The sequence below is a fragment of the Periophthalmus magnuspinnatus genome, chromosome 4 (genome assembly GCF_009829125.3).
Source record: "Periophthalmus magnuspinnatus isolate fPerMag1 chromosome 4, fPerMag1.2.pri, whole genome shotgun sequence".
In the NCBI taxonomy this organism is placed as follows: Eukaryota; Metazoa; Chordata; class Actinopteri; order Gobiiformes; family Gobiidae; genus Periophthalmus; species Periophthalmus magnuspinnatus.
Genome location: NC_047129.1, coordinates 17,602,903 through 17,851,765, shown reverse-complemented (window position 1 = coordinate 17,851,765; position 248,863 = coordinate 17,602,903). Strand labels below are relative to the sequence as shown.

Below are 248,863 nucleotides of genomic sequence, written 5' to 3'. Positions count from 1 at the left end.
AGAGTTGTATTAAATGAGGTAAAAAACAACAACTTTGGAAACCTCTGCGTGTCTGCGTGTCTGCGTGCGTTAAACCTCTCCAGACATGTTTTTAATGAGGGAACATAACATGTTAGAAAACTCAAAAAATCGATTTTTTTCATCATACCTCTCTTTAAACTATTTTCAGCAGCACACAGGAAAAGTATCTGTTAAATGGACAAAAAAATCATGCCACATGATCGCACTCTGACAAAGGTTACAGGAAGTCACCAAAACAAAGCACTGACCTCAAAAATGTTTAAATGTTTAGAGATGTATTTGAAGAGCCATCTTTATTTAGTGCTTTTTTACACCGTAAAACTTTTCATCACCAGAAACCACAGCCGCAAGACTTCAGAATCAGCACCAAAAGTGATGCAGGATGGATATTAGATGAATAATTAAAGTACGATGTCATCAACCTCTAAACCATTGCCCTGGAATTGCACAAACCTATTGCAGTATATTTCAGAACGAGTTTTACTCCCTTTACAACTGTACTACTGCTGTACTACTGAAGGGAAAATCATCTGAGCTGCATCTGAGGTCACAGTATCACATATAGTAACGCTACAGACAGTTAAAACAAGCAAATGGTGCACTTTTATAATGTATCTGTTTATTTTATTTTATTTTTTTTATTTAACTGCACCAGTAGTGTGTATAATCTATGGAGCAGAGCAGCACAGATGGCACATTTATAAATAATCAAGAGAAACATAATCCAAATAAAAGAAAATGGCTGAAACTCATTATAAATATTAAACGTGGGATTAATCTAACGTCAAACATAATATCAACTCTATAAAAGTCCCTGCTGTGTGTGCAGAGACAGAGACGACGCCATAATGAGCGGCTGCTTTGTTTACACTGGAGTCTGGACAATAAATGTATTTAGTCATCCAAAAATGTGCACACTTCACTTGTTTTAAATCAAATAGTACCACTGTATGTTTAACAGCAGCAGTGAGTAACATCAGGTCTATGTAGATGTAACTGAGGCCCACATGGCACAATGGGATTAATGTTGATCACTTGTATCGATCTGTTGTGATCGATCGGCAGCGTGGTAACCTCTGCTCGTGCTTTTAATTAATTGAAGACGAACTCAAAACCGCAAAGAAAAGTACAAATAGATTAACTATCGTCTACAGAAATGAAGATTGAATTATCGATACTGGCGTGAGTTTAAACGTAAACAGTGGCTCAAGTTGGTAAAGAGGTCACATCCACTGACCCACAGGTTGGCGGTGTGATTCCAGCTCCCACAGATGAATGCTGTTGTTGTGTCTTTGGGCAAGACACTTAACCCACCTTCTTCCCAGTGTCTGTGTACACTGGTGTGTGAATGGGTGAGTGGAGTTTCTTGATGGGCATGCTTTTCCACCTTCAAGACACTCAAAGTGATTTACAAGTGTGTTCCAACTTTTTTTTTTTTTTTTTAAACATTGAAGACCCATAGACTGTTCATATAAATGGACATATACTCATGGTCGGAATTCCTAATATGGAGCCGAACGCTGTGGGTGACGTCACACTCACTTAGTCCACTTTTTTTTAAACAGTCTATGTGAAGAACGCACCTCTTAAAAAATATAAAAAATACTGTTGAATTTACCATCTTGTTGACTCAGTTCCATGAAATCTTTCATGTTGCAAAAAATGTACATCAAACAAACATCAAATGACCCGAATGTTTAATGTAACTTGCACAGCTCTGTGGGAGTCGACGTGGTTTGTTTTATAAATATAGTTCTGACTTTAAATTTTAGTGGAACTGAAAACTTGAGGAAATGAGAGAAATTATAAAGTGTTGCATAAGTGAACTTGTTATACAAAAAATGTAATAAAGAGAAGACAATGTAGCGGGTGAGAAAAACATAATTTAAAGCCAACATCAGATTAGTTTAATGAAAAACAGCTGTTGGAAATGAAAAATTCAAACATGTCACTTCATATAGTTGTCAGTGGATGAGAAGACATGGCTGCCTCCTCTTTTCTCTCTATCTCCCTCTTCTCAAAATCTCTCCTCACTCTCTTTCCCTTTATCTATCTCCTGCTTTTGTTCTCTCTATATTCTCTCTCCCTTTGTCTTACTTTTTCTCTTACTCCCCCCTCTCTCTGCACCCTCTTCTCCTTCTTCCCTCTCTCTCTCTCTGATCCCCTCCTCTGTCTCTCTTTCTGTCCCCCTTTTCTCCCTCTTTTTCTTTCTTTATCTCTCTCTCGCTCCCTCCCTCTCCCTGCCCCCTCCTCTCTCTCTCTCTCTCTCTCTCTCTCTCTCCTCTGTCTCTCTCTCTCTTTCCTCCATCTCTCTCTCTGTCTCTGTCTCTCTCCCTCCCTTAGTTGTTCCTGGCTATGGAAGAGATAAAGTCCCTCCAGCAGGACACTTGCCTTCCCTCTGGGCCCACCCCCTGCTCCTCCCTCTGGACCCGCCTTCTTGACTCTCCCTCTGTTTCCTCCCTCTGGACCTGCCCTCCCTCCTCTCCGTTCACATCTGGACCTCCACAGTCTGGTCCCAGGGATGCTCTTATCTCCAGTCCCTGTCCCGGAGCAGAGGAGCAGAGCGATTAGGGGCTGGTTTGGCGTCATTCGGCTTTAACGCACTGCCATTTGTTCATGTAGGTTTCTTTGGCAAAATTAGAGCAGCATGGTGAGACTTTTCTTGAGTGCTTTAGCAGTTTAATCTTTTCACCAACAACATCAACATCCATCACTGGTTGTTTTTGGTACTTTGTTTTGGGCACCGCTGGACCTTTTTCACTTTATTTAAAAATGCTAACACAGAATGAAACAGCTGCATTATGTACAGAAAACAGACTCAGATTCAGGTAAGGTTAAACATTAGTGCTAAATTTCAGAGCTCACTGAAACACATTGGGGGTAAGTACATTTATATTGTAATGATTAATTAACTGTAATCCAAACAAAACTAAACTTCAAACTTTTCTGACTCAAGACGATTAAAACACTATGGCTCTACTGAAAACATGCAACACAGAAATACTTTACTTCATAAAAACGTACAAAGATTTCAGACTTAAACGGGAAAAATGTATAAAAACAATGTTGAAACCATCCATCCATCCATCCATCCATCCAATTTCTTCCGCTTATCCGGGGCCGGGTCGCGGGGGCAGCAGTCTAAGCAGGGACTCCCAGACTTCCCTCACCCCGGACACGTCCTCCAGCTCCTCCGGTGGGACCCCAAGGCGTTCCCAGGCCAGCCGAGAGACATAGTCCCTCCAGCGTGTCCTGGGTCTTCCCCGGGGCCTCCTCCCGGTGGGACATGCCCAGAACACCTCCCTAGGGAGGCGTCCAGGAGGCATCCTGAGCAGATGCCCGAGCCACCTCAGCTGGTTCCTCTCAACGTGTAGGAGCAGCGGCTCTACTCCGAGCTCCTCCCGTGTGACCGAGCTCCTCACCCTATCCCTAAGGGTGCGCCCGGCCACTCTGCGGAGGAAGCCCATTTCAGCCGCTTGTATCCGCGATCTTGTCCTTTCGGTCATTACCCAAAGCTCATGACCATAGGTGAGGGTAGGAACGTAGATTGACCGGTAAATCGAGAGCTTTGCCTTCCGGCTCAGCTCCTTCTTTACCACAACGGACCGATACAGCGACCGCATCACTGCAGACGCTGCACCGATCCGCCTGTCAATCTCCCGCTCCATCCTTCCCTCACTCGTGAACAAGACCCCGAGATACTTGAACTCCTCCACTTGGGGCAGAGACTCACCACCCACCCGGAGAGAGCAAACCACCTTTTTCCGGTCAAGAACCATGGCCTCGGATTTGGAGGAGCTGATTCTCATCCCAGCCGCTTCACACTCGGCTGCAAACTGCCCCAGTGCCTGCTGCAGGTCCTGGCTCGAAGAAGCCATCAAATCCTGTGGTTCCCAAACCAGGCCCCCTCCGGCCCCTGGCTGCGCCTAGAAATTCTGTCCATAAATATAATGAACAGAACCGGTGACAAAGGGCAGCCCTGGTGGAGTCCAACATGCACTGGGAACAGGTCTGACTTACTGCCGGCAATGCGAACACAGCTCCTGCTCCGGTCATACAGGGACCGGACAGCCCTTAGCAAAGAGCCCCGGACCCCATACTCCCAGAGCACCCCCCAAAGGACACCACGAGGGACACAGTCGAATGCCTTCTCCAGATCCACAAAACACATGTGGACTGGTTGGGCATACTCCCATGAGCCCTCGAGGACCCGATGGAGAGTATAGAGCTGGTCCAGTGTTCCACGACCAGGACGAAAACCACACTGCTCCTCCTGAATCCGAGGTTCGACTATCGGTCGGATTCTCCTCTCCAGTACCCTGGAATAGACCTTACCGGGAAGGCTGAGGAGTGTGATTCCCCTGTAATTGGAACACACCCTCCGGTCCCCCTTCTTATACAGAGGGACCACCACCCCGGTCTGCCATTCCACAGGTACTGTCCCCGACCGCCACGCGATGTTGCAGAGACGTGTCAGCCAAGACAGTCCCACAACATCCAGAGACTTGAGGTACTCAGGACGGATCTCGTCCACCCCCGGAGCCTTGCCACTGAGGAGCTTGCCAACCACCTCAGTGACTTCAGCCAGGGTGATGGACGAGTCCGCCTCTGGGTCCCCAGTTTCTGCTTCCTCCTCGGAAGACGTGACAGTGGGATTGAGGAGATCCTCAAAGTATTCCTTCCACCGCCCGACAACATCCCCAGTCGAAGTCAGCAGCTCTCCACCCGCACTGTAAACAGTGTTGGTGAAGCACTGCTTCCCCCTCCTGAGGCGTCGGACGGTTTGCCAGAATCTCTTTGAGGCCGTCCGATAGTCCTCCTCCATGGCCTCCCCGAACTCCTCCCAACCCCGAGTTTTTGCCTCTGTGACTGCCCGAGCCGCGGCACGCTTGGCCCGCTGGTACTCATCAGCTGCCTCAGGAGTCCCACGAGCCAACAAGGCTCAATAGGACTCCTTCTTCAGCTTGACGGCATCCCTTACTTCCGGTGTCCACCACCGGGTTCGGGGATTGCCGCCGCGACAAGCACCACAGACCTTACGACCACAGCTACGAGCAGCCGCATCGACAATAGAGGTGGAGAACATGTCCCACTCGGAGTCCATGTCTCCAACCTCCCCCGGGATCAGGGAGAAGCTCTCCCGGAGGTGGGAGTTGAAGACCCCCCTGACAGAGGGCTCCGCCAGACGTTCCCAGCAGACCCTCACAATGCGCTTGGGCCTGCCAGGTCTGTCCGGCTTCCTCCTCCGCCAGCGGATCCAACTCACCACCAGGTGGTGATCAGTTGACAGCTCAGCCCCTCTCTTCACACGAGTGTCCAAGACACGCGGTCGGAGGTCAGATGACACGACAACAAAGTCGATCATCGACCTCCGACCTAGAGTGTCCTGGTGCCATGTGCACCGATGGACACCCTTGTGCTCGAACATGGTGTTTGTTATGGACAAGCTGTGACTAGCACAGAAGTCCAATAACAAAACACCACTCGGGTTCAGATCGGGGAGGCCGTTCCTCCCAATCACGCCCCTCCAAGTGTCACTGTCATTACCCACATGGGCGTTGAAGTCCCCCAGGAGAACAACGGAGTCCCCGGTTGGTGCACTGTCTAGTACCCCTCCCAGGGACTCCAAGAAGGCCGGGTACTCTGCACTGCTGTTTGGCCCGTAGGCCGACACAACAGTGAGAGACCTGTCCCCGACCCGAAGGCGCAGGGACGCGACCCTCTCGTTCACCGGAGTGAACCCCAACACGCAGCAGCTGAGCTGTGGGGCAATGAGCAAGCCCACACCAGCTCGCCGCCGCTCCCCGCGGGCAACGCCAGAGAAATGGAGAGTCCAACCCCTCTCAAGAAGTTGGGTTCCAGAGCCCAAGCTGTGCATGGAGGTGAGGCCGACTATATCTAGCCGGTAACGCTCAACCTCCCGCACAAGCTCAGGCTCCTTCCCCCCCAGCGAGGTGACATTCCATGTCCCCAGAGCTAGTCTCCATGTCCGGAGATCCGGTCGTCGAGGTCCTCGCCTTCGACTGCTGCCCGGATCTCTCCGCACCCGCCCCTCATGGCTCCTCCCGCAGGTGGTGGGTCCACGGGAGGACGGCCCCACGTCGTTTCTTCGGGCTGGGCCCGACCGGGCCCCGTGGGGAAAGGCCCGGCCACCAGGCGCTCGCTGCTGAGCACCCACCCCAGGCCTGGCTCCAGGGTGGGGCCCCGGTAACGCCAGTCCGGGCGACGTAACTGGCCTCGTTGTTACTCTATTCATGATGGGCTTCTGAACCGCTCTTAGTCAGACCCGTCTGACTAAGAGTGTTGAAACCAGTTGATGTTAACGACATTGTGTAACAGCTCAGTACATGTGCATAAGAAGCCATTTTTGTGGTTCTTTTGATTGTAATGAGATTTTCATTTATCCAGGAGAGGTTCAATGTAGAGCAGGCTTCAGTGGTGGGCATCTGGACACGTTTCCAGCTCCAGAAACCATTTTACACTGATGGAACTGGATTCATCCCACTCTGAGTATCTTGATCCAATCTCAAAAGGAGGAGTTTTAGACTGAAACGGCCGTTAAAACTCCTCCCTTTGGCGTTACTCAAGCTTACTCAAGGTTTGGAGAAAGTAAAGATAGAAAAAATATCACAGGGGACTGAAAAACATGGCGGATTTCTATTTAATCAATGGGCGAAACCTAAACTCTTGTTAATCTGAGGTGAGAAATGTGTTTTTATTTGTACATCCCACGTGACCAATGAGCTCCTTCGTTTCACGTGTCACTGAAAAAACAACCTGATTGGACGATCACATTTGACTAACACTTCAGACACAACAGAGGACGTCGAGACCAGACTGATATCAATCTGTATAAAACATACAGGGAGATTTCAGTCTGGATTTGCCAGGGAATCTCGGAGTTGAATAAATTCCCAGCTCAATCAGTTGAAAATGGCTTCTGGAGCTGAAACGTTTTTATCGCAAAAGAGTCCAGATGACCACCAATGAAACCTTCCCTACTCCTCTCGTTGTAATTTAAAGGGTCTCTGCTTCAGATTGGAGTTTCTATAGAATTGTTTTTTTTTTTTTAAGGCACTACTGGCTCAGCGTGGATCCGTCTAAATCCTCCGCTCGCCCCGGCTCGTTCATTGTGTTATCAGATGAACAGTTGGGGCTTTGTACTCTCTACCTGACGCTGGGCTATCAGTCTGAAACTCCTTATCCACAAGCACAGGCCTTTATCACAAAGTCCAGACTCAACCCAATAACAGTCCACTTTAACAAGCTCAAATCCAGAGCTTTACCACATGTGCTTTAAGGTTATCCGGAGAAGGCATCACGGTGTTCCACACTTTGCATCTTTGCCAAAAACTGTTGACAACTCTATTTCACATTAAACTGAAGATGTGAAAAATATTATGATTATTTCTCCAAATTTTGGGCTTTTTTTGACATGTTCAGAGGGAATTTGACTAGATTAATCCCTGTTTAAAAGTAGATTTTGAATGCAAGCCAATTAGTTTCCAGTGCAGGAATAAACATGCGCTTGCCAGGAGCACAAACAGTGAGTTATAACAGACTCAGATATGAATAGGTTTGTGAACGTGCCAGCATCACTGCACTGACTGGTTAGAAGGCTAAAAGAATGATAAGGGAGGATGAGTCTAACACTGGAGGAGGTGCTGTGACCCTTTTGGCTTCCCGTAGGACGAGACCTTAACCAGCTCAGTGACTTTGACATTACACATCGTCCTGCGGGAATACCCACCAACAACTGACTATTTCACCTCTCAGCCCCCAACAGCAGCTGGACTCAAGGTCAGAGCGGTGACTGGACAGCGTGGGGTGGGGGGCTTATCGTTGGTATTCTACGACGCTGAAGACGCTCAATAACCTAAAGGTGAACTCCGGTTGACCTGTGAACTTTACTCTGTCTGTACGTATCAATGTTTACACCGAAGCATTACATAAGTTACAGTACTATTTTTAAAGGTCCTATATTACGCAAAAGTGACTCTTGTAAGCTTTCAGTCATGTTATAATGCTGTTACCTCATCAAAAACATACCCCAAATTGTTTTTGTTTGATTCACACATGTTTATTATTAGTCTGTCTACATCTCCAAAGCTCAAAATGCTCTGTTCCACCTTGTGATGTCATGAAGCGATAGTTTTTATGTTTACAGTTACGTTTTACCTTTAGTTCAGTAGAGATTGGCAACTCCATTTCTGAAATCATCCAAATGATACTTGTGAAGGTGTATGGAGTTTAAAAACACAGTGGAGCACTTCCAGTATTACCATATGACATCACAAGGTGGAACAGAGTGTTTTCAGTTTGAGAGCGGAACTCAGCCTAAATATGCAGGGTCTGTGTGTTAAACATGTGTGAATGAAACAAAACACAACTCCAGGTCTGTTTGTGTTGAGGAAACAACATACAGTGGTCCCTCGTTTATCGCGGGGGTTACGTTCTAAAAATAACCCGCAATAGGTGAAATCCGTAACTTATATATTTATTCTATATGTTTTGCAGCTGTAAAACCCCTCACCACACACTTTATACACTTTTCTCACACAGGCATTAACATTTTCTCACATTTCTCTCTTGTTTAAACTCTCTCTAAGTTCAAACCTTCATAGGCGCCTTTGTCGGTGCAGAACGTTTCATCGACATTGTGGGTTTTGTTGGGGAGAAAACTTGCAAACATACAGCACTTCAGAGTCACACTGCAATCTAACATTTATGTAAATTTGTCTGAACACATTCTGTACTGTACAGGAGACACGGCACAGAGGAGACTGATGGACAATGGTCTACAGTCCCTTAGCCAATCAGGACACAGAACTCAATGCAGGTTCAAAAAAAAAAAAAAATCATGCAAAATTGCAGTAAAAAAATCTGAGAAACAGCGAGGCGACGAAAGGTGAACTGCGATAAAGTGAGGGACAACTGTAAAAAAGATCAGAAAGCAGTGTAATATGAGCCCTTTAAGCTATTTTTTATCACAAGTTTGTCTAAATAGTCAGTGTGTTATAAACAATATTAAAGCCTAAAGTTCATTGTAAGTGCATATGTTTTGTTTTGTTTTGTTTTGTTTAGTTTTTTTAATTAGCTTCTAGCTGCGGTATAATTAAAGACTTGACCAATTCTAAGACACATGTACCATAATTGTGTTGTGTTTGTGAAGCTCCAGAGTCCAATTAGTCAAAACCTATATACGCTATAAACAAGACTTAGAACTGTAACCGTGTGCAATTTTAAATCACAATCATACGTACACAACACATGACCATTTTCATTGCTGCGTGTAATGTAAGCCACACAGGGCCACGTCCACACAGCAGCTCTGTTTGGCCTGAAGAGGACATTTGGGGGAAAGCAACACTCTGCAGGGGAGAGAGAGTTTGTCCTTTATCAAAAGTGATTCAAAATAAACCAGAACACAGTGTCATCATAAAATATATTCAATTATGTAACGCCATCCACTTGTGTTGGAGTGGAGTCACATTTGTGTTTATTTAGTCCTGGTTTGAACCCAGTTTAGTTCTAATTTTGGTGTGTTGTACATGTGTGAATTCAACATACACCGCTATAAAACTATAACAATTTTCACATGTTTTTCCAAAAATTTTACCAGCCAAGTCCTTCAAAGAAAATTTAAACTGGACAAATGTTTTTAAATCAGACCTGTTGTGCCTGTGTCTCTGCTATAGTTTTAATCGACGACACTCGTGGATCATTATATTATAATTTTCTCATTTTAAATCACAATATTCATCTAAAACGACTTAATAAAAGAAACAACAACACGGTGGGAGCTGAAGAGTCGGCGCCCCCTCTGGATAGCTGCACATCACACTGGCAAGCAGCGGATTTTTTTTTCATATAATAAAATTGGAGAACAAAATGCTTACGTCATAGTGGGCATGGAGGAGAAAACGGAGGTTGATCTGCAAAAAAGTGAATCGCTCCAAATACAACTTCGCGAGAGTAAATGTTGAGGGGAAGTAATTACATTTGTCCCTCACTATAACGTGGTTCACCTTTCGTGGCCTCACCGTTTCGCAGATTTTTTTGCACAATTTTGCATGCTTTTTTACACTGTATGAACGTGCATTGTGTTCTGCGTCCCGATTGGTTAAGGGATTGTCATTGTCATTCTCCTCCGTGCTGTGTCTCCTGTACAGTACAGAATGTGTTCAGGCAAATTTACATAAATGTTGGATCGCAGTGTGACTCTGAAGTGCTGTGTGTTTGTAAGTTTTCTCCTTGACAAAACCCACAATGTCGATGAAACGTTCTGCACCGACAAAGGCACCTACGAAGGTTTGAACTTTGAGAGAGTTTAAACAAGCGAGAAATGTGTTAAAATGTTAATGCCTGTCTGAAGAAAGAATATAAAGTGTGTGGTGAGGAGTTTTACAGCTACAAAACATATATAATAATTGTAAAAAATAAAGCTGACTACTTTGCGGCTTATTTTTAGAACGTAACCCCCACGATAAACGAGGGACCACTGTACAACATGGTTGATTTTGCAGATTAGGTCTGATTTAAGAGTGAATACGTTTCACTTCTCATCCAAGTAAAGCTTCTTCAGTTCTGACAGAATTGTGTAAGTCACTGCCTTAAATGTGTCTGAAGGGAGGAGCTAACTACACTGAAACAAACACACCCTAGTTTTTTACATGAATCTGTCGAGTCTGTCCTAAGGTGTGAACCTGAGTACAATTTTGCAGTGAAGTTCTTTTAAAAATTCATGACTTTTCCAGCGTGGATACAGCCTGCCATGGAAACAGGTGAATTCCCATAATGCAAAGTGGCAGGTGTCATTTAGAGTAGAGCCAGCTGGAACTAATGCTTTAAAAAGTCCTGCTATGACAGTTCTCACCCTGCATGACAACGTTTGGGCATTTCCCTGCTTTTTCCTTGTGTCTTTAGTTTCACTTTCACATCATCAACTTCACAAAATCCTCCCACGAGAATTTCCCATTTTTAAGGACCGGCATTGCATAAACTGGTGCCTACAACCGCAAGTCCCACTGGAAAAAATGTCTTTATGTCAGAGAGCGCGGCATGCTGGGTAATGAGGCTGGTGAGGAGGAGGAGAAGGAGGAAGACTCGGCCTGGCAGCAGCTGTCATGAATACTGGTGCGAAAGTATAAGCATCAAAACAAATGCGGGAAAGGAAACGGGGAATTTGGTTGCAAAACTGGAATATTCAGATGGAATTTTCAGAGAGGAAGTTTAGCCCCGCTGGAGTCTATGGGATTCAAGAGTTTTACAATTGTAGTTACGTAGAAGATTTTCTCAAGTACTTTTACTCTAACTTAATACAAAATTATGTTACAGGGGGTGTTTTGCTTCTACGGGGTATTAAAGAGGAGGTATTTTACTTCTATGGGGTATTAAAGAGGAGGTATTTTACTTCTATGGTATTAAAGAGGGGGTATTTTACTTCTATGGTGTTAAAGAGGGGGTATTTTACTTCTATGGTTTTAAAGAGGAGGTATTTTACTTCTATGGGGTATTGGGGGGGTATTTTACTTCTCAAGGGTATTAAAAAGGGGGTATTTTACTTCTATGGTGTATTAAAGAGGGGGTATTTTACTTCTATGGTATTATAGAGGGGGTATTTTACTTCTATGGTATTAAAAAGGGGGTAGTTTACTTATATGGCATTAAAGAGGAGGTGTTTTAGATTTATTGTATTAAAGAGGGGGTATTTATCTTCTGTGGAGTATTAAAGAGGTGGTATATCACTTCTCACTTCACTTGTGATGAGGGAACAGTGTTATAACATGGTAGAAAGCTCCAAAAAGTCGATTTTGCATAATACTCCCACTTTATTAAACCTTTTGTTTATTATGCATTAAGGCTATTACAAGTGTTGTCCAAATATTTTTTAAACTACCGTGAAGACTCAGACTGACAGTTCAGGTTAACAAAAAATGTACTTTGGTTGAACTTTGAATTTGATTTATGCTTTTCTTCTGAACATTTTTGAAAATTCAGATAATTAAATTAATTGCTACTATCCACTAAAACATGTTTTCAATCAGTTTTGCTTCAAATGTAATGTGGTAACTGGCTTTTTAAAGTAGATATTAGTGTTGTCACGATACTGAAACTTAAAACTCTGCTTTGATATTAAGGAATAGACTTGAAAATACCAATTCAGATACAAGAAACGTAACAAAAAACACTCTTTCTTTAGACAATAGAATGTTGCTGTATAGTACCCAGGAATCGTACACAAAGAGGAGGGATTGCTAACCACTCTGCCAACTCTGTGGACTATAGTTTTCTTTGTCATCTATATTACAGTACGTATACTTTCCTGAAGAGAAGCTATGCATTTTTCAGTTAGCAGCATGACACTATGTTCCATTCACTTTCTATTCAAACGGCCTCACTGACGGCACTGAACAACACCCCCTGTCTTCTCGCAGTGATGAAAACTCCACAAATATTCAGCAAAAACTCAGAAACTTTACGAGAAAAAGCATCATATTTCAAAACGAACTGGAAGTAAATATCTCCACATTTTGTTAATAACACAATAACACATATTACATCCATTTTAGCCCCTGAGAAGCCACAGCTCTCACAGAACTATCAATTTCTTGTCTACTTTTTCTGAATAATTATAGACCCAAGAGCAAACGCCGTAGGAGCTGACTGTGGTAGGCCTATTGACAAAACAAAGCAATCAGTTTGTTTGACACACGAGCTCATTTCGTCAATAGATCCGCCATAGCTTTGTTCCCTTCTGTCTGTTATATACTGTGGTCCTATACACTATTGATCTGCTGTGTGTTCTGATATTCATTCTCCAGCGGTGGAAAGTATCAAGTAAGAGTTTATTATTTAAAGCTGGGCAATATAACTTTTCTGTGGCATCTGCGTTTCTCTATGGAATGTCTGTAATGCTCCACAGAAATGCATTACAGTTGTCCCTCACTATAATGTGGTTCACCTTTTCTGGCCTCGCTGTTTGGTGGATTTGTTTAGGGCAATTTTTCATGCTTTTTTTACAGAATATGAACGTGCATTGTGTTCTGTGTCCTGATTGGCTGAGGGACTGTAGACCATTGTCCATCAGTCTCCTCTGTGCCGTGTCTCTTGTACAGTACAGAATGTGTTCAGACAAATTTACATAAATGTTAGATCGCAGTGTGACTCTGAAGTGCCGTATGTTTGCAAGTTTTCTCCCCAACAAAACCCACAATGTCGATGAAACGTTCTGCACCGACAAAGGCGCCTACGAAGGTTTGAACTTTGAGAGTGTTTAAACAAGAGAGAAATGTGAGAAAATGTTAATGCCTGTGTGAGAAAAGTGTATAAAGTGTGTGGTGAGGGGTTTACAGCCTTAAAATATATATAATAATTGTAAAAAAATAAAGCTGACTACTTAGCTGATTTCGCCTATTGTGGGTTATTTTTAGAACGAGGGACCACTGTACATCATAGGCTGTATAAAGAAGTAACCTGAGTGTGACGTCACCCACAGCGTTCGGCTCCAGTCAAATGAAACTTATCGAGGCTAGCAGGTATAAGCATGAATTCTGATGTATCATAGGAACCAAACAGCCAATCGGGAGTGAGGTTGTTGAAGGTAACACCGCAAAATGAGGAGACTGACAGAAGCAGTTACGGAGAGAAGTTTTTCAGTAGAAAGTGAATTGGAGCCAGAGTCAGTAGAGCCAGCTCGCCCATGCTCACTTCCTGTTTGGAACGCGGCGGCTAGCATGTTAGCTATATCACTTTTATATATATAGTCTATGCACTATACACCAACTATCTCAGTGAGGTGTTTTTTATTGCTAAAGTGATACCTTGAAAGATGTGTGTTCTTAAAATGAGCTGACTGGTCTCTCCACAGATCTTACCTGTAACTATGCCAGGTGGAGTTGCCTGCTTGTTTCCATGGAGATAAATAAATTTACCCTACGGTGGACCATACCAGACAAAGCAATAAGATCTAACCTAATCATAAACCGTAAACCCTAATGAAAGCTGCTTTAAGTACAAATGTATGTTGTTTTTTTTTACTCAAGTTGAATCTTGCTCCAATTCACTTTCTATTGAAAAACTGTGGCCTCTCTCTGTAACTGCTGCTGTCAGACTCGAATTGGGACACGGCCTATGATGTTCTCTTTGGCCACTCAAAGAGAATCTGACAGAATCGTTCCTGCTCAGTTAGTGGTCATAATGTTGTGCTTTGTCTTAGTGCATTTACCCCTCACTTTACCAGTTCAATCCTCCTTTACTGTTTTATTGCAGTGTTGGCAGAAGATAACTTCCCAGCAAAGCATTTCCAGCATCTCAAAAAAAACACTGCTTTTTAAACTATATTTCAACTTTGCTCTGCTTTAAGGACAAATCCCTGGGCTGGGATGTTTTGCTCCGCTGAGAGGAAACTTGGCATTACAGCGTCCCCTGTGTGGAGTTAGAAACCATGTTGGCATTTCAAACTTATGGACGGTGATACAGCAGTGTCACCATGGTCCTGTATTAAAGGTGCACTGTGGAACTTTTCTGGTTGATGATCCACTACCTGCTTTTGTCCCTACACATGATCGTGAATTACCGTATTTTCCGGAGTATAAGTCACACTGGATTATAAGTCGCACCAGCCAAAAAAATGCATAATAATGAAGAAAAAAAGATATATTTAAATGTAAAAAAGTGCAACTTATAATCCGGAAAATATCTCGAATGTTTCACAGTATGGCATTAAACATAACTATCTTCTGTAGACAAGAAGATGGTAGCGCCAAGTCTATGTTTTAGGTCAGGTCTGTGGAGAGGCAAGCTTGCTAACAGTCAGAATGCTGTTTTCACTTTAGCATATAAATTGACATACAACAGCTAACCTGATAGCTGCTACTTTCCAAATCCGAAGTTTTGGGGTTTTTTTTCCATATTTTTAACCAATAAAAATGTAATAGCACTTTTGTAACTCAATAAATGCATGAGACACAAAGTAAATGGTTTTGTGTAGCACTTTTCCACCTTTAAGAACCACTCAGCCACTCATACACCTGTGTACGCAGACACTGAAGGCGAGGAGGAAGGGGGTTAAGTGTCTTGCCCAAGGACACAATGACGGCGTTCACCTGTGGGAGCTGGAATCGCACCGCCAACCTGTGAGTCAGTGGATAAACACTCTACCAACTGAGCTACTGTCACCCTACACTGTGGGGCATTCCAGGCAAAGCAATAACTTCAAACTAGCAGGTGGCAGACCCCCCACCAGCAAAGTTACATAATGCACCTTTAAGTAGGTACAAGAAAAACTGGTACTGTAAGAACTAGCGCCCTGGACAGTGAAAATGAAGTGATCGGTAGACTGTGAGATTGGATACGATTTATGACTCCTCAAATATTCCCCTAAGTTTGGTAATAACTTGTTACCTTCTGCATAATCCATCTCACTCTGTAACAAGAGGTCTGGAGCCAGCTCTTTAAATCTCAAATGACAGAAGATCCATAACAACAGGCAGGTATTCATCAAGCCAGTCCGGACGTCCTCAGTGCAGGACCCATTTACCGTGTGGCAAAGTGTGGTTTTAAAAGCTAATATTGTACAGATTTTTAAATGATACACACCAGAAGAGAACATTCTTATACGTGGCTTGAATACTAACAAGAGAGTTCTGTATTTATATCTGCCCCTGATTTCACGGAGCATCACAACAAAATCCACTCACCCACTTTTTATCAGCAACTGGTTTAAGGTGCATTATGTAACTTTTCTGGTGTAGGGTCTGCTACCTGCTCATCTACTTTGGCTGGAATGTTCCATAGTACGGCTTTAAACTGAGCTTTCTGACATTTCGGTGACAGATCTTTTAATTGCTCAAAAATACATTTCAAAACATGCTTTATTACAATGAGCGTGCTCTCCTCTCCAGAGATCTGAACTGTAGCCTGGAATGTTTGTGTCACCTGCTTGTCTCCATCAATATGTTTTATGCCATACTGTCGAACATTTCTCCATGGAGACAACCATTTTACATTTAAACTATGCAGCATAATTTTGTTGTTTTCTTGAATCTTGAATTGAACCAAGTGACAGACCCTCCACCTCCAGTCGTACCCTGAACCTTTTAAAGTTAAAGGCACTGATCCTTACTTCAAACAGCCAGACTTTTTACGCAAAGGAAAAACATTTCCATGGAGACCAGCATGACCCTCCATTGGAAAAGTTACATAGTGCACTTTTAAGTTCGGACATTGCTGTTTTATATTTTACTGATGTTGACTAACTGAGCACGTAGGACGAAATGTTGTCTTTCATCAAGAGAACTTCGAAGTTTTTTTTGTTGTTGTTGGGTTTTTTTTTTGTAATACAACAGTTAAATGTCTGAACACATGTTTTCATTTGAGTTCTTTTGTTTTCATGATTATTTACACTTTTTTTTTTTTTTACTACATAATGGGTTTCCTCCACAGGATGGCAGGACGCTCCCTTATAGATAGGGTGAGGAGCTCGGTCATACAGGAGGAGCTCGGTCATACAGGAGCCGCTGCTCCTCCATGTCAAGAGGAGCCAGCTGAGGTGGCTCGGGCATCTGTTCAGGATGCCTCCTGGATGCCTCCCTGGGAGGTGTCTATGTCTCTTGGCTGGCCTGGGAATGTCTTGGGCTCCCACTGAAAGAGGTAGAGGATGTGTCTAGGTGAGGGAAGTCTGGGAGTCCCTGCTTAGAAAGCCTAAACGGCTCTGTAGTCCCTATAAAACTTACTCCTGTCAGGATAGGTGGCCCCATGCAAAATAATACAACCCAAACAACAACACATAAGGTGAATACAGACCCTGCACTGCCTTATATTTTGAACATAGACTCACAAAGCCTTGGCTGAGGTCTACTTTGAATTGTCTTGAATTCCAACATCTCCCCAGAGCGTCCCCTCGCCCTGACACACATGTGAGTCTTGCCCTCTGAAACACAAATGAAAAAATGAGATTAAGTTCCTCCACACTGGCTTCTGGGGCTGCGACATTTCCAGGCCCTGCCCTTCAAACTGGAGGCCATATTGGATGTTCAGTGACCACACAGTTCAGTCTTTTATGTCTTCATTACTCCCGCGTCCTAACTCCGCCCACTTTTCTTCTTACCTCTCCACTTCCACCCTCGTGTCCTTTCCTCAGCCTCCTAGTGTCCTTCGCATCCTCCTCATTTCTCTGGAAGCTATCTGCAGAATCTTAAACCCTGTGCGGTGACATTTAGGTAAAGAAAAAAAAACTGAAACGGCAGCAGCTTCACAGGAAGGAATCTGAAGTCGTTATTTAATAAGGTTCGCATTTGTTATTGTAATTTATGTACATTCTATTGAGTTTTGCTTTTGGTAGCTCATATCGTAACAACCTAGGGCTTTATTCAACCTATGCAATTGTCGAATATTATCATAAATCTGCTTAAAATATGTATCCGCGAAGTTATAGGAAGTAGAGATGATCGATACTACAGTACTTTTGGGAGTGTTTTGATACTGATACTTGATAGACATTTAAAGGGCCCATATTACACCGTTTTCAGATCCTGTTTTGTTTCATTCACACACTTTTAACACACAAACCCTGCATATTTAGGCTGAGTTCTTCTTTCAAACTAAAAGCTCTCTCTTCCACTTTGTGATGTCATGTGGTGATACAAGAAGTGCTCCACTGTGTTTTTAAACTCCATACACCTTCACTAGAATCATTTGGATGATTTCAGGCCTGGAATTGCCGATCTCTACTGAAATGAAGGTAAAAGGAGCTGTTAACTTGAAAACTACCTCTTCATGACATCACCAGGAGGAACAGAGCATTTTGAGTTTTGGAGATGTAGACAGACTAATAATAAAGTATTACTCAAACATGTGAATGAAACAAAACACAACTCCAGGTATGTTTTGGAGGAGGTATAACATGACTTAAAGCTCACAAGAGTCAATTTTGTGTAATATAAGACCTTTAAAGCTACTATCTGTAATCACACTGGCCGACCTGCTGCTGTTTTATTGTTGCGCTCGTCTATGTCACTGCAGTCTGATAGTGTGTCACTTTTGGTCTGACAGAAGAAGACCAGAGAGCACAGGTGAGTCTGAAAAAATACCATGTCTCAATTTGACGGTTGCACACTTTAAAGAAACGTTCAAAGGACCTGGCCGACGAAGAGCACTCCTCCATGTAGACGAAAGCCACTGTCTGTGCGCTTACGTTACGTCGCTTATGTTACGTTGCCTAGCAACCGTGACGCCTGCTGACTAATGAGCTAAACATTTAAAATGGACTCTGAAATAATTACAGTTTTACTTTTAATGATTTATTATTTAATTGAAGAAGAGTCTAGGTGTCATCGTCACAGGTGTTTATTTCTGTTTAGAGCGAATGAAATAAGGAATTAATCTTTCCCTTTGAATATCAATAGGCAAATATAACATTCAAGGTGATTTCTTCCCAGTTGTAGCTAGTATCACATAACTTTAAGAAAATATACCTTGTTTCTCCCGTAGAAGAAGTCACGCACGTTTCATGATGGGATACAGAAGTGCGCAAAGTCTGCATATATAAAAAGTGTTCCAAAGAGGAAACCTGACACAGATCACACACAGGTCAGACGGTTATGATGATGGAGATGTGCTGACACAAACTAATGAGGAAATGACCCTAGTATATCTCACATTGATGCCAGCCTACTAAACTAACTACTAAAACGATATATTCCTTGCAGTTATTCTAGTTTATTTTCTGTAATATTTCTACAAATTTGTAATGATGCAACAGCAGCATCTTGTACCCCAAACGCTCAGTAAAGCACCAGGCCGGATGATAAAAGTTGATAACATTTCATTTTCGTTCACAATTTCTACATTTTGTGAGTTTTGTGCCTGTTGGGGTAAAGTTGTTTTTCACTTCCACTGGTTCAAAACCCAACACAGGCACTTCTAATATTGAAAAAACCCTCAAATTGTCAAAGCATCTGGATCGCCTGGGCTTAATCTCCATACTGGATTTTTGGCTGTTCCCATCAACCTCCAAACATTTCAGTCTAATCCCCTAAACTGGTCAAATCCAGATGGCCCATGAGCGCAAGGGATGACCTCTGTTTAAAGCATAACATGTTAAAATAATTATAAAATCGTGAAAAAGTGTATTGTTTTTAGTTTACAGAAGATATATTTTTCTTTTTCCAATAGTATTTAATGGCCAAAGCTCCTTGTCAAATACCCATGGCGCAGATTGGCAGCTTCAATTCTGTCAGTCTGTCCCAGGGCAGTTGTGGCTCCAATAGTAGATTATCACCATTATCAAACTATAATGTACGTGGATAATGATTTTACATTTTGTTGATTGTAAAAAATAATAATAATAAATAAATGCAGAACTGACAGACCCCTCCTCTTCCTATTTTTACCATAGCAAGCAGTGGATTTAATTGTTGAAAAATGATTACTTTTTAATTTTTTGTCTAATTAATTGCGAGTACAAAGCAGTAGGTGGAGACAGGGGGTAGGTGAAAACAAACATTTTCTGAGCACTTAAGCCTCAAGTGCAGACCAATACAGTACAGGATTAGTCAAACATCTACTTATTTACTTACATCACGTTCCCGACATAAACGTCATTGTTCGAGTGCTTGGATTCACTGACCCACAGTTTGGCTGTGTGACTCCAGCTCCCACAGATGAACACTGCTGTTGTGTCCTTGGACAAGACACTTAACACTTCACTGGCGTATAAATATGTATGTTAATAAAACATGAATCAATAAAAATACAACTCTGAGTGAGCTAATGATGAGGCATCCCTATACACAGTGGGGCAAGAAAGTATTTAGTCAGCCACCAATTGTTCTCCCACTTAAAAAGATGAGAGAGGCCTGTAATTTTCATCATACACTTCAACTATAAGAGACAGAATGGGGGGAAAAAATCCAGAAAATCAAATTGTCTGATTTTTAAAGAATTTATTTGCAAATTATGGTGGAAAATAAGTACTTGGTCAAAAACAAAAGTTCATCTCAATGCTTTGTTATATATCCTTTGTTGGCAATGACAGAGGTCAAATGTTTTCTGTAAGTCTCCACAAGGTTTTCATACACTGTTGCTGGTAGTTTGGCCCATTCCTCCTGCAGATCTCCTCTAGAGCAGTGATGTTTTGTGGCTGTCGCTGGGCAACACGGTCTTTGAACTCCCTCCAATGACTTTCTATGAGGTTGAGATCTGGAGACTGGCTAGACCACTCCAGGACCTTAAAATGCTTATTCTGCCCGGGCGGTGTGTTTGGGATCATTGTCATGAAAGACTCAGCCACGTTTTATCTTCAATGCCCTTGCTGATGGAAGGAGATTTTCACTCAAAATCTCACGTTACATGGCCCCATTCATTCTTTCTTTTAAATAGATCAGTCATCCTGGTCCCTTTGCTGAAAAACAGCCCCAAAGCATGATGTTTCCACCCCCATGCTTCACAGTAGGTTTGGTGTTCTTTGGATGCAACTCAGCATTAGACGGGCCTGGACATGTACTAACTTAAAGAAGAAGTTACAGATCTGTGAGAGCCAGAAATATTGCTTGTTTGTAGGTGACCAAATACTTATTTTACCAAGGAATTTTTCAATGAATTCATTAAAAATCCTATAATGTGATTTCCTGGATTTCCTGTCTCTCATAGTTGAAGTGTATCTATGATGAAAATTATAGGCCTCTCTCATATTTTTAAATGAGAGAACTTGAACAATAGGTGGCTGAATAAATACTTTTTTGCCCCACTGTATAACGGTTAAAATCTTATAAAAATACATTTGCCATATTTTGTTCCTTTTAATAACTCCTTGTAAAATGGTCCATAAAGCTGCATTTGCTCTTCCGGGCTCTTGACATGTTTGGGTAACTCAGAGTCTTCCTCTGTTGATGTATTTTCCAGAGCCGTCACAGATTGTCCTCCCTCCTCAGTGTGTCCTGGCAGGTGTGTTGCAGCAGATTAGCCCCCTTGTCCTGATTCACCATTCTGTGTGGGTGCATTTCCAGGTAGGACGGACACGGCTTACTGTATTATGTGACACAAAACACAAACTGAACACAAATATATTTCGTCCAAACCCTTTCCTTACTGTCATGAAGAGAACGGGATGCCTCTTCCTTCATAACCCCGGTGCAGCTGCTGCGTGCCTCTTCTACTTTTAACAACATATTTATTTGAGCAAAATTTGTCTGGCCCCATTACAGATATATTGTACAAGCAGCTCTTGAAGTATAAGTCCGCTGTGTACTGTCTGCATTTGAAGCATGTTATTATTATGTGTATTATGTGTATCAAGAAGTGCACAATTAGCATGCTAGTTGTTGTTGTGTTACTGTGAAAGCTCTGAAAAACTCCATCCTGGCCTCTGATGGAGTCTGATGTGCTTATTAACTCATCAAGGTAAATAATTTGGATGTTCAGAATTCATAATGTAAGTGAGGGATAACTTTGGACCACTGCAGACCGTTTAAGATGAACTAGTTCTGTTTTTATGTTTTTTAAACTTTAACAAAATATATGTAGCTTTTACCAACATTGTTTTAGCTTCTGTATTTCTCTTAAAGGTCCTGTATTAGACAAAATTTACTTCAAAATCGAGCTTTTAGCCATGTTATAACACTGTTTCTTCCTCAAAAACACACCTAGAGTTGTGTTTTGTTTCATTCACACATGTTTGAGTAACACTTTATTAAGTGTTACTAAGTCTAGTTCCACCTTGTGATCTCATGAAGTAGTAGTTTTCAAGTTAACAGCTCCTTTTACCTTTAGTTCAGTAGAGATCTGCAATTCCACGGCTGAAATCATCCAAATGATTCTAGTGAAGGTGTTTGGAGTTTAAAAAACACAGTGGAGCACTTCCTGTATTACCACATGATGACATCACAAGGTGGTGGTGAAGTGTTTTCAGTTTTCAGAGAAAAGAACTCAGCCGAAATACGCAGGGTTTGTGTCTTAAACATGTGAATGAAACAAAACACAACTCCAGATCTGTTTGTGATGAGGAAACAGTATCAGAACATAGACAGATAAACAGTGTAACATGGGCCCTTTAAAAACCATGTGAAACTCCCTTTAAAGTGATCTCTCTCTCTCTCTCTCTCTCTCTCTCTCTCTCTCTTTCTCCCTCTTTCTCTCTCTCTCTCTCTCTCTCTCTCTCTCTCTCTGTTGCCAGTGCATGCCTCTTATAATTACAGTCTTTTCACTGTGAGAATATCAGGATTATAAACTCGTCTGCCGCTGTTTATCTGCTGATCTGAAGCTTTAGTCTGGTCTTGTGTTCCTTCATGTTCTCCAGTGTTCTCCGTTCTGTCCCGTCCCCTCTGAAGAGCCCCCCTCTCCTCTCTCTGCTTCATGTTAATTAGATTTTTAATTCCAGCTGCCGGTCGGGGATTTGTTTCATTCAAAAGCTGGTTTCACCCGGCTGACTGCTAAAGCTGTGTGTGTGTTTATCAGTGTGTGCACGAGAGAGAGAGAGGATAACCCCTGTTGTCTCCCAGTGTCTCTCGCCCTGTGAATTAAACCAGGATGTGTCTGACAACAAACGAAGCGGCCCCTGCTTGACTGGGCTGGGGTCACTGCTGCAGATCACACACACACATGCATACACTCACACACACACACACACACACACCCACACACCCACACACACACACACACTGAGGAGGCAGCAGACGGTTCACACACGCACACACACCCCTACACGCACACACATACACACATGCACCTACACACAAACGCAAACATGCACTCACACATGCACGCACACACAAATACGCGCACACGCACATGCACATATACATGCACACATACACCCCCACACGTATACATACACGCACATAGACACACACACACGTACACACCCACCTACACACACACACACACATGCACCTACACACAAACGCAAACTGAGGAGGCAGCAGACAGCTCTCTCACACACACGCACACACTCTGAGGAAACAGCTCACACACACACAGAGGAGGCAGCTCAGACACACACACACACACACACTGAGGAGGCAGCTCAGACACACACACACGCTGAGGAGGCAGCTCACACACACACACACACACATACACTTTGTTCTAGATCCAGACCGGAGCTGTGTTTCAGAGTTTGAATTGATCAGGTTAGCTTTTAGGGATGAAAGCCTCCATCGAGCAGAACAGATTATGAGTGTGATGTGTGAATGTAATGGACCAGTCGGATTAGCACAGATAAAACATTCATATTAATGTGTTAGGCTCTATAAGTTTATTTTTAGATACATTTGTCAGAAACATCTTCTAATAACTACTTTTAATAGCCTTTATAAAGCATGAACAAAGACTTAATTCATAAAAATTATTCAGGCTTACTAAATACTTAATTAATACCCTGCTGCCTCACCCCTTAATTTAGTAGGTCGTTCTCAGTGATTCACAAAAAGGAGTTTAGTTTGTGGAGCTGCGTGACGTGCCTAAAGCTAAAGCTAAAGCTAGAATAAACACAAAAGTACTACTCGTGCTGTGTTTATGCTTCAATGGCTCGCACCTCTGCTCCACGAGGTAGCATCTCTTTATGTAATGCAGTGGTGGGTTTGGCTCATGTTGTTGCGTGTTCTGTATAAGTATATTTTTTAGATACATTTGTCAGAAACATCTTATAATAATTACTTTTAACAGTCTTTATAAAGCATGAACAAAGACTTAATTCATAAAGATTATTCTACTATTATTCTACTAACTACTTAATTAATACCCTAACGCCTAATCCTTTAATTAAGTAGTTACTAAGCCTGAATCATTCTGAATAAAATTTTATGGTCATTATGGATTCTATCTTCAAGCCAGCCGATAATTTTACATTTGCCTGAACCTTCAGTGTCTATGGAACGACCTGAGAGACCGTGGGTCAGGAGGATCATGTTTGAAGAGCCCATGGGATGAGCCTAGAACTTCACTGCATCTGAAATGTGAACTATGTAACTTTACCAGAAGCAGAAGCCTCTTTTCACTGGCACAGTTCTCTCTGGGCCTTGGAGCGGGTCTGTTTGGTGCGGCTCCCTCCAGCCCAGTTGCGTTTCCCTGCTCTGGGCACGGCTCTGGGTCCACTGATGTCACTCAAACTTTACAAATGTTTTTTAATGAGTAAAATCTAAGTCGTATTTGAATTATACTCTTAATCATAAAACTGATCTCAGCAATTCACAAAAAAGCGTTTAGTTTGTGGAGCTGTGAGACGTGGCTAAAGCTAAAGCTAACAAAAGCACAAAACTACATCTCGTTTACTGTCAGCTTTTTCTGGATTTATTTGATTGTCTTCACCTCTGCTCCAGGACTTACCATTTCTTTATGTCTTTATGTTAGATGTTGCATGTTCTTAGCTGTTGCTTTGTTTTGTGGAGCATGTCGCCTCAACATTTAAGTTACCATCACTGGAAAAACAGCAGGTTATCGCCAGATCAAGTCAGAATTTGGTGAGAAATGATTATTTTATGTTTAAACAGTATCTGCGTCTTCTATGGAGCTTCTGTTGTTGGTTTCACAGCATGGTTCATTGGGTTTTTACTCTTACTTCAAACATAGTGTCATCCTTATGCCACAGTCTCTTTATCTAATATCTATACAGAGTCTTTCAATGCCTTTTATTATACGCTTTCTTCAGGCTTTTAAAACGACTTTTCCTTGAGGCATATTGTTATGGAATTCTTCACATCGATCGTGTCATCGCGATCCCTCTCACTTTTTCCACTTCCATGTTCCCACTCTCCAGTTTACCCATCAGTAGACCATATGCGAGATAAGCAATTGTTATTTTGTCTGCATATCCTCTGATCCGGCTTTAATTGGCACTTTATTTTTAGTGCTGTCTTGTTGTGTGTCACATTGGCCAATTAAGCCCAGGTGCCCTTATTGTCCATTAGGTTGCCATGGTACCTCGTCTGTGGGTTTCCCTGCTTTTAATTGGATCCATGAAGGTGTGTGTTTCATGGACGTTTTATTGTTGAAATGATATGGTAATAGGACTTCAGTAAACTTCAAATCAAACTTGAATATAAACATTGTGAAAAGTTTGTGAAGGCAGCTGCTGGATTAATTATAGCCATTATTGGTGAGAAAAATCCAATATGGCTGCCTTCGTTATATTTATTAATCAAACTATATTTTCATTATTATGTTTCCCAGTTTATATCAGCATTACGTCAGCACTAAGCAAACGGGCGCAGATTAATACAACTAAACAACACCCATGGTCCTAGTAAAATGGAATTAAAAACTTTTTTCTGCCATCTTTAATGTTTTGAAAAAGCAACCTCAGCCAATGAGCTTATTCCAACGGATAAGCCTTGTCTGCACTAAAAATATTGACAGAAATCACTGGGAATGACTGGAGGGAGCAGACATCTACGTATGGCTATATAAGCTCACCGAGGCTAGCAGTTATAGCGGCTAATTCGAAGTCAAGTTGCATATTTGAAATTCCGATCGTGAGTATCATAGCAACTAAACAGCCAATTCGGAGCGTCTACCCACGCCTCTTCCCGCCTGCACCGCTGGTTTAACAGGGATGCTGTCAATCAAGCTTGTTGCTAATGTTACTAGGAGTGACCTCGGGGAAAGAAGGCACCTGATTTGTCTGTTATTAATGTTCATATCTTGATTTACAGACACAATAGCAAAATAAAAACACTAGGATCACGTCGAACGAATCAATATGAACATTTTGAGACCAAAATGACGAGCCTGACAGCAGTATTTATGGAGATGGGTGACAGTTTTTCAATGTAAAGTGAATTGGAGCCAGAGTCAGTGGAGCCGGAAGCGCACCCATAACCACTTCCTATTTGGACTGCAGCGGTTAGAATGCTAGCTATGTCCATTTATATATACAATCTATGGATCTACATTATTGACCTTTATATGCCCCGCCCACTTTTGCCTCTAAATGCTACAAAAATTGCACTTTCTTTGTGGTGGCACTTTCAGTTAAGCATGAATCCCAATCATTTCAATGGAGAATTTCAGGAAAGTTTCACCACTAAAATCTAATATAAACAAAATTTTCAAAATTAAAAACTGGGACACATCCGGGTTGGCTGTTTGGTAATAATAAAGTTGTGAAAAGAGCAAGTAATTAAGAATATTGTTATGAATTTGGTCCTTTCCTGTCTTAAACACATATCTTTTTGTGAGTCAGTATCAGCTGAGAGACTTCAGTCAGAACATAGTACATATTGTTGTGTTCTCGCCATTTTCAAGCACATTTTTCTGTATTTTGACTGAACAAATGACAGTTTACACTCCTCTCTACTTTTGGCAGGTCAAAAATAGCGACACCTGGGACATATCTTGTGTTAAACTGGGACAAATCACTCATTCTGGATAGACCTGCTGGGACAGGGGACACACACAAAAGTGGGACTGTTCTGGGTAAATAAGAACGTCTGGTCACCCTAGATATAGTCACATAGTTATAAAGTAGGTTGATTTGTGTAAAATTTTAATGTTTATGTGACCAACAAGTCGACACTGCTCCTGTTGCTTCTCTGGGCGGCTTTAAAACGGCTCTGTAGTTGGTATAGAACGTATCTGCTGTCAAGATCAGCGTCCTCGTGCAAGATAATACAACGGTGTCCATGGCAACGTCTAGAATAAGGTGAATTGAAGAGACAGAAAACTCACGTCTGGCTACAGTGGGCTAAATCGCACCCTTTTAGCCCACAATAACTGGGACAGTGATTGAGGAAGGCCCACTGACAGTACGGCCCGATGGACAATAGCACAAGGTCAAACCCATACACCTGTCATTTAGACTCTCCAAAGAAACATCATATTGTACAAAATGGGAGAACACCGAATCCTCATCTGAAGATTGTAAACGTCTGGATTTGAACTCAGGCTTGAAGTCATTTGCGGAGTTGTGTGGAAGCGTCATAAACCATCACATCTCCGATCACAACAGCTCTGCCCTTTGGCCCTCGTGTCTGATCTACCAGTTTGATGCGCCATTATGTTTCCATCAGTCACTGGAGAAACTCTGTGAATGCCTCATCTCTACAATATGGTTCATGATTTGGGATTTCACTCTTACTTACAAACATAGTGACATCCTTCTAGCTCTATGCTGTCTCTTGTGTCACAGTAGTCTCTTTACCCAACAGTTGCTTAGAATCTTCTGCACTATGGCTTTAAATGCAACTGTCTTTTCATTCAATTGCAGGAGTTTTCCTTTCTAAAAATATATTACGCTATCCTATGGAACATTCTAGGCAAAGCAAGAGCTAACCTGCTAGCGCGCATAACATCATGGACACGCTTCCGGCTCCATCAACCCTGGCTCCAATTTACTTTATTTTGGAAAACTGTGTCCCTTGCTCTGTAACTGCTGCTGTCAGACACGTCATTTTGTTCTTAAAATGCTCGGTTTAACCCGCTCAACATGATCCCAGTGTTTTTATTTCGCTACTGTGGCCGTAACTGAAGATATGAACATTAATAACAGACAAATCAGGCGTCTTCTTTCCCCAATGTCACTCACGTTAGTGTTAGCAACAGGTGTGATTGACAGTGTTACTAAGTGCCTGTTCCGTGCTAAACCAGCGGTGCCAGCGGGAAGTGGCATTACCTTCAACAGCCTCGCACTAGATTGGCTCATTAGTTGCTATGATACTGGGGGTCATAATTCTTAATTTGGAACTCAGCTCCAAATTGGCCCCTATAATTGTTAGCCTCGATGAGCTTCATTTGTGCTATGATACTCCCTTAGTCCACTTTGTTATATAGTCTATGGCAATAATGTAGCAAGTACCGTTATTTCCTTGAGCAAGACACTTAACCCACCTCGTCTCCAGTGTCTGTGTACACTGGTGTATGAATGTGTGTGTGAATGGGTGCGTGGTTCCTTGATGTAAAGCACTTTGAGAGTCTTGAAGGTGGAAAAGCGCTGTATAAAATGTGCCCATTGATTATTTATAAAGTTCTTTAGTGAACAACAACTTTAGTTATGTATAAGAAGTCAAATAACCTTCATAATGTGAGTATCAAAACACAAGCTGGTGCACTGCGGAGTGAAGCAACAGGAACAAGGACCTAAGATGTATGTGAGAACTGAAATAAACACAGTGGAGCTTCTTCATGGGCTTTTCTCTCTGACTTCAAACACAGTGTCATCCCTCTGGTTGTGCCACAGTCTCTTTACCCAGTATCTAAGCAGAGTCTTTTATTATAAGCTTTGTTCAGGCTTTTAAAACGACTTTTGTACACCTTATTGTTGGTGTTTCTTGAAGATTAATTTAAAGGTGCGCAGTGTAAGTAATCTCACTCTTGTGGATCAATAGTTTGTCTAAGTTTAGGTGTAACTTTTTAGTGGAGGGCGCACCATCTGCTTGTCTCCAAATGTTATTGATGTTATTGCTAATGGACTTTTCATTGCTAAAAATACCAAAGAAAACAGCCATTCCTATGTTTAATGCTATGTTGCGGAACATTCCTGCTAAAGAAAGATAACTTTTATGGGACATGCAGGTCGACTGTCTACAAGAAAAGTTAAATTGTGCGTTAACTTTAAATTTACGCAACAACAAACAGTCAAATAACCTCCATGATACAAGTTTTAAATCAGCCCTATTGTGCTTGTGTCGCTCTATACTTATAATCTCTGACACCTGTGGATCATATGTTATAATTTGCACATTTTAAATCACAATATTAATCTAAAGTGACTTAATAAAAGAAACAAGTCCACTAACTGCTGTGTTAGAAAACTGCTGTGCCCAATGGAAGCTGATGTTGCCGTAAACGTCATCCCAAAAAAATTGTCGCATGCTGTCGGCCCCTCCTATGGATAACTGCGCATCAAGCTAGTGAGTAGCAGATTAAAATAAAATGTACCAGAATAGCTACATCACACTGCCAAATTCATATCACGAATCACTGAGTAACTACATCACAGTGGGCGTGTGTCGATGTCGGTGAAAACAGAGATTGATCTGCAAAATGATGTCTTGAAAATAGCAAATAAAATGGTAAATGACCAAATTTTTATATATCGCTTTTCCACATTCAAGGCTCTCAAAGCACTTTACATCAATGAACCACTCACCCATTCACACACACAATCATACTCCAGTTTATGCACACACTGGGGGCGTGGTGGATTGAGTGTCTTGCCCAAGAACACAAACACACCATTCATCTGTGGGAGCTGGAATCACACCTCCAAGTTGTGGGTCTGTGGATCTGACCGCTCAACCAAAGATGATTACATAGAGAACTGGATTCGAACCGCCAACCTTTGGACAGTGGATATACACCAACTGAGGTACTGTCGCGGAAAAATACACACACACACACACACACAAAAAAAAAACATGCACAAATCACTCCACATACAACTTTGAGAGGGTACAAGAGAAAGAAACAACTATAACATGGTTAAAAACTCTGAAAAGACGATTTTGCAAAATAGGTCTGCTTTAAAATCAAAATATAAACTGGTATGATGTGGAGTGAAATAACTGCAACAAGGATCTAAATATATTGGATTCAGACTGAAGTTAACTTGAGTCTACAAACTGGTGATGTAAACCAGCCGGTGCCAAGGGTCTTAAGGAGGAGATGGTCTACGTGCAAGACTACGCAAATCTAAAAATGATTCACACATATATTTTTGACGATTCTGGCATGTTTAAATAAAGGCAGTTCAGCGTCATACTATGAATATTTATGAAACATCCTTGCTCCTGTTAAAACTCTAATAAAGTTACAGTTTTTTTTCTCTCATATTGGTATGCGCTGACGTGTGTATGTGCCAGCTTTATCTAATAATCAATATGCTAATGGCTTTTATTCTGTAGGCGCTCCTGCCTTCAGGCTCTATGGTACTGTAATTGTGTTATGGAAAAGATGGGCTTTGTTGTACCTCACTTTTCCATCGGGGACTTCACATACAGTGTACAGAAGTGACGTGATGAGACGCAGCATCCACAAGACGAGATACGAGATTGAGTCCACGAGAATCAGACCAGATGAGATTATTTATAACATAATTTATAATCATTAAATTCTGCAGTTCCGTTCATAATTTTGACCTTTCAACTTCCATAATATTTTTGCATATTTTGTAGCACTTCTTGTGGAACTGCATCTTCTCAATAAATGTAACTCGCCAGAACCAAACCCCTTTTTTGTTCAATCCAAATGTAAAAAAACATAAAGAAAGAGTCACTATCCATCCATTTTCATCCTCTTATCCGGGGGCAGCAGTCTAAGCAGGGACCCACAGACTTCCCTCAGCCCAGACACTTCTTCCAGCTCCCCTGTTGGGAAGTGTTAGGCGTGTTCTATCAAAATGACGACTGGATTCGATCAGTTCAAATCTTAAAAGTTTATTCCCCTGACAGTTACAATCTAATACAGGACCCGGGGTCATATGATCTATCCCTCGTGTGTGCAGCAGGCGGTCTGTCTGCTTTTCCCTGGCCCCGTAACATAAAAATATAACATGAAACATGAATATGCAAATATTATGTTGAGTAGGTTGTCGCCCAGGTTCCTCCCTTCGGCCTCGCTCATCTCTCCGGGCTGCACCAGTCTATTTTTCCGGCCTTGAGTCTCATCCGACCACCCTGTAAAGGAGCGTCTACAGACCCCAATAGCCTTCCCCAATTCATATCACACAATATTGCTTTTAGCATAGTTTCAGTATTATCACAAGATGCTCCACTCTAGTATAAACATCGTGGCTGTCAGGCGACATGATTCACCTCCTACAATGTTGCCTTAACTCGGTTAAAGGAGTTTCTGCAAGGGACCAACTGTCTCCCATAATTCACGTTTTACCTTTAACCTAATTTCAGTGTTAGTAGATGGTATTCAACTTTTAGTATGGTGCTTGTTAGACAACCTCCAAAAAGATACAACATTCAAAGAATATATAAATTCAGTATAAAAATGGTGATTACATAATAATATTCAAAACTTATATGATTTCAGTATCAAAAGATATATATGTATATGTGATGGCCCTAAGAAACTTTATTCAATCAATATGCATTCCATATTTTTGATATATGTGTTTGTAATGCAACTTAAAAGCTTTATTACTTGACATACCCTTCAGAAGGCAAGGCGTTCCCAGTCCAGCCGAGAGACATAGTTCTTCCAACGTGTCCTGGGTCTTCCCCGGGGCTTCCTCCCAGTGGGATATGCTCAGAACACCTCTCTACGGAAGAGCCCAGGAGTCATCCGGAATAGATGCCCGAGCCACGTCAACTGTGGCTCTACTCCGAGCTCCTCCCCGTGAAACTGAACTCCTCACCCCATCTTTAAGGGAGCGCCCAGCCACCCTGCGGAGTAAACTCATTTTGACCGCTTGTATCAGCGATCTTGTTTCTTTCGGTCATTACCCAAAACTCATGACCATAGGTGAGGGAAAGAACATAAACTGACCGGTAAATCCAGAGCTTTGCCTTTTGAAAAATCTTGCGATATTGCATGAATTTTTGTCCCCCCCCCAGTGTGTTGCTCAAGGACACACCATCAGTATGTCCAGGGTACATCAGGAAAGGAGCCTGAATCTAAAATTTTCAGTCTTCTATTGGCCTATTAAGTGTTGATATTTGGATTTTCATACCTTTTAAACCAGATGCCCTACCTGTTACATTGCTCATTCTCTACTTTTACTACAATATTATGTACTACATTTTTTTACTACATTTTTCATTCAGTATTTTTGTACTTACATGGGTGTATATTTATCAGCCTGTTAGTATAAATGCTTTTTCCAATATCCGAACTCTGCACAAACATATGCACAACAGTATTCGTTCTTAAAAACTTTGTGATTAAACTCCCGAGTGTCCTTGAATGCATCACGATGAGTAACACTGTGCTAAATGGTATTGGACCACACACACGCCCTTGTAGGTATGCGCTGGTGGGGACTGTGATTGATAAAATGCCTGCTTCTCTCATTCTCACACATTCTCATTAAACTCTGTGTCCTCTGTCGGCACCATCAAGAGGCTATTGTTTCAGACCAACACACCCACAACGATAGAAGAGAATACACACATTTCGCCTCATTGGGGAGTCCTGGAGGTGTTATTGATTCGTACAAACTTTTCCTGCCCTACATAGTAATGGTGTGTCCTGTATTAATCCCATCACAGATTACAACAGTAGGGAAATGCCACACTTGACTTCTGCATTGATTTTGTGTTTGACAGTAATGCCCTTTCTATGATATTTTTATTTAACTTTAATGGCGGTGCACAAAGCATTTGATAAAACGCAAAAAACTCATCTGTTCTTTTGGGTCACAACCAGTTTTCTGTAACATTCAATCTAATATTTTAACTCATTTTCACAATCTGTTTGTATCATGGTCTGTATAAAGAAGTGGACTAAGTGAGTGTGACCCACAGTGTCTGGCTCCAGTCAAATGAAGCTCATCGAGGCTAGAGCAGTTATAGGGGCCAATTTGAGGCCGAATTTCATATTTGGAATACTGACGTTGTATCATAGCTACCAAAGAGCCAATGTGGGGTGAGGCTGTTGAAGGTAATGCCCCTTCCCACCTGCACCGCTAGTTTATCAGGGAGCGAGCTGTTATTTAAACCTGTCGCTAATGCTGGTGGGACTGGCCTCAAGGATAGAAGGCGTAATTAATGTTCATATCTTGATTTACGGACAAAATAGCAAAATAAAAACCCCAGGTTCATGTAGAGCGGGTTAATATGAGCATTTTAAGGCCAAAATGACGAGACTGACAGCAGCAGTTACAGAGAGGGGGCCACAGTTTTTCAATAGAAAGTGAACTGGAGCCAAAGTCGATGGAGCTGGAAACACACCCATGATCGCTGCATATTTGGAGTTATTACTGTCCATGGTTTGTATCGAGGGTACACTATGTACTTTTTCTGTTGGAGGATGTGACACTTGTCTCCATGGAGATGTTATATCTTTGCCTATAATGTTCCGCAGTATGGCATTGAAACTGAGAACTTTCCAAGAGCTGTTCTGAATGCACATGATGCCACAGTGATTCATACATGTTTAAATTTCTTTTCTAATACTGTGTGCTTAGAAACTAAGGTGGGTATTTTTGAAGGTTTTTATGTTTAACAAGTTCCACTCGCAGAACGATCTTATTCCACCCTGGGACTACAGCATTGCTAGATATTTAATTTGAAGTGCCATCAGACCAGAGCTTGGTAATATCATGAGGGAAATGTAATGGCATCTTTGATAAATCCTGTTCTTAATCAGCTTATGTAAGGTATTATTGGTGCAGGGCATTAGAGCTAGTCAGTGTTATGTTTTATATTATTTCCTTGGTTTCAACATTTCAACCTGAAAACAGGGAAACACTAGACACTGTATAGAACAGCCTCCCAAAGTTCATAACTTCAGCTAATTATACAACAATATAAAGTGAAAGCAAATCATTAATCTAATGAGCCCAAATTTGAATTTCAGTGAGTTTCTCTGCATAGCCTCACTCCAGCTGTGCCCCAAAACTCTGACTTTTTAAACTTCATAAATAGTCAATGAATCTTTCTAATATCAGCTTATCCCCGGGCAGAACGCTTCCTTTATTGTTTCCAGCTGTTTACATTCACTGTATAGGTCTATCTGGAGGGGTTTGGAGGTGCCTATGTTCCCAAGGCTCCATGTTCCCAAGGCTCCATATTCCCACAGCTCTATGTTTGCACAGCTCTGTTTTATTTAAAAGAAAGAAAATCTGCAAACCCTACCCTCACCTTGGCCATAACCTTAATCAACCAGCGGTGGCTGCTCTTGTGGCTACCTGGCTCACACACTGAACAGGTCCTGACAGTTTTTTGAGGTCACTTTTTAGCAACATATCATTGGTTTTTACCATCTAGGAAATGCAGCATGTGCAGTTCAAAGGACACAAGTAAGGGACTGTTGGATTGTGTCAAATGAACAGTTTTTTCCTGTATCCATAGAAACCGTGCAAGAGGCTAACTAAAGAGCTAGCTAAGGACCTTTGAGATGCTACCGGCTACCGGAAATACTGTGAGGGTATAGGCCAATTCATCACCGACTGAGACAACAGAGCAGAGTGAGTTTAGAAGAACCTTTCTTTTTGTAGGTCCAAAGTTCACCTGGTGCCCCCTGGAGGCTGCTGTGATACTGCAGGACACAGAGGAAGAACACCTTTGTCCTGAGGGCTGTTTCCTCCCTCAAACTGCTCTGATACAGGATCCCCTGACCGTACCTGACCAGTCCTCCTGTTATGCTCCACTGAGATCTTTAATTGAGACACAAAGGCTACTGAGAAGGGCTACACTGCTGCAGCTAAACGTTAATTTACCTCAGATACCTCAACTATCTTTGTTCAGTCTGTCTGTCTGTCTGTCTGTTCGTCCATCTATAATCTCAGAACCAGGCCCTAGCCATAACCCTACAGCCCAACAAATGTGGGAGCACAGAGCTGAGAGAGCAGACACTCTATGATTTTAGTGAATAGAGTGACTAATGCTTACTAATTCTAGTCACGAGGCACAGCAGGTCATTTATGTGATAAACCAGCGTATGGAGTTTGTTGCAGACTATAGTCAAAGATGTTCTGTTTGGTAAAGGAGTGTTTCATGTGCACGCGTTACGTAACTCGGCTCCAGCGTTTAGTCTGATCCTCCGAGTATGACGAATCCAAAAGCTCAGAGAGGAGCCAGAGCTGAGTCTCCCCCAAAACCCCCGAAACACTGTGCAAAAAAAAAAAAAAAAAACCTGTCTAATAACATTATAATAACGCAGCGCAGGAGTTAGCATAATGCCGCGCTAATGCCGTGCTAATGCTACTGTCATACCGTAATGCCCCCGAACGTACCACCGCCAAACAAATTTAATGAAATACTTTAGTAGGTATTCATCATCAGTGACAGCCGCTTAAGCTGCTTTAAAGTGTTTTGTGATTCACCTGTCCCCTCTTTGGTCAGAATACTGTTTAAAAGACATGAATGTGTAACGATAGCAAACCGTTTCTTAATACTTAAACGTCCTATATTACACAAAACTGACTCAAGCCATGTTATAATGCTGTTACCTCCTCAAAAACAGACCTAGAATTGTGTTTTGTTTCATTCACACATGTTTGAATAACACTTTATTATCAATCTGTCTACATCTCCAAAGCTCAAAATGTTCTGTTCCACCTTGTGCTGTCATGAAGTGTTAGTTTTCAAGTTAACTGCTCCGGTTTACCTTTAGTTCAGTAGAGATCGGCAGTTCCAAGGCTGAAATTATCCAAATGATTCTCATGAAGGTGTATTGTAGATGATGATCATTTTTATAGACGATGTAGGATATTGTATGTTCAAGCTCATGCTCTTATGTTGAAGTTTGGTTTGTGTTCCAATGATTTAAATTTGATGTTGTTTAAGTCATATTGTGCACCACTGCCCACGTCTGGACTCATTACAAAAAGCCTGTCTCCAAAGGCTGCAGGTGGATCATAATGACTCTACGTGTGCTCTTGAGGAGGCTGAGATGGACCAGTGCGACCAACATGTTTGTTACTGCACGAGTGAACACTTTGCTGTACTAAGAACTTTAATGTACAGTTTTATTTGCAGCTGAATAAGTCAGAAAATGAAATAATAATGTCACTCACAAATATGAGATTCAGTGCAATCAGCTTCAGTCCAAGATGTGGAGACACTGGTGTGGTCGTCTTTTTAAAACATAAATGTTAGTTTGTTTTGTCACTGTCCATGAGTCTGGAATAAAGGTGAATTGAATATTGAGTGAAACCACGGTGGAGCACTTTCTGTGTTACCACATGACATCACAAGGTGGAACAGAGTGTTTTCTGTTTGAGAGAATAACTCAGCCTAAATGTGCAGGGTTTGTGTGTTAAACATGTGTGAATGAAACAAAACACAACTCCAGGTCTGTTTGTGATGAGGAAACAACATTAGAACAGATCAGAAAACAGTGTAATATGACTTTAAATCTTTAAATCATCCAACTTGTCACTACCTAAAATTAAAGGTGCACTAAAATGTTGCTGTAGAGATGCTATTGGTATGACTGAAATGTTCCACAGTATGGTATTAAATTTGCGATCTTCAGGGAGACGAACTTGTGACACAGACAGACCAAATAGAGACGACCCTGTGCACAGTAAGAATACAGGACTTTCAAGTGCTATAGTAAAGTTTTCTGGTGAATAGGTCTATATGTAGGTCTCTGTAACAGGTCCCTGAAGAGTCCACTGTGTTTCGTCCAACTATTTTGAATTTATTTTGAAATATAAATTAACCTTATTAAACCTTTAGATTGTAATTAAAACAAAATATTAGCAAATGTTTACATAACCTTTGCAAAATATAAGACACCAGCCATAACTACACATCCCATACTCGCCTTTCTATTATCGCCTGTTATGTCTGAAATGTTCCACAGTATGGCATTAAACTTTGCTGTTTTCATCAAGACAAGCTGTTGATGCATCTATGCTAAGTTACGGGTCAGATCTGTGGAGAGGCAACCTTTCTTACAGTAAGAATGCATGTTTTTCAAGGTATTTTTGAGCAATAAAAACAAGTGTAGCTGAATGAATCAAAGATACGTTTAATGCTATACTGTGGACTTTCCAGGCAAAACTGTAACATCTCCATGGAGACAAGCAGGTAACAGACTCACAATAGTGCAGCTTTAAGATGGGGAGTTTAAGCTGCACTATGTATATCGAGTGTTTGTCCACTGATGTGAAGTTTGGAGGTTTGAATCCCTTTCTCCACATAAACATGATTGGTTGAGCGGTCAGATCCACTGACCCACAGGTTGGTGGTGCACTTCCAGCTCCGACAGATGAATGTTGTTCTTGTGTTCTTGGGCAAGACACTTTACCCGCCTTTCCCCCAGTGTCTGTGCACACTGGTGTATGAATGTGTGAATGGTTCCTTGATGTAAAGTGCTTTGAGTTTGTGGGTGAACCGGTGATGGTCCCTCATGTGTTTCTTACAACTATTTTGAATTTATTGTGAATAAAACTGAAGCTCTTAACCTTATTAAACCATTAGATTATACAGTTGTCCTTCACTATAATACAGTTCACCTTGCTGTTTCTTGGATTTTTTTTTTTGTGCAATTTTGCATGCTTTTTTTTTTTTTTTTTTTTTTTTAGAATGTATGAACATGTATTGTGTTCTGAGTCCTGATTGGCTAATGGACTGTAGACCATTGTCCATCAGTCTCCTCTGTGCCGTGTCTCCTGTACAGTACAGAATGTGTTCAGCCAAATTTACATAAATGTTGGATCGCAGTGTGACTCTGAAGTGCTGTATGTTTGCAAGTTTTCTCCCGAACAAAACCCACAATGTCGATGAAATTTTCTCCACAACAAAGGTGCCTACGAAGGTTTGAACTTTGAGAGTGTTTAAGCAAGAGAGAAATGTGAGAAAATGTTAATACCTGTCAGAGAAAAGTGTATAAAGTGTGTGGTGAGGGGTTGTACAGCTGCAAAACATATAGAATAATTGTAAAAAATAAAGCTGACTCACGGATTTTACCTATTGCGGGTTATTTTTAGGACATAACCCCCACGATAAAGTAGAGACTATTGTATAATTAAAATGAAATATTAGCACAGTTCCAGTCATAACTGCACATCCCTTGCTCACTTTCTTCTTTGGCAAACAATTTCAAACTAAACCCATTGATGAGATACTGAGACCAAACGTGTTTGTGTCTCGCCCGAGGGACCTGCCAAACACCCAGAACAGTGATATGCTTCAGCTCCCACACTCCTTAATGGGAAAAATGAAATAATAAAAAACATCCAGTGTGCGTGGGTGAGTTTTCAATGTATTAAAATGAAACACCAATGAAGGAGATGGAAGCAGCTGGTGACATGGGCAACAAAAGTTTGGAAAAGTAGAGTCTTAAGCATTTACACAAATTACAAGTAAAAATGGTCATGGCCACATTTTTATGCAGCGCATTTCCACGTTCCAGGCTCAAAGCACTTTACATCAAGGAACCACTTACCCATTCACACGCAGCATAGACTGTATGTATAAATGGATGGAGCTAACCTGCTAGTCTTACAGAGGTCATTGTGCACAGAGTTGGAGCCAAATTCCAGTACAAACCATCTCTGTGGGCCCACACTATGTTCTCTTTACAACAACTGCATATTACAAACTTTGTGAAGGCCCCCCATCTGCACAGACCCCTGGATAAATACCCTTTATACCCCCACAGTCCTTCACCTCTGTCTGAGCACACACTTGGCACATGCATTTTTACAACAACAACAACACTGCGGCCTTCTCTGGACCAGGAAGAACGGCATTTTTCAAAGGTTTTACATTTTTCACAGTGAAACATGAGGTGCAGTTGATAAAGTGATTCGCTCAGTGTCTTTGCTGTTTCCATATAGCCATAAAAATCATATATATACACATTTTGTTTGCTATTGTTTATGTTTTTGTATTTTATCACCCAAAATTAAAGCACAAAAACAAGCAAATTCTATCGGTAGCATGCAATGTGCTTAGGTGTGTAGAATTGTCTCATAGCAATAGAACAAATATCTTACCTTTGCGGCCTGACCTCTAGTTCAGGCTCCAGACAACATGATAACAAATGTAACCACTATTATATTTTTAGTTTGTTGGGATATTGTTTATGGCAATCAACGCATTAAGACCAACATAGAAGAACTGGGCTATTCAGGGAGCGTGCATATGAATGACACAGATTGGACTGAAATAAAATAAAATGTATTTGGCAAAAGCCCAAAAATAAGGTACGTGAGATACTATTTAATTAAATGAAATTGAATAACAAAGTAAAACCATAAACAACAAAAAGAAAAGCAGTCCCTTGTCAAATACTTTGACTTTTAATGACAGAGTTCTATTCATTTCTTTTTTGGGATTTAGTTCGCAAATTCAGTTTGTAATCACGTAAATCCATAATCCAGGGACTGCAGAGTCCTACCATCTCGCCATCACTAATGATAGATCACAGTTCAGTCCCATCAATAAAAAACCTGACCATTGAGTTGTATGTAAGCAAGAATGTGTAAATAAGGCTTAAAGTCCCAATTTGCTGCTGTCTAAAATTAAAGGTGCATGATAACAGGTCTTTTTTAGAGGTGTTTCGGGCATGTCCTAGCGAGAAGAGGCCCCCGGGAAAGACCCAGGACACGTTGGAGGGACTACGTCTCCCGGCTGGCCTGAGAACACTTTGGGGTCCCACCGGAGGAGCTGGAGGACGTGTCTGGGGCGAGGAAAGTCTGGGAGTCCCTGCTTAGACTGCTGCCCCCGCGACCCAACCCCGGATAAAGGATGGATATAACATATTTGTGGGAGTGCCTGCTAGCTGCTATAGATGTGTTAAAAGTAAGACTGAAATGTTTCACAGTATGGTATTAAATTTTGTGATCTACAGAGAGACAAGTAGAGGAGACTCTGCGTACGGTAAGAATGCATGTTTTTCAAGGTAGTTTTGAGCAATAAAAACAAGTGTAAAAATAATTAAATATGTGCAAAGATGTGTTTAATGCTGTACTGTGAAATATTCCAAGCAAAGGAATAACAGCTCCATTGAGGTAAGCTGGTATTTTGTGTGTACAGTTATCTCGTAGCGATAAAAAAAAAGGTCTGGCATTAAAATTCATTGAGATAGGATCAAAGGAGGCCAGCAGCACTAATGCAGGTGTGACCACTTTCTGCTCCTCTGTGTAGTATGTGTTACATAAGTCAGTGTGGAGCAAAGTGTGGAGGATATGCAAAAGCGAATATGCAAATCTCAAGTCTCTCCAAAAAGTGCCAAAAAGCCAGAAACTCTAAGACATTTCTGTCTTTTTGGTTTACAGTGCTGACACACTTTGTATTCTATCCAGTTTACACATTAAAATGCATTGGTTTTGTTCAGTGAGATGAGCAACAGGTCAACACACCTGACACCTGCTGGGTAGTTTTAATCATTTTTAGCACGTTTTGATTTAATTTAAACCTCTATTTTGCTGTTAACTTGGAACCCAGGCCTCACGTTTTCGCACACTGTAACTGTCACCATTTTGGAGATGTGTGGGCAATACTCCCTCACAGTTACATCAAATGATATGTCAGGATTTTTAACAGGTCTGAAGTGAGAGAGAGAGTGGAACTGAGGAGGATTTGGGGGTCGCTTTGGCTCCCCGGTTTTGCAGAGCTGCTGTGTTTGTGGCATTTGAAATCACTTCTTCTTCTTGTTCAGTGGGACTTCCATTTGCGCGTGTTGGCCCTGTTTTAGCGCACGGGACTGTCTCCTATCTTTGACCTTCACCATCCTGCGCCCTCTCTTCTGGTGAGTTTCCACACTTTTACCTGCGCACCTCAGCCTCCACTGACTGCCCCGCTCCTCCTCTGCCCCCCCTCCTCCCCCAGACCCCCTCCACCTCCCATCCCAGAACCAGCCGCCCGAACAGCAACAGTAGGAGTAGCGCTCTCCTCTCAGCGGCAGGCGGCGGAGGAGCATCGAGCGGAGAGCGGCAGAGCGATGCTGAGAGCGCGGCAGGATGATTTTCACCTCCACCTTGTCCTGGTCCTCCTCCACCTCCCGGACTCTCTACTCTCATATCGGACTCCGCGCTTTCATCTTTCTGCACTTGCTCCTCGTGCAGCCGTGCCTCCATCACCCGCAGCCGTGCCACATTTTGGCGCAGATTGGACACACAGTGCGCGTCGGTGCGCTCTTGCCCGCGCAAAGAGCCGCTCGTGTCCAGGTCCAAGCGGCACTGACCCGAGCTGCTACAGGCATGACCCGGGACGGAGACAACTTCTTACCCTACAACCTAAGTCTGGAACTCGTGACCCGGCAGCCCGCGGCCGCAGACCCGGAGTCCCTGTTCCGGTGCGTGTGCCAGGGTGTGGTGGTGCAAGGAGTGTCCGCGGTGCTCGCCTTCCCCCAGAGCCGCGAGGAGCTGCTACAGGTGGAGTTCATGGCGTCGTTTTTGGAGATCCCCTTCATCAGCGTCATTGAGCACGGGGAGCCGCTGGACTCACAGGTGGGAGGCTGTTTACCTGCTGTGGTGCGCGCGCTCCGGGCTCCAGGCGCACGAGGAGCTCCAGAGCGCGCGGTGTTTGGCTGGTTGTGCTCCGGGTTTGAGTGTGCGCTCCACTGGGGACTGTTGCTACAGTTTGACCTTGACCTGTTTGATTTGAGTGGAGTCAAATATGGCAGCGTCTGCGTCTGAGCCGCGCAGGAGACAGGTTCGGAGGGAAACATGTTCTGGAGGAAAGTGCGCGTGTTTGGGCTTAAACCTAATTGGGATTATAGTGGTTATGAGCAGTTTGAACTGTTTACACGCTGTATTACACTTTGCATTCTGGTTCTGATCCAAAAGTGCGATAGTCAAGTGCGTAATTAAGCCCGTTTTTAATCTCTTCAGTGTTTGATTCACAGCTTTTCTATTCTGGAAAAAAGGAACTGTGCCCCTTTTTTGTCGCTCTTTTTATATCAACAGTTACATTTGAACTGGATCGTGAGTTATGTCACAGACCCTCTGAACGGGACTCCTCTTGCATAAACCCCTTTCACAGAAGCTGTAGTTGCTTTCAAAATGGAAATAGTGGATTTGACCCATATGCTGTTACACCACAGCTCTTCAAAGTACTTACACTAAACGTGATTTATACATTACAAACTGGCCACATCTCTGCGTCCTTAACGGGATAAAGTGTTTGCCTGTGGGTAGAGCACGCTTTGGTTTTCTCATACATGCAGTGCCATTTTATTCTGTGAAGTGAAGCAGACAGTGGAAAAGCCTAAACCAGCCTCTGCCTCTTGTCAAACACAGACCTATGAGTTCAAAGCCTCTGGTATAATATATAGTATATCTGAGGGGCTGTATTCTGTGGACAGGAGATTAAAGGAGAATGGGCACAGGCCTGTTGGCACATATAGAACATGTAAGCAGGTCCCACCAATAAGGATGCAGATTTAGCAGCTGTAGAGGAGGGATTGGCAAGTCAGCTTCAGGGTATAGGTTTATTTATGTATTTATTTATTTAACAAATGGACAATATTCCCAGTTCTCAGTCTCATTTTGGTTTATTTTAACATGTGTTCCAATCTTCAGTTCTTCCAATCTTCTGTTTTGTATTTTGACGATAAGTAGGACAGACAATATTTGCTGGAGGGTGGCTTGTATTAATTTTGCTCTTGGGCCTGGAGAGCCCTGCCTGCAGTAAATAACAGTGAATAGGATCTGTATGATCAGTCACCTGGTCCTTTTCCTGATTCATATCTAGTGTTGCCTTCTCCGCTCTTCGCTGTATCGCTCACATCTATTTCCCCGCGCTCTCTCTCACTGTATCGATATGTTTTCTGCGGCTTGTGTTCTGGGCCTTTTTGAAGGGAATCTGCTGAATGTCAGTCATATCTTCAGGAGCAGAGAAGCAGATTTCAACATTTTCATTCATCCACGAGTGTCATTAAAAGAAAAATCAAAACAGGAAGGACTTTTTTGGCAATCAGGAGATTTTTTTGAATCATATTTGGCTGCTGCTGGACTTTGCAGTGCTATGCCAGATATATGATTAAAATGGAGTCCTGTACAAGTGTATGGGTTATTTTGATGGGTGTGTGTGTTTGTGTGTGTTTGTGTGTTCGCATGTGTGTGTGTGTTTGTGTGTGTTTGCATGTTTGTGTTTATATGTTGGTGTGTGTGCCTGCATGTTTGTGTGTGTGTGTTTGCATGTGTGTGTGCGTTTGTGTGTGTTTTCATGTTTGTGTTTGTGTGTGTGTGTTTGCATGTGTGTGTTTGAATGTTTGGGTGTGCTTGCTTGTGTTTGTGTGTGTGTTTGAATGTTTGTGTGCGTGTGTTTGTGTGTGTGCGTGTGTTTGCGTGTTTTGTGTGTATTTTCATGTGTGTGTGCGTGTGTTTGCGTGTTTTGTGTGTATTTTCATGTTGGGGTGCGTGTGTCTGTGTTTGTTTGTGTGTGTTTGAATGTTTGTGTGTGCTTGCATGTGTTTGTGTTTGAATGTTTGTGTGTGTGCGTTTGCGTGTGTTTGCATGTTTTGTGGGTGTTCATGTTTGCGTGCGTGTGTGTTCATGTTTGTGTGCGTGTTTATTTGTGTGTGTGTGTTTAAATGTTTGTGTGTGTTTGCATGTTGGGGTGTGTGTGTGCGTGTTTGTTTGTGTGTGTTTGAATGTTTGTGTGTGCTTGCATGTGTTTGTGTTTGAATGTTTGTGTGTGTGCGTTTGCGTGTGTTTGCATGTTTTGTGGGTGTTCATGTTTGTGTGCGTGTGTGTGTTTATTTGTGTGTGTGTGTTTAAATGTTTGTGTGTGTTTGCATGTTGGGGTGTGTGTGTGCGTGTTTGCATCCACTTATTCAAACTCACTTCTCCTCCTGTCCCACCTGCAGTGTTGCTTGATCTGATTGTGTTATTGTGTTGTTTTCTTATACTTTGCTGTTGCAACACTGTTATTTCTCTGTTATGTGATAACTAAGACTTCAAATCTTAATTACATACAAAATTCTACAGGAGAAATGGTTTTATTGCCACTATGGATTGTGATAGTCCTGTTTGTACGAGTGTGGCCTGTTAAAATTTTAAAATCTATTGACACTTTGCAGCTGATGTCATCAATGTTCCCTGGGGTGTGATGCTAACTGTGGGCACTGCTCTGTCTGTCTGTCAAGTTAGACTTTAATCTGAGCTTTATTTTAACACAATCTGATCGGAAAGAGCTGATATAGATAAAACTTAAACAGATGAGCTGATTTGTGCTGTTAAACCAGTCTCTCACACGTAAAATTATAGTCACAAGCTAGCTAGCATTAGCCAACAGTTTTTCCGTTAGTCACGTTCACCTTTTTGTTGAAAATCAAACTCCTAAACAGGACCATGAACGCTCACAGGCTCCTGAAAATGTGCTGTTTAAATCCATTTTGTATTTTTTTCTTGAGTTTTCAGACTATTTTTTGGCAGTATTTGTTAATGTGTGCATTGTGTCACCATGGTAACTACTGAACATTCTGCCATAGACATACAGGAAGAAAACTGAGCTGGAGAAAGGTGGAATTTACTGTTTAACATGTCTGTGGCCAGAGTTGGTGGTATTCAGAGTACAGTTAGTTTCCTAAAATCAAAGGAATACATTGCAGTACTTGATCGCACAATTTTGGGTTCAAACTGCTCGTAACTAATGAAAAAATTGAAAGTGCTGCTCTTGTGGTGAGGCATTTGTGATTTTTTCTTCTCCAATTAGTGACAGAAAACACAAAACAATCAGTGAAACAAACATAAGGCTGTTTTTAATCCTGTTTTGCATCTTTACGATATAATTTAAATGTAACTTAGTGTAAAAGTATTCAAAGCTTTCAAAGAATACAGCACTCTGATTGGACTATGTAACATAATACATTACAAAATACATTGTTGGGACCACATTGTATGGTCCCAACACTGTCTATGACTTGGATATTACTTTTACGCACAAGTAAAAATGAACACTCGTTTTCGTACAGTTCCCCATTGCTGGTGTCACCACTGTTCATAAAGCTGAAGTGGGACGCTGTAAAAACTCTGCCAAATCTAAACCAATTTGATAAAACGCTTCTTCAAATCAGTTGCCAAAAGGAATGCTTCTCAGATAGGTGCCAAAAATGTAGATGGGGTTTTATAGCTGCGTGCGTTTCCTGAGGGGGGTTTCCCAAAGGCGCTCCAGTACAGTTTAGAGCCTGTATTATATCACAGACAAACTCCCCGGGCCGCACTGCTGTCCTTATTTACATTAAAATTGGACAGAACATTTTGTTATTTGGGCCGTACCTGTTATAAGAAGATGGATTACACACGTCACTGGTAAAATATTGCAAAAGAAAAATATAAAATCTGGACAAACTGGACAAAACTTTGTAGGAGTGAAGACGTTTCGCTGCTTCTTCAGTTGTGGTCAGATTACTGCTGGACACGGCCATATATCTGTCTGAAGGGAGGGGCTAACTACACTGAAACTGTAAACACCTATAGTTTACAGTTTTTGTTTGTAGGTTGTGCTACCCTAAATGCGCACTGTGCCTGAGTCCTACTTAGCATAGTCATTCAAGCCCCTAATGAGTGATTTCACACCTATTAGCATCCTGGCTTGGTTTGAATGACTACAAACAGAAACTGTAAACAATATTTGTTTTGAGTTTCAGCGTCATTAGCTCCTCCTTTCAGTCAGATATAAGGCAGTGTCCAGCAGTAATCCGACCAGAACTGAAGAAGCGGCTTGAATGAGCAGCCAAACGTCTTCACTCCTGCAACTTTTTGTCCAGTTGACAGATTTTATATTTTTCTTTTGCTATGGATCAGACCTGGACGACTGAGGGATCACACACATCACTGGTAAAATGATGATCACCCTTTTACCACAACCTTTCAACCATTTATATAAAGAGAGACAGTTTTTTATTTTTTTTTATTTTTTATACATTACTCAACTTCAGCTGCCAAAGCGCTTCACATAAAAGTCAACAGAAAACAGGTATAAAGATCACACGATACACTGGAAAAGTACTATAAAACACCAAGATATCCTGTGTAGCTAGTGTTAAATGCCAGGGAGAAGAGGTGGGTTTTCAGGCTAGTTTTAAACTGTGTTACAGATTAGGAGGATCAAGCAGTGCGATGTAAATGTGTTGGTCTGAAAGCGTTGATTTGATTAGGCAGGAGGTTTTGAGGGCCATACTGTGATAGTTAAACAAATGGGTAAATAAAAGTGCGTTCTTGTGGAGTGGTGTATAATTCTGCCGAGGCTAGGATCAGCCAGTGTGTGTCCTACAGAAGGAACAGCGGTGCAGCAGAGACAGGTGACGCACACGGGGACTAGAGCCACAATCACTGAGACAATGAAGGCAGATTCCATTACAAAAGTGTGACATGCACAAAGGTAATTTTTACATTTTTATATAGCGCTTTTCCACCTTCAAGGCACTCAAAGCACTTTATATCAAGGAACCACTCACACACGTTCATACACCGGTGTACGCAGACACTGGGCAATGACACAGTGACAGTATTTGAGTATGTCGAGAGCAGGTTTCGAAGCACCAACCTTCAGATCAGTCGACGAACACTCGCGCGGATACTCACAATGTAATTTTCTTGCATACTGACCCACATTTTAGAATAGTTTAAAGTGCAACTTGATACTGGCAGCTTAAAAACAGTCTATCCTATTGATTTTAATATCAAATGTCAAAATAAAAACCTACATATTGACAATTTGATAATTAGTGATGTTAGTTTCATTTGTCAGGGAGTGATATGAGTCAATTTAACTTCCTGCTTCAGTTTGTAAAGTTCACTGACTGAGATATGTGATGCGTGTTGTATTAAAATTTCATTGTCACATTGTTCTGGCTCGCTATTAAAAAACATTATGAGACTTTCTGGGCCAACTACAATGAGTAAATGGTCTTATTACATCAGTTTATATGTCCAACCAGGATATCGACTGAACCGATACTTGGAAGCCGATATCGGTTGTAGCATTTCTACTCGCCGCTATACTTTTGGCGTGTCATTGTCCAGCATAAGGTTGGACTTAAGACATTTTTATTACGCTGTTGTTGGCATTTACGCTAAATTTGGCACCACATCAGCCATGAAAAAAACTTCTACATGCTGTAATGTTTTCTAGGACAAATTAGGACTGTTGCTATAGTGATTAACATTTTAAAACTAAATATTTTATCTTTTGAATGGAAGAAGTCCTCAAAATGTCGCATACACCAAGAATCTGAAACTTATGAATATGAGTCAGTCACCAAAACGTCCCTTGTCCAACGAGGTTCATCTGGTTTTCTGTATTTTTTTTAATTCTTCAGACCAAGGTTTAGTTTGTTTTCATACATGACAGTCTGGGCTGCTCGCTAGCGCCTCAGGGTGGTCACGTGATGAGAGAGCCACATTATGGACTGGGATGAGGCAAACATCATTGGGACAGAGGAAAACAAATATCGTTGCTGGATTAAGGAGGCAACAGAAATACGGAAATGTGCCCATGGGAGTTTGAACTGGGACGAGGAGGCCTACTACTTTACTCTCACACATCTGGGATACTGTCCTGAAGAAATCGAACTGCAGATGGCGCTGTCATCCTGCCTCCACTGGTAGGAAGACAGCATCAAAACCTGTTTAAATCAGCTGACCAGACACATTGCGGTAACATCACGTGACCACTCTGAGGAAGAGCGCTAGTGAGGAGTCCAAACTGTCAGGGATGAAAACAAACTAAATATTGGTCTGGAAACAGAATCTATTAAAATAAAATGCTCCTGATTTTTCATAGTTTATTCATTGGACACATAGACTGTATATATAAATGGACGTAGCTAACCTGCTAGCCGCTGCTATCCAAATAGGAAGTGATTATGGGCGCGCTTCTGGCTCCATCGACTTTGGCTCCAATTCACTTTACGTTAGAATAGAAAGACTGTCACCCCTCACTTTGTAACTGTTGTTGTCACACTCATCATTTTGGTCTTACTCATCATTTTGGTCTTAAATGTTCATATTAACCCGCTCTACATGATCCTGGTGTTTTTATTTCACTATTGTGTCTGTAAATCAAGATATGAACATTAATAACAGACAAATCAGGTACTTTCTTTCTCCAAGGCCGGGGTTTGGTTGATGGCGTTGCTAAACCAGCGTTGTGAGCGGGAAGGGGCACTACTTTCAACAGCTTTGCTCCAGATTGGCTCTTTGGTTGCTATGATACTCACGGTTGGAATTCTAAATATGGAACTAAACTCCAAATTCGCTGCTATAACTGCTTTAACCTCGATGAGCTTCATTTGACTGGAGCCGAACGCTGTGGGTGACATCACACTTAGTTAATCCACTTCTTTACACAGGCTACAGTTGGTGCCAATGTTTTCTGTCACCGGAAGACTATTGGCTGCAAGAAACATGGTTAAAACATGAATCTCTGTGGTCTTTAATAATAGAACAATAATAAAGGTCTCATATTGTCTTGGTTGATTGATGCATTTACATGGATAAAATCATTTCATATCATTACATACAACAGTCTGGTGTGGACTTATATAGGACACAGGACTCACATCCCTGAACAAGTGTAGCTCAGGGGGGCTCTGCGTGAGGAGAGATGGGCCAATGATCAAACATTAGCGAGCCCAGGGAAGAGCAGGACATTTAGAAGTGATATTAATCAAATGGGCGTACCCAGGGGTGAAGTCAGATGAATGCAGAGGCCTTAATGCCGTAAACAGAAAATCCATACGCGTGATGCATGTCCACTAAAGAGCAGAGACAGGCGTTTGTGTGTGATGTTATGATCTAATGATTTCCTTTAAAGATACAGTATGCAACCTTCTGGACGTGGCATGTCAAATGCATGGTTCCATGGAAATAGAAAGGTAAAACCATACTTCAGAACATTCTCCATGGAGATAGATATATAATGCTATACAGAACAACATTTCCATGGAAACAACAGGGGGTGGCTTTCTTCCAGGTCAAGTAAGAGTCAGGTTTGTGGAGATATAAGCCCGCTCAGAGTGAGGATAGTTTTCAGTGCAATAGAGACACCCAGAATGAAAAAAAACATGTTCTATCTTCAGTCTGTTTTTTTGGCTAAAAAGTTACATACTACATACATAAGGAAGTCATGTGGATCATTATTGTTATATTGTAAGTGTTATAATGATATGGTTTAAAAAATATATAGAACAAAAATATTTACCCAACAACCATCTTCATTTGAATAAATTCTGTCTAAAAAACAAAAAACACAACTACTAGAAAATTAATGCTAAACACGCAAAAAATACACTGATGGTAGCAGCAGTTTGAGAGCCACTACTGCTTCAGAATCTTAAAAATAAAATATTTTAAAATTTTTGTTGAATTGTCTCCTTATCCAGTCCTAGTTTAGTATACAGGGAGCATCCATTTACTAAAACCTGTCCCTTATGAATAAACTAAACATCACAACTGCACATACAACACAGAAAACCTTAATGGTGCTGTACCAGATTTTTTCTGTATTAAAAAATGAAAAATAGACCTAGTTCATTTGTTTGCAGTGGTCCAAAGTTATTCCTCACTTACTGTATGCATTTAGAGCAGCATTATTCACAGCAATGAGTTTATAAGCACTTCTTACAACTCTCAGACACAAGGGCAGAGTTTTGCTGTGACGTTAAGCTAACAAAAACTAGCATGGTAATATGTACTTCCTGATTATGTGCCACTAAAACACTTGCAGACAGCACGCAGCAGACATTTTGACCTCAAGAGCTGCTTACACAGTATATCTGTGCTGGGGCAGGAAATGTTTTGCTCAAATGCATGTGAAAACAAGCAGGTACAGCGACTTTAATATTAGATATGTTATTTCATTTCTTTAATCAACTATAATGGGCAGATTTTCAACTTTGAACTACTGTAGGCGGGACTGGTGCAGTTCATAAAATAGTTGGCATCATGAGAAAAGAACATTATGTGGAAATACTAAAGCAACATCTTAAGACACCAGTCAGGAAGTTAAAGCTTGGGCGCAAATGGGTCTTTCAAATGGACAATGACCCAAAGCATACTGCCAAACTGGTTATAAAGTGGCTTGAGGATAACAAAGTCAATGTTTTGGATTGGCCATCACAAAACCCTGATCTCAATCCAACAGAAAATTTATGGGTGGACTTGAAAAGGTTCCACCAGTTCTGTCAGGATGAATGGACGAAAATTCAAAAACTATTGTGAGTAGCTTGTGGAAGGATCCAAAACGTTTGACCCAACTCATACAGTTTAAAGGCAGTGGTACCAAAGACTAATGAAATGTATGTAAACCTCTGACTTTGAAGAAGTAATGAAATGTGTCTTTAAAAATCCTTCTCTCATTATTCTGGAATTTAGCAAATAGAAATAATTTTGGTTATCCTAATTGACCTAAAACAGTAAAAGTTTAGTCTGATTTCTTGTCAGACAGTGAGAAAAAAAGCGTATGTGTCTTGTTATATTGTGCATGTAAACTTCTGGCTTCAAATGTACACAACTTGAAATTCTGAGCCAAAGCCAGTTCACAAACCTAAAAAAACAAAACAAAAAAAATGTGACCATCCTTTGGACACCCACTGGGATCTCGATATCACACCTGCTCACCCATTCCCCGCAACTGTGGCTCTCTCCAATCTTTGTTTGTCTTTCTATTGACACCAAGGTGGGTTGTATAGCTGCGGATTTTCATTTTATTTTTATTTTTTTTCACCACCTCCATACCAGTGTCTCCTCATCCAATGTTTTACCGGGTACAGACAGCAACAGTGAGAAGTGATGGGAGGAGAAGGAGAGGAGGAAAGAGGGAGAGAGGGAGAAGGAGGAGGGCCTGGGGGGTAAAATGGAGCAGGCTTGGAAGAGGCAGGGACAGTGTTGAAAAGTGTTGACAGCGCATGTGTGCCCTGAGCTCAGCCGCTGTTTAAAGGAGGGACACACCAGTCGAGTTTGGTTAAATTAGGTGAGCTGTCCGTGGTGCTGAAACAGAAGACTCAGGCTTTACACGTCAGCTCGTTTTTTCATGGAGATAGATTTTATTTTGAGTTTTATTCTCTTAAACAGCAAAGTTAAAGTGCATATGACAAGTTTTCGTGTTGTTTTAATTATAACTTCATTTAGTGAGGTAAAATCTATCAAGTGGAAGTTTGTGAAGTAAAGTTGACAAAACAAAATCAAAATTACACCAAGCATCCCTGAGTTTTAAAAAGAAATCACTTCCTTTCAAAATACAGGGACGATATATATAAGTAACACGATTTTTCGAAAGTTAAAGTGGGACTGAACACCACAACCACATTTCATATAGAGCAGCTAAACTGGGCGGGGTCTGGAGGCCTAAAGGGGGGAGTGAGGGCGGAGGAGGGGCGGGGTCTGGACATATAAGGAACAGTGTGATTGGACGGGTATTCACATTTTAAACTCCACTCCTGCAGCCAGGTCTTTGTAATTAGAACCACCTGGCTATTATCGTGGCAGTCCTGAGTGATGTCACCAAATACAAGTAGTTGCTGTGGCCACTAGAGGCAGCACACACTTAGTTTTATACATTTTTGACCAGAAAGCTACACATTTACCTTGTTTGCACTAAAGTTGGCCCAAATAATACTATTAAAACACCATAGATACAGTGCCATCGTGGAACAAGTAGATTTAGTGTTTAGCTCCACTTCCTAAGATTAAATCAACAAACTTAGAGTGATATTGTGTATTTTTTATTTGTAAAATATCTGTGTAATAGTTTAAATCATGCTAGGTTGGCCCTTGTTAACAGTAAGTTCTGCAAAATGTCCAGACGAGCAGGTGAAACGTTCCAAAAAACAGCTTTAAACTAAATGAAATTTACTATGTTTTAATGTAATATGTTGTTCAATCTGTTACATGCTCAAACTTTCAAGGGGAAAAAAGAAAAAGCAGAGTGCAGTTTGATTCGATTAGGGGCGCTGTCCGTGGTGCTGAAGCAGAGGACACAGGCAGAACATGTCAGATTACTGTTTTCATGGAGACAGATTAAAAGTTTTCCTGCTCATAAAAATAAAACGTAGCTTCCAAGGACACTGCAAAAGGGAAGACATTTTAATTAGCTGTTGAAGTATCTTTGTGTAAACAAGGACCCGAGGCCAAAACTTTCACACTCTTGCCTCAGTGCTATAGATTCACAGACTCACAATTTTCCCTCAATTTGTTCAATTCCAAGACAAGATGGAGATGACAGGGAATGAGAAAACTTATATTCCCATAGCTAATGCATGGATGCTCACTAACAGACGTGAACTTTTTTCAATTATTTAAAACAGAAAAACGCTTTTAAGCAGGCTACATCAAAAGTAATTGCACTGTTTATAAGTTCACTAATTGGCTTCAGGGAACATGATGCAACTTGGGTCTGTTGGTTGAGTTGAAAGAAGTTCTCCCAAAAGCAATAACACAATGAGCGCGTTTATAAGCACTCGAGTTTCCCCATTCATGAGCCTTATCTCGGTTCTGACAGTGTTCTGGATGTAATGTTTACATGCGCTCAGAGGAACCAGGATGTTCATAGCTCTGTCTACATGAGGAATCAGAGTATCCTGGATATTTAGAGTGTTACAATGGCAAGTATGGCACAGATATGGCAAGGAGCTAAACAAGTCAACAACTTTGCTAACTTACAGTTGTTGTTTTTTTTTCTTTGATTTGGTAGTTTCTAACAAAAAAAGGGACAAGATTTCCAGGAAAGCACTGTCACAGTTTCGTAAAAAGGCTCTACTTTGGCTTCAAACAGTTCTGTTTAGCTGTGCATATGACTGAAAGGGTTTTATTCTGCCTCGTCTCTTTTAATGTTCATTTTATGATGGTTATTTATGTCTTGATTTGTTTGTTTTATGATTGTCTTATTCTGTAAAGCACTTTGAATTACTTTGTGTACAAACTGTGGCTCTACAAATAAACTTGCCTTGTCTTCCTTATTAAGAGTTGAAAAATACAACAGTCCCACAGCATCAGTTTAGTTCAAGAGCAACACAGACAGACACAGATATTAGCCTGGTGTTCAAATGTGGATGTATTAAACAGTACATGGTTTTATTTTATGTAAGTATAAAATATTATTACTTTAAAAATCTGGTAGAAGTTTGACTCTTTTTGGGAAAGTTCCTGCTCCTACTGTATCTGTTTGCACACGCTCAGTACAGCTCCAGTGTGAGAAATACTGCATCTACGTGCCACAGTATCCTGAGTACTATCAGAATATCCCAGTGAGAGTATCCCGGTTTATTATAACTGGAATATGGTTTTATCCAGGATACTGAACTCCAGATTCTGCGTTTACGTGGACACACACACAAAAGGATACTCAAAAAAACTGGGACACTCTTTGTAAACCCACTGATTGATTTGAGACGATTCTATTGGTGGACACTGCAAATTGAAACTGAACTTGTTAAATGCATTTTCTGAACAAAAACTTTGCTTCTGCCTTTTTCTTTTCATTTCCCTGCTATTAGTTCCTTGCTTTTCATTAAGGGTCCTCTCTGGGTTTGGAGTGTGCTCTGTGGCTTTGTTGATGTCAGCTGCTCCGCTGAAATGGAGTTCTTTCAGACCATTCTTCATCCTTTGGAAAGTACAGAGTGAGTGTGGAGTGTTTGGAGCTGGGGAGGCACCTTGATGTGTTTTTTAGCCCAATTCCCACCCACTGCCAAAACACAGTGACATAAAGCGTGGCCATGATACAAACTCCAAGGAAGGTCTGATCCACATTATTCTGTCCTTTACATAATTTTTTTTAGTTGGCAGGACTAAAGCCGAGGAGTGAAAAATGGGAGCGAAGAGAGACAGACAATATTCTGCCTTTACAACCAGTGCTGGGAAGTAACTCAATGAATGTACTCAGAATACTTTTACTTTTTCATTTGGTGGTATTCAGAGTACAGTTACTCATGGAGGTATACTTGACAATACAATTTTGGCTTTGAACGGCACAGAATCAGTGAGAGAAAAATAAAACACAGCTCTTACAGTGTGAGCGTGTGTGATTTTTCCATTTATAATTAGAAACAGGGCAACAAAAATCAAGCTGTTTGTAATTATGTAATGTTTTATCACTATAATATAATGCAACTCTGTGTAAAAGTATTTAAAGTATTCAGAATACAGTACTCTGATTGGACCACGTATCGGAGTACTTTACAAACTACATTTTAATACAGGCAGTCACTATTCTGCAACATTTTTTTTTTTAAGTATTCCTCCCATCACTGCACATCACTCACACAAAATAAAAAAGAGAAAAAACACAAATTTTTCAAATAATTTAGTACTGTTTAGTGTTGCAATATAAAACTAAAACTTCATCTCAACACTATGCAAAATGTTGATTTCAAAACCTCTAACCTAACTAGTATTTATACAAAAAAACAGTGTATTTTTCCACACAAAATAATAGTTTCTTTAATATTACCATATGGCCATATAGCTCTCGGATACATCCACCACACTCTACTTGTTCAGACCATGTCCAACTTTGCCCATTTTAAATACATTTTAGTATTGATTAGTAAGTGGGTATTGATTTATTTTTTTTATTTTTTTTTGACCACCCTACAGTACTTCTAAATCTCTTGAAACTCACTTGGATTTTTCAGGGCACCAGTTTTATTTGAATCCCAAACCAATACATTAATTTGCTTTTATACATTCCTTTTAACCCAAACCAAGTCACCTTTCTCAGCCCCCCCTTCACTCCTCTCTGCTGGAACTCTGGATTTGAGTGTTGGGGTTCTGGCTTTGCTCGGGCACTGGCTTTGGGGGCACTGACTGTGGGAACACTTGCTTTAATGGGGGGCACTGACTTTGGGAGCACTGGCTTTGCTGGGGCACTCTCTGCTCCACTCGACCTGCAGGGGGAGATTCTGTGTATTAAACCTAATCCAGATGCTGTAGGAGCAGCAGGGGCAGCGGGCAGCACCTCGGGCCCATCTCAGGCCTAATCCTCCATCTTGGTCCTGGGAGTTGACTGGGATTAGACCACACTGTGTGTAAGCACTGGGGGAATATGGGAATAACCCAGTCATGTTGAGGATATAGAGAAAATAAAGTCCTCTGCTGTACAGTAAAAAGTAACAAGTAACAAGGCAGGACTTAAAGGAACTGTAGTAAGATTTATAATGATGTAGGTTTCACTTTATAGTACTTTGACATCTGTGTTCAAATGTTTATTAAAAAACAAAACAAAAAACAAAAAAAAATATTATTATTATTATTATTATTATTATTATTATTATTATTATTATTACTAGCTTTTTTTTTTTTTTTTTTAGACTTTAAATTTCATAAACTTAACCTATCTGTGTCCCCAGATATGAAATAGCTTTTTTCTGATATCAATTGCAATACTGATTTATCCTTAATTAGAAAAACATTGGCCATGACATCCTGTTTATTTCTGCTATAATTTGGATTTTGGTTCTCAAGACGATCATCCAATCAGAGAGCAGAATCGCATGAGTCTTTCAACCAGAAGTCATTTTCTACAGTTATAACAAGGTTCACAGGTGAACAAAAACATGGCTGCTTCAGGGTGTTGAAACGTCTCAGTTTGAAAAGAATTGTTCAGATGAGCCTCTTTGAAACTTTTTGTACCATAAAGGAGAGATTTTTGTTGCATACATGATTTAATTGGAGATTCAGAGGTGGTAGGGGGTGGGGGGAGGTGGTTGGAGGAGGTTTTTCAGACGCAACAGGCCGGGAACATATGGGACTGAGATAGAAAATAGTCTTATTGAATTTGTGCTGTGGTATGAAAGATTAGGCAGCAAGAAAGTTAGATTTGTGCTTAAATCAGATGCAGGTAAAAAGCAAAGGTTTTTAAATTGTCAGAGCATGTCCAACACTGCAGCTGGTGGAGGTGGGACGTCCACCGAGATTCTGTCAAGCCACTGTTGCAGAACTTGACGACATTAGAGCCGCTTTTGATAGAATATTACATGTGTTTGGTCTTGGTGCAACTGTTTTTTATAGTCTTGGTTTACACGACCAGTCAAACGTTTGGACACACTGACTAAGCCCCTGACCCCCCAGTCCCTGCACAGCCGTGTCGCAGACTCTATAGAGACTCATTCACAGAGAGATTCGGACACACAGCTCACTAACTTTGGGTCATGTGAAAACTCAGATAAAACTTGATTTGTTTCATAAATAATGATCAGATTGGACTGGCACAAGTTTTTATGGACTAATAATAATCAGACAAGTTTATGTCAAGCTGGATTGCACATAAACGGATTGGATTTTTTATCGGAGATGTGGAAATGATCGCTCTGTTAACAGCTCAAGCTAAAGTAAGCAGCTCAACTCTAGCAACTTTCCACAGAAATTGTTTATTTAAGGGTGTTTTAGTCATAATTGGGATCAGTAGTGCGATAAACCAGCGCTTCTACTGATACCCACTACTTTTCAAGGTGCATTGTGGGAAATTTTGAGTGCACTGTTTTTTCTCCATGGACATTCAGACACCACTATAAATGGCCTCACCGCTAAATAGTGCCCCCTGTAGGGAAGAGTGTGCACATTCAGCCACTTTTTCATTTCTGTTTCTCCTAGATTCTCACTTAAGCATCAAAACTATGACTGACACATGTGGAGTGTAGTAAACTTTACCTTTACCCTTTGTTTTGACTGCTGCTTTGGACTTTTTGCATTTCTTGACCCTGACGTGGCACAGGAGGTTTCATCGAGAGAAGGCCAAGGGTTTGTAGAGCTGTTCACAAAGAAAAGAGCAGCTACTTTGAAGATTTGAATTAAAAAATCTTAAAAATGTAGTTGAGTTACTTCCCTTTTTTCTTTACTACATAAATCTTGCTTTATATTTGATGTCTTCTCTTTGGATATAACATGTACAAAGTGGTAAACTGGTAAATATACATCGCAAAGGAAGGTGTGTCCAAACTTTTTTGCTCTTGAACAGTATCTGGCTCCAGTTCTGAAACATAGAATAGGTAGATGTGTCTTTGCATCATTACAACAATCATGAGATGAGATGGCACACCTCCAACACAACGCACACATACAAAGATAAGAATAATCCCCGTATTTAAAACTCTATTTGGCAGAGCGCGTTCCTTTTTAGAGACCCAACCATCTCAGAACACACATATTAGATTTAGATATTGTCTTGGCTCTTTGGACAAAATGGACGAATTACATTTCGGACTGAGGCGTTATTGTCCCTTTTATGACCTGGTATTATATCGATGCGTCGGCCGGGCCAAACTTCCATTGTCATATTCAACGTTATGGTGATGTATAAATCCAAATCTAGTGACCCCAGCAGGTCCCGTGTCCCCCGGCGACCTAGATTCCACTTCCTGTCACAGTTCTCCATAGTAAAGGCAGAGCGGGTGAGTGTGTATTGATTCACGCTGATGGGATTATCTTGGGAGGGATTTTCATTTCCACGCTCCCTCTGCCGCCTCTGCCTCAGAACCAACAGTCACATTAAAGTTGCTCTGTGATTTGAGGGGTTTCCTTGTATTTTAATCACGTCCTTCACGCTAATGCTTGGGATATTATTTTGCGATTCAAAGAGTAATCCAGCGTTCAAACAGGTATAATTTAAAAACAATGAAATAAAATTAACAAAAGAAACAAAGGGGCAATGGAAGGAGAAGGAAGGATGGAAGGAAGGAAGGAAGGAAGGAGGAAAGTAAATATATTTTTAAAAAGGGAAAAAAATTGAACCTCACTATTGATTTTTTCTTTTCTTTCTAAATGACCTGCCTTTCTCGGTTATTTCTTTCGTTTTCTGTTTTATTGCTTACCTACACACACACACACAGGCAAACACACACACGCACACAGGCAAACACACACACATAAAAGAAAACTTCGCTGCTTGTCCTTCTTCAGTTCTGAAGAAGCAGCTTGGATGAGCAGCCAAACGTCTTCATTTCTACAACTTTTTGTCCAGTTGACAGATTTAACTTTTAACTTTTACAAAGTGTGAACTGAGCCTGACTCATATTTAGCATAATCATTCAGGCCTCTAATGGCTGCCCTCACACCTATTAGCATCCTGGCTAACTCAATTGTTCTCTTTGTTTCCTTCGTTTGCTTTGGGTCTGAAGATGGAGTTATAGATAAGAGATAGATGATGTCTGAAGCCCTCATTTCTGTTCAAAGAAGGATTGTCTTTCCTAACAAAAATTGCTTATTTAACTCCCCTCTGAAACACACTCACACACTTAGACTCTCGTATAAAAACATAATGAACAGATGCCATTCTTACTGTCTCACTCCCTTCAGACCTGGATGTGTCTTATATTGTTTGCATTGTCTCTCATATCACAATAAAATAAATAAAAAATGTGTTGGTTTTGTAAATGTAAACTCTTGTCTCTATAGTGATGATATCGCTTTGCCTACAATGCTCCACAGTTTTGCATTATAGGTATCTTGCATTTCTTAAAGATCTTATATTATGCAAAATTGACTCTTGTGCACTGTACGCCATGTTATAATGCTGTTACCTAATCAAAAAACATACCTGGAGTTGTGTTTTGTTTCATTCACACGTATAAAAAGCGGGTCGCTGGGTCCGGCTCTAATGTGGGTCACTGCGTCTGAGACTGGCAACTGAACAAACTGCATTCACTTTGTTTGATTCAAATCACTGTTTTAATGGGACCTTCTCCAAGTTTTCCAATCCTCCGTGAGTTACCTGACACGTTTGTTGAGGAAATATTCACATTAATAATTGATGTTGCTGTGTAAACAAAGCAAACGATACCAGCTGACTTCAGATTGAGTCCTGATTGCAGCATACAGAGAGAGAGAGAGGCGAGAAAGGAGGGCACAGGAGGGAGCAGAGAGGTGGCGCTGGCACTGGCACTGGCGCTGCTGTGGCACAAGAGGTACTCCACCAAATGAGAAGTGATGGAGTGTAAATCGGTGCCCAAGCAGAAGCTCTCTCTGCCTCTCTATAAAACACACACGTATTATTGCTGTTTCAGATGGCATCACAATGTTCTATAGGACCATAATGTTTAATGGAGGCGAGTGCGGGGGAAAGAACTCGTATCTCTGTGTTTGAATGTTTGGGAATGTCAATATTTCATACGCTGCAAAAAATGAATATCTGTCAGTTAATGTGTCTTGTTCACATCATTAAAGGGCCCATGTTGTGATATTTTCTGATCTTTGTTATAATGTGTGTGTAATCTCTCAGTCGTCCAGGTCTGATCCATAGCAAAAGATGAAATTAAATCTGTCAACTGGACAAATTGTTGTAGGAGTGAAGACATTTCGCTGCTCATCCAAGCTGCTTCTTCAGTTCTGGTCAGATTACTGCTTGACACCGCCTTATATCTGTCTGAAGGGAGGAAATAATTACACTGAAACTGTAAACAGCTATTGTCTCTAGTTTCAACCATATTTAACCTGTAATTACCGCCTGTTGTTCTCTTTGTTTCCTGTTTGTTTTAGGTCTGAGTATACAGTTTGAGTTTGGTGATCAGTCAGAGATTATGTCTCAGGGCCCCTATGTTATAATGTTTTTTCCTCATCAAAAACAGACCTGGAGTTGTGTTTTTGTTTCATTCACTTATGCTTAACAAACAAATCATTCAAATTTAAGCTGAGTTCTTCTTGCAAACAGTGATGTCAGGTGGTGATACAGGAAATGCGCCACTGTGTTTTTAAACTCCACACACCTTCACCAGAATCATTTGGATGATTTCAGCTCCAGGTTTGCCAATCTCTGCTGAACTAAAGGTAAAACGTAGCTGTTAACTTGAGAACTATCGCTTCATGACATCACAAGGTGGAACAGAGCATTTTGAGCTTTGGAGATGTAGGCAGACACAATTCCAGGTATGCTTTTGAGGAGGTAACAGCATTATAACATGGCTTGAAGCTCACAAGAGTCCATTTTGAAAATTTAGGATTTTCAAACCTGCTTTTGACACTCAGATAATGAATAATATTTTAACACCATGGAACTTGGGGTGCTTGTCTCTATATGGCGTTGTCATTGTTATTGCCTGGAAAGCTTCTCTGTATGGCATTAAACTTGTCCAACTCCATGGAGAGAAGCATGTGGCAGCACCAGGTCAGATCGATGGAGAGGCAAGCCCACTCATAGCAAGAATGCACGTTTTCCCAGGTATGTTTAACTAGTACAAACACCTGTAGATTAATTAATGCAACGTTGGTAAGTTTAGTATATAACACTGTGGAATACTTCAGGCAAAAGTTACACAGTGCGCTTTTAAATTTGAAATACACATGCAAATACACCTCCTCTGAACTGAACGCTTAAATCCGAGCATATGTTAGCGCGGCGGCATGTTTACCCTCCATCTGATGCATGTGGCAGTGAATGTGACGCCCCTCCGTAGCCCGCACGACGGCTCAAAGCGTCGCCACGGTAATAATACACTTTGTTATGAATGAGAAACATGGTCGACGTGCTCTATAAGGTTCAAACGCGTGACTTATTTCCTGTGCGCAGTGCTAAATGGAAGCCGGAGTTGGTGTAGAGTGAATGAAAACAAAATGAATGCAGATCCAGAATTGCACGTTTATATATTCTGAATTCACAAAGTCCATGGGGTTTAGTAAATGACCCATCACTCCTCCACAGACAAACCGAGCTCTCAGTTTGATCATGTTCTGTTTACACTGGCACAAGCCCAGCCCCATTCTTCTATCTGCCTGTGGGTTCACTCTACATTTGCCTTATTGTTCTGTGGGCCATTAGGGCTGTTCACTCGAGCTCATGCTAACAAACGCGGAATGTGTAATACAAAGTCAATGAGGGAGCTTTGATTTCCCTGTTTCATTCAGAGCTGATGTAGTTCATATTTTCAACACAACATGCAGTGATAATAATTTTGTAAATGTGGTGATGATATAGCTTTCTTGCAGTATTCCACAGTATTGCATTAAAGATATGTTGCATTTCTTCAAGGTCCTGCAGTATATTTCGCAAAATTGACTCTTGTGAGCTTTAAGTCACGTTATAATCCTGTTACCTCCTAAAAACAGACCTGGAGTTGTGTTTTGTTTCCTTCACACATGTTTGAGTAACACATTATTATTAGTCTGTCTACATCTCCAAAGCTCAAAATGCGCTGTTCCACCTTGTGATGTCATGAAGTGGTAGTTTTCAATTTAACAGCTACGTTTTACCTTTTGTTCAGTAGAGATTGGCAATTCCAGGTCTGAAATTTTCCAAATGATTCCAGTGAAGGTGTAGAGTTTAAAAACACAACGGAGCACTTCCTGTATTACCACATGATGACATCACAAGGTGGAGCAGAGTGTTTTGTTTTTGAGAGAAGAACTCAGCCTAAAGATGCAGGGTTTGTGTGTTAAACATGTGTAAATGAAACAAAACACAACTCCGGGTCTGTTTGTGATGAGAAAACAACATTAGAACATAGACCAGAAAATAGTGCAATATGGGCCCTTTAAATTACAAGTACAAAAGTGTTTTTAATGCTCCATGAAAAAGCAACATTCTGACCAGTTCTGACCTGTAACTAATGGCATCACATGTTGTTTTCATAGAGATTCCAGGCAATGTAATAACATCTCCAGACCTCTCCAAATTCACCCTTATAACTGCTCTAACCTTGATGAGCTTCATTTGATTGGAGCCGAACACTATGGCTGACGTCACACTCACTTAGTCCACTTCTTTATACAGTCTATGGTTAAAATATAGACTTTCAGTATAATTGTAGCTGGAAGGCTAAATCCAAACTGAATCTTAACTTGACATAATGTTACACTGTTATGACACACTTGGTCTGAATGTGACCTCATGTTAATGCAGCAAGTGTCATCTCTGGGTCCCTCCATTCGCTGATTTATTGGCAAAAATAACACCTCTGAGACGGTCCCTGCTTCTCTGTCACGTTACATATGACAAACTACACAACATTAATATGTATGTATCTTGTTTATATGTGACTTCACCATGTGTTTGTCAGCAGGACCTATAGAAACAAGTTCAAATTAATATTAATATTCTGAATTCAAGTCATAAAGGTACACTATGTAACTTTTCTGGTGATCTGCCAGCTGGTTAAGGTTAGGTTACACTTTATTGTCTTCGTACAGAAAATAGTCCTCTGCATTTGACCCAGCCTGTCAGGAGCAGAGGTTATGCAGTCCAACGCCTGAGGACCCATCTCCGTGGTCTTGTTGTTAGCCTCGGTCAGGATTATCTGAGCTGGAGGATTGTACCTGCGGTGCATGTTCTGGGTCTCCATGGAGATATTATTGTTTTGCATTATTACAGTGTGCTCCCTGACCCAGATCTTGACCTGGTTAATATCTGTGTAATCACTGGGACTGTCCTCTGCTGCACTGGCCTGTCCATATGAAATAAAACATGGTTCAAAGTTCAACCTCTTCTCTGTCTAAAGAAACAAGTGAAATGATTTTTACACAATGGAATCTGATATTCATTTTATGCATTCTTGTGACTTTAAATCAGACCTAAATCAGAGCTTTTAACCAGGTTGTAGTTGTTTCCTTCTCATTGACCCTCTGAATTTTTATTTGGAGTGATTCATGTTTGAGTGATCTTTAATTTCTTATTTTCAAGATGTGATTTTGCGGCTCAACCCTCAGTTTCACCTCTCCCGGTCCACGCCCACTGTGATGTACTTACTCTGTTCTTCAGTATTACTTTCTTAATGGATGATACACGTAGGATTCAGCAGCGTCACATAGTCATTTTGGTGGAAATGATTATTGTCATGGTGTTTACGGCGACGTCAGCTCCGTAACTGAGCACCACAGTTTTCTAACTCAGCGAAGTGGTGTCAGTGGACATGTTTCTTTTATTTAGTCGTTTTACATGAATATTGTGATTTAAAATGTGCAAATTATAGCATAATGATCCACAGGCGTCATAGATTATAACTAAAGACAGACACAAGCACAATAGGGCTGATTGAATGCCCTTTTAAACATATTAGTATTGGGATAAGTACTTCACATTTTCTAACTTTCTATTGTAAAACTAAACAACTGAAGCTGTCATCCCACTACGCTAAAACTGTGTGTTCATTGTGAAACTGCCGAAAGAGCCCTGTGATTTTCAAGACCAATCCCCAGATAAGTTTCAACATTTGTGGATCGTAACTTTGCACATTTCTTTTAAAAACAGCAGTCGAGTTATACAAGCCCCTACCTCTCTGTAAACTGTAAACACAACTATACAAAAGCACTAACGAAAACATCTGGGAGCTTGTGCAGTCAGTGGTCCATTTGTGATTAACAGTGGCAGTAAATCTCTCCATAAATCTCACCTGTTCTACGGCAGCGTGGGTTCGGTCTCCTCCTCTCCTTCTGTCTCACACTCGGCTCCTCTCGCTGTCTCATTTATTCATAACTTCTCTGCATGCTGCTCCTATACACATTCATTAGAGCTGCGAGGAGCCGGATCACGCTCTCTTTACGCACTATTAGTTCCATATTAACTTACTTACTTGAGCGCTACCTTCCTTAGCGATGTGGTAGACACGCTGCTACTCCATTCACATCTGTCTCTTGTCTTATTACTCTCAGCAGGCAAACTCCGAGGAGGGTCATTATATTCTAAATGTTTAAACACCTCAAGTTTTTATTGTTTTACAGTTACTTTTTTTTTGGATTTGAGTGTAACTTCTATGCCGTCTGCTCGTGTTATTGGTTTGCTTTGAATGTTCCACAGTATGGCATTGGCTTTAAAGGTCCGATATTACACAAAATGAACTCTTGTGAGGTGTAAGACATGTTATAACCGTGTTACCTCATCAAAAACATACCTGGAGTTGTGTTTTGTTTCGTTCACACATTTTTGAATGACCTTCGATTATTAGCCAAAGTTTTAAACGCTCTGTTCCACCTTGTGATGTCATGAAGTGGTCATTTTCAAGTTAACAGCTACGTTTAACCTTTAGTACAGTAGAAATGGGAAATTCCAATCCAAATGATTCTTATGGAGGTGTATGGAGTTTAAAAACACAGTGGAGCCCTTTCTGTATTACCACAGAGTATTTTCAGTTTGAGAGAAGAACTCCAGGTCTGTTTGTGACGAGGAAACATTAAAACAGATCAGAAAACAGCGTAATATGAACCCTTTAAATGTATCTTGTCTTTATTTCATTACAGATGTTTTAACTGTAAGCAATGTCACCCCTCCGCAGATCTGACCTGTAACTTTCACCAGTAACATTTGTAGTTGGGGATCCATTGAGGATCCGCCATCTGCTCTGATTTTGATTTGCCCTCAATATTCCACAGTATGGCTTTTTAAATAACTCTAAATGGAGTCACCTTTCCGCAACTCTGACCTGTAACTTGGCCCAGTGGAAACAATCATAGTTTAGTCAAGTTTAATGGCATATTGTGGAACATTCCAGGCCATAGACTGTATATAAAAATAGACATAGCTAACCTGCTAGCTGCCACGTTCCAAACTCTGACTCCAGTTGACTTTATATTGAAAAACTGTGTCCCCTGTCTCTGTAACTGCTGCTGTCAGAGTCATCATTTTGGTCTTAAAATGTTCGTATTAACTCGCTCTACATGATCCTGTGGTCTTTATTTTGCTGTTTTGTGTGTAAATGTAAATATCCACTTCTTTATTCAGTCTGTGTTACAGTCAAATGAGACAATCAGGTGATAGACGTAGTGCATCATAAGGATTTTTAAAATGTTAATGTATTCTGTTACTGTATAAAATATAATGAAGATTATTGTGTGAATGTAAAAGCAGAAAAATGTGCTGGAGTCAGACTTTTCTTTTTTGGGAGAGTGATTATGTGGGTTTGAATCCATAATTAAGAAAGGCTTTAGGCGTCTACTTATAAGTACTGTATATGAAATCAAATCACAAAACAACGATGACAACTGGGTTCCTCTGTGACACGGGACATTCAGAAATCTAAAGATGAAGAAACAATGAAGTTTACAGACAAATATGTGGGATGTGATGAGTATTTTGTATTAGTCTGTATTTTTGCATATAGAACGTGGTACAGTTGTATGTGATGTACTGAAGGGGGTAAAGAACAGTTTGTCTGGGGTACTATCTCGCTCTGGGGGCAACTGAAAGGGCAGCAAGCAGATGAAAATTTATCACTGGCTTAACTGAAGAGATGACAGACAAAAGGGTGAGAAATACTAGGCTGTGATTGGCTGACAGAGGCAGTATGATCTCAACAGTGACGCCTGAAAGTAAAGGAAGGAAAGGAAGTAAGATTTCTATTCAATTTCTCCATAGACTTTTTGAAAAATTCAAATATTAAGAGTTCAAATGCATTGCAGAGGCTAACCAGCTATAAGCCTACTAGCTACATGTTAACTAATACCAAGCTCCGGGTCTAAACATGGCCGCCTATTGAAGTCAATGGGCCATGTCATATGGCGCATGTCACGAGTTTAGCCTTTACATCCGGTCCTGTCTAAGCTAACGGTTAAAAAGCGTTTTTTAAGACAACGGATTTTGAAGTGAGAAAAAGTTTATGATCTGAAAATAGGTAAAATTTGCCACAAAATTCGAAAGCTGTAGGTGCCATGCCAGCCCCAGTCGGTCCCTGTCAGTCCCTGTCATTCCCTGTTGGCCCCAGTCGGTCCCTGTCAGCTGAACACGAGCAGTTTGTGATTTCATTCTGGGCCAGAGGGATTTTTTTTTTTGTTATACCAAAAAGCACATTTAAAACACAAGATTCTTCAAAATGCTTTAACTATTTAGTGGTTTATGAAGTTTCAGAAGCAGATTTGAAATAAAACCACTTGTGGTCATTCGTTACCACAGAGCTGATTATCCCCGAGCAAACTTCCAAACTTTTAATATGAGTTTTTTGGTTTTTTTTTTTTTTTTTTTTTTTCAAAAGGTCTATGGAAAAAAATGAATGAAAAATGAATTTCCTGAACCGGGGCGGTCACTGTTGAACGCGTTTGCCTCTAAATGCTCCAAACCACACTCTCTTTGTGGTGGCATTTTTGGTTAAGTGGGAATCCCAGTCTTTTCAATGGCCAGGTCAACAATTCATCAATTCTCCAGAGGCTTTAAAATGGCCCCGGCAACTTCTGGAACAAGGTAAATAATCCTGAAATCAATTTGACTTGAACCAATGAACTTGAACAAACTTTGTTACAAATGGTTCATTCCTTCAGTAAAAACAGAACCAAACACCCATAGTTGTGCTTGAATGTGAGTGTTAAAATGCATCTGGCAGGTTTCATATTTCTCTAATTATTCCTTGGTTTGGTGGGATGGCACCTGGGGTAAATAAACCCTTTAAAAATGTAAAAACAAAAACAATGTAAATTCCGGGCTGGAGGCACCTGGAGGCAAAAGCGAAATGGGACGTAATACGATTTCAATGGAGGAACTGGGATTAAACTCAGAATATCACAGAATATGAGAAATCACTGGGGCTTTGGCAAATGAGAAGCACTCAGACAAATGTGAGAGTCAGAGCCCCGTTTAAAGACTTTTACAATTGTGTTAAACAGAATTTCTTTATTTAAGGAGATTATGACAGAGACTGGGCAATTTTGACAAAGGTTAAGTGTAAATTTTTAGATTTTACTGAACTAATACTGCAGTTTTTCACTTCATAAACTGATATATTTCACATTTCATCATAAATTATACATTTTGTGAAACTCAACTACCATTTTTCCATTTTTCTTAGCAGAGAAGCAAACTAACATTTGTACCCTGGAAATTCAAAATGGGGGTTTATCTTGTTATGAAGTCTTAGAACCATTAGCATTTAGTAATCACCTAATCATTAAAAAAGTCTCATTCAATGTTTTTTTTTTTTTTTTTTTTTTTTTTTTTACTACTTTCTAGATAGATTTCTACATATATACAAACAGAAATACGGAGCCCGGCATAGAACATTTACAAAATACAATATTAATACGTGGCTATGAGATAATATCATGTTCCCACACGATATTATCTTGAGGGAACGACTTAATTAACTCAAGGGAACGAGATATTATTAGATAAGTTAGTAAAGTTAAATATCTTGTGTGCTCATGAAAATATATGTATAGAAATTATTACGTTCTCTAATATCTTGTTCCCTCAAGATAATGTATTTTTTATTTTGTAAATTTCATTCTTCTCCTTTCCATCATCTGCGGGGCTCTGTACAGAAAACATCAAATATATGAAGTAAGATATTTGGAATTATGTAGTAAAGAAAAAAAGTGAAATAACTGTACTAAATATTTTTTCAACAAAGCAAAATGTATACACTTTGAGGATTTGAATATAACAAATAGTAGTAAAAAAAATTAAATAAATAAATAAAAAACATGTATGAGAGAATGTGTCCAGACATTTAACTGGTAGTGGATGTATGTCTGGTTCATTTTGCCCTCACTTGCCTCCATTGTGTAATTTTGGACATTCTGATGACGTAGGATTTTAAAAGGGGCTACATGTTTCATAGATTCAGTCAAGTAACAGTTTGTAAAGAAAAAAAAAAGTACTAGCAGTGAAAGTTCCATCCAAACTCCAGAGAAGATTACCAACAAGGAAAGTCAAATCTGGAAAAAAAAAAAAAAAAAAAAAGAAATCATCATGATAACTGTGTTTTAGTGAAATGAGTAGTTTAACCTGTCATTTTAAGGTCAGATGCTGCAGGTGAATGGGAAACTTTCTTAAATTTAGAGATATAAATTTGAAACTTCTCCTGGAGTTCACTCACATAAATATAAGAAAAAAATGTGTTACAGGTTTTTCATTGTGTAATGTTTTCATCTAGAAATAAGGGATTTTATGTGTGAAAATGGACAAAATGAACCATTTTTGGGAGGTTATCTGTGTGATCCCTCAGTCCTCCAGGTCTGATCCATAGCAAAAGAAAAATATTAATTGTGTACTGGACAAAACGTTGTAGGAGTAAAGACGTTTCGCGGCTCATCCAAGACGCTTCTCCAGTTCTCTATTATTGGGACATTAAAAACACAAAGAAATGAGAAGAGCCAGGTTTAAATTTATTTTTTTCTTTTTGTTTGTATTAGATACTCAAAAATACACAGAGGGGATTATGGATCTTATTTAGTATTTGAGTAAACTAGATCTGACTGAAAATCTGCCTAAAAATTCTAATTTCCCCTCATTTTTTGGAGTTAATACTTGAATAAATCAGACTTGGAATTAGATATGAAAAAATCCTTTTGTATATTTGGTCAAAATGTTGTTAAGTACAAGACTGTAAAGTTTTGTGTGTGTAGGTGCTACTTTAGGGCCTCATCCTTCTGTATGGACGAAAATGCATTTTGAGAAAACGGCCTTTGAAGTTACACCGTCCCATTAAACTCTATGGAGACAGGTTGATTAAATTCAATATTAAAACATCTTTCTCTGCCAATTGGACGGTTTTGTTGTATCCACATGAAAGCTTATAATTTACGAAACCAAACTGACCAAAACACACAAAATTGAAATAAATGAGTTTCGCCTGTAGTTGTCCATTGATCTGCAGAGGTCTGAACACCACATAGACCGAGTAAACAGACGACAAATGAAGGCACCATATGTCTTAAATCAGCAAAGGTGGGCAGGTTTTTGGCTATTTTGGAAGGAGGATTTTGAATGACGCACTGCACCTAAACAGCTGAGCCCAGGTCCAAACGGGAAACGGCTCTCTTTGGCTCTGAAATGAGACAGTACGAGGACGGCCAGTCTGTCTGGCCCTGCTCTTTGTACAGCTCAAGGAATGGCTCCAAGCTATTAGCATAAGCAACGTGCATTGTCTTTGACCTGTTCATTAGCTGAAAAATAAGCTAAAGTCAGCGTGTCTAATCCGCATAATTTCTACATATCGAGCCAATTAGCTGGACATGGCTAACATTTACAGACGTCCGCTGGCATCTATCCAATTACGTGCATTTCTAACCACATAACTGACCCATTGTACTGAACTCTCTCTATATTCATTACTGATGCACATGTGGTAGAGGGGGCCCTACCATAGAAGTGCTTAAAAATACACTGGGAAAACATAAATTCTTGTGTAATGACTCGGCTCTCCATAGATGTGACCTGTACCTTGGTCTGGTGGCGTCTTTAGAACGCGCCAGACACAGCACCTTTAATTACCCCTGTATTTGTATTCTGTATTGATGTTTTTCGGACACCAGGATGTTGTAATCCCACATAAAGCAAGAGTCAGATTTTCTTAATAACTTTGTACTTGTTCATGAAATATTCAAGAAGTAAATACACAAATGTTTAAAAAGGAGGTATTATTCAAAATTGATTTTTCAGAGCTTTCTGCCCTGTTATAACACTGTTCCCTCATCAAAAACATGACTGAACAGGTTTTATATGCCCTCCATGCATGTTCAGTGATCTCTCCCTGGCCCTATTCGTCCAAGGCTTCATCCACGAGGTTTGGTCACACATACTCCTACATGACAGTTCTCCATAAATATACAAAAACATGATACAAATAGTGCTCTGAAGGGGGAGTGACTTAGTGCTGAGAGCAAAGGGAGGGAAGACTGAGAGTGTCAAAATGAAAGTAAAACTTATAAAACATGTTAATATGTTGTTTTGAGCGAATATAGCATTTTCAAAACAATAAAAGGAAACATGGAGATTTAAATATGTTGTTACAGTAAATACCCCATAGAAGTAAAATACCCCTATTTAATACCCCATAGAAGTAAAGTACCCCCTCTTTAACTTGATAATTTCTATTATTGACAAGACCCAAACAAATCTGCATTTTATCAATATTAAAAGTAAAAGTACACATAAAAAGGTAAAAAGTTACTCAAGTAAAAGTATCACATGAATAAATCGACGAAAGTAAAAGTATTAAAGTACCTGTTTGAAAATGTACTTAAAGAGTAAAAAGTAAAAGTATTTCAAACAAGTGTTGTTCATTTGTTAAAATGTTAAATGTAGTGATACTAATAATAATTTTTTAAAAATACATATTTTGTTCAACAGTAACAATACGAATCAAGGTCTTATTTTTTCTCATACATTCTGTGTATTTATTTTCGTTGCTCAAAGCTGAGGCTTGAACAACATGCTAAAAATAACCACTCAGATGATATGAAAAGTACTTTTACTTTTCAGTCTTGTAAAAATGTAGTGGAGTAAAAAGTACAGATACTGCTCTCAAATGTAGTGAAGTAAAAGTAAAAAGTATCCACTGTAAAATGTACTTAAAGGGCCCATATTATGCTGTTTTCTGATCTTTGATATAATATTGTTTTCTCATCACAAACAGACCTGAAGTTGTGTTTTGTTTCATTCACACAAGTTGAACACACAAAACCTGTATATTTAGGCTTTCAACCTGAAAACACTCTGTTCCACCTTGTGATGTCATCATGTGGTAATACATGATATATACTTGAAAACTACCACTTCATGACATCACAAGGTGGAACAGAGTGTTTTGAGGTTTGGAGATGTAGACAGACTAATAATAAAGTGTTACTCAAACATGCGTGAATGAAACAAAACACAACTCCAGGTTTGTTTTTGAGGCGGTAACAGCATTAGAACATGACTTAAAGCTCATAAGAGTCCATTTTGCGCAATATGGGACTTTTAAGAACAATACTTTACTTTACTTGTACTTTGTTACCTTCCAGCACTGTCTGAAACCCAGAGGTACACCGCACACAGAACATATCCTGGTAATCCCTGTGTATTCTATATAAATAAATGGTGTGTACCTTTGTGCCTCCATACCCCATTACTCCCGTATCAGTGGATTTGCAGAAATAGCCACATTCACTCGGGTTCCATACATTGCTCATATCGGCCTGTGCATTACATAAACATTGCGTCTGGCTGTCCGATTACCTGTTTCCCCAAAGCGTCGCTCGGCTATTAGCTCGTCTGACGGCTGCTTTTTCATTCGCATTTCACGGTAAACACGGCGGGCCTGATTGAAGTGAGTCAGGGCTTCCAGATTTGACTGTGAGGTGAACCCGCTTTGGCTCGGATGCGTTTGGTGCAGAAGATGAAAACGCTTCCAGAGGTGTCAGGTGTGTACATCACACAGGAGGAGGCAGACTGCACTCTGATTGGGCCCTTTAACACGCTAATATATGAGGCTAATAGACACTTCTAAAAGGCTTCTGAAGAGTTGTGCTACAAAATGAGATGAGGAGGAAGATGAAGAGGAAGATGGCTCACCTAATTTCAGTACTGTGGCTTTATCCTGTAGTATCGTTGAGTACATTTGCAGCTGTTTTTGGCAATAAAAGTGGATTGTAAAATGTATAAACTGCAGTAATGGAACATAACAAAGTAAAAGTAGTAAAGTAGTGTGCTTAAGTATACATTTTAGGTATCTGTACTTTACTTAAGTAGATTTTTAAATGGATACTTTTTATTTTCACTTTTAATTACATTTGAGAGCAGGTATCTGTACTTTCTACTCCACTACATTTTTGAACAGGTCTCAAAGTGAAAGTATTATTATTATTATTATTATTATTATTATTATTATTATTATTATTAATAATAATAATAATAATAATAATAATAATAATAATAATAATAATAATAATAATAATAATAATAATAATATAAATTAAATTTTTATTGTTTGAGACCTGCTGAAAAGGCAGATTTATTTTTATTTTTTTTAACATGTTCATACTTTGAGCAAAAAAACCCAAATATACAAATAAAAACATCTACAAAAAAAATTAGGGATTCGGTTGTTTCTGTTGAACAAAATTCTGTCAAATCTGTATCAAAATCAACACATTTGAAGCCTTATAAGACTCGAAATCTGTGCGAAACACTTTTACTTAAGTTGATTTTTTCATGTGACTTGAGTTTTTCTTTGCTCTCATATCTGTACTTTTACTAAAGTAACAGAATTGAGTACTTCATTCACCTCCAGTAGACTGTAATGGAGATTAGCAAGGCTGTAGCACCAAATTGTGGGCCCTAGGTAAAAATCATCTTGGGAGCCCTGCATTATGTTGTCTTATGAAAAATGCATATTACTGAGATTGTGAGGGGCCCCTCCCTCCACTGGGCCCCGGGGTTGAGAACGATTTGGTAATCTGTGAAAGTAGATCTACAGATTTTTTAAAATAGATTTTTGTATAACTACTACTACTACTACTACTACTACTTCTACTACTGCTACTACTACTACAGCAACAACAACAAAACCACTACTACAACTATAACTACTTCCACTACTGCTTCTACCACTACTACTACTACCACTACTACTTCTGCTACTGCTACTACTACTACAGCAACAACAACAAAGCCACCACCACCACTACTACTACTACTACTACTACTACTACTACTACTACTACTACTACTACTACTACTACTACTACTACTACTACTACTATTACTACTTCTAATACTTCTTCTGCTACTTCTACTACTGCAACTACTACTACAACAACAACAACTGCAAAAACAATACTACTACTATTGTTGCTACTGCTACTACTACTACTACAGCAACAACAACAAAACCACTACTACTACTATTACAACTACTACTACTACTACTACTAATAATAATACATCTTCTACTACTACTACTACTATTATTACTACCACTACTGCTAATTCTACTAATTCTAATACTTCTTCTACTACTTCTACTACTGCTACTGCTACTGCTACTACTACTACTACTACTACTACTACTACTACTACTACTACTACTACTACTACTACTACTACTACTTGTGATGATAATAGAAGTATTCTAGCAGTATTAGCATAGTAGCACTCACAACGGTTTCAAATCTTTGTCGGTGTTTTTCTTCCATGTGTCACTTATTTCTAAGTTGTGCTGAACAGGTTGTTTCATTAAGACTTGTCTCTGTGCTTTATTAATTATTAAACACAAATCACTACTTGCTTCTAAAAATACTCACTTGGCTGTTTTATAAATTACCTCAGACAAATTAACTCTGGTGTCTAATCGACCTGCTCACCTTGACTCACAAAATGGTACAGTTTTTTTCATCTGTTTACGACACTTGAAAGGCAAACCGCTCCCTGTTTATTTCTGTGCCCAAACATATTGTACTTGAGCACTATATTTGCATATGAATGACTTTGTGTGAGATAAGAAAGAAATGGGACACATGCATATTTAGCCCTAAGCTGGTGCGACGGATATTTGGTCTCCAACTGATGCTTTGATTTTTATTAAAATGTCAGAAGATTTACTCGCAGTCCGGATTAGTTCTATACACAACGATAGACTGGAGGTTATGTTCTATACGTCAGAATTATCTACATGTGTAGGCCTGCACGTGTAATTATGCATCTCTCAAGAGACAAAAGAGCCCGTCTATGTTTACAATTAGCCATTCTTTTGTCAAACATGTTTGTTTACCTGCTTTACATGTTTCCGCTCCTTCCTCACGAGCGTCATGTGACAGTGTAGTGAAGGTGGAGTGATGGTGTAGTTACGGTGTAGCGTAGTGATGGTGTAGTGCAGTGATGGTGTAGTGCAGTGATGGTGTAGTGATGTGTAGTGTAATGATGGTGTAGTTATGGTGTAGTGTAGTGATGATATAGTGATGGTGTAATGTAATAATGGTATAGTGACGGTGTAGTGTAATGATGGTGTAGTGTAGTGATGGTGTAATGTAATAATTGTGTAGTTATGGTGTAGTGACGTGATGGTGTAGTGATGGTGTAGTGTAATAATGGTGTAGTTATGGTGTAGTGACGTGATGGTGTAGTGAAGGTGTAATGTAATAATGGTGTAGTTATGGTGTGGTGACTGTGTAGTTATTGTGTAATGATGGTGTAGTGATGCTGTAGTGTAATGATGGTGTAGTGTAGTGATGGTGTACTTACGGTGTAGTGACAGTGTAGTGATGATGTAGTGTAGTTATGGTGTAGTGATGGTGTAGTTATGGTATAATGATGGTGACCTGATGTGTACTGACGGTGTAGTGATGGAGTAGAGATGGTGTAGTGATGGTGTAGTGACAGGGTAGTGATGGTCTAGTTATGGTGTAGTGGCAGTGTACTAATGGTGTAGTGACAGTGTAGTAATGGTGTAGTGATTGTGTAGTTATGGTGTAGTGACGGTGTAGTGATGGTGTAATGATGGTGTAGCTCCCCTTCCCACCTGTACTGCTGATTTAGCAAGGAGCAGGCCCTTAGCAATGCTGTCAATCTGGTCATGTAGCATTAGCAATCTGTTGCTAACGCTAGCGGGAGTGACCTCGGTGAAAGAAGGCACTTGATTTGTCTGTTATTAATGTTCATGCCTTGATTTACAGACACAATAGTGAAATAAAAAAACAAACAAAACAGGATCATGTAGAGCGGGTTAATACAAACATTTTAAGACCAAAATGACGAACCTGACAGCAGCAGTAAATTAGAATCAGAGTCGATGGAGCCGGAAACGCGCCCATGCTCACATCCTATTTGGACCATGGCGGCTAGCAGGTTAGCTATGCCCATTTATATGTACAGTCTATGGTTCTGACTCCTGACAACTTGTGTTCCGTTGGGTGTTCAGACGTCTATAGTAGGTTTTGGTCATTGCGTGTGGGCTTGCTGTATATTTTTATTTTACGGATGTGTGTTTGTGGATCCCAAAACGTGTCGGCCGATTACATGTCACAATCACGTCCCATCTGATGCACGCACAAAATAGCTCGAGGTTGTTAGAGATGGCATTTCATTTGCACACAGTGGACACCAGTTACTGCAGTGCCAAGTTTGACATTGCCACCAAGGACACTACTCCCTCTTATTATTGTGTGGTTTTAGCGGAATAGAATGAAAATGGAAATTGCTACGTTGCTCCAGTCAGTTATATTGGTCTTCTAGGTTGAGCGTGTGTCATTATGTGCAGAATTATAAAGGTTTCAGGGCTGATTTATTGAGATGTGTATGTCATAGAGATAGAGCTTCCAATCATACCAGTTGAGATAGCACTTGTTTTATTACAAAGGTGCTGAGCCTTAAGCCAAGTGGGATTAGAAAGGGCATCTGACATAAATAGATAGAAAATAATTAATCATCGCAATTCAAACTCAGTGTTTTCCATTTATAAAGGAAACAATATAGGTCGCCCATAATCTAACATTCTCCCCCTGCCCTAATCTAAAACAATCTGGAGTGTACATGGGTTTCAGCTTCCTATATGGCGCCATTTTGAGGACGGCTGACCATTCAAAAGATATAGAATTGTTAATTGTTATGGCAACAGTCACACTTTTTGTTTGTTGTATTATCATAAACATAGAGTAACTGTACAGGTCAGAAAAATACATTTATATACTTCGCAATTATATAAGATTAAATTAATGAAAATAGTTTGTACCACTATAAACGTTAGCATCTGAACAACCGGTCAAGTACATCAGATACACAAAAAGAACAGGGTGAGTTATGGAGAGGTTTGGTTTGGCTGGTGGTTTTGCTTGGTATAAGTTGGTATAAGATTGGGACCCATAAATGAAACTGAGATGACAGAGGAAACTTTGGCTATATTCACATGCACACCGATAAATGTGACCGTTTTCTGATTTCTGGAGTGATCAGATTATGAAATGTCATGTAAACAGTTCTGATGTGAGTAATCTGATTTCTCCGGTCACTCCCAGATGCAGGTTTGAACAGGGAAATTTGTGAAAAGGGCAAATTTATGTGACAAAGATAGAAATGAAAGACAAAATATTAAAGACTGAAAGAGTTTTTAATTAATTAATTAATTAATAATAATAATAATAATAGTAATAATGCTAATAATAATAATAATGCTTTAGTCTTCCAGATGCTCAAAGTTGTTTTATAATTTCGTGTATTATTCATTCACTCCCTACTAGAAGAAGGTGACTGACAGACTGATGGAAGCAAGGCAAAAGTACCACATGAAAAAATGTACTTAAGTAAAAGTATTTAAGTACCTGTTTAACTTTTTACTCTTTAAGTGCATTCTTAAAGTATTTCACACACATGTTGTTAAATGTCGTGCTATTGATTAAAAAAATTATGCATATTTTGGTCAACAGTCGCAATAAGAATCATTTTCTTGTGTATTTACATTAGTTTGCTTTAGTTAACATGGTAAAAATAAACCCTCCTATCATATGAAAAGTACTTTTTACTTTTCAGTCCAGTTAAAAAATGTAGTGAAGTAAAAGTAAAAACTATCCACTGTAAAAGTACCTAAAGATTTTACCAGTGCACACCATCAGCTCTTCTGACCATCACCATCACACACACCACATTCATACTAGGGAATGTGGGTGAAGTGTCTTGCCTAGAGACACAACAACAGTTTTTGCCACTGGCGCCCCCCTGTGGTACCTGCGTTCCCACTGGTCTCCCATCCAAGTCCTGACCAGGCCCGTCTCTGCTCAACGTCTGAAATCTGACGGGATCAGTCTTTGACATGAGGTTTGGCCTCACACCAGCCTCCATCAGCCAAACACAACAGTTACTCTAAAAATCCATTCATTGAGCGACGCTCTGCTTGAATTGGCTTCTCTGTAGAATTTACTCACAAAGTCGACCATCAGCCTTTATAAACCACTCTGACTATTTCAAACGCACGTTTTATCCATGAATGACAATTGTTATCGGTTAATGCATATCCCACACCATCTACTTAAATCTGCTGTAATCCTTTCCTAAATAAGACCAAAACGAAAGCGTGCATTGCGTAAGTGTAAATATTAAACATACATACACCCATACACATCCATACATGTATCTGGCTTTTGTGCATTGTGGTTACATAATGCCTTCTGCCTTGTGTGCGTGTGTGTGCGTGTGTGTGCGTGTCTTTATGTGTGTCGGCCTGTGTGTGTCTGTTTATAGATTGCTTTGTTGTGCTTTTTGTTTAAATCCCCATGACGTTTGTAGACCTCCTATGTTAAAATCTCTTTGTTTTTTTGGAGTTGCAAACCTCAGCTGTTTGAAATGATCTGATTGTGCAGTTATGGACTACAGAGCAGGACTATATGTTAGACAACTACTCAAACCAAAAAAAGGATGAAATAACAAGACTAAAGCTTTTAAATAGAGAAAACATGCATTTAAGTGCTGTGATCTGTGTCTTCTTTGTGTTTTAGAGTCTGTTTTGTCCAAATAATAAAAATCTGATTATGTTTCATGTTTATAGTGGCCTAGTCATGATTTGCTGGTTGATCATTGCAGCTCTATATAAGACTGAACTCTTGTCAAAATGCTTGGTTAAAGGTTGTACAACTGGTCCACACAGTAATTCAAAATGCTTTACAGAATAAGAAAGACATTAAAATCACAAAACAAACAAATCAAAACATAAATACTGATCATAAAGTGAAAGTAAAAGAGGAGAAGAGGTGGAGTGAGCGTTTGTTAGAGCTGATCCTGTGTTTCTCGCCATCACAGACGAGAGAGGGATTATCAGCGCTCTGAGCTGTAGGCAGACGACGAGCAGCAGCCAGGAGGGTCACGAACGAAGGAGAGGAGAGAGAAGGAGAGGAGGAGGGCCATAAACGAAGGAGAGGAGAGAGGGAAAGGAGGGCCATGAACGAAGGAGAGGAGAGAGGGAGAGGAGGGGAGAGAGGGCCATGAAGGAAGGAGAGGAGAGAGAAGGAGAGGAGGAGGGCCATGAATGAAGGAGAGGAGAGGGCGAGAGGAGGGGAGAGAGGGCCATGAACGAAGGAGAGGAGAGAGAAGGAGAGGAAGAGGGCCATGAATGAAGGAGAGGAGAGAGGGAGAGGAGGAGGGAAACGAACAAAGGAGAGGAGAGAGGGAGAGGAGGAGGGCCACGAACGAAGGAGAGGAGGAGAGGAGAGAGGGGCAGGAGAGGAGAAAGGGCCACAAATTAAGGAGAGGTGGAGAGGGAGACGAGGGGAGAGAGGGCCATGAAAGAAGGAGAGGAGAGAGGGATAGGAGAAGGGCCATGAATGAAAGAGAGGAGAGAGGGAGAGGAGGGGACAGAGGGCCACAAACTAAAGAGAGGAGGAGAGGAGAGAGGGGGAGGAGGGGAGAGAGCCATGAATGAAGGAGAGGAGGAGAGGAGGTGAGGAGAGAGGAGGAGAAGGGGAGAGAGGGCCACAATTGAGGGAGAGGAGGAGAGGAGAAAGGAGAGAGGGAGAGGAGGAGAGAGAGGGCCACGGACAAAGGAGAGGAGGAGAGGAAGACAGGATAGAGGGGGAGAAGGCCACAAACAAGAAAAAGGAGGAGAGAGTGAGAGAGAGGGCCACGTATGAAGAAGAGGAGAGAGAAGAGAGAGAGGGACACATATGAGGAAAGGGAGAACAGGAAAGAGGAGAGGAGAGAGAGGAGTAGTAGAATAAAGAGAACAGATGATACAGGGGGAGAGTCGAGAGACAAGTGGAAGAAAGGATAGAGGACAGATTAGTGGGTAGAGGAGTGACGAACTGGCCAGAGGAGAGGAGAGGAAAGGGATAAGAGGAGAGGAGGAGAGGAGGAGAAGAAAGAAAAAGGGACTAGGTGAGAGAAGAGGAGGGAGGGAATGGAGAAGAAAAGGGGAGGGAAGGAGCATAGAGAGAGAGAGAGAGAGGATACAGGATGAGTTGAGAAAAGTGAAGAGAGAAAGTGTGAGAGATTAAGTGAGAGGAAAGAGGAGAGGAGGAGGAGATGGGGTGAAAGGAGACAGGAGAAATGAAAAGGAGGGGAGAGAGAGGATACAGGAAGAGAGGAGAGGATATGGGACAAGAGGAGGAGAGTGTAGAGTGGAGAGGATACAGGATAGAAAATAAGAGAGAGGATGGAGAGGAAGGATGTGAAAGGAGGGAGGGAGACACAAAAGTGAACATTCGAATAGCAGCTGACATCCAGCCCGGCGGCCATGTTCTGACTCAGGTTCAACCCAAGTACACGGTGACAAAAGACACATCACTCTACTTATGTGTACTCTTCAGGTTATATCTTTATCTATGTAGGATGTTAGTTAAAGCTGGAATAAAAGAAACTGATTCATCAGGTTTGTTTATGCAGGTGTGAAGATATAAACACGCCTGGAAAAAGACCTCTGCAGCTTTAATAGGCTCCTGGTATAGACTCCTCCCCCTGTGTATAGACTCCTCCCCCTGTGTATAGGCTCCTCCCCCTGTGTATAGACTCCTCCCCCTGTGTATAGGCTCCTCCCCCTGTGTATAGACTCCTCCCCCTCAGTATTGATTCCTCCCTCTGTGTATAAACTCCTCCCCCTGTTTATAGACTCCTCCCTCTGTGCATAGACTCCTCCCCATGTGTATAAGCTCATCCCCCTGTGTATAGACTCCTCCCCCTGTGTATAGACTCCTCCCCCTGTGTATAGACTTCTCCCCCTGTGTATAGGCTCCTCCTCCTGTGTATAGGCTCCTCCCCCTGTGTATAGACCCCTCCCCTGTGTATAGACTCCTCCCACTGTGTATAGACTCCTCCCCCTGTGTTGTTAAAACTATATTCAACGCAACTTTAATGAAAAAGTCTTTTGTAAAAGCAGAACTTTGTGTCATAAATCATACATTCTGTCTTAGAAACCATTTGTAGAGATGGGATTTTCGGCTCTTTCATGGGAGCCGAATCTTTTTGATCCGTTGATGTCAAAGAGCCGCTCAAAAGGCTGGCTCTTTTTATGTTTATTTATATGACAGACGCCCATGTGAGAACTCATTTTAACAAGCTAATCAAAGAGAAAGGACCGAGGCTCAGATGTGTTTTGAAATGGTTCAAACTGAGAGTGTGAGTGTGAGTGTGAGTTTACCCTTTGAAATGAAGCAGAATCAAAATAAAACACTGCACTACAATAATAATAATTGAAAAAAACAACCGTTATTATGATGCCAAATGTGGCTCATGTCGCCTGCTCTGCGTCTGTGATGATTCTTGTGTTTGTTCAGTATAAAAATGCATGAAAAATTAGAAAGAAAATGAGATCTGGTTCCAACTGTTCACTTTAAGGAATCGTTCAAAAGAGCCGACTCGTTCACCAACGTCACATCACTAAACTTTTTATCTGTTGCCAACTTGTGCGAGCGAGTCCTGTGAGTGGCTGTATGATGCTCTGGGATGAGAGCTGATTGGCTAGACTTTGGTAGTTTGCCTTGTTTCACTTTTCTGCTGGGAAAAGCAGTTCTGAGGTGCTAAAGGACAAAAGACTCATGCATGTGTCTCAGAGTCATGTGTTAAAGGGCTGGTGAGAGCTAGGGACAAGTTAAGGGGCCCATATTACACTATTTTCTTATCTGTTCTAATGTTTTTCCTCATCACAAACAGACCTGGGGTTGTGTTTTGTTTCATTCACACATGTTTAACACACAACCCTGTATATTTAGGCTGAGTTCTTCTCTCAAACTGAAAACATTCTGTTCTACCTTGTGATGTCACATGGAAATACAGGAAGTAACTCCATACACCTTCACTGCAATCATCTGGATAACTTCAGCCCTGGAATTGGCAATCTCTATTAAACCAAAGAAGCTGTTAACTTCCTTCATGACATCACAAGGTGGAACAGAGCATTTTGAGCTTTGGAGATGCTTTACCTACCTACCTTAAAGATCCTCTACCTATTTTTCCCCCTTTTTTTTTTCAAAATTTATCTTCTCCCAATACAGATATATTGTATAAGCCCCTCCTGAGCTCAAAATATGTCTGCTGGGTGCTGTCTTCATCTAATTTTAAGGTGTTTTATTGTCTGGTACAGTGGTCCCTCGTTTATCACAAGGTTACGTTCTAAAAATAACCCGCAACAGGCGAAATCCGTGAAGTAGTCAGCTTTATTTTTCACAATTATTATATATGTTTTAAGGCTGTAAAACCCCTCATCACACACTTTATAAACTTTTCTCAGCATTTTCTCACATTTCTCTCTTGTTTAAACTCTCTCAAAGTTCAAACCTTCGTAGGTGCCTTTGTCGGTGCAGAATGTTTCATCGACATTGTGCGCGTTAGCATGCTAGTTGTTAGCTTTACCGCACGCCTAAACTCAACGCAGTAAATTATTAAGATCAGTTCAGTTCAGAATGCATAAGATAAGTGAGGAATGTCTTTGGACCACAGTGACCCGTTTAAAATGAACTAGTTTTGCTTTTCAGATTCTTAAGACGGTAAAAATCAGGTACAGCATTAGAGATTTGCTAATGTGCGTCTTTTCATGATCTGCTGATATTTTGGGCCTGATTTGTAGGGTTGTTTTTTCAATATTTCCCCAAATTATTTCAGTTAAATGTATCACTAATCTCTTTCTTAAAAGGCATCTATCTCTATTCAGCACCTTTTATGTTCCAGCGCCTTTTCCGTAGCACTGGTTGCGAGCACGTCCAGTCCAGCCTTCAATCCCATCTCTCCCCGGCTGCTCAGTATCTCCCCCTGTGGCCCAGGGGGAGCAGAGGATTAGCGTAGTCCTTTAGCCTGGAGTCTGTGGGCTTTTGGCTGCCGTCAGGAGGGAGGTGGAGTGCTGAGGTGGAGCAGGGCTGATTACACAGCAGCAGGTGGAGGATGGATTGTCTCAGACTGACAGGAGATGGCCTATTTCCACAAAGAAACCCCCAGAATAATTTCAAACGTTCACTTGTTGGAATGAGGAGAAACATGGCGGAAAATTAAATGCGTTTTCGAGGGCCTTGTTCTCAAACAGGTGTCGGGATTGGCTCGTCACTGGCCCACTTTCGCGTCTCGGGGCATCTGAGCTGTCATGGCTGCCTGCCTCTGTCTCGAGCCTCTGACAAATCTGCCAAATTGAACTTAGTCACTTGTTTCTGTATTGTTTCTGACTCATTTTCCTGCGTGGAGTGGGGTGGAGCGGCTCACACTGAAGCTGTTAAAGAGGATATATTGCGCAAAATGTACCTGTGTAACCTTTCCATCATGTTATAATGCTGTTCGCTCGTCGTAAGCTTACTCTACGTTGTGTTTTGATTGAATCGTTCATGTTTGAATAATCCTGTTTTGTCCTGCATTTGAGGCTTGACTTTTCTGATTGGACTGCGCCCTTCCTCCACCTCTCTGTTTTGTACTTACTATTATTACAAAGATAGATCAATATAACGGATTGCAACAAACTGTCCAGAATCAGGGCAATGCCTTCATTAAAAGATTGTGTTTTTATTTTATATTTCATCAACATGTGCTTGAAGGAGGGGGTGTTAAAGGAGGTACAAAGTTGATTTTTACTTACTTTTGCCATGTTACAATGTGTTACCCTCATTAAAAACAGCCTTGAAGTTGTTTTAAATGTCATCCATGCATGTTTGAGTAATCTAGCGATCTCTCCTGGCCCTGTTCCAACCCTCCTTACGGTTCGCTGTAAGATTTGTCCATTGCTCCGCCCACAAGTCTACAGTATGTCACCCATACTCCCACACGACAATTCTCCATAAATATACAAAAACATGATACAAAACTGTCCTCAACAACTTCACAAACCTGATGTGACGTGCAGTAGTTTTGATTGCGTTGTGATAGTGCTCTGAAGGGGGAGTGACTTAGCATGGAGAGCAAAGGGAGGCTTGACTCAGAGTGTCAAAAATGAAAGTGAGACTTAAAAAGCATGTTAAATGTTAATGTTTTTCGGCAAATATAGCATTTTCAACCAATAAAATGAAACATGGTGATCTAAATAGGTTATGTGTTAGCAATTAATAGCACATAGAAGTAAAATATCTCCTCTTTAATACCCCATAGAAGAAAATACCTTCTCTTTAATACCCCATAGAAGAAAATACCTTCTCTTTAATACCCTACAGAAGTTAAATACCTCCTCTTTAATACCCCATAGAAGTAAAATACCTCCTCTTTAATACTCCACAGAAGTAAAATACCCCTCTTTAATAATACAAATTATGTTGATTTATTACAAATGTTTTCTTAATGTAAAAGTTTGTTTATAATTGCATGTTTGATTCTCAAGATTGTGTTTGTGTGTGTGTTTTCAAGATGATAATAATAATCAGAATACAGAACAAGCTCCTCAGTTTGGGTTTCCAGATCCTACAAGTGTCAATCTTTAAACGACAGCAATCAGCTCCACATGTGGAGGTGTGATGTGTCATGTCAGATTAGGTCCGAGCCGTGATAGTCGAATGAAAGTGATGCCGGCAGCTGGGATCTGTCTAAGTAATAGTTCGGTTGTGTAATGCGGGCCCTTGATAGCTCTTACAGTGGAGGTTAAAAGTAAAATACCAAAAACGCTGTGTCACCTCGCAGAAAGACTCCCCTGACCCGTTTCCAAAAATGATTCCTCCATTTTAACTTCAGCCCAACACCTGTATTTCATTAGTCACAGTGGTGTGGCTCTGGACGGTGTGCGGCAGAGGGACTGACCCATCAAACTCACACTGAGGAGATGAAGCACAGGTGCTCTTAGTCACAGTCCTGAACTTTTGCCCCTCACAGTTTATTCTTTCAAGCTGGAAACTTAAGGCTGTAGTAGTTACTTTTTGAGACATAATTACCATATTTTCCAGGCTATAAGTCGTACTTTTTTCATAGTTTGTCCGGGGGTGCGACTTATACTCAGACGTGACTTATATGTGAATTTATTAAAATATATAATTTCACATATTCGTTATTGTCACAGTGACAACCACGCGAGGGCGCTCTAGGCTTGTACCAGTATCTACTCCTGTACCATTGGAAATTAAAAGTTTCAACATTATGGTAATTTAAAAGACATCTGAGAAAGACTGAACAAAAAGAAAAAAAAAAAAAAGAAATTTGTATTCTGATGAGTCTTTGTCTACCTCTGGAGTTAGCAGAGTTGTTCAAAAGCAACAAAGACGATGAAGAATTCAATGGATTTTGTGATTTGGAGTGAGATCCAGAGTAAACTTGTTAGCTTGTTTTTTATGCTTTAGTGTTTAGACTCATATATGTTTTTTTCTTCATTATTATGCATTTTTCAGCTGGAGCGACTTATACTCCGGAGCAACATCTACTCCAAAAAATACAGTAACAGTGACATAACACATTAGGATCAGTTCTGTCTTATTTTATTTTTGTATTCGTCTTACTCCGGAAGTTGAAATGGGCGCCACCATCGACATTTGGGTGATATTATTTTGCATGGGTCTGGCAATTTTGACATGAAATACGTTCTATACGGACTACAGAGTCATTTTCAAGCCTCCAGAAAATCATGAGGTGTTGACTTGTTGATCACATGAATATAGAACATTTTACACAACACTATTTTATATCAGATTTTTGAGGCAAAATTCTCTCTCAACCTGGAAGTACCACCACAAAGAAAACGAGGTTTGCAGCGCAGGTTATAAGCAAAAGTGGGCGGGGCCGAATAAGGCCAATAAAGGAAATAAATGCTGTTTTCCGTCTCTGGTATCAGGTATTGGCAGATACTTAAAGCTCTCCATCCATACTCCTGAGGTCAAAATAAGTTTATTGTGTACTGTCTGTGTCTAATTTAAAAACATGTATTGACGGATAATCAGGAAGTGCACTGTTAACACGCTACTTAACAGTGCACTTGGTCTCTCAAAAGTGCTTATGAACTCATCACTGTGAATAATTAGAATGTTCTGAATATATAAGGTAAGTGAGGAACGACTGTTTAAGTCATTCAACCTCTTACAGTGAAAGGATGACTTTTATCCTACAGAGAAATAATTCAGCTGGAGCTTTCTGGTGCTCGAATGCATCAAACAAACTGGTCCAACTCACTGACCAAGAGATCTGAATATATTACATATCTGTTTTTGTGTTATCTGGATGCTTTTGTCGAACTATAGTACATAATGAAGATGTATAATGCAATTTCTGTTGCAATTTGCAGTTACTGTGTAGAAGGAATTCAAACCTGGATGGGATAACTTTTATTATTTTACTTTTTTATATTATTATTATTATTATTATTATTATTATTATTATTATTATTATTATTATTATTATTATTATTATTACATTGTATTATTGCTATATGCATTTATTTATTTATTTTTTGTTCTTATTCGGGGGACTGTTTGTAGCAAATCAATACAAAAAAAGAGATCAGACTTTAAAATGAACCAGTTCTGTTTTTCGTGTTGTCTAAAGTTTGTTGAATGTGAAAATGACAAAAATACTCCCTACATGCTTATTATCATAACTGGTCACAGCTCCAGGGCTCCTCGCAGCTCCAGCAGTCAGCACGAGTTATTTAATCACGTCACCTTCATTATGGACACATGGTCACAGGTCAGCCCCGCGGTGAAAATGAAATGAACATGGACAGACGGGTCGTTTGGAGTTTGTTACAATGAGAACTAGTCATTTATAATTTAAAACACACACGCAGCTACATAAATGTGCTGTAATTCAGCTCTGCAAATGCTAAATAGTGATATTTTCAGAGCTTGTTGACAAATAAACGTGGACTGTGTAACTTTTGGAGATGTGGCATTAAACTTATCGACTTATAGAGAGATAGTTTCAAAATTCAAATAACAAAAAATCAACATGGCTTCACTACAGCTGAGCAATCCCCCGTGTGCGTGTTCTCTGTATGTGTTCTGTGTTTGTGTGTTTTGTGTGTTTGTGTGTTCTCTGTGTGTGTGTTCTCTATATGTGTGTTCTGTGTTTGTGTGTTCTGTGTGTGTGTGTTCTGTGTGTTCTCTGTGTGTGTTCTGTGTGTGTGTGTTCTGTATGTGTGTTCTGTGTGCGTGTGTGGTTCTGTGTGTGTGTTCTGTGTGTGTTCTCTGTGTGCGCGTGTGGCTCCGTGTGTGTGTTCTCTGTGTCTGTATTCTGTGTGAGTTTTCTGTGTATGTGTGTGTTCTCTATGCATGTGTTCTCTGTGTGTGTGTTGCCTGTGTGTGTCTTCCTCGTGTGTGTGTGCTGTCTGTGTGTTCTGTTCTGTGTGTTTTCTGTGTGTGTATGTTCTGTGTGTGTGTTCTCCGTGTGTGTGTGTGTTCTGTGTGTTCTGTTTGTGTTGCGTGTGAAGCGAGCTCTTGTCTCCGCTCCATGTTTTGTTGTTGATTGTTTGATGTTTACACAGTTAATGTGCAGGTCAGAGCGGCGCCCCCTGCTGTTTACTCTGATATAGAATCACACTCGTCACATTCACACCGTTAAGTTTGATCAGAGACAAAGTGATGAAGACGAGTGAAGAGGTCAGAACTGAAACTTTACATCTGCAAAACGTATGACGACTTCATAAAGAGGGTTTTCAGTGATAAAATAAACTGAGTCTGAGAGAGAAGGAGTAAGAGAATGAAAGAGAGGGAGAGAGAGACAGGGAGAGAGAGAGGGAGAGACAGAGAAAGAGTGAGAAAAAGAGAGGAAGAGAAAGAGAGAGAGGGGGGAGAGGGAGAGAAAGAGAGAGGAGAAGAGAGAAATAGAGAGGGAGAGAGAGGGAGATAGAGAAGGAAGAGAGAAAGAAAGAGAGAGAAAGGGAGATGGAAGAGAGAGGGAAGAGAGAAATAGAAAGATAGAGAGGGAGAGAGAGAAAGAAAGAGAGAGAAAGGGAGATGGAAGAGAGAGAGGGAGAGAGGGACGAGAGAAAAGGGAGGGAGAGAAAGAGAGAGACAGAGAGAGACAGAGAGAGAGCGAGAGGGGGAGAGAGAAGAAGATAGAGACGAGAGGGAGAGAAAAAGAAAAGGGAGAGGGAGGGAGAAAGAGCGAGGGGGGAGAGAGAGAGAAAAGGGAGAGAGGAAGAGAAAGACAGAGAGAGAGCGAAAGGGGGAGTGAGAGAGGGAGAGAAAGAGAAAAGGGAGAGAGAGAGAGGGAGAGAGAGAGAGAAAGAAAGAGAGAGAAAGGGAGATGGAAGAGAGAGAGGGAGAGAGGGACGAGAGAAAAGGGAGGGAGAGAAAGAGAGAGACAGGGAGAGAGCGAGAGGGGGAGAGAGAAGAAGATAGAGACGAGAGGGAGAGAAAAAGAAAAGGGAGAGGGAGGGAGAAAGAGCGAGAGGGGGAGAGAGAGAGAGAAAAGGGAGAGAGGAAGAGAAAGACAGAGAGAGAGCGAAAGGGGGAGTGAGAGAGGGAGAGAAAGAGAAAAGGGAGAGAGAGAGAGGGAGAGAGAGAGAGGAAAGAGAAAGAGAGGGAGAGATAGAGACAGGGAGAGAGATAGAGAAAGCGAGAGGGGAGAGAGACTGAGCAAGAGAGGGAAGAGAGAGGGAGGAGCAAGCATGAGAGAGAGTGAGAGTGGGAGAGAGAAAGAGAGAGAGGAAGAGAGAGAAAGGACGACAGGGAGAAAGAGACAGAAAGAGAGAGGAGAGAGGGAGACAGAGAGATACACACACGGAATTGTTATTTTAATCTGAAGCCCATGTCTCCTTTATAAATCCACAGCTGTCCACCGTGAACCTGCTTGTTTTACATTTTATCTGTGCGATAGAAGAACAGGTGCAGTGTGTAAGTGGCTGAATTACATCTAAAACTTTTTCACTTTTGAAACAGTTCAGACACGGCTGTCTCGTTGTATCTAATTACATCATTCCAAATCAGAGACAAGAGTGTTTAAATCACCACATAAAGCCGTCCCACACCTGTACTCTGGCTCTGGCTCCTCTGTGCTGCTTTGGCTCAGTTTGAGGCTCTAATGAAAAAACGACTGGACATAAAGTGGACAGACACGGCACTTTTCAGACTGGACTTTCTGAACTTTTGGGGGAATTGTTCTGACACAGCCACTTTCTATTGTTTGTGTTTTTCTTCTGACAAAATAACTGACAGCTGTTGTACAAAAGGGAGCGCTCAGAGGGACTGTGGGAAAGGGACACGAGCAAAACAACATTTGCAGGATGCTGATATGGTGCACAATGTAAAACTCAGCTAAAAGTGTTGAAGGCGGCCATTTAAATCTTAAAGCCACACTGTGTAACATTTAAGCCAAAAAAGCATGATTCTTTCAGTTTGGTTGTTTGCACTGAAAAACTTGTGTCCTAACTGTGAGCGGGCTTGCACCTCCACAAACCTGACTCTTATTTCCATTTAAATCTTATCCTTTGGCTATAAGACTCCTCCGTATGGTATAAAAGTGACCAAGTCCTGCTTTAGTCCTGGTTTAGTCTTAGTTTAGTCCTGACTCAGGGCACCAGCAGGAGGCTTGGACTAAATCTGGGCCTAAACCAGGTCTAAACCAGGATTAAACCAGGACTAAACCAGGACTAAATAAGGACTGAATCAGGACTAAACCAAGACTAAACCAGAACTGAACTAGGACTACATCAGGACTACAGCAGGAGGCCGGACCCTGAAGTCCTCAGAGTGTGAGATGGTTCATGTGGCTCTAACATGTGGGAGATGTACTTTGTTGTACTTTGTTGTACTTTGGAGACTTGTATTCTCCATGGAGAATGTTCCACATTACAGCAGGTATGTTTTTCACTTTCTGTTTCCATGGATTGATGCAGGTAATGTGCCACCTGCAGAAAGTTTATATTGTAAATTAACTTTACTGTTACATCCCAGAATCCCCTGAGAACTACACAGTTTTATTATAAAACCTTTACACTAAGAGACCAAATTGGCACCAAGATAATTGATGAACAGCACATTTCATCTGGGACACAGCGCTGCCGAGACCCTGAACTGAGCACAATTATATCTATTTATTTTTATTTATTTTTATTTCCACAGGGAGAGTCCAGTGATGGTACTGGACTGTCCTGTTCAAATACAGAACAATACAGACAAAAACAAACCAAATAAATGCATATTTCCATCTAAAACATTAAAAACAGGAGCAGGTGTGATAATAAATATTTATCTCCAAATTACTGAAGTGCATTTATGGCACCAATCTGTCCAGTTTTACACGTTCTTGAAATGTGTTCCGTTTTTGAAAAGCAAAATAACCCAAAAACATTTTTTTTTCCCATTTTAGTTCTAGTGCAGACATTTTTTAGATGGAGACAATCATGAGATCTTAGATTTAAAGTTTTTCTCCACCTCTCTATTCCACTCCTCTTTCTTCTTTTCCTTTTCTCCTCTCTATTGTTCAGTTTTGAGACACAGACAATCATGAAGTATTGTAGTAAAAGTTTTTCTCCACCTCTTCTCTTTCAACTCTCTCCTCTCCTCTTTCCTCCTCTCCTCTCCTTCTCTCCTCTTCTCCCTCTCTCCTTCTCTCTCTTTCAGTTTTTAGATATAGACAGCCATGAGATCTTGTATTAAAATCTCCCATATTAAAGTTCAACTAACAAAGTAGTATATTGAGTCAGTCTATCGTCGTAGTCCCATAAATACATTTTATAAATACATTTTACTTTTTCATAGAGTGAACAGTGATGTGCTTAAGTTCATCACCTGTTATGAAATAAAGGGCTGAGTTAAAGAGTGAGTCTACATGTTTCAGAGTACAGTCTGAAGTCTGCATGTGTGTTATTTTTACATAATCCAGTACATTAGTGTTTTTATGTGGATTCTGTCTATACTGGACTCAGACTGCACCTCAGGCCTGTCTGATCCCATCAGTGGACGACACCTCCGACACCCTCGTCTGCAGCAGATTGAACACAGCTGCATTCCATTGTTTATGTCGCCTCTGTCGTCCTCTGACTGACAGCTGTCTGTTGCCATGGTAACACAGTGACAGTACAGACCCAAATAATTGACAGATGATTCTTCTGTCTCGAACAATTCAAAAACCCTCCATCATCATCAGTAAAAGGTTACACTCAACATATCTTTGCACAGTGGAGTCATTAGGATCAGTTCAGTATAAAGTAGTGTCAGTGTGGAACTGTGAAGATGAACTGTTCTACCCATAGACTGTTTATATAAATGGATATAGCTAAGTGATCATGGGCGCGCTTCCGGCTCCTTCAACTCTGGCTCCAGTTCACTTTCTATGTAAAAACTGTGTCCCCTCTCTCTGTAACTGCTGCTGTCAGACTCGTCATTTTGCTCTTAAATGTTCGTTTTAACCTATGGTATATGATCCTGGTGCTTTTATTTGGCTATGTTGTCAGTGAATCAAGATATGAACATTAATAACAGACCAATGAGGCGCCTTCTTTCCCTGAGGTCACACTCGATAGCGTTAGCAACAGGTTTGATTGGCAGCGTTGCTAAGCGGCCAACCCCTGCTAAACCATCGTACGTGGGACAGCTATGATACTCACGGTTGGAATTCCAGATAGGGAACTCGACTCCAAATTGGCCTCTATAACTGCTCTAGCCTCGATGAGCTTCATTTGACTGGAGTCCAGTTCTTTACAGTCTGTGGTTCAGGACTCATGTAGTTGGTACAATATGGGGCTCCTTTTCTCTGTATCATATGGGATTATGGGGTAACAAGGGTAAGTTCACATTTTATCTTCTTTTATTTAAAGTTTGAACACGAGACTGTAATCCCTCATTCAAGGAGTGGTCCAATTAGGGAGCAGGTCTTATCCAGCTCAGTGTGGTATAAATCGCAGTGCCTCAATCCAGTACCATCGATTGAAAATAGCTTCTGGATGGGAAATAGCAAAGGAATCATTCTATTCCTTTGGAGTGAAGGCGCCTGGCTAACAAACAGAAACTGTAAACAAATAGGTGTGTTTGTTTCACTGTGCTCGTTCTGGATGGGAACACCTTGATTGCAAACCTTCACTACATTAAAGTTTGAAAAGTTAAAAATACTATGCCATTATGTATCACCAAAGTAAGTAAAGTGTGTAATGCATTTGACCCATCTGACCCAATGCCAATACTCAGGGCTAAGCTTGGTCATTATCATGCAGTTTTTGGGTTGGCACTGGAGTAAAACAGACACAGGAAGCAGCACCAAATTTTGGGGCCTGGGTACAAATCATCATGGTCTGTACCCATTACATGTTATCTAATGAAAAAAGCCCATTACAGACTCTTTTAAAGGGCCCACTCCTGCACTGGACCCTGGGTAAACCTTCCTTTTACCCCCTAGTCCAGTGCCCCGATGAGGTTGACCACAAAACCTCCAAAAATCCAGGAATCACCCCGGACGAGCCATCATAATGCCAACTCGTTAATCTACTAAATGTATTATATTTGTTATAATAATCTCGTTTGTTGTATACACAGCCTGCTTCTGGAATAGTTTCACATTTAGCTGCAGTAAGTAACCTTGTCCTCTTTAAAAGGCCCACATACTGAAGAACTATGAATCAATCTGCAGTGTTTTGGATCCACGCAAGGAACAAAGCGATTCTTTCTGGACTCATTAGCCCATTAAAAAACAAATTATTCTCTCCATTTCTTATCGACGTATTCCCTATAAGTAATCAGATACAAAAATACAACAAACCGCTGGAGCAAACAAGCTTAAAAGCAATTACTGGCAGAGTCCTTTGCAGAAAACTGATCGATATCTTAAAGCACCAATTTCACTTGTGTAATCCCGTCTTTTCTTTTGCTCTGTTACTACTGCTGCACGAGTCATGGGTTAGAGCACTAATTTACCCAAAACATATCCCTGTATTTAAAGCAGATCTTTTCTGCAAAACCGTTTTTTCAGAGCTTTAACCATGTTATAGTTGTTTCGCCTCAACATTTACTCACCCAATGTTGCATTTGGAGTGATTCGTGTTTGAGCAGATCTTTAATTGCTTATTTTCAAGACGCCATTTTGCAGATCAACGCCCGTTTTCACCTCCACCGGTACTCCACTGTGACATACGCACCTCTCCAGTTTTATTTTCTCAATCGGTGATACTCGTAGGATTCGGCATCGCTGCGTACTCATTCTGGTAAAAATGTTTTAAAAATCCGCTGCTCGCTAGTGTGATGTGCAACTATCCATAGGAGGCGCCGACAGCTACATGGCTGACGTTTTCGGCGATGTCAGTTCCCATTGGACACCGCAGTTTTCTAACACGGAAGTCGGCAGATTTGTTTCTTTTATTAAGTCGTTTTAGGTGAATATTGCAATTTAAAATATCCAAATTATGACATAGTGATCCACAGGTGTCACATATTCAAACTATCGAGTGACAAAAGCAAAGTAGGTGTTCTTTAATCTAAAAAAAAAAAAAAAAAAAGGATTATATTTTTTACTTTGGGTGAAGTTTATATTCATTTTACTTCCTGGTTGGACATGGGCAGCAGATATGACATAAGCTAAGTAGAGATATTTCTATAACTGCAACCATAATGTTAACAAGAGCCAAAACTTAACTTAAATTAAACAATAGTTATCATACAGTTTCATTAGTCTAATAATAACACCTTTTTATTATTCAATGAAGGCTTAAACTGCCAGAAAATATCTTCCTTGCGTGTAAACTGATCCTCCATTTTAGTTTTAGAACAAATTGATGACTTCCTGTATTTTTGCACTTTTAATTTCAATTTTCTTCCCTCTAACTACAACTTTGATAAACATTTACCACAGATACTATCCCACCAAACCAAGTCATAATTAGAAAAAACATGAAAGCCTGTCTTATCACTTTAAACTGAAACTGAACCCTTGTGAACGAGACAAGGGCAAAACACGGACCACATTTGCATTCAGTCTGTGTTACCGTGACGCCGTATAGATTTTCCATGACTCTGATTGGCTCTTGTACAACAGTATCTGTGTCTGTACGTTGCGTTCGTTCTGTGTAGTTCAAATGTGCTGAAATAACACTACGATATGATCAATATTAACAGTACACTATTGAACACGGCTCAGGGTGTACGCATTTTTTTGTTATTCAGTCCGACTGGCAGGTCAGTAATCTCCTAAAGCCGTGGAGGTGCAGCGGCAGATTAGTTTCCCATCATGCATTTCTCCCTGACCTCAGTGGAGATCTCAGCATACCTGACTGAAATATTAGGGCTTAAATTAAGACAGAAAGTAATCAGATGTCGGCATGCCAAGATAAGGCAGACGCAGTGTCCGGAGCCTGGGAGACAGTGCTCACGGCTTAATTGTCTGATTAATCTAATTAGGAAGATAATGTGTCCCACTGATGCTTTATTCGGTATCCATAGTGATGAGGCGTTTTGGAAAGGGCAGCCGTAGTGTGCTACAGTGACGCTAAGGGCTCCGGTACAATAACAGTAACATTACCATAATATATATTTTTGCAGTTAAAGGTGAGGTACGCAGTTTTATTCTTGTAAATGGTGTTTTATTTTACCCCAGAGAATATTGTAATAAAAGCAGCACTTGTGACAAAATTAGACTGCATCTAATAATAGCTATTTTCAAACCCATAACAGGGCTGCAGACTTGTCACCTTTTGGCAAAATTCGGCATTTTGGTCGTTCATGTGCACAGACCGCTCAGGTGAAAGTTTTAAGTGCTCAGTATGTCTGCTCTGTTTGTCTGACGGTCACATTTTAAAGTACTTTTGCAGCACGCTAATACGAAACTAAGTGACTGTGGCCTCCATTTGGCACGATGCTGGTGCACTGTGTTTTTTTAACAATCGTTTTCATGTTCGCCAAGGAATTATAATTTATAGCAATGTGCAATAAGGCGAAGAGCGTGCATGTACGTGTGCCTAACCAATGAGGCCACTATGTAACAACCGCCTAGATCTAAAATCAACAGAAACATAAGTGCAGATCTACATATGTGATACGGACAGTGTGTTTTTCAGGAGATAAGATTATAACAAGTGAATATACTTGAGATTAAAACTTTGACCAAGTCTTATTACATTTACGTAAGCTAATAATACTAACAGAAGAGTTCAAATAGTAGTAAAGTAGGGTAGTAGTAAATGGCTTACTTATTTAAAGGCCTCCATGTGAACTACATGGGACACCAGCTCATAAACTAAGGCCCAAGCCAGTGGGTGATCCCAGTCTAGTGAAGAGTCCATTTATTGTTATAAATTATGTTTTATTTTCTATTTTCTCTGAAGTAAAAAAAATCATATTTCCTCAACAAAGTATTAATCTACCTTCTGAAATCAGCAAATTCCATAGATTTTGTTCAGAATTTCCATCAGACGCCCTTTTTGTCCCTTATTGACACTTGTGGTCTAATATAAACTATAATGTAAATACAAACACTTTCTCAAGTGGGTGTTTTTGTAAAATTTGCAATTTCCAGGCAGAAAATCTTGCCGCAGCAAGGTGCAGATGCAGTAATGACCACAGTATTTTGAGCACAGAGGACGTTTGATGACATGTCACAGATGGACGGTTACACTGTCACCTTTTTCACTCTGCCCCAGTTTAGAGCCCTGCATGAACGCTGCTACGACTCACTGCACATTTGTGGACCTCTCCTGCTTCACTTCACTCGCTGAAAAAAGCTGTTGTAAAATTGTTTATGCGTCCAAAAATGTGTGCATGTGAATACTAGCATTGTGGTAAATGTTTTGTGAGAGCTATGAATGAGCTAGACAGGTTTAAGTATCTACTTCCTTCATTTTATGGCATGAAAATTAAGTATTGCAACTTTTCGTTTAAAGTTGCAATACTCAATTTTCACACCATTTACAGTTTGCAGTTTTTACAAGTCACAAACACAAAAATATTCCAAAACAAACTGAAGTTATCAACAGGGCCGTCATTCTGAGCAGAAATGCCCAGAATCTCCTGATATGCATCCAAAACAAAGACCCACACACAGTTTCATCTGCCTCCTTGTTATGTTAAGGAGCAGCGGCTCTATTCTGAGCTACTGAGCGACTGTGAGCTCTTGATCCTATCTTCAGTAAATATTTTTAGATTACTTCACAACAGAAAGCACAAACCATGATAGTTTGCGGCTGATGTCATCAACATTCCCTGGGGTTATGATGCTAGCTGTACGCACTGCTCTGTCTGGGGCTCTGTTAGACTTTATTCTGAGCTTTATTTTAACACACACTGATCAGAAAGAGCTGCTTTAGTTGGAACTACAAGAGGTGAGCTGATTAGTGCTGCTGTTAAACAAGTCTCTCACACATAAAATTACGAACGCTCGGATTGATCACAGGCTCCTGAAAATGCACTTTTTAAATCTACTTTGCATTTTCTCTTGAGATTTCAGATGATCTTAAAACTTTTTGAGGATGTTTGCTAATGCGCGCATTGTATCGCCATAGTAACTGCTGAACATTCGACTTCAGACATCCATGCAGTACATCCCCAAAATGACACCATTGCAAAGCATCAATTAGATCTGTCGTCAGAGAAAAACAATATCTCACCGACGATGTATCACACAGAACAAACTTCTCTTCAGTTCCATTTACTTCACATAATTGTAACAAAGACGCAGATGCTGGTGTCTCCTTGCTCCTCGTCTTCTCTAATTGGTTGTTGAGGGAAAATAATGCTCTTCATTCCAAATCCCATTACAAAGCAATATTCACACTCCAGCAGCTCAGCGCAAGCACAGCCCAAACAGAACCAGCACTTTTCACCAAGCGCACGGCTGACCTCCTTATCCCAACTTCGCCTGATAAACTGGACTTACCTGGAACTTGGCTGTAGCTTTTGGAGTCCGGCAAAGTTTGTGTTCCACCCGATAACGTCTTCTCTAATTTAGTGCTGTCGTTTGCCATAATGAATATATAATTACATAAATGACTGGCTTAATTACTTTGCTGCTCGTGAAGACTTTGACTTTCTCCGACACTTGAAGTTTAATTTTGGGGTTACATTGCATTTGGGGAAGTATATACTGTCAACACGCTGATTGAAATAATCTTTGGATCGTTTTATAGTGAGCCAACAAGGGAGTCGTACACTGTGGAGGGTCTCTGTGCTGCAATAAACAGTTTGCTGATAACCAAACAGCTGATGGCGCTAAAGACCAGTGCTGTGTTGTGTTTAGGGCTCGCGGGAGATTTCACGCTTCTACCTTTCGAATATAACTCACGTTTTTATTTACTGGTGTTGCTTTTACACACAAACTTCACACACAATTTGAGTTCTGAGCTGCCTCCGGGCTGGAAGACGTCAACAAGCGGCTGAAATATTGATATATTTGGTCATTTAACTCGAGGAGGTTCAAAACTAGCGGCCCCATTATTAATGTAGGATTTGTTTGTGTGGTAAAATTTCACACTGGTAAAAATGTGATAAATTTTCTGCTGGAGGGTCTGTCTATCACTTGATGGTTGCATGAAAAAGTCTTCCTTGAATGTTCCACAGTATGGCATTAATCAGGTAAAACATTATAAGCCTGTGCTGAGAATGCTATATCATGGAACTTTTCAGACATTCATCCATTCCATCCATCCATTTTCTTCCTCTTATCCAGGGCCGAGTCGCAGGGGCAGCAGTCTAAGCAGGGACTCCCAGACTTCCCCCACCCCAGACACATCCTCCAGCTCCTCCGATGGCACCCCAAGGTGTTCCCAGGCCAGCCGAGAGGCATAGTCCCTCCAGTCCTCGGTCTTCCCCGGGGCCTCCTCCTGGTGGGACATGCCTGGAACACCTCCCTAGGGAGGCGTCCAGGAGGCATCCTGAGCAGATGCCTGAGCCACCTCAGCTGCTCCTCTTGACGTGGAGGAGCAGCAGCTCTACTCCGAGCTCCTCCCTTTTCAGACAATGTCTCCATGGAGACAAGCAGGTGGTGGGCCAACATCATTCTGAGCATTGGTTTCTGCAATTAATAGTGATAAACAAAAGTCCTCTTTCATGAAGACAAAGTGTCTTGCTCATTCTGTCCAAACTTTTCTCATTAAGGGCCACTTATAAAAACACAGACAAAGCTGAGGACTGATTCAGGGCCACAGACTGGTCACCAGTACAGTGAATACTTCAAATCTGTGTGTTTATTACAAGTTAGACTGAACCATTAGACCTTTATTCATGCTTACATCCTCAATCCTAAATATTTGACATGGGCAGTAAGTAGATTTTCAGAAATTTACAGTAAAAAGTAAATTAAGTCAAGGCAGGGGTGGGCAAACTTTTGACACACGGGCCACAGTGGGTTCTAAAATTTGACAGAGGGGCCAGGCCATTATATATATAGATGCAACTGGATTCTCCTGCCATCCAGGACTCCTCAAACTCAGAGGAAAGAGGTCCTGGACGAGGTACCCCTGGACAAGGTACCCCTGGACGAGGTACCCCTGGATGAGAGCGCACTGGTCAGGGCGCTCCACCAAGAGTTGGAGCGAACGAGGGTCAAGCTCGCAAATCAGGTCGAAATAAGTCAATCACTGGACTTCAGGCTCAAGACTCAGGAGAGGAGTGACCAAGAGAAAGACTTGGAGATCCAAAATCTCACTGATGTCCTCCAGAATAAGGGCAAAGAACTGCAACATGAGACTGAGGCCCATCGGCAGAGAATAATCCTCCATCTCAAGTTATTGCAGGAGATGATGGGGGTGAAAAAGGAGCTTCACAATCTCAAAAAGGTCACAGTAAACAAAAACGTGGCAGACTTGGAGTTTCAAAAGTCACTGCTTTGCTCCAAGAGAAAGAGAAGGAGATGGTTTCCCACATCAGTGCCCACAAACAGCTGAGAAACCTGTACATCTACGCAGGACAGGAAAACATGCAGCTTAAACAGGAGCTTCACAACACCAAAAACCTGACAGCAAAAATGGAGCTGGAGTTGTATAAGGTCAAGGACAAGCTCCAGAAGAAAGAGAAAGAGCTGCATAGCGTCACCAGTGTACAGTGTACATAACAATATCAGACAGCATTTTCACAGTGCACTGAGTGACAAAGTGCAGCTCACACAAGAACTGGCCTTTACAAAAAGAAACATGGAGGCAATGACCAGTACTATTAAAGAACAGGACACTCCAATCGCTGCCCTGAAACGACAAGACTGGTCTGATCCAGAGACCTCCAGATGGAAAGAGACAGTCCAGAGCACTAGCGGCAAAACCAGGGTCGACGAGCAGAGGGACGACAAAACACCACCAATGATGGACATCAACACAAGCATCAACAATGGTGAAGATGCTACAAAGAGAAAAAGACGAGCTGTCCAGAAAGGTGCAATCGTCAAAGCTGCAGTCGCTGCAGTCGTCCGAGAAAGAGGTGTGCTTCCCTAAAATGGAGAAGACGAAACTCAAATCTGCTCTTGAACCCTGCATTAAGACAAAATAAAACTCAATAAAATTATTTGAAATATTTATTTTTTGTGACTGACTTACATGCAGCCGTACAACTGGTCACTATTATGAAGCATATTGGTGAAACCTGAAGTAAAAGTAAAAATACAAAAAATACACAAGTAAAAGTAAAAGTATTAAAGTACCTGTTTAAAAGTGTATTTAAAGAGTGAAAAGTAAAAGTGTTTAGCTGTTTTAAGATTTTGAGATCTTATAAAGCAGGGGTGACTCACTGAGGGCCATATCTTGAAAAATATTCGACAAGGAGGGCCACGGACCAGTGTTGAAAAATTCAGATGGTGCATTTAACATAGTTTTGACTTCATGCTTTAAATAAAGTTTTAAATATTAATATTAGGTCTGTATGACAATGCAATGTGATGTTATTTAGGTTACATTGGTAGGATTACTCAAATTTGTCACAAAAAGTACTGATTATGAGCAATTGGGCCAGTTCAGCTGAAGGCCTGAGGGCCAATAAAAATTGGTCTGAGGACCGTATTTGGCCCCCGGGCCATAGTTTGGACACCCCTGGTCTTGCTCATAGAGTGGCACATTAGCAAGGATTGTATGTCAAACACTCGATCTGCTGCTGTCAAATGTAACTGATGTCTACCTTTTATAGGACAATATGAACACATTCTCTAGCTTCAAAGCAACCAAAACAAAGACTCCTCCGCCTCCTTGCTATGTTAAGGAGCAGCGGCTCTACTCTGAGCTACTGCGCGACTGTGAGCTCTAGGCACTTCTCTGTCTGAGACTCAGTTAGACTTTAATCTGAGCTTTGTTTTAACATGATCTGATTAGAAAGAGCAGCTTCAGTAGGAAATACAACAGGTGAGCTGATTTGTGCTAAACAAGTCTCTCACACATAAAATAACTGTCACAAGCTAGCTAGTATTAGCCCGCTGTTTTCCCGTTAGTCACTTTCACCTTTTTGTTGAAAATCAAACACATAAACAGGACCATGAACGCTCGGATTGATCACAGGCTCCAGAAAATGTGTTCTTTAAATCCATTTTGTATGTCTATGGGACAAAGAGTTTGTGGGTTAAATCCTTGGGTTGACTCACTGTTTTTGTGTCAGCTGAAGGATTTTTCCACCGTATAATGTTTATATAAAATGATCGAATATAAATCGCTCCTATTCACAGTGAACAGTTATATAAATGTATTAATCTTCCGCTGCAGAGTATCAGCAAATGACTGTGGCCACATTATAAAACAGCCCTGTGCTTATAATCCCTCCTGCAGACCTCCAGAACGATAAAACAGATAACACAGATACCTGGGAGACAATTACCTGTTATTTGTTCTGTCTGACTCAGATGTAAGAGGTGATCCAAACAGCTTAGTGGTCCAGAATGAGGTCTAGTGTCACCGTAATTGGACAGGGCAGACACACCATGGCTCCAGGATGCTGCCCTCGGAGACAGCGGGTTAATGTGAGGGCAAACTTCTGCTCACAGCTTGTGATAATAATCTTAGAGTTAGAGGTTGAACTTTGAACACCGGCAGTATGGTTAATGCCACTTAGGTTCTGTCCTGAATGGCATGATTGCTACTGTAGGAATGCTAATTAAAGGTAAAAATGAAAAGTAGCAGGTAAAAAGGTGAGAAGTTGTCTGGAGAGCCCAAAATACTCAAATGAGAAGAGAGCTATTTAAAGGCTTAGGTCATCTATATGTAAAAAGTTACTGTAGACTTTAGAAATAATGTATTTTTTGTATAAACTTGAAATAAACTGTTAAAATATCCTGAGATAGTCTTTTGTTTATACATTTTAATGGCTGATGGATGCTTAGACACAGTCACAGTGAAATGGTCCGTCTGGTTGTGAATCATTATGCTTTGTATTTGTAATGCTCTTTACTTGTCGAAGCTTCTCAAGGCTCTACGCTGTATCATCTTTAATTTTCTCCATAATCAGTGGTGGTAAGAAACTACTGAAGCCACAGCTGCCCCGGGGGAAACTGATTCTGCACTATTGGCCCCGCTGACTACCAACACTTGTTCAGTATCTGTTCTTTACTTAAGTACATTTTAAAGTGGATGCTTTTAGTTTTCTTATTTTATTTGTAAAGGCACAGCACATATTAATGAACATTTAACAATATAAATATTTACATATTTATATTGTTAAATGTTCATTAAAGTCAATGTGGCTAGTTTCCATCTTCAGTACCTTGGCAGGTTGATGTCAAATATTCTACAGGACAGGGAGGAGAACAGCAACACTCATACTAAAACAAATTTACTTTTACTTTGCTGCATTTGAGAGCAGTATCTGTACTTTACACTCCACTACATTTTTAACAGGACTGAAAAGTAAAAGTACTTTTCATATGATTTGAAGGGTTATTTTTACCATGTTTGTGGAAACATCTTGACTAAAGTTTTCGAGTTCAAGCTTCAGCTTTGAACAAAACAAAAATAAATACACAAAATTCATAAAAAATCTAGAAATTAATTCATATTGTTAATGTGACCAAAATATGTATCATTTTTAATTAATATCCCCACATTTGACACTTTAACAACTGAACAACACTTGTGCGAAATACTTTTTACTCTTTAAGAACATTTTTAAACAGGTAAGGTAAGGTGTCTTGCCTAATGATACAATGACAGAACTTGGTCCGAGAGAGAATCGACCCTTTGACCTCATCATGTCTGAAATAACTGTGCTTGTTCTGTCCACTCTCTAACAGTGCTGGCAGAAGGTAACACTTAGCCTAATTGTTCTATGCAAAATAAAAACATAAAACATGGAATACTAACACAACATTTAATGGGGCCTTTTATAATGGGCACTTAGTAGAAAAGCATTTACATATTTGTCATTGCACGATGGGATAAACCATGCCAAAAGAGCTCAGTAAACTCATCATTTCAAGATTAACCCTAATCCTAACCCTAACCCCTGAACTAGAACACTTTGTTGTGTTGTTGACTGTAAGAAGTACTGCCCTGGTGGAGGTCTGTGCTTAAGGTCTCTTGTTTACTTATATAACCCATGTCTTTAGCCTTAAATTCCGACCTGCAGAGTTTGGTGGTTGAGGTGGGACTCCTCTCAGAGTATTTCCTGGATGTTCTATATAAATCCGCACATTTTGTTGCTGTGGCAGAAGTAAACAAACACCCAGCACTCCCTCCACTCCCTGCGCTCCTCCACTCCTCCACTCCGCACACTCTTTGATCAGAGTAGGGATGATCCAGTCGTCTGTCTGCTGTCGTCTTCTGCCTGCTCTCTCTTTTAACTCTCTGTCTGATGGATGGCCTTGACATGGGACTGTGTGTCAGGAACTACTGGGTATTCTCATCCTCCAAATCCCACTTTCAGTACTAGTACCATTGTGTTGTAAATCCGGTGGCGGAGTGAAAGAAAGTTTTAATCCTACCTGACCTTTTAGAAAATGTTCAACGTCTTACTTCAACAACAGTCTGAATTGTTGCATCATAGACTGTATATATAAATGGACATAGCTAACCTGCTAGCCATGGGTGCACTTCCAGCTCCATCAACTTTGGCCCAGCCTATAAACAGACTAAGCAGCTGTGTAGGGCCCCAAGGCCACCAGAGGGCCCCCAAGAGCCCATACATTTATATTGAAAATAATATAATATATCAAGTTTTACTGGACACAGCGCTTGTGAGTTTACAGCAGCCTAAATATCCCTCTAAAACAATTACATTTATTTTATATCTATAGTAGCAAAATATCTACTGCTGCTACATTTGTTTTTGAGCTGGGCAGAGGTGAGAGCAGCTATGTGTTTATACCGGTACAAGGACCTTTTATAATGCAAATGCAAAGGCCGGGCTTGCCCCTCTTTATGTAATTGCTGCTGTCAGGCTCATCATTTTGGTTTTAAAATGTCCGTATTAACCCGCTCCCTGCCAAACCAGCACCTGGGGCATTACATTAATAACAGACAAATGAGTTGCCTTCTTTCCCCAAGGTCACTCCCGCTAGTGTTAGCAACAGGTTTGATTGACAGCATTACTAAGTGCCCTGCTAAACTAGCGGTGTGGGCGGGAAGGGGCGTTACCTTCAACAGCCTCCACCAGATTGGCTGTTTGGTTGCTATGATACTCACGGCCGGAATTCCAAATATGGAACTCAGCTCCAAATTCGTCCCTATAACTGCAGCCTCAATGAGCTTCATTTAACTGGAACCAAACACTGTAGGTGACGTCACACTCACTTAGTCCACTTCTTTATACCATCTGTGGTTTACGTTCTAAAATCTGCATATCATTTCATATTGAGGGCTAGAGCCTATCTATGTATAACTCTGCGGGAGATTAACAGTTTTAGAAAGAAAAGGCCTATTCAAATAGAAAACCTTCAAATGTCGAAACTTCTATTTCTTTGTTTGGGGTTGGCTCAAAATGTTGCTGTATTAATCTAGAAGCTAAAAGTGCATTCACCTGACAAGAATCACATCATTAGGGTTGAATAATGCATCACTCCTTCAAGCTAATTGGTAACAACAACAAAATAAAATCACCTTATCTTTTTTGAGCTGACAGAAAAGACAAGGACCCTGTGCCAGTTTTCATTTAATGTGGATATTACAGAGATATTAACCATAAATCAGGTCTGAACTTTGACAGTTAAAAGACAAATTCTCCCATAGAAGTCTGACCTGTCCTCCAGCCATAAACTGTATAAAGAAGTGGACTAAGTGAGTGTGACGTCACCCACAGCGTTCAGCTCCAGCAGTTATAGTGGCGAATTTGGAGCTGAGTTCCATCTTTGGAATTCCGACCACGAATATCATAGCAACCAAAGAGCCAATCTGGTGTGAAGCTGTTGAAGGTAACGCCCCTTCCCACCCACACCGCTAGTTTAGCAGGAAATGGGCACTTTGCTACTAATGCTGTCAATCAAACCTGTTGCTAGTGGGAGTGACCTTGGGGAAAGAAGACACCTGATTTGTCTGTTATTAATGTTCATATCTTAATTTACAGACACAATAGTGAAATAAAAACCTCAGGATCATGTAGAGCTGGTTAATGGTTTTCAATGTAAAGTGAATTGGAGCCAGAGTCAATGGAGCTGGAAGCACGCTCATGCTCATTTCCTATTTAGAACATGGTGGCTAGCAGGTTAGCCATGTCCATTTAGAAATAAAGTGTATAGTATTAACCTATGGGGATTCTAGGATGTTGTGTAATCATGTGACCGTAGTCAGAGGTCAAGTCTGGGCATAAATGTGTGGGTTTTATTCGTATAGTCACCTGCAAAAACCCCGAGCACTTTTGTAAAACAAAATGGAAACCGGTTACGTGCTGCCATGCATATACAATACATGTCCTGTTTACTTTCCTCAGTCCTCAGCTCCACAGATGGGAGCCAGACAACCCTGAATTATAAAACATTAGCTCTCATTTTCAAAACAATACCCCACATGTCAATCCGGGTTTGCTTTAGAGTTGGTCTTATCACAGGTCTCAATCTTTTGTATCGTGTAGGTGTGGTCAGATATGGAAAGGATTCAGAATAATTTCTTTTAAAATGTTGCTTTTTGAGTGAAGAGGCAAAATCCTGCCTTTTATGTGGGTATTTTCCTGTAACGATCTGTTTTTTTTTTTCAGATTTGTGAACATTTAGTGCGTGTTTTAAATGCAGCTGATTTACTGATTATTGTGTGTTTTTTCATGTGGTTAGTCGAATATAACATGTAGTATTATTTTACATTTTTATTAATTATTGGGTTTATATAGCGCATTTCAAAACACCGAAAGCGTTTTACACTGGATTATCCCTTCATTCCACACTGAGATACTATTGGAGCCACAGCTGCCCTGGGACAGACTGACTTGTACCATTGTTCAGTGTAAACCACATTATGGGTCAGAACCAAAAAGCCCCGCCCCCTTATAGTTCATATGAGATCTTTTTAACCCAAACTGTGTGATCAGAAGTCGTTATTTCTAAACAAAAATAAAAAGTGAACGCAGAGCTGTGGGTGGGGATAGGGGGTAGGTGAAAACAGAAATTTTGGACCTTAAACTGAGGATAATACATCTTTATTCTTTATTCTACACCATTGTAAAGTCAGAATGTTCCTCGTGTATCATAGTTAATTCCCTGTTTTCTTTCCACATAACGCCAATATGACTCAGTGACAACAACTTGAAATGGCGTGCAGTCATCCCCTGTTTGCTGTGGGGTTAATGTCTTGACTGGAGCAGTGCATTGTGGGTAGCCCGATCAGTCATAGGGGACGTTGATAAGAATGTGCGATTTGCATCTCTCGATCTGGGATTGAGTGAACGATTAATGTGGTGTGGTCTGTGAATACTAAAAAGAAAAGAGAGGTTTTTTAGTTTGTTTTGATGTAGTTTTGATATTTCCACTATCAAAAGTTATCACTAACATCGATTTTTTCTTCATGTTAGTCATCATTTTCATTGTCATTTGATTTTGTTCTATTAAAACAATACAAACAAAAGTCTTTAAGTATTCACTTCCTGAACATAAACAATGGAGACAACACAAAATAGCAAAAAATCTCCTTCCAAAGCCTGAAATCTGCTGCAAACCACATATTTTTCTGACAAATCCTCCCTGGCTTGTAGTTGTCCTAAAGTAAGTATTCACTGTTTGTTGTGGGGTTAAAGCCTCGACGGCAGCAGTGCATTCTGGGTAGTCCGATCAGTCACAGGGGACGTTGATAAGGACGTGATTTGCGTTAGTGTCTCTTTAAGGTTTCCTGGTGGACTCTGGGTCTGATGACGGATGTAGCTGGCGCCTCGTTTGTTTACTGCTGCTGGCCGTCTGTCGCTCTGATTAACGACTCGTCACTCGTCATCTGTCAGAGGGATTAATTGGCCCCGCTGTGATCAATGATGGATTAATAATGGAGGAGATGTGGATGAATGGGCCCCTGCTGGGAAACCCTGTGTCCTTCACTGTGTGGGGTCAGCGGCCAGGGGTCTCTGTGCCGTGCGTCTTTAAAAGGTCAGCACACACACGCAAACTGGTTCATCTGAGGTAATTAAACAGGGAATGCACTTGTCTTTGATTTAAAATGCGAGTTGACAGATTGTGATGTTGGCGAGGATTTCAATGGATTTTGAAGTAGTAAATAAATCCCATTCATGAAATGCATTTAAAGTCATGCATATTTTAGTCTCCCTGCAGTCAAATTTGTCCTCTGCGTACAACAGTAAATGGTCAAATTTTTATATAGCGCTTTTCCATTTTCAAGACGCTCAAAGCACTTTGCGTCAAGGAACCACTCACACATTAACACACACATTTGGGGGGGGGTAAGTGTCTTGCCAAGGGACACAACGACAGCATTCATCTGTAGAAGCTGGAATTGCACCGCCAACCTGTGGGTCAGTGGATCGGACCACTCAACCAATGATGTTTATGTCGAAAGCGGGATTGAAACTGACAAACTTCTGATCAGTGGGTACAACAGTGTTCCCTTGTTTTTCACGGGGGTTAGGTTGTAAAGATAACCCGCAATCAGCGAAATCTGCGAAGTAGTCACCTTTATTTTTTACAATTATTATATATATTTTAAGGCCGTAAAAACTCCTCACCACACACTTTATACACTTTTCTCACACAGGCATTAACATTTTCTCACATTTCTCTCTTGTTTAAACTCTCTCAAAGTTCAAACCTTCGTAGGCGCCTTTGTCGGTGCAGAACGTTTCATCGACATTGTGGGTTTTGTCGGGGAGAAAACTTGCAAACATACAGCACTTCAGAGTCACACTGCGATCCAACATTTTTGTAAATTTGGCTGAACACATTCTGCACAGAACTCAAAAGATATTATAGTGAGGGACAACTGTACTGTATATGACATGGATTTAGGTGGAATAGAGCAGTTATAAGTGGTCGTTTAGTTGATTTAATAATGCAATGACCAAATTATATTGTTGATGTGTCTTTGGGCAAGACGCTGCATGCTGAATTTAGTCTTTGGAGAGCATATTCATAATATTAATAGTAATACATAACACTTGTATAGCATTTATCATGACAAAACGCAAATGAAAGAGACAGAGATGCAGTTATTTCAAGGCAGTTTTGAACAGGTGAGTTTTCAGGGCTTTTTGGAACATGGTGAATGTGGATGAGTCTCTGATGTATTTGGGCAGGGAGGTCCAGAGGGTGGGGGCAGCAGCAGCAGTGGAGAAGGCCCTGTCCCCCCAGGTTTTGTATTTAGTCCTGATGGGAAGAGACAGGAGGTTGGCGTCAATCTATCTATCTATCAATCTTTTCTTTTTAGAAACAAATAAAAATGGCTTCCAGTATTCATTTCCTGAACATGAACAATACAGACTTTTAATTCAACACCAAAACTAAATTTTTTTCCTCCAAAGTCTGAACTCAGAATAGAATTCATTTGAAAATGTTGGTACTTTTTGAGTTAAGGTGCAAAATCCTGCTTTTTATGTGGGTATTTCCTGTAGCCGTCTGGTTCTACTCAGATTCATGGGTTTGAACATTTAGTATATGTTTTTTTAGGCAGCACGATGGCTGAGTGGCAACACTCATGCCTCACAGCAAGAAGGTTTGGTTCGATCCCCGGGTCGCCAGGCCTTTCTGTGTGGAGTTTTGCATGTTTCTCCCCGTGTCCGGATGGGTTTCCTCCGGGTACTCCGGTTTCCCCCATCAACCAAAACATGAACGCCCTTCGAGACAACTGTTGTTGTGATTTTGGGCGTTACAAAAATAAAATGAATTTAATTGAATTAAAAGCAGCTGATTTACAGATTATTGTGGATTTTTCTTGTTGTTTATTAATAATTATTATTATCAATTACTCAGTGGTGGTGAAGTACTGTTGTAGCCACAGCTGCCCTGGGACAGACTGAATTGTTCCATTGTTCAGTGTAAACCACATTATGGATCTAAAAAGCCTCAATTACAGAAACATGTCCATTTCAGAACCAAAAAGCCCCGCCTCCTCATAGTTTATATAAGATGTGGACCCAAAGACCCAAGCTCATCACTGACAATTTGAAACAACAGAATCTCGATGAAAATTGGATTAATCGCTCTGCCCTAGTTGGCTGCATTTGTGAACACCACAAACATTAGAAACTACACACTTGGGGACTGAATTATGAGACAAGACCGGACACCATTTTTGACAGGGAAATGGTGAGGAGGAAGCTGCTGTCCCTCTGTGGCTAAAGCTGACACTTCCTTGTACTGATCATTTTGTGTGAGTGTTGCCAGATCCTTCCACACATCTGAGCATGCTCTCTGGAGCACTGGAGGATGCCAGCGCACATGGACAGACTCACTCCAGGCTTATGTTTTCATTCATGCTGCTCAAGACTAGGGAATGACACTGGGAGATACAGCTCTGGGGCCTTCTCAATAATCTGACAAAGATGGAACAGTTCGAACCAGATATTAGATCAGATTCCGCTCAGGAGTTTAAGGCAGAATATAGAGTTTACTTTTGTCATAACTGCTGTGTGTTCAGGCATTAAAGGGCCCAGCGTTATAATGTTGTTTCCTCATCACAAACAGACTGGAGTTGTGTTTTGTTTAATTCACACATGTTTAACACACAAACCTTGCATATTTAGGCTGAGTTCTTCGGTGAGTTAAGTGCTACATAAAACTTGAAATACATGCGTTCTGACTTTGAGTGCATTCGCCACTCCACAGAAAATACCCTTGACGTGGTCTTGTGGCACTACCTGCTTGCACAGTGCGTTGACTATTACTATTTTACAGAGATTTTAGCATTAAAACTGTACTATCCTTCACAAAAGTAGAAGACCTTGTGCAGGAAACATTCTCGCTGACGTTTTGTTTTTGTATAACTTTCGGAAGTCAATGTGGGCGATTCCTTTTATGCTGCTTCTGAAGTAATGTTCAGGCTGTGAATATTCTCTCAATAATCTAGTTTCTTTTACTGTTTACACTCACACATACTGGCCTGAAATCTATGAAGAATAGTCCTTTTGGGACCAAAGCTCAGATCAAGTCCAGAGTCTCACCGGACTGCACCATCTCTTATCTGAACATTTGTGTGGAATGTGTTTTATAATTGAAAAGTGAAGTAAAATAAGTCCAAGGCTTTGCACACTGTACACTTTGAACACTGCACTACTCTGGCATCACACGTGTCATATCACATGTTAACACCAAGAAATCTAAAGGTGCCGCTCATGCATGACTTTGATCAAGAGCATAATATAATGAACCTTTTTGTGTATTAGAAAAGTGAATGGATTTCATCTCAGTTTCCTGCTTTGCTCATGATGAAATTAATTGTTATATCTTACCGTAACTTTAAAGAACACTTCATTTTATTACAGTGATCCCTCATTTATCGCGGGGGTTACGTTCTAAAAATAACCCACAATAGGCAAAATCCGTGAAGTAGTCAGCTTTATTTTTTACAATTATTCTATGGGTTTTGCAGCTGTAAAACCCCTCACCAACACACTTTATACACTTTTCTCACACAGGCATGAACTTTTTCTCACATTTCTCTCTTGTTTAAACACTCTTAAAGTTCAAACCTTCGTAGGCGCCTTTGTCGGTGCAGAACGTTTCATCGACATTGTTTTCGACATCGGGTTTTGTCAGGGAGAAAACTTGCAAACATACAGCTATTCAGAGTCACACTGCGATCTAACATGTATGAAAATTTGGCTGAACACATTCTGTACTGTACAGGAGACACGGCACGGAGGAGACTGATGGACAACAGTCTACAGTCCCTTAGCCAATCAGGACGCAGAACACAATACATGTTCATACGCTGTAAAAAAAAAAAGCATGCAAAATTGCACTAAAAGTCTGCGAAACAGCGAGGCCACGTAAGGTGAACCACGATATATTGAAGGACAACTTTACACTAAAAGGTTATATTTGTTTGCCATTTTTCTGCATTTCTCTAAATATTTTACACATCAAAACCACTCACACAGTCACATGGGCGGGGTTTTTAATCTGTTTAGGGAACATTACATTGACTTACATGAATTTCCTTGAGATTGGTACAACATAACCAGAGTCATAATTTATATTAACCTAAACCCTAATTTTAAAGCAACAGAGTGTAACTTTTTAGCCAAAAATAGACTATAATAACAGCAACAGTTTTTATTTTTCTGGAAAACTTACCCGTGTTACCACGGCTACAAACTGAAATGCCTCACCTGTAAAAGCCAAAGTTAAATCTGTCAACTGGGCAAAAACTTGTAGGAGTGAAAACGTTTTGCTGCTCATTCAAGCCGCTTCTTTGTTCTCATCAGATTACAGGTGAACACTGCCTTATATCTGTCTGAAGGGAGGAGCTAACTACACTGAAACTGCAAAATATTGTTTGCAATTTCAGTGTAGTGTAGTTATATACACTTGCTATTGTTTACAGATTCAGCCTTAATGGGCCTAATGGCAGGCTATATTGTTCTCTTTGTTTCCTTTGTGTGCTTTGGGTCTGAGGATGGAGTTATAGATGGGAGACAGGTGATGTCTCAGGCCCCTATTCCTGTTCAAGGAAGGATTGTCACAATAATTGTTTACAGTTTCAGTGTAGGTAGCTCCTCCCTTCAGATAGATATAAGTCAGTGTCCACCAGTAATCTGACCAGAACTGAAGAAGCTGCTTGGATGAGCAGCCAAACATCTTCACTCAACTTTTTGTCCAGTTTGCAGATTTAACTTTGCCTTTTACAATGGATCAGAGCTGGACGACTGAGGGATTACACAGACATCTCACCTGTGAATATGAAAAGCCTGTTCTGTAATTGTTATGTCAGTGTTTCACTCTATTCACCGCAGTTGAGCATTAGTTTACTCGTTGCAATAGTGATGTCATGATGATAGCAGCGAAGCAGTGATACAGAATACGATTTAACTGTTGCCATAACTACTTGTGCGTTATCCAGTGTTAACGCAGACAATGAACTCCTCACTGACCGTGGTATAACTAGAATTATATACTTGATGGTTACATTTACAAATATGGGTTTAAAAATCTACTGAAAAAAATACAAGTATACTCCAAAAAGTCTATTTTTAGTTAGCCACATTCTGCTCCTGGACGTGCTGCACCATTTCCGGTCCATTCTGTCTATTACCCACCACCCCTTTTCTTTTCTTATAATGCGAATAACGTCCACATCTTGACTAGAAAAGACATAAAGAGTCCAAAGAAAGGGGAAAAACCCTCAGAATCATGTGGGCTTTGAAGTTTTCAGTTCATTTCAACAGCAATTAGCATGTGTTAATGAAACCAATGTATGTATCTGGGCTAGTTTGGAGATATGGGGGTTTAGTTATAGGGGGTGTAATGCCAGTAGAAGAGAAGGTTGATCAGGTTCAGCAGTTACAGAAGAGATTTCATTATCGACCCTAAGCTTCAAATGGAGGGAGACAGAATAGTGTGACTGTGTGTGTGTGTCTGTGTGTGTAAGATTAGATTGGTGGAGTGTACTCTGCGATATAAGGAATAATGAACCAATTCTCCAACAAAAATCCCTGCATTTGTCCCCCTGCCTGTCTGTCTGACTGCCCGTCTCTCTTCTGTCTTAGCGGGTCTCGCTGTTTAGGTTTGATTTCATTGTATCTCTAGTTTGCAGCTGTTCCTTGTGTCCTTTACGCTTTCGTGCCTTTCCCTATTATTTTTGCTCCCAGGAACAATTAGTTTTTAATGCACTAGATTCTGTGTGTGCTTCTATGTCGATCACACTTGCAAGAGCACACCTGTTGGGTTTCCGTGCTTCTTGGGGACTCTATGTTGACTTAAATCAGACCTTTTGTGCTGGTGTCTTCTATATAGTTATAATCTATGACACCTGTGGATCATTATGTTATAATTTACACATTTTAAATCAAAATATTCATCAAGAACGACTTAATAAAGCGCTAGAAAACTGCAGTGCCCAATGGGAGCTGACATCGCCGTAAACGTCATCACAACAAACCACTGAATTTTTTTTCATTTGAACCAAAATGACCACGTGACGCTGCCGAATCCTGCGTGTATCAGCAACAAAGAAAATAAAATTGGAGAATACAGTAAGTATGTCACAGGGGGTGTGTACCGGTGGAGGTGAAAACGGGGATTGATCGGCTAAATGGTGTCTCGAAAATAAGAGATTAAAGATTGCTCAAACAGGCACAAATCTCTCCAAATACAGATTCAAAGGCTCCATGAGAAGAAACAACTATAACATGGTTAAGAGCTCTGAAAAGTCAATTTTGCAGAATAGGCCTGGTTTAAATTTATGTTTAACCTTAACCATAGTCACTATTTGTTAGACCTCAACTTAATTCCAAACCTTAACTTATTTTAACCCATCTTAATTTTAGATAATGTTCTTCATCTTATAATTAAGGATTTATGAGATGGGGACCTGATTGACTAGCAAAAACCTCTTTACACTGGCATTCATCACTCTATGAGCGAGACATTACACTTATTGTACCCATAGACTGTATATTTAAATGGACATACAACTAACCCGCTAGCCGCCACGTTCCAAACAGGAAGTGATCATGGGCGCGCTTCCTGCTCCACTGGCTCAGGCTCCAATTCTGGTTCTAACTCACCTCACTTAAATGCTACTGTCAGACTCCTCATTTTGGTCCTAAAATGTTCATATTAACCCACTTTACATGATCCTGGGTTTTTTATTTCGCTATTGCATTCGTAAATCAATATATGACCATTAATAACAGCCTTCTTTTCCTAAGATTGCTCCCTCTAGTGTTAGTAACAGGTCTGATTGATAGAGTTGCTAAATCTTGTGTTTTTTTGTAGTAATTTCAGATTTGTTCCGCATTTTCGGCAGTGGTGACCATATAAATAAACTTTACTGTGTGCTTTATAAATCAACTTGACCTTGACCACAACTGGACCAAACCTGGGACCAAACCAGAACTAAACCAGGACTCAACCAAGTCTACAACCAGGACCACAGCCACTGGATAAGCTGGATTTCAGGTATGCGTTGCTCATTTTAACAACATGGTAATTTTTATGTTCTTAAACGGCATTTTATCCATAAACTGGCCCAACTTGAAACAGCAGAGACAGGAGGGGTGACAGCTCCGTCGCCGGCTGCTAGCTTCAAAGGCTTTTGTCAAACACTAGATTATTTTAAGGATACTGTGGCTAGTGGGAGATTAGCAATACTTTCCACTCTACCTCCGACTACTGTGAAAGATTATTCATGATTTCGCAAGAGTTAGCATCACTAGAAAGATATTTTTTCTTCTTTCTTCTCATTTAGATGCAACTGTGTTTTCTACCTGCAAGATATAAACCCCAAATTATTTATAGACTCAACAATTTTCTGCTTTCACAATCTCTCTTATGTTCATGTTCGAGTTTTTCCAAATGTTTTAATGGCTGAAAATTATAGAAAGTTCAATGCAAAGTGTATTTTAAACACACTATTATAAATACAACAGATTATGCTGAAATGTGTCCATATAAACAAGAAAAAATTAAAGTTGAAATCCTTTATTTTCCAGGGTCTTAGGGGCCCAGAACTGGACCCTCTTCCTATTCATTTCTATTAGATGCAAGGCAAGTTTAGCACAGGAGTCAGCAACCTTTAACACCCAAAGAGCTGTCTGGACCCAGTTATATATATATATATATTTTACCTTTATATAAAAAACTACAGGGTGTTGCTTATGAAATCCATGTCAAAAATTTCAGCAAATCAGGGCTGTATCTTTACACAGGACTGTAAGCTGTCGTCTGTGTGGCGTGAGTGGTGTTTGGGGAGTGTGAAGCTTATTTTGAGCTGGATAATTAATAAAATTGTTTTAGTATGTCAAGATCACAGTAATCTTTCAATTTAAACTACAATCTAAAAAAAGAATGAACACAAATAAAATACACTTTCTGAATCCTGGTATAGCACAATTGGTACACAAAGTAATTCAAAGTGCTTTACGGAAAAAGAAAGACATTACCAATCAAAAAATAAACAAATCAAAACATAAATAACATTAAAAGAGAAGAGTGCAGAATAAAAACCTTTCAATCATACAATCATATGCACAGATAAACAAAGGGGGGGCCAATATTAAGGCTTTTTGCTGCTGGGCCCCAAAATGTCTGTGCCTGGTGAACAGTATTGTACATGCAGATGTAGATATGGACAAAACTCTAAAAATCTTAACAGTAGTAGTTTTCTAATATAGTACTTTCCTATTGTAAGGTTAAAAGTTCATGTATGTATTTCATGTGGGAAAGTCTGTCACCTGCTTGTCGCCATGGAGATGTCATTGCTTTGTTTAAAATGCTCCTCAGAATGGCATTAAACATATCTATCTCCATGAAGACAAGCTGGTAACAACAAGTCAAAGTTACAAGTCAGATCTGTGAAGAGGCACCCTCAAGTTATACTTTGCAGCAGATGTCTGTCATCAACATTTCCTGGGGGTGTGATGCTACCTGGAGGCACTACTCTGTCTGAAGCTTTGTTACTCAAGTTAGACTTTAATCTGAGCTTTGTTTTGACACAATCTGACTATAAAAAACTGATTTAGGTGGAACTATATCAGATGACCTGATTTGTGCTACTAAAAAAGTTATTCTTAAATAAAATTACAGTCACAAGTTAGCTACCATTAGCCAACAGTTTTTCAGTTAGTCACTCTCACCTTTTTGTTGAAAATCAAACTCCTAAACAGGACCATGAATGCGTATTGTATCACCATGTTAACTACTGAACATTCCGCCATAGAAATACATACAGAACACCCCCAGCGTGATGTTACTGCAAAGTATCAATAAGAGTAAGAATGTGTTTTTGAGCAATAAAAAACACCTGTGAAGAGATAAATGTTAGACAGATGTGTTTAATGCCATACTGTTGAACATCTAAAATCTCCATGGAGACAAGCAGGTATTGGACCCTCCACTAAAAAAGTTACACAGTACACCTTTAAGTATCTCCTTGAGTTCATTTGTGTGGCTGTGTTTGTGGTCTCTCTGTGACAGTTTTCAATAGGATTCTCCGTGGGGTTCAGGTGAGTAATCTCATGGTCATTTGGAGTGGGCAGGTGCCAGGTCCTATTTGATAATGAAATTAGTCTCTCCATGAAACTATTGAACAGAAGCATCAAGTGCTCGGGAATAAATGAGTAGAGCTCAATGTGGCACTACAGAGCAATAACATAACAAACTCAAGACTTACGTAGGTGTGGATGGGATTTATCACATTAGAGGGACTGAAATCTGTGCACTTTATAAGGACATTACAAAAATGAGGTTTTCATGGGATAAATCATTCAATTTTAGATCAATGACAAAATTAAAAATATTTGGATTTTGGTTAGTGTATGTTATTGGTTTTAGGTTAGGGGTTACACATGTAACTGGATCTGTTCAAAACAGCAGGTGACTAGTTCCAATCAGATGGACAGTCGGCCTGGCCATGTCTGACGTAATGTAAAGTCTGTGAGGTTTTTGCTAAACTCACTAAATCCTGACAGATCGAGCAGTGGACAGACACTTTAAACACTTTACAAATGTGAGGAAATCTTCATTGCAGGATAGTTCTGCTTTTACAAAGGTACATCTTTGTGTGTTGGGGCTAATGCTAATGCAAATTTGTTGTAAGGACGGTCCAATTATTTTTAGGTGTAGATTATGTGTTATGTGTTTTTAAAATATTTATTAGGCTCCAAAATTAGCATTAGCATTAGCCTCGACAGGAGTGTCCTCCGGTGAAGTTTTCCTCACATTTGTAAAGTGTTTAAAGTGATGTCTGTCCACTGCCCGATCTGTCAAGGTTTATTGATTTTAGCGAGACTCGGCAAAAACGTCATAGACGAGAGCCGACTGTCCCTCTGATTGGAACTAGCCGCTGCCGTTGCGCACAGACAATAATGGTTAAGGTCAGTCTCAAGGAAATTAAGGTACGTCAATGTAATGTTCCCACAAAGCATGAAAATCTATAGTTCAGAGAACTCAAGTATCCAAAGAGCTCTTATACGTCCCTCATTAACATGTGTGAGTCTTTGTCTCTGTCAAAATTGTGTTCAAAGGTGAAAAGATTTGAGCAAAAACGTGTATGAATCATTCATTGAGTAAGTTTCTGTTACTTTGATGTATCATAGTGTCACCTGTCAAAGCGCTCAGGCTTCAGGTACAACTAATTGGGGCCACACTTGAGAACATGGACCATGTCTGACACTCTCAAAGTCAAACAAAGTCTTACACAAGTTACACTGAACAAAATGACAAAATATGGTCATCTTATTTATAGAGCACAGTTTCAAAGTGCTTGACAGAATGAACAAGATGCATTCAGATGAAAATAAAATGAGTCAAAATCAAATAATCATAAAAAATGTAAACTTTTTCCCACTCATTTTTCTCATAGATCTCATCATCTGAAAAAATGAATATTAACAGTTTGAAAGCTCAGGGTGAATCAGCTGTGTGATAACTAATGAGCACAAGACCTGTATTTTATCTGAAATCAGTTTCTGAAACTGGATATTAGTTAGCACGTAGCTCGTTAGCACGTAGCTCGTTAGCACGTAGCTCGTTAGCACGTAGCTGGTCAGCATGTAGCTATTTAGCCTCCGCGATGCTTTTGAACTCTTCATATTTAAATTTTTCAAAAAGTCTATGGGAAAAATTAAGGGAAAGAAGAAGTGGGTGGGACTGTTGAGCTCCATAGTAAAGAAAATAATATTATGTCTTAGATGTTATTTTAAAATGAATTACTGTAATCAGTAGTAAAAGAAAAATTCAAATCTGTCACCTAAACTAAAAGTTGTTGGAGTGAAGACTTTTCACTGCTCATCCAAGCTGCTTCAGTTCTGATCAGATTGTCTGTGTAATCCCTCAGTCGTGCACGTATGAACCATGGTAAAAGAAAAATCTCATTTGTCACCTGGACAAAAAGTCGACATTGTGTTTTTCTTTACATTGTTTGATCTGATATTCTGGACTCTCAGCTTCTTTGAGCGTGAGCCACTGTTCACAAGTCAGACTCATTACAGTTGCAGTGTCCCTCTACAATGTCCACTCTATAGTGCCCTCTCCAGACAGTAAAAAAAAGTAACCTTTGTTTCCAGGAATTGTCCTCCCTTTAGGTCCAATCAGGCCAGTGATTAACTTAGTGAGCAAATGAGTGTGTGTGTGTGAGTGTGTGTGACTATCCCAAATGGCCGACTGCCAAATTAGCCGCATGCGTTGTCGAGCTAATGAGCGTGACCTTCAGCTACTTAATTTAATCTGAAACTTCGGGCTACATCCGCTGAACTTTGACCTCTCGATTGTCCCTTTCACAGCATACACTACATTACCAAAAAGGGGGCGGGGCTTGGTACTACCGCCTGATAAAACTGTTATTGCAGTGACATGGCTGCGTCCCGAAGCGTAAAGAGCTAAGCGGTCTGGGCCTGTGTGCTGCTGGGCCCATCTGGCAGTGGGCCACTGTGATTGGCCGGAGCTCCGTCCTCATTAGAGGTCAGAAGTTTATATGTGGCTTGAATTATTTCATTCAAACTATTTATTTTACAACTATTTTAATCCACACCGAAAACAGAAATAGAAAATCCCTTTCAAATCACTTTCCAACATTCTCCTTTGAGACAGATATGTTTTAAAGCCATACTGTGTAATATTATAGCCAGAAGAAGAGCATTTCCATAGAGAAGCAGGAGGAGGCCCCTCATCAAGGCCAAGTAAGAGTCAGGTTTGCGGAGATGCAAGCCCACTCACAGTAAGAATAGATGTTTTTTATTTCTGTGCGAACAAAAAAAACATATTTCTATTTTGCTTATGTGTGTTTTTTGACTAAAAAGTTACATGATGGGTTTTTAAATGCAGCACATAGTAAAAGAATCTTATCAACTTCTCTTAGTTGGAATTTTGACCTAATTGTTACCCCTAAAAAGAAAGTGGTTCATTGTATTTGACTATATTTTAATTCTGCTCAGATAAACCTTTCGTGTCTTGAGCCAGTGGAGAATTTTGTGCGTATCGTCGATGTTAAGGGCCACTCAAAGGAGGTACTGTATAGGTAGATGATATTTCAGTGTATTAGAGAAAGTATTTCCCCCATTAGGCCAATACTTTGTGAAGAGGAGGAAGCTGATGGTTCTGCTGCTACGGCGTATGTAAAAGAATGGCTTCAGATGTGACTGAGAGGCAAAGCGAGCAGCCTGCGAGTGTCTGACGATGATAGACAGGTGACAGGAATGAACGCTGACTAAAAAGTCTTCTCCTTCTCCTCTCCACTCTAAATGTCTACTCACTTTGGTTCCGTCTCGTACGCCTTGAGCGAGTGCTGCGGAGTTTGACAGCATATGCAGTTGGAGCACGATGATAATTGTGTTTTGGCCACTCGTCTTTAAAATTCTAGTGGGACGGGACCCTCAAGCTGCTGTATTATTGTGTGTTTTTGCTTGTCACATAGTAGTACTCTGTCACTGCCCTGGTTGTCCTTGGAGACATTTCGGGATGATTGAAGATGCCTCCTTCATCTACACAGATACAATGGAGCAAGGAAAGCAACATGGATGATGATTTTGAGTATTTTTGTGTAAAACTGCTTTGTGTGGCCTAAGTGACCAGTGCAGGAATCTGAGGGCGTCGGAGAGTTGAGTGTTGTGATGATAACCTTTAAGGACGTCTCCCTGTGGATGGGGCTACAGCTCAGAATTTAAAAAACAGACAAAGTTGGACCCATTAAAACTCTGGCTGGATGGTGCTGACATTATGTTTTAAGTATTCATGCATATATCAACTACTTCTTGGAAACTTTCAGTGACACCTTGGCTTAATGCGTTTGTATTTGGCATCCAAACTTTCAGATCAGCAGACCAGATGATATTGGATGCTCTGGATGTTCCAAGGTCCCAGCTAAAAGGGGACTGGGCTTTTGCTGTAGCTGGTCCCAGACTCTGGAACAATCTCTGTCTGGGTAGTTTTGTTTTATAAGATTGCACTTTATACTGTCTTTGTACAGCACTTTGTAAATAAATTTGACTTGATTTGACAGTAACCAAATTATTTAAACACACAGTCATCGGTCAACTCACTGTGACCTTATTGGGTTTAAAATATCTTGAAAAGCCAGTTCTTTTATGTGTTTATCACTTAAAGATTGACGAGGTTCAGTTTCAGGTGGATTTGTTTTGCTGTGTTAAAACAGTTTGACGTTCAGACAAAAAACACTTCAGTTAGAGTGACAGCAGACACACAGGTTCTCTCTTTTTGCATAAAAGTCACAACTCAGTCACAGTGTAAATGTAAAAATAAGTTAACAATAAAGATCAAAGTTGTGCAAAAAATGTGTTTATTAAGAGCCATGATTGAGGAGGGGACAAAGCTGTTCCTATCATGTTTTGTTGAAGGGACCTGGAACCTTGTGCCTGAAGGGAGCAGGTGGAACTCCTGTGAAGGGGGCTGTGAGTTCGAGCGGCTGACACTCTCAGGTATCTGCAGGAACTGTCTCTGTACAGAAAGTCAATACTCAGCTGGGACTGTCCCATCAGCTTGACCACTTCATAATGTGACTCTTTCTGTTCTTGTCCTTCAGACTCAGGCTCCAAACCAGGTCACAAGAGAAAATGACTTAACAGATTCTGTGAAGAATACGATGAAATGTGATGAAAATGGTGAGCGTGGTTGGCTCGAAGTGAAAGTGCGACAGCTCCTGAGGCAGAAGAGGCGCTGATGCCCCCCCCCCCCCCCCCTTCCCCCTTCTTCTTACTCAAAGTTTAGGGAGCTGTCTATTACGGTCCACGGGTTTTTATAGTTGTTAACAAGTTCAAGGCTCTGACCCATAATATTTGTGTATTAGTCCTTCTAAAATCAATAGTTTTTGTTGCATTGAGTTTCAAATTGGATTTTTCGTCTCCCTGGAGAAGGCTCACCACCACGGCCTCATCTGCATACTTTACATACTTTACAACAGTTTTCAAAGGCACTCTGACACATATTTGTGTAAAGAATAAATAAAATGAGAGCAATTATGCACCCTTGTGGTGACCCAGTGAAAGAATAAGCACTTTTTGACATTGAGTCATTAACTGTACATCTGTGTTCTGTTGATTGAAAAGTCTAAAATCCACCCAACAAGATTGTTGCTTAGGTTAAAATGTTCTAAAAGTCTCTGGATTAAAATTGAGAATACTTTGTGTTAAACGCAGATGAAAAATCTACAAAGAGCTTAGCATGATTTCCTTTCCCCTCAAGGTCCTTAAAAAGCAGATGAAGCAGAGTGAGTGTGGCCTCATCCTCTGTTGGGCCTATGGGCAGATTGTGCTGGATTTAGGTCAGGGGCACCCAAAGTTTTTTCCTCGGCGGGCCAGAATGAATGCACATTAGCGGGTCGAGGGCCAAACCTAATGACAGTTTGCACATAAAAATATTCCTCTGCAAAGAAATGCATGGTTAAATTGACTTTAATATTTGGCCTCTTTCTCTTAACAGTGTTTTCAGTACAAAATTGAATCAAAATAGATTATTTTTTAAATTTCAGTGCCTTTCATAGGCCAAATAAGACCCCCTGGAGGGACAAGTTTGGGCACCACTGATTTAGGACTTGTTTTGTGCCCCTTACAACCTCAAACTGAACCATTTTTTGTTTAAAGTTGAGGGGTCACTGAATTTAAGCACATGAATTTAAAGCACAGGAACCACAATAGCATCCTCCCAGATCTAATGCTGTTTTTCCAAAAAACGATTTAAACAGCAAACGACTGGGCACAGCTCCTTTAACAGGATTTTAGCAAACGGCCACAGATAAGATCTGGACCTGAACTCTTGTTTCATTTTGTGCATCTAAATGCCCTTTCAATTTCCTCCTGTTGCAATTGTGCTCTAGGTCAAAAAGACTTTCAGAAAGATCCAGATTTTTGCATTTAAAACAGAAGTATCAAAACAGTTGTAAAAGTCATTGAGTGAATTGTCAAAGTCAATGTCTGAATCTAAACGAATCAAAATGATGTTCCTGGTGTTCTTGTTTCCCTGGAGACCAACAATAGTTTTCACTGAGGACCACACTGACCCTATTTTGTTGGTGGCTGTCTTATTCCCCAGTTCTGATGTATACCTTTGCTTTGCTTTACCAATTTCAGCTTTAAGCTCCGTTTTTGCCAGATGCAGGTCTGCTGCTGTTGAGCCCGTGGCCTGTTATTGGGATATACTTTCACTACCTTTGTAGCAACAAACATGTCCCTAAAAATGTGGCTTAAGATCATAAAACAGCTGTGATTTCATCCAAGTCGTCACATGACTGTTTAAACCCAGTCAGTACAGGCAAAATATTTTTGCAAAGTGAGCTCTGAGTCTTCTGACCAAATTTTTAGTTCTTTGATTTGGACTTTTTCTCTGTTCAGTAGAGTCTTATATTTGGGCAAATATACACACAACTGTGGTCAGCGTTGCTTAAGGGAGGGAGGGGAAGGGCTTTAACTGACCCATAACACAAGTCCAATACTCTCCTTCTAGTGGGGCAGTCCACATTTTGATAAAAGTTTTTTGTTTGTTTGTTTTTTGTTTGTTTGTTTTTTTGTTTTGTTTTTTGTTTTTTTCGTGGAAACATGTTTAAAGTCACCCATAATGATGTTAGAAATGTCAGGGGAAATGCCCTGCAAGTTCTGAATAACTTCACATGCTGGAGGCAGAAGTTGCATCAGCTCTCAGGTGAATGTAGACAGACTTATGAACCTCTGTACAAACTCTTGTGGCAAATAGACACAATAGTGATGTTGTGTTACAAAATATGGCATTAAACATATTTCTCTTGCATAATAAGTTATTGATGATTCTGTTGCTCAAAAGTGGGGTCACTTCTTCACAGAGCCAACCTGTAACTTGACTTTGTGTCATCACCTGCTTGTCTCCATGGAGAAAGATGTTTAATGTCATTCCAGGTAAAGAAATAACATGAAGATAACCCAGTGGCAAACTCTTCACCAGAAAAGTGCCATAGTGCACCTTTAAGTTTTATCACTGTTTAAAATGAACCTGTTGAATGTGAGACTGAGGTAGTTTGCCTCAGTATCGCGGATTTGTTGGAGCACTTATTTCTGCAGTGTTTCATCCATATTTTACTGCCAATCATCATTGTCATATGTTGAAGAAAATACATTTTTAAAAAAGCTCCTTTTAAATTTAGTGACAGCTGTGCGTATTTAAAGAGTGGGTACAGCCTGGGGTCACAGAGCTATAGTTGGAAAAACAAAAATAACAGTTTCTGGTATTTTGCAAAGTGTTTGGTTAAATTCAGTTTTCATTTATGGACCCAAATAAACTTAACATTTAACTGACACTCATTTCATTATGGGTGATTATAATCATGTTTCCATGAAAAAAAGAAAAAAAAACTTTAATCAACATATGGACTGCCCCACTAGAAGGAGAGTATTGGACTTGTGTTATGGGTCAATTAAAGCCCTTCCCCTCCCTCCCTTAAGCAACGCTGACCACAGTTGTATGTATATTTGCCCAAATACAAGACTCTACTGAACAGAGAAAAAGTCCTGATCAAAGAAGTAAAATGTGCTTTCCTAGGATCCAGAACACACACTTTTTCAATATTTTACAAAAATGTGATTCTGGTCACTGGTGAATCCCCCCGTTTTCAAATGGGTGTGATTGACAGGCGACAGGTTAGCCAATCTGGGACACACATGGCCCATCGGTTTGGAAATAATAAAGTAAAAAAATATCACAGGGGGCTGAAAAAAATCAATGAGTGAAGCATTAAACTGTTAATCTGAGGTGAGAGAAATTAGATTTAATTTATAGGTAACCAATGAGCTCCTTCACTTCACATTTGTCACTGAAAACCCTAATCTGATTGGACATTTGGCCGGGCTTGAGACACAACAGAGGACCTGGAGACCAGACTGATATCAATCTAAAAAATACAGAGAGAGATCAGTCTGGATTTGCCAGGCAATACATTTGCAGCTTTCTGGTGATAAAGTGAGTGTGTGCCTTCAGTGTGTGCCTTCAGTGACCTCTGTATTTTCAAGTAGTTGGTGATGTCACAAAAGACCACCCTGATTACAGCCAGGTGTTTCTGATTACAAACACCTGACTGCAGGGGCGGAGTTTAAAATGAGAAAAGCTGTAGACTAATCACACTGTTCCTCATATGGACAGACCTTGCCCCTCCTCCCCCCTCACTCTCCCTTTTAGTCCTCCAGATGCCGCCCCCTCCTCTCCCCTTTAGTCCCTTTAGTCCTCCAGGTACTGCCCAGTTTAGTATCTCTATTTGAAATGTGGTTGTGGGCGGAGTTTAGCCCCACATTAAGTCATTTCTGATCATGAAACTTTTTACAATTTGGATTGATGTCAAGATATAAATATAAGAGGCTTGTGAATAGAAAAGAAAGCTCACTTCACATTGGTGTAATATAATTTGCAAAGCCCGACATCTCATTATGTCACCCATACACAAATCATCAGCGCTGAGTGCATTCTTGACATGCTCTTACCCCTCTGCTCTAATTTCCAGCCTGTATTAAAGAAAAACTAAGGAAAAAACACATTTTTTTCTGTCTACTTGTCAATGGTGAGATACTGTTATGGAGGCATAGACTTGAAAGTTTCCGCTGCATAAAGGTCTGCTGCTCTTCATTCAAACTAATGCTGTTCTGAATGAGGAGAGACACAGGAATATTTTAAAACCTCATCTAAAGAACCAAGCCAGAGGCAAGACTGGACATTGCTCCAAAGTTGGATCCTAATAAAAGGGAGAGAGGGTGGCGTAGGTCCAAGAAAGTAAACATTTGGAGAGAGCATCATAAAATCCTGACCTGAATCTAATTGAAAATACAGGTCTGTGCCATAAAGACTCAAATGGGACTTTTCTAGCAAAGGGAAATAGGACAAAAGTCTGAGGCTAGTGAACAATGTAATAGTGTTAGTGCGCTGACAGGAGAACCACACTTTGCTATGTGCACTTTTGGGATAGGTTTAAAATAGAGTTTCCTTTATGATGTTCACTGTCTCCACTGTTCCTTGAAGCATACTTTTCAAACAATGTCCTTTTTTATTTTTTTTTTATTTTTTATTTTTTTTTAGATAATTTCAACTAAAGACTAAAGGTTGTTTTTTTTTTAAATGTTGTTGAATATTTGAAATTATCTAGACTCTTCACTACTTTAACACTATTAAAAACCTAAACGTCCTACATTACACAAAATTGACTCTTGTGAGCTTTTAGAGAGCTTTTAGAGATTTTAGAGATGTTACATTAGAGTCTATTTTTATTATTATTATTATTATTATTTTAAGCTATTTATCTATTATCTTGTTTTATTGCATATACCATTTTCCTTCTGTTCTTTAACTGTGCTGTGCAATACTGGAATTTCCCCACTGTGGGAATAATAAAGGCATATCTTATCTTATCTTAAGTCCTGTTTTAATGTTGTTACCTCCCCAAAAACATACCTGGATTTGTGTTTTGTTTCATTTACACATGTTTGAGTAACACTTTATTATTAGTCTGTCTACATCTCCAAAACTCAAAACACTCTGTTTCACCTTGTGATGTCTTAAAGTGGTAGTTTTCACGTTAACAGTTCCTTTTACTTTTAGTTCAGTAGAGATGGACAAATTCAAGTCTGAAATCATCCAAACGATTTAAGTGAAGGTGTATGGAGTTTAAAAACAAAGTGGAGCACTTCCTGTATTACCTTATGACATCACAAGGTGGAACAGAGTGTTTTCACTTTGAGAGAAGAACTCAGCCTAAATCTGCAGGGTTTGTGTTATGTCTAACAGAAAGTTAAAAAATCAATAATGAAACAGAAACAGACAAGGAAATTAATCAACAGAAAACAAGTCTAATGGAGAAGTGTCCCAGAGCGCCCCCTGTCCTTAGACCCTCCTCCTGCAATAACAATTGTCCCAGAGTGCCCCCTGTCCTTAGACCCTCCTCTTGCAGAAATCGCTGTCTCAGAGTGTCCCCTGCCTTAGACCCTCTTCCTGCAGGAGCCACTGTCCCGCCTCCGTTCTTTTTTCTTTATTACATGATTCCATATATATTACTTCTTACATCTTCTGTATGTATATAAAAAAGAAAGTAGTAAAAATAAAGAAAAGAAACATTGAATAAGCGAGTGTGTCTATTGCATTTATTATTTATTCTAACATCCTTAACAGTGCCTCAGTCAGAAGAGCAGCTGTCTTGTTACCATAAGGTTGCTGGTTTTAATCCCACTCTGCTATTTGTCTTACTGTAAGCTACTGAGGGATTGTGAGTGAGTGTGCAGTGAGTAAGTAAGCTAATGGACTACTTTAAAGCTCCTTGAAAAACTTGTCAGGCTTGTAAAGTGCAATTGAATTAAGTAGGACAGTAAATATGCAAAATGTCCAGATACGATAGATACACAAGTTAGTCAATGTATAGTATGTGAGCACTTAAGGGCAGGCATTTTAAGAACTACTCCATTTTGTTACTTAAGTGAAAGTACAGATACTACAGCAAGGAAAATACTCAAGTAGAAGTAAAAGTATCACATGAAAAAATCGACTTAAGAAAAATATTTATTTATTTTAATATAATACCTGTTTAAAATGTACTTAAAGAGTAAAAAGTAAAAGTATTTTGTTTCATAGTGATTTTGATAAGGATTTGTGCTAATTTTTGTTTAAAAGAAACCACTGAATCAATTGTTTTTTCTGCCTCTTTTTTATTTTTTGTATATTTTTGTTTGCTCAAATTATGAAGGTGTTAAAAATAAACCCTCAGTTTTTTCAGCAGGTCTCAAACAGTAATAAAAAAATATTTTTACTTTTCATTCCAGTTCAAAAATGTAGTGGGTAGAAAGTACAGATACTGCTCTCAAATATAGTGAAGTAAAAGGAAAAAACATCCACTTTGAAATGTACTTAAGTGAAGTAGAGATACCTAAATGTATATGTATACTTAAGTACAGGGCTGGCCCAGGTTATAAGCAGACTAAGCAGCGGTTTAGGGCCCCGAGGCCACCAGAGGGCCCCCAAGAACCCATACATTTATATTGAAAATAATATATCAAGTTTTATTGGGCTTGTGTGTTTACAGCAGCCTAAATATCCCTCTCAAATGATTACATTTGTTTTATATCTGTAGTAAGAAAATATCTACTGCTGCTACATTTGTTTTTGAGCCGGGCAGAGGTGAGAGCAGCTATGTGTTACACCGCTGCAAGGATCTTTTATAATGCAATGTAATGTCAAGGTGAAGAGAGCGGAGTTATAAAGTTGAACCAGGAGGCATCAACTGTCGGGGGCCCCAGAGACAAATTCAGCTTAGGGCCCCTGGCCTTGTTTAAGTACAATACTACTTTTACTTTGTCACTTATAATCCTAACGTTCATCACTGCTTATACAAATAAAACACTTTTTTCCGGTGTCTGAACTCGCAGCTGGAGGTGTGAAACATCCAGACCATTGACACATGAGCTTATCCCAGAGACTGGCGCTTTAGCTGGGCGGAGTTCCAGCTGGCAGCGATGTAATCTGATTGGCCGGAGCAGTGATTACCTAAATGTTGGATGTAAACAGCGTTGGTGTAATGTACTGGGCTCTGATATGATGGATGTGGGCTGGAGGGGGAAGCCAGGGAGACGCATTGATCCGTCTGATCTCGTTAATCTGGTCTGGGCTTTTAGGCAGATGAACATCACCACTGGTTTTAAAAGGGGGCTTGTCTGGAGGGATAGGGCCATGCTACCAATACCCTCTGTGATTGGCTGTTTCTACAATGTGATGATACTCTCTCTCATATAGAAGAAGCAAACGATGTTGAATTTGAAATCTAAATCCAGAGAGAAGGCCAGTTATGCTGCTGTATTTATCCAAAAGACCACAGCATCTGCATGTCAGTACTGAAAATGCATACCCACCTCGTATGCGCTGTGTCAAAGTTTGGGAAATGGATTATGTCAGAAAACCAGGTCAAAGGTCATCGTAAGGTCCAGTCCATGGGTGAGACACAATATTTCAAAGTGGTATTTTTACACAGAATCAATACTGCTTTTGTTAGAGCCTGTACAAAAAACAACGTTGAATTGAGTTTATAGATTTGGCTGCTCTAATAATAGAATCGCAATTTGACCAGACGCAATTAGCATTGTTCTGCATAAAAAAGCTAACCCTGTAGTTTAGATCTGTGCAAACATGTTCTGAAATCTGTGTGACAGATGCCCTCCCTCTGTCTCCATGGGATCTTATTCTGCGTAAAAGCTGCTAACCCTGTAGTTTAGACTGTGTTGGCAAGAAATCTTTTAATACAATATAATTATGTAAAACTGCTTCACTATAATTACAATGGATTTTACTTTTGTTGTTCATTAAGGTGTTGGCAATGTTAGTTAAAGAGGGAGTATTTTACTTCTATGGAGTATTAACTGTAATACATAACATTTTTTGATCACCATGTTTCCTTTTATTGTTTAGAAAATGCTAAATTCACCCAAAACAACGTTTTAACATGTTTTATAAGTTTAACTTTCTTTTTTGACGCTCTGAGTCCAAAGTCACTTCCCCTTCACAGTACTATCACATTACAATGAATGAATTAATAAAACTACTGCGCATCACATCTGGTTTGTGAAGCTGTAGTTTATTGTTCTGTATCATGTTTTTGTATATTTATGGAGGACTGTTATGTGGGAGCATGGGTGACATAGGCTTGTGGGCATGTTTTTGATGAGGGAACAATGGTATAACAATGTATGGTAGAAATCTCAAAAAAGTCGATTTTGCATAATACTCCCTCTTAAAACATAGTCAAAATTATGTACATTATCTATAATTTGAAAAATATGACACCAGAAAACCAGCAACATGATATAACTTCATTTTTATTCAAGTTTTAATTTTTATTTTTTTTTATTTTTTTGTCCCTTTCAAAACGTGAACCTTGTGAATGTAGCCCGCGCTCCTCTTCTGAGCAGCTCTGAAGGCTTCAACTGGGACAGAATTTGCATAGTGATGGTTTGGGCCATTTTCACAGTAGCACAATGGTGTTTTTCCAAATCATTTTCCTTTATGAGATGAAAAAGTCCGAAAGAGCCAAGCGGGTTGTTTTGTAGCAGGGAAAACTGCATGATGTGAGTTATATCCAAAAATCCCTTGGTCTGTTGTTGTGATGAAAGATCCAAGATGAACTGATGTCACATGAAAAAGCCTTTGTACCAAGTGACCAAGAACTTCTGGAGGTGCCAAATACGGAGATAATTGGAAATAAACAATTAGCAGTGTGTCCATCAGAGTAGGGCCTTTTAACAACAACAAAAACAACAATTGGATGTTTCAGAGCTTTTAACCATGTTATAGTTGTTTTCTTCTCATTCACAAAGTTGTGTTTGTGCCTGTTTGAGTAATCTTTAATCGCTTATTTTCAAGACACCATTTTGCCGATCAACCTCATTTTCACCTCCACCGGCACACGTCAACTTATTTTTGCTTACTTTGTTCTTACTTCGTTCTTTCTTTGTTCTTACTTTGTTCTTCAATTCTATTTTCTTAATTGGTGATACTCGTAGGATTCAGCAGCGTCATTTTGATACAAATTTAAAAATAAAATAAATTAAAATCCGCTACTCGCTAGTGTGATGTGCAGCTATCCATAGGGGACGCCAACAGCTACACGGCTCCTCTTTGTTGTGATGATGTCTACGGTGACGTCAGTTCCCATTGGACACCGCAGTTTTCTAACGCGGACATCAGCGAACTTGTTTCTTTTATTAAATCGTTTTTGATGAATATTGTGATTTAAAATGTGTAAATTATAACATAATGATCCACAGCTGGCATAGATCATAACTATAGAGCAGACACAAGCACAGTAGGTCTGCTTTAAAGGTGCACTGTGTAACTTTTCCGGTAATTTCCCACCTGCTTGTTGCTATAGGGCATTATTGCTGTGCTAGGTGTGTCCTGTATATCATTAAACTTGTCTATCTTTTATTCATTTGCAGGTGTTGAATAACTGCGATAAGTACCTTGACAGACATGCAATTTACTTACTGTGGGCAGGTTCGCTTCTCCACAGATCTGACCTGTAACTTGGCCAGGTGGGCTTAATGCTCTACTGTAGAACATTATGGGTAAAAATGACATGGTTAAAAGCAGGTGACAGACTCTGCTCTTCCAATTTGTGCTAGTTAGACTTGAGTGTTCCTGTATACAATGGATTTTACCCATGCAACTTACCCATGATGCAACACTGCAATCTGCACAAAGAAGTCTGGAAACAGTGGCTTTAGCTCCACATAGGCCATACACTGTTTGGTTATGATGTTGTGAGGTGAGAGTGCTAACTACTCTGCCGCTGTTCTGAGATTCAACCCAAACAGTGCGAGTTGTTGTAGAATACTTTTTATCCCTCCTGTGCCGTTGTGTCTTTGTCCCGAACTCCCCTCTGCTTGCGTTCTGCCCTTCACATCGGATGTACGTGCTCCCTCTCTCTTTAGCTTGTGTAGTCTGGGTGGATCGGTCCCGTCAGCCCCTGGGACAGTCTCTGGTTCTGAGCCACGTTGCGTTTGAGGCAGTACAAAAGAGGAGCGGTTCTGAGCGCTGCTGATAAACATGGAGCAGAATCAGGACAGAACCGCTGGGCCTAAGGTGTCACCGCTGGGGCTGGTCCAAGTCCTGGTACTGGTCTAGGCCTGGATCCGGTCTGGTTTTGGAGCTGGTCCCAGGTGCGCTGCAGTGAGTCCTGTTGGTCCCGAGTTTGGTGTGAGCATGTTGTAAATGAGAGCTCATTACACAGGGACAAAGTTGTGTAAATATTTAAAAAGCAGCCGCGGGCACAGCTGCTGACACAATATTAATAACACATATGGAGCCTGTTACACTGCATTTCACTGGGGTCAGCAAATAAACTGTGATGATGTCATTGTTCAGATATGATTGGAAATGTGTAGATTTATATTTCATGCATTCTACAGCAAACGTGTGTAGGCTGTACATGGTCAGTGGTCACGTTTTTATACTTTTATACAAGTCACTCGAAGTGCTTTACATCAAGGAACCACTCACTCGTGTGTTAAACATGTGTGAATGAAACAAAACACAACTCCAGGTCTGTTTGTGATGAGGAAACAACATTAGAACATAAAAACAGCGTAATATGGGCACTTTAATGTTGCGCAGTTTCATCATTACATAATCTGCTTCTGTTTTTGACAAAGACATACTGTATTTACTGTACAGGCCTGGAGACAACATAAGCGTGTCAAAAGCCGCTAATGAGATCGTTCAGAGCTTGTTTCTGACACATTTCTGTTGCGTTTTCTTGGATGTTGTGTTCATATTTCCTGGTAAACCAAAACAAACGTGGCTGGTGTTTCTACAGTTGTGTGTCTCCCTCCCGTCGTTTCATGTTCACTTCCTGATATTTTATTCACACTTTATCGAGTATGTTCTTTCATTTGGGGTCTCGCTTTGATCTGGTTTCATCCTGGGAAAGTTTTCTGACAACACAGAGCAGACTTGGCAAGTTTTATCAGCATCACGCAAATCGAATCTTCAAGGCTTGAAACAAAACAGGTTAAAACCAGTCACTGTTGTACAATTAGGGAGACATTCAGCCAATCAGATAATATTCACAGAGTTTGTATAATCTGAGGAATATTTTTTAGTCAAAGAAGAGGAATTTTAAAGAAGACAGGAGAATTTGGAGTTTGGTTTTGGGGGTTGTTCCAAGAGGCAATAGACCCAACACAGCAGGGGGAGACAGTAGCTCAGTTGGTAGATTCGCCGCCATCTGATTCGAAGATAATTGATTCGAATCCAGGTCACAAATTTAGTAGAGCAGCGAAATCCTCTGACACTTACCCCCCTCACCTCCAGTGTCTGTGTAAAGTGGTCCCTCATTAATCGCGGATCTGCGAAACAGCAAAAGGTGAACCGCGTTGTAGTGAGGGACAACTGTACACTGCTGTATGAATGTGTGTGTGTGAATGGGTGAGTGGCTCATGGTGCTTCAAGTGTCTGGAAAGGTAGTGACCATTTACCATAAAAACATTTGTAAATATGTGTTTCATGAGTAGCACAGGGCCGAACAAATAATAATCCGATATTTTCCCGACAAGCCTTGTGTTGTGATTAGATTATGAGCTAATATTAGGATTGTGTTCAAAGTTCAAACCTTTTAAACCTCCCCTGGAGCATTTACATTTGAGTGAAGCCCAAGTATTTCAGAACCAGCAGTGGAAAAAGTGCTCCATTTTGTCACTTAAGGAAAAGTACAGATACTAGGGCAAAAAATAATGAAGTAAAAATAAAAGTATCACATGAAAAAAAATGACTTAAGTAAAAGTATTAAAATGTACTTAAAGAGTAAAAAGTAAAAGTATTTCATGCAGATTTTGAGATGTAATAAGGCTTCAAATGTAGTGATTTTGATAAAGATCTGTGCTGAATTTGGTTCACTAGAAACCAGGGGTGTAGCACCAAATTCTGGGCCCTGGGTTCAAATCATCATGAGGGGCCCCACTACATGATGGCTAAAGAAAAATGTTCATTACAGACTGTGAGGGGCCCCTCCCTGCACGGGACGTTGGGTAAATAGTACCCTTTATCCCCCCCAGTCCAACGCCCCTGCTAGAAACAACTGAAATGATCGCTTTGTTTTCTCCTATCTGTTTTTATTTGTATATTTTTGTTTACTCGAATTACGAACGTAACACTAAATGCCTCAGCCATTTCAGCAGGTCTCAAACAATAATAAAAAGTAGTAGAAAGTACAGATACTGCTGTCAAATGTAGAGATGTAAAAGTAAAAAGTATCCACTGTAAAATTAACTGAAGTAAAGTACAGATACTTAAAATTTATACTTTACTTGAATTGTATTATGTTATGTTCTACCACTGTTCAGAACATATCTATTTGAAGAATTTGAACTAAAGGTTTAGATAAGACAGGATATTTTTTTATTTTTATTGCTTAAATAACTGCATGTCTTTGTGTTTTGCTAACTGCGATCATTCAAATAACATTTTCCACTTCAAAAATCTTGAGTCCTACTGTACAACTATAATTCAAATATATATCGCGCCAATCTCTCAATAGATCACACTGTGTAACACCATGGAGTTGATTTCCGCTCACATTTTATTTGGTTGAATGACACAGGAAGATTAACACCATGATCCCATCACCTCAGGAAATAACCGTTAGTGAGGAGGATTAGCGTATGTGTGCAAAACCAAACCAGCATTTATATTTAACTACACCAGATCTGCTTTACTCAGTGTTTTCCCAGGATGCCGCGGGACAAGCAGACCCTGCAGGTGTCCATAGTTGTTTTTAGTGAAGAATGGTGAAATCAGCTAGTTTGCACACAACCTCAGGACTGTAACTTCTGCTTGATCTACACAGAGAATGGAACATAAGGAAAACACTGGGATTTGGGTCTGAGGTGGGACAACATTTGGGTTATAGGATGTATGGCTGACAACAGAGAAACGGGAGGAAGAGAAGGAGAGCTGGAGGTGTAATTTGTTCCCACCTTGTTCGGTCCGCTGTGTTATTGTGGTGTCAGTGATGGTTATTGTGACGGTTCCATCTGCGGGGGGCGCCATCTCATTTACAGAAAATAAGAGGCTGCAGTTCTCGCTCTCCTGAAGTCAAATGGAGGCAGCCATTTTAATGTGACCTTCAGACTTTGGATAATGAAGCAAACAAACTCGGAGAAACTGGGATCAGCTCTTTGTGTGTCTGCAGCTGAGTAACAGATTTGGAAGGGTTGCTGTATTACATATTGTCCAATGTAAATGTAACCAGTCATATTATTTATCTTTTGTCTTGTGTGCTCTCCACAGAATCGGTTCCACCTGCAGATGGTGAAAGGCGTCCCGGAGTCAGGCCTGTCTAATCTGTTGCTGACGGTGCTGAAGCGCTCGGGCTGGAGGGAGGGGACGGTGGTGCTGTGTCGTGGGTGGGAGGAGGCGCGGGGCCTCCTGGAGCTGCTCGATGATCGGACAGACGTGTCGTGGGGCAGTAGTAACAGCTGGCACCTGAGGGCGCTATTGAACCTGACCCAGTCGGCTCATGACGACACTCAGATCCACGACTTCCTGTCCCGTCACTTCAGACACACACAGCCCGCGCCCGCCTCCGTGCTGCTGTTTGGGGCGGACCCTCAGTGCGCTGCTGCGGTGCTACACAGCGCTCAGGACCTGGGCCTCACCCTACCTATGGTGCACTGGGTCCTGGGACAGCCGCTCAGCCCTGAGGCCCTGCAGGCCATCGGACTGCCCCTAGGGCTGCTGGCCTATGGAGAGGTGGAGCAGAAACCTCTGGACTTCTACATCCGGGACGCTCTGCAGCTGCTGTCCCGAGCTATCACCACAGCAACCATGATCCGACCAGACCTGGCTCTGATCCAGAACATGGTGAACTGCTACGACAAGCCCAGCCGCGAGGAGGTGCAGTCCTCAGGGGAGTACCTCTCCAGGTGAGACCCTCACGCACACATCAAGAGTTTGGCTTTTATGTTTAATTTGACACAATATGTGCACTTTAAAAACACGAGGAAACACTGATCTGTTCACTCCCCTAGTGTCTGTTCAGCACTCATGTTGGAATTACAGAGGAACTGTAAGACACTAGATGTGTTCATAATCCTCAGGACAGTGGGAGAAGTCTCTTTTCTCTCGCTGAATACAAACACATCAGACAGTGTGACTTATACATGAGCAGATTTATTAAAGCGCTCGGAGCCGTCCCATTCTCTGTCTGTGACCTGCAGCTGGAGCCTCTCATCTGCACATCGCACAGGCTCTGGAGGATAATGAGACTGTCCCTGATTCTGCCCCTGAGCTGTACCCACAAAACATCACTGACTCCATATTTATATTCCTCTTATATTCTCATTTATTCAATATACACAAAACAAGACGCAGTGTTTGGTGTCTCCCACAGAGAGTCCAGACGAGCAGCTGGTTATTATCCGAGGTGTAGTTTCCAACAAAGATATAATAAGACATTTATAAAACTTAAAGGTCCAATAGAGGTTATGCAGACAACCTCAAAATGTTTTAAATGTTTAGAATGAGCAACATTATATGAGTGTCAGTGGTGAGTAATGATATTTTCTTCTGTGAAAGCTCAGAACACTAAATCTAAAATGTGACAGAGCTGCTACAGTCTGATAATAAATATAAAAGTCCACAACTTTGCTAAAAAAACATTTAAAACAAGAAAATCACATAGTTAAAGCTAACCAAGGTCACTGCACACGCTCACATTTATCAATCATACACACTTTGGATTAGACAAAGTTGAACTGAGTCTTTCTCTTCTTAAATAACATGTTTTTGAGTCTGTGTGTTGAGGAAATAATTATTGTGGGGTGAGTTAGTGTCCTTTATCTCCCTTATCTTTAGCTAACAACTACTTTCAGTTTCATTTTGCCGTATAAAGCTAATTTGAGAAGCATCTTTGAGTGTTTAGAAAAGCTCTATATAGATAAAATGTTTTATTATGAGATAAGAAATCGCTCCATGGACAAAAATTAAGCCAAAAAAGCAAAATAAACACATTTACTCTGTTATGCTGTGCTATTGGTAGGTTTCAGATGACATCACAACATTCTATAGGCCACATGTGTCAAACTCAAGGCTCATGGGCCAAATGTGGTCCGCCAAGTCAATTCATGTGGCCCAAACAAGGTAATTTAAAGGGTATAACTGTCTTAAAATGTCAGTTTATCAGAAGATAGCGAGTTATACAGCCAGATTTTTACATCTATGGAAATACATATGCAATATTTGTAAATTGAATAAGTAATAAATACAGTAAGTTTATCAACAACTTGAAAAACTTGTTACATTTATTTTACATTACAGTTGGCCCTTTGAGAGTTACAATTTTCCTGATGTGGCCCTCGGTGAAAATGTGTTTGACACAGCTGCTCTAGGCCAATAATATTAAATACAGTGAGTTCTTGAGTCTAGTTACTGATAGAAATGATCAGGTTCAGCATTTACCTTTTGTATATTTCATGGCAAACAATGTAATTAAAACGAAAAACACATCTCCCCCACATCTGAGAGTATGACATCATCACAGTTAAGAATCTGAAAACTACCAACACTTCTGCCTCAGTCAGAATGTTGAGGGGAATTTCTCAAATAAATGTATGTCAGTGTATAACCTCTATAGCTATTTATGTCTCAGAAGGTCCCACAGTATGTCATTAAATTTACATATCTACCTCTATGGAAACATGCAGGTGACACCACTAGACCAAGTTGTGGGTCAGCTCTGTGGAGAGGCAGGCCCGTTTACTACAAATGCATGTTTCTTTTACCAAGATCCAAAAGTGTTGTGCTTGTCAGTGATGTGGTTTAAGGGTTCGACCCCAGACCACAAGGCAATTCCTCTGTGTCCTGTTTCACTTGAGCCGTCCAGGCCAATAAAGCCTCCGGGCCAAACATAAATAAATTAAAAGAGAGAAAGTAAAAGAAAAATTCAATTCTGCAACTGGACACGAAGTTTTAGAGTGAAGACGTTTCGCTGCTCACTGAAGCCGCTTCTTCAGTTCTGGTCAGATTACTGCTGGACACTGTCTTATATCTGTCTGAAGGGAGGAGTTAACTACACTGAAGCTAACACACCTGTTTGTTTACAGTTTCTGTGTGTTGGCTAGGTCGTTTGTGCTAAAGTGTGAACTGTGCCTGAGTGATGTTTTGCATAATCATTCAGGCCCCTAATGGCTGCTCTCACACCTATTGGCATTCAAGACCTCCGGCTCCATGGTACACGTTACAGCTCAGGACACTCAAACAACATGTAAGATGCACAGAGAAGCTTTGGCGGCGCTCGCGCTCTGAGCAGTCTCTGAAGGCATGGAAGCTCTGCCTGCTCACTTATGAGGCCGTTATGGGGAAAGCCCGAACCAGATACTATTCAAATCTAATAGAAGTAAACAAAAATAACCCCAGATTTCTGTTCAGCACTGTAGCCAGGCTGACAAACTCCCACACTGCTAATGAGTCTCTTATCCCCTCGAACATTAGTTGTGATGACTTTCTTCAATTCTTCGATTACAAAATTACAACCATTAGAGACAAAATCAACAAAGCTACTCCTAAAATCAGCTCTGAGCAAATCCAGTCTGTAATACCAAGATCCCACATAGATCCTCTAATAATATTAGATAAATTTACTCCTGTTGATGAGGTGGAGATTACCTCAGCCATCATGTCATCCAAACCATCAACCTGTATGCTCGACCCTATTCCAATCAGACTCCTCAAAGAAGCCCTCCCCCTAATAATAGATTCCATCCATAACATAATAAATATGTCGCTAGAAAATGGCTACGTTCCTCAGTCCTTTAAGTATGCTGTGATTAAACCCCTTTTGAAAAAAACCTAACCTAAATCCTGATGAACTAGCCAACTATAGACCTATCTCTAATCTTCCCTTCCTCTCAAAAATTCTAGAACGAGTGGTGGTGAAACAGCTCTGCCGCCACCTGCAGGACAATAATATATTTGAAAAATTTCAATCTGGATTCAGAGCTCACCATAGCACAGAGACTGCACTGCTTAACCCTTTAAGGACTGAGCACACTATGGGCCAGTATAGGTCACCTAGACTTTTATATTTTTGTTAGCCATAAAAATCATATTAAAGGAAGTATCGAATAAATGACCCACGCTCTCATTCGTCACCTTCGTGGAGCAACAGAGGCAGATTACCGTAACTGACGGAAAAATATTTAAATAGCCCCGTGCCTCCGCTTTGAGACACCGTTTGAATTTACTTGAGAGAACGACTGGTTGCAGAGTTACGCTGCTGGAAAGTCCGCATCCGCGCTCTATCGAAGACGATAGCCTTCGACGCTATAGGGTTAAAGTAACAAATGACTTACTACTAGCTGCTGATAACGGGCTGGCTTCAGTCCTGGTCCTACTGGACCTCAGTGCAGCGTTTGACACCATTGATCACAACATTCTACTGCAGAGGTTAGAATGTGACATTGGAATCAGAGGGACCGTCCTCAAATGGTTTAAATCCTATCTATCAGATAGGTACCAGTTTGTTAGTATAAACCAGAGCACCTCTCCCTGTTCTAAAGTAGCCTGCGGTGTTCCACAAGGATCTGTGCTTGGTCCAATCCTGTTTACTCTGTATATGTTGCCATTGGGGAACATTATCAGAAAACATGGCATTAATTTTCACTGCTATGCTGATGACACTCAGCTGTACTTATCAATGAAACCAAATCAGACTGATCAAATAGATAAACTCAGTGCCTGTGTGAAGGACATCAAAACCTGGATGACCTTGAATTACCTGCTCTTAAATCCTGAAAAAGGTCATTGTCGTTGGTCCCAAAGGTCAAAGAGACTCTCTGTCGGACCAGATAATCTCACTCGACAATGTGAGTATAGCTTCTAGCCCTACTGTAAAAAATCTTGGAGTCCTATTTGATCAAAATCTCTCATTCACAGCCCATATAAACCTAGCTTGTAAAACCGCAAACTTTCACCTGCGAAATATAACTAAAATTAGAAATATTTTATCTAAAAACGATGCTGAAAAACTCATCCATGCATTTGTTACTTCCAGACTTGATTGCTGTAATTCTCTGCTCGCCGTCTGCCCCAAAAGTACTATAAGGAGCCTCCAGTTGGTCCAAAATGCAGCGGCCAGAGTCCTAACAGGAACTAAAAGAAGAGACCACATCAGTCCTGTACTAAAATATCTGCACTGGCTTCCTGTCGAGCTTAGAATCAAATTCAAAGTCCTCCTCCTGACATACAAAAGCCTAAACGGTATGGCCCCATCCTATCTGCAAGATGCTATTGTCCTGTACCAGCCAAACAGAGCACTCCGCTCTCAGAATGCAGGACTATTAGTGGTTCCTAGAGTGTCCAAAAGTACAGTGGGAAGGAGAGCAGTCAGTTACCAAGCTCCTCCCTGCTGATGTTAAACAGGCCCCCACAGTCTCTGTATTTAAGACCAGGCTTAAAACCTTCCTCTTCAGTATAGCTTATGACCAGGTTACCTAGTGAGGGAGTTAGGGACATTAAAACCCGGGATAAGATAGGCTGCAGTAGGAGATAACTAGCTGGGGGAAGTATGGCAACCTGAGCACTATCCTCTGCTTCCTCCTATTTTCTCATCAGCAATGCTATTCACATGTTGTCCCCTGTCCCACTCCCCCTGTGGAGTGTAACTCTTTCAGATGCCCCGATGACAGCTGGACCCTCTCCTCCTCCCCGCCTGGCCCTCCTCCACCCACCTCCCTCTCCTCCTCGCCTGGCTCTCATCCTCCTTGCCCGGCTCTCCTCCTCCTCGCCTGGTCTTCCTCCTCCTCGCCTGGCCCTCCTCCGTCCCCCTCCCTCCTCCTTGCCTGGACGATTTTTCTTGTTTTGTCTGATTTTTCCTGTTGTTTGATTTTCCTGTTTGTTTTTGTGTGTAGGCAGCACGATGGCTGAGTGGCAACACTCATGCCTCACAGCAAGAAGGTTTGGTTCGATTCCCGGGTCGCCCAGGCCTTTCTGTGTGGAGTTTTGCATGTTTCTCCCCGTGTCCGGATGGGTTTCCTCCGGGTACTCCGGTTTCCCCCATCAACCAAAACATGAACGCCCTTTGAGACAACTGTTGTTGTGATTTTGGGCGTTACAAAAATAAAATGAATTTAATTTAATTTAATTCTTGCAGCGGTGGATGAAGTACTCAATTTTGTTACTTAAGTAAAAGTATTAAAGTACCCGTTTAAAAATGTATTTTAAGTGTGAAAGTAAAAGTATTTCACACAAGTGTTGTTCATTTGTTAAAGTGTTAAATGTGGTGATATTGATTAAAAAATAAAAATAAAAAATACATATTTTGTTCAGCAGTAACAATACAAACCAATTTCTTAATTTTTCTTATGAATTTTGTGTATTTAATTTAGTTTTGCTCAAAGCCGAAGCTTGAGTTAAAAAACTTTTGTCAGGATGTCAACATGAACATGTTCAAAATAACCCCCCAAATCATATTAAGTACTAAGTTTTTACTTTTCAGTCCAGTTAAAGTAGAGTAGAAAGTAGAGATACAGCTCTCAAATGTAGTAAAGTAATAGTAAAAAGTACCCACTATAAAGCGTACTTAAGTAAAGTACAGATTCCTGAAAATTCTACTTAAGTGCAGTACTTCATTAATTATACTTCGTTACTTTCCACTACAGTGTACTGGCTATAACTATTGTTTTTCTTGTGCAGATTTAGGTCTGAGGATGGAGTTATAAATAGGATAAGGCCCCTATTTCTGTTCAAAGATGGATTGTCTTTCCTTACAACAGAAAAAAGGCAGCGTCCAGCAGTAATCTGCCCAGAACTGAAGAAGCAGCTTGGACGAGCAGCCAAACGTCTTCACTGTAAAACGTTTTTGTCCAGTTGACGGAATTGATTTTATTATTTTTTTTTAAATATGAATCATGCAGAGAGATTACTCATAACAGAAAAGAGAGAGATTTAAAAGTTTAATACCATACTGTGTCATTTTCCAGTCCGCACAATACCATCTCTGTGAAGACAAGTGGAGAGCATGTTTAAACTGGGATCTTAAGAACTATTTATTCTGATGAATTCCTTAAAGAGGCTCGCTCACTAGTGCTAACCAGAGCCAAGCTGTGCATTTAAAACATCGCGATGAAAGGTTTAGGAGGTGCATTCACTTGTCTGATGGAAAAAACATCAAACAATTTCACCCAAAATGAAATTACGCTCTGACGGTGCGAGGAGATAAAGCCGTCAGAGGCTGGATTATTGAGCGGCGAAGGAGAGCGATTCATGAATCGTGAAGTGAAAGTAAAATACAGGTTTGGATGCTGGATGTTCAAATCTTAAGTGAAACTAAGCAGATTTAGATACAGAACGCCCCTGCTGTTTCCAGTGACACACAACAGTATAATATCGTGTGACGTAAGCCAATGAAACGGTAACCTCCTTTCTCTCATGTGTCTAAATCTGAAGTTGCAGAAACAGGATTTAATCAGAGCCTGATTCTGAGGAGACGATGAGAGCTCACTCACTCACACAGATCAGAGCAGCAGCTTCAAGAGGCACGAGCTGTGAAATCATCTTTGGCTCTTTTTTTACAATTCACTTTTTAAACTTTTAATGAGCGTAAACTACAGTTGAACTTAGATGTGAACTGTAAGCCAAACCAAAGTCCTGGCACTGATACAAACATCAAAATAATACTTATGTGAAATAACAGGAGGAAGGTTAAACAGCAGAATAAAGGTGTTAGAACAAAAATACGACAGACGGCAGTTACGACAAAGTGTAATCATTAATCTGCAGTTGTTGGCAATATTACACTACTACTCTTCATTTTGAGACAGTCCAGAGCAATTTCACAGTTTTTAAAAGATTTGATTTACTGCTGAGATAATATCTTAAACGTTCTAAAGTGACCGCTTCAGATATTAAATTCTTCCTCATTTGAACAGAAGGAGCATCATTACCAACCCATTTTGACATTTTAGGCCCTGTCCCAATCCCCACACAATACACTACACACTTGAATCAAGTCTGCATTTTCTGAAAGTGCTCTGTCTTAACCTCCTCTTCATCCCTCTGTACTCTGTCTTAACCTTATCTGCTCCTCCTCCATTTTCACCTTGTCTCCTCCTCATCACTCTGTACTCTGTCTTAACCTCCTCCTCTGCTCCTCATCCCTCTGTACTCTGTCTTAACCTCCTCATCTCCTCCTCATCACTCTGTACTCTGTCTTAACCTCCTCCTCAGATCCCTCTGTACTCTGTTTCAACCTTCTCTCCTCCTCATCCCTCTGTACTCTGTCTTAACCTCTTCCACTGCTCCTCATCCCTCTGTACTCTGTCTTAACCTCCTCCTCTCCCCCTCATCCCTCTGTACTCTGTCTTAACCTCCTCCTCTCCTCCTCATCCCTCTGTACTCTGTCTTAACCTCCTCATCTCCTCCTCATCACTCTGTACTCTGTCTTAACCTCCTCCTCAGATCCCTCTGTACTCTGTTTCAACCTTCTCTCCTCCTCATCCCTCTGTACTCTGTCTTAACCTCCTCCTCAGATCCCTCTGTACTCTGTTTCAACCTTCTCTCCTCCTCATCCCTCTGTACTCTGTCTTAACCTCTTCCACTGCTCCTCATCCCTCTGTACTCTGTCTTAACCTCCTCCTCTCCTCTTCATCCCTCTGTACTCTGTCTTAACCTCCTCCTCTGCTCCTCATCCCTCTCTACTCTGTCTTAACCTCCTACTCTCCTCTTCATCCCTCTGTACTCTGTCTTAACCTCCTCCTCTCCTCTTCATTCCTCTGTACTCTGTCTTAACCTCCTCCTCTCCTCTTCATCCCTCTGTACTCTGTCTTAACCTCCTCCTCTGCTCCTCATCCCTCTCTACTCTGTCTTAACCTCCTACTCTCCTCTTCATCCCTCTGTACTCTGTCTTAACCTCCTCCTCTCCTCTTCATCCCTCTCTACTCTGTCTTAACCTCCTCCTCTGCTCCTCATCCCTCTGTACTCTGTCTTAACCTCCTCTTCTGCTCCTCAGCTTCCTGCCAAACACATCCTTCTTGGGCCTGACTGGACCAGTGGAGGTCGACCAGAACCGTTCTGTGGTGCTCACCGCTCAGCGCTTCCACATTTGGAGCCTTCGGCGGGACGCTCTGGGACAGCCCACCTGGGTGACTGTGGGGAGCTGGGATGGGGGGCACCTGCAGGTGGAGGACCAGGGAGTGTGGCAGGGACCCAAGCCCCGGTACAGGAGCGATGGAGCAGGGAGGAGCAAGGGCCGTTGGAGGCCGGGTATGCCTGCGGCAGGGAGCAGGGTGCGAGTGGTGACATTAGTGGAGCACCCCTTTGTGTTTACGAGGGATGTGGACGAGGACAGCAGCTGTCCCGCAGGGCAGTTCTGCTTGGATGCAGGGACAAATAATTCCGAAATTTTGGCACGATATTTTCATGAGGTTGGTCGAGGGAATGCCAGCGTCCTGCCCCGAGAGGCGGCTAAGTGCTGTTATGGATACTGCATTGACTTGCTGGAGAAGCTCTCTGAGGATCTAGGGTTCGAGTTTGACTTGTACATAGTTGGAGACGGGAAGTACGGGGCGTGGAAGGGCGGCCGCTGGACAGGCCTGGTGGGAGACCTTCTGAATGGGTTGGCAGACATGGCCGTCACTTCCTTCAGTATCAACTCTGCTCGCAGTCAGGTGATTGACTTTACCTCTCCCTTCTTTTCCACCAGCCTGGGCATTCTGGTGCGCAGTAAGGATACAGCAGCACCAATAGGTGCCTTCATGTGGCCCCTGCACTGGTCCATGTGGGTGGGCATCTTCTTGGCCCTCCACATCACTGCTCTGTTCCTCACGCTGTATGAGTGGAAAAGTCCATTTGGGATGACACCACATGGGCGGAATCGTATGAGAGTATTTTCTTACTCGTCTGCTCTGAACCTGTGCTACGCCATCTTGTTTGGGAGGACCGTGTCTTCAAAGACCCCTAAATGCTGGACAGGCCGCTTCCTCATGAACCTGTGGGCCATCTTCTGTCTACTGGTGCTGTCCAGCTACACAGCTAATCTGGCTGCGGTCATGGTCGGAGAGAAGACGTTTGAAGAGGTCACAGGGATCCATGATGCTAAGGTGAGACACAGAGACATGCGGCCAATCAGCTACAGGCATTTTCAGATATCGCTTGAGGATTAGCAATAAAAAAATATATTTAAGTTTGCTAAATTGAACGAGTTATGGTTTCTAATTATAGTTTTAATTTGTACTGCAGCTGAAAGAAAACATCAAATCAATTAAGGTCATTTTGGCTACGGACCCAATTTGAAAACATGAAAAGGGTAAAAACGACTGAGCATAAATTGGATGAATGTTTTTGAATGTCAAAATACTTGTATTAGAATAATTAAATAGAATTGAATTAAATCAGTTTAGACTGTGTTATTTATATTTAGAACAATTCTAAAAGCAACATCTTGATTTAGAGATAAAAAGTACATTTTATTTAATAGATTATTTTTCAAGACCAAGGTTTAGTTTGTTTTCATCCCTGACGTTGGACTGCAGGTGGCGCTGTTGTTCTGCCTCCACTGGTAGGAAGACAGAGCCACAACCTGTTTAAATCAGCTGACCAGGCACATCACAGCAACATCACGTGGCCACTCTGAGGCGCTAGTGAGCAGTCCAAACAAACAAACAAACAAACTAAACCTTGATCTGGAAAAAGAATCTATTAAAATAAAAATTAACAGAAGACCAGAGGAACCTCATTGGACTGTAAAAAGTCAATATTAACACTAGAACGTATTTCTTCTGAATGATCTTAAACATGACAGCTGTAACAAGCTCTTTTGTAAGCATTTATCCACAGTTATTGTTGTGCCTTTGTAATCGTTGCCTATTAAAGCTCCCGTGACGTGCCGTTAGACATAGACCATTTAGTGACAAATGGCTCCACCGATCCTCCATCAACAGAACAGGCGCTTCAGAAAAGAGCTGTAACATTTTTACACCAACTCAGTGTTTCTAATGATTATTGATAACTATCTACACATTCATTACTCTGTGTTAGTGAAGGGCCTTTTGGCTCTTTTATGGGATCCGAATCTTTTGAATCCGTTTGTATAAAAGAGTGTTTCAAAAGACTGGCTCTTTTCTGTGTTACTTATATGACAGAAGCCACTGTGAGAACCACTGACTGTATAAAGAAGTGGACTAAGTGAGTGTGATAGCATTCAGTTCCAGTCAAATGAAGCTCATTGAGGCTAGCAGTTATAGCGGCTAATCTGGAGCCAAGTTGCATATTAGTAATTCCAACTGTGAGTATCATAGCAACACTGTCAATCAAACCTGTTGCTAATACTGGCGGGAGTGACCTCAGGGAAAGATTATTTGTTTGTTATTAATGTTCATATCATGATTTACTGACACAATAGCAAATTCAAAACACCGGGATCATGTAGAGCGGGTTAAAACAAACATTTTAAGACCAAAATGACAAGGTTCACTGCAGCAATTACAGAAGGAGAGGTGACAATTTTTCAATGTAAAGTGAATTGGAGCCAAACTCGATGGAGTCAGAAGCGCGCCCCTGAGCACTTCGTATTCGAAAGGTAGCAGCTAGCACGTTAGCTATGTCCATTTATGAACAGAGTCTATGGTGAGAACTCAATTTAACACCAAACTCATCAAAGAGAAATGATCATGGCTAAGGTCGGTTTAAAATGGTTCAAACTGAGAGTGGCAGAGTGTTTATTTATTGAAATGATGTATAATCTAAATAAAACACTGCACTACAATAATAATAATTTTAAAAGTAAGTGTTATTATCATGTCAAATACATTATCTGTGCAAAAAGCTCTCACTCGTGTTGCTTGCTCTGCGTCTGTGCTCATTCTTTTGCTGATTCAGCGATAATCACTATAAAAAGGCACAAAAACTAGAAAAAGACATCGATTCAGCTCTTTTCAAAAATGAGATCCGGTCCCATCCGTTCACGTTAAGGAACCGGTCAAAAGAGCCGACTCGCCACATCCCTGCTCCGTGTTACTGGTGAAATCCTCCAGAGCTGATAAAAGCGTACGTTTTCCCATAGCTGCTTGGTGACTTCAGTCTATACTCGTTATTCATTAACTTTGTGCCTCTTGTCATAAAATAATTGAAGATTAAATTTGCTCTGTGGATCACCTGCTTCGTCCTAATTACGTTTTTAATTCAGCTGCAGATTGGACCATCAAGCACGTCTCTGGATGTTTATGCAGCGCAACGGCGAGCGGCACAGGCACATTTTAATTGGGCGTCTGTCTGTGTTGTGATTGGACTGTAAATTTTTAACGAGAAAAGACCCAAGAGTCAAAGGCTGAGATTCAAATGCTCATTTTTCTTTCACTTTTGGTTCATTTGTTATTTCTTCTTCCTCTTCTTCTTCTTCTTCTTCTGTGGCGCCTGTAGCTGCACCATCCGTCTCGGGGTTTTCGTTTTGGTACAGTGCGTGAGAGCAGCGCCGAGGATTACATGAAGAAGAGTTTTCCAGAGATGCACGAGTACATGAGACGCTTCAATGAGCCCACCACGCCAGATGGGGTCGCCACTCTGAAGTAAGGGACCACACGCTATTCGATGCGACCTTATGATGTCATGTGGTAATACAGGAAGTGCTCCATACACCTTCAGCCCTGGAATTGTCAGTCTCTGCTGAACTAAAAGTAAAAGGTACTATAGATGCTAACTTGAAAACTACCACTACATGACATCACAAGGTGGAACAGAGCATTTTGAGCTTTGGAAATGTACACTTCCAATTTGTATAATATAGGACCTTTAATGGGGATATGCAAAATTGACTTTTATGAGCTTTTAACCATGTCAAACACTCAAAGTTGTATTTCGGGGCCTATCATATGAGATATTTTTGCTTAAAGGTGCATTATATAACTTTTTTGGTGAAGGCCTGCTACTTCACCATTTCATTATTCCTGGAATATTCCACAGTATGACTTTAAATGTATCTATCTTCATAAAAGGTAATTTGGAGCAATAAAAACACCTGTAATTGGATGTTAGACAAGTTTAAAGCCATACTGTGGAGTAACATCAACAGTGGCTCAGTTGGTTGAGTGTTGAGTGGCCACTGATCCGGAGGTTGGAGGTTCAACTCCCACTCTCGGCTTAAACATTATCAGCTGACCAACCAGATCCACTGACCCACAGGTTGGCAGAGTGATTCCAGTTCCCACAGATGAATGCTGTTGTTGTGTCCTTGGCCAAGACACTTAACCCATCTCACCCCCAGAGTCTGTGTACACTGGTGTGTGTGAGTGTGTGTGTGTGTGTGTGAATGGTTCTTTGAGTGACAACAAATTTAACCATTTTCATCTCCAAGGCGGCTGCTATTTAGTAGTGACGGGACTTTTGGCTCTTTTATGGGATCAGAATCTTTTGGATCTGCTCATGTTAAAGAGACGTTCAAAAGACTGGCTGGTTTACTATTTATTTAGATGAGAGAAGCTAATGTGAGAACTCATTTTATCTACAAACTACAGTAATCACAGAGAGAAACGAAACAAAACCAAAGCTCAGATGTGTTTAAAATGATTCAAACTGAGAGTGGGAGTGAGTTTACCCTTTGAAATTACTCAAAATCTAAATAACATGTTTCACTACGATAACAATAGCTTTAAAAATAACTTATTATGATGCCAAATAGGGTTTTTTGTGCATACTCTCTCACTCGTTTTGCCTGCTCTGCTTCTGTGCTCATGCTTGTGTTGGTTCAGTGTTAATCAGGATAAAAATGCATAAATATTAGATAGAAAAAGATTTGGTTCTTTTCAAAACTGAGATCCAGTTCCAACTGTTCACCTTAAGGAACCATTCAAAAGAGCTGGCTCGTTCACAAATGTCACATCACTACTGTTTAATCAATTCAACAAGCTTCCTTATGAACTCGTGTGACGTTTACCATCAAAATAAGTGCGTAAGCCCGCTATGATAATATGAGATCTATAATGCAAAGGTTCATTTGAATCTCTTCTGCGCCATTGTCCAGAACACGTCCCCCTCAGGCCAAGGTCACACAATGTTTAGTTAGGCAAATGAATTCTCCCCTGACGTGTTTAAAGAGATTTAGTAGCTGTTTTTTTAGGTAGATCATCATTTTACATTCTGTTCATTGTAAACCGTAATACTGACCTAAAACGGCTTAGTAATAAAAACAGGTCCATTAAATGTTCAAAACCGCAGAACTGATGGGACCTGCCTTTTCATAATGTTTTTTTTCTCTGGTATCTGAAGTACAGATACTGGAGCAAAAAAAAAAAAAGAAAAAAAAAGTAAAAGCATCACATGAAAAATCAGCTTAAAAATATTCCCAGCATATCTTGAGGTCTTGTAAGGCTTCATATAAGGCTGATTTTGGCAAAGATTTGTGCTGAATTTTGTTATGAACATGTTAAAAATATATCCTCAGCCTTTTCAGGAGGTCCCAAAATAATAATAAATACTTTTACTTTTCAGTGCTTTTACAAAATATAGTGGAGTAGAAAGTACAGATAGTGCTCTCAAATCTAGTGAAGTAAAGGTAAAACGTATTCACTGTAAAGTTTATATACTTTTTACTTGGGAAAAATAGCAATGCAACAGCAGTACCTGTTTATGGGACATGGGATATGGGCAGGGATAGGGGGTAAGTGAAAACAGGATTTTTTTCAGTGCACTCAACCCTCAAATGCAAAACCTACTTGGATTAATCAATGAAAACAAAACTTTGAGTAATCTAATGAGGAGAGAACTCTGTTATGAACTCATGAAAGCTGATTTTGCATAATGTATCTCCTGCCATCCCATTTTTGCATAAACTACATTTAAAGTAGTAGTATGAGTAAAGCATATATAAGTCTAAATAGTATTGCTGTGAGAAAATAGTTTTTCTTTATGTGTGTGTCGGATGCGGCCTGTTTAGCTCTTTGTCACTTCTGTTTTCATGCATTCCCAGCCCGTGTGTGGCTTTATTGTTTGGATGTTTGAAGCGGCGCTGAAAGCCGAGATAAAGCTGTTGGCCACACTGCAAATTCCACAGCACTTTGTTTTGCAACGCTTCCTATCTGTCAAAAAAAAGTTTACAAAATCTACGACGTAATTACAGTTTCTGGCAGAAAATTAGCAAGATATTAGTCTGAGTTATCTTGAAGCAGAGATATGCATTAATACTGGCATTCAGTGTGTACAACACTGTGTCCATGGTGTTGTTTGGAGATGCTAAAGATAAACAACTTGATTAACAGGGCATTTTTCTATGTATTATAACACAATAGAATAATGAGACAATCAGTGGTCATTATTTTGCATGGCTTCTGCACAAACATGATGCATCTAAGAGAGATCAGGCCTTGTTGGACTTTTAATTCATACTTTGCAGTGACATCGTGTTGGAGGTGTTCAGCAGTTTTCATGTCGACACAGTAGTAAAAGAGGTTCTGTTTAGGAGTTTGATTTTCAACTAAAAGGTTAGAGTGACCAACTGCTAGCTAGCTCATGCCTGTAATTTTATGTGTGAGAGACTTGTTTAACAGCATAAATAAGATCATCTGTTGTAGTTCCAGCTAAGCCAGTTCTTTATGGTGAGATTGTGTTAAAACAAAGCTCAGATTAAAGTCTAACAAAGCCACAGACAAAGCAGTGCCTACAGTTAGCATCACATGCCCAGAGAATGTTGATGATCAGCTGCAAAGTATCAATAGACAGCAGAGGTGCCAGATATCCCAGAGTAAGAGGTTAGTGCTGCATTTATCATAAAAATAGACAGTAAGACACTTGGTTCATGTGGTGTTTTGGAATTATCAGGATGAGAATATTGCAAATAATGTAATAATCCTGATTCTCTCAAATGAAACTGTGAGAAAAAAGTTACCATCCATCATTTCTATTAGATTCTACGCAATATTTCCACTAAACTATAAAAGTTGAGAAATGCCAAAAGTTGCACTCAAGAAAGAGCATTAAAAGCACAAAAGACAACATTGTATTTTGTATTAATAATGCTCTGAGTGATTGACAGGTGGATTTAACCAATCACAGAGAAGTGTGAATGAATTGTGATGAAAAATAGTGATGACAGCTCTAAATGCATTATATATCATCCGCCCCTGGTATAAAATGTAAATAATATAACAGAAGCATCTGATTTATTGTCTGAGGAATATGCATATCTGAAGTGGAAATGGTGTCACAGTCTGACATTGAAAAGATGATTTCTGCTTTTATTTTACCTTGTGGCTTGATTACTCTAACTTTGTTTTTACTTAACATTACAGTACTAAGTTCCCATCGTCACTCCGGTCCCATCGTCCCTCCAAATTACGCCAGTCCTGTCGTCCTCCCACATCACTCCAGTCCTGTTGTCCCTCAACATCACTCCGGTCCTGTTGTCCCTCCACATCACTCTGGTCCTGTCCTCCCTCCACATCACTCCGGTTCTACCCTCGTTCCACATCAGTCCACTCCTGTCGTCCCCTCGCTGGCTTCCAATAAAGTTTAGAATTGATTGTAAAATTTTAGTAGTTACTTTTAAAGCACTCCACACACAGGCCTCCCAGTGCATCCTGGACCATTTAACTCCTTACTCCACTGGACGTAGCCTCTGCTCCTCCGGTCAGAAGCTGATTGGCTCTCTGTAAAGCACTTCATGATTGTCATTTGTGAAAAGTTTACATACTTACTTGATTTATACAATGCTTTATAGACACTCAAAGATGCTCTAAGGTACATTATTCATTCACTCCACACTCAGCGATGGTAAGACACCGCTCTGGGGCAGACTGACATAAGCGAGGATGTCAATCTGCACCATTGCCCCCTCTGACCACCACCAACACTCACACACCCACCACTTTCATTCTAAGCAATGTGGGTGAAGTGCCTTGCCTAAGGACACAATAACAGTTTTTTCCACTGGAGCCCCATTTTGGTGCCTTGTATTCCCAGCGGTGTCCCATCCAAGGACACTATGACTGAAACAACAGGACACACAAAACTGCAGGAAGAGCAGAAGCTGTTGTAGACTCAGGCAGATGAGGTGCCTTGGGCGACAGCAGCTCAGTTGGTAGAGTGCTTGTCCACTGATGCGAAGGTTGGCAGTGCGATTCCACCTTCCACAGATGAATACTGCCATTGGCAAGACACTTAGCCCACCTCGCCCAAGTGTCTGTGTACACTGGTGCATGAATGTGTGTGTGAATGGGTGAGTGGCTCCTTGATGTAAAGCGCTTTGAGTGTCTTGAAGGTGGAAAAGCACAAAATAAAATGTGACCATTGACCATTTACCTGTATGTTCATTGCAGTTCTACCACTGAGCCACAGTGCAGCTCATTTTGGTCATGTCTTAATATTGGACGTTGTACTGCCTATAATTGTGTCCACAGAAATAAGATAATTTCAACATATGGAAACGGTTTAACTCTTTTCATGACCTTTATAATGATCCAATAATCTGGTGTCTGGATTTACTGTATATGAAGATTGGGAGGGGAGGAGGGGGGCACTTTCGTTCAATAGTGTCTTGAACATTTATTTTTCCATTTACTCCGATGTGACGAGGCACTTCCCTGATGATCTGAGGCCTGGACTTTCTGGTCAATTTCACCCCATCATCAGCGCACAAAGCTGGAAGCGGCTTTACAGTCCGAGTCTGTGATGGAGGGCCGTGCTCTTTTAAGTTGGGTTTCCATAGCGACAAAGCCTGTATTACTCCACAGTTTAAAGTCACAGTTCAGGCTTTTAATGTAAGACAAAGGAGAGATTTGATTGAGCGCAAGTAAAATACAACTTAAACGCCTTTCTGTGATTGGTAGAACTTCATGAATAATTATATTTGTTTGAGTTGGTTCGTTTGTTTCCCATGTGTTTTATTTGGCTTATAATTTTAGTGCTGTCTTAAATTCTGTGAAATGATCGACAAACACCAATCCCACATGCAATACAGTTTAAAAGATGAACTGCTACTGTAGTGGTGAAAGTAGAAGTGCGAATTTACAAAAGCAGGTATAGGCAAACTTTCTCAGATGCATGAAAGAGTTTAATGATTTTGTTGGCTACTTTTAGCAGTAATTTACTGAGTGAACATTTTTTTTATCAGAGCTTTTAAGATAATAAAAATGGACTACGATGTGAACTTAAACAGCCACATCAGATCAATAACATCTGCAGCTTTTTACCATCTAAAAAACTTTGCAAAAGTTAAAGGTATAATGTCAAAACCAGACTTGGAAAGACTTATCCATGCATTTGTCTTCAGTAGGTTAGACTACTGTAATGGCCTGCTCACTGGCCTCTCCAAACGAGCGTTAAGACAGCTGCTGTTCATCCAGAATGCTGCTGCTTGGGTCCTGAGTAGAACCAGGAAGTACTTCACACATGCATCCTGTGCTCAGGTCTCTGGCTCCTGTGGCTCAGAGAATAGACTTTAAAGCAGCTCTGATTGTGAACAAGTCTCTCTATGGACCAGCACCAAAGAACATCTCCCACATGTTAGAGTCACATGAACCATCTCACACTCTGAGGACTTCAGGGACCTGCCTCCTGATAGTGCCCAGAGTCAGGACTAAACCAGGAGTAAACATGGGAAATCAGCATTTCAGTTTTGTGCAGCTAAAACCCTGAACAGTCTTCCTGAAGATGTGAGACAGGCCTCTACTTTGACAATGTTTAAATCCAGGCTCCAAACGGTTCTGTTTAGCTGTGCATATGACTGAAAGGGTTTTATTCTGCCTCTTCTCTTTTAATGTTAATTTTATATTTTGATTTGTTATGCGTTGTGATCTTTGAATCACTTTGAATTGTGCTATACAAAAAAACTTGCCTTGTCTTAAGGCGAGATCATTATGACAGTACAGACAATACAATACTCCATTTAAACATCATCATTTAGGGTTTAAATGGTCCTAGGTATATAAATCTATAAAACTAAACTAGGACTGTGAGATATGACCAAAAATTCATATCAATCCATATTTTTGGACAATTCTGACAATATTATAGCAATTCAAATGACGTGTGCTCAGATGCCTTTCTTTCTTCTATATTTGTCAGGGACCATGTACAAATCCATTCATCTTACAATAGAAAAGATTATTTGTACCAGATTTTGCTACTTCTACTTTCCATGTGCAGTCCCTGGGTGAAATGTGTATTTTTAAGGTGAACACACATTAAAAATACACATTTCATTACAATTACATTATTATTACAATTACATTAAGACTCATCATCATCATTAGCAGTAAAATACAATAATATGTCCCGATGTCCAATTCATGTTTCCTACAGTCAAAACCCATATAAAACATCATTATATTCACATTTGACACATTTGCTTGTCTGCAAATGTGAGTGTTTAGATTCATGTATGAGTGAGCTGTACAAAGAACCACAAAAGTCCAGAAATATCATTATTGATGCTCACACTGCAAGTTTCTGCTCTTTTACTAAATCTTTTCTGACTTATGTCCCACCTCTAGATTAAACTCCTAATGGTTTTTTCATAGAGTCTTGTAAAAATGATTTAGTCTGACACTGTGAGCTGTGCCTTCAGCTGCTCCCGTAGTAACTGTGTGTGTGTGTGTTGAAGGACAGATCCCCCTCAGCTCGATGCATTCATCATGGACAAAGCCCTCCTGGACTATGAAGTGTCCATTGACGCTGACTGCAAACTGGCCACTGTGGGGAAACCGTTCGCTATAGAAGGTAAGATTTTAGAATAAAAGTTATAAAGATTCGGATTATGTCGTTACACTATACCAGGGATGTCCAAACTTGTTTCACAGAGGGACATGTACATATTTGAACATATTTGAAGATGGATTTCAGATGGATGCATTTTACATAGTTTTGACAGAGTTACTGTGCTTTTAAAAAGGCTTGGAACACAAATTTGAGGTCTGCATCACAATGCAATAAGATGCTTTTGAGGTTATAGAGGTAGAATTATGTACATTTGCTCTTTATACTGCCCATGATCATTTGGGCCAATTCAGCAGGAGGTTTGAGTGCCAGCAAAAATTGGTCTGAGCGCCACATTAAGCTCCTGGGCCGTAGTTTGGACACCCCTGCACTATACAGTTTACAGATAGCGGGATAATTAACATATATGGAGGTTTTAAAATGCAAACTAAAGCATTATGCATTATGTAATACTTCTGTTTACTGTTTTAAATATAGTTTTGACTAATGCATCTCTATGGCTGTTTTGCATTCTGTGACAAACATGGCAGATTTTGTCAATAACAGTCGCTTTTTGAATTTTGGTCCAAAGCACATGTACATGTGTTCGTGTCTAGTTTTGCATTTTTGACTATGATGTTGCATTGATAAAGAGAGAGATAAATAAGACAGACCACTGCACAGTCTTGGAATCTGCCTGAGCCATCAGAAAAACTGAATATCCAGGTCATTCAGTGTATTTAGGTTGTCTACGGTCCTGACTGTGAAGTGTCTTTGAGGACTATGAAAAGTGCTATATAAGTGTGAAGTCACCGTGGAAACCATATTTTTACCTGTCACTCCCAGACATGTGTATTTACTCCATTAAGACTGCATTAGGTGTGTGTGTGTGTGTGTGTGTGGTGATGTTCACTTCCTCTCGCTGATTTCTGACAGAAAAAACTTTCCCAGCGTTTCATCATCACACGCTTCAGAGCTGAGCCAAGTCCCTTCAAACGGTCTCCAGTTAAAGTTTGACTTGAATCACTTTCACCTGCTGACACAAAGTACACTTTAATCACTCCTGCTCTTAACACGCGTGACGCGAATAACAAGACTGCCCCAAGTGGCCTGGCAGAAGAGTCTCTGGCTAGCTCTGTTTTAAAGCCACTGTACCAGATTTTTACAGTCTTAAAATGTGAAAAATAGTCCATAATCGTTCATTATAACTGGCAGTGGTTCAAAGTTATTCCTCATTTATCTTATGAATTGTGAATATCCCAATTATTTACCAAGATGAGTTTATAAGCACTTTTAACAACTTTCAGAGGCCAGAGTGAGGTTTTGTTGTCACGGTAAAGCTAACAACAACTAGCATGCTAACACTTCCTCATTATCAGACAATAAAATACTTTATAATTAGACGCAGACATTACACAGCTGACTTATTTTGACCTCAAGAGCTGCTAATAAAATATATCTGGACTGGGAAAGGAATTTTGCTAAAATACATGAAAATAAATCAGGTACAGGGCCTTTAAAGGAGCACTATGTGAGTTATTAGTGTCTTTGTATTCTCCATGGAGGCTCCATGGAAATGTTCCATAAATTGCATAAAACTTTAATCTCCATAGAGACAAGCAGCATTTGAATAAATAAAAGGCAGATCCTGTGGAGCATTCCTGTAAAGTAATAACATAGACTTAGGTAGTACCCCTTTAAATTTAGACAAGGAACAATGTTAATTTCTCCTACACCAATTAGTAACACCAACCAAATTGCACCTTCTTTCTATTCATTTAAATGAGAAGGGGGCTCATGTTAGGTTTCTTGCCCCTGGCCCCCAAATTTCTGTTAACAGGCCTGCACCAACACAAATACAGCAGACTAAAACCATGTTTATGTAGAGACTATTAGCTTTCATTACACGTTTCATGATTATGTGGTCACATTTTCATTAAAGATATTAGACATGGGACACTTTCATGATTTGGTTTCTCATTTTTACAGTGACATCAGATTCCCCCTTTGTCTCGCACTGATTATGTTTCTTAGCCTTTTGTGTTTTATCAGTTTGGATGAAGACAAAATCTTTTTATGAAATTCATCTGGAGTTCATGAAAGGAACTTTTCTCTTATTACTTTGAAAATGTTGTTTTTCCCCATTAAAAGTATTCGGCGGAGTAAGTGGGGGGACAAAGAGGCCTGTTGTCCCGGCCCCAGAGTCTTAGGGGCCCAGAATTGGGCCTCTTCCTTTTCATTTAGATTAGAGGGGGGTACATGTGAGGTTTCTTGCCCAAAATTTCTCTCAATGGGCCTGAGTACGTTATAAAAGTGTGGGTATACTAACTTGTCAAAGCCTGATCTCATCAGCTAAACAGGGCCTGGCCTGGTTAGTACTTGGATGGGAGACTGCAGGTAACTCCAGGAGCCACAGTGGGGCGCCAGTGGGGTTGAGTCATTAGACAAGACATAGAGTATTGTCTAGTATGAATGTGGTGTATGTGTGAGTGCATTGGTAGTGGTGGGAGACTGACAATGATGCAGATTAGCAGTCTCTCTTCTGTCAGTCTGTCCCAGGGCAGCTGTAACTACAATAGTGTCTCACACCACCGAGTGTAGAGTCAATGAATAATACACAGTAAACGCTTTGCGAGTCATGAAAGGCGTATTTAAAAAAGTATTTTAAAAAGGCCTAACATGACAAAAATAAAATTGCTGTATTTATCTTAAGACATTTTTAAAAATGTGTAAGATGAGTCACTAGAATGCTTTAGGTTGAGAGCTGATTGATTAGCATAAGTGTTTCACCATGTTTCTCTTTTCACTCTGGAAAAGTCATTCGAAAACTGTGCCAAGAAATGATGCATGTGAATACTAGCTATGTACTACAGGGTTTGTGAGAGCTAGGACTTAGATATATTTATACTTTCTCCATGTTTTAAAAATCAGGAATGATTTTTAAAGTTAGGTTGAAACATTTGTGTCTCAATGCGTTTGTTTGTTTGTTGCAGGTTATGGTATAGGCCTCCCTCAGAACTCTCCCCTCACCTCAAACATGTCCGAGTTCATCAGCAGATACAAGTCAGACGGTTACATGGACCTTCTCCACGACAAGTGGTACAAGATGGTTCCCTGTGGCAACCGGGGCTTTGTCGTCACCGAGGTCAGTCATGAGAGTTTGAATTCACTTACCAACATCAGCACGTAATGGAATGAGACTACTGACACGCTAATGTTTTGGGTTTTTTTTTCATTAAATAGGGTTTTTTTTGATGTATCTTGCATAATATCCCCTCTAACCTTCACACTCACATTAACAAAATGTCTAATCTTAGCAATTTATTTGATTACATTCAACGATCGCACATTCACAAAAACACGACTATTTATTGCAGACACATACTCTCAAAGCACTTATTATTATTACTGATTCACTCCATACTCTGTGATGACAAACTACAAGTTCTGTAGCCACAACTGCCCTGGGGTAGACAGACAGGAGTGAGGCTGAAAATCTTCACTGGCCCCTCTGACCTCCTATTGCTCACACACCACTTTCATACTGGTAATTGCAGGGCCGTTGACAGAAATTTGAGGGCTCACGGTAAGAAGCCTCACAAGGGCCCCCCTCTAATATAAATTAACAGGAAGAGGCTGATAATAACAGAACTTGATCTAAGCTGGAAACAATCCTTGGGTTTGCGGACAAGTGCTCTAACCCCTGAGCCACTTTAGATCACTACTCATAAACTAATCCTGAGCTTGTTAAATCTATTCTTGACCTTGAAAAAACAGAATGCATAAGTTACATAGCCTCTTAGAATTACAGATATGGAACTTGGCTCCTAATTCGCCTCTATAACTACTAACCTCGATGAGCTTCATTGGATCTGAGCTGAACGATGTGGGTGACGTCACACTCACTTAGTCCACTTCTTTATATAGTCTATGGTCAGTAGATACCAAAAACCATCCTCTTTCCTCATCCCATCATCATGTCTCAGCCTCAGTGTTTGCTGTGCTGTTGTAGACTCTTCAGATGGGCATCAGTCACTTCTCTGGCCTGTTCGTGCTGCTGTGTGTGGGTGTGGCCGGGGCCTTGTTGACTCTGGCTGGAGAACATGGATTCTTCAGGTTCATTCTGCCGCACATCCGCAGACGACAGAACCTCAAATACTGGCTGCACACCTCTCAGGTTGGACACGCCCATTTGGGTTCCCCATGAGTGCCTCCTCTGACCTGACAAGTAGTTAATGTTTCTGTGTTTTGGTTTGACAGAAAATCCACCGAGCTTTGAACATGACCTATGAAGATGTGAAGAAGCAGCGCGCAGAACGAGAGAAAAGGTTTGAGCTGCTCTGATTCATGTGGTGTCTGAACTCGGGTGTAGTGGCCTTATTTGATCATAACTGCTCACAGCTTGAGCCCTTGGAGGTTTGGCTAGTTTATTTGCGATTTGTAGTTAAAAAGACTAATTAGAAAACATGTGCAAGAGCCCCCGAAGTGCACCATAAAACTGGAAAAAACAACTACATAAACAAACAATGAACTTATGTAACAGAACACTGAAGTATCAAGAAACTTATGGACACATTTCATTATGGACAACTTATATGTTGTGTTTCATATTTTGTACGACAAACAACATGTAATTTTGACAATATTTTTCAAAATAATGGAAAAAAAAACGTGACTCCTTTAAAAGTTGCACACTTTAACTACATTGAAGTCATATTTCTTTTTGTGTTTAATTTAAATATATGTTAATTTTCCAAGTTTAACAAATAAACACAAAAAACAGCATAACAAAATTAAAACCAGAACAAAAATAAAGAATAAAAACAGTGAGAGATCAAAAGAAAATCCTCAAAAACAAAGACAAAAACAGCTGTAGACAATGGAACAAACAAAATGATGCCTCATTCCTCTTCTCCACAGTTTGAGCGCTGAAAGCTCCTATTGTCATGTTGTAATTCTATGTGTCATGTGTCATGTCCAGCTGTAACCTGGAGAAGTCCCAGCCCCCTCCGGGACCAGCCCCACCCGCCGCAGGAGCTGCAGCCAAGTGGAACAATGAGACCCCAAAGGAAGAGGCCACAGCTGCGGCCCTGGACGCCCGAGACTTTAAACGTGTCCACTTCCACCTGGAGACCCTGAACACACGGCGGCTGCTGGCACGCCTGGCTGCATCTGACACCAAAGCAGCGGTGGGTAAAAGCGACGGCCCCCCGCGGCCTGAGCCCGTGGAGAAACCAAAGCCTGCGTTTGGCCGGGTGTGTGAGAACGGGGGACCTGCACCATCTTTGGCAAGTCTGATTCTAGCTTTACCTAAAACATCTGCCAGCACCTCCTCCACCTCCTCTGCTGCTATTCGTACAAATGTATCGACTCCGCGAACAGTCGCCCCTCCCTCCAGTACAACAGCCCCGCCCACAACCGCAGAGACCACACCCCCTGTTGTTGTGGCTCCGCCCCGTCCTGGTGAACTAGAGGAGTTACAGGTGCAAATTGAAGAAATGCGTGAGCGACTGAAAGTAGCACTGGCCCGCAGGGCTGAAATACAAACCACTCTGGCCAAACCTGCTCCAACAGTAACAGCCAGTGACCCCCCTGCTACTTCTACATCTACTACAAATACAAGTACAAGTACAAGTACAATCTCTACTACAACCACAACAGTGACCACAACATCATGTGGCCCCACTCCTACTGTGTCCACTGTGTCCACTGTGTCCACTGTGTCCACCGTCACCACGGTAACACCGCTTCCAGCGAACACTAAATGTGTGACCACAATGACAGACCTCCCTCACAAAGTCCTGTCCAAAGTGCGGCCCTTCCCCAGCAGACTGTCCAATGAGAGAAGGTGATGCTCCGCAGGGCCGATCATGGGTCTGTTCGCACAAATGTTCCAAACAGCCATGCTGAGAGTATTTTAACACTTCAGTTTAACAGGCGACTTTTAACTCGTGTCTTGTTTTTGTTCATTGTGGACTAAACCTTCCTAAGTATGGCTTGATTTTACTGATGATGGTTTTCTAGTTCATATTGACATCTTCAGTAAAATCTGTTGGTGGACAGAGGAGGTGGCGCTGCTCTGAGAGTCGGATAAAGCACTTTCGGTCAGAGCCGAGATGGACCTGAAAAGAGATGAGCTGCAGAAAGACACTTTAGGAGCAAATGTGAAAAATACAAAGTTGTTTGTTGTTTGTTTATTGTCTCTCTGAAGCACTCAGGTTTTAATAAGTGTAGTTTCCAATAAAATCTATGATCCTCCGTCTCTCATTATATTTAACGCACAAACCCACAGAATATATACACCCATCTATACTCATTATGGGCTACATAAGATAGGTTAAAACTACACATTTGTAAACTTGACTCATTTTACAATCACTGTCAGCAGGTTTTGTATGCACTGCTGAAAACTACACAGGAGGTAAATTACTGAACAGTAGACGTCCCAGCCTATACTTACTGGGGCGCAGCAGTATGCGCACTCAGCGATTTAAACTGCTACAAGTTTACAAAGTTTGGAATATTTGTACATTTTTATTTAAATGCCACAGTTCCAATAACTGACAGATATAGTAAGTTGTAGAGTGTAAATTACAAAACGAATATGCTTCTTTTGCTGTAGCCTACTAATAGTATACCATTAATTTAAAGAACAACCAAACAACAGCCATTTTACAAATACTGGTTTCTAAATAAGCCAGATGCATACCTGAAAATGGCCATACAGTGATTGATAACTATAGTAAGTGGCATAGTACAAATTACAATTGCTGCATTAATAACGTTCCGACGGCCCGCCCTTATGTTTTGATGGACTGGATGCCGTTCCTGATCGGTAAGCGTGGTTTATTCTGCTATTGACTTAATTGTCAAATGTGTATCATTATCATTAGCATTAGCTAATGCCAATCTGCGCCCCCCGACTACCACCACGCACACACGCACTTGGTGAAGTGTCTTGCCTAAGGACACAATGACAGATCCTCCAACCTTCGGGTTGCGGGACCAAAGCTCTAACCACTGAGCAGTTGCAGAATGACTGTCTCACTGTACGATCATGTACAGTGTGTTCTTAGTTTCCAGTGTGTGTTTGTTTACATTTTCACGTGTGTGTGTGTTTGTTGACTGTTTGCAGTGTGTGGTTTGTAAATATATATTTATTTTGACCCATATCACTTGTTTTGACTGTATTTTATATACAAATATACATTTTATATTGTGTTTTGATATGGTATATAAATGTACAGTAATAGAGCAGCTGGGTGTGCAGATACAGATTCCTCTCAGTGTGAGTTTTCAGTAGAGCCTCACTGATGTCTGTGGGTTGAAACATTCAAAAGTTATTGCACTTTTTCCAAACGTTCTCCAAATGTCTTCATTCGGATAGGTTTGGAGAGGCCTGGACTTACTCATGATAAAATGATTGTAAAACTCTTATTTTTATAGGTATTGACCTCAAATTTGAAATGTAAGTGGTCAACAATCTTGTCAGTTGAGGTATGGTGTATTTTTGTCCCCAGCTCCCTACTGCAGCTTTCTACACCTTCATTTTCACAATATTTTTTTGGCGAGGGTGAGAAAAAATTGTTTTTATGTGTGTTCCAAAGTGTATAAATGCTCAGCAGACAAACGTACAGTGATTCTGACGCCTGTGGGTAAAACTATAGGGTGTTTCCTTTACAAAGACCCCAAACTAGTGCAGTTACTACTGAGGGTTCAATAATGGTGATTATTTTAATTTGGAGAGGTCAGAACAAAGGCAATTTCACCAAAATCACCCGGAATGCTAAGGGGTTTTAAAGAACAGCCTATAACAAAATAATGGACTTTTTACATCAAAAACTCACTAAAATAACCTACCATAACGCAGTGTTTCAGGTTTGAACGTCATTCACCCGTATACTTCAAATATAACCCTGTAAAAGTAAATATTATTGAGGAAATGGCCTACTTAATCATTCACAACGTTATTTATGGCTCTAATAATGAATCTTTGCCTCCCCCAAGTGGTCAAACGTCAGAACTACATAAAAAAGGGGCGTCGTGATCTGGGAGTTCTCGCGATATGTTCTTCCATTTGGGTCCCATTTGGTGGGACTATTAGCTTCTAGGAGAGCGTCACGTTTTGACATTTGCTAAACGTTAAGCAGCTTATAATCGTTTATTCTACGTTGATTTGGACATTACCAACAAGAAGCACAATAACATTATAGGTAAGACAATTGTGATGTGACTTTAGGAGACAGTAATAGCGTATGGCTAGCTAACCTAGCCTAGCCTCCTTTTCCTTTGTGTAGACAGGAGTTAGCGCGTGTTGTGTGTAACCGGCGAGAGCTGTTTTTTAATGCAACCGCTAAGATTGGGTTAAGTCCTGTGCATTTATTGTTTTTATCTGTAAGAGTTGGAGTCTCCTTCTAACGTTAGCGGTTTCATTTGTCTGTTAAAGTGTTTACATCGACGTTACGAGCCAAGATAAATTTAGCAACATGAACCAAATGCACGTCCTGCTTTTAAACTCCCCGCGATGTGACTGCAGCATGGACGTGGTGTAATCTGCATGTTCACATTTCACTACCTTACTGTTTATTCATAATTATTATCTGTTTGTGTTATTATTTATAGGTCATCATTACCAACACAACATAGGAACATCTCATGGCTCACAGACAAAGACAGAGATACCTCAAGGTGAGTTTAAACATGTTCTAACCTTTTTATGATGATGACGGTGTTTAATTGTAAATACAACGCATTATAAATGTTCAGTTGCTGTCCTGGTTTATTGCATACTGAAAATATCCGTTTGTGTTGTAGGTGTGTGAGGTCCAGCCGACCCACGGTGATGAAGACAGTAATGAGGACAGCTCTGAGAAGGTGCTCTTTCCATCTTCCCTTTTCTGACGTTTTAAGGGGAAAAAAGGGCTCAGTTATATCAGAATTAGAAATGCCATTTGAGTTGATACAGTTATCAAAACTGCAATCACTCAGGTAATGAAATGTCCACTGTGAAAATCAGAATTTATTGTTGGCATTGCTCACCCCTTTGAGACTTCTACAAACATGTTTTGAAATGCATGCTTGTATTAGTTAATCTGTTCAGATTTCAGCCTTCTCTCAGATGTTGATGCTTTTGGATGTATTTTAAAATGAGCACGCTCAACAGAATCCCACTGTTTATACATCAATTGCAAATGAACTTGCAATACTACTGCAGTTCTATTTCTAACCACTCTTCTAAAAATGTATTTGCTGCATGCCTTTGTTTCAGCAGCACAGGAACGGCTTCGATGAGCACCAGATGATGGAAGACGACTCGAACGGCCGAACCAACCTGATCGTGAACTATCTGCCCCAGAGCATGTCCCAGGAGGAGCTGTGCAGCCTCTTCAGCAGTGTGGGCGAGGTGCAGACTGCCAAGCTCATCCGGGACAAAGTGGGAGGTAACTACAGCTGTGCTAACATCACTACATATGACTTTACATATAAACATCAAAAGCTTACCTAAATAAGTGTTGTTGTTTTTTTGTTTTTGTTTTTTTTTTCAATTTGACTTTAAAGCAGAATTACTCATTTGAAAACTGGTTAGACCTCAGACCCAAATAATGTTTTTCCTCTATTTTGAGTTAATTACAGGGAAATGCAGCTTTGTTTTTTCCTAATGTACATTTATTTTTATTTATTTATTAACTCTGGGTTTTTGGTTCGGCACTGAGACCTTTCAATGATCTCTGTTCCAAACACACTTTTATGTTTGGGTTCGTTTTATTCTTTTACATTTTTGTTACAAATTTGGCCTCAGGTAAAAATTCGGGTTCATCTATTGTGAATTATTTTGATTTACTTTCACTAAAGCTGTGATTTCCAGTTTGAAAATGAATTGTCAATGTATTTGATTTGATTGTTTCATATTTGATGCTTTTCTTTTATGATAATGAGGAAATCTTTATTTTCTTACCAGGTTTGGCAGGTATCCAATTTTGTTGTTTTACAAATGTGGGTTTTGTATGTGAATTCACTTGTACATTATTTGGTCACTTTTAGATAACTTTTTTTCTGAGGATGTTGTCGAGGACTCCCACCACTATGCTATTTTTTTACTTTAATGTTTAATTCTAAATGTTGTTAAAACATTTTATTTGTAAATTTAAAACATTCTTTGCTAATCACAGGGTCTTTTATTCTATACAAATATTTTATTAAATAGTCTATAGTCATGGGCTAGCTCACAGACTCTTCAAAGTACAAGGACTTAAGATATTATGAATTGCTAATATGCTACTGTATATTTCTATGTTTTTTATTTACACATAGAAACCTGGAATGACATTTTCCTGCTGTTCTTTTCCATGATGTGTGGAGGCTGTAGAAAACAGCTTTGTTGTTTTATTTTGTTTTCCTTTGTTTTTTCTAGGCAACAGTTTAGGTTACGGCTTTGTTAACTTTGTTAACCCTAATGATGCAGAGAGGGCTATCAATACCCTCAATGGCCTGAGGCTACAGTCTAAAACTATCAAGGTAAAGTGCCAAAGGAGCTCTTTGATTTTCATGTCTCAACTGATGTGCACTATCATGTCCTGGGCAGCAGAGAGCGCTCTTCAACATTGTCAAATGGAGAAAGGTATCTTTTTTTTTCCCCAAGACTGTTTTTGTTTTTTTTTATTTGGAAAATTGACTGTTTGATCTTCGGCTGTTGTTGCCTCTGAATCTGTTTTAATAGTTCAGAGTGACAGTGTGCTGAATTATGATTTTTCCTTTTCTCAGAATGTTTTTTTTTTTTTTTTATGTATTAATGCCATTGGATCTGTTTTTTCTTTTTTGTATGAAGTAAAATTGTATGAAATTTTCATGAGCCAACTGTAAACTACTTTTTAAAGGGCTTTAAATGTTTTTCTTTTCATTTGCATTTCTAAACAAATATTTATAAACTAAGCTAGTTCAATATAAGCCGAACACTGAAGCATGTCTGCTGCCCCCTGCAGGTTTCTTATGCCCGGCCAAGTTCTGACCTGATTAAAGACGCTAATCTTTACATTAGCGGACTTCCCAGGACAATGGGTCAGCAGGAGCTGGAGGACCTGTTCTCTCGCTTTGGCCGCATCATTACCTCCAGAGTCCTGGTGGACCAAGCATCTGGTGAGCAGAGAAGGATGGTTAAGAAAGCCTCTCAAAGGGCTATTTAAATACTTATAAAAAATGCCCTTATAATTGTGACTGTGCTCACGCCTAGGTCATTCTCGTGGTGTTGCCTTCATCCGTTTTGACAAAAGGTCAGAGGCAGAAGATGCCATCGAGAGCCTCAATGGCCAAACTCCACCTGGCATCTCTGAGCCAATCACCGTGAAGTTTGCTGCCGCTCCAAATCAAGCAAAGAATCAAATGGGCTCCCAGTCTTACCAGTCACGGCGGTTTGGAGGAGCTGTCCATCACCAGTCCCAGCGCTTCAGGTAAATGTAAAGCAGTTTGAAATTAACCTTGTAATGTAATACTCTACACAGCACAATTACCTAAATTACTTATATACAGTGAACGCATTTAATATTAGAGATCAACCAGTATTTTATTTTTTAAACTTTCATGACCAATACCGAATAATAGAATCCAGAGAAACTCTTGGCCAATAAGCTCTGCCGATGTGCAGAGCTGATTTTGATTATGTTTCCCAAGTTTTGCATTTTTAAATACAAAAAAAAACTCCCTCACTTTTTTTTCTTTTTTTTTTTTTTACCACAGACCTGTAAGAGAGCAGTTTAGTGCAGTTGTCTCTTCAAACTAAAATGTTCAAACAAAGCTTCATGCATATTCATTAGGCATCAGGTCGACCAAACAAAACATCAGCCTGTGCTGGAGGTTTAAGGCTGATAGCCGATTTGGTGGAGAGTGCAAACCTATATTGGTCTGTCTCTGCTGAATGTTGATGATATTCAAACGACACTACCAGACTACTCTAGTAAAGATTAGTAGACACTAGAATCACTCATGTTTATGGCCCTAGATTTTCCATGATGGTTTACGGTAGGCGTTATGCCAATAAAAGCATATTAGGATTTTTCTTCCCCATTTCGACATTTAGTATCTTTTTGTATCGCCTTGTCATAAATGAAGCCATCTGATTGTCCTGAGAGTTCATACATCACTATTATTGGTTAATTCCATCAGTAACTACCTCCAAAGCCTTCGGGAGGGTGATCAATAAGAGGTTTGGGTTTGATGGTGGAGCAGTGTGAAATGGCGCATCAATCGAACAACATCACCAAAATAGCATTTCGTCACACGGATGACATCACAATTTCATATTTGTGACCATATCTTCATTCCCAGATACTCTCCTATTAATGTCGGCCATGGAGGCGGAGCAGAGGGTTCAAACGGCTGGTGCATTTTCATCTATAACCTGACCCAAGACACAGATGAGTCCATGCTGTGGCAGATGTTTGGGCCCTTTGGAGCCGTGGCCAATGTGAAGGTCATCCGCGACTTCAAAACAAACAAGTGCAAAGGCTTCGGTTTCGTCACAATGACCAACTATGAAGATGCTGCCATGGCCATCCACAACCTGAACGGATACCGGCTCGGAGACAAAGTCCTCCAGGTGTCCTTCAAGACCAGTAAGGGGTACAACTAGACGCTAGTCCTGCTCCTGTACCAGTTCTTGTGCTGTTTTGGATGTTGTTGGTTCTCTATTTTTCGGCTGCATTTTTGTTTTACAGTTTTATTTTCTTAGGGCAGGCTCTGTCAGTTTGAAAGATGGTAATGTTGCATTGTGCAGTTTGAATGTTTGAGGATGATCTGTGAGACGTTCAGTAAAGTGTAGCCTCCACAGCTAGTCCATTTAAATGTTATGTACATGATGTATTCATTTGTACCTTTTGTTGTTTGGCACTTTGTTCTTGTATTCAAGTTACAAACATGTCTTGGACAAAACACAAACTAAAAAATGGATTCTTTAAGAGCAGCAGTATTATTTTATCATTTGAATTGTTTTATTTTTTTATTTCTGTTCTGTGGCTTTAAATGCTTGCTGTTATTAAAAAAAAGACTCCCTTAATCTGTGGCCATGTTTCTGTACTGAAATATAGATTACAATAGTGCAGAAAAATATTGGAAAAACTTTAATAATTTACACATTTAGTCAGAATGCCTATTCATGAAGTTATAACAAGGACAACTGCATAACATGCCCAGATGTAAAGACGGCACCCTGGAAAGAGGAATCACAATAAGATACTGTCTGTGGGCTGGCCCGGGAACGCCTTGGGGTCTGACCAGAGGAGCTGGAGGAAGTGTCTGGGGTGTGGGAAGTCTGGGAGTCCCTACTTAGACTGCTACTCCTGTGACCTGGCCCAGGATAAGACGAAGAAAATGGATGGATGGACAATAAGATAAACATTTCATAGATTAAAGTTTAGGTAAGTTTATGCAGCAGCAAAGCAGGCACTCCCTAACCCCACCCCTAAATCCCCAACCCTAAGCTCTCCAGATAGTGACCCAAATGTTAAAAGTCCTGATAAAGCAGCATAGTATGTCTTCACGGTGTGTCTTCATTTGTGAGGTTACTGCACTAAAAATAAACATTACATAATAAAAGCAAGGCTGGGCAAAGTTTTTACTCATTTGAATACTGGTTTCAGAAAAGCAAGACAAATCAATGCCACTCAACCAGCTCCTGCCTCAAAAGGTCACAACTGTCGAGAGCAGTGGTTCCCAAAGTGATTTTTATTTTTTTGAATAGTTTCAGATCTCACGAATACGTCTCATGCAGGTGGTGATGGAAGGAGCACAGTCGCGAAAGGGCATCCTGAAAAGTGTCCGAAGACGCAGCAAAACTGACCCTGAAATAATTACAATGAACAACAGTTGGTTTAACAGCAGAAAACACAATGAGATTATTCTGATACTGTGATGTTTTACCGGATATAACAGTATGTATCATGTTCTGATCCATTCTCAGAGCCTGCTCCGACACACACGCCCGCTTTATCCAGAAACATCTGACACAACAGCACATCAGGAGGCAAACCTAATGTCTGGGATTGGAAATAAGTAATTATGAGTAAAAGGTTTTATAATGTGTAAGTGTTGTATTCTAACTAGAAGTGGGAGATGCAAAAGTAAAAGTAACACATGAAAAAAGGCAACTTAAGTAAAAGTATTCAACTCATTGTTAAAAAAATTTACCGGTACGTAAAGAGTATAAAGTAAAAATATCTTGATTTATGGACACAATAGGGAAATAAAAATACCAGGATCAAGTAGAGCGGGTTAATACGAACATTTTAAGACCAAAATGACGAGGTTCACCGCAGCAATCACAGAGAGCGAGATGACAGTTTTCTAATGTAAAGTGAATTGGAGCCAGAGTTGATGGAGCCAGAAGCATACATGATCACTTCCTATTTGGAACGTGGCGGCTAGCAGGTTGGCTATGTTCATTTATATTTACAGTCTATGCAAAATACTGAAAAAGAAATTCTTGTATTTCTGACCTTGGCCTCTTCTATGAGCTGAGCAGGTAATTCCAGTCGGGGATACAAAAAGATTCCTCCCATCGCCGGCTGGCAGCTCACGTCTTTGAGACTGTTCAGGACCTCATATCCTCGCTGAGCATTATGGGACAGAGTGGTCTGAATGAGGGACATCTCCTGAAAGAATGTAAAAAATGAGAGATGTGAGATTAATATTTCATATTACGGATATTGAGCCCTCGAGCCTACTGGATTTTTATTTGTGGTTTGCCTCCGGGAAAAGCTGACAGTTTGGTGATCCCAACGTGATCCTTTGAATCCTGGAGGCACAGGCGAATCATCTCCTCTGCAGAACGTCTGAGAACAACATTGCAAAACAACACGTGTTCCAGAAAAGTTGGTATGGCAGAAGCCTTTTTTCCTAGAATTTCTGTCAATTGGTTTAATGTTAAAATTAATGTGATGTGTTCTTGGGACGTTTCGTGAGATTAATTATGTTATAATTTTAGACTATATAAAATTAGTAATCATTTCTGTGTTTATGACTTAGAACGAAGAGAGAAAAAAAGCAATGGAATTAATAATAAGTAGCAAGTTTAGACTTTGATCAGATAAAGTGTGATTAGAAACAAAGTTAATCATTTCCGTGTTTATGACTTTACACGAAGAGAGAGAAAAAGCGGATTTTATAAAAAATATACTTAGTGGTTAAACTTTATACTAAAAATAAAACAAAACTTTTAATCAAGTTTTATATAAAAATGTGGTACCCAAAACACTATATGTAACGCTAGCAACAATTTTTATCAACATGATCCGATCTCAAGGAAACAAACCTGTCCAAATGAGTTATACTCAGAATAGACATGAAATAACTTGCCACTGTAAAATTGATCAAGGGTCAATAATTCAGATTGGTATTATATACAAGCCCTGTAACACAGAAGCATTAATAGATGGGATTAGTTTAACAGATTTAACTAAAAGAAAACAAAAAATCGAAATTATTGAGGAAGCTAGAAATATAACCAAAAGCCTGTGTCCGTCTAATTCAGCAAATATCACTAAAATATTAAAAGATCTAAAAGAAGCATATGATGCATTAAATTATATTGTTATGTTTGCGTTTGCCACGACCACTAAAATTATGACATTAAATCTTCCTGATTCAGCTTCCATCTCAAGTTAGGATGATTGAAACACAAAATAGGGAAGACAACTCAAATGATTAACTAGGATATAACTGGATAGCATTTTTCAGTGACTGTATCTTGTTGTGGCCAGATGGGGTATAGTTCTTATGAAAGTGTTATTCATATAAATAAATTGACTAAATAAATTGGAATTTAGAAAACTGTTGATATCATTAGATGTTAATAAAAGATATAGATAATTGCTTAATAAATGTGAAATAAAATTGTTATTAAGAAAAAATTTATAATAATTACTAAGATTGTTAAAATAAATCTATCTAAGTAAACTGTTTATTAAATAGTGACTCATTCTATAAAAATCATAGACTTGAAGTCTTGAATACAATCAAAACAATATCCAAATTGTTACACAGCAGCTGAGAAGGTAATTTAACAAAATACTTCATCACATTAAACCAATTAACAGAGGTTCTGGAATAGCAAGGCACTTCAAGAAGAAGCAGACCCAAAGAAGGCTCAAGTAAACCAGTCCATCATTCAAGACATAATCAAGAAATGTGTTAAAAAAGGAATGATACATGGAGGAAAAGATGCAGTTACCTCCACAGAAGAACAATGGAAAAAAAAATCAAAAACTACTACAAGGAGAAGGGGGTGATCTTAAAGGAAGAACTTCTGAGAGAACCTGCTGTGGGAATATATCCAACTCTTGAAGAAATGACTAGCAGTAAAACATCAAAGAAAAAGCAAAGGTCACAAAGCTGGAATAAAGACAACACAGATGCTGATGTTGACATCCTGGTACTGCCTTCCAATCCCAAAGACAGTCATAGGATGACTCTTCAGGTGGCCTACGACATGGAGGCCCCCAAAAGCTATGCTGTCTGAGTTCAAGTCCAAGATCCCCGCTGCCCTGTCCTCTCTGAAAAGCTTCATTGACGACAACCTACTGACAAGCAACGTGCTGGAATGGAGAGACACCATTGTGGCCAGAATCAATGAGGCCTACAATGCTGCCATCAACTACGACATCCAGCTCAACCAGCTCTCCATCTTTTTCCGCAACTTCATTGTTGAGTTCCAGGAAAATGTCCAAGCTTTCCTGGATGCTGCCATCAAAGTGCTCAGGGAGACCCAGTTCCGTCCTCCTGGCTCTGAGGGGATGACCACCCTGCCTGTTGTCCTGAAGGGTCTGACCACCAGCATTGCACCACCATCCAAGTTGTCTATGACAGCATGGAGTACTACTACAATGCTTTTGTGGACACCTTTAGCACCGTGGAGTTGCGCATGCCAATTGGAGATGTGATGACCGTTGGTAAAATCATCGACAATGTCAAAACAACTGGCAAAGGCATCTTTCACCAAATGGTGGACTTCGTAAACAACATGGAGAGCCTGGATACAATGCTGGCCAAGATCAGCGAGACCGTGAAAGCGGTTGTAGACAAAACTCAAGAGTTTGTCGATTCCATTAAGTCCGACTATCTGGATGCCCTTTTGGCCAATGTGAACGCAGCATACAGATGGGTGGTGACCGCTGTGAAGGACATTGCAGACCGAGTGTCCACCCTGGATATGGAACAGCTGAACAGTGTCTTTGAGTATGTTGTAGATATGTTTATTTACGTCATCGACCAGTTCAATGTGACCGTGAACAGAACTGTGCAACAACCGTCCGAGGAGGCTCAGAGATATGTGAAAGCCGGCGGTGGCCACCTGGAGGTTGAGCTGCCCCTCCCCTTGCTTCAGTGAGGAGCCCAAACAAACCCTACCACTACCTCACCCAAAGAAGGAGACTGAAGAAAAGAAAAAGAGTTGGACACGATTTGGCATTACACAAGTCATAAGTCAAGGAGTTTGTGAACGACTGAATGCCACTGTCAAAAGAAAACTTGTGAAGGTCTGGAAAAACACCAAACTTGATTGGGTCACTGCCTTACCTTTCGTCTTGATGGACATCAGAAACAGTCAACCATATCAAACTGGACCATATCTAGTTCTACAGTCCACTGGAAGATCAGATGAAGAAAGCCAACCCAATCCAGACATCGCTGGACACGGTGACCCTGAGGAGCAACCCCGACCACCTTCTACCACTGAGGCTCCAGAGAGAAAAGAGGAGAAGAAGACAAAGGAGAAGGAGAGTATAGGTCACACTTTTTGAAAAATGTTTTGAAAATTTTCAATGTGTATTCTTGATTATGCTAATTATGCTAATTTCTATTGTTTTCGTGTGTTGGTACATTCCCCTTATCCATGGAAGTATTGAAAATGGCCTCGGACAGCCGACAATCAAAACGACAAGCCACGATACAACCGAGTTGGCAACAACAATACAGGTAAGAGACAATGGGCACTGAAAAGAGTAAAGAAAGGGACACCAAAAACTTGTAAAACATTGTAGAGGGCGTAAATCAATTACTCAATGATGTAATCCTTTAATATTATCTATTAATGACTCTGGAATATATTATATAGGGTTCCAGTGTTCAAAAATTGTTTCTGTACCATGCAATAGAAAATAAAGTTAAAAATTCTGGCGTATCTGAAAACACTTGGTCAAATTGGGTATATGGAATGTTTGGTCCTTGGACTGCTACAATAATATCTGTAATTACTACAATATTGACTGTAATTGCTATCTTAGTCATAATTGGATGTTGTGTCATCCCATGTCTTCGATTGCTGGTAGAGCGATTGATTGCCACTGCCCTAATGAAAAAGCTCCCTCGTCCCAAATTTTATTATTCTCTATAGGGTCTCAGTTCTCCTGTCCCAAACCAACTGACTAAGTTTGGTCAAAAATTTTGGTTAAAAAGATATAAAATCCAAATTCTGAGTCCCAGTAAGTGCTCCTTGTTTCTTATTTGCTGTCCGAGAGTCATGTGTTGATTTATGTGTTATGTTAGCCTAAGGGCTGGGATGTGTTATAATCGGGGTGGTTAAAGCTAAAGCTAAAATTTTACTCATATATGGGAACTTTAAGTTGAATGCATTATTATGTGAAAGTAGCATCGTGCTCTTTAATTTTGGTTTAGTGATTGATCACATGTGAAAATGTGATCAAAAGGGGGAATTGTGAGATTAAGCATACATGATATGTCCGTGTTGACCTTTCGTGAACCCAGAGGGACATGTTTATGTCGAGACATACCAAGCTAATCATTAAGAGTATGTGACGTGTGCCACTAGTATATAGAGCCCACTCTGGAGATGTAAAATCAGGAGATTGTGTCAAATCAGTTTGAATGATGCCTGCGTCTGTTTGAACCAACATAAAAAATCTGGTTCGTGGATCTACTCGAGCCTACTGGATTTTTATTTAAAGCTGACAGGACCCATTTGCAGATCTTGATCCTGTCTCAGCAGATTTATCCAAAACCAGTGATTTGTCACAGTTTTATACAAGAAATGTCCCGGGTTTCCCTATTTTTGACCAGTTTGATCTAAACCAGGTCGAAACCAGGACTGAACCAGGACTAAACCAAGACTAAACCAGGACCAAACCAGGACTAAACCAACTGTCCCTATTTTTGACCATTCTTATCTAAACCAGGTCTAAGCCAGGTCTAAATCAGGTCTAAACAAGATCTAAACGAGATCTAAACCAGGTCTAAACCAGGACTAAACCAGGACTAAACCAGGACTAAACCAGGACTAAACCAGGACTAAACCAAGTGTCCCTATTTTTGATCAAACTAATCTAAACCAGGCCTAAACCAGGAGGAAATAAAAAAGCACTGTGTTGTACTGATAAAAGTCTATTACATAATTATGTACATAATGTTCTTCCGAGCTATTTTAATAACTTTCTTATCACCAACCACCTCAACCCGAGTGTGTCCTGAGCTGTAAAAATCTGATCACGCTACGCACGTTTGTAGTCAGTAAGTACCCAACAACAGGATAAGCCTGCTCTGCCCTGTTATAAACTCATCAACAAACAGGAAACACAAGCAAACTCCACATGGAAACTCCCAATAGGGTCTAGAATTGGATGAGATAAGATTTATTTGAGATATAAAGAAAAATAAAACATTGGCGTCCCCATTACCTTGTAACGTTCCACAGTCCTGAGCATGTTTTTACCTGTTTGTACGTGGGATAGGACGGCTCCCCTGGTGTTGGCGGGTTGATCATAACCTCCAAAGCAGGCTGTGGTAAAACAGGAGGGCTTCTAAAACCCATCAGAACCTTTACTCTCTCTGCTACTGCTGTGTCTGTATTAACAAGCTCCATATATCCTCCCCTCAGACCACACCTGAGGAAGAGAGTGAAACAGTGGACACATATACGGTCAATGTATACGACCAAGCTAACTTTTTTATATGCAAACAAAACTAAAAAATGCAATAGATTTTAAATGCAGAGGTGGAAAGTGACTAATTACTGTAACTGAATAGATTTTTAGGGTATATTTACCATTTGAGTGGATTTTTAAACCTGGAGTTGTGTTTTGTTTCATTCACACATGTTTAACACACAAACCCTGCATATTTAAGCTGAGTTCTTCTCTCAAACTGAAAACACTCTGTTCCACCTTGTGATGTCATCATGTGGTGATACAGGAAGTGCTCCACTGTGTTTTTAAAACTCCATACATGATGATTTCAGCCCTGAAATTGCCAATCTCTACTGAACTTAAGGTAAAACACAGATGCTAATTTGAAAACTACCACTTCATGACATCACAAGGTGGAACAAAGCGTTTTGAGGGTTCGGAGATGTAGCCAAATTAATAATAAAGAGTTACTCAAACATGTGTGAATGAAAAAAAACACAACTTTTACTCAAGAACACATTTGACTTTTGTACTTCAGTAGAACAATACAAACAGAATGTATATACTCACTCTCCCAGGCTGCCATTTGATAAAGAATTGAAAGAGATCAGCTCCACGTGTTCTGAGTACTCCTGGCTCATCTCGAGTAGCACCTTCTTATAAGATAAAAACTCTATGCCAGGTCCATGTACACAGTCCTGGTAAACCTAGAAATAACAAAAATAAAGCGCATTAATGTAACAAAACACAAAAATAGACCTACTATCCTGGTTCTTACCTCTTGAACCAAAAGAATGAGCCGTTCTGCTGCAGCAAATCGAATCACACTCTCCATAGATTTTCTGTCTTGTACATGACCTGTCGAAAGGTCAAAGGTCAGATGTTTTCAAATGGGGTCAGACAGCAGTCAAAAGCAAAATTTACAAATTAATTCACAAAATATCGTCATACTATGCTTGTGTCCCATTTCACTGCACGAAATAATAATGGATTACAAAATGATATTCTGGGGTTAAATTGACATCGCCAATCTATAATAATAATAATAATAATAATAATAACTGATTAGATGTGATTGAGATGAACCGCCCATAAATATAACATTTCATTTTCATTATATATACAAAAAAAATACTCAAAATCCATTATTATGAGAATACAATGTAAAATATATGTGTAATCCCTAATCCCTTAGTCGTCCAGGTCTGATCCATAGTAAAAGCCAAATGTAAAATCTGTCAACTGGACAAAAAGTTGAACAGGAATGGGGCCTTAGACATCATCTATCCCCTATCTATAACTCCATCCTCAGACCCAAAGCAAACAAAGGAAACAATAGGGCTAGAGGTGTGAAAGCGCCCATTAGGAGCTGAATGAATATGCTGAGTAGGACTCAGGCACAGTGCACACTTAGTGTAGCTCAATAGACCTAGCCTACAAACAGAAACTGTAAACAAAAGCTGTGTCCAGTTTCAGTGTAGTTAGCTCCTCCCCTCAGACAGATATAAGTCAGTGTCCAGCAGTAATCTGACCAGAACCGAAGAAGAGGCTTGGACGAGCAGCCAAAGGTCTTCACTCCTACAACTTTTTGTCCAGTTGACAGATTTTACATTTGGCTTTTACTACCGTGTAAAATAGGCAATAACTACTACCACTAAAACAACAACTACTACTATTTCTGCAACTACAACTACTACTGTGACTACTACTACAACAACCACTACTACAACTACTACTACTACTACATCCACTACTACCACCAACACAACAACTACTACTACAACAACAACTACTGCTACATCTACTACTACTACTACAACAACTACTACAACTACTACTACTCAAAGACACACAATGTCTGTTCCTCCTCTTCCAGTAGGTGCGGTGTTGTTTACCTCTTGTGTTGTACCTGTTGTGTGGTGCACCTGTTGTGTTGTACCTGTTTTGTTGTACTTGTTGTGTTTCACCTGTTGTGTTGTACCTGTTGTGTCCCTGTTGTGTTGTGTACCGGTTGTGCTGTACCTGTGTACTTGTTGTGTTGTGTAGCTGTTGTGTTGTACCTGTTGTATTGTGTGGCTGTTGTGTAGCTGTTGTGTACCTGTTGTGTAGCTGTTGTGTACCTGTGGGGATACCTGGGTTGCAGATGAACAGCGCTCTGGGGTTAGTCTTCTCTGGCTTCAGTCTCAGTTTGATGCAGCTCTTCTGTTGTGTATTTGTTGTGTAGCTGTTGTACCTGTTGTGTTGTGTATCTGTTGTGTACCTGTGGGGATGCCTGGGTTGCAGATGAACAGCGCTCTGGGGTTACAGTGTTCTCTGGCTTCAGTCACGGTTCGATGCAGCTCCTCTGTGTTCACAGCCCAGCCCTGGCTCTGCTTCAGGCTGCAGGGCACGAGCTTCAGCCGTGTGTACTGCAGGAGGCGGGGCAAGGTATGGGGGTATGGGAGGGGGGTCAACACACCAGTCTGCATCTCCCCACTGCCACTGGACAGCAAATTCAGAACCATCTAGAGAAAGATATCAGAAAGTAGTTTATGTGTCTTCTTGGAGTTTTTTTTAGACACACCCTCTCATTAAAAGGAGTTTTTCTTCATTTTCAGTACTTTCTGCTGTTATGGCTTTCTTCACCTTAAATTTTTACTTGTATTGTTATGGATCTCTTTGAGCTTCATAATACCATCTGTCTTATGCACGGGTGCGTCTCTTGTTTGTGTGTCCAGCGGCCTCGAGCCACTTGAACTCCACTAAACACATACGATTGTTTGTGATGGTATAAATACACTGTTTTTATGTACATTTGTGAGCTGAGGGCGAGACGACACTATTAGGGACAACAGTTCTTTGACGACTGTGCACAGTTGATTCAGTAAACCAGACTCTTTAATTCAAGACAATTGCTCTGTTATTTTATATTTTTAAGTTTTTATTATTAGAAATTCCACAAAACTACATTTTATATACAAACAGAAAACATCAAATATATGAAGTAAGATATATGGAATTATGTTGTACAGTGGTAACCTGCAATATGCGAAATTCACTAAGTAGTATAGTAGTATATTTGTCTGAAGGGAGGAGCTAACTACACCGAAACTCAAAACACCTATTGTTTACAGTTTCTTTTTGTAGGCTAGGTCTATTGTGCTACCCTAAGTGCGCACTGTGCCTGAGTCATACTTAGCATAGTCATTCAAGCCCCAACTGAGTGATTTCACATCTCTTAGTATACTTAGTATAATAGGTTTACTACATAATTCCCTCTATCTTACTTCATATAGTTGCTTTTTTGTTTGTGTATAAAATGTAGAAAGTAGTAAAAATAAAGAAAAAAAACTGAATGAGAGGATGTGTCCAAACTTTTCACTGGTCGTGTAAATTGTAAAACAAATAAAAAATATAAAGCTTGCACAGTGTTCTTTGCTTATGTGGCAGCCATGGTTAAATGATGTGGGTAATTTTGTGTTGTACTTTTGGAAGAGATGGGTAGAGTAGCCAAAGTACGAGTACTGTAGTTACTCAAGTAGAAGTACAAAGTGCTAAAATGCTAAAGAAATTACTCGAATAAAAAAGTGTTTGTGGAAACTACTACTCAATTAAGAATCATTTTATTTTTGGACATAACTTCATATTTCTAGTTTGAAATGTGAAACTGGAAGAATAAAATATTAAATAGTGCACAAAATCTGGATTTTTTAAAAAGAATTAGATTTTTTTTATAATATCTAAGGAGCAGAGCAAGAAACACAAATGTTCAAATGAATTAATATTTCAACATGAAGGTGTAGATTTGTAGACTTACAGTGGGAAGAGTAACCAAAACTTTTAGTCAAGTAAGAGATTACTCTTACTTATTAAAAGTGAAATGTTTTTAAAGTATTCCAAAAAGTAAACATGTATAAAGTTATTCAAATAAATGTATTCAAAATGTGTGAATGGCTTATTCTCTAAGGTAATGTAAAACCATTGTGTAACTATAATAATGTTTTACCTTCAGATTTTCTTGAGTTCCGCTGTAGAAAAATATTTGGTTTGGATCGGCTGCGATTCCCCCGTCCCGTTTGGAGATGAACTCTGCTATCCGTTGCACCACATAAGGCATCCCAGTAGTGGAGGAATAAACGCCTGCAGACATGATATGGACTCGTGTTTAAACACTATATCAACTTGTTCTGTATTTGACAGAAGGAACAATCATTCTTGGAGGTCATTAGTGGGAAACTCATTAAAAAACTTGGGAAACTTGGGACTCATTATATTATTTGAGGGAGTTACTGCAGCCCTAGACTCCACACAGGGCCCTGAGGGCAACTGACCAGCTCCTGCTGCTGTGCCCAAAGCCAGGCTCAAGACCAGAGGTGACAGAGCCTTTTTTGTGACAGTGCCCAGACTGTGGAACAGCGCCCCCTGCCTGTCAGATCCTCTCAGTCTTTAATGCAGTTTAAGAGTAGACTAAAAACGCACTTTTTCTCCCTGGCATTTAATACTAGCTACACAGGATATCCTGGTGTTTTATAGTTTTTTTGTATGTATCTTGTGATCTGTATGTTTGTTGACTTTTATGTAAAGCATGTAAAGCATGATCAGCTGAAGTTATTTTAAATGTGCTATAGAAATAAACTTGAATTGAATTGAATAGTATTCAAAAGGTAAAAGCAGTGAGAGATATCGTACCCACACTTCCTTGGGGGCAGATGTCCAGAAACCGCTGTGCTCTCTGTCGAGCATCCAGAGGAATGCTGTCGTCTCGGAGCAGGTCAGGGAACACACAGACTGCCAGCACCTGGGGCATAAAACAAGCCATTTAACCGGTAGTGTAAGTCACTGCAAGACTAATACTACCAGTTAAAAGGTCTAAAGTGGGACTAAAGCAGGTCTAAAGTGGGACTAAAGCAGGTCTAAAGTGGGGCTAAAGCAGGTCTAAAGTGGGACTAAAGCATTATTGATACCTGCTCAAATGAGTGTCACGTTTCAATACTCATTTCAGGATCAGTTAGTAGCTGGGTACTGATTTGTTTGAGTTCAATACTCCAGCACATGTACCTGTCTGACAAATGAGAGCGGGACGATGCCAGCTCTGTGTGGATCTCCAGAAGCCAGGTCTATCACTGCCTGCATGAAAAACAGGAGGTAATGGAAGTGCATAGTCTTTCAGCTTTCTTAGTTTAGTTTTTTTTTTTTTTTACAAAACTTTAACCACAAAAATGAAGCAGTAACAATGACTAACAGCAGGTTAAAGGAGCACGATTAAAGAAGGTCTAAAGTCGGACTAAACTTAGTATAAAGTGGGACTAAACCAGGTCTAAAGTGGGACTAAATCAGGTCTACACTGAGTGAAATATCCACACACTGTTTTTGATTCTGTTCTTGCAAAAATGTCTCACAAAACCGTTGGACTACATCTTGAACATGTTACATAAGAGCTGCAGCCTGCACTAAAGCACCAGACACCATCCATGTTATAAATGTAAATCTATGCTTTTGATGCATCTTTTTTTTTTTTTTTCTTTTTTTTTTCAAATTATTTTTTTATTATAGTTATTGTTACAGTGATAAAATAGAACACAACACACAGCATAAGAACACAAAATGCCAGGGGAGAGGCATGCATAGATAAAAGAAAAGGTTAAACAGTCTCACTGTTACATTTTACAAAAATGTTTCAAGAGATGCAACTTTCAAATGTTAATGTGACTTTTTTGCTTTTGGAGATAGTGAAAATGTATGATTCTAACTGTTTAATTAAAACAGGAAAAAACAAAGATGTACAAGAATTTTTTACTTTTATGAATATAAAATTTGCCAAATATGATAATTAAATTAACTGCAATTTTTTTTTTTTTTTATTCGAGTCTGTTCTTATCATGTACACTAAAAATGATATGCTCAAATTTTAGTAAAAAGTTAGAGTCAATACGGTCTTTTATCAATTTTAAGCAGTCTTTCTAAAAAGATTTTGTAATAGTGCATTTCCAAAGAAGATGACTTAACGTTTCGGTGTATTCTTTACAAAAAGTGCAATTAGGATCAGTTGTTTTGATATATTCGAGCATAAATTGATTAGTCGGATAAATTCTATGCATTCGTTTAAAGGAGACACTTTTAACGCGTCTCCCGTGGACTCACCTGCGCCTCCTGCGTCGTGCGCGCGGCCATGATGGCTCTAATATATGTGTGTTTGACGTCTGACCGCGTCTAACCCAGAAACGACGTGCTCCTGCAGGTGGGAGTTCCTTAGGTCAAAGGCGGACAGTTAGGTTTTGTTTGTCAATCATTTGTAGAAGTCAACTGCACAGAAAAAGGTTTATAGAGCTACACCTTAAACCTGTTCACTTTAAATCAGCCCAGCTCAGAGCACTGGAAGACAGAGAGAGTTACAGACAATGCTAAAGGAACAGGAGGATAGTTAAAATTTGTGTGTGTGTGTGTGTGTGTGTGTGTGTGTGTGTGTGTGTGTGTGTGTGTATTTTTTTAATGCAGGGCCGTGTCCAGCTCGGCTGAGGCCCTGTGCCTGTAGATGTTTTGGGGCCTTTTTTTTGTTAAAGAGGAGGTATGTTATTTCTATGGGGCATTAAAGAGGAGGTATGTTACTTCGATGAGATATTAAAAAGGGGGTATTTTACTTCTATGTATTAACTGTAACACATAACATATATTTAGATCACCATGTTTCCTTGTATTGTTTTGAAACTGTTATATTTGCCAAAAACAACATATTAACACATTTAATATTTTTCCCTTTTTTTTATGATGTTCTGCGTCTCCCCTCTCTTCGCTCTCTGCGCTCTCTCTCACTCCCCCTTTACCTATTACCACACAATCAGCGTACATCCCCCTAATGAAACTACTGCAAACAATACACTACAGCTTCAGGTTTGTGAAGCTGTAGTGTATTGTTTTATATCATGTTTTTGTATATTTATGGAGGATTGTCGTGTGGGAGCATGGGTGACATAGGCTTGTGGGCGGAGTATTGGACAGCTAACCTTAAGGAGAGCTCGAATAGGGTCCGGGAGAGATCACTAAATTATTCAAACATGCATGGATGACTTATAAAACCTCTTCAGGCATGATTTTGATACATTATAACATGGTAGAAAGCTCCAAAAAGTCAATTTTGAATAATACTCGCACTTTAAAATTATGAAATTATTTCTTGTCATCCATATTTAAAGCAACAACACAACACAGTTAAAATAATGTAACAAAATAAACACATTATGGCCCCTGTGTAGCCAATTAAAAACTTGGGAGAATGAGACATCCTCATGTCGATGATATGGTGATCTGGCATAGGCCTACATTTATTTGTATGGACACACAAAGTGGCTAGAGGTTTAATAACAATACTGCTCTAAATAATAAGGCTAAACAATGGACATGCCACTTGTGGGGTTCCCTGTTGGGGCTGTGAGCTTTTGCACATCTGCCAGGACATGACTCTTCTTGAATAAACCAGTGTGAGATGAACCTTTGTACAACCTTTGCACACATATTTTGCTGGTTTAATTTTTTATAGGAACATTAGGTTGTTTAAGGGCACTCACACAGTCATAAAGTTCTCCACACATATTTGTTTAACATTTCATTTATTATCCCCATAGGCAGTTTCTTAGCAGACATTTTTTCAGGTGAGATAAGACCCAATGGGGAGATTACATGGTTGAAAAACAGAAAGTAGGAGGAGGAGGGTGCGCGAACCCTGGTTACATTTCAGGGTTAGATTCCAGCAGGCCTCGGTGGAAATTCTGTATCCGACTCAGAGCTTCTTCCAGAATGTCTGAAGAAACCAGGATACACAACCTGCAACACGCACACATGCGCACACCAATAATTACTCAACACCATCTCATCCAGCATGTTAGGGATGAACATTCACTTTTGCACTTAATAACTATTACTATTATATAACTATATAAATTTTTGTGAACAAGTAGAGAACCTTGTCTGGTTAAACAGCAGCAGCAGCAACCTCCAAACAACTGTACGACCTGGCAACTTGGGACTTAGATATGTTGGCACACTGCTTTGAAATCTTTAAAAGCTTTTCTTCATTTTTTTATGTGGCAGACCCTCTCAGAATGTTGTTAATGTTTTAAATCATTTGAGTTTGCCTACTTATCCAAAGGTTGGCGGTGCGAATCCCACTCTTGACCTAAAAAAAAACATCATTGGTTGAGCAGTTCGGTCCAATGACCCACTGGTTGGCGGTGCAATTCCAGCTCCAACAGACGAATGCTATTGTTGTGTCCTTGTGTCCTTGGGCAAGACACTTAAAGCACATCGTCCCCAGTCTCTGTGTACACTGGTGTGTGAATGTGTGTGTGAATGTGTGAGTGGTTCCTTGATGTAAAGTACTGTGAGTGCTTTGAAGGTGGAAAATCGCTGTATAAAAATGTGACCATTGACCAGTTATATATTTAAGACAACAAAGCACAGGTGGCTCTTGTACCTGAAGTGACAGGTCCCAGCCGGTGGTCCACATGAGCAGCCCGGTCCAATCAGCACGGCCTGTTCCTCCATGAGAAGATCACAGTACAGAGCGCCCGCCTCCACCTCCCTCTCCTGCACACACCACATTCACATTAGGTCATTTACAGCAGAAATGCAAAAGTTTATTTTCTGTCCTCTCAGCCTCAGAAAGGTCAAAGCAACCAATACTAAAAGAGAATTAATATGTTCATTTTACTATAGCAACATCGCACACACATTCATACACCAGAGTACGCAGACACTGGTGGCAAGGTGGATTAAGTGTCTTGCCCAGGGACTCTACCAACTGAGCTACTGTCTCCCTTATAATAACTGTATTGTACTTTATCTCATACTTTCACCCTTTAGACTGCTGTGACATTTTTCTTTGTTGTTTTTTCTATAGTTTTTAGATGCAGTGAGACCGGAAATAAGGCGTTTGATTGTTTTGGTAAAACTTAAACTTACCTCAGCCTGCGTTACGACTGCAACAGGCACATTCACACAGGGATAAAGGTAGACTCCACCCACCGCCGACTCACAGCTCACCCCAGGCAGATTATTTAAGACTTCACAAGCTCTCCAACAATTCCACTTCAGGGTATTTTCAACATGCTTTTTCTCCTTACATAGACAAAGGCCAATGGTTACGATGTTGTTATGATGTTTTGGCGTGTGTTCTTTGGCTGTACCTCTGTGTATGTGTGATAGGAGGCGTCCCCAGGTTTCGGGGGTTTGACCATCAGGTCTAGGGCCAGCTGTCCCATGACTGGAGTGCTGATGTCTGTGCAGAGCATGGTGTCGACGAAGTGCATCACCCTCGGGTCGATATTCACCAGCTCCATGAACCCCGCCCTCAGACCACACCTGAGACACGAGATGGACAGGCAAGACAGTCTCTGGGCAAATGGAGTGCCACCAAGACATTTTTGTATATATGTTTAGGTGGTCACAGTCCAAGTCCACTTTTTATAAACAGGCAGTTTCCAAAGTGTTACACAGAGACAAAGAAACAATAAAGGACAGCTAATGGAATAAATACTCAAAATGATCTTAAGGCTAAAACAATAAAACCATCTTCTTCCGCTTATCTGGGGCTGAGCCGCAGGAGCCGCAGGGGCAGCAATGGGCATGGGACTAGCGGCAGCTTGTCATGCCGCGCTCTGTTCCAGAGCAGAACAGAGTGCTGTTTATTTGGAGGGAATTTTGAGATTAATAGCGGTAGATGGGGAAAAAGACGCTAAAATGAAATCTCGTAAAGTTTTGCTTCATTTGACTAAAATATTACAATTGGTTGCACTCTACAAAAAAAAAAAAAAAAAAGCGATCCTGGGTCCACCCTATTCTGCAGCTAATTCTGTTTAATGTAAAAATCTTAAATAAATATATTTTTTTAATGTTGAATCAGTCTTTAATACATTTGGTTATTAGCCTCCATACATTTATCTGAATTAACAAATTTGCTCATGTTAATTTACCACTCATATTCACCCTGGCACCAACGAGTTCCCAGGCAGCTGCTTTTTTTGATATATCTCGGTAGTCTCTTTGTATGGAAGCCCGTTTCCGCCATGAAAAAAAAAATAAAAGCTCCACAGAAAGTCGAAATTACGAGTTTTAAACTCGTAATTAGGAGTTTTAAAACTCGTAATTAGGACTTTTAAAACTACTAATTATGAGTTTAAAACTCGTAATTATGAGTTTTAAAACTACTAATTATGAGTTTAAAACTCGTAATTAGGACTTTTAAAACTACTAATTATGAGTTTAAAACTCGTAATTAGGACTTTTAAAAGTATCAATTATGAGTTTATAACTCGTAATTTTGGGAATGTAACATTTACAAAAAGTGAACCTTATCAATTTTGATTAAATGAATTTGGTATTTTAATAATTTCCTCAATAAACCAGCGGGGTTGTGACCAGCTGGCACTCTGCTCAGACCAGGAAAACGAGCGCTCACAGACACAGAGCACAGCTCATGAGTGGTCAGAACAGCACTCAGGGCCCACTGATTTGTTCAAGACGCCAGAAACTTTACTGGAGCTTAATTTATTCATTTTTTAAAAGTATGTAGGTGATAAACATAACAGTCCTCCTCCTGTCTCCTCTGCTCTGTACACTCAGTTGCAGTGTGCTACAAGCTCAATTAAGACTTTAAAAGTTCTAATTACGAGTTTTAAACTCATAATTAGTAGTTTTAAAACTCATAATTACGAGTTTTAAACTCATAATTAGTAGTTTTAAAAGTCCTAATTACGAGTTTTAAACTCGTAATTACGAGTTTTAAACTCATAATTACGAGTTTTAAACTCATAATTACGAGTTTTAAACTCCTAATTACGAGTTTAAAACTCGTAATTTCGACTTTCTGTGGGGCTTTTATTTTTTTTTTCATGGCGGAAACGGGCTTCCATATCTTTGAGATATGTCAATAAGAATTGGGAAATCCGACACCGTGAGTATAATTTTCTCCTCCATGATGTTTCTGAAGTGGACAGTGCATTGGCTCGTCAATCAAACTCTCGCTGATTGGCTGTTGTGCAGGCGACAACGATAAAAGTAGAACATTTTTCAACTTTAATTAGTCTCTTCGCAGGCCCGCGTGCGCACGTCGACATGCACGAGCGTGAGGTTTTCACGTGCACGACTTTCGCTTGTCGCGGAGGTGAGAGAGACGAGCGCACAGAGACCATTGAAAATAAATGGAGAGCGAGCGACGTCGCTCCCCGTGTGTCGAGCCCATAAGCAGGGCCTCCCAGACTTCCTTTACCCCAGACATGTCCTCCAGCTCCTCTGGTGGACTCTAAAACATTCCCAGGCCAGCCAAGAGACATAGTCCCTCCAGCATGTCCTGGGTCTTCTCCCAGTGTGACATGCCCGGAGCAAATGGAATAAATACTCAAAATTATTTGACAAGTCCAAAACAATAAAACCATAAAAATCAAAACCATAAAACAGCAATAAATACATAAAACTAATGAAATACATCAAAATAAATGAAAAAAGGTACATAATCATTTGAAAAAGTGAACACTGAGTGAATACTGAACATGTCAAATTTCCTGCATAGTTTTAGAATGGTCTTCTTATCCATGCTGTCCTGGTATTCAGATTACAGTTACTTTCCTAAATTAAAAGTAATACATAACTGCACAGTATTAGTGAGAAAAAACTGAAAATGCAGCTCTTGCAGTATTCAGAATACAGTACTGTGATTGGCCCATAAAACAGAATGCAAAAATTCTGCAAAATACAGTTTAATTTATGTATTCTGCATTCTGTAACTAAATACATTTGCAAAGTATTCTTCTCATCACTGTATATACAGCCATCTTTTTAAAACCACTGTAATGCTGTGTTGAAAATGCATTCTCATGTTGTTGGTATTTGGTATTGGTAATTATAAGACTTTGCCTTAGTATCACAATGACTTTTGACATTTTTGTTTCACTGTGACAGCATTAAAACTCACTCACTCTCCAATACTCGATATAGAATAGAAGGATGCCATCTCAACAGTGTCTGAGTACGGAGGGCCCATCTCAAACAGGATTTTCTTGTATGAAATAAACTCAACTCCGTCTCCAAAGACATACTCCTGGTAGACCTGAGAAAAAATAAATAAATAAACCATGTTAGGCTAGGAATATGGCAAAAGATTAACTGACTCCCATAAAGCAGCTGTCATGGAGATCTGTGTTGTTTCGTTCACTCCTATTTGAGTAAATGAACAAGTGAATTGTTTAACACATAAACCCTGCATATTTAGTTTGAGTTCTTCTCTCAAACAAACAAAAAATGCCTGGTGATGTCATGTAGTAATACAGGAAGTGCTCTACTGAGTTTTTAAACTCCATACACCTTCATGAGAACCATTTGGTTAATTTCAGCTTTGGAATTGCCAATTTCTACTGAACTAAAGGTAAAAGGAGCTGTTAACTTGAAAACTACTACTACATGACATCACAAGGTGGAACAGAGCATTTTGAGCTTTGGTGATGTAGACAGAGTAATAATAAAGTGTTACTCAAACATGTGTGAATGAAACAAAACACAAGTCCATATTTGTTTTTGAGGAGCTAACATCATTATAACATGGCTTAAAGCTCAGGAGCATCCATTTTGTGTAATATAGGACCTTTAATTGTATATAATCAATACATATGCTCACCTCATCAACCAATAGGAGAAGACCTGCGGCTGCAGCAAACCTAATCACTTCCTGTATGGACTTCCTGCTTTGGACATGGCCTGTGGCAGGATAATTTAGCAGTTATAGATCTGGCAACTAAGATGATGCTACACAGAAGTTGGACACGGCACCTGTGGGATTGCTGGGGTTACTTATGAAGATGGCTCTGGGTTTACAGCGCCACCTAGCAGTAGTTAAAGTTCGGTACAGCTCGTCCACATTAACTGCCCACTTGTGGTCCTTGTTTAACCGATAAGGTTCCAGACTGACCCCAGCCTCGTCCAGCAGCATGGGCAGAGTGAGTGGAGGGGGCATCGGGGTCAAAACACCTGTCGGAAAGTCCCATTCTGTACCAGCAAGCAGCTTCACCATCACCTCAATACATAAAGTCAACATACATACTTGAGTTTACACATATATATACACACACATAGTATAGGCTACAATTGTGTACTTCTTCCACCACTGTGTGTTGCTGGGTACTTTATCACACTACATATCATACTTGTACTTGTCTTTGAATATTTAGAAAGGCACTAAATGTATTATTATTATTATTATTATTATTATTATTTAAAAGAATGGACAGTGCTGTGAGCTTTGTTGTCATGGTGATGGGCAACCTTACATGACTCTATTAAACATCATTACCATCAGTGCTCTTTGTGATCCTCCAGAAATGAAAACATTACTGGCAGAACAAGGCACTCCATCTCGACTTGTGATAAACTCTGCAATGCTGTGTCGAACGTGGTCCAAGCCTGAGGAGTCTGTGTAGGAGCCTGAAGAAAAATATAAGATGGTGGTGAAACACAAAATTGACTCTTGTGAGTTTAAGTCATGTTATAATACTAAAACATACCTGGAGTTGTGTTTTGTTCCATTCACACATGTTTGAGTAACACTTTATTATTAGTCTGTCTACATCTCCAAAGCCCAAAATGCTCTGTTCCACCTTGTGATGTCATGTATTGGTAGTTTTCAAGTTAACAGCTCCTTTTACCTTTCGTTCAGTGGAGACTAGCAATTCCAGAGCTGAAAGTGTATGGAGTTTAAAAACACAGTGGAACATTTCCTGTATTACCACATGACATCACAATGTGGAACCGAGTGTTTTCTGTTTGAGAGAAGAGCTCAGGCTAAATATGCAAGGTTTGTGTTTTAAACAAGTGTGAATGAAACAAAATACAACTCCAGGTCTGTTTGTGATGAGGAAACATCATTATAGCATACATCAGATAATAGCATAATATAGGTGCTTTAATAGGCCTCTGTTAAAGTCCCAAACATAGCCTATCAAATGAATGGTAAAATAACATGGGATCTACCGTGTAAAACTTAGAAGACAAGACCCTACCTGTAGGGGGCGCTTCAGGGTAAAACGGTTGGGAAGCACTAGCTCTTACCCACACTACGTTCTTCACAGGCATCAAGGAGAGTCTCAGATCGCTGCCGCACATCCACGGGGAAGGTTCTGTCTTCCAGCAACGGAGGATAGACACAGCCTGCCAACACCTGCACCAGACAGAGGAATGATGCATACACAATAAACACAATCAAAATGAATAAAAAAAAAACACATTCTTTTATGACCCAGTGTGGCTTTAAGTAAACATAAGTCAAAATGAGGGTGAACGATCATTAACCATGTAGTGTAGAACTATAGCTCAGTCTCATTCTTCATTTATGGGTTATTCTAGTAGTACATTATAAACCCGCTGCACACAGATGGTGTTTATCACTAACTGAGAATGGGACAGCCTGCTAACACTATTCCTCATCTATAAAGAATAATAAAACAAAAAAGAGAATTGGACCTACCTGCCGAATGAACGAGAGGGGTCTAAGGCCTGCTTTTTGAGAGTCACCGGAGCTCAAATCAATCACATTTTTCTGGGGATAAAATTCAACTAAATACGTTACACAAGTCCACTTTATAAAAATTATTTCCTTCTTAATTAGCAGTAATAAAGCATTAACAAAGAAAAATTCATAATGAACAAATAAGATTAATAACGACTTAGGTTTGGATGAAACAAAACACAACTCCAGGTCTGTTTGTGATGAGGAAACATTATAACATAGATCAGGAAATAGTCTATTATGCCCCTTTACATTTTTAATTGTTCACTTTTTTAGGGTTATTAAAACAAATTATTATAGTGTTTTTAATCTGCTGAAATAATGGGGCGCACTGACCTGTGAGGCGTCTTTTGTCCCATTTGTGGGGCCCCGTATTCCTCGAACCCTGCAGCTCACATGTTCCAGAGAAGTCATTTTGAAATGGTTTCTGTCTGTCCCAGGAAAGAATGTTTTGTTTTGTGGAGGGTCAGTTTGATGAATAACTTGTCATCTTTATACTTGACTGAGCAAATGACCACCCTCTACCATACCTCTGTAACACATGACTGTGCATATACATCTAATCACACATGGCCTATCTTTGCAAATAATTATAAAAGGTTAGAGACACTTTACCGTTACAGCATTGTGCATCAAAAATAGGGAGGTGCTTTTAACCAAAAATTTGAGATTTCATCATTTCTGTCAGTGATATACAGGTATGATAGGTTTTTACAAGTGTGACCAGTGGACTTCTGCCTTGTGTTGTTTTGTGCAGTTTGTGATGCCTTAAGGAGCCACGGGACACAGTGGGAACTTTTGGAGGCAATCTCCATTTAATCTGGTTCACAATAGTAAAAAATAGAATCAACATGTGCCGCTATTTATTGGTCCAACCCAAACTACAGGAGAAAAGATAATGGACAAAGTTAGTATCTCCCTGCATGTGTTCACAGGAATAAATGAAAACAACGGAACAACATCAGAGCTCAATATCAACTTAAATACAAGTAAAATATAATTATGGACGTAAATAAAGGCAAAAATTATAACAAAAGGACACATTAATCATGAGATTATAACAGATGACTGACCTCTTCCCAATACTGGATTTACAAAGCGAAGACATAGCGGTCAAAACCCTGAATTTATAGTAAGGGCAAGTCAAGGTCACATGAAGAAGAAACAAAAATACAGAAGTGGCTGGAGGACCAAGGCTGCAGAGTAAATCAAACGCCAGGTATGAGCAAAACTGTAATAAACAAAAGCACCGTTCTGTGTATGAACTGGTTACATGACTATGGTAGTACTGGCAATCCTTACTTGGAAAAAACAAACAAACAAACAAATTTTGTAGTAAATATGTCATTTATTATGTGTATCAATAACAAACTAATGAAAGTGTTCAAGTATTAAATATAGTGACTAGTTTATTTATCGTTTATATTTATGACAAATGCATTATTCATTTTTTTCTGAAACGTAACGTTATGCTGCATTTACTATGCAGGTATCACCATTGTTTTACAGACGATTCTTCACGTTTAATAGAAACAGAATTACTTGCTGGTAAGGAGTATATCTGAAGCTTCTGTCGCTCACATGAGCTTCAATGACACAGTCGAGATAGGCGACATCTGGGCAACAGAAGCAGATGTTATTGGGATGATCAAAGAGGTAAGTTGACAGGTTAGTCTGATTTGCACATAGTATATACTACAAGCATTCATTTGAATTAACCATGCTTTATGATTTGTGTATTGAATAGTATCTTAAATTTGAGGATTTTGAAGAGACTGTTAATAGCTTTGACATGGAGTGTCAATCCAAAGGAAAAAGGGTCTCCAAGCCTCAAAGTAGCTCACTGAGAGACTCAAAGAACCATGCCATGCCATAGCCTAAAAAACATAGACTTACAATGGTCTATCTGTTGCAGTAGCAATCTGCAATAGACTGCATCACTACAATAAAAATTGCACTGAGAGAAAATAAAATTGGTTCATAGCTGCACTATGTAACTTTTCTGGTGAAAGGTGTGCCACCTGCTTGGTTTTGCTTCATGTTACTGCTTTGTCTAGATCAGTGGTTCTTAACCTTGTTGGAGGTACTGAACCCCACCAGTTCCATATGCACATTCACCGAACCCTTCTTTATTGAAAAATAAAATATAATTTTTTTCAAATTCAAGACATATGTATGTTTTACTGGTGCACAAAATAAACCGTGTATTAACATCACTGTGTTCAAAGAATAAAACCAATACAATGCATAAACTCACAACAAATTACATACATACCTTTTAACAAAGACATGACCTTTTTTAATACTACCACACTGAAATTATTTTAATTTTGTATTGTATTATGTATTCCAATAATGAACTTACTGTATTTATGCTTTTTATTATTTTTAACATTTTAACACACACCCATCATCTAATTTCCATTAGGCTATAATAATGAATATTTACTGCAAATCAGTGTGACTTCTGTTGTTGCCTTTGAGAGACCGGGTCAGAAATGCATGGCTTCACCTTGGCCACTCTCATGTCATTTTCACAGCAAAGTCTGTTCCTTTTCTTCGTTTTTATGTCGTTGTATGTTTTTATGCCGTTCAAAGTGACAGTATTCAATGACCAATACACACTGAGAGGAATCTGTATCTGCTCACCCAGCTGCTCTATTACTGCAGATTGGCATTAGCTAATGCTAATGATTACACATAATACACATTTGACCCACAATTAAGTCAATAGCAGAATAAACCACGCTTACCGATCAGGAACAGCATCCAGTCCATCAAATCATAAGGTCCTCTGCTCCTCAGTCCATCGTGAGATCTTCACTCGGTTCCACGAACCGCTCCGGGTCCGAGATGCCTCTAGTTTAACTTGTACAAACATCCACAGTGTCCTCGGTCGCGTACTTCCTTTCTTTTGTCCGTTTCGTCATGTTTAAAACGCAAAACTGCTGCAAAACAGTGCGTAAAACGCAATTACGCGCGTGTAATTTTACGCGCGGATCTTTGCCCGAGGGCGGGCCGTCGGAATATTAAGGGGTTAAACAGCACTTAGAATCATTATCGAGTTTTCACTCCACATCCGTCACATCGGCTACAACACTGGGAGCGGGACATGAGGACGCCTGTCAATGACGTTGATAAACTGCGCAAATACGTATGTGAATCACATAATTGGCTGGAGCAGCTCGTCCCCGGTCACACTCACTGACTCACCCCGAAAAATAGCGCAGAATGAATTGTTGTGTGTTTATTTTATTTTCAACTCCGGTTCGATTTTTCTGTGCGCGGATACCTTGTCAGCAGTGCGCAATTGAGCACGCGCGCAGCTTAGAGGGAGCAGTGTTCGATAGGCACAGCAAAGGGTGCATTTGTCGAATTAGGACACGGCCAGAGTCTGGTGACGCTCGCAGTCCGCGAATCATATGAGTCTGGTGCGTGTCTTGACCTCCGCCGAACCCCTGGGACTGACTCACCGAACCCCTAGGGTTCGATCGAACCCAGGTTAAGAACCACTGGTCTAGATGTTTCACAGTATGGCATTAAAGTTATCTTGAGCTCCTTGGAGGCTAGGCGTGTTTGTAAGTTTGGTGTTTGTTTTTTTACACCAGTAACTGAATAATTACATAATGCTATAGGCTACTGTGGGACATTCCAATAGGCCTAGTAGTAGCAGTAGTAATAATAGTAGTAGTTATATTTATTGAACTTATGAACTTCAAATGTCTATCGATAATTGTCCTTATCCGACAATAAATACTAAAGAATATATTGAAATAAACATGGCACAAATATAAAAGTGCAGTGTATGAGACAAAACAGCAGAGGGCATCATAACACAACCCCCTCATCTGTTGAAGATGAAACATGTTATAAGTAAAAACACAGCTTATCTATATTTATATATCGATTCAGGTATTTTGAATCTGATTTTGATTGATGAACTTTCTTTCAAATCTGAAAAACGGAAACGTGACCTTTGACCCTGACCCTGTGTCTTTGATTGAAATGTCTAATTTTGTCTAAACTTTACCTAAATATGGAGCAGTTTTTCAAACCACCGATTCGCAAATAAAGACACCAGTTTGTCATTTATTTTATTAAGAAATACAAAACTAAAAAGTAAGTTATATAACATATATTTTAGTTTTTTTTGGTAAAAGATTTGGTAGATGCTACATTTATATAAGCTAACTGTAAGCTAATGTTTGACATGCATTGAGTGTTGTAAAGCAGCGTTATGTTTTTTTGCGTTTAAATCAGTTTAACGTATTCTTTTTTTATTTCCATGTGATGGATCTGGGTTGTATTGAATGCAGTCTCCTGAAACAGCTCAAATTTTTCCGTGAAATTGAACATTTGGTGGGAGTCGACATCAATGGAGCAAAAGTCAAAGAAAAAAGGTGGTCATAAATTATTTTATTTTAGCAGGCACCCTAGATAACTGCCAAGATAAATATATATACAAAAAAAAAAAAAAAAGAAAAGAAAAGTAATTTACAGTAATTAATCCACAAGATATAGGCTTAACAGAAAATGCAGTGACGGGAAGAATACTTGTAAGGTTTAAAGGTTTAGGTTAAGGTTTAAAATATTTACTTTCATTATGCATTTACTATGACTAATTATGTGCAGTTTCAAATCTAGATTGTGTGATCAAGCACTGCAATGTATTCCTTTGATTTCAGGAAAATAACTATTTTCTGAACACCAACAAATGAAACTAACTGTACCAGAATACAGAATACAGTTACAAAAAAAATGTATTCTGAATATTTCCGGTACATGCATTCAGTTATGTCCCAGTGCTGCATAAATATTAGATTTATTATCTCTTTGCACATAGTTTCTAAAAATTAAAAGGAAGAACATGCCACTTTCTAAAAACACAATGTATTTAATGTAGTGTTGGCAGTACCTATTCTATATTTGAAAATATATAGTAAAAAGTATGAAAAGTAGGCCTTTCACGGTAACACATTTTGAAGTGAGATATTTTGCTATAGAAAGTAGCTGAGTAAACAGTAATACTTAAACTACTACTGCCACTGATAGTTCCCATGAAGCAGGATAGTCCCAGTGAACAGTTTTTAAAAAATGTACAATATTGTAAAAACAAAACCAAAAAACGTGCTGCAAAAAATATATAAATAAAAGAATAACTGTAGTACTTGGTATGGATAACTAGTCATAGGAGTAAATTATTTGACCCCTCAGAGTCAAATAATTTACTTCTACTACTTCATAGTTGTATTTGATCTAAATACAACTATGATTATCGATTAATCGTTGCAGCGCTAGTTCCAACTTTCATTTACTGAACGATAAGTGAAAAACTGTCTCCTTGTTGTTTCCTTAGGCATGCTCTGGAGCCTCTGTCCACAGGCTACCTGCGGCCTGGCTTTGAGCAGCTGTGTGGAGCTGTACCAGGGGTCTGTGACTGAACCAGACGCCCGCCTCTAAGTGTTCCACCTGGCCTTCAGTGTAGAGCTGTGAGCCACATGAGGGCACCAGAAACACAAACATAAGGAAGGAAGGCGTTAGTTACACAGTACTGCAGCAGTACTCTGCCAAACTACTTTTTCCCCAGGATCATATCAGCAAATAGTCAAACACTAAACTAGGCATTAAAGCTGCACTATGTAACATTCTGGAAAAGTGTTTGCCACTTGTTCCAATTTATTTATCATCTCATATTTAACAGACCTACTTCATTTTAAACGGTTTGCAGTCGTCCAAAGTCATTCCTCACTTACCTTATGCATTCCAAGCATCCTAATTATTCACAGCAATGAGTTTATAAGCACTTTGCACAACTTTTTAGAGGCCAAAGCAGAGTTTTTTTGTTAAAGTAATGCTAACAACAACTAGCATGCTAACCACGCACTTCTTGATTTTTGGACAATAAAACGTTTTATAATTAGATGCAGTACACAGCCTACTTATTTTGACCTCCAGACCTGCTTATTCAGCATATCTGTACTGAGAAAAGAAAAAGAAAAATCAATACCTGCCCTTTAAAGACCCTGTACCTTATTTCTACTGTCTTAAAAATGTGGGGGAAAAATTGCTCTTTAAACTATTTCCAAAGTCTTCCTCACTTTCTGAAAGCATTCCTAGCTAACATCCTAATTATTCACCGCGATGAGTTTATAATTGCTTTTCACAATTTTCAGAGACCAGTGTGGATTTAGCATGCTAACACAAGCCGCCATTAGTTTCCTGGTTTGCAGACGATAAAAACGCCTTATAATTAGATGCGGACTAGTTTTGACTCCAAGAGCTACTTTTCCAATATATCTGTACTGGGGCAAAACAAATTTTAATTTATTACATGGAAAAAAAATCTTTAACTTATGATTTGACCCTTGTGTTTGTTCTTCCCTTGTGTTTGTTCTTCCGTCAGTATCGAGCACTTGCTTCTTTGCGATGTGGAACACTTCTCAGAGGCCCTGTTTGGATACATGGCCCCTGTACATGTCATCATCAGCGCCCCAAACTCTGAGTTCAACCCTCTGTTCCCTGGGCTCACTGGCTTCAGGCACCCAGACCACAAGTTCGAGTGGACCAGGGCGCAGCTCCAGTCCTGGTGAGAGCCATCATAATTAGGCATGTCACAATAACAAATCTTGATGTCTGATCTGTCTGATTGATTCTAAAGCTATTCAGGAAATGAGTATCTAGTTTCGATACTAGTTTTAGTATCAATTAGTATCTGAATTTTGGTACTTTTGACAACCCTAATAATGAGGTTATAGAAGTTATTAATCCAAGCCATACAGCTCAAATCTTAGTAGTAGTGTCAGCTGACAGTAGTGCAGAAAAAGATAACAAAAAGTTCTCCACTAATAGAAAAAGAAAAGTACCCACGAAAAATATTGACTCCTAAAAATTATTGTTCCATCTGATGACTTGAATGACAGGTCGATGTAGAAATTATCATGACTATGTTGCTTAGTAGTGAGCTTGGGTTTAAATAGCTCCCACTTGACTTGGCTGTAATTGGACTGGTGAGGAGAAAGACATATTTTGCTTTTGTCTGCTGTATAGTTATAACCTACGACACATTCGGATCATTACTTTGTACTTGTAATATTGATTTTAAACATTGTAATAACAAAAACAAGTCCACTGACGGTTTAAAACTGCAGCACTGCTTTCTGTGAAACCCCCCACATTATCACAACAAAACCCTGACCCTGTCTATGGATAATGGCAGATCATGCTAGCGAGCAGCAAAAATGGCTTTGTGATGCTGCTGAATCCTTCCTGTATCAAAGTTTAGGGAAAACAATAATTGGAGCTTGAAGTACAGAGCTGTGAGCGCGATGGGGGTAGTGGAAACAGGATTTTCGGAGCAATGTCTTGAGTATAAATATTACTCAGACATGCATGAATCACTCTAAATATAACTTTGAGTTATAACAGTCAAAAGCTCTTAAAAGTCTGATTTTGCACACTATGTCTCCTTTAAACTGACTTATTCTTGGTCGGTTGCAGGGCTCAGAGGGTGTGTGTGGACTTTGAATTTGAGGTGGAGATCACTGAAGTGGGACTGGTCCTTGGTGGAGGACTGGAGCAATTCATGTTCTGCTCTCAGATCGCTGTGTTTCACCGACTCAAAGGAGGATTCAACATATCGCCCGAGGAGCGGAGCCTCATAGACACTGGTGAGGGCGCTACAGAGTCTCAGATTTTAACATTTTAGACATAAGTTACACTAAGTAACTTTTTTGGTGGACTGCTTGTCTCCATGCAGATGTTAATGCACTGCCAGGAATGTTCCACAGTTTGGCTTTAACTGATCTCACACTTATCATCAATTATCAAATGCAGAGGACACATTTCCTTACAGGGACAATAGTGTACCTTAACCCTACCAATAAAATATAACTTTTTAGGCACGGAGTTTAAAATTCCATACTGTTTTTGAATAATTAACACATTATTGCTATTATCATCAGTAAATGTATTGAGTTGCATCATTTAATTAGTTTAGTTTCTCCCCTGAGGTGCTGTTCTGGGGCAAAGAACTGAAGATGGGGTGGAGGGAGAGAGAAAAGAAGAACGAGAGGGAAGAGAAGGAGGAGGCATGGACCAAACACACAGGAGGTGAATATGCAAACAGCAGAGTCAAATGTAGTGACTATAATGAATATAAACTATTTCAAAGTAGAAATATTTTGTCAAAATCCATGGTGGAGGGTTTGTCATCTAATTGTCTCCATGGAGATGTTATTGCTTTGCCTGGAACATTCCACAGTATAGCATTAAACTTGTATGTCTTGCATTTATTCAGTTACAGATGTTTTTATTGCTGTATAATCTCTCTTAAACACGCATTATTACTGTGAGCAGGCTCACCTCTTCATAGATCTGAGGTGTAACTTGGCCTGGTGCCACCAGCTGCTTGTCTCCATGGAGATAGTCAAGTTTATTGCTATACTGTCCGACCCATCTGGCTGCACCTAGAAGTTCTGAAAATGAACAGAACCAGTGACAAAGAACCAATGCACTGGGCTGATATTCTTAACTCGTTCAGGAAAAAAAAAAAAAAATCAATAGTAATTGCCAGATATTGCCAAATATAGCCAATATTGTTCTTAATATTTTGTCAGTGAAAGATGTGTGTCAGTTATTTGAGATTCATTGTACACTGTTTGCAGCGTGTGGAGAAGAGCGACCTCCTGAGGACCCATGGAGAAGTGCAGATGATGGAGCGTTAAATATCAAATCAACTGTGCTTCTCAAAGGTAGATACTGAACAGAGAAGCTTTGGTTGTCCTTGTTCAGGGTGTTTTGTCCTATCGCACATACATACATACATACTAAAGTTTATTGTAAGTATTTAAATAAACTTTAAATTAATTGCATGTGTTACACAAGTGTCCATGCCCGTATATACCTAGTATACCTACCAAAAATAAATAAAATAATAAAAGTCTATGATTGTGATTTTTAAAATGTATTAAAAGATGTCTGAAAGCATGTTCTCTTTGGCTGCTGTGGTCCCACAGCTGTGTGAACATCTCTCAGGTCTTCACAGAAATCACTCATCTTCTCCAAATCCGTTGGCCTGCAGTCCCTGGACACATCAGGAGAACAAAAGAAGGGCTGCAATGTGCCACACAGAGAGGCCTACTTCAGTACTGTCACTTCAGGTTCAGGGGAACACTTTGAACACAGCCCATACTTAAGCTTACTACACAGCCTACTGTAAATATGTATTTTCAATCTATGACGTCACCAAACTCCACCAGTAACCTCAAATGAAAACCAGTGATATACTTAGTCTATATATATAAAAATAGTCTTATACTTACTTATAACAGAGAAAAATTATAAGCTGGTACACATTAGTTGTGTTTACCTGAATGACTTTCCACCTCAGGTTAACCAGCTCTTTGGACAGTGCCAAACCCAAATCATTGGAAAATATTTGTAGAGCTATGTGAGGCCAAAATGTCCCTGTAATCACCAAACTGTGGCCTGTCTCTGTGTGGTAGTCTGTGTGCTGGCCTCTGATCTGCTCCACCCTGCACCAGAGGGAGCTGGTACAGGTACTGTCTACTGGAGGGAGTTCTCTCACTGCTGACTGATAGGAGGCAGGCCTACGGTACAGTGTGCAGTCATGTGTAATTGGAGCCCACAGTCATCAGAGGCTTTGGAGGACTTTGCACCAAACCACAGAAGTAAGTTCTTACTTTGTGAGTTTTGTTCAATGACAATGGCAATAAATCTTTTTTCTGATTCTGATTTAAACTGTGGCTGGTGCTGTGGGACTGAGAAAGCAAGCTGTGAAAGATCTGGGTAAAACAACATTGATACCAGTCTCTGATCTTTACTTATTTTAAATCCAATAGTATTCATACTCATGGTTTCAAGAACTTTTGAGCACTTAAAAAAGTCATAATTTATGAGGTAAGTTTAGTGAGTTTAGTGTGTAGCTTTCCAGTAGACTCCAGTAGTAGTGGACTACCCACCAGAAAAGTAAATTGTACTAAAAATATTTACATTTATATAATTATTAAAAAACGGATTCCAAAAATATTAATTCCAAAAAAAAAAAGAAAAGTTTATTGACAGATTTCTGGACACTCAGGGTGCTCTTCTGATCAGCTCCATCTTGTTCTATATCTTCTGGAGACACATTTTTTCTCGTCAGCTTCATCAGATCACAGGACCACATCTGGCCCCTCCAAACCGGTCACCATGGAAAAACAGAAAGAGACAGTAATCAGTGTTAAGACAGTAAACATTCAAAATCAGCTTCTATGAAATTATTATTATTTTCTTACGTTTTTCGTCATCAGCTTCATCAGATCACAAGACCACAGCTGGCCTCTCCAAACCGGTCACCATGGAAAAACAGAAAGAGACAATGTTAAGACACTGAGTAAACATTCAGAAGCAGATTCAAACGAATTATTATTATTATTATTATTATTTTCTTACTTTTTTTGTCAGCTTCATCAGATCATAGGACCACAGCTGGCCCCTCCAAACCGGTCGCCATGGAAAAACAGAAACGGAGACACAGTGTTAAGACAGTAAACAATCAGAATCAGCTTCTTTAGAATTAATATTATTATTTTCTTACGTTTTTTGTCATCAGCTTCATCAGATCACAGGACCACAGCTGGCCCTTCCAAACCGGTCACCATGGAAAAACAGAAAGAAACCATGTTAAGACACTGAGTAAACATTCAGAAGCAGATTCAAAAGAATTATTATTATTATTAGTATTTTCTTACTTTTTTTTGTCAGCTTCATCAGATCATAATTCCACAGCTGGCCCCTCCAAACCGCTCACCATGGAAAAACAGAAACGGAGACACAGTGTTAAGACAGTAAACAATCAAAATCAGCTTCTTTAGAATTAATATTATTTTCTTACATTTTTTGTCATCAGCTTCATCAGATCATAAGACCACAGCTGGCCCCTCCAAACCACTCACCATGGAAAAACAGAAAGAGACAATGTTAAGACACTGAGTAAACATTCAGAAGCAGATTCAAAAGAATTATTATTATTTTCTTCCCTCATGTTTTTGATCATGTCTCATTCTTCATCTTCTGGAGACACATTTTTTTCTCATCAGCTTCATCAGATCACAGGACCACAGCTGGCCCCTCCAAACCAGTCACCATGTAAAGACACAGAGAGACATATACACATGTTAAGACATACACATCCAAAAGCAGCTTCCACTGTCATTTTCTTACCTCGTGTTTGTTTTGATTATTATTATCATAATTATTATCATAATACCTAAACCTACACATAGATACAAACGAAGTAATTAATTTACAAAAAGAACCAAAAAACATGTACATAATGTCTCAATGAAACAAAAAAAAGAGGAGAGGCAAGGACTGCCTCACCGACCCACGAGTCAGTGAACACACCCAGACCTCCAGATACAATCATGTTACATTATGATACCATCACATAAAAGACTCTGTAAAAACAAAACAACAATAACAAGAGAAATAGGGACTGTCCCACTGACCGGTGAGTCAGTGAACAAACCTACATCTCCAGATACAATCATTCAAAACAATCAAAGTCACTATTTCTGAACAGTCTACAATCAGACTGTTTACAAAGGCTTAAAACTAACAATTAAAGACACTAAATACACCAAGAAAAAGAGGAGAAACAGGGACTGTCCCACGACCCACGAGTCAGTGAACACACCCAGACCTCCAGATACAATTATTAATTACAATCAGTGTCACTATTTCTACACATTCTCCAATCAGACTGTTCACAAAGGTTTAGAATGAACCATAAAAAACAAAAAAAACAAACAAACAACAGCAAAAATAGGAGAAGCAGGGACTGTCCCACTGACCGATGAGTCAGTGAACAAACCCACATCTCCAGATACAATCATTCAAAACAATCAAAGTCACTATTTCTGAACAGTCTACAATCAGACTGTTTACAAAGACTTAAAACTAACCATTAAAAAAACAAATACAACAACAAAAGGAGGAGAAGCAGGGGCTGTCCCACTGACCGATGAGTCAGTGAACAAACCCACATCTCCAGATACAATAATTTAAAACAATCAAAGTCACTATTTCTGAACAGTCTACAATCAGACTGTTTACAAAGACTTAAAACTAACCATTAAAAAAACAAATACAACAACAAAAGGAGGAGAAGCGGGGACTGTCCCACTGACCGATGAGTCAGTGAACAAACCCACATCTCCAGATACAATAATTTAAAACAATCAAAGTCACTATTTCTGAACAGTCTACAATCAGACTGTTTACAAAGACTTAAAACTAACCATTAAAAAAACAAACAAATACAACAACAAAAGGAGGAGAAGCAGGGACTGTCCCACTGACCGATGAGTCAGTGAACAAACCCACATCTCCAGATACAATCATTCAAAACAATCAAAGTCACTATTTCTGAACAGTCTACAATCAGACTGTTTACAAAGACTTAAAACTAACCATTAAAAAAACAAATACAACAACAAAAGGAGGAGAAGCAGGGGCTGTCCCACTGACCGATGAGTCAGTGAACAAACCCACATCTCCAGATACAATAATTTAAAACAATCAAAGTCACTATTTCTGAACAGTCTACAATCAGACTGTTTACAAAAGCTTAGAATTAACTATTAAAAAACAAACAAACACAACAACAAAAAGAGGAGAAGCGGGGACTGTCCCACTGACCGATGAGTCAGTGAACAAACCCACATCTCCAGATACAATCATTCAAAACAATCAAAGTCACTATTTCTGAACAGTCTACAATCAGACTGTTTACAAAGACTTAAAACTAACCATTAAAAAAACAAATACAACAACAAAAGGAGGAGAAGCGGGGACTGTCCCACTGACCGATGAGTCAGTGAACAAACCCACATCTCCAGATACAATAATTTAAAACAATCAAAGTCACTATTTCTGAACAGTCTACAATCAGACTGTTTACAAAGACTTAAAACTAACCATTAAAAAAACAAACAAATACAACAACAAAAGGAGGAGAAGCAGGGACTGTCCCACTGACCGATGAGTCAGTGAACAAACCCACATCTCCAGATACAATCATTCATCACAGTACAAGTCAGTATATATACAATCTCCAAAGAGACTCTTTACAAAGGTTTACAGTAAAATGCCTATTGGAATTGAAATGGCACGTTACCATCAGACAGTGCAATTTGAACACAACGTAAACAGGAGAAAATTTGTGAACAAAGCCATATCTCTACATATTATTATTATTCACTCACATTTATTAAGTGAGATACTTGTTGAGAATATGGCCTCACTGCCTTAAAGCGCTATATAAAGGCTGATCTTGTGTCCGGGTTACTATTTCCTCAAAGGACAAACGCACAGCTTTGTTTGAGCAGAATTAGCTTCAGTGCATCAGAAGGGGGCGCTGCATTAGACGTAGTAGCTGCTGGTTAAAGGTCAGTATTGCACTGGGCTGGTCAGAATACCCCAAAGCCAGTCACGCTCTGGGCTCTTCAAAATCACTGCTGCACTGGTAATATAAGTTAATGTAATCTGACGACTACTACTGTTACTACTACTACTACAGCATTTTTTTTGGTCTTTTTTGTGTCATGCAAATAAAATTAGTCTTTAGTAGTTGTACTACTAAGTACTATAAAACACACTGTCACCTCTAACCCTCCTATGCCCAGAAAAGCAAAATAAATGCAAGGCGTACTATGCAGGACTTTCTGACAAACTTTAAGACTAAAATAATTTTGTGTATCAATTAGAACCCACTATTTCAGTCCAAAGTAACCTGAGGTCCAATCACATAACACATGTATTATATTATTGTGTGGCCATGGACTCCGGCCATATGGTTAAGAATCACTCAATGAGAACATAACTAATGACAAAACTTAAAATTTTGTCATCAAGGTTTCTAAAGTTTTCATGAAATCCTATATAATAATCCTTGCATTTTTTTTAAACTTAAAAACTATAACGTTTCACTGCCTATGGCCAGAAAGTACAAGGTGTACTATGCAGGAATTTCTGTAAAACTGTAATACTCAGATTCAATTCAGAATAGTAATTACATTAAACTCAATAATTAAAGGTGTTTAATGTGTAATAATTAAAGGTTTTATGAAATCCTACATAATATTCCTTAACTTCAATCTACTCCTTTTTTAAATCAATCAATCAAGAAATAAAGAAATCAATAGAATGGAGGGCGTGGTTGAAGGTGGTAATGTCGCTGCATTAAGCCAAGTTCTAAGTCTCAGAGGCTGAGTTCAGCCCTCGTCCGACTCAGAGTCTTTGAGCCTTGAAGCTAAACTAAAACCACTCTCACCTCTGACCCTCCTATGCCCAAAAAGTACAAGGCGTACTATGCAGGAATTTCTGTAAAACTGCAGTACTCAGATTAAATTCAGAATGGTAATTACACAAAACTCAGCAAGTAAAGGTTACGTTTTCATCATTAATGTTTGTTGTTTTATGAAATCCTGCATAGTATTCCTTAACTTCAATTTCCTTTTTTTTTTTTTTCTTAAATCAATCAATAAATCAATGCAATGGTGGGCGTGGTTGGTGGTAAATATCGCCGCAATGAGCCAAGCTCTAAGTCTCAGAGGCTGTGTTCAGTCCTTGTCCGACTCAGAGTCTTGGAGTATTGAAGCTAAACTAAAACCACTCTCACCTCTGACCCTCCTATGCCCAAAAAGTACAAGGCGTACTATGCAGGAATTTCTGTAAAACTGCAGTACTCAGATTAAATTCAGAATAGTAATTACACTAAAATTAACGAGCAAAGGTTATGTTTTTATTATTGTTTGTTGTTTTATGAAATCCTGCATAGTATTCCTTAACTTCAATTTCCTTTTTTTTTTTCTTAAATCAATCAAGAAATCAATCAATAAATCAATACGATGGTGGGCGTGGTTGGTGGTAAATATCGCCGCAATGAGCCAAGCTCTAAGTCTCAGAGGCTGTGTTCAGTCCTTGTCCGACTCAGAGTCTTGGAGGTATTGAGGCTAAACTAAAACCACTCTCACCTCTGACCCTCCTATGCCCAAAAAGTACAAGGCGTACTATGCAGGAATTTCTGTAAAACTGCAGTACTCAGATTAAATTCAGAATGGTGATTACACTAAACTCAGCAAGTAAAGGTTAAGTTTTTATCATTAATGTTTGTTGTTTTATGAAATCCTGCATAGTTTTCATTTACTTCAATTTCCTTTTTTTTTTCTTTTCTTTTTTTTTTTTTTTTTTACTTTTTTTCTTAAATCAAGAAATCAATCAAGAAATCAATCAATAAGTCAATGCGATGGTGGGCGTGGTTGGTGGTAAATATCGCCGCAATGAGCCAAGAGTCTCTCTGAACTCTCAGAGGCTGAGAGTTCAGTCCTCGTCTGACACAAAGTCTGGGTGGCGGCGGATCCTGTACCACCAGGGGAAGTTCCCGGACGTCCCAGCAGAGGTGGAGGGGCGGGGATCGGGGGAGGAGGGGCCTGGGTCGGAGGAGGTGCCTGGGTCGCAGGAGGTGCCTGGGTCGCAGGAGGGGCCTGGGTCGCAGGAGGTGCCTGGGTCGCAGGAGGTGCCTGGGTCCGAGGAGGGGCCTGGGTCGCAGGAGGTGCCTGGGTCGGAGGAGGTGCCTGGGTCGCAGGAGGTGCCTGGGTCGGAGGAGGTGCCTGGGTCGCAGGAGGTGCCTGGGCCGGAGGAGAGGCGCGGCCGCTTGGCGCTGGGGTCTTCTTCCTCTCCATCTCTCTCACGCTTGCGTCCGCGGAGGGGAATGAAGTCCAAGGCAGGACCCACAGGAACAGGCTGGGAAGAGCAGGGAATGGCCTCCTCTTCGGCCTCCTCTTCAGCCTCCTCTTCGGTCTCCTCTTCGGCCTCCTCTTCAGCCTCCTCTTCGGTCTCCTCTTCGGTCTCCTCCTCACTCTCTTCGGAGAGAGTCCCGTAGCCAGAGTCCTCAAACCAATCGTCCTCTTCATCAGATGACGAAAAGTCGTCCTCTTCATCAGATGACGAAAAGTCGTCATCTTCACGCCCATGCACAAAAACTAAAGGTGGCCACATAGGTGGCCTCCACTCACCTTGGACATCCTCGTCTGAAGAGTAGTCCGGAAGAACCACAGCCTCTGCAACAGATTTGACAATGTTAAACACCATTTAAACTGTAACTAGAGCAAGTCAGACCACTACCACGGCTCTACTACTACTACTACAACTAATACTACTACTACTACTCACAGCTACTTAACTAACATATTGAAGAGGCCTATGTTGTATATCTGGATTGGACAGACCGAAAATAAAACTGTAGGTGTATGACATCACTTCAGACCAGTTCAAATGGCCTTTTTTACTGTTACAACTACTATTTCACTGTTGCTTAAGTCATTATTGGTGTTGTATTTCAAATATTGCATTGTGTGATTCAGACCTGAATTTGCTTATGTATGACATTGATCTGGCAATTAAACATGGTCATGCAACAGCACACAGGTGTCCCACATTATTTTCTCAATAAGCTCAATAGGCGGAGTGTCATAGGGGGTACAATGCGTGGGGCCTGATCTCCTGAGGGGTGCACGATGGCTGTGGCCATTTTGCATTATGTCTGCATTTTATATCTGCATTAATGTTTATATTGTTTGTCTATTTTTGACCTGTGTGAATACAGGCCCTAAGCAGGAGCAGGAGCACACGACTCTCGGCTGCGCTATCGAACTCACTACATCTAATATTGCACGTCCTTGCATGTATTTCCACACATTTATCCCCTTCAAAACTCTGTAATGGCCTTTATGAGTTCAGAGTCAACGGACATGAAGCACGTGGCAGTACGGGACACGTGACTCTCAGGGGGTTCACTACAGAACGTAGAAGCACTGGGCTTCGTTTATAGTTTGTAGGCTCACTGTCTGCTACATAGACATTCTTACTCACTAACCTATGTCTATGGTGTGTTAAACCATCTAAACCAAACCTCAAATGGAAGGCTCAAACTAAACCAAAACAACAGCGTTGCTATGGAGATCAGAGCATATGTTGAAAGCATTTTTTAAAGTTTAAAATTTAGAACGGGGACCGGGCGCCATCTTGTTTCACAAAATACCACTCAAGTTCTGATGAATTTAGACCAGAAAACAAAACACACTTCCCATAAATGTGATGTTAACGTTTGACTTTGCACTCCTGCTGATATATTTAGATCAATTTGACCAACTACGCCATTATTCAAATTGAAACCCTTGCGGGAAAGTCACAACCTATAAAACTTATCAAACTTATCCATTTTCATAAACCTGGTGATGTTTGGAGCCCAACCCCGTAGCATGTGGACAAAACTGTTCTTAAATCATTAAGTATTTGGGCTATGTTATTCATATTTATCATAATTTCTTATAATTAAATGAGGTTTGATTTTTTTACCTTCAGCGATGACATCCCGGATGGCGGGGAGCGGGTCCATGGTGTTCAGCGTTTTCAGACTATAAAAAAGTGAAAGCGTGTTCAGATTGTGTTTTAAAACCCGCTAGCGGTTAATAAGAGATGAATACCAATGTTACGTACAGTGGTCAACTCTGCCTTCAAGTGTTCAACTCAGGTGGTCAGCTTAGCGTTCGCGCAGTCAGCTCAGCGTTCCAGTGAGAAGTGAGTAACTGACGCAGCGGGCGCTTATATACTCTGGACGTTCTATTGCCATGGCACCGACGCACAGACGCACAGGGTCACCGTGCGTCAGTATTTTTAACTTTACATTACGCTGCATCACACTCCTCCATTTCACTCAAACTGGCCCTGAAACTATCTCACTATTTGATTCAGTTACTGCCTGTATAACTAACTAACGTCTAATCACTTGAAACGTGACGTTAAAAGCGACTTATTGTGGTCACTTGTGTTGAAAGCTGGCGCTGCTGTTGTCTCCTGCTGCGCATACACACTAACTAGAAATCTCCTCCACCAGCTGCTTGTCTCCACGGAAATGTTATTGCTTTGCCTGGAATGTTCCATAGTATAGCATTAAACTTGTATGTCTTGCATTTATTCAGTTACAGATGTTTTTATTGCTGTATAATCTCTCTTAAACATGCATTATTACTGTGAGCAGGCTCACCTCTTCATAGATCTGAGGTGTAACTTGGCCTGGTGCCACCAGCTGCTTGTCTCCATGGAGATAGTCACGTTGTCACCACTGTTCCCTCCAAGCTGCGCGCACTGCTGACACGGTCTCCGCGCACAGAAAATCTGTGCTGCGCACAAAAAAATCGAACCGGAGTTGAAAATAAAATAAACACACAACAATTCATTCTGCGCTATTTTTCCAGTGTGAGTCAGTGAGTGTGACCGGGGACGAGCTGCTCCAGCCAATTATGTGATTCACATACGTATTTGCGCATCTTATCAACGTCATTGACAGGCGTCCTCATGTCCCGCTCCCAGTGTTGTAGCCGATGTGACGGATGTGGAGTGAAAACTCGATAATGATTCTAAGTGTTTAACCCCTTAATATTCCGACGGCCCGCCCTCGGGCAAAGATCCGCGCGTAATTGCATAATTTTACGCACTGTTTTGTAGTAGTTTTGCGTTTTAAACATGACGAAACGGACAAAAGAAAGGAAGTACGCGACCGAGGACACTGTGGATGTTTGTACAAGTTAAACTAGAGGCATCTCGGACCCGGAGCGGTTCGTGGAACCGAGTGAAGATCTCACGATGGACTGAGGAGCAGAGGACCTTATGATTTGATGGACTGGATGCTGTTCCTTGAGTTTGAAGATGCCTGTTAGACCAATCACAGTATTCCTTATACCTCTAGACCAGGGGCGTCAAACTCATTTTCACTGAGGGACACATGAACAAAATGGCTGCCACCAAGGGCCAGATATAACTGTGCGGCAGTATAAAAGTCACTAAATGCAACCAAATGTCATGTAAAATAAGCTCAAAAATAGCTCTTTCTGTTGTTAAATAACTCTTGCTTATTCAAGTTGTAAATATTACATGTCAGTTTATCTGGGGTTACGCAGTTACAGACAATTTAAAAAGTGTATCGGGACACACCTGCTCACAAACCTTCAGCATTGCTTCAAAACCAGCCTTTTAATTATTGGGCAATTTGTTGTTTTTCCTTGAAGGATAATGTTTGCATACTTGGCTCCATGTTTTGTGTCAAAATGCCGAGGTAGATTGTACTTTTTCACAACCGACTCCGCCTCATAACACAAAAAACATACAGGTTTTTCTCCTTGAAGCACAAACTTATTATTATATATATATAATATATATATATATAATATATTTAACTTTCTTGAAACTGCCCTCCATGTCTACAATTATCACCTTCCTGAACATTTTGGGATCGTTATGACATGACATGACATTAATGACAGTCATGCCTTTTAATTTACCGTCTCGCGGGCTACATAAAATAGCGTGGCGGGCCGCATTTGGCCCCCGGGCTTTGAGTTCGACACATATGCTCTAGACCCTACCTCTCCTCCCCCCTCAGTCTTTTCTCTAGTCCTCCAGGTACAGCCCAGTTTAGCAGCTTTATTTGAAGTGTGGCTGTGGTGGGAGGCGTTAATGTGTTTAGTCCCACTTTAACTCATCAACAAATTAAAATGATATAATCACAAAAATTGACAGTTGAAATAGCTGAGATTTGAGCTGTGTGCTACAAAATATACATTTAAAAATGTCCAAAAAACACTGAATTTTAGCTCAAGAAAGAACTTAAAGCTGCACTTTGTAACTTTTCTGACTGGGTTGTCCGCCACCTGCTCCTCTTCATGGAGGTTCTATTGCAGGTGTTTTTATCCCCCCCACTGAAAAACAACATGCATTCTTACTGTGAGTGGGGTCGCCTTTCTATAGATCTGACCTGTAACTTGGACCATTGCCGTTGACATGGAGATAGTCCAGTCCAGGAATGTGGAACATTCTGAGATAAGAAATATCTCAATACAGACAAGCAGGTAGTGGACCATCTATTAGAAACTTTTACACAGTGCAGTTAAAATGTTTAAAGGTCCTATATTACACAAATTTGACTCCTGAGAGATTTGAGCCATGTTATAATGTTGTTACCTCATCAAAAACATACTTGGAGTTATGTTTTGTTTCATTCACACATGTTTGAATAACCCGGTATTATTGGGCCATCTACATCTCCAAAGCTCAAAATGCTGTGTTCCATCATGTGATGTCATGAAGCTGTAGTTTTAAAGTTAAAAGCTACTTTTAGCCTCAGTTTAACTTTGCTTTACTCTACAATGCTCTACAATGACCTTAATTTGATTACATTAAAAAAATGCCTTTGCTAGAAAAAGTACAATATCTGATGTACTGACGAGAGAAGAAGTTTCAACGAAGCTAAAACAGTAGATGTAGACTCAAGTTTGGCAATTCCAGTGCTGCAAATTATCCAAATGATTGCAGTGAACCTGTATGGATTATTGCCACTTGATGACATCGCAAGGTGGGAACAGAGTGTTTCAGTCTGAGAGAAGAACTCAGCTGAAATATGCAGGTTGCATACAGTAACAGCAAGTTGAAATCCATAAATCTCTTTCAAAATGGCAAAACACTGTTAAATCTATCAGAAAATAGTCAGTACAGTTAGTTAAGAAAACCAGGTTTCCTCCTCCACAGTGCCCCCTTTAGGTGTTGTTGCAAATATCAATGCCTCTTTATTACCTCTGTATTAACACTCTTTGCTTATTATACTGCTTATCTTTGTACAATTAACATTTTTAACATTTTTTCCAGCATCACATTGAAAAATAGCGCAGAATGAATTGTTGTGTGTTTATTTTATTTTCAATTCCTGTTCGATTTTTTTGTGCGCAGCACAGATTTTCTGTGCGCGGAGACCGTGTCAGCAGTGCGCAATTGCGCACGCGCGCAGTTTAGAGGGAACAGTGCTTACAATGGTCTATCTGTTGCAGTAGCAATCTGCAATAGACTGCATCACTACAATAAAAATTGCACCGAGAGAAAATAAAATTGGTTCATAGCCGCACTATGTAACTTTTCTGGTGAAAGGTGTGCCACCTGCTTGGTTTTGCTTCATGTTACTGCTTTGTCTGGATGTTTCACAGTATGGCATTAAAGTTATCTTGAGCTCCTTGTAGACTAGGCGTGTTTGTAAGTTTTGTGTTTTTTTTTACACCAGTAACTGAATAATTACATAATGCTATAGGCTACTGTGGGACATTCCAATAGGCCTAGTAGTAGCAGTAGTAATAATAGTAGTAGTTATATTTATTGAACTTCAAATGTCTATCGGTAATTGTCCTTATCCGACAATAAATACTAAAGAATATATTGAAATAAACATGGCACAAATATAAAAGTGCAGTGTATGAGACAAAACAGCAGAGGGCATCATAACACAACCCCCTCATCTGTTGAAGATGAAACATGTTATAAGTAAAAACACAGCTTATCTATATTTATATATCGATTCAGGTATTTTGAATCTGATTTTGATTGATGAACTTTCTTTCAAATCTGAAAAACGGAAACGTGACCTTTGACCCTGACCCTGTGTCTTTGATTGAAATGTCTAATTTTGTCTAAACTTTACCTAAATACGGAGCAGTTTTTCAACCCACCGATTCGCAAATAAAGACACCAGTTTGTCATTTATTTTATTAAGAAATACAAAACTAAAAAGTAAGTTATATAACATATATTTTAGTTTTTTTGGTAAAAGATTTGGTAGATGCTACATTTATATAAGCTAACTGTAAGCTAATGTTTGACATGCATTGAGTGTTGTAAAGCAGCGTTATGTTTTTTTGCGTTTAAATCAGTTTAACGTATTCTTTTTTTATTTCCATGTGATGGACCTGGGTTGTATTGAATGCAGTCTCCTGAAACAGCTCAAATTTTTCCGTGAAATTGAACATTTGGTGGGAGTCGACATCAATGGAGCAAAAGTCAAAGAAAAAAGGTGGTCATAAATTATTTTATTTTAGCAGGCACCCTAGATAACTGCCAAGATAAATATATATACAAAAAAAGAAAAAAAAGAAAAGTCATTTACAGTAGTTAATTCACAAGATATAGGCTTAACAGAAAATGCAGTGACGGGAAGAATACTTGTAAGGTTTAAAGGTTTAGGTTAAGGTTTAAAGTAGTTTTACTTTCATTATGGATTTACTATGACTAATTATGTGCAGTTTCAAATCTAGATTGTGTGATCAAGCACTGCAATGTATTCCTTTGATTTCAGGAAAATAACTATGTTCTGAACACCAACAAATGAAACTAACTGTACCAGAATACAGAATACAGTTACAAAAAAAATGTATTCTGAATATTTCCGGTACATGCATTCAGTTATGTCCCAGTGCTGCATAAATATTAGATTCATTATCTCTTTGCACATAGTTTCTAAAAATTAAAAGGAAGAACATGCCACTTTCTAAAAACACAATGTATTTAATGTAGTGTTGGCAGTACCTATTCTATATTTGAAAATATATAGTAAAAAGTATGAAAAGTAGGCCTTTCACGATAACACATTTTGAAGTGCGATATTTTGCTATAGGAAGTAGCTGAGTAAACAGTAATACTTAAACTACTACTGCCACTGATAGTTCCCATGAAGCAGGATAGTCCCAGTGAATAGTTTTTAAAAAATGTACAATATTGTAAAAAAAAAAAAAAAAAAAACGTGCTGCAAAAAATACATAAATAAAAGAATTACTGTAGTACTTGGTATGGATAACTAGTCATAGGAGTAAATTATTTGACCCCTCAGAGTCAAATAATTTACTTCTACTACTTCATAGTTGTATTTGATCTAAATACAACTATGATTATCGATTAATCGTTGCAGCGCTAGTTCCAACTTTCATTTACTGAACGATAAGTGAAAAACTGCCTCCTTGTTGTTTCCTTAGGCATGCTCTGGAGCCTCTGTCCACAGGCTACCTGCGGCCTGGCTTTGAGCAGCTGTGTCGAGCTGTACCAGGGGTCTGTGACTGAACCAGACGCCCGCCTCTAAGTGTTCCACCTGGCCTTCAGTGTAGAGCTGTGAGCCACATGAGGGCGCCAGAAACACAAACATAAGGAAGGAAGGCGTTAGTTACACAGTACTGCAGCAGTACTCTCCCAAACTACTTTTTCCCCAGGATCATATCAGCAAATAGCCAAATACTTAACTAGGCTTTAAAGCTGCACTATGTAACATTCTGGAAGAGTGTTTACCACCTGTTACAATTTATTTATCATCTAATTTTTACTGTCTCGAAAACATGAAAAAAGAGGGCTACTTCATTTTAAACGGTTTGCAGTCGTCCAAAGTTATTCCTCACTTACCTTATGCATTCCAAGCATCCTAATTATTCACAGCAATGAGTTTATAATTGCTTTTCACAATTTTCAGAGACCAGTGTGGATTCAGCATGCTAACACAATCCGCCATTATTTTCCTGGTTTGCAGACGATAAAAACACCTTGTAATTATATGCTTACTAGTTTTGACTCCAAGAGCTGCTTTTCCGATATATCTGTACCAGGGCAAAATAAATGTTTTTACATGAAAAAAATGTAGTACAGCCCCTTTTAATTTATGATTTGACCCTTGTGTTTGTTCTTCCGTCAGTATCGAGCACTTGCTTCTTTGCGATGTGGAACACTTCTCAGAGGCCCTGTTTGGATACATGGCCCCTGTACATGTCATCATCAGCGCCCCAAACTCTAAGTTCAACCCTCTGTTCCCTGGGCTCACTGGCTTCAGGCACCCAGACCACAAGTTCGAGTGGACCAGGGCGCAGCTCCAGTCCTGGTGAGAGCCATCATAATTAGGCATGTCACAATAACAAATTTTGAAGTCTGATGTATTGTCGAAGAAAACGCTAAAGACTATTCTAAATGTATAATGTTGAATTCATGAGCTTCAATAAACAAAAAATAGACTGAAACACATTAGTAAGTTTATGTTGAGTATGAGCAGTGTTGTCACGATACTAAAATTTCAAACTTGATTTCGATACTAAGGATTAGACTCAATACCCAATACTGAGTCCGATACCATGACGATAATAAAAACTCTTTAGACAAAAGAATGTGATTTTCAACATTAAATGGTAGTACTTTGTCTTCTATTCCCATGTGGCCTTTTATCTGTGTAATCCCTGTCATCCAGGTAGATTCCATAGTCATTCATGAGTGTATACTAGTCTATGTGTCTTATACTTGTATATAAAGCTTTTCAGGAAAGGCTCATTACTGTCCTGTGAATGTGTCTTTTTATTATCGATACCTGCTCAAATGAGTATCTAGTTTCGATTTTATTTTATTAACTTTATTTAACCTTTATTTAACCAGGAAAGTCCCATTGAGATTAAAAACTTCTTTTTCAAGGGAGTCCTGGCCAAGTGCCAGCAGCAAATAAAAAATATATTTACATAATTACAAAGAGACAAGATAACAGGAAAAGACAAACCGATTATGAAAAACAAGTGCAGGTTATGGAGTCAGCCTCGAGACCTCTCAGTTTAGATTTAGTTTTTGATACTAGTTTTAGTATCAATTAGTATGTTATTTTTGGTACTTTTGACAACCCCAATAATGAGGTTATAGAAGTTATTAATTCAAGCCATGCAGCTCAAATCTTAGTAGTAGTGTCAGCTGACAGTAGTACAGAAAAAAATTACAAAACGTTCCCCACTAGTAGAAAAAGTGCCCACGAAAACTTTTGACTCCATTCATCCATTTTCTTCTGCTTATCCAGGGCCGGGTCACAGGGGCAGCAGTCTAAGCAGGGACTCCCAGACTTCCCTCACCCCGGACACATCCTCCAGCTCCTCCGGTGGGATCCCAAGGCGTTCCCAGGCCAGCCAAGAGACATAGTCCCTCCAGTGTGTCCTGGGTCTTCCCCGCGGTCTTCTCCCGGTGGGACATGCCCAGAACACCTCCCTAGGGAGGTGTCCAGGAGGCATCCTGAGCAGATGCCCGAGCCACCTCAAATGGTTCCTCTCGACGTGTAGGAGCAGCGGCTCCACTCTGAGCGCCTCCCGTGTGACCGAGCTCCTCACCCTATCCTTACGGGTGCGCCCGGCCACCCTACGGAGGAAACCCGTTTTGGCCACTTATATCTGCGATCTTGTCCTTTCGGTCATTACCCAGAGCTCATGACCATAGGTGAGGGTAGGTTCCCTCACTCGTGAACAAGACACGAACAAGATACTTGAACTCCTCCACTTGAGGCAAAGACTCACCACCCACCCGGAGAGGGCAAGCCACCTTTTTTCGGTCAAGAACCATGGCCTCGGATTTGGAGGGGCTGATTCTCATCCCAGCTGCTTCACACTTGGCTGCAAACCACCCCAGTGCCTGCTGCAGCCCCCGGCTGCGCCTAGAAATTCTGTCCATAAATATAATGAACAGAAACGGTGACAAAGGGCAGCCCTGGTGGAGTCCAACATGCACTGGGAACAGGTCTGACTTACTGCCGGCAATGCGAACACAGCTACTGCTCCGGTCATACAGGGACAGCCCTTAGCAAAGAGCCCCGGACCCCATACTCCCGGAGCACCCCCAGAGGACACCAGAGGGACATGGTCAAATGCCTTCTCAAGATCCACAAAACACATGTGGACTGGTTGGGCAAACTCCCATGAACCCTCAAGGACCCGATCGAGAATATAGAGCTGGTCCAGTGTTCCGTGACCGGGACGAAAACCACACTGCTCCTCCTGAATTCGAGGTTCGACTATCGGCCGGATTCTCCTCTCCAGTTCCCTGGAATAGACCAAAAAAAGATGAATAGATGAAGTAGATGACTCCCAAAATGTATTGTTCCATCTTATGACTTGAATGACAAGTTGATGTAGAAATGATCATAACTATGTTGCTTAGTTGTGAGCTTGGGTTTAAATAGCTCCCACTTGACTTGGCTTGACTTGGGTGCGTTCACTTATTTTGTCAGAAAATGTCAAATTTATGGTATATAACTACTGCCTTTTTAGTGTGATGATAATCTTTATATTTTTGTAGTCATTATCCATGCATTTTAACTCACAAAAGATTTATGTAAAGTGAATTATGCCTTTCAGACAAAGTGCTTCTCCTCCGACGCACCTGTCGCCCAGTCAGGTGTGCAGAGTCTACACAGAAAAGATAATTTTGGAACCAATTACATGTAGCATAGTCAAATCCAATATGTTTCAGATGCTTCAAGAGGACTCCATGATCCACTGAATCAAAAGCTTTAGTTAAATCAATAAACAAAGCTACACAGTCTTGTTTAACATCAAGGGCTGAGAAAATGTCATTTAAAACTTTTGTGGTTGCAGTGACAGTACTATGCCCTTTTCTGAAACCCGACTGATAAGACTTCAAAATGGAACAATTATTTAAATAACCTGTAACTTGATTTGAAACTCTTTTCTAAAACTTTTGCAAGACAAGGTCATTTAGATATTGGCTGGAAATGATTTACATTGTTAGTTGCCCCACCTTTATGTAAAGGTAAAACGTGCTGTTTTCCATAATTCTGGTATCACTGCCATTTGAATTGATGAATAAAATATGTAGAAGAGGTTGAATTAAATATGGGGCAGCTGGTAACAGAAGTTTTGGATCAAGATCATCAGCTCCCATGGACTTCTTTGGGTCTATGGAGTGGAGAGCATTTAAGACCTGCATGTAAGTGAAAGGTCTTTAAAAAAAAAAGTGATAATCTGCCCAAGGTTCAGACTCAACATAATCAAAATCACAAGGACCACCATTAGTATCCAAAACCTCACATTCAAAGATAAAATGCCTATTGAAAGAATCACAAAGAATCTAATAAAATATCAGTTAATAATGTATGAATATTAGATTCTGAGAGGGATCTGACTGTCCTCCAAAACTTTGTCAGATTTCCATGACTCTCTATCAACGCAGACATGAAGTAGGCTGTTTTGCCTTTCTAAGTGCTCATAAACATTTATTTCTCTTCTGGCGAAAAGATGCCCAATCCAAATCCGACCTAGTTGTGTGAGCAGTTTTCCAGGCAGCATTTTTTTCTCTAATTCAGCTTGCAATTTCTGAGTTGAACCAGGGATTATTACAGTTTTTCATTCTAATTTTTCTTTTAGGCGCATGTTGGTCTACAATTTCATTAAATATATTAATAAAAAAGTTTAAGGCCATATCAGGGTGTGTGAATGCTGACGTTAGCCTGATATCACTGTAATACAGGTCAGAGATAAAGGCCTGCTCACTGGAATATTTATACCATCTTCTTTGCACATGGATGTGTCTTTTTCACTTTCGTATTTCAAATATGTCCAATTGGACAATGGTCAGTAAAATCAAGTGGAAAAACACCATTTGCCTTATAATTATGGGGTTTGTTAAGCTTACATTAATGAGTGTGCCTTGATTTAAATTTGTAGGGTCAGGTCTAGTCAGAATAGAAATTGATTGTGTAAGATTTAGGCCAGGTCTTTCAAAGTTTCAGACTCTTTCTCCAGCCAGTTAATATTTATATTGCCTATTATCAGGGCCTTGTAATTTTCCAGCTTAGAAAGCATCATGAATAGATCATTAAGAGCATTTTTAGGGGCAGAAGGGGCATGATAAATACCAGCAATAGCCAATTTATCAGGATCATGTGCATAACTAACAGACACGCAAAACATTAAGGTTTTGAACAGGTGAACATAAGGTCCAAAGACAGGTGATCTTTGGTATAAATTGCAACGCCACCTCCTTTAGATTGCCTGTCACACCGAAAAACTTTATAATTTTCAATATTGATTTCCTTATCACTTATTTTATTTGATAGCCAGGTTTTAGAAAATATAAATATATCCGGGTCTGTTTGATCAGCCCAGACTTGAATGTAATCTAATTTAGATATGATACTATGCACATTCATATGTTGCACGACCTCCAATAATTTCTTTCATTTCTTTTCATATTCTACGTGAAATATGCACATTAATGTGTTTTAATGCGGAATCTAAGCTGGTGGGCACTGGTTTTGTCAAAGAGTCACCTGAGACGCTCATTATCCTATGTGTAAGGAGACACTCAGTTGACCTGTTAGGTGCAGATTCCAGCGCTAGATTGATATTGTCACTCAGCAGTTTTTTCCCCGGTTCTATTTAAATGAATGCCATCACGGGCAAACAGATTATTCCTCTTCCAAAATCGACAAAAACTATTCACAAAAGGAATTCCAAGAGCACTGCAATAACCCTTCAGCCAGATGTGAAGTTGGTGGATCTGACTAAACTTCATGAAACTAGGAGATGGAATTGGACCAGACATTACACAAGGTTTTCCCGACTTCAGCACTGTGTCTATAAGCGATTTAAAGTCATTTCCCAACACCTCAGACTGTTGTAGTTTAATGTCATTGGATCCAATGTGCACTATCACAGTGGACATGTCCACACGATTGGACAGTGTGTCTGTGAGTATAGTGTTTATATGTCATCACCTCCCCTGCCCACACACCAGCCCTGGCTCCCCTTTGCTACATCTACTCCCTCTAGGGACTCCTCCCCACCTTCACCTATGGCCCTTCCCGACCATCTAGAAAGTCTCATCAGATCAGGAATTAAGATGGCTCCCCTCACACCTAATATAGTGCGATCGAGAGTTCAACTATACAGAACTCTTCCCCGTACCCACCTATCTCCCCTCATCTTTCACCCAAACTCCCCCCTGCTCCGCCTCCTCGGCCCTCACCTGGTCCCTCACCCAAACTCCCCCCAGCTCGCCCTTCCCTGCCCTCCCCCAGAGCTGTTACCAGCAAGAGCTAGGACACACAGGGCCCCTGCTGTCTCAGGACATACAGTCATGATAAATATCATGCTGAGGCCTTGTGATGGAGCTGTATCTACAGTTACACCACGTAGACAGAAGGACAGTTAGAATGTCCAATCAGAGACATTTAGTTCATCCAAACATCCAGTCCTACTGAAACTAATCTGAAACTTGCTGTGCTCAATGTCAGATCTTTATGTAACAAGTCCTTTTTAATTAATGATTTTATTTCTTCTTTTAGTCTTGACTTTATGTTTTTAACCGAAACATGGCTTGACAAAAACACAGTTTATGCAATTCTAGTGGAATCAACTTCAAATTTGAATCTGAAACACGACAACAAAAAGGGTGGAGGTGTGTGTGCATTTTTTAGAGATAATTTAGTTACTCACAGATTGTCATTTGGGGTGTTTTCATCTTTTGAGTATGTTCCCTTTAAAATGGAGCTAAAACAATCCCCATCCATACTCTACTTAGTCATATACAAACCTCCCCAGCACTGTCTGAGTTTTATTGATGATTTTACTGAGATACTTTCAGTCGTATGCACAGACAGACTTTAATGGTTTAGTCATTACAGGTGATTTTAATGTACATGTGGATAATGTGTTTGACAGAAACACTAAAGAGCTCAGCTCTGTCCTTGAAAGCTTTGGTCTGACTCAGCATGTCAGCGAGCCCACCCAAAACAGAGGACACACTCTGGACCTGCTCATTACAAAAGGAGTAAATATTTCAAATGTCAATGTGGTGGATGTTGCTCTGTCTGATCATTTCTGTGTCTTTTTTGACCTGTTATTCCCAAACCAGCGGCTGGTCCTGCAGTTGTTTGAAGGAGACACATAAATGATAAAACAGGTGCACTGTTCATGGAAATGAAACACTTTGAAAATGCCTCATGTTCTAATGTTGATGATTTGTTGAACTCTGTAGCTTCGAGTGTTTTGAATGTTCTGGACACCATTGCCCCGATGAAGGTTAAAATGGTTAAAGATAAGCAGAAAACGCCATGGAGGAATGATGACTCGGTCAGGGCACAGAAAAGGGAGTGCCGGAGGGCCGAGCGGGAATGGCTCAAGTCAAAGCTCCAGGTTCATTATGAAATTTACAGAGAAAAGATGCACATGTACAACCACAGTTTATGTAGAACAAGGCAAAGGTATTTTTCTGACATTATTGGAAGTTGTAGTAACAACTCGTGTCCTGTTTGCAACGGTAAACAGATTAACAAACCCCCCAGTTGTTGTTAGAACTAATTTCCACATCTAAGTGCAATGAGTTTGCATTGTTCTTTAATGACAAGGTTCAGGGCATTAAAAATGCCATCAATTCCACAACGCAAATAACACCTCAGCAGCCACCTAAACACTTAGAGCTGACTCACTTTGCACCTGTAACTGACAAACCTGTCCAGGAGATTGTCACCAGTCTGAGTTCATCTACATGCTGCCTCGATGTGTTACCCACTAAATTTCTAAAGTCTGTGCTCAACAGTTTGCTGTCACCACTCACTCACATTGTTAATATGTCACTTCAATCTGGAACATTCCCAAGAGCTTTGAAAACTGCGGTTATCAAGCCTCTCCTAAAGAAGAGCAGTCTTGATGCCACAATATTGAACAATTATCGACTGATCTCAAATCTGCCATTTTTAGGCAAAGTCCTTGAAAAAGTTGTTCCAACAGCTTATTAACTTCCTCGAAATTAACAACACCTTTGATGTCTTCCAATCAGGTTTTAGACCCCACCACAGCACTGAGACTGCTCTTATCAAGGTGACAAATGACATCTGCCTGAACACTGATGCAGGCAAAGTCTCAGTCTTGATCCTGTTAGATCTGAGTGCTGCCTTTGACACTGTGGATCATGGGATCCTCTTACAGAGACTAGGGGACTGGGTGGGCATCTCTGGTACGGCACTAAACTGGTTCAAGTCCGATTTAGAATAGAAAGAATAGACTTTAAAGTAGCTCTGCTTGTGTATAAGTCTCTCCATGGCCTCGGCCCAAAGTACATCTCCAACATGTTAGTGCCATATGAACCATCTCACACTCTGAGGACTTCAGGGACCGGCCTTCTGCTGGTGCCCAGAGTCAGGACTAAACATGGTGATTCCCCATGTTTAGTTTAAGTTTTATGCTGCTAAAACTTGGAACAGTCTTCCTGAAGATGTGAGACAGGCCTCTACTTTGACAATGTTTAAATCCAGGCTCAAAATGGCTCTGTTTAGCTGTGCATACAACTGAAAGGTTTTTATTCTGCACTCTTCTCTGTTAATGGTAATTTTATGATGATTATTTGTGATTCTTTATGTTTTGATTTGTGTGATTTTAATGTCTTTCTTATTCTGTAAAGCCCTTTGAATTACCTTGTGTACGAATTGTGCTATACAAATAAACTTGCCTTGCCTTGCCTTGATACCTGAGCTCCAGGGTGGCAGTGCCCCTCTCCCTGCTCTAGGCCTTCTCTCCTCGGGTTGGAGCTCTCATTGGGAGCCTTTCAAAACTAATGGACGAACCAATGGTCAAACTGAGGCAGGACGGGTCTGGTCTGCTGCTCCAAACAGGCACAGAGGCTTATGTTGTCTTGAGCTCAGTCACACGGGAGAGCAGTGGCATGATCTTGTCTTGTTAGTCATTTCGGTGGCCCTCATCATAAGCACCCATTAAGGAAATATAACTCTTTTGACATCTACAATAATTTACACTTTACTATTTTAGCCATTGCTCTGCTGAGAAGGTGATTGGCTGCAGCCTTCCATCTATACAGGACCTGTACGTCTCCAGGACTCAGGGGCGAGCAGGCTGTATAGCAGCTGACACTTCTCACCCTGGACATGGACTATTTGAGCCACTTCCCTCTGGCAGGAGGCTACGGTCCATTGGGACCAGAACCTCTCACCATAAGAACAGTTTCTTCCCCTCTGCTGTTTGTCTCATGAACACTTTATAATATCTGCACTAAACTGGACACTTAATAACACCGGTCACTTTAATAAGCCATGCTTGCACTGTTGTTTTGATGCTGCTGTTGTATATATTTTCTCCCTTTAAGTATTTCATTTGATTTTTTAAGCATATCTTTTTAACTTTGTGCATGCCCTTATTTGTATTTGTATTTATTCAGTGTGTTTATGTTGCACTTTTTCACCGAAGCAAGTTCCTAGTTTGTGAACTGTGTTCACAGACTATGGCAATAGAAGTCTTCTGATTCTGATTCTGATTCTGATTGTTCAGTTAACTCTCCAGTTTATCACTTTGACATGATGTGAAGAAAATGAAAAACAGTCGGACACAGTATTATGCCTTTGTTTATTCCACAGTAATTGTGCTAGTTTACAATGACGTTGGCCAATCATCAGATGCAGCGTCATTCAATTGGTTGCCAAATTGTCAATACAAATCCAAATCCTGTGTGCATTAGAGAGTGCGCTTACTGTGCTACAGCGGAGATGCGTCAGTACTACATGCAGTGTGTATTATAGGAGGTTGCCAGATTGGGGGCCCTCTTATGGCCTCGGAGCCCTAAGTAGACGCTTGGTCCGCTTATAGGCTGGGTCGGCCCTGAATACAAGTGCCCCGCTCAGCTTGTGTTGAAGTTTATGGTTGAGGCTCTCTTTTCCCACCCATAGGGGGCGCTGAGTGACACACCAGCCGCCCTCTGCAGCCGTGTGCCTTCTTTGCTGACGCTCGTTGACTGACGCTGCTCTGATTGGTCGGTTGAGAGACTTTTCCTGCTACGCACGCGCCGGCGGTTGGCTGCAGCCTGCGGAGTCAGTTAGCGGATGGTGCTGGGGACTTCTCATATGTCACTGTAAAGACCAAAGGGTTTTTTAAAATTTGTGTCTTACGTCCAAAGTGTCAGATATTCACACGTAAACCATGGCTTCATCTTCCAACGCTACAACGTCAAGCCCTGCGCTAAACGGACAGGGGAACAAGCGGAACGTGGCTCTCATCACCGGCATCACTGGGCAGGTAAAGCACATCAGCCTCACTCATCTGTTGACATAACGCTAACCTCAGAAACAAAAGCAGTACCAGTTACACTCTGCGGGTTAACATCATGGTATCTGCCCCTAGACCACTGTATACACCTCTGCAATTCTGTTAAATGTGGTCTTTTGATAGAAGAAGGCTAAACATTTTCTCATTCTGAAGCTGTGCAGGTGTAGTAGTCAAAAAGGCGTGGATATCAAACAGGCAGGTGCCAACCCTATGGTTACTTTTATATAAGTTTGTAAATAGCCTAGTAAGCCCCAGCTGTCTTCTCTCAAGTCCAAGTCCTGTGTTTTGAGCTTCTAGTCTTTCCAAGTCTTTATCCCAAATAGCCTACACTTTGTAATTTTGCAGTTATAAATTGTTCTTTAAAAAGTTCTCACTATAAATAGAGACGTGTAGGACATAGAGACATGTTTGCTCCTGTAAATTAAGCACTAAAAGTTACATATGAATGAATGAATGAATGAATATTGTTTATTTGAGCAATGTAGGCCTATTACCTCTTCAGAGTGTTTTCTATTCTATGAAGTCAAGTCCTGAGTCGGTGGCATTCAAGTCTACGTCAAGGCTATTTATTATCAGCATTTGGCATTTATTATCATCTTAGCTTCCGCTATTATTAAGACTATACAAGAGAAAGGATATATTATAGGGGGTCACTAAGTCCCCTGTAATAATGGTAAACACTTTATTACCATACAAAGACCTATTACAACATGACCTGAGACTAAAGCCGCCAATATGTCTGCTTTTAAAAGTTTTGACTGGGTTAGAACAAAAGGGATACGCTGTTGTTATTATTCAGTCGCTCCACACAGTTGTAGCCACAGCTGCCCTGGGAAAGATTGACGGAGGTAAAGATGCCAATCTGTACCATTGGCACCTTCAGCCATCATTTACTCACTCACGCACCAATACAATCTGCCAGTGTCATTGTCATTTACACACTTCTACCACTTAAAGGCTATTTGGCATCAAGATACATTTATAATCTATAATTGGATATTAAAACCTGCTTGACAAGTAGGCTGATCTGGTTCTGATGATGTATAAGATGTAAGTCTGGTTCTCAGTGGTTAACAAAAGCCTCCACAGGTGATTTGTGCAGTGTAATCTGAGAATCCTTTTGTGTGATGTGAATGTTGAAATGGTACAGTTACATCGTTCATGTGGGTCAATATAACAGACTTTTTGAAAACGCAATAGTTCTTAGCTTTTGTATTTTTATCTCTATGTCGAAACATTTTTCCAGTTTCAAATCTTCAACCCTTTGACTGAAACTTACTTTTAAGCCTGTTTCTTGTTTGTACTGATATACTGTTGTCAGTCGCATGGCATGAATAACCACACAGAGATTCTCAAAGCAGTCATCTCTAAACCTATTTTCCCCTTTTCTCCCTCGTTTTGTCAACTCAAACACTAACCTCGACAGATGACAGTTGAGCCTTTACACTGAAGGAATTTAGTTTCAAGCCATGCCCTCCTTTTAAAATCTGATAAAACGTGAGCTTTTTATTCCACTGAAAATCCTCATCTTTTACCACTGTTACAGCATTTTTCCTGTTCCCTTACTTGACCTACTTCTCTTACTTGACCTATCACTTATCTTCAAACTTCTTATTCTCCACCTTGGTACACAGCTCACAGACAAAAGGTTTTTTAGTCATTCACACAGGCTGTTCACACTATTATACAGCTAAGCCTACACCAGTATTTGAAATGCTTAAAGATTCCTTTTTATGCAAAACCCACTCTTGTGAGCGCTAAGCCATGTTATAATGCAGTTATCTCCTCAAAAACTTACCTGGAGTTGTGTTTTGTTTCATTCACACAAGTTTGAGTAACCTTTTATTATTAGTCTGCCTACGTCGCTAAAGCTCAAAATGCTCCGCTCCACCTTATGATGTCATGAAACACTAGTTTTCAAGTTAACAGTTAACTTTTACCTTTTATTCAGCAGAGACTGGAAACTACAGAGCTCAGCCCAAATATGCAGGGTTAAACATGTGTGAATGAAACAAAACACAACTCCAGGTCTGTTTTTGATGAGGAAACAACATTATAACAGAGATCAGAAAATAGCGTAAACATTGGTAAACTTTTTTCTTTTTTTTTTACCAATTTTTGTGGTCTTTTAGAGAGCAATTCTAGCATTAGAATTAAGATAACTTGAAAATAAAGACATGATTCCAGCAGGGGGTACTATATTCACAATTTTGAGTTGAATCCAGAGAGTTGGCGATCAGACTTTGGGATTTTAGTTCCATATTTTTGCCCGAACAACTGTATTATATAATAGTTCAATATTTCGCAGGTCCTGAATGAAAAGCAAGCTCCGTGTTTGACGTTATTTGTTAATGATTATATGAGTTTAAAGTTTACCTATGAGATAAAAAACCTGTTCTGGAGCTACTTCCTTGATCATAAACATTCGTAACGTTTGTGTGCATGTGGTTTGGAGGATTCTGGCAGCTCTGTCATAAACACCACATTTAAATGAACATCCTTTGAAATGAGCCGTGCAGCCAGAGAAAGCGCGTGTGATGAACGACACGGGCCTGATTGAGCGCACACTGGGTTGTGCAGATGAGTGAACAGGAATGTAGTTAAACCCACAGTTTTTAAATCCTGATTGGTTTATGCTACATTTCGCCGTGTTATTTTGCCCTGACATCTTTTACTCTGGCCACCATTTACAGTTAACGTCCTGTGTTTTGTATTACTGTTTGTTACTGTCGTTTGTTTAAAGTCCTTTTATTTAGGATTTTTAAGATTTTCCTATTACTATTACTTTATATTTTCTTTGTTTATTTGGTTCATTTGATTTTGAGTTATTACCTCAAACTTATGTACGACTTTGTAGAGAGTGCGCCCTCTGCTGGATAATAAATACATGATGGGTCCTTTATGGACTGAATACAAATTGTGTCTTTTTGTTTTTTATGTTACTGTCATATTTATACACTAGCAGTCAAACGTTTGAACACACAATCTCATTAATTAATTCGTTTTTTTCTTTACTACTCTCTACAGATGCATCAAATATATGCATTGGTGGAACGTAACAAAGAATAAGTAGTAAAGTATTGTACTCAAGTATACATTTTAGGTATCTGTACTTAAGTAGATTTTGAAGTGGATACTTTTTGCTTTTACTTCACTGCATTTGAGAGCGGGTATCTGTACTTTCTACTCCACTACATTTTTGAACAGGAAAAATCTTTGAAAAGTAAAAGTATTTTTTATTATTGTTTGAGACCTACTGAAAAGGCTGAGGGTTTATTTTTAACACATTTGTAGTTTGAGAAAACAAAAATATACAAATAAAACAGCTGGAGAAAAACTATTAATTCAATTAAAAATTTGGCAAAAATCATTATCAAAATCACTACATCTGAAGCTTCATTAGATTTCAAAATCTGTGCAAAATACTTTTACTTTTTACTCTTTAAGGATATTTTTAAATGGGTACTTTTTTTTCTTAAGTAAAAGTATCACATGAAAAAAATGTACTTGAGTATTTCTTTGCTCTTGTATCTGTACTTTTACAAAACTGAGTACTCGGCCTTCATTCAGTCTCCTGAAATTGCTTTCATATCAAGTATGCTAGGGAAAAGAATACCAAGAGTAGTGATAAATCTAAAATCTAAAACAGTTTTGAGCTATTTTGACTTCATTTTTTGTTTGCTACATTCCATATGTGTTAATTCATAGTTTTGATGCCTTCAGTGAGAGCCTACAATGTAAATAATCATGGAAATAACGACCAAACCTTTGACTGGTAGTGTACCTTTAACACATGTATCTCTCAGATCTGCTCACATTACTGCCCAAACCTGATGTCAGAGTAGTTGACCTGTCAGCTGACCATACAGTGTGATGTGTTTGTGCTCGTGTGTCAGCCCCCTGTCCACACCGAGCAGCCCCCCACCCCATAACAGGAAACAGTGAGGTGAGCCCTGGGTTTATGGGCTAATGTGGCCTCAAAGGAGTCTCTTGTTTGGGAGCAGAACTGCAGCTCTTCAGGCTTGTTTTCCATATTGGTCTGGAGTGGAACGCTCTGACCCTGGCACCCGGGCAGGAAAACATGACACGCATCGGCAGCACTTTGAACGCGGTGGGGATGAGCGAGGGGCTGCCAACACTGGGACCATCTTCTTACACTCATGATGACAAGTACTTAATCATGTGAAACAGTTGTGAATTTGTCAGATTATAGTGGCAGTATAGTGTGTTGGTATGGAAATACGTTGAGATGCAAGGTGGATATGGGGTTTGGAGGTCCTTTAGCATGCTAAGAGTAAAACACGGCCACAAACTATACAATGTATTCTGGTTTACATATATTTCTTTTGACATTTAGAACTCTACATGTATCCTTAAAGTTCAGGATGTGGGTGGGGATAGGGGGTAAGTGAAAACTGAAATTTTCTGAGGACTCAAACATTCAGTACAGGACAATACACGATTACTCTAACATACATGAATGAATCAAAATACAACACTGAGTAAGCTAATGATGTTACAACAAGGTTAAAGCCTTTAACCATGTTATAGTTGTTTCTAGGCCTGTCACAATAATTACTATATCGGTCATTTAAAAAACATGACAGATTCAACAATAATTTTTCGTGGGGACATTCTCTTTGTAGTGCTGGAAAATGTTTGCTTATTTTTTCTGCAGTATGATCAAATGAACTGTAGAAGGTTGAATTATTAAATAAAAATACACAAACGAATTAATAATTAAGTTTTGCACTTTAAAACGCACTTCAAAATGTGTTATTGTGACAGGCCTACTTGTTTCCCTTCACCATTTACTCACCTGAAGCTGTATTTGCAGCGATTCGTTCGTTCGTTCGTTTATGGCAATGTCAGCTCCCATTGGGCACCACAGTTTTCTAACATGGAAGGTAGTGTACTTGTTTCCGTTAAGTCATTTTAGATGATGATTTTAGATGAATATTGTGATTTAAAATGTGCAAATTATAACACGATGATCCGCACGTGACATAGATTATAGCTATATCTCAAACACAAGTCTTCTGTAAAATATCATCATTGTCAATTTTGCTAAAATGTTCTTTTTTTTCTAATTTTAACCATTAAAAATACAGAAATAACACCTTATACAATGAGAAAATAAGATTTCATTTTTATTTTCATTCAACTCCGGTAGATTTTTAATAGGTCTGAATCATAGACAATATACTGGCACATCTCCGAAACAACAATTCTGATATCATCAGTTTTTTCACTCTATCTTCACATGTAAATAGGTAGTAACTCAGCCTGTCACCATAATATATTTTGAAGTTCGATATATTGCTCCAGTAAATATAGATGATTAACGATAATATTAAAACAAATTTATGCCACTGACACAAAAATCCAAAAGCAGATTTAAACCACAAAAAACTATTCTAAATCTACAAAATTGTTAAAAAATCATGAGCTACAATAAATAAACAGCAGAATGAAACACTTTAGTTCTGAGTTTGCATCTGTAATGAGTCAAAGAAGTTATTAATCCAATATTTTACGGCTTAAATCTTATCATATAGCCAAAAAATAACCAAACATTTCCCAGTTGTGGAAAGAAAATGTACACACAATAAATATTGACCTGAAAAAATATGGTTCCAACCATCATATAGTGAACTATGACAGGCCTAGTAGTAACTGACCACTGCCGCTCCTGAGAGGTATTTGGTTTGTATCTGGTTTGTGTCTGGTTTGTATCTGGGTGCAGGGGTGCCCACAGTGCAAAGAGGGACTTGAGTATGAATGGCACGGCTGGTTCAGAATGTTCCAGAATATTCCAGAGTATTCGGGAATGAGCGGTCGGAAAGAGTGACGCGTTGAAGAGATGAGGAGTTACATGGGTGAAGGGAACAAGACCTTATTGACAGGGCCTCTACGTCCGTGCTGTCCAGAAGCCCTGATTCATGTGGATGCTTCGGCCAGTGGTACCATAATGAATGTATGAATGAGAAAGTTTTCCAGCCCCTTTAAACACCCCGGGGTTAGTTTTGATTTCCTGTGGTCATTCAAGTGTCAGAGAGAGAAATTTGTCATGTTTTTCTTTCCAGCCGCTGCCACACCAACCACTCCCATAGCTGTAGCGAACGTGCTAATGACGATATATAGATTTTTTTTTTTCATTTTCTTCAGACTTATTTGAGTTTCATTAATTTACTTGCATGCACTTTATTAGTAGCTTACATATGTTGCCAGTTGAATGCAAAAAAATATTTAATTTCGGTCATTACTGGGCTTTAGAAAGAGAGAGAGAGTGAGGAAAGACATCTGGCAGATTCACATAATTTGGACTTGCACAACTCCTTTGCAACTTTAAAGGTCTTATATTACGCAAAATGGACTCTTGTGAGCTTTTAGCCAAGTTAGAATACTGTCACCTCATCAAAACATACCTAGAGTTATGTTGTGTTTCATTCACACATGTTTGAGAAACCCTTTATTATTAGTCTGTCTACATCTCCAAAGCCCAAAATGCTCTGTTTCAGCCTGTGATGTCATTAAGCATTATTTTTCAAGTTTACCTTTAATTCAATAGAGATTACAGGGCTTAAATCACTCAAATGATTTTAATAAAGGTGTATGGATTTTAAAAAACACAGTGGAGCACTTCCTGTTTTACCACATGACAGGTGAAACTGAGTGTTCCCAGTTTGAGAAAAGAACTCAGCCTAAATATGCAGGGTTTGTGTGTGAAACAAAACTCGGCTCCAGTTATGTTTGTGATGATGAAACAACATTATAACATAGGTCAGAAAATAATATAATATGGGCCTTTTAAGTGACACTGCCTTGAAACTGATCTATCTCCATGGAGACAAGCAGGTGATGCCTCCAGGCCAAGTTACAGCTCATATCTGTGAATAGGTGCCTCCTCACAGGAAGAATGCATGCTTTTCTGTATTTCATAAGAAAAGGAAAAAAAAAAAAGTAATTGAATAATTTGACATGTTTAATGCCATACCTTGGAACACTCTCAAAGCAATAACATCACCATTACGACAAGCATGCTGTTTGCCTCACCAGAAAAGTTACATAAGTATCCTAATTCTATATTTACTCTTATCTTTTCAGGATGGATCATACTTGGCTGAGTTTCTACTCCAAAAAGGCTATGAGGTGAGTCTACGCATTGAATTTTTTTAGCCACTGAAAGATGGTTAAAAACTGGCAACAGTAGCTCAATTGGTAGAGCATTAGTCCTTAAGCCACGTAACCTACCTTGCCTCCAGTTTTGTGTACACTGGTGTGTGAAAGTGTGTGTGAATGGGTGAGTGGTTCCTTGATGGAAAAACGCTGTATAAAAATCTGACCATTTACCAAGATACACATATTTAGTCAAGTGTCAAAACATGGTTACTTTGCCAGTGACTGAATAAATATCATCATAGATCATATAATACCTAATCATTAACATCTTGATCAGGTTAGGTTCCAAAGGTCATTTACCACAGCTACAGATTTTGGAGGCAACAAATGGGAATCTCTATGAGCTGGAGGATCATAGATTCTATATACAAATGGACATAGCTAGCAGCTAACTGCCGTGTTCCAAATAGGAAGTGGCTCCAATTCACTTTCTATTGAAAAACTGTTGCTTCTCTCTCTGTAACTGCTGCCGTGAGCCTTGTCATTTTTGTTTTAAAATGTTGGTAATCACCTGCTCTACATGATTCCTGGTGTTTTTTATTTTGCTATTGTATTAGTAAATAAAGATATGAACATTAATAATGGACAAATCAGGCACCTTCTTTCCCAAAGGTTGCTCCTGCTAACGTTAGCAACATATTTGATTGAGCGTTGGTAAGTATCCATTCCCTGCTAAACCGGTGGGAAGAGGTGTTACCTTCAACAGCCTGGCTCCAGATTGGCTCTTTGGTTGCTATGATACTCGTGGTCAGAATTCCTGATATGCAACTTGGCTCCAAATTTGCCCCTATAACTGCTAGCCTAGGTGAGCTTCATTTGACTGGAACCAAATGCTATGGGTGACGGGTCACACTCCCCTAGTCCACTTGGTCTAAGGGAGTGTCTATGGTCAGGTTCTTTGTTAGAATTTGCTGTTTGCTGTCCACATGAAACAAAAACTGGTAGACAGGTTTTCAGTGTCATTGTAAACAAATAAAAGTGAAATTAGTAATACATTTTTCATGATAAAGTGGTGCCATTATTCAACCTCAAATATGTGATATAGTCAGTTAATAGGACTTTATCGTCAATGTATGTTGAGCCAATCGCTAAACAAATATTGATAAGGTTCGCCATATTTGGTTTTTGATACTGTAAATGGTCACATTTTTCTATAGCGCTTTTCCACCTTCAAGGCACTCAAAGCGCTTCACAACAAGGAACCAATCACCCATTCACACACACATTCATACACCTGTGTACGCAGACACTGAGGGCGAGGTGGGTTAAGTGTCTTGCCCAAGGACACAACGACAGCATTCATCTGTGTGAGCTAGAATCGCACCGCCAACCTATGGATCAGTGGATCTGACCGCTCAACCAATGATGTTTATGTCGAGAGCGGGATTTGAACCGCGAACCTTCGGATCAGTGGACAAACACTCTACCAACTCAATCTCCCATTGAGTTATTTAGTCCCTAGCAATTAACAATTCAAAACAAATATATCTTCTGAATGGTAAGAATTCCCCAAAATGTTGCCTTGAAACAGGAAGTTAAAACCCATGAATATACTAAAGCATAGCGACTTGCATTAACTGTAATACTTTAACCTCACCCGTTCACAGAAACTAAACAAACCCATGCTGACTTGTCCACACCTTGATAAGTGTATAATATAGTCAGTAATTCCAGTTTCAAAGGACTGCCGCGTTGCATTCACTTATTAACTCACACCTTATGCTGATAAAACCTCTGTGCGTTACCCCGAGCTTATTAACCTGCGACCTTTTACCCCGAGGTCAAACCATTAACAAGGAAGTGGTTGTTATTATACGGTAGTGTGAGTGAGGTCAGTGTTTTCACCTGCTGCTTGGTGTGCTGTGGCTAGCAGCTGCAACATCTGTCAGCATTGAATTCATACAAACACTTACCTTCACACCACTGAAACTGTTTGAGCTAATTGGCTTCACATTGTAGCAGTTTGTTATATGTTTTTCTGACAGCATGATTTCATTTCCCTCCAGATGTAAAAAAAAAAAGTCAATGTTAGGTCATGTTAAGGGGGCACTATGTAATTTTACTTACTGGTGTAGAGTCCACCACCTGCTTGTTTCCATGGACATGTCCCAGATTATGGAACAGCGCCCTCTGCCTGTCTAATCCTCTCACTCTTTAATGCAGTTTAAGATGAGATTAAAAACCCACCTCTTCTTCCTTGTATAATAACAGTAGGTAGACAGTATATCTTTGTGTTTCAAACATCAAGTTTTTCAAGGTATTTCTTTAGCCATAATGACACCTGTAATTGAACAAATTCAAGAATGAAGTTTAATGCCTTATGGTGAAACATTTCAGGCAAAGCAGTAGGATCTCCATCAAAACAAACACCACCAGAAAAGTTGCGTAGTACAGCTTTAACCTACAAATGCTACAAAATACAGATAAGTACAGTACCCTAATTTGTTTGAGGTGTTGAAGGGTGGCATGAAAGAAGAACACATAGACAGTAAGTACACAGTGAATACAGGAAGTGAGGTTGAGTCCCAGTGTCCGCCCACTTTAGGACTCCCCTCGGATCAGGCTCTGTTATCTTATCTGAGCAGCGCTTCCTCGTGTATCCCCTGAACATGGAGCATCACATGCTATCACAACATTGTAGTAATTATAGAAGCGGGTAGTTGTTTCATTTACTCAGCTACAGTACTGCACTTCTTTCTGTACTATTCAGACACTATACTCCCATTTGAGAAATACACCACCAGTCAAAAGTTTGGGCACAGTTTTTCATTTATTTTTCAGCTTTATTTCCATGATTATTTCCATTGTAGAAGGCATAAAAACTATGAATAGACACATATGAGATGTAGCATGGAAGTAAATTAAATTCAACTCAAATCTGGTTTTAGATTTTAAAAAAATAAAAGGCCATCCTTTACTTTGAACCCTGGTTTGCACTTTTTGCATTTCTTGACCCTGACACAGCACAGCTGTGAAGTGAAAACCATTTCAGGAGACTTCATCAAGAACCTCATTGAGAGAAGGCCAAGGATTTGCAGCGCTGTCAGCAGAGCAAAGGGGGGCTGCTTTGAGGATTTGTAACATAATTCCATATATCTTACTTCATACATTTGATGTTGTCTATATGTATTTAAAATGTCGAAAGTAATAAACATTAAAAAAAAAAAACATTGAATGAGAGACTGCGTCCAAACTTTTCACTGATAGTGTATATTTTACAGCGTAACTACTCTTACTTGAGCAAAGTTTTGGTTTCTCTTCTTCACACTGTGAGTAAGTCTACAAGCGACAAAAGCTTTATGATGACAGTATTAACTATTGTGTTTCTTGCGCGGTCCTTAAGATACGATTTTGTTTTTCTCGATCCAGTTACATTGACTCTTACAATTTATCTTGTTTGAGTAGTATATTTTTTATTTGAGTAATTTCATGGACCACTACTTTGCACTTCTACTTGAGTAACAGTATTTTGAAGTAACAGTAGGCTGCTCTTACCTGAGGCTACTCCATATCTGCCTCTGAATATTAGTCATGGGTCAAAAATAGAGATTGACTGATATATCAAGCCGATATTTGCACATTTTTGCATATTGGCTATTGGCCTTAACTCTTCCTTGGCCGATATTTGGTTTGGGCTCACCACCTGCTGCATAAACGCTTTTCACTTCAGTGCGTTGATGGCAGTCACAAAATGTGATTACACAGTTCCGTTGTGGGGTAGTAGTGAAAACAGGGTTGTGGATAATTTCTATTGAGATTTTTCCTGAAAAGTGAAATTAAGGAGAGCAGTAAAAAGTATAGACAGTATGGATGTTAGTATTAATTTCAAATCATATATTTATGGGGAAAATGATCAAAATCGGCCCTACATATCGACCCAAAAATATCGATCCAAAAGTATCGGCAGAGCTTATCGATCATCGGTTCCTCTGGATTCTAAACAATTGGCATCGGTATCAGCCAAGAAAAAAACCCCATATCTAGTCAAAAATCTAGTCAAAAATCTGTTGGCTTCAGTAGTATATAAGCCATTAGAATGTTAGTTTAGTACAAGGAATTCTTTTCTTTCTTTTACAGTGGAGCTATAACCACAGTCTCTGCTGGTTTTCTTTCTAGGTCCATGGCATCATTCGCCGTTCCAGCTCCTTTAACACTGGTCGCATTGAACATCTTTACCAGAACCCCCAGACACACACAGAAGGCAGTGAGTATTCTCGGCTCTGACAGTGTTCCATGGGCTATTAAAATGTCTACTATTTTTAGACAGGAGAATAACTATTTCATTTCTTTAGACATGAAACTGCACTATGGTGACCTCACGGACAGCACATGTCTTGTGAAGATCATGAACCAGGTGAAGCCCTCAGAAGTCTACAACCTGGGAGCACAAAGCCACGTCAAGGTACGATGGTTTGGCAGGTGTTTATTTGTGTTTTTGACGGTGAAGAGGATGAAGGGTACTGTTCAAAAGTATCTCATTAGGGTATTTTGCAACTATCTCCAATGTTTCTCACATATTCTGTCAGTGGTGGAAGAAGTACTTAGTTTTGTTACTTGAGTAAAAGTACAGATACTACAGCAAAAAAAATAATTAAAATACTCTAGTGAAAGTCTCACAGGAAAAAAAAATCTGCTTAGATAAAAGTATTAAAATACCTGTTTAAAAATGTACTTAAAGAGTACAAAGTATTTTGCCCATATTTTTAGGTTTTAAAAAGCTTCAAATTTAGTGATTTTGACCAAAGATTTTGACTGAATTTTGTTCAGTAGAAAAGACTGAATTGGTCATTTTTTTCTCGCTGTTTTCATTTGGTCACTTTTGTTTGCTGAAATTATTAATGTGTTAAAAATAAACCCTCAGCCTTTTCAGCAGGTCTGAAACTATAAGAAAAAAAAAAATCAGTCCTGCTCAAAAATGTAGTGCAGTAGAAAGTACAGATACCTGCTCTCAAATGTAGTGAAGTAAAAGTAAGTATCTACTTTAAAATTCACTTAAGTAAAGTACAGATACCAACAATTTTGACTTATGGACAGTACTTTACTACTTTTACTTTGTTACGATCTGCCACTACTTATAGGTGAGACTTATTTCACCTTGTTTTTTTATTCAAGGCTACCATCTATAGGTTTATTTGTTTTTTGTACCAGTAGACAGCAGATGTTGTTGATAATGTTTCCCCTCATCTGGCCTTTGTTCAGGCTCATATTTGCTCTCTGGTCTTCTTGCAATCACTGATTCAGAAAAATGACATTGTACTGTAACTGGAAGTTGTTGATCTCACTTCAAATTCTCGCTAACTTACTTTCATTAGGTGAGTTTCTTGTTGACAAAGCACACAGACACAGCCATTTCTCTTTCACTGCTCCTACGCTACAGTGAGTTCTTACTAGTCGATGTTTAAAAAGGGATTTCGACTTCTGGGAAGTGAGCAGGGAGTGAGTGTGGAGGATGCTGGAGCTGATGAAACAGGAAGTCTTGTTTTTGGATGGGACAGTCTGAGCCACAATGTCCGTTTTGTCTTGGAGCTTAGCAGTGATCCCTGGAGATCCCTTGGCGCCGCCCTCCCTCCTCCTGGACTTTACTGAGAATCTAACACACAGTCTCCAGGCAGCTCTGATCCTCCATACTGCAACCAGGCCTTAGTCAGACCGGACAGAATAAGAACATGTGTGTAACATCTGAACTTAATGCATTGGTTAAAACCTTAATTTCATTTATTTTATATGACCAGTTTTGTATGACGATATTGAACAATATTGAGCCTATGGCTGAGAGATGTAGGCATTTTGTAGATGAATTGGTAGGATATAAGGATTTAAATGGACCACAGCAGAAAGGAGACTATATAATGTGAGTTAGCTGAAAACATGGGAGTAAATCTGCCATATAAATACTATATAAATTCTAGCACTTTTCTGTATAAATATTAGTTTTTGCATGAACTCTGATACAATAGTAGCCTTGTGTTTGTCGTTTCTTATTTCATTTTATTACTCCAGATGTTGCTGTATCATGTAATAACATCTTTCTGTTAAAATTTCAGCTTTTGGGGTAGACAGAGTTTGGAAATTTCTTTCTGAAGTTCAGTCAAAAATATTCAAATATATATTCAGTATCAGTACAGAGAGGAAAGTGTTTCAAGCATTTATTGACTTAATTTAAAAGAGACTGTGTTTTGAATGGAGCTGGAGAGCAGAGTCAGAGTCATAGAAATTACTAAACACAGACAAAATGTTTTGCCTTGTTTTATTTCATATCTCTGTAATTACTATCATAAAACTAAAATTACAAATGATCTCTGTGTATAAGTAAAAGGATAGTAATAATGTTTGATCATACAGGTGTAATACAGATGGATTCATCATCTGTGTCACACCTGTATTGTGTTGGTTCTAACACAATAAAGATGTAATCCAGATAGAACCAACACAGGTGTGACACAGATAGAACCAACACAAGATTAATGTGGTAGGTGTGTGGACCCAATTCCTCACAAAAATGTTCAAGATTTGGGGATTTTCAGTTTAGATAGTTCCTTTAAAAACCTGTCTCTCTGATAGAGTTATTCTGACTAACGATGGTATCTTGTTAATTGGTGATATTGGCAATATTGGTGATATCGAAGTGTTTCCCCAGCTATCATTATCAGTCTAATATTGAAAATTTTGACAATATTTGGGACCAATATTTTTCTGCCATAGTCTCTGTGTGTCCAGGTGAAACAATATCAGTCTGTATCCCAGATAAATACATTTTGTCATTATATCGCTTATTTTCAAGCTGCAGTTTTGCAAATGAACCTCTGTTTTCTCCGCCACTGGCATACGGCCACTGTGACGTACTTACTTTGTTATTCAGTTTTATGATATGTGTAGGATTCTGCAGCGTCGCATAGTCATTTTGGTACAAATGGAAAAAAAAAATCTGCTACCCGCTGGTCACATTAGTTCCTATTGGGCACCACAGTTTTCTAACACAGAAGTGAGTAAAGTTGTTTTAGATGAAAAACTGTGATTTAAAATGTGCACATTATAACATAATAATCCACGGGTGTCATAGATTATAGATTATGTAGTAGACGCAAGCACAATAGGCCTTCTTTAACATAAATTTGGTCTGATTTTAAAAGCTTAATATCGTAACTGGAAAATATCAGTTATCGACCACCACCACAACAACAACAACAACAACAACAACAACAAAATATCGATCATCCCTAATATAGCTTATGATTATATTATTTGAATGTCTATCTATTCACTTTCACGTTCCTTTTCCAAGAGCTGTGTTTTATATAACACATGTTTGCACTAAAATAACAGAAGGGTTTTATAGGGTTTTATAGCAAACTGACAGCAGATAGTGAACAAAACATAGTGAGCGAAACATGATGATTCCTCTGTCCACATCCTCTTGTGGTTGCAGGCCGTGACTTTGCTCCCCGCTCCCACACAGCCCAACCTCACGGGCCACACACACACACACACACACACACACCCCCACACACACACACACACACACACACTTCTGTCAGAAAGCCCCTGTACCTGTGCACAGCTTTGCTCTGTTTATTTCTCTGGACGCTGTAAAACCTGACTTGGGTTTAGTCCTCACCACATGTAGTCCTCTCAGAACAGCTGATGCCACTGGATTACTGGCAGCACCGGTGTGGGGTCATTTCCAGTCTGTGTTACCACGAAGGGAAAGATCAGTTCACTCACTCCAGCTACTCAGCATCTCCCATGTCTATTTAATACTACTCTCTGTGAAGCTAGTACTGCGTGTGCCTCTTGTCAGCATCTTTTTAAATGTAAACCTGTGTAAAACTTTAGTATTGTGACTACACTACAAAAAGGCTTGATTAGGCTTGTCACGATAATCTCTATATCAATTTATCGTTCAGTGTATGTTAGATGGAACAATCATTTTTCGGAATCAGTATCTATTGTGTGTACTTTTTCTTTCTATAAGTGGGAAAATATTTCTACAAATTTGAGCTGTAGAGGGAATTATTAACTTTTATGACTCTTTATAGATACAAACTAACTAATGAAGTGTTGCAGCTCATATTTTTTAACAATATTGTACATTTAAAACATTTACTTCAAGAATATATCACGCTGATGTCTCACTGAAAATAGAAATTTAGACATTTTCAACACATGGTAAATGGTCATGTTTTTATATAACACGTTTCCACCTTTAAGGCACTCAAAGCGCTTTACAACACAACGACAGCATTCATCTGTGGGAGCTGGAATCGCACCGCCAACATTTGGGTTAGTGGATCTGACTGCTCAACCAATAATGTGTATGTCGAGAGCGGGAATCGAACCACCCTCCTTCAGATAAGTGGACAAACACATACCAATTGAGCCACTGCCGCCCATAATAATATTTATTATGTTACCACGTGTCTCATACTAGTTTTCAGGAACATTCTTAAACTGTCCAGGAAAGCTTAAAGTTTGTCCTATTTATGTGATTTTTTTTTTAGGATTGATACTGATTTTCAATAGTTTTGACAACACTACTTACCACCCTGTATTTAGGGACCCATTTCACTGTCCAAAGACATGCAGATATAGCTGAATTTCTATAATAAATGATAATGTAATAGAATAATGTCTAGTTCTAAGGTTTCGCTAACTTGTCATTGGCCAAAGTAGTAGCTGACTGTGTTTCGTTGGTTCTTCCAAAACGCACAAAATGAATTAGCTGTTGGTGAAAGTACTGAATGGGTATAAGGTCAGTCTTAGCCAGGTGTTGTGGTTAAGCTCTGTGGTTCTAGTGCATACTATTGTTGTTTCCTTAGGCAAGACACTTCACCCATCTTGCCTATGTATGAATCTAGTTTGTGAGTGATTGTGGTGGTCTGAGGGGCCGATGACACAGATTGGCTGCCTGGCTTTAAACAATCTACCCCAGGGCAGCTGTGGCTTATCACCACTAGGTATGGTGTAAATGACTGATAGTGTTATAAAGCACACTGGAGCATCTGGAAAAAGTGTTATAATAGACTAATGGGTTACACTTTATAATAACTACTACACTTTATAATAACTACACTTAAGTTAGTGTAAATAAAGCATAAATTAATCAGCTCTGTGCACAATAGCGCCCGGCAGCATCAGTGGATAATCTTTATTTTAATTTGTTTTTTAATAGCTTGTTTATTTTATATTTACGATTTTAGTAAAAGTGACTGTTAGCTTTGAGACACAATGAGCTAGCTAGCGTGATACTGTGCACAGAGCCTATTATAAATGAGAAAATGTATTCATAGTTTACTAAGAATTATTCAGGATTGGAAACTATTTAATTAAAAATATGGGGTTAGGAGAAGATGTTAGGAGTTGGGTAGTTACATAATAAACCTAGTTATTGTATAGTGTTACAGATTAGTGCATTTTTATTGAGCTTATTTGGCCACGCCCTCTTTTGTCATAAATGCGACTAAACTGCAATGAAGAATGGAGAATTTGGGAAAAGTCTTGTCACTACAATCTAATATAAAGTAGGTTGATTTGTGTAAAACAATCTATGTTCATGTGAGGAACAAGTCAACGCTGAACTGATTTTATGGAGGATTTAAAATGACTTTGAAGTCCGTATAGAACTTATTTGCTGTTAAGATCAGCGGCTCCATGCGAAATAATACAACCAGAATAGCGAAGGCGGCACCGACGGTAACTTCCGAGGTGAATATATTTCCAGTGTATGATTTTATATATGATTCATTTTCACTAGCGTCACTGTCTAGGATGTGTCTCAGCCGCTAACCTGGCAACTTAGTCTTAGTGTGAATTGGACACTAATTGTGTGGTCCAACTATAACACTATTCTTACATCAGTGCATTTGTGTCTCATGAGGAACCTCTTTTCTGGAAGTCTTGTTTCAGTTTGAGATGAAGTGCGTCTGTGTGGGTGCTGTTTCCGCTCTTGTCAACAATGAGAATATTCTCTTAAAGGCGGGAGTGTTTGGGCTTTGGGAATAGTGAAAGGCCAGTGTACAGAACGAGGTGTTTTAAGCTCACTATAATAACTGTGCTCAAAATAACTACTATTTGCTTTGCGTTTTATATTCCTGACAAGTCCATCCTAAGAACACAGCAGGGTTTGTTTGCTTGCTTGGCATAAATAGAAGTAATGTGTGTTTTATTACTAGGCCTGTCATGATAACATGTTCTGAAGTTCGATATATCGCTGAAGTAAATCTAGACGATAAATGATAATACTGAAAATCATTTATGCCACGAGCAGATTTAAACCACAAAAAAATTAAAATCTCCAATATTGTTAAAAGCAGAATGAAACACTTTAGTACTTAGTTTACATCTGTAATGAGCCGTAGAAGTTAAGAGTACAAACGCTATACCGATTGAGCTACTGTGCCAGAAAAGAAAATAAGATATAATTCTTCAAGCATTTTAAATATTATGTTCTAATACACACATAAATACAGGATCGGATAACAATAACATTGGCTTTCAAACATTTCACACCAAGTACCACCAAGGAAAATATTTGGCTTTCCAAGTTCCACCATATCTAAACTCACTCTACATTTGAACTATTCCAGGTCTAATCTAGGGCCAAACCAGGTCTAGAAGTGGAAAACATCTTTGGCACTGTAAGTTCTAAAGAAATTATCCAAAGAAGGACAACAAAGTGGATCAAGTGGACTCTTAAAGTAGGCAAACCCGCAAACTGAAGAAACACAGAGATAACACAGGGATACCATTTTGTAATTCTGTTAAATTCCCTCAGTGTCCTCATGTACTCAGGTTGTCAGAAGTATCGAAGATCAGATACTAATCATTAATAAAACTAGTATCAAAACTAGATAGTCATTTGAGCAAGTATCAGTACTAAGAAAGTCACATTCATAGGACAGAAATGAACCTTTCCTGAGACCTTTCCTAGAATGATCTTGAGCTGTGTCAGAATAAGACCACATAGACTAGTATACACCCATGAACCACTATGGAACCTACCTGGATGTAAGTCTGTGCAGGACAGTTCATCAAATTATTTGGATTGGTTTATGTTTCTAATAATAGCCAAATTGTGAAATTGAGGATTATTATTTAAAAAAAAAAATACTCCTGACTGTCTTACTTGCAAAGTGGGGTACAGGATAAGCTAAGAAAGAAAATATGAAGCTTCTCCCGTTTTAGATTCTACTGTCCCTTATTTGACTTTGTTTAACATCTATTAAAATCATAGTCAGGTCTCGAGGAAGACCCAAGACATGCTGGAGGGACTATGTCTCTGGTGGGGGTGTGCAAAAATATTGAAATATCGATATATCGTATCATTTAATTTAATGATATTGTATAGATATTGTGGGCTGCTGTATCGATATATTGCCAAGAGTAATTTTCCAAATTATTCTGTCACAGAGCTACATTTGTGTGGCTTGTTCAGAAGAAAGAAACTCATTTATGCAGAATATTTGACATTGATTCTCTGTTTTGATTATTAAAAATAGGTTTATTTCATATTAACTTTGGTTTAACAAACACTTTTAGTATCTGTTGTGGAATTTCTAATAGTCAAAAGCCTTAAAGATATAAAAATTAACAGAGAAGTTGTCTTGAATCAAAGGTCTGGTTTATTGAATCAACTGTGCACAATTGTCAAAGAGCTGTGTCCCTAGCAGTGTTGTCTCGCCATCAGCTGACAAATACAGAGTATTTGTATAAACAATATAGAGTATTTATACCACCAAAACAATCTTGCCAGTTTAGTCTAATCAAAGTGGCTGGAGGCCGCTAGACACACAGAAAAGACATAACAACATAACATACATAACAGATGGTATTACGAAGGTTAGGTCAAAATGATCCATAATAATACAAATAAAGATTTATGCTAAAGAAAGCCATAACATATCACAGTTGTGATGTAGTAAATATGTTGTGATCCTTCAGAGCCCTTAAACTGCACAATAATTAGGTATTGTCAAGGTGGTATGACTGTAATTTTAACACTAATGACAATCAATCAAATCTCTATTTTAATTTGAAATGGAAAACCATATATTTTTTGTAACATTAGGTCCCCTATACAACAGTAAACTGTATAAACCGATAAATGTCTCAAAACCAGTTTTTAAAATTATAATTGGTGTCAATTTCAGGTATTCACACAGGTATTTTGAGATTCCTGGCCTTAAAAGTTTGGGGATCATCTTAAGTTTATGCTGGATGTTTTATCCACAATGTTGTGTTGAGTAGAAATGAGTAATAAATAAAAAGATTTTGGAGATTTTTGAGTCTCATTACTGTTAGCAGTGAACTACTTTACACATACATTTGCTCGTATATTACAGCAATACATATTTCATTCAGTCTTTAATAGCAATCATTTTAAGGCAATAAATCTTCACTGTCAAAACCTGTAACATTCACAGGTCGGAGTACAACATCGGATGCCTGTTCCAGTTGTCAAGTCAGAAAAACAATGACCAGTATATTACAGTAAAGATTCAACAAAGTAATTCATATTATCACCCAGCCCTATCTGAACGACTGAGGGGATTAGATATAACACCACATGGCAAAATGAAAGAAAGTACTACCATTTAATGTTGAAAATCACATTCTGTTGTCTAAAGAAAGAGTGTTTTTATTATCATCCTGGTATCGGAATCAGTTTGAAATTTTAGTATCGAGGCAACACTATTACTACTTCTACCTACCAACCACTGACCCACAGATATGCTGAAGTGCTACCATACGAGTTGAATACAGAACCATTCCCTGTGGTCTTTGGAATCTTTTGTAGAGAATCATGTTTATTCAATGGATTTTTATAGTTCCTCTTTCATTACGCTCACCTGGTTTGCTAGCTAGCACATGTTATCAGTCCTGTGTGTGTTTCGGTAGCTTGGCTTTAAATCCTGGCTGTGTTTGGCTGGTGTGTTGATGTGTTTATAGAGCTTAATGCTGCCTGTGGTTCATTCTTATACACATCTTCTAATCCCACCACTTACTACTGATTGTGGCTGGGTTTTCTCAACATCTGTGCTCTGTCAGTCGTGTTGTTTGGACTAGTACACGGAGTAGCCAATATTTTCTTAAAGTTTAGAGGTCATACTTTTATTGCATAAAACAGATTTGTATTACAATTGGAAGAAGATGTATCTAATTTTTGTTTATGTCTTTGTTTAAAACAGATGGCTTTATGTTACAAGTTCAGTTTATTTTTATTTCAAATTACAGATTGGATTTTCAAGGCCACTTAAAGCTCTTTGTCAGAACTGTAATGTTTAATTTATGATCCTGTTTGGGGAAATTACTTTAAAGGAGCATTATGTAACTTTTCTGGCAGGGTGTCCACCATTTACTTGTTTCCATGGAGACTAATTTGCTTCACTTGGAATGTTACACAGTATCGCATTAAACTTGGCTATCTTGGATTGATTCAATTATAAGCATTATGCTAACAAAACCTTGACAAGTATATAGGCCTATTCTTATGTGTGGTCGCTTCTCCACAGATCTGACCTATAACTTGGGCCTGATGGAGATACCTGCTTGTTTCCATTAGTGGTGGAAGAAGTACTTGAGTTTGTTACTTAAGTAAAACTACAAAAAAATACTCGAGTAAACGTATCACATTATTATTTTCAAAAGAAACAATTGAATGATTTTTTCCCCAACTGTTTTTATTTGCACATTTTTGTTTTCTCAAATTACAAACGTGTTAAAAATAAACCTTCAGCCTTTTTCGGCAGGTCTCAAACAATAATAAAAAATACTTTTACTTTTCAGTCCAGTTCAAAATTTTAGTGGAGCAGATTCCTGTTCTCAAATAGTTAAGTAAATTTTAAAGTGGATACGTTTTAGTTTCACTTAAGTACAGAAACCTAAAATTTGTAATTTTAGTTGGCTATTTTCCACCACTGGTTTTCATTGAGACAGATACATTTAATGAACATTCTAACATAAAGCATATCTCCATGGAGATAACTAGGTGGCAGGAAAACTAGTGTTAAAAGTGTAAAAAGCGCCTTGTTGCTAAATAGATTCTATTGTCCGCCCAAATCCAAACAAACCAAATAGAGGCGGCTTTATGTTTACATCTTCAAACAAGTTCTTTCATTGTTTCAAATTCGAAATGTAAATCATCATTTCATTCTGAATCATCTTCTTTCTATCAATGCTCCAGCCCGGTCTAGTAACGTGTAATTCAACCAAACATTTTGAAAATAATCTACGATATTATTTTGCTGTATTCCAGTTAACAATAGAACGCCTTTGTTATCTTGAAATTTTGAATAAACACGATCTAGTTCATAGTGTTAATAACCCTGTAAACTTGAATGAGGGATGAGAGCTCTCCTTAACAGCCCATTGGCCCGGTTTACTCACTCTCTGATTGGTGTTTACATTTGGGCCGTCCAATCACACTGTATGACTGCTCCTCGGCACGCCGCCTCATCCCAGTCCATGCAGAACATTCCCAGCTGAAGAGAGTTTTCCCTCATTCAGGAATCATTATGTGTGCTCTGCATTTTTAAGGGGCCATGTTCTCCATTGTTTGAAAATTGCCTTCAAGATTTGTGTGGTTTTGGCCAAATGAGCGCAAGGAATATATAGTAGATCTGTGTAGTAGGTTTTAATACCCCAAGCATTAGAATCCCATGCACTTCAGGACTCTGTGGCAGGTTTAAAGATCACAGTGATTGCTATGGCTAATTTTTTAGTTAACAAGTTTAAAGTTTACAGTGAAAGCACATAAGCATTAATTTGTTCTTTAAGTTCAGGTCTAAGTTTTTTCCGCCATAACCAGTGGTGGAATGTAACAAAGTAAAAATAGTAAAGTACTGTCCTTATGTGCAAATTTTAGGTATCTTTTTACTTTAAGTATCTGTACTTTCTTCTCCACTACATATTTGAACTGGACTGAAAAGTAAATGTATTTTTTTTATTATAGTCTGATACTCTGAGGGTTCATTTTTAACACATTTATAATTTGAGCAAACGAAAATATACAAATAAAAAAGCTAGTTAAATGATCGATTCCATTGTTTCTGTTGAACAAAATCAAGCACAAATCTTTATTAAAATCACTCTTTGAAGCTTTATTAGATCTCAAAATCTTTTACTCTTTTAATACATTTTTGAATCTGTACCTTTACTTAAGTAACAAAATTGAGTACTTCTTCCACCACTGATGGAAACAAGCAGGTGGCCCCATCAGGCCAAAGTTACAGGTCAGATCTGTGGAGAAGTGACCACACTCACATAAGGATACATACTTTTCAACATTTTGTGTGAAAAAAAAAAAAAGAAGTGTAGAGTACTTTTTGCCTGGTATCTGCACTTTTACTTAAGTGACAAAATTAAGTACTTCTTCGATCACAGGCCCCAGCCTATAGCGTAACTAGGTTTTTACCTAACAACACAGAATATATTGTTGTATAGAGTGGGTTTAGTGTGCAACTTACATAACTGTAGTCTTCATCCATTCAAATTCCCATTTTAAGTTCATTACAGTAATTCTTCCAGCTGTAGACAGTACTGGGTGAGTAGTAGCAGTAGTAGTTTAGCGTTGGTGGCCTTGGACTGGGCTTTCAGACTTGCCCCAGAACTGACGGATCATGATTTTGAAAGGTTAGGCTTCATATAAGGCCGTGTGTCTGGCCTGGCTGTGCTAAGAGTGAACTTTAGCTTAAGAATAGGCCTCTGTGTGCCAAAAGAAATACGTCTGCACTTTCCCTTTAGCTCGAACTCAGGGAATGTTTTGTGGTTTATTCTTGTGGGTCAGATTTGTTGCTCTGCTCATGAGTCAGTTCTTTTTCAGTTTTCCAGCAAAGTTGTAGCACACGATGTTTGGGAAAGACAAGAGGGAGAAGCGGGGGACTTTCTGAGGTTTAACTATAGGCGGTAGGTCAATAAATAGTAGCAGCAAAGCTAAATACGATCGCATCTAAATCTGTATGTTAAATCATGCCTCAAATAACCCGAGTCATCTAAAGGCGAGAGGAAGCCAGAAATAACTGTAGAAGTGTAGTTCAGATAGAGGGGCGTAGATGGCAGCAGTGAGCCACAAGACAGAGGTGAAGGCCCAGTGTGAGAAGTATTACAGGTAACACAAGTACTTTTTAATTTGGTAATACGAAATCAAGCATGACCATTTTGACAATTTTAAGACTTTTAAATGTTTTTTTCTATTTTAATTTATACTTAAATGGCATTTTTCTTTTTTTGTGTGTGTTTATTTTACTTGTTCATATTGCTCTTAAAATACTGTAAAATGTCAATATCGATACTAAAGAACAGACTCCATCCATCCATTTTCTTTCTCTTATCTGGGGCCAGGTCACAGGGGCAGCAGTCTAAGCAGGGACTCCCAGACTTCCCGCATCCCAGACACTTACTCTAGCTCCTCCAGTGGGACCCCGAGGCGTGATTATTTAAAAAGTTCTTTTTTTAGATAATATTGTAATTTTCAAAACAAAATAATGTTTCTGTTAATTACACGTGGTCTTACCCTACTTATGAGCAAACTCAAAATGAAACTGTTCAGGAAAAGTTCAATTTGATCCAGTCATGTGATTTTTTTTTTTTTTTTTCCCCCCAGTATCAATACCCACTTAAGCGAGTATAGATTTAGTATCACTTAGTATTTGTTTTACAGACGTTTTAAGCTATTTTTGCCATTTTAATTATCTAGAATTGTTTAAACTTTCATTTGCTCTTTGTGGGCCTGTCACAATAACACATTTTGAAGTTCGATATATATCGCTGAAGCAAGCATGGAAGACAAACGATAATACTGAAACAAATTTATATCACTGACACAATAACCCAAGAGCAGATTTAAACCGCAAAAGCTATTCTAAATCTACAATATGGTTAAAAACTCTTGAGATGCCATAAATGAACAGCAAAATCAAACACTTTATTTGGTCGTTTGCATCTGTAATGAGTCATAGAAGTCATTAAATCAACCTTTTACAGCTTAAATCTAATCTTATAGCCAAAAAATAACCAAAATTTCCCAGTAGTGCAAAGAAAATGTGCACACGATAAACCCTGACCTAAAAAAATGTTATTCCAGGTTTTGTATATTGTGTATAGTGATCATCATGACAGGCCTAGCTCTTTGTTATTCTATTGTCATGTGTAACTGCTGTGTCCTCGTCATTTAACTTGTGGTTCAGTACAGTTTGTCTGTGTCTAGTCTCTGTTTATGAACCACAAATCTTTTGTCAGGATTAAATAGCAGGTTTTATTACACATTGTTTACAAAGAGTAATTAGAGATCGTTTACATGAATTGACAGGTATTGTGCCATATAATAGCTTAAAAGCCAATAGGATACATTTAATAACAGACTTGGATGTATCATACTAGATGGATCAGTACAGCTAAAATGAACAATATGTAAAATTATTTCTCATTTTTTGTATTTTGTTACATCTGTGTGGGTTTAAACGGACAAAACTAACTGACCATTCTATGAAGGCCTCCTGATGTTGGGCGAGCCTCATTGCAGTATTTTTACTTTCAAATATGTAGCACCAATTGACTGTGTAACATAATATTAGGTTTTTATTTTAATGTGGTCTTCTTCACAATTAGGCCTGTCAACACATTTTGAAGTTTGATATATCGCTGAAGTAAATATAGACTAATTTATTCCACTGACACAAAAACCCAAGAGCAGATTTAAACCACAAAAATTATTCTAAATGTACAAGAGACTTGAGGGTGGAAAAGCGCTATATAAAAATGTGACCATTTACCATTACATAAAGCTTGTCACATTATAGAGTGATTGTACTGTATTAGGCATGTGAATGAAAAAAAATTAAGTATTTCGCTGTTGATTGGACATGGCGTAAATATTTGTTAAAGCAGACCTATTGTGCTCGTGTCTGCTCTATAGTATAATCTCTGACACCTGAGGATCATTATGTTATCATTTTCACATTTTAAATCACAATACTGTATTCATCTAAAATGATTTAATTAAACAAAATGAGTCCAATGGGAGCTGACATTGCCGTAAACGTCATCACAACAAAGAGCCTTGTCTCTCAGCCCCTCCTGAATAGCTGTAGATCACACTAGCGAGTAAAAGATTTTTTGTGATTTGTACCAAAATAAACATGCGACACTGCCGAATCCTACTTGTATCATCGATTAAGAAAATAACATTGGAGAATGCAGTAAGTATGTCACAGTGGGCGTGTACCGGTGGTGGTGAAAACAGAACCTTATCAGCAATATGGCGCCTTGAAAATAAGCTATTTAAATCTTGCTCAAACATACAAGAATCACCCCAAAAACAACTCCGAGAGGGTAAATAAGAAGAAAACACTACAATATGTTTAAAAGCTCTGAAAAGTCCATTTTGCCGAATAGGTAAGCATTAAAATTGTGAAATCACTGTGAAGAATTATTTTCTTTTGACAATAATTGTAACAGTAAATCTCTTGTACTGGTTGAGTGTTACAAAGTGCATGCATGATTTAAACTAGCAAACCAACTCAGTCGTTTATTTTATTTTTTTTTACATTCTAAAGAATTACCTGACACTATATTAAAAGTAGACTATTTTTATTACCGGCGACGTCTATAGCGTCATCATTCACTCTTCCTATCGCTAAACTATGCCTCTTTTGTCTCTGCACATACCTCTCCTTCTATTTTTACCTGTGTGATGACTGACGAGCGGATGCCTGCAGCTTTTTGTTGGTTTGTGTCTTGCTTAAAACACACACAGGAGCTTAATTAGTTTAATAAAGTTAGAGCTAGGGGAGAGCTGAGGTGAGAAGTGCGTAACCAGGTATTAGACTAAATATTTATCAATGTCATTAATCTTCTTGGCTGTTGCTATGTCCTCCAGGAAGACATTTAGCTGTAATAATCCGCCACATGCAAATATAACATCTAATCTAATGATTTATTTGAAGTTCGGTTGGTAAAGTAAACACGGATGTGGCTGATCTGTGAGTGGTATTTCAGTCCTTTGTGCTGCATCGCTGGGTTGTAACTGATAGCATGCCGTCTTTGCATCAACATTTTTTTTTAAATGTCAGATTTGGGTTGGAAACTCAAAGGCTTTAGATGACTTGGTTTGCTTGGTACTGCTCCATAATGACACATTGTAGGTGTGTAAAGGTGTGCCACCAGGTCTCTCACCAGGTTCTTAGCAGTGCATTGTTTTACTTAGAGATTTAGAAGCCTATAAATGCCATGTAAAAATGCATGTTCTGTTTAATTTTGTGACAGGTTCGTAATAGAATTAACTGTGTTTATTTATTTTAGTATGAGCTAAATTTGGAAGAAACTATTCTGGATAGTAGTTAGTAAAAGAACAATTCAATTCAGTTTTTCTACTGTGGCTCATACCTGGATGACTGAGGGATTATGCTACTATGCTAACCTTCAAGTTGGTATTTTGCAGTGAACAAAAGCATAAACATATATATATATATATATATATATATATATATATATATATATATATATATATATATATATATATATATATATATATATATATATATATATATATATATATATATATATATATATATATATATATATATATATATAAACTACCCCCTGTCCAATTTTATTTCTATGGGGTTTTTGCAGAGTTGGCTAAAATGAATAAATATGTAAAGATCAGGCAGTGGACAGGGAACCATGGGTGGATGTCACTGACATGTTAAAAACTACACCGGAATACACTTCTGTGTTTAAAAAGAAACATGTTTGTGTCCCAGTGCTAACACTAATGCTAATTTTGAGGCATAATAAATATTAAAAATGTGACAAACTGATGTATTCTATATATAACATTAATTAGATAGTCTTTATTTTAATTAATTCAAATTTGAATATATTGTTTATTTTATATTGTCCCGTTTTAATAAAAGTGACTGTTAGCTCTGAGATACAGTGAGCGAGCTAGCGTGCCATACATACTATACCTGTACTCCTGTTTTCCCCATCCAAACACCTCTAATTCACTTAAACTAGTTTACACAATGAAGACCATTGAGTTGACACAGAGATTTGCAGACATGAGTACTTTTCTCTGGTCTCCCTTCACTCTCATGTTTACATAGACTTCAAATAGTGTGTACAAAGGGATTTCAGTTGCTGGCTAATGCTATGCAGACATATCCATGATCTGAACTGCTTCAGACAGGCACAGTACACTTTTGGACAGCACCAGTTGTTTTGCGCCACTGATTCGATGTTGAAAAGTTGTTGAGATGTGGAGAATTACTGATAATATCTTTGTTCTCTGTCATGAAAGCAGCTTCCTAATCGCTCTATCTACAAACAGCCACAATGGAGCAATGCTGCTACTCCGCCAAGTCCTCCAGATGTGATACCAACGCATTCTTCACAGTTAACATTTGCTAGTCTGTTAACACAAGTGCAGATGCCCAGATTCTTCTACTAAAGGTACTTTTCCTGATTTGGGTCCTGGTTTGAACCCAGTTTAATCGTGATATAAACTTGTTTTCATCCTGTTCTAGTCCTGTTCTAGTCCTGTTCTAGTCCTGTTCTAGTCCTGTTCTAGTCCTGTTCTAGTCCTGTTCTAGTCCTGTTCTAGTCCTGTACTAGTCCTGTACTAGTCCTGTACTAGTCCTGTACTAGTCCTGTACTAGTCCTGTACTAGTCCTGTACTAGTCCTGTACTAGTCCTAGTTTCGTCCTGGTTAAGTCCTGGTCTAGTACAGGTTTCGTTCTGTCTTTAGTGCCAGTTTAATCCCAACTGAATGTGAACTAATGAAGAGATGGTTTTATACATCTTCAAAACTGCAATTTCACTTTGATATTGCCATAGTTCTGGCCAGTGGTGGAACTTAACAAAAGTAAAATTAGTACTGTAATTAGTACTGTACTTAAGTAAACATTTTGGGTATCTGTACTTTACTTAAGTATATTTTAAAGTGAATACTTTTTACTTTTATTTCACAATATTTGAGAGCAGGTACAGTGGGTCAAATTTTTTTATTTTTATTTAGTCAGCCACCAATTGTGCAAGTTAAAAAGATGAGAGAGGCCTGTAATTTTCATCATAGCTACACTTCAACTATAAGAGACATAATGTGGGGGAAAGAATCCAGGAAATCACAGTGCAGGATTTTTAATGAATTAATTGGTAAATTCCTTGGTAAAATAAGTATTTGGTCACCTACAAACAAGCAATATTTCTGGCTCTCACAGACCTCTAACTTCTTCTTCAAGAGGCTCCTCTGTCCTCCACTCGTTACCTGTATTAATGGCACCTGTTTGAACTTGTTATCAGTATAAAAGACACCTGTCCACAACCTCAAACAGTCAGACTCCAAAATCCACTATGGCCAAGACCAAAGAGCTGTCAAAGGACACCAGAAACAAAATTGTAGATCTGCACCAGGCTGGGAAGATTGAATCTGCAATAGTTAAGCACCTTGGTGTGAACAAATCAACTGTGGGAGCAATTATTAGAAAATAGAAGAATTACAAGACCACTGATCATCTCCCTCGATCTGGGGCTCCACGCAGGATTAAAATTATTGCAAGAACGGTGAGCAAAAATCCCAGAACCACATGGGGGGACCTAGTGAATGACCTGCACAGAGCTGGGACCAAAGTAACAAAGGCTACCATCAGTAACACACTACGCCGCCTCCACGTCTACCCTTTACCGACACTTTAACAGTACAAATCTGCGGCAGTGTTGCAGCCCTGCTTTAAGCTCTAATTACCAGTAAGACGCTTGGAAAGGTGTCGTAATTGTTATTTGAAAAAGTCTAGCATTTTGACAACCTATAATTATTCTTGAAGGCGCTGTAACGTCTTGATTTTGCCCATGAGGGTGAGCCTGTGTCCTCTTCAGTCCTCACCTATTGGGTAATCATTGTATTTACATAAAGCCTGTTTTAATGAGCGATGATCTCACCTTGTTTGGATCACTGTAGAAGGATGAACAGGGAACGTGGGAAGCAGTTACGGCACATAACAGTAATCGTGCATAATGTCATTGTTTTAATATTGAAATGATTAGTACTTAGATCGGTATTTCATGTGTTTCTATGTGTGTTTGCATGGATCAGTCTGGTATTCTTCTTAAAGGGTTAGGCCTTTGACTACATCCCTGCCTGTTTAACAATCAAGCTCGTTCTGTTGTTTTTATTAGACACAAAGACGCCAACCAGGTATTTAGCTGTAAAATATTTGGTTTGTTGTGCAGTTGGTATTGGATAATTAGAGCTTGTGCTGTTTCCGATATTGTCATTATATCCCAGCACATTCCTAATTCCTGCGTTTATTTATTCAAATACCACAGTGGTGTATGTTCCTTAAATTGAATTCGAATGATCATTGTCATTTAAAGAAGCACTATATAACTTCTCTGGAAGGGGCCACTATGTTCTAGTTTGCATGGAGATGTTATTGCTTTTAATGGAATGCTCCACAGTTCAGCATTAAAGTGATCTATCTTGCATTTTTTCAACTACAGGTGTTTTATTGCTTGAAACATACATTTAAAACATGCACTCTATGAGCAGGCTTGCTCAACTGCTGATCTGACCTGTAACGTTGTTTAGAAAAATGTTATACCACACTGTGGAACTTTTCAGAAAAAGCAGTGATATCTCAGTAAGATGTCACCACAGTGGCATCCACCGGAAAAGTTACATAGTGCACCTTTAAACCAATTGAATGAAGTCCAAAATGATGTGGCATAAATGAATAAACAAAATAAATAAACTAGCTGTCATGATAATACTGCATTGTTTGTCTAACTCCTAAAATACAAAACAGATTTAAACAACACAGAGAGCTTTTAATCAATTTGAGTGTTCATAGTTCTGTTTAGATGTTTGATTTTCAGCAAAAAAGGTGAGCTAGCTTGTGACTGTAATGCTATTTGAGAGAGACTTGTTGAAAGGTCCTATATTGCACAAAATTGACTCATGAACTTTAAGCCACGTCAGAATCTTATTACCTCCTCAAAAACATACCTGGAGTTGTGTTTTGTTTCATTCACACATGATTGAGTAACCCTTTATTGTTAACATGTCTGCATCTTCAAAGCTCAAAATGCTCTGTTCCACATGGTAGTTTTCAAGTTAACTGCTAAAGTTTGCCTTTAGTTTGGTAGAAATTGGCAAATCCAGCTCTGGAATTATCCAAATGATTCTAGTGAAGGTGCATGGAGTTTAAAAACACAGTGGAGCACTTCCTGTATTACCACTTGACATCACAAGGTTGAACGGAGTATTTTTTATGTTTGTGATGAGGAAACAACTTTATAACATAGATAAGAAAACAACGTAATATGGGCCCTTTAACAGCACAAATCATCTCACCTGTTGTAATTCTAACTAACCTAGTTCTTTATGGTCAGATTGTCTAACTTGAATGACAGCACTTCAGACAGAGCAGTGCCTCTCGTTAGCTTCACCACCCCAGGGAATGTTGATGACATCAGCTGCAAAGTATCAGTAAATTCAACTTCTCCAGTGTAGACATCTTCCAGACTGAGGGAGGATCTTGTAAAGCAGGGCCTGTAATATGTGCTAGTCTTGCCAAACGTGTGAATGACAAAAGTAAATCGAGACTATTTATCAAACTATCAGCGCCTGATCGCTTAAGACCCCATTTCCCTTCGTCAGCTGTTCTGAGCCCATCTTTTTCCATCTAAACCCTGATTCCATTTGTGCTCTGCCTGTACTAGCACTGATATTTATTGCTGAAATACTTTGACACCTTCAGAAGTCATGCGAAGGTCAGGAGGTGATTGCAACAGACCACGGTAAAAGCAACAGCATGAAATCTGTTTGTTGGCACACGCACGCAGAGCAGATTCAGGACGCGAAGTCTGAGTACAATTATTTTTATAGCTCCTTCTTTGTCACCTTGTGCGTTAGATCGC

General features: G+C 39.8%; 5 protein-coding genes and 1 pseudogene across 7 annotated transcripts in view; 4 read left to right on the top strand and 2 right to left on the bottom strand.

The window, feature by feature from the left end:
* Positions 1-40,546: 40,546 nt before the first annotated feature.
* On the top strand, positions 40,547-156,428 carry grin3bb (glutamate receptor, ionotropic, N-methyl-D-aspartate 3Bb). The gene is made up of 10 exons (XM_055221538.1): positions 40,547-41,035; positions 131,175-131,809; positions 139,891-140,980; positions 143,298-143,443; positions 150,469-150,584; positions 153,554-153,705; positions 154,573-154,737; positions 154,821-154,888; positions 155,542-156,143; positions 156,222-156,428. The coding sequence occupies exons 1-10, from the start codon at positions 40,547-40,549 to the stop codon at positions 156,410-156,412; spliced, it is 3,654 nt and encodes a 1,217-aa protein (XP_055077513.1). The 3' UTR covers positions 156,413-156,428.
* A 2,182-nt stretch (positions 156,429-158,610) lies between these two features.
* LOC117369606 (ELAV-like protein 1) lies at positions 158,611-163,480 on the top strand. 3 transcript variants are annotated; one of them, XM_033964883.2, is made up of 8 exons: positions 158,611-158,773; positions 159,183-159,248; positions 159,375-159,434; positions 159,832-160,000; positions 160,972-161,075; positions 161,540-161,693; positions 161,788-162,004; positions 162,879-163,480. In XM_033964883.2, exons 2-8 carry the CDS (start codon positions 159,216-159,218, stop codon positions 163,180-163,182), a joined length of 1,041 nt encoding a protein of 346 aa, XP_033820774.1. In that variant the 5' UTR covers positions 158,611-158,773; positions 159,183-159,215; the 3' UTR covers positions 163,183-163,480. The 3 variants fall into 3 exon arrangements, with proteins under 3 accessions (XP_033820774.1, XP_033820771.1, XP_033820776.1); XM_033964880.2 differs by having other exon boundaries at positions 158,643-158,773; positions 159,829-160,000; XM_033964885.2 differs by lacking the exons at positions 158,611-158,773; positions 159,183-159,248; positions 159,375-159,434; positions 160,972-161,075 and having other exon boundaries at positions 159,865-160,000.
* An 88-nt stretch (positions 163,481-163,568) lies between these two features.
* On the bottom strand, positions 163,569-176,632 carry LOC117369605 (alanine aminotransferase 2-like). The gene is made up of 11 exons (XM_033964879.2): positions 176,582-176,632; positions 175,499-175,567; positions 175,130-175,238; positions 174,447-174,580; positions 172,722-172,965; positions 171,240-171,319; positions 171,032-171,168; positions 170,269-170,440; positions 165,044-165,199; positions 164,469-164,584; positions 163,569-164,389 (listed from the first exon to the last, which is right to left on the bottom strand). The coding sequence occupies exons 1-11, from the start codon at positions 176,609-176,611 to the stop codon at positions 164,299-164,301; spliced, it is 1,338 nt and encodes a 445-aa protein (XP_033820770.1). The 5' UTR covers positions 176,612-176,632; the 3' UTR covers positions 163,569-164,298.
* Positions 166,835-168,278, top strand: LOC129456209 (uncharacterized; annotated as a pseudogene).
* Positions 176,633-178,161: 1,529 nt separating the features above from the next.
* LOC117369841 (alanine aminotransferase 2-like) lies at positions 178,162-185,399 on the bottom strand. Its single transcript, XM_033965185.1, has 11 exons — positions 185,322-185,399; positions 184,944-185,015; positions 184,529-184,637; positions 183,774-183,904; positions 183,254-183,497; positions 183,102-183,181; positions 182,407-182,537; positions 179,620-179,794; positions 179,396-179,551; positions 178,908-179,020; positions 178,162-178,258 (listed from the first exon to the last, which is right to left on the bottom strand). Exons 1-11 carry the CDS (start codon positions 185,397-185,399, stop codon positions 178,162-178,164), a joined length of 1,386 nt encoding a protein of 461 aa, XP_033821076.1.
* Positions 185,400-217,459: 32,060 nt separating this feature from the next.
* The window catches only part of gmds (GDP-mannose 4,6-dehydratase), a 171,195-nt gene continuing 139,791 nt past the window's right edge, over positions 217,460-248,863 (top strand). The window contains exons 1-4 of the mRNA XM_033965615.2: positions 217,460-217,738; positions 224,876-224,920; positions 229,067-229,154; positions 229,243-229,352. Coding sequence (XP_033821506.1) covers positions 217,643-217,738; positions 224,876-224,920; positions 229,067-229,154; positions 229,243-229,352 — 339 coding nt within the window. The 5' untranslated portion in view covers positions 217,460-217,642. The remainder of the gene's footprint in view (positions 217,739-224,875; positions 224,921-229,066; positions 229,155-229,242; positions 229,353-248,863) is intronic.

What these genes read in the sequence shown, in the direction of transcription:
- grin3bb (XM_055221538.1), top strand. Translation starts at nt 40,547, where the DNA reads ATGATTTTCACCTCCACCTTGTCCTGGTCCTCCTCCACCTCCCGGACT. An exon ending in CAGGGATCCATGATGCTAAG is followed by an intron (nt 140,981 to 143,297) that starts GTGAGACACAGA and finishes TGGCGCCTGTAG; the next exon opens with CTGCACCATCCGTCTCGGGG. An exon ending in CGCGCAGAACGAGAGAAAAG is followed by an intron (nt 154,889 to 155,541) that starts GTTTGAGCTGCT and finishes TGTCATGTCCAG; the next exon opens with CTGTAACCTGGAGAAGTCCC.
- LOC117369606 (XM_033964880.2), top strand. Translation starts at nt 159,216, where the DNA reads ATGGCTCACAGACAAAGACAGAGATACCTCAAG. An exon ending in AAAGACAGAGATACCTCAAG is followed by an intron (nt 159,249 to 159,374) that starts GTGAGTTTAAAC and finishes TTTGTGTTGTAG; the next exon opens with GTGTGTGAGGTCCAGCCGAC. An exon ending in TACAGTCTAAAACTATCAAG is followed by an intron (nt 161,076 to 161,539) that starts GTAAAGTGCCAA and finishes TGCCCCCTGCAG; the next exon opens with GTTTCTTATGCCCGGCCAAG.
- LOC117369605 (XM_033964879.2), bottom strand. Translation starts at nt 176,611, where the DNA reads ATGGCCGCGCGCACGACGCAGGAGGCGCAG. An exon ending in TCAAATGGCAGCCTGGGAGA is followed by an intron (nt 170,441 to 171,031) that starts GTGAGTATATAC and finishes TCTCTTCCTCAG; the next exon opens with GTGTGGTCTGAGGGGAGGAT. An exon ending in CCTATCCCACGTACAAACAG is followed by an intron (nt 165,200 to 170,268) that starts GTAAAAACATGC and finishes ACATTCTTTCAG; the next exon opens with GAGATGTCCCTCATTCAGAC.
- LOC117369841 (XM_033965185.1), bottom strand. Translation starts at nt 185,399, where the DNA reads ATGACTTCTCTGGAACATGTGAGCTGCAGGGTTCGAGGAATACGGGGC. An exon ending in TTCTCCTATTGGTTGATGAG is followed by an intron (nt 182,538 to 183,101) that starts GTGAGCATATGT and finishes ATTTTTTCTCAG; the next exon opens with GTCTACCAGGAGTATGTCTT. An exon ending in TCTATATCGAGTATTGGAGA is followed by an intron (nt 179,795 to 182,406) that starts GTGAGTGAGTTT and finishes CTCGTGTCTCAG; the next exon opens with GTGTGGTCTGAGGGCGGGGT.